The 270,320-nt window shown below is 35.4% G+C and overlaps 30 protein-coding genes, 1 long non-coding RNA gene and 4 pseudogenes across 50 annotated transcripts; 18 read left to right on the top strand and 17 right to left on the bottom strand.

Moving 5' to 3' along the window:
• The first annotated feature begins 1,978 nt into the window (after positions 1-1,978).
• LOC116139551 (cleavage and polyadenylation specificity factor subunit 2) lies at positions 1,979-10,294 on the top strand. The gene is given in 19 exon segments (XM_031425214.1): positions 1,979-2,103; positions 2,105-2,235; positions 2,310-2,478; positions 2,571-2,667; positions 2,766-2,892; positions 2,982-3,094; positions 3,271-3,365; positions 3,452-3,603; positions 3,828-3,885; positions 3,977-4,084; positions 4,862-5,114; positions 5,586-5,770; positions 6,628-6,717; positions 7,524-7,622; positions 8,197-8,328; positions 8,421-8,465; positions 8,559-8,726; positions 9,615-9,692; positions 9,833-10,294. Coding segments are annotated over 19 exon segments (2,220 nt in total). The 5' UTR covers positions 1,979-2,085; the 3' UTR covers positions 9,935-10,294.
• A 1,310-nt stretch (positions 10,295-11,604) lies between these two features.
• LOC116139595 lies at positions 11,605-15,863 on the top strand. 3 transcript variants are annotated; one of them, XM_031425272.1, is made up of 10 exons: positions 11,605-12,011; positions 12,401-12,487; positions 12,599-12,745; positions 12,929-13,638; positions 13,785-13,873; positions 14,024-14,127; positions 14,243-14,333; positions 14,895-14,970; positions 15,083-15,197; positions 15,307-15,863. In XM_031425272.1, the coding sequence occupies exons 1-10, from the start codon at positions 11,729-11,731 to the stop codon at positions 15,840-15,842; spliced, it is 2,238 nt and encodes a 745-aa protein (XP_031281132.1). In that variant the 5' UTR covers positions 11,605-11,728; the 3' UTR covers positions 15,843-15,863. The 3 variants fall into 3 exon arrangements, with proteins under 3 accessions (XP_031281132.1, XP_031281131.1, XP_031281133.1); XM_031425271.1 differs by having other exon boundaries at positions 12,599-13,638; XM_031425273.1 differs by having other exon boundaries at positions 11,973-12,011; positions 12,390-12,487; positions 12,599-13,638.
• A 703-nt stretch (positions 15,864-16,566) lies between these two features.
• LOC116139556 lies at positions 16,567-22,062 on the top strand. Of its 3 annotated transcripts, XM_031425223.1 has the most exons (11): positions 16,567-16,967; positions 17,357-17,443; positions 17,555-17,701; positions 17,885-18,594; positions 18,741-18,829; positions 18,980-19,083; positions 19,199-19,289; positions 19,851-19,926; positions 20,039-20,153; positions 20,263-20,794; positions 21,362-22,062. In XM_031425223.1, exons 1-11 carry the CDS (start codon positions 16,685-16,687, stop codon positions 21,852-21,854), a joined length of 2,727 nt encoding a protein of 908 aa, XP_031281083.1. In that variant the 5' UTR covers positions 16,567-16,684; the 3' UTR covers positions 21,855-22,062. The 3 variants fall into 3 exon arrangements, with proteins under 3 accessions (XP_031281083.1, XP_031281082.1, XP_031281084.1); XM_031425222.1 differs by having other exon boundaries at positions 17,555-18,594; XM_031425224.1 differs by having other exon boundaries at positions 16,829-16,967; positions 17,346-17,443; positions 17,555-18,594.
• Positions 22,063-22,472: 410 nt separating this feature from the next.
• On the bottom strand, positions 22,473-23,351 carry LOC116139588 (putative B3 domain-containing protein At1g78640). The gene has a single exon (XM_031425258.1). It carries the CDS (start codon positions 23,349-23,351, stop codon positions 22,473-22,475), a length of 879 nt encoding a protein of 292 aa, XP_031281118.1.
• A 3,921-nt stretch (positions 23,352-27,272) lies between these two features.
• LOC116139559 (60S ribosomal protein L36-3-like) lies at positions 27,273-29,211 on the bottom strand. The gene is made up of 4 exons (XM_031425228.1): positions 29,127-29,211; positions 28,302-28,406; positions 27,683-27,882; positions 27,273-27,492 (listed from the first exon to the last, which is right to left on the bottom strand). The coding sequence occupies exons 2-4, from the start codon at positions 28,401-28,403 to the stop codon at positions 27,462-27,464; spliced, it is 333 nt and encodes a 110-aa protein (XP_031281088.1). The 5' UTR covers positions 28,404-28,406; positions 29,127-29,211; the 3' UTR covers positions 27,273-27,461.
• A 6,044-nt stretch (positions 29,212-35,255) lies between these two features.
• Positions 35,256-39,509, top strand: LOC116139603. The gene is made up of 5 exons (XM_031425286.1): positions 35,256-36,236; positions 37,644-37,702; positions 38,068-38,196; positions 38,515-38,650; positions 39,087-39,509. Exons 1-5 carry the CDS (start codon positions 35,532-35,534, stop codon positions 39,414-39,416), a joined length of 1,359 nt encoding a protein of 452 aa, XP_031281146.1. The 5' UTR covers positions 35,256-35,531; the 3' UTR covers positions 39,417-39,509.
• A 1,309-nt stretch (positions 39,510-40,818) lies between these two features.
• On the top strand, positions 40,819-44,011 carry LOC116139587 (probable prolyl 4-hydroxylase 12). Its single transcript, XM_031425256.1, has 7 exons — positions 40,819-41,030; positions 41,248-41,372; positions 41,631-41,688; positions 41,762-41,845; positions 42,974-43,031; positions 43,118-43,290; positions 43,392-44,011. The coding sequence occupies exons 2-7, from the start codon at positions 41,356-41,358 to the stop codon at positions 43,737-43,739; spliced, it is 738 nt and encodes a 245-aa protein (XP_031281116.1). The 5' UTR covers positions 40,819-41,030; positions 41,248-41,355; the 3' UTR covers positions 43,740-44,011.
• A 1,476-nt stretch (positions 44,012-45,487) lies between these two features.
• Positions 45,488-50,805, top strand: LOC116139561 (kinesin-like protein KIN-10C). 4 transcript variants are annotated; one of them, XM_031425229.1, is made up of 18 exons: positions 45,488-45,817; positions 46,441-46,606; positions 46,689-46,889; positions 46,985-47,165; positions 47,272-47,477; positions 47,628-47,869; positions 47,977-48,034; positions 48,581-48,637; positions 48,720-48,773; positions 48,982-49,038; positions 49,124-49,177; positions 49,258-49,345; positions 49,440-49,729; positions 49,821-49,867; positions 50,115-50,136; positions 50,223-50,291; positions 50,425-50,463; positions 50,629-50,805. In XM_031425229.1, the coding sequence occupies exons 1-18, from the start codon at positions 45,627-45,629 to the stop codon at positions 50,668-50,670; spliced, it is 2,064 nt and encodes a 687-aa protein (XP_031281089.1). In that variant the 5' UTR covers positions 45,488-45,626; the 3' UTR covers positions 50,671-50,805. The 4 variants fall into 4 exon arrangements, with proteins under 4 accessions (XP_031281089.1, XP_031281090.1, XP_031281091.1 ...); XM_031425230.1 differs by having other exon boundaries at positions 48,982-49,029; positions 50,629-50,670; XM_031425231.1 differs by lacking the exon at positions 48,581-48,637 and having other exon boundaries at positions 50,629-50,670.
• Positions 50,806-51,258: 453 nt separating this feature from the next.
• On the bottom strand, positions 51,259-54,047 carry LOC116139601 (uncharacterized protein At3g49055). Of its 2 annotated transcripts, none has more exons than XM_031425280.1 (5): positions 52,902-54,043; positions 52,508-52,584; positions 52,274-52,385; positions 52,052-52,168; positions 51,259-51,721 (listed from the first exon to the last, which is right to left on the bottom strand). In XM_031425280.1, the coding sequence occupies exons 1-5, from the start codon at positions 53,952-53,954 to the stop codon at positions 51,380-51,382; spliced, it is 1,701 nt and encodes a 566-aa protein (XP_031281140.1). In that variant the 5' UTR covers positions 53,955-54,043; the 3' UTR covers positions 51,259-51,379. The 2 variants fall into 2 exon arrangements, with proteins under 2 accessions (XP_031281140.1, XP_031281141.1); XM_031425281.1 differs by lacking the exon at positions 51,259-51,721 and adding an exon at positions 51,741-51,953 and having other exon boundaries at positions 52,902-54,047.
• A 9,109-nt stretch (positions 54,048-63,156) lies between these two features.
• Positions 63,157-69,906, top strand: LOC116139554 (U-box domain-containing protein 32). Of its 2 annotated transcripts, XM_031425218.1 has the most exons (10): positions 63,157-63,513; positions 63,751-63,872; positions 64,178-64,299; positions 64,670-64,774; positions 65,590-65,723; positions 65,857-65,972; positions 66,219-66,368; positions 66,763-67,290; positions 68,563-69,318; positions 69,552-69,906. In XM_031425218.1, exons 1-10 carry the CDS (start codon positions 63,330-63,332, stop codon positions 69,732-69,734), a joined length of 2,400 nt encoding a protein of 799 aa, XP_031281078.1. In that variant the 5' UTR covers positions 63,157-63,329; the 3' UTR covers positions 69,735-69,906. The 2 variants fall into 2 exon arrangements, with proteins under 2 accessions (XP_031281078.1, XP_031281079.1); XM_031425219.1 differs by lacking the exon at positions 66,219-66,368.
• Positions 69,907-71,465: 1,559 nt separating this feature from the next.
• LOC116139594 lies at positions 71,466-77,053 on the top strand. Its single transcript, XM_031425270.1, has 10 exons — positions 71,466-71,621; positions 72,459-72,683; positions 73,064-73,203; positions 73,447-73,491; positions 73,573-73,626; positions 74,472-74,576; positions 74,684-74,887; positions 75,044-75,129; positions 75,548-76,569; positions 76,671-77,053. Exons 2-10 carry the CDS (start codon positions 72,503-72,505, stop codon positions 76,925-76,927), a joined length of 2,094 nt encoding a protein of 697 aa, XP_031281130.1. The 5' UTR covers positions 71,466-71,621; positions 72,459-72,502; the 3' UTR covers positions 76,928-77,053.
• Positions 77,054-78,643: 1,590 nt separating this feature from the next.
• Positions 78,644-79,372, top strand: LOC116139586. Its single transcript, XM_031425255.1, has one exon. The coding sequence runs from the start codon at positions 78,644-78,646 to the stop codon at positions 79,370-79,372; it is 729 nt and encodes a 242-aa protein (XP_031281115.1).
• A 293-nt stretch (positions 79,373-79,665) lies between these two features.
• On the bottom strand, positions 79,666-84,749 carry LOC116139593 (SKP1-like protein 21). Of its 6 annotated transcripts, none has more exons than XM_031425263.1 (10): positions 84,607-84,749; positions 83,410-83,691; positions 82,721-82,942; positions 82,259-82,450; positions 82,065-82,175; positions 81,800-81,878; positions 80,793-80,893; positions 80,414-80,595; positions 80,131-80,265; positions 79,666-79,989 (listed from the first exon to the last, which is right to left on the bottom strand). In XM_031425263.1, the coding sequence occupies exons 2-10, from the start codon at positions 83,443-83,445 to the stop codon at positions 79,956-79,958; spliced, it is 1,092 nt and encodes a 363-aa protein (XP_031281123.1). In that variant the 5' UTR covers positions 83,446-83,691; positions 84,607-84,749; the 3' UTR covers positions 79,666-79,955. The 6 variants fall into 6 exon arrangements, with proteins under 6 accessions (XP_031281123.1, XP_031281129.1, XP_031281127.1 ...); XM_031425269.1 differs by having other exon boundaries at positions 80,138-80,265; XM_031425267.1 differs by having other exon boundaries at positions 83,410-83,549; positions 84,607-84,747.
• Positions 84,750-92,125: 7,376 nt separating this feature from the next.
• Positions 92,126-95,052, bottom strand: LOC116139585 (annotated as a pseudogene).
• Positions 95,053-101,434: 6,382 nt separating this feature from the next.
• On the top strand, positions 101,435-102,483 carry LOC116139597. The gene has a single exon (XM_031425276.1). It carries the CDS (start codon positions 101,698-101,700, stop codon positions 102,424-102,426), a length of 729 nt encoding a protein of 242 aa, XP_031281136.1. The 5' UTR covers positions 101,435-101,697; the 3' UTR covers positions 102,427-102,483.
• A 238-nt stretch (positions 102,484-102,721) lies between these two features.
• Positions 102,722-106,534, bottom strand: LOC116139557 (SKP1-like protein 21). 2 transcript variants are annotated; one of them, XM_031425226.1, is made up of 9 exons: positions 106,464-106,534; positions 105,775-105,996; positions 105,313-105,504; positions 105,119-105,229; positions 104,854-104,932; positions 103,847-103,947; positions 103,468-103,649; positions 103,192-103,319; positions 102,722-103,043 (listed from the first exon to the last, which is right to left on the bottom strand). In XM_031425226.1, exons 1-9 carry the CDS (start codon positions 106,497-106,499, stop codon positions 103,027-103,029), a joined length of 1,068 nt encoding a protein of 355 aa, XP_031281086.1. In that variant the 5' UTR covers positions 106,500-106,534; the 3' UTR covers positions 102,722-103,026. The 2 variants fall into 2 exon arrangements, with proteins under 2 accessions (XP_031281086.1, XP_031281085.1); XM_031425225.1 differs by having other exon boundaries at positions 102,723-103,043; positions 103,185-103,319.
• Positions 106,535-113,916: 7,382 nt separating this feature from the next.
• LOC116139558 (short-chain dehydrogenase TIC 32, chloroplastic-like) lies at positions 113,917-118,133 on the top strand. Its single transcript, XM_031425227.1, has 8 exons — positions 113,917-114,081; positions 115,005-115,236; positions 115,471-115,550; positions 115,825-115,978; positions 116,428-116,506; positions 116,742-116,826; positions 117,520-117,566; positions 117,886-118,133. Exons 1-8 carry the CDS (start codon positions 113,976-113,978, stop codon positions 118,042-118,044), a joined length of 942 nt encoding a protein of 313 aa, XP_031281087.1. The 5' UTR covers positions 113,917-113,975; the 3' UTR covers positions 118,045-118,133.
• A 1,369-nt stretch (positions 118,134-119,502) lies between these two features.
• LOC116139584 (short-chain dehydrogenase TIC 32, chloroplastic-like) lies at positions 119,503-120,725 on the top strand. Its single transcript, XM_031425254.1, has 3 exons — positions 119,503-119,656; positions 119,998-120,044; positions 120,364-120,725. Exons 1-3 carry the CDS (start codon positions 119,503-119,505, stop codon positions 120,520-120,522), a joined length of 360 nt encoding a protein of 119 aa, XP_031281114.1. The 3' UTR covers positions 120,523-120,725.
• A 1,032-nt stretch (positions 120,726-121,757) lies between these two features.
• Positions 121,758-126,072, top strand: LOC116139570 (short-chain dehydrogenase TIC 32, chloroplastic-like). The gene is made up of 8 exons (XM_031425243.1): positions 121,758-121,996; positions 122,303-122,534; positions 122,715-122,794; positions 123,079-123,232; positions 123,638-123,716; positions 124,071-124,155; positions 124,790-124,836; positions 125,030-126,072. Exons 1-8 carry the CDS (start codon positions 121,846-121,848, stop codon positions 125,183-125,185), a joined length of 984 nt encoding a protein of 327 aa, XP_031281103.1. The 5' UTR covers positions 121,758-121,845; the 3' UTR covers positions 125,186-126,072.
• An 11-nt stretch (positions 126,073-126,083) lies between these two features.
• On the bottom strand, positions 126,084-135,931 carry LOC116139569 (mitogen-activated protein kinase kinase kinase YODA-like). 2 transcript variants are annotated; one of them, XM_031425241.1, is made up of 12 exons: positions 135,696-135,931; positions 134,005-134,807; positions 131,970-132,713; positions 131,572-131,656; positions 131,330-131,392; positions 130,834-130,997; positions 130,622-130,697; positions 130,150-130,209; positions 129,956-130,063; positions 129,609-129,848; positions 128,284-128,372; positions 126,084-127,059 (listed from the first exon to the last, which is right to left on the bottom strand). In XM_031425241.1, the coding sequence occupies exons 2-12, from the start codon at positions 134,550-134,552 to the stop codon at positions 126,546-126,548; spliced, it is 2,691 nt and encodes an 896-aa protein (XP_031281101.1). In that variant the 5' UTR covers positions 134,553-134,807; positions 135,696-135,931; the 3' UTR covers positions 126,084-126,545. The 2 variants fall into 2 exon arrangements, with proteins under 2 accessions (XP_031281101.1, XP_031281102.1); XM_031425242.1 differs by having other exon boundaries at positions 130,834-130,994; positions 135,696-135,930.
• A 10,177-nt stretch (positions 135,932-146,108) lies between these two features.
• On the bottom strand, positions 146,109-146,820 carry LOC116139583 (annotated as a pseudogene).
• Positions 146,821-147,652: 832 nt separating this feature from the next.
• Positions 147,653-151,667, bottom strand: LOC116139545 (silicon efflux transporter LSI2-like). The gene is made up of 4 exons (XM_031425206.1): positions 151,351-151,667; positions 149,772-151,138; positions 149,424-149,613; positions 147,653-147,926 (listed from the first exon to the last, which is right to left on the bottom strand). The coding sequence occupies exons 2-4, from the start codon at positions 150,960-150,962 to the stop codon at positions 147,664-147,666; spliced, it is 1,644 nt and encodes a 547-aa protein (XP_031281066.1). The 5' UTR covers positions 150,963-151,138; positions 151,351-151,667; the 3' UTR covers positions 147,653-147,663.
• A 1,921-nt stretch (positions 151,668-153,588) lies between these two features.
• LOC116139544 lies at positions 153,589-157,345 on the bottom strand. 2 transcript variants are annotated; one of them, XM_031425203.1, is made up of 4 exons: positions 157,234-157,345; positions 156,926-157,121; positions 154,191-155,546; positions 153,589-154,060 (listed from the first exon to the last, which is right to left on the bottom strand). In XM_031425203.1, the coding sequence occupies exons 2-4, from the start codon at positions 157,019-157,021 to the stop codon at positions 154,028-154,030; spliced, it is 1,485 nt and encodes a 494-aa protein (XP_031281063.1). In that variant the 5' UTR covers positions 157,022-157,121; positions 157,234-157,345; the 3' UTR covers positions 153,589-154,027. The 2 variants fall into 2 exon arrangements, with proteins under 2 accessions (XP_031281063.1, XP_031281064.1); XM_031425204.1 differs by lacking the exon at positions 157,234-157,345 and having other exon boundaries at positions 153,591-155,546; positions 156,926-157,188.
• An 8,637-nt stretch (positions 157,346-165,982) lies between these two features.
• LOC116139600 (BAHD acyltransferase DCR-like) lies at positions 165,983-169,604 on the top strand. Its single transcript, XM_031425279.1, has 2 exons — positions 165,983-166,441; positions 168,699-169,604. The coding sequence occupies exons 1-2, from the start codon at positions 165,983-165,985 to the stop codon at positions 169,575-169,577; spliced, it is 1,338 nt and encodes a 445-aa protein (XP_031281139.1). The 3' UTR covers positions 169,578-169,604.
• Positions 169,605-176,367: 6,763 nt separating this feature from the next.
• LOC116139582 lies at positions 176,368-178,545 on the top strand (annotated as a pseudogene).
• Positions 178,546-185,543: 6,998 nt separating this feature from the next.
• Positions 185,544-186,080, bottom strand: LOC116139542. Its single transcript, XM_031425202.1, has one exon. It carries the CDS (start codon positions 186,053-186,055, stop codon positions 185,618-185,620), a length of 438 nt encoding a protein of 145 aa, XP_031281062.1. The 5' UTR covers positions 186,056-186,080; the 3' UTR covers positions 185,544-185,617.
• A 149-nt stretch (positions 186,081-186,229) lies between these two features.
• LOC116139581 (sec-independent protein translocase protein TATB, chloroplastic-like) lies at positions 186,230-188,283 on the top strand. The gene is made up of 4 exons (XM_031425253.1): positions 186,230-186,251; positions 186,325-186,459; positions 187,595-187,741; positions 187,828-188,283. Exons 1-4 carry the CDS (start codon positions 186,230-186,232, stop codon positions 187,881-187,883), a joined length of 360 nt encoding a protein of 119 aa, XP_031281113.1. The 3' UTR covers positions 187,884-188,283.
• Positions 188,284-188,958: 675 nt separating this feature from the next.
• Positions 188,959-196,290, bottom strand: LOC116139540 (N6-adenosine-methyltransferase non-catalytic subunit MTB). 3 transcript variants are annotated; one of them, XM_031425199.1, is made up of 7 exons: positions 196,197-196,290; positions 191,361-194,099; positions 191,038-191,121; positions 190,810-190,911; positions 190,559-190,667; positions 189,917-190,068; positions 188,959-189,387 (listed from the first exon to the last, which is right to left on the bottom strand). In XM_031425199.1, the coding sequence occupies exons 2-7, from the start codon at positions 194,007-194,009 to the stop codon at positions 188,959-188,961; spliced, it is 3,525 nt and encodes a 1,174-aa protein (XP_031281059.1). In that variant the 5' UTR covers positions 194,010-194,099; positions 196,197-196,290. The 3 variants fall into 3 exon arrangements, with proteins under 3 accessions (XP_031281059.1, XP_031281060.1, XP_031281061.1); XM_031425200.1 differs by lacking the exon at positions 196,197-196,290 and having other exon boundaries at positions 191,361-194,667; XM_031425201.1 differs by lacking the exons at positions 188,959-189,387; positions 189,917-190,068 and having other exon boundaries at positions 190,554-190,667.
• A 1,841-nt stretch (positions 196,291-198,131) lies between these two features.
• Positions 198,132-201,859, bottom strand: LOC116139599 (BAHD acyltransferase DCR-like). Its single transcript, XM_031425278.1, has 2 exons — positions 201,401-201,859; positions 198,132-199,147 (listed from the first exon to the last, which is right to left on the bottom strand). The coding sequence occupies exons 1-2, from the start codon at positions 201,857-201,859 to the stop codon at positions 198,269-198,271; spliced, it is 1,338 nt and encodes a 445-aa protein (XP_031281138.1). The 3' UTR covers positions 198,132-198,268.
• Positions 201,860-212,840: 10,981 nt separating this feature from the next.
• Positions 212,841-214,615, bottom strand: LOC116139580 (UPF0496 protein At3g49070-like). Its single transcript, XM_031425251.1, has 2 exons — positions 214,117-214,615; positions 212,841-213,904 (listed from the first exon to the last, which is right to left on the bottom strand). Exons 1-2 carry the CDS (start codon positions 214,613-214,615, stop codon positions 212,841-212,843), a joined length of 1,563 nt encoding a protein of 520 aa, XP_031281111.1.
• Positions 214,616-215,670: 1,055 nt separating this feature from the next.
• On the top strand, positions 215,671-234,446 carry LOC116139579 (annotated as a pseudogene).
• A 16,968-nt stretch (positions 234,447-251,414) lies between these two features.
• On the bottom strand, positions 251,415-252,047 carry LOC116139578 (B3 domain-containing protein At2g33720-like). Its single transcript, XM_031425250.1, has one exon. It carries the CDS (start codon positions 252,045-252,047, stop codon positions 251,415-251,417), a length of 633 nt encoding a protein of 210 aa, XP_031281110.1.
• Positions 252,048-255,240: 3,193 nt separating this feature from the next.
• Positions 255,241-255,705, bottom strand: LOC116139577 (B3 domain-containing protein At2g33720-like). Its single transcript, XM_031425249.1, has one exon. The coding sequence runs from the start codon at positions 255,703-255,705 to the stop codon at positions 255,241-255,243; it is 465 nt and encodes a 154-aa protein (XP_031281109.1).
• A 7,359-nt stretch (positions 255,706-263,064) lies between these two features.
• On the top strand, positions 263,065-264,009 carry LOC116139576. The gene is made up of 2 exons (XM_031425248.1): positions 263,065-263,328; positions 263,767-264,009. Exons 1-2 carry the CDS (start codon positions 263,065-263,067, stop codon positions 264,007-264,009), a joined length of 507 nt encoding a protein of 168 aa, XP_031281108.1.
• Positions 264,010-268,015: 4,006 nt separating this feature from the next.
• On the bottom strand, positions 268,016-269,012 carry LOC116139607. The gene is made up of 3 exons (XR_004129488.1): positions 268,904-269,012; positions 268,394-268,694; positions 268,016-268,273 (listed from the first exon to the last, which is right to left on the bottom strand). It is a non-coding gene; the product is annotated as an uncharacterized LOC116139607 (long non-coding RNA).
• Between the last annotated feature and the right edge of the window lie 1,308 nt (positions 269,013-270,320).

Below are 270,320 nucleotides of genomic sequence, written 5' to 3'. Positions count from 1 at the left end.
GTCGAATGCGACTGATCTTTAAAGCTATTGTCAAATTGGGGGATGCGTACGTCAAATTGAAAATATGATCCAAGTGGTGCTTCTGAGCAGATATTGTGAGTATTTGTTACATTTCATTCAAGCTTTTTTTTTTTTTATCTAATTGATTTTAACGTTATATGTATATTGTTTTGTAGATGATTCAAGCCAAAATGTTACAGCACAAGATAAAAGTTACGAGAAAGGTTTCAAATTTGATCATGTGTGGCCTATACTTAAGGATATGAAAAATTTACAGATAATGTTAATGCCGCAGAAGTATTTCAAAGGCAAACCGATAGGTTTGAATCACAAGAATCAGAGGCTCCCACTTCAAAGTCTCCCAATCGATGCCTTGTGACATATCTCAAATTCTCTAAACATAAGTGATGAAAATATTGGGGGTAGTTCAGCTCAATGACCCATTGGGGTGAAGAAAGCAAAATTTAAAAGGAAAAATGATAAGAAGTTTTAAACAGTTTTGAAACTATTCAAGAAGAAATCGACAGCTCGCTGCTATTTTCACGAGGCAACTCAACTAGGCACAAAATTATGAAATCCAAATGAAAAAATTGGCTTTAGCAGAATATCGAGAAGATAACAAAATTTATTCAAGGATTTGAATTCTAATACCGATCCAAGCCTACGTGAGTTTTTTCAAAATGAGCAATTAAGAATTATGCAAAAAAGACTCACAACAAGGTCAAGGATCTCAAAATAACTCTAGTTCTTTCAATATTTTGATGACTTACTGGATTCGAACTAATCTACCGGAATGTTAAATTGTTATTTGAGTTTATGTTGTATTTTCTTTTAATTTTACTATTTTTAAATTATTGTTAATTTTTATTTTGAGTATATGTGTTTAATATTACATTGATAAATTATATTTTAATTTTTCATCATTTTTAAAATTATATCATTATTATAAATAATCATAATTAAATTAAATACAAATACTCAATTTGGTGTGATTTTTGATGTAAAATTTAATACTCAAATTAACTTAACAAAATTAAACAAAAAACAAAAAAAAAGCAAAATTCTAAAAAAAATATATATTTTTATTTGCGGCGCAGCACTGTGCACCACACCAAAATGGGTATGTTTGGCGTGAATTGGAGTACCAACCCTGCCAATTTGTGTTTTTTAAGCCATTTTGGCGTGGGTCGGAATGCCCTATATAAGTCTTACAAAGAAAAAGTTGGAAACAAACAACCCACGTTAAACAACCCAAACAAACTAATCCTAATAACGTGATATGGATAGGAAATAGTCAAACTCTACCTACATGTCTAATAATAGGATTTATTTAACTGAATGAACTTTTGACAACTTCAACTATGACTCTAACAACCCCAACAATATTATATTAAAAAGAAGACATTTAGTAATTTGTATGCATCTTGCCAATTTATTCTCTTAATTAAACATATCAATATAACATACTCATTAATTATCTAAACTTAACAATATTTTACCTAAACATTTTCAGTAATCTTCAAGATAATCTATCTTTCTATTAATATAACATTCTTAGAACAAACGTACCCTTAGATCATCTAATTTTTAGTTGAGTGATGACTAAATTGTTTTGGCTCTCTCTATTACAAAAAGTAATACTATACCTACAATCTTTTTATAAACCTTACATGATAAAAGATGATTTGTGATTTTAAATTTAAAATATTTTTACCATCATTTTTTGTCATATAAGTTTGTGAGAGAAAGTATAAAATGTTGTAGATGTAGTATTTTGATAATGAATATGTATGTTTTACTTTTTGAATCATTTATTTTTAGTTGATCGAAAAGATCAAAAGTTATATAATTAATTAAAAATTGGCCTGCGGGTCCAACTGTACCCATAAAATAGGATACGATCAAAATTTTATTACCCGTATCCCTTATACAACTAGGACTTTTTAGATCCATACCCGTTCCTCCGTACCCGCGACAATCCAGTCCATGCCCACCCGGCCTGGCCGTTTTGCCTGGTCTAGCTGAAACCCCGACTCAAAAGAGCGGAGAAGTTCGTGTTTTGAGAGAGAGAGCAGTTTCAGAAAAATGGGAACATCAGTGCTGAATACCTCCCTTATGTGGAGTTTACAACGAGAATCCATTATCGTACCTAGTCTCAATCGACGGCTTCAACTTCTTAATCGATTGCGGATGGAACGACCATTTCGATACCTCTCTCCTTCAACCTCTCTCCAAGTAATTCTCTCAATCCCTCACTCCATTCTGATGTGTTTTTTCTTTCGATAAAATACTAACGCATTTTTATTCAGGGTAGCGTCCACCGTAGATGCGGTGCTTCTTTCTCATTCAGATACGCTTCACTTGGGAGCTCTCCCTTATGCCATGAAGCAATTCGGCCTCTCCGCTCCGGTCTTTTCCACTGAACCGGTGCACAGATTAGGTCTCCTCACTATGTACGATCAGTACCTTGCCCGGAGGGTAATTGTAACTCTTACTTTTTGCTCAATTTGTGTCTCTTTGTTTCTATTAGGTAACTTTTGTTTACAGGAATTCTACGTTATCATTTGCAGCAAGTCTCGGAGTTTGAGTTGTTTACACTGGACGATATTGACTCTGCTTTCCAAAATGTGACCAGGCTAACGTACTCTCAGAACTACCATCTATCTGGTATCTTTTTCCGTAAATTTTGGTTGTTAATTCATTAGTTAATCATTCATTGTTCCTTATCATGATTTGTTTAAGCTTGTAATTGTGATTGTTATCAGGGAAAGGAGAAGGGATTGTGATTGCTCCTCATGTGGCTGGGCATCTCCTGGGAGGTACCGTGTGGAAAATTACGAAGGATGGAGAAGATGTTATATATGCTGTTGACTATAACCGTCGCAAGGAAAAGTATATGCCTTTGCCATCACCTCACTCAAATTTCTTTGCATAAATTTATTTTTGCGTGAATCCTACTTATTGGTGTGACTTTGTTTCAGGCATTTGAATGGAACTGTTCTAGAATCTTTTGTTCGGCCTGCTGTTCTGATAACGGATGCCTATAATGCTTTGAACAATCAACCTCCTAGGCAGCAAAGAGAGATTTTTCAAGGTGTGTTATCATTCTGGTGTTGGATATTATTGTTCACAGCTTTTTTTCTTTTTCCTGCCATGTTGCACATGCATACAAGAATGTGTACCTCTATTCATTACACATGTGACCTTTCTAAAGATTCTGCTGTAAATGTGGTTCAAAGATTCTCATGTCATTGTTTGCATTTGTTTTAGATACTATTTCAAAAACTCTAAAAGCTGGTGGGAATGTATTACTACCTGTGGACACTGCTGGGCGAGTATTGGAACTCCTCTTGATTTTGGAAGATGTGAGTAGGAGGAATAGCGATGATAGTTTTGTAATCTGGTTAACTATACTACAATTACAAAAGTTGAATCTTTATGAAATTTGCAGTACTGGCAAGAACATTCTTTGAACTATCCCATTTTCTTCCTCACGTATGTCTCATCAAGCACAATTGATTATGTCAAGAGTTTCCTGGAGTGGATGGGTGATTCCATAACAAAGTCTTTTGAAACGTCACGTGACAATGCTTTTCTTCTAAAGTATGTAGTCCTTTTTATTTTTCTTTCTTTCTTTGTATACTATTGCATTTTATGTTGTTATCAGTTTTATTGCTACCTTAGGTTGTCATTTCTCTTGATTGCAATACACTGCAAATGCACACTTAGCTGTAGATTAGCTAATTTGAAACTGTAATACTGTATATAATGGAATTGCTAATCTCAAGGAGCAGCCCCTTACTAGGAATTTGTATCTTCATTTGCAGGCATGTCACCCTTTTGATTAACAAGAGTGAACTTGATAATGCTCCTGATGGTCCCAAGGTTGATTTTCCTCTGCACTTTCATGAGTGGATTATGTTTATTTTCTTAAATTCTTATTTTTGATGATGTTGGTTTCTTTTATGTTGTTTAGGTTGTCCTAGCATCCATGGCCAGTTTGGAAGCAGGTTTTTCTCATGATATATTTGTTGAATGGGCAAGTGATGTCAAGAATCTTGTTCTTTTTACTGAAAGAGGCCAGGTATGCGCCCTGGGTTATATGATGTTAAGTTAGCTATTTATGTATTGCATATTGAGTTTTTTTCTTTTGGGGTTCTGATATATAAAAGTTTTGATGATTGATTTCCTGTTCTATGTTATATGTCTGAAGCTGAGAATTGATGTATCATTATCCACATTCACTGAAGCTATGCAAATTTTGTTGGTTCTATTTCAATGAAATTAATAATTTCTAGCATTTAACTCCTCAATGGATACCTAATGTGCTGTTTGCTGATTTAGAATTCTTTATCTTGTATTATCCATGCATGCAGGTTCTACACCAATGCTGCTCTTGATCTTCAAACTATGTTTAAGATGCTGTAGACTCAGTTTTCTATTCCCATCTTAAATGATACAAATATAATAAATAAATAAATAAATGCAGTCTATTCGGTTGTTTTGCATCAAACCCAGCAACGGCAGCCACATCCATTTTGTTTTTTTCTTTTGGCAGTGGCAACAATCGGTTCCTTCTCTAGCATTATATATGCTTATTTTGCACTCAATCAACCACTTGGCTAAGCATTCACTCTACTTTTTTATCTTTCCTGAAAAGCAAAAAAGAATTCTGTTTGTAATATTATTTGAATTGTGGGACCTTTTTATTACCACACCTTTTGTAGAATGACCTATGGAAGTATTGAATAAATATCAGTGTCTTTCTAATTGCTATTTGGAACTTTTTTGTGTATCAATATACAAACATATGTGCTTGGATTTGTTTTCTTCTTTCTGACACCTTGCACTGTGTATGTAGTTTGGTAGTTTAGCCCGCATGCTTCAGGCGGATCCACCACCAAAAGCTGTTAAAGTCACCATGTCCAGGAGGGTTCCTTTGGTTGGAGAGGAGTTAGTTGCTTATGAAGAAGAGCAAAACCGATTAAAAAAGGAAGAAGCTCTGAAAGCCAGTCTCATTAAGGAGGAAGAATCTAAAGCTTCTCATGGGTCTGATAACAATTTGAGTGACCCAATGATCATTGATGCTAACAATGCACACGCTCCTGTAGATGGTACTTTTATACATTTTCTGACATGTTATTGTTTGATGAGTTTTCAAATTTCAATTTTGTTTATGATGCTTTGATCCATTTCAAATCCTACATTATATGATTAAAAATGTGACCACTAGAAGGTGAAGGATTATTTTGTGAAATGTTGTGTTGAAAGATAGTATTTCAGTAATGGAGAAGCTTTTTGCTTTTCTGAATTTTGGTGTTTTTATTATAAAATGTGAGATTTGGTATGGAGTATAGATATCAAAGATACTTCAGGATTTTGCTTGTGTCAAATGCCAAATTAAACTACCAGTCTCTACTTAGAGACCTTTGTGATAATTTTTGAAATTACAAAGACCTTTTTGTCTTTGAGCTAAAAATTGGGGGCTTCAGTAAAATATTCCTTAAAAAGTATTCTTGATTGCCTCTTGATGTAAATGTCAGTATATAGAGCATGATCTTAAGTATTCTCATTGTATCTTGCAGTGGTCGATCCTCCTGGGGGTGGATACAAGGACATGTTAATTGATGGATTTGTTCCTCTGTCCACCAGTGTTGCCCCAATGTTTCCATTCTATGAAAATACATTTGACTGGGATGATTTTGGTGAAGTCATAAATCCTGATGATTATGTGATTAATGATCAAGACATGGATCAAGTAGCAATGCATGTAAGTGTTCATATTGATAATTTTAACTTTTTGTTCTCTGTGATTTTTCTCGGGCTGAAATGATTGCTTCGCTTTTTCTACTTTTAGATTCTATTCACTTAGCTATGCCTACTATCAGGCATTATAGAACAGATAAATATCGTGAAAACTAATTAAATATATCATAAGTAAAAAATATTACAGAAACTGTTATAAAATATTTTACAAAATTATCAAGATAATAATAGTCGGAAGTATTACATTGGAAGTATTACTTAGTTGGGAGCTTGTCTTAATACTAGGCCATTACTATGAAACCATTACATCTAAAATCAAAATGAAGATCCTTGTTAAATTGTGTTCCACAACTTGTGTTGCCATTGGCAAATTATAAGATAAATGATATTCAAATGTATTGAAATAAAGAAGGGTTTGTTAAGGGGAAGGGTGAAGGTAAAATGTTAGAGATAACTAGCATGGAGTTGGATGTGTTATCTAATCTTAATTGATTGTATCTCTTCCTAGAAAGCTTGGAATACTGTAGTCAAAGAGTTTGTTACTTTAAGGTGGAGTTTGTGCTATTTGCTTCCTTTTGTAATGCTGTTTTCATTTTTTCTTAGAATGGAAAAAACTATAGATATTTGTATGAATTTTGATTCTACTTGAAAGGTTTATCTTTATTAGTTGTTCGACTGAAACATGTCAACAGTCATTATGCTTCTATTTGTTCTGCACATTTTATGAAAATAATGTCAATATTTTCTGCATTTTACTATGCCGAAAGATTTGAAAGATACAATTGTTGACTTTTACATACATTCATAATTTAGCAATGTGGTTGGTTGCTATCTCATCTTGTAGTTCATCTTTGTTCTCAGGTTGGGGATATGGATGGAAAACTTGATGAAGGTTCTGCTAGCTTGATACTTGATACAAAGCCTTCAAAAGTTGTATCTAATGAACTGACTGTAAGTTGAATTCTGCTTCAAGCTATCTAGAAAGTGGTATCTCACCTCTTTTTATTTTTAAGATCACCTAACTTGTGGAGCATTAGATGATTATGTTGGTTTTGGTTAACAAAGTATCAATATTATCTTGTTGATCACTTCCATCATAATTTGCTAAACAATTGTATAATAGAAAATATCATATAGATGAGATCTGCCTTTCATTATGTGATTTCAGTTAGAGTCAGTGATTTTTCCTACTGATAATGTCCTTTTTTTTCTTTTTCTTTTTTCTTTTTGCCTTCCCTATTTTATTTTATTTTTTACTTGAATATGAGGCACTTGAGGTGGGGAGTTTTCAACTGGTTTATGCTGTCACAAACAATTTATGTTGGTTCTTGTAATATCTGTGGTTGGCAAGCTCAGACTAAATTCTTTTGTGTGGTTTTCTTAACGATATATTGTATTTGTTTTTATAATCAAGCATAACCTGACATAGTTAACTGGATCCATGCTTTAATTTTAAACATTTATTCAACCCAAAAATTTGTATTCTGTGGGATCCCAATCAGAGGTTTCAGGATTAAATTTTAATTTCAATTTATTATTTGTGCTGAAATAGTAATGGAATCAATGAATTTTGGTACTGTTTATTAGTAGTTCTGCCATCAGTTTGCCGGAAAGTTTTATGCCTTCCTTTGGATCTATCTCAAATTCTTGCTGTAACAGTTTTGTAGCTTTATCTTTCTTTTTTTCAAGCAAAGTCCAGGTGCAATGTGGCATAAAATTTGCTCTTTACTGAAGCTGTGTTCTACGTTGGTGGTCAGGTACAAGTGAAGTGTTCGTTGATTTATATGGACTACGAGGGGCGTGCTGATGGCCGCTCAATCAAAACAATTCTTGCTCATGTGGCCCCTTTAAAGCTTGTACGGATTTTTCTGCTTGTCACCTGGCCTTATACTAGTGCTAATTATATTCAACTTACACTAAGTACAGGCTGTGCATATGATGCTTTTTGAGTTTTAATGTTCTTTTGGCAGGGAATCCTTTTGTTTGCACATCTTGTTAATTTAAGTGATCAATTAATCATTTAAATGGCTTTTGCATGTGCTAATTTATTTTGCATATCATTCTGTGGTAGTTTTGACACATAATTGTGCTGTATCTGTAAAGATATTTTTGGTGGATATGCAATACTTTTCTGTTAGTAATGAGTAGTTTTGACAGACGTTGGGCATGTCAAAAATAGATCATATCAGGATATTGGACATTGCAGAATAAGAGAATGGCTTTTTTCCTTAGAAGTTTATTAAGCTGGGTAGCTTTTTAGGTGTTCCCTTGGTGAGTGTTCTTGAGTCTGTTGCATCACCACTTCTTTTACATTTAAATTTGATCTTCCTGCAATCAATTTATTAGCCTTAGTGAACATCAGAACTTGCCAGAGATGCATGTGTGTTGAGTATTATTCTGAAGCTGATGGCGTTTGTTTCTTCCTTCAAGGTTTTGGTACATGGATCAGCTGAGGCCACTGAACATTTGAAACAAAACTGCTTGAAGCATGTTTGCCCTCATGTTTATACTCCCCAAATTGAAGAAACAATTGATGTCACCTCTGACTTATGTGCTTATAAGGTATAATTTGGGAATTTTTTATTTTCAATTTTTTTTCTGTGGATTATTGATTCCAGAAGCAAGATTCATTTTGCTTCTTACATGACATTTAGGTACAACTTTCTGAGAAGTTGATGAGTAATGTGCTCTTTAAGAAGGTAAGTGTTACAGCAAATCATAGATTAAGATGCTTAACAGTATCACATATTTATTTATTGTCTTCCTCATGCGTTGTAATACTACAATCTCAGTTGGGAGATTATGAAATAGCTTGGGTTGATGCTGAAGTTGGGAAGACAGAGAATGGCATGCTGTCTTTATTACCAATCTCAACCTCCCCTCCACCACATAAATCAGTGCTTGTTGGTGATCTGAAAATGGCTGATTTTAAGCCTTTTCTCAGCAGTAAGGGTATCCAGGTACTTCTCGATCAAACTTGCTGAAATAATTGTTGATGTAAGTTGATGAAAGTCTTGAGGTTAATTGTGACTGATATGTTGTCCATCTTTTTCTGTTTTTGCCCTTATTATATGTTTCTTATTCTAGTCCTCTTTTAAGTTAACAGTGATAATAATTGGAGATGCAACACATCAGGACTATGTCAAAAACTATTTAAATTGGGCTTCAAAACGAATAGGAAAATTACTTACTTTTTCTCTTTGGCATGTGTTGTATGTGTTTGCAAATCATATGCATTCACATGGCTTTTCCTCTTCCAAGGTGAATGGGTCCTGGTGAAGTTGAGACTGTGTAGTCTCTGCCTCACCATTAGTTTCTTTATTGATTGCTTGGCTAGCTCAATCAAGAAACTACTACATTGTTGTAAGACGAAGCAAATGAGCTTATTATCTAGGTCGGAACAAGTTGATCAGATCCTATTTTGATGCCCTCACTTTATTGCACCGTATTACAACTAGACATTGCCATCCATGTATGTGATATTTGCATGCAGATATGCATACATGTCCAGCTTACTACAGAATTTGCATAAAGGTTGCATGTCTTATTGGATCTCTGGGCCTCTAACTAAGATCGTGTATGCATCTGTGCATGCTCGTCTTCAGGCATTTGGAATCCATCCCTTGCCATCTCAAGTTTCAGTTCATCGAAGATTTGCTCCTCTAATGATTTTGTTATTTATTTAGTTTACAATTCATGTTGGTCATTAATATTTGACTTGCTATGTTACTTTTCTTTCCCGCCATATGTTGACTATGTTAAAATATGAAAAGATGATGATAACTTGACGTACCGTAGTCCACAAAATCTAGTGAGGTATGTCTTAAAGAGTGATATATCCTTTACAGGTAGAATTTGCCCTTGGTGGAGCATTGCGATGTGGTGAGTTTGTCACAATTCGCAAGGTTGGGAATGCTGGCCAGAAGGTGAGAGTGATCCCAGTTAATTTGTTTTTCTTTTTCATTTTTCCCCGTCAAAGTTTCAGACTTTTGAAGTGGAAAGCAACCATGCTTGGGATAGTAATTGTTGAAGAAAATGCCTTTTGGTCTTTGTATGTTAAATGTAGGGTGGAGGCTCTGGTACTCAGCAGATTGTGATAGAAGGCCCCTTATGTGAAGACTACTACAAGATTCGCGAGTATCTGTATTCACAGTTCTATTTACTATAACATGGAATACAACATCTAAGCGGTTCCACATGCTCTCGGTGTTCTACTTTCTGGGCAATTTCTTTCCACCTGAGAGAATGGGAGACATGGAGTGTAGTAGTATGTAATTTCTGATTGTAAGCCGGGCTAAATGGACAATTTTGCTTTCGGTTAATTGGTTACCCTTTCTTTTATAAGGGCCATTCTATAATTCTTTAATCTTGTCAGCCAATATGAAAATTCCATTTTGTGCAAATAGTCTTCCCAGGAAGTACGGGATAGCACGAGCAGGGCAGGTTTTGTCATGGTCATGCTCAATATGTTTGTACCTAGTTAAGGGTTCACAACATTAGAACTTGATTTTTTAATTTTTTGTTCTTATATTCTTTTGTCCAACGTGATTTAACAGGTAAATTTTGATTATTAAAATCTATCCATCTCATGTAAAGCAAATAAAGTGAAAAGTGTATGTAATAACTTGATAGGTTTTTATTTGTTAGAATTATCTTTCTTTAAAGATCAGTGAAAAGAATGGAGCCGCAAAAATATGGTAAGGGTTTCAAATCGGATTCTAAGTTGAAAAGAAAGGAATGGGCAACATCATGTAGTCTGTGTCAAGAGGACGACATGCTGTCGTTATGCAATCCACAGTTTAAATGTCGTTTGAATAAATGGGACCAACGACAAGTCGTTTGATACAAGCAAATCAAATGTCTAAATCCCACCGAGGTACAATGACAAGTTGTTTGGGAGTATTTATAGAACAATATGTCGGTTGATGCAAAATTTAATGACATGATGTCCGGTTCTTTGAGAATGAATAACATCAATGGAAGCAATGAGAAATGATGTGTCATTTGAAATTTCACCATAAAAGATAGATTATTTATTCCTTAATTTAAAAATTGTATTTATTCTAAATCTAAATAGAACGTAGATATAACGTCTTATGAATTATTTATCCATAATATTTACCACAAATAAAAATGACATATCTAATTATAAATTCTTTAATAATGAATTATTTTAAAATGTTATATCTTCAATAAGTATTTAAAATTGTAATACATATTATTTACATAAAGTAGGCAATTGACATGTCAAGTGATATAAAGAAATAATGACCTTAATCATCACTCAATGATATGATAATAAAAGAGTTTAAAAAGATTTCTTGAGTTTAAGTTCTCCAAACAGTGATAAAGATGATCATTGAAGTTTTTATCCGATCGATAATATTAAGGTTTCAAAAAATTAATTAATATGTACATAAACTAGTTCAAACAATTCCCATGATAAAGAAAAAAAAAAAAAAAAAAAGACGTTGCTCCTCTATGTATAGAACGAATGGTTCGTCTCCTCCTTTTGAGGACGTCGTGGTGTTGAGTGATACAAAGACTTGCTGGATAACCTCTTGAGGTGGATGACATGTCGTATCTTTATGGAGGATGGATCGATGTGTTTTTCTTAGCATACGACAACCTGCATGTCGCCCGTTTAGTTGAGGACAAATTTAAAATAAATGGGAAAAGGTAGGTGAGGTAAGGTTACAGAAAATGAAATTCCGGTACCAGTCAATACAATAGTAGGTAGAGTGCATTTTAATTATTATTGAGTTTTATTTTATTTTTAATAATATTTCAAACATCACGCAAATATGTAATGATAGGATAAATAGAATAATAGATAAAATGAAACATCACTCTCTTCTTGTCTGATACTTCCCATAAACGCCAAACAAAACCCTAGATATCTCCTTCATTTCTCAAACCAACTATCATTGATTTTCAATTCAATCAAACCGTAGCCTTTCCAATGGCTTCTGCCACTGCCACGTGCTCCCCCAGCTCTCTCCAGCTCCGACTGGCTCTCAATTGCAGGAATTGCGGGAATTCCCCTGCAATGCTCATTCGCTCTCGTTTCAAGAAGCTCAATCATCCAGTTCGCCTTTTCTGCTATATGCCAACCGGGGGACAGCGTCGTGATGGAAATTCATGGATCAGGTCGAACTCCACGAGTGATACCTTTTCCGGGTGGTCCAGTTCGGATAATGATGGTGAAAAGTCGCTTGAATCGCAGAGAAAGAAGTGGTTTGGAGGTATGAGAAAGAATCTCTTTTGCTCTCTTTTTGGGAATAAAAAATCTAATTCTTCATGGTTCCTATCGTGTTTAAATTTTGTAGTCACGTTAGTTTAATATAATATGCGAAATGCAGCTCAAGCGTCCCGATTGATCTTTGAAAACTTAAACGATTTGATGTACATTGAGTGCATTACTTGAGTTTTAAACTGCTTTGTATGCTAAATTACAATAATTTCATTGTCTTATGTACAGTAATGCTTAGTTAACTTCAATATGACTGGAAATCTCATGATTGAGTGGACTTAGATGATGATAAAGTTGGGTTTTCCGTGTTTAGATGCTTTCAGAGTTCATTTGTTTCTTTTTATATAGTCTAATAACACTTTCAAAGTAGTTTGCTTTCAGGGATTGTGGGTGCCGGAGTGGCTGGAGTGGTTCTGCTTGCGGGGCTTTTCTTTGCTGCATTGTCTCTGAGCAAGCGGAGCACTTCCAGTAAGTTGTAGCCTCCTTTTGCTTTTTTTGGAATAGATTTTATCGAGTGCTTAAGTACGTCTACAATATTGTTTCCTGGCACTTATGATTGATACATGTTCTTGAGCACAGGAGTAAAACCGGAAATGGAACTGTTGACAGCTCAGCAGGAAGTTTCATTGGCCTCTAATAATGAGAAAGTTAAAGTTGACGAGGATGGAGATGGAGATGGGGAGCGTGATGTGAAGCTAGATGATAACAGTGTGGAAAGCAAGACAGGTACAGATAATGTTCCTTCTTCTTCTGAATATAATGAAGTTCCCAGTGAAAATAAAATTGCCAGCAATACTGAAAAACTGTCAGTAGATGATGTCAATTATGCATCTAGTGGCATTAATGTCATTGATAATGCTTCCATTCAAGAAGATTTGCAACATGAATCAGCTTTCCATGACATCTCAGTTGCTCCTGATGAAACAAAATTGCTTGAACCTGATGCCGTTGGTGGTTCCTTTATTGCCCCTAGCCTTAAAGATTCAGATGACAGCATAGATGCATGTTTACCTGAATCTACTTCTGAAGTCAGTAAAGACAACCTTGTAAATGTTGAACCAACCAACTTGTCTAATCCAACCGACCTTAGCAGTGATCATCAGGAGGGTTTGCCCGGATCAAATGTTTCCAATGTTTCATTGGATTCCACTTCTGCTTCCAGTGCTCATACACCCACTGAGCCTGTGGCTGTGATTGTATCAGTCAGTTCAGACACAATTTTAGAACCTGAGATAGTGCCCAAAGATCTCATGGAGGCTGTATCCTCACCTTCATCCATAGAAAATCTTGAACTTGGTGAAAAGGTACAAGCCTCGGGTGAAAGAAATAATTCTTCCCTGGAAGTTCATAACTTCAGTGAGAGTGGGTTTTCTGGAACAGCATCTGTGTCAGAATCATCCAATCCATTTTCAAATGAAAAGGAGACATATCATCAAAATGAGATTTATGAAAGCAGCTCATATTCTGTACCACCTACTAGGAGTTCATTCTCCCCTGCTGGTATACCTGCTCCATCTGTAGTTTCTGCAGCTCTACAGGTGCTTCCTGGGAAGGTTCTGGTTCCTGCAGTTGTTGATCAGGTTCAGGGGCAGGCACTAGCAGCACTGCAAGTGTTGAAGGTACTTTCTTAGTTTGTGTCTATGATTAGTTTTAAATAGCTAATAATGCAGTGACCTCATGTACATTATGCCTGTGTAGTTGAATTCTATGGCCGAAATTATTGCTTTTGAGACTTTTAGTCAGTAATTAAAATATTTGTATTCAGGTTATCGAGGCTGATGCTCAACCTACTGATCTTTGCACTCGTCGTGAGTATGCTCGTTGGTTGGTGTCTGCAAGTAGCGTTCTTTCTAGGTACGTATGTCCTTCTGAATGGTTGTATGTGGTCTCAGGAATTTTGTTTCAGCAATTATGAGATGCACATTGTTTGTGTTTGAATAGCATACAAAATGCAAATCATAAGTTTGGAACCTTGTGATCCGAAAGTTGTTCATTTGCTTGCAGGAATACAGTTTCAAAAGTGTATCCCGCAATGTATATCGACAATGTTTCAGAACTTGCATTTGATGACATTACCCCCAAAGACCCTGATTTTTCATCCATTCAAGGTAAGCATTATTGTTATTATCATTATTTTTATTTTGTTTTATAATTTTCAAAGATAGTGTTACTGTTATCGTATAATGCTTTGCTGCATTTTAATGAACTTAATTGATGTTTCAGGCTTGGCAGAAGCAGGGCTTATCTCAAGCAAGCTTTCTCAACGTGATTTGTTTAATGAAGATCCAGGCCCACTCTGCTTCTCTCCTGAAAGGTGATTTGACCAATGACTGCAATATGATTTTGTGTTTTTGGTTAGTTTATTGGTTTCCTTGAATGCCAATCTTCCTTGCTGCTGCTACAATCTCATGGAAGAAAGAATGTTTACATTGCTGGTTCTATTACTCTACCTAAAATGCTACTCTATTAACTTTCCTTAGTTAATCTAAATCTGTTTTTATTGAATTTGATTACTGAAATTATTTACTTATTTATTTTTATGTTTCTGAGTATCTGGACCTGTTGAACATTCATCATATCATGTATGACCACATTTGCGATTTTCATTTTTTAATTGGTATTGGTACAAAATATCTGAGTTGTGACCAAAACCTTGTAGGCATGATCTGGAGGCTGGGTCCAATGCCTGTAATGCTGATTTCACTTGGAGAAGTATAAAATAGTGAATAACTAAAAATAAGCACTCTAAATCTTTCTAGTCATGTGATATATGTCAAGTTTGCATTTTTTAGGTGTTTCAGATATGAAATTAATTTGTGTTGTATTTCAGTGTGATTACCTTCTTGTTATAGTTATCAACTCTTTTGTGCTACAGCGCATTATCACGTCAGGATCTTGTAAGTTGGAAGATGGCCCTTGAGAAAAGACAACTCCCAGAAGCTGACAGAAAGGTTATCTTTTCTAAAGCGTGGTCTACTTTAAACTTTCAACTATGTGTTATTTACATAGTTCCAAATGTAATGATAGATTTTGCACTGATTTCTCCTATATTGCCACATGCAGATCCTACACCAACTTTCTGGTTTCATTGACATTGATAAAATAAACCCAGATGCGTGGCCTGCACTTATAGCTGATTTGTCTGCGGGAGAACAGGGAATAATGGCTCTTGCTTTTGGTGAGTCACATTCACTGATAATCTCTTTTTTCTTTTTTTTTTAATTTGCATCTCAATTCTTTATGACTAATTTGTTCTGTTATTTTTTTTCCTTTTGCATGTGAAAAAGGTTGCACAAGACTCTTCCAGCCAAATAAACCTGTCACAAAAGCCCAAGCTGCTGTTGCAATTGCAACTGGGGAGGCTTCTGACATAGTTAGTGATGAGCTTGCACGAATTGAAGCAGAATCTGCAGCAGAGAATGCAGTTTCTGCCCATAATGCTTTGATAGCTGAAGTTGAGAAGGATATCAATGCAAGTTTTGAGAAAGAGCTTTCCATGGAAAGGGACAAGATTGATGCTGTGGAGAAAATGGCTGAAGAGGCAAGACAGGAATTGGAAAGGTTGAAAGCAGAGAGAGAGGGGAACAGAATTGCCTTGATGAAGGAGCATGCTGCTATTGAATCAGAAATGGAAATTCTGTCAAAGTTACGGCGTGAAGTGGAGGAGCAGTTGGAGAGCCTTATGAGTAACAAGGTAGAGATATCATATGAAAAGGAAAGAATTAGCAAACTTAGAATAGAAGCAGAGAATGAAAACCAGGAGATTGCGAGGTTACAATATGAGCTGGAGGTTGAGCGGAAAGCCTTGTCTATGGCTAGGTAAGAAAAAAATGATTTTATTTGCAGGAAGCAGTTATATACAGTTTGCATTTGATTTGATGCCAATAATCAAAGAACAGGGAAGAATATGAACCTAAAGTGAATACTTGATTTGTTTATGATGAAAGAAAACACATGCAACGTATGCATACATGCCTTTTACTTCATTGCCAAATAAATTAAATTGGGAAAAAAAAACCATTTCTTGAGTTTAAGTTCTCCAAACAGTGATAAAGATGATCATTGAAGTTTTTATCCGATCGATAATATTAAGGTTTCAAAAAATTAATTAATATGTACATAAACTAGTTCAAACAATTCCCATGATAAAGAAAAAAAAAAAAAAAAAAAGACGTTGCTCCTCTATGTATAGAACGAATGGTTCGTCTCCTCCTTTTGAGGACGTCGTGGTGTTGAGTGATACAAAGACTTGCTGGATAACCTCTTGAGGTGGATGACATGTCGTATCTTTATGGAGGATGGATCGATGTGTTTTTCTTAGCATACGACAACCTGCATGTCGCCCGTTTAGTTGAGGACAAATTTAAAATAAATGGGAAAAGGTAGGTGAGGTAAGGTTACAGAAAATGAAATTCCGGTACCAGTCAATACAATAGTAGGTAGAGTGCATTTTAATTATTATTGAGTTTTATTTTATTTTTAATAATATTTCAAACATCACGCAAATATGTAATGATAGGATAAATAGAATAATAGATAAAATGAAACATCACTCTCTTCTTGTCTGATACTTCCCATAAACGCCAAACAAAACCCTAGATATCTCCTTCATTTCTCAAACCAACTATCATTGATTTTCAATTCAATCAAACCGTAGCCTTTCCAATGGCTTCTGTCACTGCCACGTGCTCCCCCAGCTCTCTCCAGCTCCGACTGGCTCTCAATTGCAGGAATTGCGGGAATTCGCCCGCAATGCTCATTCGCTCTCGTTTCAAGAAGCTCAATCATCCAGTTCGCCTTTTCTGCTATATACCAACCGGGGGACAGCGTCGTGATGGAAATTCATGGATCAGGTCGAACTCCACGGGTGATACCTTTTCCGGGTGGTCCAGTTCGGATAATGATGGTGAAAAGTCGCTTGAATCGCAGAGAAAGAAGTGGTTTGGAGGTATGAGAAAGAATCTCTTTTGCTCTCTTTTTGGGAATAAAAAATCTAATTCTTCATGGTTCCTATCGTGTTTAAATTTTGTAGTCACGTTAGTTTAATATAATATGCGAAATGCAGCTCAAGCGTCCCGATTGATCTTTGAAAACTTAAACGATTTGATGTACATTGAGTGCATTACTTGAGTTTTAAACTGCTTTGTATGCTAAATTACAATAATTTCATTGTCTTATGTACAGTAATGCTTAGTTAACTTCAATATGACTGGAAATCTCATGATTGAGTGGACTTAGATGATGATAAAGTTGGGTTTTCCGTGTTTAGATGCTTTCAGAGTTCATTTGTTTCTTTTTATATAGTCTAATAACACTTTCAAAGTAGTTTGCTTTCAGGGATTGTGGGTGCCGGAGTGGCTGGAGTGGTTCTGCTTGCGGGGCTTTTCTTTGCTGCATTGTCTCTGAGCAAGCGGAGCACTTCCAGTAAGTTGTAGCCTCCTTTTGCTTTTTTTGGAATAGATTTTATCGAGTGCTTAAGTACGTCTACAATATTGTTTCCTGGCACTTATGATTGATACATGTTCTTGAGCACAGGAGTAAAACCGGAAATGGAACTGTTGACAGCTCAGCAGGAAGTTTCATTGGCCTCTAATAATGAGAAAGTTAAAGTTGACGAGGATGGAGATGGAGATGGGGAGCGTGATGTGAAGCTAGATGATAACAGTGTGGAAAGCAAGACAGGTACAGATAATGTTCCTTCTTCTTCTGAATATAATGAAGTTCCCAGTGAAAATAAAATTGCCAGCAATACTGAAAAACTGTCAGTAGATGATGTCAATTATGCATCTAGTGGCATTAATGTCATTGATAATGCTTCCATTCAAGAAGATTTGCAACATGAATCAGCTTTCCATGACATCTCAGTTGCTCCTGATGAAACAAAATTGCTTGAACCTGATGCCGTTGGTGGTTCCTTTATTGCCCCTAGCCTTAAAGATTCAGATGACAGCATAGATGCATGTTTACCTGAATCTACTTCTGAAGTCAGTAAAGACAACCTTGTAAATGTTGAACCAACCAACTTGTCTAATCCAACCGACCTTAGCAGTGATCATCAGGAGGGTTTGCCCGGATCAAATGTTTCCAATGTTTCATTGGATTCCACTTCTGCTTCCAGTGCTCATACACCCACTGAGCCTGTGGCTGTGATTGTATCAGTCAGTTCAGACACAATTTTAGAACCTGAGATAGTGCCCAAAGATCTCATGGAGGCTGTATCCTCACCTTCATCCATAGAAAATCTTGAACTTGGTGAAAAGGTACAAGCCTCGGGTGAAAGAAATAATTCTTCCCTGGAAGTTCATAACTTCAGTGAGAGTGGGTTTTCTGGAACAGCATCTGTGTCAGAATCATCCAATCCATTTTCAAATGAAAAGGAGACATATCATCAAAATGAGATTTATGAAAGCAGCTCATATTCTGTACCACCTACTAGGAGTTCATTCTCCCCTGCTGGTATACCTGCTCCATCTGTAGTTTCTGCAGCTCTACAGGTGCTTCCTGGGAAGGTTCTGGTTCCTGCAGTTGTTGATCAGGTTCAGGGGCAGGCACTAGCAGCACTGCAAGTGTTGAAGGTACTTTCTTAGTTTGTGTCTATGATTAGTTTTAAATAGCTAATAATGCAGTGACCTCATGTACATTATGCCTGTGTATTTGAATTCTATGGCCGAAATTATTGCTTTTGAGACTTTTAGTCAGTAATTAAAATATTTTTATTCAGGTTATCGAGGCTGATGCTCAACCTACTGATCTTTGCACTCGTCGTGAGTATGCTCGTTGGTTGGTGTCTGCAAGTAGCGTTCTTTCTAGGTACGTATGTCCTTCTGAATGGTTGTATGTGGTCTCAGGAATTTTGTTTCAGCAATTATGAGATGCACATTGTTTGTGTTTGAATAGCATACAAAATGCAAATCATAAGTTTGGAACCTTGTGATCCGAAAGTTGTTCATTTGCTTGCAGGAATACAGTTTCAAAAGTGTATCCCGCAATGTATATCGACAATGTTTCAGAACTTGCATTTGATGACATTACCCCCAAAGACCCTGATTTTTCATCCATTCAAGGTAAGCATTATTGTTATTATCATTATTTTTATTTTGTTTTATAATTTTCAAAGATAGTGTTACTGTTATCGTATAATGCTTTGCTGCATTTTAATGAACTTAATTGATGTTTCAGGCTTGGCAGAAGCAGGGCTTATCTCAAGCAAGCTTTCTCAACGTGATTTGTTTAATGAAGATCCAGGCCCACTCTGCTTCTCTCCTGAAAGGTGATTTGACCAATGACTGCAATATGATTTTGTGTTTTTGGTTAGTTTATTGGTTTCCTTGAATGCCAATCTTCCTTGCTGCTGCTACAATTTCATGGCAGAAAGAATGTTTACATTGCTGGTTCTATTACTCTACCTAAAATGCTACTCTATTAACTTTCCTTAGTTAATCTAAATCTGTTTTTATTGAATTTGATTACTGAAATTATTTACTTATTTATTTTTATGTTTCTGAGTATCTGGACCTGTTGAACATTCATCATATCATGTATGACCACTTTTGCGATTTTCATTTTTTAATTGGTATTGGTACAAAATATCTGAGTTGTGACCAAAACCTTGTAGGCATGATCTGGAGGCTGGGTCCAATGCCTGTAATGCTGATTTCACTTGGAGAAGTATAAAATAGTGAATAACTAAAAATAAGCACTCTAAATCTTTCTAGTCATGTGATATATGTCAAGTTTGCATTTTTTAGGTGTTTCAGATATGAAATTAATTTGTGTTGTATTTCAGTGTGATTACCTTCTTGTTATAGTTATCAACTCTTTTGTGCTACAGCGCATTATCACGTCAGGATCTTGTAAGTTGGAAGATGGCCCTTGAGAAAAGACAACTCCCAGAAGCTGACAGAAAGGTTATCTTTTCTAAAGCGTGGTCTACTTTAAACTTTCAACTATGTGTTATTTACATAGTTCCAAATGTAATGATAGATTTTGCACTGATTTCTCCTATATTGCCACATGCAGATCCTACACCAACTTTCTGGTTTCATTGACATTGATAAAATAAACCCAGATGCTTGGCCTGCACTTATAGCTGATTTGTCTGCGGGAGAACAGGGAATAATGGCTCTTGCTTTTGGTGAGTCACATTCACTGATAATCTCTTTTTTCTTTTTTTTTTAATTTGCATCTCAATTCTTTATGACTAATTTGTTCTGTTATTTTTTTTCCTTTTGCATGTGAAAAAGGTTGCACAAGACTCTTCCAGCCAAATAAACCTGTCACAAAAGCCCAAGCTGCTGTTGCAATTGCAACTGGGGAGGCTTCTGACATAGTTAGTGATGAGCTTGCACGAATTGAAGCAGAATCTGCAGCAGAGAATGCAGTTTCTGCCCATAATGCTTTGATAGCTGAAGTTGAGAAGGATATCAATGCAAGTTTTGAGAAAGAGCTTTCCATGGAAAGGGACAAGATTGATGCTGTGGAGAAAATGGCTGAAGAGGCAAGACAGGAATTGGAAAGGTTGAAAGCAGAGAGAGAGGGGAACAGAATTGCCTTGATGAAGGAGCATGCTGCTATTGAATCAGAAATGGAAATTCTGTCAAAGTTACGGCGTGAAGTGGAGGAGCAGTTGGAGAGCCTTATGAGTAACAAGGTAGAGATATCATATGAAAAGGAAAGAATTAGCAAACTTAGAATAGAAGCAGAGAATGAAAACCAGGAGATTGCGAGGTTACAATATGAGCTGGAGGTTGAGCGGAAAGCCTTGTCTATGGCTAGGTAAGAAAAAAATGATTTTATTTGCAGGAAGCAGTTATATACAGTTTGCATTTGATTTGATGCCAATAATCAAAGAACAGGGAAGAATATGAACCTAAAGTGAATACTTGATTTGTTTATGATGAAAGAAAACACATGCAACGTATGCATTCATGCCTTTTACTTCATTGCCAAATAAATTAAATTGGGAAAAAAAAAAAGACAAGACAAAGAATAAGATAACTTTATGTTTAGATGTTTGTAGATTTAAGTTTGTAGAATGTACGAAAGGTGCATTCTGTAGAAGTATGCATTTCCACTAAACTGTGTTTGTCAGATTTTACCATGATTTTTACTTGTCTGTCCTATTAGTGGAAATGACTCAACTTTGGCAGAGTTCACATATGTGACTCTTTAGGATTATTGAAGCTCATAGATGGTTTTGTTCTTATCAGATGATACCAATTTAGGTTAAAACTTAACCTGCAATTTAGATATCTATGCCTAAGATGGCCCAAATTATTTTGCATCAATTCTTTTGAAACCATCACACTATTCATCATCATTTTCTTCTTTGTTCCAATGCAGATCTTGGGCCGAGGATGAGGCTAAAAGAGCAAGGGAGCAAGCAAAAGCCCTGGAGGAAGCAAGAGACCGGTGGGAGAAACATGGCATTAAAGTAGTAGTTGACAATGACCTCCGTGAAGAGAGTGTTGGTGGAGTTACGTGGCTTAATGCTGGCGAGCAATTCTCAGTGGAAGGAAGTGTCAACAGGGCTCAGAGCCTGGTGGACAAGCTTAAGGGAATGGCTGATGAGGTTAGAGGGAAATCTAAAGAAATAATTGATAAGATCATTCAGAAGATACTTCTCTTCATTTCAGTTGTTAAGGAGTGGGCGTCAAAAGCCGGTACAAGAGCTGAAGAATTAAAAGATGCAGCGATCTTGAAAGCTAAGGGATCAGTACATGAGTTGCAGCAAAGCACTGTAGAATTTAAATTAGCCGTCACTGAAGGTGCAAAGCGGGTAGCCGGAGACTGTAGAGGTGGTGTCGAGAAACTCACTCAGAGGTTCAAAACATAACTCATCCTCTTTGTTTTCTTTTTCTAGAGCTCCAATAATTATTCTCGCCGGCAATTGCAGCAAAGAAGCCGGCGATGTAATATCTAATCATAAATCTAGCCCAATTTTTGCTCACTGTTGTAGTTGTAGTTGATGAGCAGGGGCCGTTAAATAAACTCTCAAGGCAAAGAGAAAATTTTTGTTCTAAATTCTAAGGAATCACTTTTGCACATCGTTTGTAACTTTTCCTTTATAGTAGCTACTTGCATGAGCTATTCGACTGTTAAACAATACAAAAATGAAATTAATGAAACCAAAAGATAAATTTTATTATTTTCTTTTGATACCCAGAATAGTTTTATAATTAATTAATTCAATAAACTATCATTTAAAACAAAATTTATAAGCAATGCATCAATAATCAATTTGAGGCGTCTAAGCTCTTCTTTTAACATATAATCTTTTTCTTGTATTTCACAATATTTTGGCAACCTTTCATGCTACACTGAATTAAACATGTCATTAAGTATAAACATGACATTTGAGCTCACTTCTCAAAATTTACTATTCAAAAATCTAACTAACAATGGCTAAACTGATCTTTACTTTTATGTACCCATCCCTCCATGATATCAAATCTTACTGTGAGGCAGCTCGTTGAATGACATGAAAATTAAATCTTGAAGTATAAGGGTCCCAATATAAACCAATATCATCTCCTGCTCTCAAGTCCCTTCGGTTTACGAATTTCTGACCCCATCCATCAATTAAAACGTAGCTCTTTGAAGTTGACCACTTCTTCAGAATCAAAGAGTGCTGGGATTCAGTATCTTGATCCCACATCATAACTCTCAAACCCTCTTTACTCTGAACCTTATTAATCTCTTCACTACTCAGGTATTGCAAAACATACTTGTCCACCAAACTTGTTTGCAGCAAAAGCCTGCACAGATAACCCAGATCACTTGGTGTTAGCCTCTTCTTTATATTCCATGGATCAGTGTAGAGAGTTAGTTTGGTAGAAACTCCCTTCAGTCTCTCTTCTTCTTCCTCTTCACGACTGTAATATTTCATCATTGCTATTTTCTTGGGGTTGGCCATCTCTCTTTTCTTTTTAAGTCCCACTCCCTCAAATTCAAAGTGTTCTTTAGCCACTGGCATGTTTGCGATAGGCCAAGTGTCATCAAACAACATGAGTTGTGTTGAAATTTGAGTGCTCTTCGTCGACGAGAGGCTGGTGTCACTTGTTTTCCGCTTCTTGATTTTGCTTTGATGAACAACATTGAACTCTGTTGAAATTTCACTTCTTTCTTCAGATTCTTGTTCGCTGTTGTAGTTCTTACAGTTCATCATGGGTGTCACTATTTCATTAAAAGAGGTGACTAGCTTTTGTTTCTTGGAAGTTTGTTTTTGAGTCTCCTTTCTTGAACCCATTCTTGAAGATAGCTTCTCTCGCTTCTGTTCCGAAGATATGCCACCCTTCAAACTATTTGGTAATGCTGGTAGTGGAGTGACCATTGTTGAGCAACAGAGACGCAAAAAGCAGAACAAAAATCTTAATGGGTTTTAGAGGGGCTGATGATTTCTAAAACCTGTTTGAAATAAGATAGTGAGTTTTGGATTCTGGGTGGAATATATATAAAGAAAAAAAGTAATGAAGATTAATCAGTTTTAGAGAAGGAAATAAGAACGTTGAAACCTGTTTGAAGTAGGATTTGAGATATACTAAAACTAGCTTCTGATTACTTTCCTAATTAGAAGATCTCTCAAATATCTTTGCATTTATAATTATACCGTTAGTAGAGTATGAAATATGATTATGGGTATTTCAAATAACACAAGAATATTACTACTACTTGTCCTCCATAAACGCATGACTATCTTCTTGTAAAATTCTTTTAAGAAAATAAATAATTAGTTTTTTAATAAATTAAGATAAAAACCAACGCCTTTGTTTCTTTCTAACCGGAGGCCAATTGAAATTTACAACACAACTACAAACAGCTTTCCTCCGGAACAGGGGCGGATTTAGCCCTTTTAAGGGTAGGCCCAGATTTAAAAAAAAAAAAAAAATTATTAATGTACAGGCCAACAAAAATTATTAATTAATATATATATCTTGACTCATTCTTAGATTTTTAAAAAATAAAAACTATTATATATATATATATATATATATCTAGATCCATAAAAAACTTACTATTAATTTATATATTCCAAACCGACATCATATTAAAAGTTTAAAACTCTATTTACGGTTTCACCTGTTTTTTATAATTTTATCCAAAAAAATCTTTATTCTTTCATTCTCTTTCTCTTTCTGCGTGTCATTCACTTTTAAAACTTTTAAAAACTAAAATTATTAAATTTTTGCTTTAGTTTTATTAATTTTAGGTATGTGTATTATTCATTTCAATTTAGTTTATTTTAGGATTTAATTTTTCTTTTTTAAGGTTTTTTATTATAATTTGAGGGAAAAAGACATTACTCTTGTGAGTTTATTTTGTATTTTATGTCTAAGAATGAACCTGTTTTTTAAAATTAAAACATTGACTATATTTTAAAGGATATTATTCTTCACATTTCACCCATAACTTTTCTATATTTTAAATGTCACCGTTTAGTTGCTTAAAATTATTAAAGAAATTTGAGTTATTATCAATGTTTATACCAAGAAAATTCCCCATTTTTTTATTAATTCATATTAAAAGTCAACGCAACGTTGACTTTATTGAAGTTTTTGTTGACTTTAGTTTAATTAGGCTATGTATGATCAAAGTCATAAAAATTTATATTATAATCTTTGAAAGCAAAAAATAAAAATATTAAAAGAAGGTTTTGCTTAATGTTTACTTAACACATTTACTTAAAATTTTGCTTCTTATAGATTTATTCAAGTAGGAAAATATATTGTGTTATTGCATATTATTTTCTCTCAAATTCATAATGTTGTATTATTATTTTTTTATTAAGGTTTGATAATTTTTTAAAGTTTTCACTAATTGTTTGATAAATAATGGCAAACCGAGGCCCCCTGACAAAAATCCTAGATCCGCTACTGCTCCGAAATATAGACTCTGGCCCTTCGTATCCGATAACTTCTTAATCTTCTCCACTTTTATGTATGTTTGGTTCATTCTTTTCTTTATAAATTTAATTTGTGCTCTCTCTTTTAAAGACTTTGACTAATTAAAGTTCAGGTAACTTCACTTCCGTTTTCTACTAATATTTATCATTTTAAGAGAGCAGATTATGTTGGTTTATAAGAGCATCTCCATTAATGGTGGTCTTTGTTTGAAAAGCATCTTTTATATAAATAAATGGTATCTTATTATTTTTAAATATTAAAAACATATTTTTATTCAAATCTAATAGAATCTTTAAATTTAATAAAGTTCTTTATTTTTAAGAAAGAGATTTAATGAGAGAGAATTAATATATAATTATAGAAACTGTAGTTTATTAATTAAAATTGGATAAAGAGTAAATTTAATTCTCTAAATGTGGAGAGTCAAACTTACTCTCTGGTTTATATTTTAAATAAAAGTCTCTTGGACTCTTGTTTTCATAGATAGACTCTTTATAATAAAGAGTTTGAGTCTATATAAAAGTCCTTTATAGATGCTCTAAATCATCTCCAATGGTGTTCTTTTTTTAAGAACTATTTTTATATAATAACAGCATCTTTGTTGATTTTAATATAAAAAATAAATTTTTTATTCAAACCAATAGACTGTTTAAATTTTAGAAGAGAATATGTTTTTTTCAATAAGAATTTATGGAAAATAAATCATAAATAAATGCATAAAAACTTGCAATTTATTATTTAAATTAGGATAGAGAGTAAAATTTGACTCTCTGAATGTGGAGAGTCAACTCACTTTTTAATTTATATTTAAAAAATAAATAGTTTGTTGGACTCTTTTTTCTATGAATAAATTTTTTATAAAAAAGAGTTTAGGTCATATGAAGAGTCATTTGGAAATTTTCTAAAGGCTCTTTAGTTTAGTTCCATAAAAAACTCAGGACAAAAAATTATCACTCAAATAAATTATTGTTCTTAATTAAGAGGGAAAAAACCCTAGAGGTTGAATTGCTCCCTTCATTGACTTTCTGAATTTAAAACTTAAGACCATCTGAAATATGAGGGGTATAAGGTATTTAACAAATCCCGACCAATACTAAGGTGATTAAAAATTATTAGAGGGAAAATTCTGTTAGTAATTTAGCAATTTACTAATTGGATTGCATTTAAATAATAGTTCAAGAGGCTGAAATAACCAAGGAATAATGATGGTTTTCAAATGAGTAAACGACATGTTCCCGCAAATCCCAAGTTAGTCCTATTGGTTCCATTTATTCCAGATTCTCACCCTTAAAGTGACGGAAAAACGTTTGATGTAACGGTAAAGGGGTAAATTGGTCATTTTACATGGGCGGCGCACGTTAGCAGATCAACGCCTCTAACAGTCCTCCGACGCACATTAGCAGCCGTCGTTCCAGACGTTTTTCGCTCTTTTCCGGCGATTCTTCCACCCAAAATCACCCTTGTCACCACCATTTGAACCTCCATCCTCCCCTCTACAAAACCATACAATTCACAACCCCTAATCACTCGTCGATCTTTGGCCACGGCAACAAAAAACGACCGATGAACACGAACTCTCAACCGGCGAATGACGACAAAACAGTTGCTGGGGACATAGGGGTTTTATAGATTTGGGGACGGTGGTTGCATTGGTGGTGTCCAATTGGATTTTCACCGTCGGAATCGACTGGAATCTGGTGAAGAACACCCAAACCCTATGCCTAACCGTGCCGACAATTGGAGGGGCAAATGAGTCGGGAACCAGAGGGGTTTTGGACGATGGACTACAGGGAAGGTGATGGAGGTGACCGGGGGTTCGACGTCGTCGGACTATTTCTGACGAGGGTGTATAGTGACTGAGGGTGTTTTTGATATAATTTGAAAATAAAATGATAAGTTTATACTTCCACTAGTTTAGGGGTTAAAACATAATTTATTAATTTAGGGTTAAGAGCATTATGGTAATTGCACCCTCTAAACCCTAAAAATTCATAACGCTGTTACTTTAAGGGTGAAAATCTGGAATAAATGAAACCAGTGATACTAACTTAGAATTTCGTTGGTGAGAATATGTCTTTTACTCTTTTCAAATTAACATACTTCATCATTGTTGTGTGAAATCTTCTTATTATATGGTACTTAGACGACGGTACAGCTTACATTATTTTGTTATTTAATATGTTCAATTCAGTCTCTACAGTTTCTTAAATATTTATATTTGATTATTAATAAAGTCTTTATTATAAGTTTATCAAACTGAGAATCGTAGTATTCATTATTCCTGGTTAAGAGTTGAGGCAAACAGGGGCTCAAAATTTCATTCTGTAAGAATATAAAATGAAGCACCAACAGAATTGAAAACAGGTAACTAAATATTTCTCTGAACAAACAGAAAATGCCAACAGCAGAATAAATGTTTTAAAGGCATTGCTTCCAATATCTCATTTTTAATTCAAATCAAACTAAGTTCCTTCAGTAATGAAAAAACAACATACGCTAAACAAACTCTTCTAACTATAATGAAGTCAAAAGTCCACAGCTCACTTCTTCTTTTCTCCACCTCCAGTGGCCCTGCAGCAAATTCATAGAGGAAGGAGTTAAAAATTGTCTTGAGAAGAAAAAACGTAGCATTTTGAAAACAACAAATCTTTTGGCTCATAAACATAATTTAATCAAACACTGGGTATACAAGTTTTATGCACGTTTCAATGCTGAGCAAACACTAAAACACAAATGAAAACAGTATCTACTTGAAAATTACCTCATCTTGCGGAGAACACTAGACATCTCCTCACGCTTCTTCTTTGCCCTCTTGTGGGTGCCCAACTTTCTTTTGGCAACCTTCAATGCTCGCTTGTCCTTTCCGACTTTCAGAAGCTCAGTAATCCTCTTCTCGTATGGCGCAAAACCAGCAACTTCTCTGATTACATTCCTCACAAAGTGGACCCTTTTGCTAGTTTTCTGCATGAAAACAAAAGAACATGGAGGAAAATTATATATAACCACTCTTTTCACCACAAATTAGAAGGAATCTTGAAATTTAACTTATTCGTTTCAAACGATAAACCTAACACTGTAATAAGAAGATAACATGAAGGTGACACTGTAAATCCTTCCTCTCAAAGATAAATACAAAAGGAAGAATAATGGAATCCCTAAAAAATTAATTTTGCTTGAATTTTGTTGAATGCCAACAGAAACACAAATTCTCTTTATATAAGCTTTTAATAGAGGGCCAAAGACATGAAACTAAACTGGTACCCAGTACAGTGGACGTGTATGCGAGAAAAGAGACAGATTTTCTCTTAAATGAATACAGTATATTTGCAATGTTTGAATCCTGTGACCAATGTAAATTTGTTGGGACATAAACAACTTACCCCTTTACGAACGGATGGGCGTGGAGGCAATTCTTTCTTGGTCACAACATGACCTTTGTTTAACCCTACAAAGAGACCAGTATGTGGCTGTTTTGGAGCCATAACCTGCCAACACATACACATCAACTATATTAATACACAATTGATCCAAATTTCTAACAAACAGAGAGCAGAACAGAAACATTCAATTCAAAAGCAACATGCATTTCCACCCATTCCAATCCAAATATTGTTACTCAAACCAAATACTTCAAATCGTTATTAGCTTTATATCATTAAGACTACAAAGATATAATCATTAATAAGAACATCCCAGCTTTTATCAAATCCTTGAAACATAAATAAACGTCTCCAAAACTATAAAATAGAAAAAGAAAAAGTAAATACATTTCCTCTATTCATTAATTAACTGGATAAATACATTTCCTATATTCATTAATTTATTGGATAAATACATAACAGAACTGCAATGGGATTTTACAACCGTGCCCAGCTCTCAGTTGAAACATCAGACAGGGTAACAAACAAACCATACGTTTAAACACACACAAAGAGTTCATATGGTCAGAAAACAAAAAACAAAAACTAATAAAGAGCTTATGAATTCACAAAGAAGAACAAAGGCAATAAAAGGGCTAACATTAACTAAAATAACCTTCAAAACAGAGAATAAAAATGAAGAAGGCGAGACACAGATCAAGCAATTAAATAATAGTTGAGTTTTCGCTTACTAAGAAACAAGTAAACTTAATAGAAACGATCTAAAATATTTTCTTTGTTTCAGAGTCCTCTAGGAAGCCAAACAGAGTAAGGAAGAGAGAGTACCTCTAGACGAGCCTGAGCTGCGAAGATCTGACAGAAGAAAAATTAGGGTTTTGGGTTTGTAGTGCTTTTATATGAACCTAAGATGATAAATGTGAAAACTTCAAGGGTATTTTTGTTTGTCTTCAATGAAACGCAGCGTTTTAGTTCTGCTAACACAGTCTAATGGATCATTACAAGCCCAATCAAATGATTAGGCCGTTACGAACAAGAAGCCCAATTGCAATTTTCTTATCAAACAAACAAACAATTAGAGAGAAGAAAGGTGGATGCACCTAATAAATAGAAAATCAAAATAGTCAAATACACAACTACCAATTTGAAAGCCTTTTTTCATATAATTCTCTAAGCCATGTTCTTGATAAAATTATTTAAATTTATTAATTTTTTTAAATTAAAAAAAAAAACCTGAAATTCAAATTGATAAAACTTTTTTAACAAATGAATAGAGTTTAAATAATGTTGATGTATGTCGTATCTAGACACATAGTAGAGTAGATGGTTTCTCAGAAGTATTGTTCGTTTTGGGCCTTGAGCCCTCTGGATGGTGATGGTGTTTTTGTACTATATAAGCGACTAAAACTCTCGTCTAAAAGGGCATAAAAACCCCACATATTCTAACATTTCGATATGATGGAAAATTTCAAAGCTTTGCTTTATTTATAACAAATTGATGACTCATTTATGATGGTCCCTAAATACATTTAATTGTTCCATAAAACTTTATTATGAACACCCAGGTGCTTCAATTATATTATAAAATCAAATTAATGTTTCCAAATTTTTCACCATCTATAATGAAAGAAGACATGTCACAATGTTTGTATATAAAGAGATACTCATTGTTTAATATGAAAAAGAAATTACTTGAATAAAATTGTTTGATTGAACCATATCCTAGATAGTTGAAATATATATTAATTATAAAAGTCATTTTCTCAACTTGTGAGGTTTAACCGAATAATAAAATCCTCTAAGATTTCAAAAGTAATACAAATCTCTCTATTATTAGTGTTGATGCAAGAATTACACAAACTTGGGTGATCCGATCGACCTACTTGGGATCGAAACAGATGTGTGTGTGATTATAGATAACTAATAGTGGATAAATAATCAGTACAGTAAAGTAAATTGTAAAGAGATTTTTAAAGTGGTTCGGCGAGTTGAACTCTTAAGCTTACATCCACTGTTATTGTATTTGCTGTGACGGTTTACAATGACAATCCTATAATAATTTGCTAACCCATTTTTCATCGTTGAAGTGGGTTTATATACTGAATTTGTACAAAAGAAAGAGCAAACATAAAGGGATTAGGATTAAGTTTGAAATGCAACTCCGATATTTTTGTGATTGAGTATTGTGAGTTGTGACTGCGCAAGATTGTTCTCGATTTGATCCTTCCCGAGATATCCGGGATCTAAAGTTATCTGTGAATTGGTTGAACAACTGTAAGGATTGCTTGCGACTAACTTGTGCTAAGTCGAGCTATAACTCAACGAACTTATGCTGGGTTGGACAATCGATCGAGTCAAGCTGGTTTTGGATCGAGCTATAACCTCGCAATACTCCAAGCTTACTGGAAAATTACACACAACAATTAGTGAACAGTTGAAATTTATCTTATGATAAGTTAATAAATATTTACTTAATTGGCCTTTGGGCATCCAATAAAAAGTTAACGATAGTATAGAGAGATAATTGTTATTTAATTATAGATTAGGAGAATTAGATTATCAACTCTAATTATAAATCTAAAAACTGTTTGGTTGAGCTTATCTATCAGCTAATAGAGTTTATTTAAAGCGACAAACACTTTTCAAAAGCGTTTATAGGATTTAAAATAAATTATTTTATGACTTATAAGAGAACAAAATAAGCAACTTTTGAGCTCATACAGAGTGTTGAAATTAAAAAAATATCTTTATTATATTTTATAAATTTGACTTGATTTATTAAAACATCTTTTGAAAAATTAAAATTAAAAAACTCTTTTATATAATAAAAAAATTAATAATTTTTTTTTTTTCATAAAAACTCTATATTATTTTTATAAGCTTTATCCATTCCAATAAACGGTATCAAATAGAGTTAACGATTTTTTTCCACTCAAATAATAGCTTAATGATAATTTTTTACTTACAAACTTTTAAAATATCACTTTATTATGCAATTTTATATTCTGACGGCGAACATAGATCAAACTCAGTATAGATTGTTGGGCCTTCTGAAGAGGAAAGACCAATAAGTCTTTTAGTAATAGTCTGGTAGAAGGTTGAATTTTGATAGTTGGGATTGATTGAAATTTGACTTGGAAGAGGCGACTGCGTAAACCATAATTGTTTGATTGTTGACGATTGGTGGGGTTGAGGAGAGTAGGGTTTGAGAGGTTTTGATGAGTGATGATCGGGGAAGAGAATGATGATGGTGTGGACAGTGGCGGATCCAGGATTTTTGTCGGGGGGGGCCTCCACGGCTTGGCCATTATTTGCCAAATAATTAGTGAAAACTTTAAAAAATCATCAAACTTTAATAAAAAAATAATAATACAATATTAAAAGCCTGAGAAAAAAATATATATATTAACACAATATTTTCTTACTTGAATAAATCTATGAGAAGCAAAATTTTGAGTAAAAGTGTTGAGTAAACCTTGAACAAAACCTTCTTTTAATATTTTTATTTTTGGCTTTCAAATATAATAATATAAATTTTCATAGCGTTGATCAAACCTAGCATAATGAAGCTAAAGTCAACCAAAACTTAAATAAAGTCAACGTTACGTTAACTTTTAATATGAATTAATAAAATAGGGGAATTTTTTTTAGTACAAACATAAACAATAATTCAAATTTCTTTAATAATTTTGAACAACTGAACGGTGACGTTTAAAATATAGGAAAGTGGTGGGTGAAAGATGAAGAATAACGTCCTTTAAAATATAGTTAAAGTTTTAATTTGAGAAAACATGTTCATTCTTAGATAGAAAATACAAAATAAACTCACAAGATTAATATATTTTTCTCTCAAATTAGAATAAAAAACCTCAAAAAGAAAAAAGAATGATTCAATCTTTAAATAAACTAAATTAAAATGAACAATATACATACCTAAAATTTATAAAACAGAAAACGAAGCTAATTATGACACCTTGAGAAGTGAAAATTTAACAATTTCAGTCTTTAAAAATTTTAAGAGAGAATAACATGAGAAAGAGAAAGAGAAAGAGAAAGAGAGAGTAAAGAATTTGCAGATAAAATCATAAAAAAACAGGTAAAGTTGTGTAGAAAAACACTTAAGAGAGTTTTAAACTTTTAATATGATTTGGGCTTAGAATATATATATATATATTAATAACAAGTTTTTTTGTAGACCTAGATATATGGTATGTATAATAATTTTTATTTTTTAAAAATTTGAAAGTGCATCTGGATATATATATTAATTAACAATTTTATGGCCTGTATATTAATAATTTTTTTTTTCCAAATCTGAGGGCCTACCCTCAAAGGGGCTGAATCCGCCCTTGGGTGTGGGGTCACATCGATGCCGGAATCGGAGATGAAATATAAATTGGGGTAATAAAGTGGTATTTTAAAAATCTGTGAGTGAAAAAATGTTATTATGTCATTATTTGGGTGGGAAAAAAGCATTTACCTTTTCAAATTAAGGGTGTCTCCCACATCTTATTCAAAAACTTCTTTTGTAATATAATAGGGTGCTCCCCTTTGGGCTAAAAGAAAGAATGATGAAACCTTCTGCCAGGCCTAACTAGAGTGAGTCCTTTTCTATGGGATCGCTACGAGCTAGAGTATCAGATGCTTTTTCAGACTTTCTAAGTAATCGCAATCGCCCAACTGTCTTCTCTCTAAGGCTTTCCTATCCTGTCTGTGAGGAAGTCATTGGTTGATCTCCAGGTTCTACCTCTGGATTGCCTACCCAATGCAACTGGGGACATAGGAACGACCAGGCCTTTCCTGATAGTAGTGTGCCTCTATATTAGTAAGTAGTTTCCCGCTTTCCAGAAGAAGTCGCTATTGTTCCTAAAGGCAAGAGTAGGGTCCTGCTCTGTTCCCTACTAATTGCGTAGTAAGAGAAGCAGTTGCCCTTCCCCCTCGTAGGGTTGCTCTTTTCCCTCGGTGAGTAGCTTCCCGTCTTTGCTTGTCTGGTAGTTGAATAAAGGTTGTTTTGCTTTTAGCTTCCCCTTTCTGCGAGTGTTCGGTTCCGAGCTAAGATGCCTTCCGACTCTTTATTAGTAGTAGAGCTGAGGATAGGGGTATAGCTAACGTCCGCTTGTCCATCCTTTAGGTCTGTATCTGATCCGATGGGATCTAGGTAAAGAGGTCTATACAGAGTAGCCACCTATCACCTATCTTTGTAGATAACTGCTTTTTTACTATAATAGGTTTTGGATGATGATTGCAATCTTAGCTTCTTAGGCATCAGACTGAGCAGACTAAAGCTTCTATCGTCTGGATGGTCTGATATGTATTATAAAATAAAGTTCTTGATCTTTCCCTGCCTAAGAGATCTAGTCTCGTCTGATTTTGCGCAATAAAGAAAAGTAATAGTTTTCGCATAACATAATAGGAAGCATTTCCTGTCTCTAGTTTTTCCTCTTAATTAAAGGAAGGAACCCTCCCCGTTTCTCCCGATCTGGCTTCCGGGGTATCTCCACAAAGATTAAGGATTTCCCTTTGGTTTCTTTTTAATTAATGGGAGTCCAAGTCCCCGTTCTTCCTCTACGTTATCTCCTATAGGCAGTCATTGTTGCATCTCCTGTGTAGGACTGCTCTTAGAGCGGCGAAAAGCAGCTAACCACTTTTTTGAACCGAAATCGAACCGGTTTGGGGGGAAAACCGGTTTTTCGGTTAACTGATTTTCCCCTTTTTATTGGATAAAACATTTCTTTTTTAATTTTTTTCTAAATTAAATTGTAAACATCAACAATATATATCAAAATAAAAATTAAACATTCATACATATCCATTGACCACAACTAATAATACATTAAAAATTGATACAAATAAAAGTTTGAAATTGAACAAAAATAAAAGTCCGTAATGAAACGTCCATAATAAAATAACAAAATAACTAAATTTCCCAATAGAAAACAACAAAAGAATTGTGCAAATTAAAAAAATATATATATATATATATAAACCAGTTCAAAAAAAGGTTTTCATTTTTACCCGAACCGAAAACCGAACTTAAAATCTGGTTTTTTGAATTCTTTAAACCGTAACCGAACCATTTTTTTGATTAACCAGTTTTTCAGTTCAATTCGATTTTTGCATTTTTTGAGCAACCCTATATCAAATAATCCTTAAACACAAAATAGGCAGCCCGGGCTCTTCCTCTGTTATTGTATTATAGAAAATAGAAAATTTTATGCCAATTATTGATCTAGCTTTTACCGGAAGTTTCAAAACTTTTTACTGAATGAAGTTATCAACGGTCCAAATATAGAGCACATGCATCGTCTCTGCTGCTTCTTAATGACTAAATTATCACTACAACAGCAACAAATTTACACTGACGCCACTCACAGTGATGGCCAATAATCTTCTTTCACGTTTCAACACCCACCTCAATTTTGGCTTTGACTTGTAGGTGCCCTGTTTTTTTCTGGTTCATAATTTGATTTATTTTTAAAATTTTTAATTCTACACAACTCAGCATTGATTCTGTAACATCTCTTCCATGTGCTGTGTTTCATTTAGTTTAAAGTTGATGTCTTAATCACTTGCAGTCACCATGAAACTCCTAGCTCAAGGTTTGAAACTTTCAGAGGTTTTTCTTTGATAAATTTTGTACACTTGAATGCTGGAGATTTGATCATCAGTTTCATAACTTACTCCATCTTGCGAGAATCAGTATCTGGGTTTTCATTAATATTCAATTTTGATGTCTGGTGGGTGGTGCCTTGACAGTTGATTCTACGTTAGATTCTTCAACTTGATACTTCTTATAGAAGCTGTTATTTTTTCTGTTCACACTATTCCTTATTTATTTATTGTGTTTCTGTTCCCGTCAGTTGTTGTATTGATTAAATTTGGGTGCCTATACTCTGTGGATTTGTTACTCATAACTAAACATTGTTCATTGTTCACTCAAGTCTTGATTTATACTTAAAAAATTACCGAAAACATTGCAGGGTCATTTTCTTTTTCCTGCTAATCACAGAATTGCATTGCTGCCACCGCCCATTTGAATTATTGTTTCTTACTTTCAAAGAAAGTTTGAATTTTTGATGTAACTACTTCATTGATTTTTCAAAGTGGGAATCTTGGCCCATATCGAGATTTCCAACTTGTTTTCTTTCTCTTGGTTGTATTTTCCCTAGTTTTTTGCCATTAAAATGCAGAATTTATCGTGTTTGATATATGTTAGTATACTTATAGGCATCAATGTCAATTTTATGTGGCTTCCCTCTCCTTGAGTGTGTGTATTGCCTGGCATGTGCCCGGTGGGCATGGAAGCGATGTCTCCACACGGCTGGCCATGACAGTGAAACTTGGGGGGTTGCAACTGCTGAAGAATTTGAGCCTGTTCCTCGCCTATGCCGCTATATCCTAGCTGTCTATGAAGATGATCTTAGGCATCCGCTTTGGGAGCCCCCTGGAGGATATGGAATTAACCCAGATTGGTTATTGCTAAAAAAAACTTATGAAGACACTCGAGGACGGGCGCCTCCCTATACATTATATCTTGATCATGTTCATTCAGATATAGTGCTTGCCATCAGGGGTCTTAATTTGGCTAAGGAGAGTGACTATCAAGTGCTTTTGGATAATAAGCTAGGGCAAAGGAAGTTTGATGGTGGGTACGTCCATAATGGACTACTGAAGGCTGCTGGGTGGGTTTTGGATGCAGAGTGTGAGATTTTGAAGGAATTGGTGGAGAAGTATCCAAAATATACGTTGACTTTCACCGGACATTCACTTGGATCAGGTGTGGCAGCAATGCTGGCGTTAGTGGTGGTGCAAAATAGGGATAAGTTGAGCAACATTGAAAGAAAGAGGATCAGGTGCTATGCTATTGCACCTGCCAGGTGTATGTCACTGAATTTGGCAGTCAGATATGCAGATGTTATCAATTCTGTTGTACTTCAGGCAAGTTCCAAGTCTTTTTCATGTTTGGTGATTTTGTTTTCGGGAGGAAGAATTTTAGAATTGCATCTAGATCTTTTTCTGCGTTACAGAGTTCTATCTTTTATTGTATGACATGATTTTAGGCTTTTCTGGAAAAGAAAAACTTTTAAAGGTGCATCCCATTATATTGTTTCTGTTTGTTGGTGTTGCTAATAGTATTCACTTTAATCCTCTTTGGGGTATCTGTTTGTTGGGGTTGCTAAGGTATTTTGTTATGGGTAAGATAGTAGATATGTGTGATAGAGGAGCACAGTTCTGGATGGCTGCTGCAAACATCTTCAATCCCAGATGCCTTGTATAATTATAACATGATCAAAATGGTGCCTCATGACTATTTATGTCAACACAACATCACCTTTTCGGGGTATCTGTTTGTTGGGGTTGCTAAGGTATTTTGTTATGGGTAAGATAATAGATATGTGTGATAGAGGAGCACAGCTCTTGATGGCTGCTGCAAACATCTTCAATGCCAGATGCCTTGTATAATTATAACATGATCAAAATGGTGCCTCATGACTATTTATGTCAACACAACATCACCTTTTCGGGGTATCTGTTTGTTGGGGTTGCTAAGGTATTTTGTTATGGGTAAGATAATAGATATGTGTGATAGAGGAGCACAGCTCTTGATGGCTGCTGCAAACATCTTCAATGCCAGATGCCTTGTATAATTACAACATGATCAAAATGGTGCCTCATGACTATTTATGTCAACACAACATCAATTTTGTGTCTAGAGAGGATTTTTTTTTTTCATGGAGAGCTTGCATCCAATTATTCTAGGGTTTTATCAGCAGAACATCTGATGCAGATAAAAATTTATTGGATTTGTCAAAAGACACATTTCATGCATGTGTTTCTTATTTATTGTTGCACTGGCTGAGCATCCCTAGATTTCTGGCAGAAACTTAAGTTTCTGCATCTTGAAGAAATGAAATTTTTTCCCACAAGTTGTAGATGATAAAGTTTTGTGTGCTCATTTCAGGCAATACTTTTTGAAAGGCCATTTGAAGTTAATTGATACGTGACAATGAAGCTTGCCATTAATTTTGATTTGGCCTATATCTAAAAAATTTAGATGAATCTGCTGGGATGAGAACCACTGACTAAATAAATTAAAAAATTATTGCAAATTAGAGCAAGAAACAAGCAAATACATATATTTCATGTGTCTGCAACATAACTAAAGTCCTTGTCACTTGTGAGTTATACTATGTTTGGTTGTGTATTTTTGCTATTGATCATAGAATCTCTGATGCCACATTTTGCAGTAGATATTATAAATAAATTTAGAAAATAAGGATAGTTTACTTTAATTGTCTTCCAGTTTAATCTACATGTTTAATTTTGATTATTATACTGATTCAGGATGACTTCTTGCCCAGAACAGCCACGCCTCTGGAAGACATTTTCAAATCACTTTTCTGGTATATTAAACTTTATTGTTTTTTTTATTTGTTTAACGGCTAATCTGCTTTTGTTTTTGATACTGGTTGTGCTGGCAATATTGTTGACTATTTAATCCAAATGAGTCAGTAGTAATGCTATTTTTCTTAAAAAAAAAAAAAAAAAAAGCCCTTGATTTTAATGTTTTGAAAGGACTAAATTGGAATGAGCCGTTGGACAAAAGGAAGTTTGTTGAGCAAACATCTTTTACTTGTTTAAGCAAATGTCCATGTTGATCTCTAAGAAAATATCAAGTGTTTATTGGACATTTCAAGAACATGAAATATTGCCTATTGATACTCTGGTGTTGGTTAAACATATTAACAAAGTTCTTCTTTATGAATAGCTTGCCATGCATACTATGCCTAAGGTGCATGAGGGATACATGTATACCTGAAGAGAAAATGCTTAAAGATCCAAGGAGACTGTATGCACCTGGTCGCTTGTATCACATTGTTGAGAGAAAGCCCTTCAGGTATAATTAACAGAACAGGCATTAAAGCATAGTTCTGTCTCTCTTCCTCTTAAATGATGGGTACTTTTTTTTTATCAGAGACACCCTGCAAGGTTGCTGCTCACATTCAAGTTTACATTGAATCATGTATTGCAGTTTCTTTTTCTTATACATGTAATATATCATTATCGCTGTCTCTTGTAAATGCCGTAAGTTAGTTGCTTCTATCCATGTCATAGCTTGTTTATCAAATAGATATGTTGATCAATTCTGAGGCAGGAGAAAAGAAGTTGAGCTTTGACCACTGAATGTACATATGATTGCATAATTTGTTTGCAGACTGGGAAGATTTCCCCCTGTTGTAAGGACAGCAGTCCCAGTGGACGGGAGGTTTGAACACATAGTTCTTTCTTGTAATGCCACATCTGATCATGCCATCATTTGGATAGAAAAAGAAGCTCGAAGGGCTCTGGATGTAAGTTTTTCAATCTCGTTATCTTTATAGTGATGGTTAAAAGCCAACTTTTCAAGTTAAGATTTGTTTTAACTTGTCGGCAACTCTTTCAAGGGTTTCATTGAACTGATTTGAGTGGTTAACTTTCTTTTATTCATCTGTGACAATACCTTTACATATTTGCTTTCCTCAATGTGGTAAAAGATGTTTACAAGTAATTTTCTTTTCTGGGGTTTCGGTATACCCAAAAGGACCCATGCCTCAATAAGAGATGCATATTGTGTACGTTGCTTGCATTTCATACTACTTTTTGAGGAAACTGGGTTTCAAATACTAGTTTTTTCTTTTCATACTTATGAGGAATCTGGTGCCGCCTGTTAGCTCTTATGCAATTGTCATTTTGAACTAAAATCACAAATGTCATAGTGAAGCTTGGCGTTTCTTTCTGAAACCACAGATAATGTTAGAGAAAGATCATGTCATGGAAATACCAGAGAAGCAAAAGATGGAGAGGCAGGAGACTTTGCATAAAGAACACACTCAAGAGTACAAGGCAGCTCTGCAGAGAGCTGTTACGCTGGCAGTGCCACATGCTTTTGCGCCTTCTCAGTATGGAACTTTCGATGAAGAGGAAGGCGATAGCTCACATGGATCCAGCGGCAAAACATCTTTTTCATCATCTACAAAGAGCAAGCCAAAAGAAAATTGGGATGAATTGATCGAGCGTCTTTTTGAGAAGGATGAATCTGGTCACATGATATTCAAAAAATCTCATAGGGATGATTGATGACATTATTATTTGAGAACTACAGATAAATTCATTTGTTCGTTTGTACTTCATGCCCATTTAATAAATAATGATGCTTTTCTTTATGGTGCAGTAAAGGAAGGGATGAACAGAGGCAGAAAATAGTGAACATTGAGTACCTGGAAACAAGAAAAAAAAAAAAAAAACAGAAAGGCCAGTATCCATACTACTGAATCTTGGAATGATGTTACTGTTATGAAATCTTATTATTAACAAATGTAAATGGAAGAAATTGTTTGCAACAATAAGAAAATGCTAATCGTATAGAGTTTATTTCTCAATGCGATATTGATTTAAGGTCACTGGAAAATCATGTAATAATATGCTAGAAATATAAAAATGTATAATTAATGCCGTATCATTTGAAGTATAAACTGTATAATAAAGATAAAGTGGAGAAGATGATGGATTTACACTACAGTAATTACCTCATGGAAATAGTTATAAAATTCATAAAATTTTCAAACTTTTTTCATAAATAAAAATTTTGAATTATTAGTTAGAATTTTATCTTAATCTTATCAATAATGAAATTGCAGATCTAGCTAAGAAATAAACAATTAAATATGCCCTTTTTTGCCCTTTTAATTAATTTACAACCTACTAGAAATAACATTATGATTGAGTAAATGACTTTTTCCCACCCAAGGTTTGCTCTAATGACATTCTTACCCAAAAAATTTCAAAATACCACTTTTCACCAAAATTTTATATTCCGTTAATACCCAAAATACACTTCACTTTCTCATTCAGCGTTCAACGAGTTACTAGGAGCCAGAGTAAGAGGGGTTTTGAAGAGTAGAGGTCGATGGATTGAATGGTAGTGACCGATTGAATATTCATTGTCAAAAATCAGATAAGAACAGTAAACTCTAGCTTTGTGGTGGTCGGTAATTGATGAGAAATCAGGTGCTAAAGTGAGAGGAGTTTTGTAGAGAGGAGACTGAAAGTTTAAATGGTAGACTGATGACGGAGAGAGTTTTTGCTGTCGAAATCGGCTTTGAAACTTTGGTTATTAACATAATATTAACTTTAGGGGGGAAAGTGTCATTAAAGGCAAATCATTTACAGCTTGGGGTAGAAGAAGGAAAAACAAACGTTTTCAGTTTGGCTTGCTAGAAGCAGTAGTACATTACGGTTAAACTACAAGGTACCACTGAATACAGCATGGGGATTTAGAAAGAGATAAAAAAGTACTCACCATTAAAGAAAGAAACTCCTTCTGTTGGGAAAGTGTGCTCGCTTCGATCTTCGATCGTTTTTTGTTTTATTTATTAATCAATTATCAATCAATGGCTTCCCTTCGTTCCATATTTCTTCTTTTGGCTTTTACCTCTCGTTTCTTTTGCTGTTCGTCGGAAAGGTAAATGACAAACCATCTTATGTTTAGTTGCCGTGTTTATACTTTCGAAGTCTAAGAAATTGCAATTCATTAATTTTTCACGGAAGACCAGCTCTGGATGTAGATGGGGTTTCATGGTGTTCTTGATCTGGGATTTTGTTAAAATGCTTTCTCTTAATTGAAGTTTGTCTTTGTCCTACGAATAATTTTCTTAATTTGATGTCGAGGATGCGAGTAAAATGGGATTTGATGTAAGAGAAATTTCTTGCCCCTTTGAATTTTGAGTGTTTTTCCTTGTATAAATGGCGTCTCAGCCAATTCTTGTAACTGAGTTTTGTGTATTGGGTTTTAGATTGTGAATCTTTTTTTGAGATATTTGTTAATATGGGTTGCTGAGTGAATGTTGCTAACTGTTTGTAATGTATTATCTTTGCCAATTTTTTTTTTTTTTTTGGTTTTTGGTTTCAGTGGCAGGAAGGAATTGAGGGATAAAGAAACCTACAAGGGAAATGTTATAAAATTACTTCATTCAATCAAAGAAAACAAAATTGATCCATCACGAGTTGTCCAACTCTCATGGCAACCAAGGTCAGGTACTTGGGTTTACTTTTTTTATTCTCTTGCTGTGTAATGTCATGATGCTTTCATGATAAGATGCTCAATTATTCTATCTGCAGAAGAAAAATCAAAAACAATTTTTTTTTTCCCTATAAAGTTTGCCATCTTAAACAGCATTTTATCAAATCTAAGTTTTCTTGGCTATACAACCAACTTGGAATATGTATGCCGCTATATTATGGGTTCACAGGCTTGTTAATGTTAAAAATTTGACATTATGTTTCTTGCAATAGGGTCTATCTGTATAGCGGTTTTCTATCGGATGAGGAGTGTGACCACCTTATTTCTCTGGTAGATTCCTGCCCTATTCTTTAGAATATTAGTTGTATCTGGACTGGTTTAAAATGTTTGTTTTTGGACATAGGCGCTTGGAGCTGGAGAAAAGAAGTTGGGAACGGGACTTCATTCGGATAATGTTTTCGTGAACCAAACTCAATTAACTACAGAAGTGAGTTTTCATGTTTTGTTGACATCTCTATTTGATAAAAGCTATGATTATTCTGTGAATTGGGTATTTGGAAATGAAATGGGAGTTCATATGATTACAATTTCCTGAGAACATGGTTTTTTCTTTTGTTTTCTCTCCCAAATTGTAGTTTCCATCGTGTATGGTGCTGCCACATCCAGAGACGTAGCTATAAATGAAATGTAAGGGGGTCAAAGTTAGAAGAATAATACAATTTTAAATTAAAATAAGCACAAATTGAAGAAAAAAAGGGCTTGTCGGCTTGATAGGTGGGAGAAAACTGTATTTGTGTGGATAAAGAATTAGAAATGTAGAAAAAATTTGAAACCTAGGTTATTGAATCAATTATGGGCAATAGAGAAAGAATGAGTTTGAGAGAGGGGTTTACATTTGACAGCCCAAAAAAAAAAGAAAGTTTAACTTATTTGATGAATTGGAGTTCTTTCGTAATTTACTTTTCATTTAGAGGCAAATTTATAAAACTTATCAAAATATTTTAAAACTTAAGGAGGGTCAACTGACCCTCCTTGATCCCCCCTGCCTCCGTCCCTAGCCGCGTCCATGGTTTTTATACTTTTATTTATTTATTTTTTCTCCTGTTTAAGATTAAGGTTCTCTTCCCAGTTTGAAGTTCACACTTAGGCTGATGAGCTGTAGTTTGATCAATTGTTATTTTGAAATTCTTCTGAAGCTATTCTTTTGCCAATAGTGACATTTCTTTCTCATTCATAGTTTTAGCTTTTCTCAATTATTCAATTTAACATGATTATTTTCTACTAGGGTCGAGGTGCATGACTTCTTTGATAATTTTTCTTTTATTGTCTTCATTGCCATGAATTTGTAGTGGAAACTAAGTATTGCAGGTAGATTTGACCTCTATATTTCAATCCAAATATCTTTTTATACTGGTTTAAAAAATGTGAGTCATAGATTTGGTTATAACTTATAACCTTACATAGAAAAGCTATGCTAACAGTTACTTGGCTCACCAAAAATTAAAGAAGGGCATTAATATTCAATCTCATGTTTCCTGAATACTTGTCATACTGCCAATAATACATGTATGTTTATCTTTTTGATAACACTGCCAATAATATTTGTTTATTCTAGGATAATATTGTTGCAAGGATTGAGGAAAGAATTTCAGCGTGGACTTTCCTTCCCAAAGGTATTCTTCTTATACCTGGTCCTTATCTTCTAAAGGTCCATTTCTGCTTTGAGATTTGTGTTAATATGATGTTCATTGTCCTTCAGAGAACAGTAAGCCTCTACAGGTTATGCGCTATGGGCTTGAAGAGGACAAACAGAAATTAGATTATTTTGGTAACAAATCCAAACTAGGTTTAAGTGAGCGTTTGATGGCAACAGTTATTTTGTATCTTTCTAACGTCACACAGGGTGGCGAGATTCTGTTCCCTGATTCAACGGTGAGAGAGAAACCACCTTAATGTTCTTTTATTATTGTAATGGGGTTAGGGTTAATTCAACTTTGATTAACAAACACAGTCTCAATCTGTCTCAGGTGAAGAACAAGATGTGGTCAGATTGCACAAAAGTTAGCGATGTCCAACGACCTATTAAAGGAAACGCAATTTTGTTTTTCACTCTACATCCCAATGCATCCCGCGATGAGAGTAGCTCCCATGCCAGATGCCCTGTACTTGAGGGGCAAATGTGGTGTGCGGCCAAATTCTTCCAAGTAAGAGATGTAAATAAAGAAAAAGTTTCAATTGAATCAGATGGTGATGAATGCACTGATGAAGATGAAGATTGTCCTCATTGGGCTGCCATAGGGGAATGCCAAAGGAATCCTGTCTTCATGATTGGCTCGCCTGATTATTATGGGACATGTAGGAAGAGTTGTAGCGCATGCTGACTGGTAATCTTTAATTTATATAATTTTCCAGTGCCCATAATGTGGCATTGGTTAGTGATTGATCCATACCAGCCTTCTGAGAGTTTTTTGTAGCTCAAGATGTCATTGATAGTGTAGGCTGTAGTCTTTAACTTAATCTGAATTATGGATGTTCAAAGAAAAGGGAAATATCCAATGTGAATATTTCTTTGAAGAGGAATGTCTAAGATGCACCGAGCTTTTTTTGATATTTAGTGTGTAAAGAATAAGAAAACTTCTATTGGCCTTCTCTAATTTCAGTCCACTTCTGGCATTGATAGTCTGTCTGGAATTGATATCCAGGAATCTGAAAACTTCGTGTATTTGGATTAAATCTTTGAAAATTAGGAGTAGCAGTGTTCTCTGGCTCATATGTGAAGAGTGAATCCCACAGTCGGTTTGTGTCTATCGCAAATCCAGCCCTCTTTATCATTTCTTCGGACGTCCCTGCAGTAGCATTCAAGTATCCATCATCTGGTCTCCATCACTAAGTGGACTTCCTCAACTCAGATGCTATCCGAATTCCCTCCATGTCTTTTCATAGTGTGAACCATGGACTGTATTAAAGGAGTTAATTCCCACTTGCCAGAGCCATCAATTTTCAAATTAAGGAAGCAATGGAAGAACCACAAACCTAACCACCACTAGCTGGCCGAGCGATGAATTATGACTCTTGCATGTATTACTCAAGAGATCCTGAATTCGATCTACCTTAGCTTCTAATAGAGGTGGCCGCTAGAGGTTTATCAGGTCGTTATCTTCAAGACCTTGAGAGATTAGTTGAGGTACGCACAAATTGACCAAACACTCTCGGTCACCAAAAAAAAAAAAACTATGCAAAAAATCTTCAGGATGCCAAGTGCTTTTGTGAATTGGCTTCAAGGAAACCAACTCTTATAAACTTAAGCATTCACCTCCAATCCATCGTAGATATATTGCAATTCCCCTATTTTATTTTCTATTTCCTCTCATAATACTACTTCATGATACAAAATTACCACACAATGCTTCCGAAATCAATAATACAACATAATACATGGTGATTTTATAAAAACATTTCTATTACTTCTGATACAATCCGAAAAATTAAGAAACAAAAATAAAGGACAGGTATCGAGACTGGAACTTAAATCAAACTACTTATAAAACCTTGAGGGCCTGAAGTTTACAAATCTTATTGATTCATATATGTATTATAAAGCAAGTACGAAAATGGGTTTCACCCAAAATGATAAAAGGTCTTCTAATAGATAAGAAATCGCACCAGAGTTAGAGCTTTTGCTTAGATTCCATGGAGGAGTTTGGTTTTTTTAAAGAACAAGAAGACTTGAAAGCCTCTATCTGTGATTGGCATTTGATGTAGTCCCCTTTATTTTCTTCTAAACATTTCTTCAGAGCTTCAACATCACACGCCGACATAATCTTCTTCACATTCTTACTCTCTGAATTCTCCTCCATCTTCTCTAACTCTGGTTTCCGAGTCAACTCAATTTAGGGCAGAGAACGAGCAGCTTTATACTAAACATTTTCATTCAAATTAAACTTAATAATATGAAATTAAAAGAAAATTATTAAATTATTGTAATATGCAGTGCACTTTTTAGAAGTGCCACGTAGATGATAATGCCCAAATATGTTTTTTTTTTTCTAAAATGCCCCTGAATTTATGGCATAATATTAAATATGCAAGCAACAGAGGAGCGCGATAACCAAAATTTGAAAACCAAAACCACCTAACGGCTATTTCTCTCATTCATTTTCCATTTCTGGCTATTTCTCTATTTCTCTGTCTTCTTTTTTCTTTCCATCAGTGTTTCACCGACTGAGCTTCTCTTGAACAAATCTTTAGTGTTTCACTCGCTGAATTCCATGGATACACCAAGACCAGACCGAACGAAGGCTAAAACGGGGCTCAGTCACGGTAAAAAGGTCAGAGTAATCGCAAAGGTTAGGGGATTCACAGATCTAGAAGCTGAATCTTCAAATTGTGTGTCTGTTCACAAGCCTAATGGAGTTGAATCTGAGACCGTCTCCATTTCCTTTGGTGACCAATCGGGCAGGTACATCATGGCTTGATTCTTGATTTATGCAATAAAAAGTTAGATTACAAAGAAACTACAACATTCTTTTCGACATTGATAAAAGGAAATTAACTTGAATTACTGAATAATGGCTTTTATCAGTTGTTACATAGAAAATTAGGGAAACAATAAGTTTATTTTCTATTTGGTTGAACTCAAAATGTTTTTTGTTTGTTTCATAGGTTAACGTTCTATGTATTCTCAATTTTCTTTTTCCTGTTTTAGCCGAAAGTTTGTTTGTGAGAAAGATGCAAAAGTTTGTATGTGTGAAACATGTAGTAGAGGGAAGGGAAATTATTTGTGGCTGTCCTGTCAGGCCATTTTGTGAACTATGACCTTTCTTCGGCTGGTCATAACTATTACTTGGCTTAATTGAGTTCTGTATTCAAAATTTTTCTTCTTAGGATTTCAAACCGGAGACCAAGACGTCACACTTTCTCAATTTATGTGTTTTATGCTCTTGTAATCATCAAACTACTTGAAAAAACACTTTGACTAAGAATTGTGCTTTGCAATGGACTAGATTTAACAGAGGAATTGTATTTTCTTGTTCTATTTTAGTGAGTTTTTGGAAAATAAAGATTAGTTACTTCTTCTTGTAGCCGTAAAGAGTCGTATGAATTGGATTATTGCTACGAACAAAGTGAAGGCAATTATACAATTTTTACAAGAGAAGTCAAGCCTCTAATAGCTGGAGTTTTTTATGGTTGCAATGCGACTATTATTGCTAATGGAGCTAGAGGCAGTGGAAAGACTCATATGATTCAGGTTGTATTCCAATCCTTCCTAGTTTGACCTTTTACATATAGGCATGATAAATACTTATATATGGAACCATTTGATTGTGAAGGGTTCTGATAAGGATCCAGGTTTGGCAGTACTAGCCATGGCTGAAATTTTATCAATTGTTGGGGAAACAGGAAAATCAATTACTATATCATTTTATGAGATTTTTCAAGCTCATGTGTATGATCTCTTAGATCCAAAACGGCAAGAAGTTTTGGCTTTGGAAAATCGTCAAGGCAAAATTCTACTCAAAGGACTTTCTCAGGTATTATTATCAGTTAATTGGGTTGAAAAAAGTTGTAAGGCAGACTAAATTTCATTATTGCATCTCCTGTGACCATCCGTTTAACTTGATTTCAGGTTCCTGTGAATTCCATATCAGAGTTTCAAAAACTATATCTTATTGAGCATAAATCACGTAAACCAGTTCAGAAGATACCAATAGAGTTTCCCCGACGAAGCCACAGAGGCTTAATAATACATGTATCATCTCCATCAGATGCCATTCCTATGGGCAAGATGAATTTTGTTGACTTGGCAGGTTCTGATAAGTTTCTTCAGCATAATAATGAGCTATATTTTTCAGCATTTCCTCTAGCAGGGATAAGTATTTACTTTTCATCCCTTCTTGATGCTTGATTTATCAGGTTATGAGGATACTCGAAGGAAGAGTAGTGAAGGCCTTAATCTTGTTGAGAAAACTAAAGTTAATAGGTCCATATATGCATTACACAATGTTGTTTATGCTTTGAATACCAGTGAATGCCATGTGCCTTATCGGGAAAGCAAGCTCACCCGCATGTTGCAAGATTCGCTAGGAGGAAAAAGCAGAGTTCTGATGCTCACTTGTTTGGTAAGGCTATTAGGTTTCTGGTTTTCCTTCATGAAGGTTTTGGGTAAATAGTTGAATGAACTGTTTTCTGGTTGTCCTCTATGAAGATCCTGCTTTTACAGTAGATTCCTAGTTTCATTTGCTTTAGTTTTTTGTCATTTCCGAATGTAGAATCCAACCTTCTGCCAAGATTCCATGTACATGGTGAGTTTAGCATCTCGGTCTCGCCAAGGCATTAATCAGACTGTCTTAGATTCCATAAAGAAAGCCAAAAGTTCAGCAAGGCCAATGCCGCATTCTTCACACAAAAGTCAGTTACCTGGGAGTGTTTCTACCACTAGGAAACAAATTGGGAACCGACTACATTTTTCCGTAAAGAAAGCCAATGGTACAGCTTCTGTGACGAAAGGAAGGTACTTAGAGAACAGTCCTTCTTAAGCTAAGCACATCTCTCCTTCTTCCTCTATATATGCTCACATATAATAAACTTCTTTTTTCCCATTTCTTTTTCTGCTTGAAGGAAACTGTTTGATGAAGCAAGTCATTTGACTAATTCTGAGAAAAAGATATATGAGAAGGTACCTACTTTCTTACTGCATTAGAGGTATCTAGAAATCACATTTATGGTAACCTTGTTTGGCAAAAGAAATAGAGGAACGGAAAATCTAGGTAGTAGCATAGATGTTGGACCAAATTTTTAGGAACATTGAACATTCTCTTGCTAATGTACACCAATTTGTTTGACTTATCTCCTTTGTTACTATATCTGAAAAATGAAAGGAAATCTACCTTTTTCTTTGTAAATGTTTAGTAATGCATCACAATTCCTAGTTTTGATCGCTACTACGTGGGAATTAATAGACATTTAGATAATAACATTATTCTTTATTCTTAATCACGAGGCTTAAAATTATGCAGTCAATTTCAAATAAATAAATGATGACACTTTCTAAGAATACATTTGGATTGAAATCAAGTAACCTTTTATTTTTAAGTGCACTTCAAATATTGCCATAAGAAAAGTAAATTTGATAGGATAACTTTTCCCTTCTTTTACTCAATTGCATTTTTTCTTGATAACATTTGTAGTTGTTTGACTAGTGTCAAATTGAATTTTTATGTAGGAAAGTTCTGTATCTGTTGCTCTACCAGATAGAGATTCAACTTCCATGGTTGAAAAGGCAATAACCTATTTAGTAATATTTGAATAATCTCATGTCAATTTACTTTGTTTCAAATTAACATTGTTTTTTTTTCATTCAGGATGCTTCTCCATTAGCAACAACTAATCCACAAGAAACCACCATAATAGATAAGGTGATTTAACTTCTCTTTGTGTTTAAAATATTTGTCTAATTCATACCTCTTCCTATAGTATCTTCTTTTGGTTTTCCTAGAGTACCTCAAATATTGCCATAAGAAAAGTAAATTTGATAGGATCACTTTTACCTCCTTTTATTCAATTTCCTTTTTTCTTGATAACATTTGCAGTTTTTTGACTGGTGTCAATTGAAATTTTATCCAGGAAAGTTCTATATCTGCTGCTCTGCCAGATAAAGATTCAACTTCTGTGGTAGAAAAGGCAATAACCTGTTTACTAATAGTCGAATAATCTCATGTCAATTAACTAACTTTATTTCAAAATAATATTGTCTTTCTATCTTCAGGATGCTTCTCCGTTAGCAACCACTAATCCGCAAGAAACCACCATAATAGATAAGGTGATTTAATTTCTATTCGTGGTTAAAATATTTGTTTGATTCATACCTCTTCCTATAGTATGTTCTTTTGGTTTTCCTAGGATTCTTTTCAGCACATTGAAGGCAATTATGGGGAAGTTACTCCTAGCATCAATTGCAATTTGAAAACACCATCCTTCCTAGAAGAAAGTATGTCCTTGTAAATTCTGAAAGCTGGTCAGTTATACGTGTAAATGAATATGCAAGTGTAATATGCTTTTCTCTCTGGTATATTTTGTGACAGGTGGAAACTTAGATAAGGAAAACGATGATTCACAAGTCAATAAAGATGGTTCACCACTAATTAGTGAACGGTTGCAGCAAATATCTAACAATTTGAAGTTGCTTATTTCCTCAACTCCACAACACCTAGAGATGCCACTGAGGAATGATACTTCATCAATTTTTCAATCTTGTACTGATTTTGTGGAACCAAAAACTCCTGAAAGGAGTGTTACAGTGAATGACAAATGGGAGACCGAAAACATCAATAGTCCTTGGGAAACCATTAGTATGCATAGTTCTATAATGAAGGTAGGTTGCACTTACCTTCTTTCCTAATATAAATTTGAGTTGATATTAGTTTTCACTTTGTTAATTTCATTTTGTGTTTTCTTTGTTGCAGGATTCTCTTGTTAAAGAATATTTGAAGATTTTAAATACTGGTAGCAGGTAAGTAATGTTTCTATGTAAAGTTAAACAAAGTCCTTTCACTTATTGATATAGAAATAGAACTCCATTATTAGTCCCCGAGAGATTAAAATTTCTATTATTGAGCATTAGCTATAAAGTGAAAAAGAAAACGACATAAATACTTATGCAACATTTTAATATCAATGAGTTGTGTTATTTAAGCTTACCCGAAGTTCTGTGTTTTTAGTTAACTAATCTTCTACATTTTTTTTTTTCTGGTTAACAGGGAAGACTTGATAAAACTAAAGGTGAGGAACATTTTAATATTATAACATCGAGTTGATTGGTTACCAATCATCATATCAAATGTACTAAAGTCCAATGCATCATATAGGGAATTAAGCAGAAAAGAGCCACCCGCATTCTTAAGCTTCGTGAAAAATCTCCTGAACCCTTTAAGAATGTAAGGAAGAAACTTTAGACTTTTCTTTGATTTACTGAATTTTCTATTTGATCTATTGGTTATCTAAAAACATGAAAAGTTAATTTGATATGATGATTTATCAAGTTAATAAGTGCTGTATTTTGTTTCACAGCTTGATGGTTTGAAAGACGTTGGACTTTCAGCCAAACAGGTAATTTTTGGTAGACACTGTAAATTAATGATTTAGAATCTTTTTTCTTCTTTTGGATAACTGGTCCATTCATTTTATAGAACATTGCATGTAAAACTGTTATTATTTCAAACTCACTACTCTAGTTCGGAACTTTTAACTAAATTTATTGTATTTCATGTTCAGATAAAGGGGATGATGAGTAAGGGGATTGAAGAGCTTTTTTAACTATGGTTGTTGATATTTGTGTAAAGAGAATATTTGGTAGGAGCAAGATGGTGAGTTACTACTCATCTATTATTTTCTTTTCAATAATACTACACCCACAATCTTTTTATACAAATTTTTTCTCACAAACTTATGTGACAAAAGATAATTGGATGATTTTAAATTTAAAATAAACATTCACCTAATCATTTTTTGCCACATAAGTTTGTGAGAGAAAGTTTGTATAAAAAGATTGTAGGTGTAGTATTACTTCTTTTCTTTTTCCTTGTCGTGTGTTGGGTTGTAGAACTTCACTTGTGGCTTGATCTCGTATTGTGATATACAGAAAAGAATTTCCTTCAATCTCAATACCCTTTAATTTTGATTTTTATAATTAACAAATGCAGTATGTTATGACAAACCCCTCTTAGAAGTCAGTACTCCTATTTTAGGATTCAAGTTTCCGTTAACTTTCTATTTATAAACCATTCTTCTTGGAGAAAAAACAGTCGGATAATTGGAGTGTTCCAATACGTAAAGGGGAATGATGCACGATTGCGTGATTAAAGATTGTAAGATGTGCAATATCACCTATTAACAATCAGTAAAGCTTTAATCTTTGATTTTATAAACAAAATCTGTAAAATGATAGATAATAAATAAACAAATGAAGAAACAAAAGGGCAAGATGTGAACGAAGTTAGATGCCCTTGAGAAAACAATGGTATATTCATATGCTAGAATGAAGCAAGGCTTGCATTTCTGGTAGCATCCGTTTTACATTGTTGGAATTATTGGTTGGGTTCAATCTAAGGATTCGCCATGGCCAACATATGTGTCTCACCTTTCGGCGGCTTCTTTCTTTGCTCTCTGCTTCTTCTAATTGTCTTGTTAGTTCCTCGATGCGCTCACGAAGTCCTGCAGCCCTGCTGTCAGCCAGCTGCAGAGACCTCTCTGCTGCTGCTTGGGCAGTCATTGCAGCACTTGCGAGTTCTTCTTTCAACTTTAACTTGCCATTTGATATTTCTAAAGCATTCTTTGTTTTCTCCAACTCTTGCTTCAGAATCAGAACCTAACAAAACAACAAGGCTTTTAGCATTTGATCTTCAATATTAGAATACAATCAAGAGAGAGGAAAACCAACAACAAGAGGAATAATATCTCACATAGAAAGCAAACACTTAACTTTCTGTTCCTTATTTCATAGAAGCTAACCAGGTTATATGTTTTTAAATTACATTATACCATCACTAGTTCTCTTGTCAATGTCAACCACTTCATTCGTCACTGTAATGGCATCAACTCTGAACAATAGCTCAATAAAAAGCAGATCTCAAAATACTACTTAATTAGGAAAAGCAACCTTAGTCTTAGAAAGTTCATATTGAACATAGTTATTTACCACTTTGTCACGTTCTTCAATCTCAGTTTTCCCAGCTTCTACTTCCAATTCACAAGCTTCCCGCCATCTAGCAACATCTTCTTCAGTCACTTTTATTTCCAATAGCAATTCCTCAACCTTATAGTAATAAGCCAAAAAGTATGAAATCAGCAGTGAAAAAAACAAAATGCTTAAGAAATGTGCATGCAGAATCCTTAATTTCTAGGTAAAACAGATAATTACATTTTGAGCTAACACCCTCTCTCTATCTTCCAACTCTTTGATATACAACATGTTTTCTTCAATTGTTTTAGCTTGTTTCTCTGTGAGACTCTGCAGTCGCTCATTATCTGACCTGGCAAAGAAACAATAATTAATGACCATTATACAAATTATATGATCATTTTCCTCACTAACTCCACAACAAAATCATATATGTAATGTAATACATTGAGCCGCAATTCCATGAAGAAATACCTAGATTCGTCCAAAGATCTCCTCAATTGAGTGATTTCAAGCCTTAGATTCTTCATTATCCTTTCTACAGTTGATGCCTGTAAGGACAACCACAAATTAAAACCAATAATTCTCCACCTATTCAAAAAGGTAGTTTCTTTGACATGTAATCCTTGAAGAATCCATGACTATATATATACATATATCCAGGCACAACAATACAAACACACCCAATTCACACCAACCAAAAGAATTGATGTTTTTTCTTCCAAATTGATGATACCACTGGAACAAAATCATACAAAAACCTAATTGAACTCAGGCATATGCGATTCAATACTTCAAAATTGTGCAAGTATTATATTTCTACCATTAAAATTCAAAGTTAATAAAAGTTGCAATTGAACATACATACCAGACTGACAACTTCCTCTTCACACTCGCTACTATCAGATTTATTACTTGGCGGGGCAACATTAGCCCCCATACTCTCTGGTGACTGCTCATTATTTCCACTGCCCATCATGAAACCAAACCCTACTCTTTGCAACCCACGCTCCGCAATTTGCAATAATGCCACTCTCTTCTGATCACTATTACCTTTCAACCTGTTCAAACTCTTCTCTACTGCTTCTTTCTCCACCAATGCTATCCTTAACAAACTGTTTATGTCGCGATTCTCTTCGGTTAAACTCACTACACTGTTTTCCAATTCCTTCTTTTCCTTCTTCTTTGATTCTTTATATTCACTCACTTTTGATCTTGCTTTGCTTGCTAGCACTGTAATTGCTGTCATTTCTTCACTAAACGCCCTCGATTCTTGGTCTAATTTCGATTCTTCCATCTCAGTGTCTTCTCTCTCAATCACTTTCTCGTCATCTAAACATTCAATTATGTTCACTAAGCATTCCTTCACTGACTTGATTGAATCCAAGTTCTTTAACAAAAACTCATCTCTTTCTTTCTTTTCAGATTCTAGAACTTCGATTCTCTCTCTAGATATGTCTAATTCACATTTAATCTCTTCTTTCTCTTTCAATTCCTCGTCAATCTTTCTCTCATACTCTTCCTTCTCTTTCAATTCCTCGTTAATCTTTCTCTCATACTCTTCCTTCTCCTTCAATTCCTCATCAATCTTTCTCCCATACTCTTCTTCTCTTTCCTTGAAAGAAGCCTCCAATTGAACGATTTTTTCACGGAGAGAGTCTCTATCTCGCGATAATTCATCGATCATTCTCGTTGCTTCGTCTTTTTCATGCTGGAAGAGAAGCAGCTTCTCCTGCAGCGTGGAAGAATTTGATTGGAGGCTCTGGAAAGCGTGGTGAAGAGACTCCAACTCGGCGAGAAGATGAGCATGATTGCAGAGTTCGGGAGCGGTCGAGGGATCTAAACCGCCGATTGAATCGGTCGGATGATCGGGGCCGTTGATTTCGGGTTCTGAAGGGGTTGCTTCATTGGCGGTTTCCATAGTCCATAGAGTAGAGAATGATTAGAATTCCTCATTTGAGTAGAGAGATGAATTGAAAATCAAAATCTACCAGTCAAAGGAGTAGCCGAGGAAAGTCAGGTGGGGGATTGGTGTTTGACTTATCCAGTTTTGCACTTTGGCGCGGGACTTGTCATCTTAAGGCCCCCTTGTTTAGATGCAAGGATTGATTTTGTCATGTTTGCTGTTTGGCTGCTGCTCAAATAGGAACCTTCTTTATTCCACAACCGTATATATCCCAATGTTCTGGAAACCAGATCGGTTCGACCGGCAACTGATGACAATTCCGGTTCGATAACCCTAAAAAACCGCTATTTTGATTTAAACCGAATTGGACTATGGTTGGACCGCCGGAATGGTGTCGAATCGCTGTCCAATCGCAGCTAAACCCCGTCAGATTCCGGCATCTTTCGACGGAGAAAACACCCCTGTTCGACGAACGGCATCACCACGACCAAACCCATCCATTTTCAATCGCCGTCATCCAGCCTACGTCAATCGCCGTCCACCTAAAGTTCACGCGATGTCGGATTTCTTTTATTGATTCCGACGAGTTCCGATGCCAATGGAACTCCCTAGCACCACCATCAGAGTCGTCGGAACCAACACATCAAAAGCCCCAAGATCCCAGCTTCGATTGGCCATCGATCGTCACTGCCGCCACCACTCACCAGAATCTTCATGCGACAGGGGTGTTTTAGATAGATTTCAAACCTTAAGGGAGTATTATAGGGGTTTTTTTCAAACCTTCAGGGACTAATTTTTTTTTACAAATTACGGTCCAACCGACCGATCCAACCGGTTAAACTGGAAATCGGACCCTTGAACGGGTCATTGTCCGGTTCGGTTTTCAGAACATTGATATATCCTTGATAATTTTATTTTATTTTTTACATTAAAGACAACAAGAACAACAATGAAAATGAAATTTAAAAAAAAAAAAAAAAAAAAAAGTAGCATTTTTTTATTATTTTATTTCCTTTTATTATAATAAACGGTACTATGTTTATTATAACATATTTTGAACCATTAAATCAAATATGCTTTAAATGGTTGTTATTCAGTGGCGTAATTAGGAATATTTTGGGTTATATTGTAATTAACTACAATCTTATAGGGTATTTGTAATAATATTGAAAAAAAATTCAAAAGCCCGGCCTTGCCCAAAGGCCAATGAAATTTAGTAAGCAATATATATGATGGTGATTTATTTATTATTATTTTTAAGGTATTTGAGATTATTAAATCCATACCGAAGTGAAAGGTCATCTCTAACCCCACAAATCCAATAGATCAAGATAATTGCGCAAATATGGAAGATCATATCAGAGTGAACCGAACCCTACAAGCCTAAAGGTAATTGCACAATGTGGAGAGATACAAATGTGGTAGGCAGTAACGGATTCAAAAATTTTTGTTAGGGTGGACCAAAATAAAAACTAATTGTAAATTAATATTTTTTTTATTAATATTTTTGTTAGGGTGGGCCAAAATCCAAAAATTATACATATTACTATTTTAAAAAAAAAAATTAAGGGTGGGCCATGAACTAGGCTGGATCCGCCCCTAGTAGTAGATACTTCTCTTAGGATTCGAACACTCTTAGGTATAGTTAATTCAAGTGGTTAAAGGGTTGTGAATGTAGCGTTACTCTTCAAATTTTATTCATATATTTTTTATTTCCAAGATTAATAGGATTCTTTGACCTTATTACCTCATAACAGTGTTTTCTTGGCTGAAGTCAGGCCACATTTTCTTTGGTAGACTTTCTACTTCTCTTAAGTAGTTGAAAAAAGCTCCCAGATGACCGGCTGTTTAAGTACAAAACTAGCTAAATTTTCTTATTCATCTTAAACTAAAGAAAAAGAATTAAACATTGTTAAGATCTTTGTAGTTATGAAGAGATATTTGCTAGAAAATTTGATAGTGAAAGAAAAACTCTCGCCTGAGACTGAGAAGGCACTGAAGAAGAGATGGAGAGCAGCTTCTACCTGTACTCTATGCGCCATTCATATACTCAACGATTATCACAAGGCTGCTGCAAAGCGTCGCGCTAATCAGGTCAGTTGATTATTTCATCAATTTTTCGGGATAATTTTGGTAATATTTATGCATGCAAGAGTATGAAAGATCTTCACGAAATTTTCTAGTTTAATTTATATAGAATTCAGGAAAAGAGAATAAAAGAAAATGCAGGAAAATGGAAGAAAATTAGCCAAACAAGTCTAAATCTTAATGAATATCTACACTTGTGGACTCCGGGAAGTCTTTCCTTGATAGTTTCATTGAATTTTTGAAATATTACCATATTGCTTAATTTGAGGAGGATCTTGTCGCAACACTTGAGTTGTTCAGTACTTTAACTTCAATAATTTATTTTAGAGTTAATGATTTTTTCCCATCCGAGCAAAAGCTTAATGATACTTTCTCACTCTCAGATTTTTAAAATTCTACTTTAGTATCCAAAGCACAATTTTATTAGTAATTTTCGTTGTGAGGAAAGACAAAATGGTTAAAAGTTTGTTATAAGTGAGTTTGCATCTAAAATCAAAAATTAAAATTCCAGAAGATAGCAAACAGTGGAGGGCAGCAATTCATGATAGATGAATGGTGAGTAATCAAATACCGAGGTTTGAGGGGTTTTGAATAGGGAAGATCGGAGGTTGAAAGTGTGGTGGAAGATTGGATTTTACCGCTAGAATCAGGCGGAATTGGTGCAAAAACAATGAAACCCTAGGCAGCGGAGAGCCATGAATGACGTGCAATTGGCATCAAGAAGGTTGGGGGTTTTGGAAATGAGGGGCCGGTGAGTTGATTGGTGGTCTCAAAAGGGATTTTCAATGTCAGAATCAACCAGAAAAATGAAAGATTCTTGCGAACCAACCGGTCGATTTCGTTATCGAAAATCGTCTCTGTCACCACCAATCGACCCATTGGATCTTTCTCTCCAAAAGCCCCAACATCATTGATCTTGTTTGCTCACCAATCGCCGACGATTGAAGCTTCCCCACCCTTGGCTTTTTCGAGTTGTGATCGATTAAAGGGTTTAAGTTGTTCAATTTTTGTGTTTGTTGGGTTAAAAGACGATTGAGGAATGTTTATTTGCAGTATTTGTGGTTTGTTTGTTGATTTTCTAGTTGCCAGCACTCCTCAACACTGGCAGCAATTGTCGGCAATAGAAGAGGCTAAGAAGAGAAGGAAAAGAGAGGTTTTTTTTTTTTTTTTTTTTCCGTAAAATACTGTATTTTCCACCCAAAATAGAGAGAAACATAATAGTTAAGTAGTAAATGGGTATTTTAAAAGTACGAGGGTAAAAAAGTGTTATTAAACTTTTTTTTTTTTGTCGGAAAAAAGTCGTTAACTCTTATTTTTATTGTAAAACATGTTGACATCTTGTCGTCTTGATGAAACTATCATCAAATTTGGAGTATGTTGTGAAAACTCCACCTATGCATAGTAAATCTAATGAAAAAATGGATCAAGATCTTTTCTGTGTGATCATTACATTAATAAAAATTAAAACTCTTTGTACAAGTCGTGAGATCTTTAAAAGTGAAGCATAATAGAGGATACGAATCTGGTTACATATTTGTAGCTTGTTGATCTTGATTTATAATCTAACCAGAAAATAATTTGTTCATATAGATCATTATAGAGCGGATCTTTGTTGTGACAAACTTTGTCCTAGAGGTTCCATCGGCCGTTTTCGATCAGCTTTCTTCCAATCATAAAAATCAATATTTACTTGCAGCCATGTTGATGTCTCTTGCCACATTGCTTATTTGCATAACTGAGCTAGTTTACCAAGCTCTTAAGGCAAGGGTTGCTTGGAAATGGAGGCAGAAAATCATACCTTGGTTTTATTATTCATCTCCAGGAAACAGGCACAGGCCATTTGGTTCTGTCACTGATATTATTGGATTACTCTCTGCAATTTTCCAGTGTATTTTCACCACAATTACATATGTTTTATATCGTCAAGGCACTAAATGTCCAGTTCAAATTTCCATTATGCCTCTTGTATTTGCCTTTTGTGTACTGTGTTCTAAGTTTCAGAAGAATTCTGAAGAGAGCCCGGCTTATTATTCTGGAGAGGTTAGGCATTGGAGGACGCTTTGAGAATGGTTAATTTTCCAGTTATGGAATTGCTGTAGTATTTGCCATTTGGTTGAATTTGATGCTTCTTTCATAAGATTTTACTGATTAAAATGTGTATGGGATTATGTATGTATATAAGAAACACATTGATAAGACGGTTTCATCACATCGTTACGCTGATTTGCTGAGAATATCCTACAGAGATTAATCTCATATATGTTGTCACATTCTTGTATGTCCACCCATCATTTGGATGGTTTTAAGAAAATATCACTAAAGTGGTCAATTCAAATTGGATAATCAGAGTCTTAAATGGTGATTTAATGAAATTGTTTCATATAAGTTTCAAGATAAAAATTGTGCTTTAGCTTGAATTGTATTCAAAACTTTTGCATCAAGATAAAATTTGGATAATAAGTTAATTCAACAAAATCCTATATATATATATATATATATATATATTAAAGTTGCTCTTACTTTCTCTCGATTTCAAAGCAGGTTTTAACCACCTTTAGGTAGTCGAGTGGTGTGATAAAGACTATTAAATGTATTATTAAAAAAAATCATGATTTTGATTCTCCTCAATTGTTGATAAGAGTGGTCATTGGAGGTTTGCTTGGTCCATTAACTTTTAAAATAATAAATAGTAGCATTTTTTATTATTTTATTTCCTTTTATTATAATAAACGGTACTATGTTTATTGTAACATATTTTGAACCATTAAATCAAATATGCTTTAAACGGTTGATATTCATTGGCGTAAACAGGAATATTTTGGGTTATATTGTAATTAACTATAATCTTATAGGGTATTTGTAATACTTGTAGATGCAAAAAATCTACCGTTACAGAAATAAGGTATGATCCCTTGAGGTTGAGACCACCAGCAATCCACTGCACGTACGCACACAAGAAAACAAGCGTAAAGCTTACAGAAAGCACCAAGAGGTGTTTGCTGTAGGCACTCCGACTCTCAAGTCAGCAAAGCTGGGTGAGGCTAATTTAGAGAGGGTTAAGGAAAGAGAAGGTTTACCAGAAATTTAGTCGGAGACAAAGGCTACGGCAGAAAAGTAAAGCTCTCGAGAGTGAGAGCTACGGGGTTAGAAGGTGTAATGTTCTGTGCCCGTGAGAGGACTGGCCTCTCGTTTAAATAGCAGTTGTAGGATCTTCGAGTCCTAGTAGGACTGTGAGTCCTTAGGAGTTGAGGTTTAGTAAAAAAGAAGAGTCTTTGACTCCCTTACCTTCGTGGGAAAGAGAGTCCCAGGGGGTCTAAGATACAGATCTTAAACGAATTAGAATATTAATGGATCTCTTCGATAGAGTTCGGATAGTTAAGTAGGCAACCCTGGGCTCCAAGTAGAGGCCTAAACCCAGACAAGCTGATGATGAGGTCCAAACGAATTGGGGGCTTTTATTGATTGGGTTCAAGCAGTGATCAACATGGCAGGTGTAATGAGTGGGTCTAATATGCAAACCATGTCATGGGCCAAACGAGATTGGGCCACGACTTCGAACTTTGTTGAAGGTGTCTTCCCCTTAGGCCTATTGAGACCGAAGACATTTTGTGGCCCTAACAGTTTGCCCCCAACTCTTTAAGTTAAGGAGTGTTTGGCTAAGAGAGTAGTTATAGTCGCGTGAAGGTGTCTATAGTTGGCCTTCTGACTTGGCAAATATTAATGTAGACGACAGTTCTTTGGTTCATGGGGCCGCATATAGAATGGAGTCCATCATAAATGATCCACTCGATGCGCTGGACCAGGTGCTGAGTATGAGGTGTAGGTCGAGTTTATTTTCGCTTGACGTATTGGGGCGAGTAAAAGGCGCAATAAGCATAGGTCCTGCTTGGTGCTTCGGACTGAGGGAAAGCATGAAAGAATCTGCTAAAGGTGTCCTCACTCAGTATGTTGAACCGGGTGAGAGAATGTGCGAAATGTCCCATAAAGGTGTCCTCACTCGGTGTATCAAACTGAGTGAGAAGATGTGCGAACCATCCCATGAAGGTGTCCTCACTCGGTGTATCGAACCGAGTGAAAGGATGTGCAAACTATCCCATGAAGGTGTCAGCACTCGGTGTATCGAACCGAGTGAGAGGATTGTGTAAACCATCCCATGAAGGTGTCCTTACTCGGTGTATCGGACCGAGTGAGAGGATGTGCGAACCATCCCATGAAGGTATCAACACTCGGTGTATCGCACCGAGTGGAATACGTTAGGGTCATTCTAGTGGTGGTACCTTCGACTGATTGGTTGAATATGAATAAATAGGTGCATGTGCACTCCCTAGCACGTGGCTGGCTCACTCGGTCGGGTTGACTGAGTGATTGGGTGCTTTGTCACTTCTTGGCAGAGTTTGTCACGGGCCGAAGGCTCGGGGTTAAATAATATGTCTGATCATTCTGTTTGGTCGGGAGGACCGACTGACTGGGTGTGAAGTATTATAGAGGTGTTTGCTTGACCATGGGAGATGAATAGTTTGTATGTAAGAAACGCCTACTCGGTCAGGTTAGCCAAACGATTGTGTTGGGCGCGTACATCCAGTCATGTCCTTCGAGTGCGCGTGGGTTGGCGACTCGTGTGCAGTGGAGATCACTCCTCTGTTTGGGCGGGAAAACAAAAAATCGCTTTGTCTCGCAACCAATCGAAGGCTGCCATGTGTATCGTTTGCGAGCTTTTGTCCATAAAATCGATGAGATGACTGTTCATCTTCATTTCGTCTCGCCTTCCATTCTCTTTCTTCGCATTTTCTCCCCCTTTTCGACTTTTTTCAATGGCAGTGGAGATACTTTCGAGGATTCCAACAATTTTCACGGTAAATACTAGTTCCTTACGTTGCTTTCCGTTTCCTTTCTTCTTTTCTTTATTTTCTTTGACATTTTTGGAGAGATTTGAGTGGAATTTAGTAGAGATTCTTTTATTTTTTGGAAGGGTTTGAAAAATAGGAGGTGCCGTGTTCATTTGTTTTGAGTGGGATAGATTCAGTGGCGACTTGGTTCTTTAATTTATCAATTTTATTAAAGATTTTCTTTCTCCCTATAAATTTATATGGATTTCAGTTTATCCATAAATTCAAATATCTCCATCACCATCATTTATTATAAAAAGAGCACTAATAAAACGAAAGTCAAGACAACAAACTGTAAAACTATAAAGTAGCTTACACGTATAAAGATACGTTTGATTTAGTTAAAAAAATAATCACTTATATAAATCTATTTTAAAACTTAAATTAGAAAAAAAAAAAAAAAAAAAATCGACTATTTTCTAATTGTCTTTGTAAATAAGCACTTCAATATAAATTTTTTGACAATTTTACCCTTCTTCTTTAATTCATTTAATTTTTCTTTCTCCTCTCTAATGTTTTTAGATTTATATTTTTGTATTATATTTATATACTTAATGGTGTATATCATGTTCATATGTATTTAATATAAATAAACATTACATATTCAGGGGAAATTAAAAGAAAAACTCACTTTTTTGTACTTAAATTGGAAAAAAAAATTCAGAAAATTTGAATAAACTCGGGTCCCTCGATTTGAATCACTCAAGTTGCTCGAGTCCAATTGCCTGAGTGGTGTATAATCAATTCATCTCGCTTGAGTGGATCAATTAATATTTTATATCGGTGATTTTGATATTTTACATAATAGACAATATGAAAATATTGATATATCCCCTATAAAATTTAAAAAACGTCTACTCAAGCGAGGTTAATATTTTATTCTCCGCTTGAGTGATTGGACTATATAAATTCTTTTGAGACGTGAATTTTTAACCGAATTTAAATTAAACACAATTTTATTTTTTATTTTTTATTTTATTTTTGCTTTTTTATACACTAAACATATTTTTGACATTTCATATATTTTTTAATATCAAATTCTTGCAAAAAAATCAACCCAAAAACTATAATACGTGACATTTCAATCTTAAATTAAGAGCTTTTTTTTTTCATGGAAATAATATTTACGTAATTAAGTATTGAAAAAGAGGGTAGAAATTTCTATTATCTTATGAAAGGTACAAAACCATTTAGAAATTGGTTATATTTTAATTTGACTTTTTAAAAAAGTTTATTTTTTGAATTAATAGAGTTTTATTTATTTGTAATAAATAAAAGGAGTAAACGACTTTTTCCCACCCAAAGTTTGCCTTAACGAGACTTTCCCACTCAAAAAGTTTCAAAATATCATTTTTCCACCTAAAGTTAATTTTTCTTTACTGCCCAAAGCGGATTTCTGTCTATTTCAACGGTGAAAATTCTCTCCGTTACCACCATTTGAACCTCTGGTCTCCTCTCTATAAAACCTCTTCTACTTTAAAACCCGATTTCTCGCTGATTGTCGACCACCGCAAAGCTAATATTTCCTGTTTTTAGCTGATTTTTAACTAATTTTGACAGTAAATATTCAATTGGTTACCACCATTCGATCCACCGATCTCTACTGTACAAAACCCCTCTTATCCTGACTCTTGGTAACTTGCCGAACACCGGTTGAAAAAGTAAAGTGTATTTTGGATATTAATAAAATGTAAACTTTGGGTGAGATAATGGTATTTTGAAACTTTTTAGATGAGAAAATGTCATTAAGACAAACTTGGTGTGGAAAGAGGTGGTTTACTCTAAATAAAAGTGTATTAATTCAGAAATTAGTCTTAAAAATATAATCGATATATATGTATATCATATTAAAAAAACATTAATAAATGACATCATAATCAACATCACCTCTTAATCATGTTTATAAGACTTGAAATAAATTTTGTATAGATCTCACTAATTAATTAATTGTGAGCTAATATCTCATAATTATAAAAAAAAGTTTATAAAAAATGATTATTGGTTTGGTATTACTCCCGTTTATAAGACTTGAATTAATACAATATATCAGCTCATAAATAAATAAAGAAACATTAAACTGTTGAACAAAAACTAAAAGGTCCAAGGTAGTAGACCACGTGGCAGTAGCTGAGTCCATTATCACCTAGTTTATTACTTCGCTACGAAGATGATACCTCTTGCTTTCAAACGAAGTACTTATCAGCTTCATCGGACGCTCAGGAAAAAATGCTTTTTGTCAAAAGTAGGAGAGACTAACAGTTTCTTAATTAATTCTAAAATACAAAAACTCTTAAATAACGCAGTACTTTCTCGTTCTTTCTGTTTTCTAGTTTCTTTCAACTCGGTAACGTCCTCACAGAGCACTGAGTGGCTCACTGAGCGATTCCATCACGTCTTTTTAGAGTTACATTTTTGGATGGAGAGTTCGGACGAGATTGAGCGAGAGGGAGTCGCATGGGATGTGGAGGAGACTATATTTGTTGCGGTGGGGAAGAATGTTGAGAAGAGTAAAACGACGCTATTTTGGGCGGCTCAGAGCTTTTTAGGGAAGAAGATTTGCTTGCTTCATGTTCACAAGCCTGCTCATGTTGTTGCATTGGGTGAATTGTTGTTTTATCCTCTGTCTGGTTTGCGAATTTTATAAACAAGCCTGTTGTATTTATTTGGACTATTTGTTTCCTGTTTTGTTTTATTAAAGTAATAAATGAACAATATTAAATTTCTTTCGGAAAAGAAAAAACGAATTGAGTTTCTATTTTCGAATTAGATCTTATACAAACTTTGATCATATTCTAAGTTTTAGAAATTTTCTGATTAATTTGTTGCATTATTTGCAGAGGAAAGTAATTATACCGTCGATGAGCTGAAACAGCATTCAGTTCTGGCATCTCGTGAACTTGAAAGGCAAAAAGTGCAAGAAATTCTAAATCAATATCTTCTTATTCTCAATCAATATAAGGTATTGTTTCTTCTCGGTATTTGATCTGGATTTTATTTTTATGCATTCTAAAACAAAATTAGAAGAATAATGATTTTGATATTATTTGTAGGCTTCTAGCGGTTGGTTATACTGTTACATATTATCCGGTCTTCTATTTAAAGCTACTTGTTAATTAAATTATTCGATACCTTAAGAATATGACGTTTAAAACTGTGCCCTTTTGCACTTCGGAGCTCTTTTGGAAGACTTGAGTTTAAAAAATTATGGAATTGGTGTGATCTGGTAATCTAGTTTGGTGTTGATACAATGGCTTGTTTCTGTAGGTACAGGGAGATACCCTATGGATTGAGATGGACAACGTTGAGAATGGGATTGTAGAAGTTATTGAGCGTCACAGTATTAGATGGCTTGTTATGGGGGCAGCAGCTGATAAATACTATTCAAAGTACGGACCATTTTACCACAGTTGCTGCTCTTAATTCTCTTGGGTATGGGTGTGTGGGATAGCAGTCCTCTACACCCACTATCAAACATGTTTTCGTATTATTGTCCAACAAAGAAGGAAAAAGGACTATATTTAAAATCCATGAGAAGAACTAATGGATGCTTGGACTATTCAGTATTCGTTGAAACACATTCAAATAAAAATGAATATTTTCATTCTAGTACACTATCTCATTGTGATGGAAACTATGAGTTCCTCTCGAAGCCTCTGAAGAGTTAAAATAGTTGTGCTGTTATTTTTTTTTCCCTCCTTAGGTAGGCGTCTGCTTTCATGTTTAATGTTTACTAACTGAGGCACATTGAGATTGTAGGGAGCTGGCAGAACTGAAGTCCAAAAAAGCAATCTTTGTATGCGAACAAGCACCAATTTCCTGCCATATCTGGTTTGCTTGCAAGGGGCACCTTATCTACACAAGGTACTGTTGACACTATAGCTATATAATGCAGTTGGTTTGATATGCTCTCATGTGAGAGGTGATATATAAGAGCTCGAAAGCTGCTGTCTTCTATTGACATTCAGACTCCTTGACAGAGCACATATAAATCTTAAACTTTTGACAGTTTGAAGTTTGAACTTCATCATGTTAGTGTCAACCCTATGACTTAGGCAGCCCCCTGTTTGTATATTTCTTTTTCTTTAGAACAATTTGGCTGATTGTATAACTGACAGCTTGCTTGTCAACCACAGGATTGGAAGTTCTGGATCACCAAATAGGATTGATAGCATTTACAGACTCTGAGAATAAGGATCTTGTCTTTATGATTTGAAAAAAAATTGGATGTCCTTTTGATGAGCATTCACAATAACCAGTTCCAGATAGCCCTAACATAGAGTCTACTATCTACCTACTTTAGAGGTCCCCTCCGATTACTGATCTTGGCTTTCTTTTTCAGTTTCTGCGTAGAAAATTGCTAAGCATCGAACATAATATTTCTGGACAAGGATTCATGAAACACTAGGCATAATGTACTACATACAATATGCCAAAAGGTTACTCACTTGGAACAATGAAAATTGCTCATATCTTCTTGACTTTCTCACTTCTTGTTTGACAGCCTACTAGAAATTATCCATCAAATTCTTGCTGTGACAATCTCAATACTCTGATGCATGTTTAATTTAAAGTCAACTTATGTTTTTTCTCAAGTACTTTTGGCACTAGAGCCATGGTGTTTTTATTTCAATTTGTCATCTTAACTCATCATTGCACTTACATGAGGAGCACTACAGAAACAGGGTAGGTACTGAAGATAGCTTGGAGCTAGAAATTGGCCCCGCACTCCAGTTGTTGAATTGGGAAGTAGAAACAAAGCAATCAGAGCACTTGAACTTGCGTTCCCTTATACATACACTTAGTTCTCCAGGTAGGCTTACTAACTCTGGTTGTTTTTGCCATTAATGAGCTATAAACATTATCTGTAGTTTGGCTCTCATGTGGGGAGTATCAAACTATATCTAGGAATGCTAGAGGAATAACTTTGATACAGAGCTGTGCAGATGCAGAGGAAGATGCCGTTGAATTTGAAGAAACTGCTTGTTGTTCAGTACAGTCAAGTTGGGATGCTAGCAGCTTGTTTGGCACTTCAAAATCAACCCCATTGCTCACAGATGAGGTGAGAGGAGATGGTCTCTATTACTTGCAATACCAGTACCAAGATAGCTCTATCATGCATGCCCATTTTATCTATTTGTACTTAGTAGTGGAATTGTACATAAGAAATAAAAAAATAAAAACCACAAGGATACAACTGGAACCTATTTGAAATCTTCAGAATATTTACATGTTGAAGACATGACAATTGTCTTAAACTATTTTTAGTTGTAAACTAGTAATGGTTCATGCCTCATGGGTTTTTCAGGAAGATAAATCTCAAGGACAAGCAACTAGTGTAGTTTCTTATAGACTAGAACAAGCCAAAATGGATGCTAAGAAATCAAAGCAGATAATATATGAAGAGAGAGTCAAGCGATGGAAAGAGGAAGATGAAGCTGTGGAGGCTAACTGCGAGGCAAACTTTACATTTCACTTTCTTTTCTCTTTTCATTGCTAGCTTTTTTAGAGGATGATGGGTTTTTTATTTTATGTCTAAAAACTTACTTTCAACTCTGTTTTTGAATGGTTGAACTATGGAAACAAAATAAACATTACTGAGATCAGGAAAATGTCAGTCTCTTTGCCTGTGCCTCAGTTGGCCCATCAATTGATTAACTATTTGCTACCATTTTTTGGGGTTTATCAGGAAACCAGATTGAAACTTTGCTCCTGATTTTGAACATTGAAGGGGGAAAAAAAATCCTGATTTTGAACTTGAGTTTTGTATGATCTTAATTACCTTGTGATAGATATAGTACATCAATCTCATTTCTTACCAGCAACCTTGTGGTCATCCTACCATCTTGCAGGTCGAAGCATCACAAGGCTTATCTGTGAAGGAGATGAGCCAAAGAAAAGAGTTAGAAGAATTACTGGCAAGAGAACAGCAAGAAGTAGAAACAGTGAAAAATCAGCATGATAAAGTAGTGAAAGAACTGCAGATTGTCAAGGGCCAGAAGTCATTACTTGAGAGCCAACTTGCTGAGTCTCATTGTATGGCAAAGGAGCTAGAAGAGAAAATCATATCTGCTGTGGAACTTTTAATAAGTTTTAAGCAAAAACGGGATGAGCTGCGGATAGAATGTGGAAATGCAAAAAGAAGGGTTAATGTGTTACAAAAACCCGTAAAAATAGAAGCTGCTAGTTTTTGCAGGCCAGGTCTCCTTGAATTCTCTTTCATGGAGGTAAATGAGGCTACTAACAATTTTGACCCAGCCTGGAAGATTGGAGAAGGAAGATATGGAAGTGTTTATAGAGGGGTTCTTTGCCATTTGCACGTTGCTATAAAGATGTTACCATCTTATGGCTCTCAAAGCTACTTGGATTTCCAAAATGAGGTAAATCTTATCCATTGAAACTCTCTGATAGCAATAGCTTAGTCTTCCATTCTAACTTTTCATTGTTGTTGACTTGAGGCTAAAGATTGTTTCAATGCATTTGATGACAACCATACTGAAGAGCTTAACAGTTCTGCCATGGAAAAACTAAATCATCCTGAAATATTATGACCATTCAGAAGTTTCGGTCACTAACAACCTTGGCATTCTGTATTTTCAGGTGCTGCCGCCTTAAATAGTATGGAACTGTTAAATTATTAGTAGTAGCAAAGTCTTCCAATGCAACCCACCTTTGGATTTGTTTTCTGTTGTTTTACATTTTTTCGGCTAGGGTAGAGACATTGTTTGAATCTTCTTTCTGAATGGATTCATAATTCAACTGCCATGTCCAATTATGTTTTGAACTTTTGAAGATAAAGGAATTGGTCAAGAAATGATGAAGGCAGTGTTTGTATCCTACAGGGTGCCAGACTTCTTAATGATCTTAAAATTTCTTGGCTTCGTTTGGCTGGTTTTTGGGAATACTGCTTTTAGTATTCCCAAAAAAGTTAAACAGTAAAATACCCAAAAAATCACAATATTATTCAACTTTTTTTAAACCCCTTAAATTTGTTAATTTAATTAAGTACCCCTAAATATTTTTTTAAAAATTGCAAAAACACCCCAACAATCCACATTTACCAGATTCCGGCCATCACTGCCAGAAAATGGCCGGAATCTGGTAGGATGGCGCACTATCGGCTGAATCTGGCTGGTAGTGCGTCGATCTAGCCTTTTCCGGCCAGATCAACAAACAGTCGTCATTGATGTTGTCGTTGACGGGCAAATACAGCAATGGCCAGATCTAGCCGTAGATCTGGCCTTTGCCGGCCAGATCCACCATGGATCTGGCCGGAAAAGGCCATAGCAGCGCACGACTAGCAAGATCTAGCCGGTCATGCGCTGATACGGTTGGGGGTGTTTTTGTTAACTTTTAATGTTTTATTATAGGGGGTGTTTTGTAAAAAAACAAACATAAGGGGTATTTTAGTAATTTATAAATCCTACATCGTAATACCCGCCCAATTCAATTTTTTTTTAACTTTTTTCAAAAAACTTTTCCCAAAAACACAAAGTTGTGAACCAAACGGAGCCCTTGTATTTTCTCAATATTTCAGTGTAACTTGGGTGGCACGAGTTTTATTAGTTTGGAGTTTCCCTTTTATTACCTATTTTCTGTTGAATATCTAGCAGCGTAATGACCGAGGGTCATTTTTCCTGGTTGAATTTCAGGTGGAGGTTTTGAGCCGAGTGAGGCATCCAAACCTAGTAACGCTAATTGGAACTTGTCCAGAATCTAGGTCCCTTGTTTATGAGTACCTCAGAAATGGAAGCCTGGAAGACTTCCTTGCCTGTAAAGATAAGATTGCTCCACTGGCATGGCACACTCGTATACAGGTTGCCTCTGAAATATGCTCTGCCCTTATCTACCTTCACTCCAATGAACCTTGTATTATCCATGGGAATTTAAAACCCTCTAAAATCCTCCTTGATGCAAACTTTGTCAGCAAACTTGGTGACTTGGGCATATTTCGTTTGATACCTCGAGGTGAAAGTACTGATAGGTCCACTGCATTATCTAATGAATCCCACATTAATGAAACCTCTGAGTATATGGATCCAGAATATCTAGAAACAGGAAAACTTACTCCAGAGTCAGATGTGTACTCGTTTGGAATTATACTGTTACGACTTTTGACAGGGAGACATGTTTCGAGAATAATGAAAGATGTAAAATGTGCATTAGACAAGGGAAATTTCAATACAGTGTTGGATTGTTCAGCTGGGGACTGGCCACTTGCAGAAGCCAAACAGTTGGCTCACTTGGCAATGAGGTGTTGTGACAAGAAGTTCAATCGACCAGACCTTGCATCAGAGATATGGACTGTGCTTGAGCAAATTAAGGTTTCATGCATTGTCCGAGCATCATACTCTAGTTCAAAGGAGCCTCGTCGAATTCCCTCACATTTCATGTGTCCCATTTTTCAGGTACATCATGACTGCTAGTTGACTTATGTAGCTCTTTCACCTTTTCATAGGGGTTTGATTACCTTCTTTCTAGTAGTTCTATCACATTACACCTCTCTAGTTTTCTGATGAACAATCACAACATCCTGCATAACTTTTAGAAGTGTACTTTCAAAGCCGAGGATTCTAGTAGAGCTAATGCTCAGACTTAAATATAATTACATATGACCATGGCTTTTGCTTGATATTTGCAGGAAGTCATGAAAGATCCACATATAGCGGCAGATGGTTTCACTTACGAAGGAGATGCAATTAGAGGATGGTTAAAGAGCGGCCATGATACTTCACCAATGACAAATTTAAAGCTTGATCACTGCAATCTACTCCCTAATTATGCCCTTCATCAGGCAATTCTAGAGTGGCAGCAACATGGGTGAAACTTCTATCTGAATTTTGTTTTATACTTCATTCTTGTGATGATTGATTTTGCCAAGCAGCGGAGATACAAAACAGTGGCCATAATACTTCCTTATACGGCATACCCAGTCAATTTAATATACTTGATGTACAAAGATTCAAAATATAGCTCATAAAGAATTTTTTTTTTTTTTTTTTTTTTTTTTTTTTTTTTTTTGTAACATTTCACATAATTATAAGTACACAAATTAAAAAAAAAAAATGCCTTTTGAGTTTTGACCTTTTCTGAAATCACCTGAATCCGAATGCACCTTTTTACTAAACGTATATCACCATTTCAAGTGACCAACTTGGGCCATTTATCTGATTTTAAATGCAAAATTTAATCAATTTTAATAAAATACGTGATGAATTTTTTTTAATAAAGAAATAAAGGGAAGTAATTTTACAAGTTTAGTCTTAATGTCTTTTATATATTTGTTTTAATCTTTAATTCTTACATAAAACCTATCTTTAAATTTTTATGATCGAAGTCCTGTCTTTTTCAAATATTTGTTGATTCGATGAAAATATATTATTAAAATTATGGGAAAGTAATCATGTACTAGAATGAATCCAAAAAAGAAAATGTGAATTTCAAATTTGAGATTGGAGAAAAGGGTGTTAAACCCAAAAAAAAAAAAAAAAAAAAAAAAAAAAATGCCTTGATTATACTTTTGGTGTTAAATGTTGTTTAAATTTTTTTTTTTTTTTTTTTTTTAAATATAAAAGAAGTGTATTATTTAGTAACTGAGGATATGGACAATTAATGAGAGCTCCAAAATAATAAGAAGTGATATTTGCCCCTATCAAAATTGATCATATCCACCACTTTTAAAATGTATTTTTTTTTTTAACAAGTTTAATCATATCGACATGATAATTTCTAAATATACTCCTTCTAATTTTATGTTTTTTATTTAATTTTTACATAAACCATAAATCTAAATTTTCTAAATCATTTAAACATTTTTTTTTAATTTCAAATAATTCTTCATTTGATGAAAGAATTACTAAAGCTATGAAGAAAACAATCATACAACATGATGAATCTAAATTTGAATTAAAAAAAAAAAAAGAGTAAGTTTCAGAAACTAGGAAAAAAGTGTATAAATAAATATAAAAAATTAATTAAGAAATTGGGAAAAAATAGTGTAAACATCCCTAATTAAGTTTGAAATTGGGGAAAAGTAGTACAATAAAAAACCCTAATGAAGTTTAAAATTGGGGAAAAATGGTGCAAATAAAAATCCTAATTAAACGTAATTAAGTAGTGATATTTTCGGTATTAAACAAGTTTTAAAGAGATTTTTTTTAAATATCATAAAAGTGTATTTAACAATTGGGGATAGTAATGAATTTGATGGAGGTTAAAAAATCTTTAAAAAAATGACTGTTTCTTCTTTCAATTTCAAGTTCCTCCTACAGCCCAAATGACACCATACAATTTTACGAAAAAGCCCAGTGATACTAATCTTGGGCCATTTGGGCTACCCATCTCCGCACTTCTTTCCGTGTTTCTCACTTTCGTTGACAGCGCGTATCATACAATCTCACATGTCGTAGTCGTGTTTCCTTATTCTTATTTTTAAAAAACTTATTATTTTTATTTCCTCACTAAAGTAAAGAGGGTTCTGCTTTGTTTGCACCTTTATATATTTTCATTTTTCACTCACAGTAGTCTTCCTCGAAACTCTCTCTCTCTCTTTTTTCTTTCCCTCAAGTTCAGGGCCGATCACTTTCTTGCATTTTCTCGGCGTTTTTCTCTCCCGCCAAACACTTCATAATATTCTCCTCGGTGACTCCGAATCAGTCCGATCGCCAGAGATTTTATCTCGCCTTTAACCGATCTTTTTCACTCGCCACTGGTATGCCAATGGATCGCTTCACTTTCTTTGTGTTATGTATTTCCACGTATATTTATACAATTCGACAGCATGTTTTGGTCACTGATTACGTGACACGAAACCCTAACAACCTTTGCCTTTTCCATTCATTCGTTTTTTTTTTTTTTTTTTTAAATTTCTTTTTTATGCGGACATTCAATAGTTGCTCTTTTTGGTAGCCGATAAAGAATATTATTTTTATTTCAAAAACTAAATCTCTTGGTAGATAAACAAATTTTCTGAGGTAAAATTAGAACTTCAACTTCGTGCTGCCGGTGGACAATGGAAGACTCAAAAGTTATTAATTTTTGTTGTAAATTTTGTAAAAACCAAACAGAACTGGTAGTGTTGTATCACTTTTGCGATCTGGTTTTGTATAAGTGCGAGCAATAAGGTGAAATGTTGTAATAATGGTGAAATGTTGTAATAATGGTGAAATGTTGAAACGGGAGCTCACTCTTCAGTTAAATTCATTTATTTATATTTGATGTCATTATTCTCATTTCTTGGATGATTGCCTTGTGGATATCACTTTTGTAAAAACCAAACAGAACTGATAGTATTGTATCACTTTTGCGAACTGATAATATTAGTGGCAAAATGATTTCTACTTTTATGGCCAATGAGAGCAATAAGGTGTATCTGACCGTTCCATTTCTTGTAATAATGGTGAAATGTTGAAATGGGAGCTCACTCTTCGGTTAAATTCATTTATTTATATTTGATGTCATTATTCTCATTTCTTGGATGATTGCCTAGAGGATATTTTTTTTTTTATCGGTTGTGGAGTTGTCATGTATGTTATTGTTCTTGTTGCAGTGGCGTCTTATGAGATAGTGGGCATAAATTTCCTGTGTGCATAAATGCCGGCTGCAAAACTGAAAGCCTCTAACACCACAGATGTGGTGAAAGCAGAGGAAGGAAATGAGTCTCTAGACACTTTGATCAAACAAGCGATTGGAAAAGAGCCTCTTCTTTCTTTCTCTAGAAATGGGGACAGCTCAGTTCAGTGGATCCAGTTACTCCAAGCTTTGGATCAGCAAGGTACCAATAAACTATAATGGTTTGAAAATTAGTAATATAGAAGAAAGGAACATTTCCTTGACCATTGTAATAGTTTCAATGCATATGTATCTATGATTAATGGGAATTAGGAATTTGTTCATTACAAATAGTGTTGGTATCTTTTTCAGGAGAGCACTGACAGCATCTGAAATTATGCTTCAGATGCAATCTCTAAAATTTCCTGAGGCTGTTGTTGCCACTGCTCAGGCTAGTTGTGGGTCTGAATACTGTCTCCTATGTACTTATATGTGTCTGTATATCACATGTAATTTTAAATGTCTGAGTTGTGTACAAGAATAGGCCTTGTTTGAAGTTGCAGCCATGTATGTTGATTTACAGCTTATCTTTACTTTTGGCAGAACTGCCTGGTTGGCCTTTGCTTTCTACACCTATGAAGATACAGCTCCAGAAATGTGACAAGTGTTCCCGAGAATTCTGTTCCACTATTAACTATAGGAGACATATTCGTGTCCACCATCGGTTGAAAAAGCTTGATAAGGTTTCATTTCTATCTTGAAAAGATAATTATATCTCTATTAGTATGATTACTTTAAGCTTTTTTATGTTCTAACTAATTAGCTCTGGAATTTGGATATTTGCTATTTTTTAGTAATTTAGATATCAGCATTCTATAATTTTGAGTTGATATTAAATCTGTCTTTAAGTAGTATCTTTCTCAACTATTTTGATGTTGTCCTTCATATTTAGGATTCTCACAGAAGAATTTCTTTTACATCTCTAGGATTCTTCCAAAAACAGGGATCTTTTAGGAGCATTTTGGGATAAGGTGACAGCTTTCTTCCGAGTTGTTTCTGATGAAGGTCTACCTACTTGGTTGTGTTTTTCATCTTTTTATTTTTGTATACAGCTTTCTGTGGATGAAGCAAAGGAAGTTGTATCATTCAATAATGTGACCTTGGAGGTAAAACTGTTTCTCCTTCTAGTTTCATACAAGATGAATTGAGGTTCCTGGCAAGCATGATGATATATCTAGCACAATTCCCATAAGATGCATGTGTTTATGGAAATTATTCTAGTTTTTCTAATGAAAATGATGATGAATAAATTATGTTTTTGTGCTTTAAAAAAAAAAAAAAAAAAAAAATGAAATTGAGATTGGTTTTGTTTTGTTATAAAGTTTAATCCGGTTACTGCCTTGTTATAATGATTGGCAGCTTACCTTTTTATGGGGTTGTTGTGGAACTTCTTATCAAGTGATGTAGGACAGAAACCATGAATAGAATATTTTGAAAAAACTTACTTGAGTTGGATTTATTTTCTTAGAAGAGTTGGATGAGTTTGTTTTAGAATTTTGTGGTTGGTTTACTGAGATTATCATTTTCATCATAAGATGTCGATTTGTGTCAGTCCAAGTCCACAACTTAGACAAATTTCAATGAATATTTTTGTAATTCCCCTAGACAAGTTTTCAATAAATATTTTTGTAATTCCCTTTGGGTGTAATTCTTTGTGGTTCTTGAACTTTTTTTTTTAATGTTAGGAAGATATCTAGCAACATTATCTGATGTGTTTACCGGGTAGTACTTCTCTTCCAAATTAATTTTGTTTGTGTTGGTAGTATCCAAATACATCTATTTGAGACTGATGATATTTCTACTAAGATGTTCGTTGAACTTAGTCGTGTAATATATGGTAGTATTATGATGCACATATGGCATATGTTTTATTTCAAGGTATTTTCCACTTAGTCCATTTCTTTCTTTAATTTTTTTCTAAGTAATTTTTCTTTTGGTATACACCATCTAGGGAGTTACAGGGTCTTCTATTATAAAGTCACTGACTGCAGTTATTCGGAAACCTGTATATGCTTCTCTCCCTCAAGTTTGTGTGAGGGCTGGTTCTGCCCTTCTGGTAAGGGAACATTTCTGTTTTCATATATTTTCTTCCAGATTCTGTTGTTTGAGCTGCCATAACTTTTTCTTTATTGTTTGGATGTCATATACCTGCAATTTTTGCAGGATATTGTTCAAGCTAGGCCTTCCAGGTTTCCTTTATCTTCCCAAGAACTATTCAACATCCTTGATGATGCTAGTGAAAAGACATTCCTATCTGGGATAGCAGTATCAATGCAAAAATATATATTTGATGGTGAAGCTGGGAAGATTGGTCTTGAAACAAGGAACTTGGTTGCATGCACAAGCTTTCTGGTGGAACAGATTTTGGTATTTTCTAATTTTTTCCTTGTAGATTTTAGGTTACTCATTACTGAAACTTCTGAGATATGCTCAATTTTGTATTTGATTCTTCTCATTGTGATTGAAAAATAGGGAGGGTGGTTTTGGTTGTCACAATTATAAATATAATTGTTGTGTGTTCAGGTCAAAGCATGGCTAGCTGATAAGGATGCAGAAGCTTTAAGGTGCCAGAAGTTGTTAGTGGAGGAGGAAGAAGCTGCTCAGAGAAGGTACATTGTGCTCGACCTTTTTCTACCTAATTTATGTTACTTTTTTGAATTGTCTCCGGGGAAGCTAGTATGATTCACCTTTTTTTAGTAAAAGACAATTCTCTTCGTTAGTTAACCAGTTTGTACATTAGCCTAAGTGACTTTGTATGACAAATATATAGGATTAGGATCAGGCAACTTGTGGGTTCTGTTCTGACTAGCTCTGAAATTATTGAGTGGAACAAATGGAGAGGTTTGAAGTTTTAGTGTCTTGAATGCACACACCTCGCCCCATTATCTGCTTAGCCACTTGATAAAAGTTCTCCTACAAGGAAACCTTGTTTCAGCAAGAAATTTAGCTTTTGATAATGCTTATTTGGATATCTAGTTTGCTACATTTCTCTGTTAACTTTTTTTTTAATTTCTAAAACTTGAATAGGCAAGCAGAGATCTTGGAAAGGAAAAGACAGAAAAAGCTGAGGCAAAAGGAGCAGAAAGCAAAAGAGCAGAGACATGGGGAGAAGGCAGACGATAAGGAGAGCACTGATGGCACATCAGAGTCTGTGCCTCCACTAGAAACATCCAGTCCTCTGGCTACATCTGATTCTGACGCACACAATGAGGATGCATTGCTAGATCAGGTTCCCTCATCTCTTGAACCCTTCCAATTTGCAGACTCTGATGAAGATGTGGATTATGAAGTTCAGGCCGGGTCTGGCAATGGTTATGCTGATTTAGGCCCTGGGCAGAATATTGAACGACAGATGATACAAGGAAGTGGCCGTCGGCATATGGTTGTTATTCGACGGCATTTGCCATCAAAATCACGAGGTATGCTCAATGTTTTTCATGCCAATCAAAATTCTCATGCATTGAAGCTTGGAGGAGTGCAAAAACGTGGAAATAACAGGGATTTAAGGGCTGCTCCAATAGTTGGTGGCAATAAGGTTTGGAGCCGGAAACCAAAACCAGAAAATGATTACGGGAATCTGAAAACGAGAGTACTGAAAGAATCCATAAACCAACCCCAAGAAGACAAGGACCATGAGGTTTTGATTGGCTCTATATCTGTCACACTTGGACATTGTGATCATAATGAGGGTAAAACTGTGGCTGAAGCCCAAGATGATTGCATGGAAGAGCATCACATGCCAAAAAAGAATAATGTTACCGAGAAGCCCATTCAGTGTGGCACAAGCAGGTCAACAGTTAAGTGGAGGCCAGTTAGCCGGCGTGGGACTAAGGGTCCTGCCCCAGTTCAAAATGGATGTAGAGAATCCAAAGGGGATGTGAATGTTGAACAAGCCAATTATCAGACCCTATTGAGTGAAAGCTGTCTTAGATTGTCCATAGATGATAATAATGGTGGGCTTGGGAGTTCTACTTCACTCATGGAGGAGAGTATCTGTCCAGGAAGCATGCAGTTTAATAGGCATGCTGCAAAAGCCTTTCTATCAGAGAGTAAGTTCAACTTTATTTATGTGCAAGGTTTCTGGTCTAAATTGGCCATTACTGTATTTGCTTTGCTTGAAATTATCTGACTGGCTACAAAATTCATGCAGGATGGAAGGAGGCAATTGCAGCCGAACACGTGAAATTGGTTCTGCCGCCGGCTTCCGAATCTGGTGGGTATCAAGAGTTTGAGAGTGACTATCAAGTAACAGTAATTCAGTCATCAGAGTCTCACAAACGGTTGGCTAACGCTGGAGCTCTCGAGTCTTCAACAGCAACCGGAGCTTCTGCTAAACCCAAGTTTAGAACAAAACCAGACAAAGGTCCCAAGATAAAGTATATTCCCAAACACAGAATCCTCACCTGAAGAGAAAGAGATGCGATTTCTTTAGCTATAGAAATGTGCACAGTTTTAGTAGCCCACCATATTTTTAGCAGAGGTTCCAGTTTTTCTAGTGGTCTTCTGTCAGGAAATTATAAAAAAAAAAAAAAAGGTTTTGAGGGAAATCAATTTTTGTTCCGTCCTTTTTTTCTCACAGTATTATAGCAGTTTGATTCTTTTTTCTATATGGGTTAACTTTCTAGATTTATCTGTAATAAATTTTGTTTCAAGTTATTTCAAAGGTTATTATGTGCTCTCTTTTCCCTCCATCTTCTTCTGAGAATGAAACCGAGCTTCCATCTCTGATCTCTACCTTCCGAATAACTACTGCATTCAAAAACACTTGGAAAATGTTGTATTTATTAATTTTGATAGTTTACACCTTTGGGTTAGGAGATTAAGTTGAAAGTTAATTAGTAGAACGTTTTAGTTAGTAACAATATTCGACTTCATTAACAATTACTGTAGGAATTTTGAAGTCTTTTAATTTTCATTGTTTATTGATGCATGCAATTAGACTACATTGCTTTGATGGTTGAAACTTGCTTCTCATAGAAGCACTTGTTATCACCTCTGTTTTAAAAATTGGACCGGTCCGACTGGGACCTAGCAGCTTCTCCGGTCCGGTTCAGGTCTTACAGTCTTAGGGGGTTTTTTTGTAATATTTCAAAATTATAAGGGTAATTGTAATTTTATAGGGATATTTTGGAGATATGTCAAAGTTTAGGGATTGATTGGCAAGTTTTTTGGGGTATTTTTGAAATAAATAAAAATTTTAGAGACTAATTTGAACTTTTTTAGGAGAATTTTTGTAATATATTAAAATTTTAGGGATTAATAATAATTTTTTAAAAATAAAATTATCGTTGATGTTATCGGTCCAACCGGTTGGACTGGTTGACCTGTGATCCATTCAGGTTTTAAAACAATAGTTATCACTATATTTGTGACATAGTACAAATTACAAATTTATATTACTTGATGTCTTTTATTTTACTAAGGTTTTTGAGAAAATTTAAAAAAAAAAAAAAAAAAAAAAGAGACTTTAGTTAATTTCTACGAAATCGACACAAAAAGTGCTATTTTGGAAGTTTATTTAGTAGTGTTAAAAGGTTTTTCAAACGCGCATCATGGGATCCCCGCGAGTGAATTATTTAATACCCTATTGTCGAAATCACGTCCAAAAGGCCACAGCCCATGAGCCCAAACGAAGTCCATGAACTTTGAAGGTGATGGATACAAATTTAAGCCTGTTTTTTTTTTTTTTTTTGGTTGCATCTGAAGGCCCAATAACCTTTCCGATTTCCTCCACGTGGTAATGTGTCAGTCGCTGACACGGCCCTAACATTCATGGAAGACCACTGGACACTCTGATCCAAAACATTGGCTTATAACACCGAATCAATTGGCTTGTAAATAGCTTTACAGTTCTTGACTTCCAATCCAAACCACCCACGTCTCACATCCTTCTACCTTTAACCCCTCCATATCTGCCACTTGTCAATCTTCCTCGCCTCAACTGAACAAGTTCTTCCAACTCCCTAAAATTGATCTCCTAGACACTCTTTTTCCTGTGGCTCACATTTTTCCTCAAAATCCTAAGTCTACTTATCTTCTGTTTCTTTCCTCGGATTCTAAATCTTAGATCTTATGTGTTCCTGATCATCTTTTCTGAAGCAAAAAAAGCACAGTAAACACAAAATGTCAGGCAAAGACATAACTCTCCCAAAAGAAGATGAAGTAGCTTTTAAACAACAGGATGATCCATCGTCCACCAAGAACACTGCCGCTGCCACTCCTAGTAAAGCTGCAGGTTTTCTCAGCTTTCGCCAACTTAATGCCCTGGCTGTCATCATTGTTTTCTCAGCCAGTGGCATGGTAAGCCTTGAGGACTTTGCATTTGTCATCTTTTCTGTTATTTACCTGTATTTCCTCTCAAAAGTTGCCTTCCCAACTCTCCACCCTACAAGAGAACCCATAGTTTACGACCCCAATAACAGGGTTCTTCGCCTCTACGTTTTGGCTGCTGCTGTCATCGGGCTTTTACTCCCCATAGCTTACATATTTGAAGGCATACTTGAGGGCGATAAAGAGGGGATACAAGCTGCAGCGCCGCATGTTTTTCTTCTTTCTAGTCAAGTTTTTATGGAAGGACTGGCCTTCTCGGACAGGTTTTCTACACCAATACGTGTATTTGTGCCGGTTTTCTATAATTCACGGAGAATTTTCACCCTTGTGGATTGGTTAAAGAGTGAGATTTCTAAGGTTGAAGGTGAGTATGGAGGATCGACAAGGAGATTATATATTGGGAGAGCACTTGCTGTGACTAATATGGCCTTGTGGTGCTTCAATCTATTTGGCTTCTTGCTGCCTTTTTATCTTCCCAAAGCTTTTAAGAAATACTACTCTGCGCTCAAGGTCAAGGACTGATACTGATACAGCTTAAAATATTTATTTTGTCCCCTTTTTATTAAGATTATGGTGTATGTTAAAGTTAAACTCCATGTCCTTAGGTTTGAGTTTAATAGTAAAAAGTTTTCTTGTTTATTTGGGCTGATTATTATAAAAATGTACCATCTATGAGGAGTTCTATGTGTAAGCGGAAGTGCTTCTCTAATCAAGTCAATTACCAGTTTACAGTAACATGTCTAAAATTCTGTTGTATTGAACCCCATGAACAAAATTTTGAGGAAGTATACCCAGCTATGATAGTATGGCTGAAAATTAAAAAAAACCCAACTGCAACAAAATTAAATTAAATTAAAAAACAAGACAAATAAGCAGATTTTTGCTCACTCATCTCTCAAGAGTTGATTCTTTTAACTTTCAACTTTCCTTTTCCATTGTACAAAAACTTCCAAAAATGTAAATTGCATTTTGGTGATGGTAAAACAAACAAATATAATCACATGCAGTGGACACGAAAAAAAGTGCCAACTCTTCTACCATCTCGCAGCACCAAAAATTGCTCTACCGTGTCCTCCGGCTGCTGATATTTTCATAAATAAATACTCTATTGATCTTGAAGTATTATCTGCTGTCCAAAACTGTTAGCAAATAAAAATATCGATTCGTTATATTGACTAGCAGTTAAAATAACTCCTCTTATACCATTTTCAGTCTATCAAGGCAAAAATTTTCTTCAACTACTGTATAAAGTATCAACATAATTAAGGAAAAAGCATTACTCTGTACATCTGTGTGCAGAATCATTTCCATTCATAGATACTGGTAGAAGCCTTCTTTGTTGGCTTAATGATAAAATTTCCTGCATCCTTTGTGGCCAATCAGAATTCAATCTCCGAGCGAAGTCCTCCACCTCCCTAGTTGATTGGTAAGAATAGTAAAATAAATGTCATTTCTCCCACAGTAACCAGCTTATATATGAAAACAGCGGCTGCAAATGAAATGATTTACGAAAACAGCTGGAAAAAGCATATATTAGAATATGATTAGAATGAAATGTACAACCTGTCAAGTTCCTCCTTCATTACAGGATCCAAATCGTCATCACTATCAGAATCATCAAACTCAAGCTTAGGTGAAAAGCTAACAGCTGTTGAACCTTGCAACTTTGAAGTTTGACTAGGAGTGGACAACGTAATGTCACTAAGTTCACCATCACGGCAAGCAGACGTGAGAGAATCGAATGCCTAAAACAATAAAAAGAACAATAGCCAATCAAGAACGTGAAATATATCAGCTTATAAAATTTGTCATTGCCAAAAACAATGGGTAAAATAATGATTCTGATAACAAAAAAGCATGCACATGCAAAGGCAACACATAAATGCACATAGAAGACATGCAGCACACAAACACAGGATAAGCTAGAGAGAGAGGAGCCAACCTTGTGGTTTCCGTCTAAACTGTTTGAAGATGAATCCTTAAGTTGATCTTTTCGTCTCCGATTTTTCTTTTTATTCTTATTTGTTTTAACCTCCTTTGACTCTGAGGAATAGATAACACTTTATAAGGGTATGCCAAGGCTAAGCATCATCAAAAAATATTATACACACTGAAGCATCTGTCAACGAGTGTTTATGGAAACCATCACTTAAGGGACTTTAAAGGAGAGCACACACTGCCTCCCGAAGAAAAAAATTAGTTGATAGTTAATGACAGTGAACTGCAACAATTTCTACTCACTCAATTAGTATGGTTAAACCATTTGAAGTCGTAAAACAAATTGAATACTTGTAAACTGAACCACAAGCCCATGAGGAAAAATAAAATCAGACAAACATACTATTCATACAAAGTTCACAACACAATGATAGGCATTAGTTGCTAAAGACCACTCGTTACAGTAAAATACTTTTCTGCAATTGGAAAACTGATCTAAACTCAAACTAAGCTTAATGGATTTGTATTCATGGACTATAGATTTTATATAGAACAGAAGATATGATTAATCTATTGCCAGGACAAGGATCAATAATAAATTACTTCAAAATTTTCTAAAAATGGCCAATGAATTTGAAGAGCTCTTCAGGAGGCACTTGCCAAATTGACTCAAAGTTGTTCACTGTTTCCATCCGTTTTATAAAAAGTTGCATTTGGAAACTAATCCTAATTCAACTAATATAGGCGCTGATAATCAGGCAATGGGATGGATTTCAATCATTAATTACATAGAAATTTTGATAACTTAGAAAGTACTCAAAAGAAATCCTTAAAAGTTTGATGTCTTGATTTCTTAATTATATCAACCCCAATAAATGTCACTCTCCAAGTCATATGCTATCAGTTACAACTAAATAACCGGCTGGATAAGTTGAGAGCTAAAAAGTGCAACACACAAAAGATAATGCAAGCTATCTGCTAACGCAATGAGGGACCATATCTCATATATACCTTCATTTCCACCATTAATAAATGACAATAGATCGTCAACCGAGCGTTCATCCACAAGCTCCTCCTCAACCTCAACATTCTGAAATATAAGGAAAATTGATTTGTTACCAAAGCTAACATGTATATTCCAGTTTGAGTACTTAAATACCTTCAAATTATATTTTATAAAAATTCAAATTTGAATTAATGCACCAAAAACACAAAGATTAGTCCAAAAAAATAGTATGTTATAAGTGGCTACAAACAACAATAAGACTTAAACCACCTTAAGTTTCCCCCTTTCTCGTAGTTCCTTTCTCTTCTTTGCATATAACCGATTCAAAAGCCGAATACGTGGATCATCAGCTATGTTTTTCAGCGGTTCCAACTTCTCCTCCTGAAGGACAACCAATTTTACATGAAAAACCACAAAGGTAAACCAAACATTAAAGACATTGGTCTCTTTCTAGCAGCACACACCTCTGTGAGATCATCGGGCAAATGAAATGTCTCACGTATTTCCTCGGGAGATTTTCCTTCAATAATTCTAGCCAGTGCACGACTAGTGAGATCAACCAAAGGCTTCAATTGGAGGCTGTCAGCAGCTGAAATCAGTTCGCACAACCTTTTTGTATCCATCCGAACAAACTTCTCATCAAAAATTTTGCGCTCCTAGAAATGATCGCATTCAAATTCAAAGGTTCAACTATTTGGAATCAATCTACAAACCTTGTAGTCTTATTCAACAAACCGTTCCCCCGACCACATGCACACCAAGGAAAAGAAAAGAAAGAACTTCCCCTGATCTTCAACAAACCTTCCCATGGAACAGTACTTAGCGGTTCAAATGTCCTTCATCTAGTCACTAAAATATAATCTAGGAGAAAAGTTGTCTTACAGATGCAAAGAAGCTATGCAAGAAACAGAGAGAACAGAACATACCTTATTCGAGCGGCCGGGTACTTGATGAAACCGGCAATAATCAAGTATTAAGCCAAAAATGGGAGGATTGACCCTTTGTGGAAGAGGTATAGCATAATTTTTTGAAGAACCCATGCCTGTTTGAAGAATTTCTCGGCATATCATGGGACAAAACATGGCTACTTCCTCTTCTACTTGCTGGATTGAACCATCAGCAGTTTGAATCCAAATATAAGACTTCATCTAATTCATAAAACCACAACCAAAACTATGTAAGAATAAAAACCAGGTTGTTAAAGGCAACAAAAATATACATACGGTATTAGTTTGATCAGAGTAAGACATAGGCCAAGTCTCAAACCCAATGACTTCTGCATAGTAATAAGAGAACTTACAGAGGAAAAATAATTATTACAGTGACATCCCGTGAATATAAATGCCAAAGAAAAAGGTAGTTAATAAAAATCTTAACATAGCCTAGTTCATAGACCCTAAATTATTTACCTAGACCACGGAAAACCCGTTATGGTCATTCAAGCAACAAGTGGCTCATTAAGACTAGATAGATCATTATCAACCAATATTTCGAATAAAAATATTTCCAGAGAACAAGTAATCTGGTATATCTCTTTCTACTAAACCATTTGAAGAGCACAAAGAAATACAGTAGGACCAAAAGTTAAAACTCATTTAACAGTTACGTGACATACCTCTGGTTTGACTACAGCCATTATGCCTTCTGACATTAGACAAGGACACCAATAAAAAGCTTTTAGGAGCTCTGGAAAAGCGAACAACCTTGCACCTATGGTTTCAAAAACAACCAAATAACATCGGCAGTGATGGCCTCCTGTTCTTCAAAAGATTAACTTTATTAGGTGGATAATAACTTTTCATCAACGCTTTCCAAATTGACTGGATTCTGAATCTCGATAGTAAGTGTAAGAACATTCTTGTAAGGAAAGCTTCCTCAGATCTTTTCAGTTGTCACGCTACTTAAAAGCAAAGCAGAAAGTAATATGGTAAACAAAACATGAGATGTTACACTTGAAACTGCATTAGAAGACAACAAATAATTAACTCAAAACAATTACAAATGGCAACAAAATATAAGTCAACATTTTAATAAGTAATCAAATTTCTTCCGATTTTGTGTAAACATTAAAAGACTATACTTCAAAACAAAAAAATGAAAGCCCTTCGAGATCATATTTAAATAGTACACACGTGTCACTTACAAAAAGCAAGTTACTAGAAATTGTCTCAATATTACAAACTACAAAATCAGATGATAAAAAGAAACAGATACCGTTCCCCCATATTTCACAGTTTGAGATATAAGAAAACCTTGGCATTGCCATTGTCTAATTAATGAATTTCACTTGTTTTTGTGATGCAACAACCCAAAACATTTTTCTAAAGACATTCTTCAAGACTTAAAAAGTTTTTCCAAACAAAAAATGATTTACAATAAAGGTCCCGCAAGAATCTTAATTTTATGAGACATATGAAGCTACAATGGACTATGCTACTAGTCTCCACATCCAGAGATTTTCTATTGTCAAATTTCCTAACTTTCAATTTTTTATCATCATTATAATCAGCCATAAAGTCCCAAATACCTTAAAAATTAAGCACAAGTAACCAATCACAAAGACTCCCTATCCAAAACCATAAACTATTGTCCATTTCCAGGAGTTAGCTCAAAAAAATCATTAGTGTATTTGCAACAAATACAACAAAAATCCATAATCTCTTCCCAATTTCATATCCTATGTTCAAACTAAGTTCGATTAACTATCAACCAATATTCTAAAGAAAAACCAAATTAACATTCGTTAATTAAGTCCATAGTCAATATGCACACATAATTTATTATGCGTTTCGCGAGAGAGAGCTTAGATTACCTTGAGAACGAGGCTGAAACGGAGATAATTTTTTTACAGAGAGAAACGGAGACAGTGAAAACGGGAAGAAATGAGCTGGAGCTAGGGTTTGTAATCTCTGCGTTTTCTCTATTGGGATTGATTGCCGGCTGTTGAGTTCTGCACGTGACTCTATCGATTGGTACGGTACCAGCGCACGTGCCGGTAGTTAGGGTTTGATATCGGGCTGGTCCAATTTGTTTTTGTTTTGGGCCGAAGAGAAGGCCCAATCATTCTTCTTCTGGCGGTAATGTTGAGTCGGTTTGTTATATGTTTCTTTCGTATGCATGTCGTCTTAAAAGTGAAATGACATAAAACTGTCATATGAAAAGATTATTTCATTTAACTCACATGCCTTAAATCGGCAATACCATCATCAATGTTTTAAAACGAAACCCGACAATTTGGTCGGGCATCGGGTCGACTGATCCAACTGATTCAGGTTGATGTCATCATATTGACATAAGGATGTTAGCATAAAAAAAATGCCAAGCTCCGCTTGATTCATTATTGGGTAGTTTTTAGAATAATTTTTTGAAAAAAAATTAAATTGGGTGGGTATTACGATATAGAATTTTAAAAATTAACCTAAATATCCCTTATGTTTATTTATTTACTAAACAGCCCTAAATAAAATGTTCAAAATTAATAAAACACCCTCAATCCACTCATAAACACGGATAGCCGACCACCACCACCGGAGGGTGGTCAGAGTTGCCGTATCAGCGTATAACCGACACGATATTGCCGGTCGTACGCCGATATGGCCTTTTCCGACCATATCCACCTTGGATCTGGCCGGAAAAGGCCAGATCTGCGGTTAGATCTGGCCATTGACGGCCAGATTTGGCCGCATTTGGTCGTCGATGACTAAAGATACGACCGTCGTTGACGACTGTCTATGGCCAAAGATCTGGTCGTTGACGACCAGATCTTTGGCCGTAGATTTGACCTTTTTCGGCCAGATCTGACGTGGATCTAATCGGAAAAGGCTAGATAAGCGCACTACCAGCCAGATTCAGCCGGTAGTGCACCATTACACCAAATTCCTACCAGCTTCCGGCAGTGGTGGCCGAAATCTGGTGAATTTGGGTTACTGGGGTGTTTTTGTCAACTTTCAAAAAAAAATTGGGGGTTGTTTAGTTAAATTAACAAATTTAGGGGGATTAAGGAAATTGAATAATTTAGAAAACTATTTTCAAAATAGGTGAAATAAAGTTAACTTTTTTGGGAAAACTAGAAATGTTTTCCCAATATGTGAACCAAACGAAGCTGCAGATTCCAAAATTTAAGGCTCTGTTTGGTTGTTTTTTGGGAATACTATTATTAGTATTCCCAAAAAAGTTAAACAGTAAAATGCCCAAAAACTCACAATATTATCCAATATTATTCAACTTTTTTTAAACCCCTTAAATTTGTTAATTTAATTAAATACCCCTAAATATTTTTTTAAATTACAAAAACACCCCTGAACCCACATTATACCAGATTTCAGCCACTGTTGCCAAAAGTTGGTCGGAATCTAATATAATGGCGCACTACCAGCTGAATCTGGCCGGTAGTGCACCGATCTAACCTTTTCCAGCCAAATCCACTGTGGATCTGGCCAGAAAAGGCTAGATCTAAGGCCAGATCTTTAGCCGTAACCAGACGTCAACGACGGCCAACATATGGTCGTCGTTGACCATCCACGACGGCCGTATCTTTGACCATCATTGACGAGCAAATGCGACCAGATCTAGCAGTCAATGGCCAGATCTAGCCATAGATCTGGCCTTTACCAGCCAGATCCACCGTAGATATGGCCGGTAAATGCCATATCGGTGCACGACCTGCAAGATCCAACCGGTCATGCGCTGATACGGAGACTCCGGCCACCCTTCGGCGGTGGGGCCGGCTGTAATTATTCAATGGGTGGGTTGATGGTGTTTTTGTTAACTTTCAAAGTGTTATTATAGGGGTGTTTAGTAAATAAACAAATATAGGAGATATTTTATTAGTTTCCAAATCCTACATCATAATACCTGCCCAATTTAACTTTTTTTAACTTTTTTCAAAAAACTTTTCTAAAAAATGTAAAAAAGTGAACCAAACGGAGCCTAAGTTTTATGAGTGAAATTCTTTAACAAACATAAAGTAACATCAATATAATCCATGTTACAACTGATTTAGGGTTCAAAATAACAAAGTTCATAAAAAAAATCACATTTTAGCAAAAAATGGTCTTCTTCACGGACTTCAGATCTCCATTATTCAATCCATCCTTAATTCACCATATGATAGGTCACATATCATTATCATCATTGTCAAGTGAAAAATGCCCCCATAATTGACCTTCCTCCCCCACAACATTAAAAGGAAACTGCAACAAGTCAAAAAAAAAATTGTTAGTCATCAGAGTCATAATTACAATCATGGTGACCTTAATCTGCAGCTCTTGACAACTTCTTAATTTATTCACTTCTTGCTCCAACTTGTGATGCAGTGAGTTTGTAGAAGATATCAATAGATGCTAGTCTTGAACTGCAAGTGATCAATGATTGAGAGAAATACTTAATGCACTTCAATGTTGAACATAGCAACAATCCACTTCAAAGTTTCATCTGTTAGTGTATGCCCTAGGAACCAATTGTGTCGTCGGTTTGAAGACATTATGTTTTGTATATATATATTAATGTATATATATTTTATCTTATTAATAGAAGAAAGTGTTCTTATTTCACATGTGGTTTATTGCTTCATTTATATATATGTATTACATGTGAAATGTTCGGATGATACAAATCTTTAGAAGATCAAAATCATATAAGTATTCCCTGTATATGTAATATTAATTGGACAATAATATTATATAGTAGGCATGCTGAATGCCTCCATAGAATATCATGTGATGGTATTAGTGTGGGTGATTATAAAAATTATATCACTAGGGCATTAACATGGATAAGCGGTTAGTGAACTGTTTATCGAATATGACCATTTATGATGAATCACTTGGACATTTAAAATGTAGTCGATGATTTATCATAAGATCTTACTCGTGTATTATTAATCCTTAGATCTGAGATATTACAGTTAGATTCTGCATAAACGCATATGGTTCATATGGTGTATAAATATGAGGCTAACCATGTCATGTATTAATAAGCTGATTTGGCCATGTGTTGTTTATGTGTGAGGACAAGTGATAGTCAAGATTGAATCCATTGACTTGGTATAAATTGATATCAAGCTCCTAGACAAATGTCAAGATATATTGGAAAAGGGAAATCTTCGGCCGGGGTATATAAAATGTTACTTGAAAAGTTGTTTCATAGTGACACGTTCCATATGTATTGATTGTCAATTTGATATAAAATTAAGATAAGGATTTTGACATACCATGAATCCATTCTTAATTAGGATTAGACAACGCAATGATTTGATTATACAGCGCATATGATTACAAAAAGGGTTCGTTGGAGTATATCTTCATTGTAACTTAGGGGTTATGGAGCATTGCTAGATACCTACCATAATCGGTGGGAGTTTTGTTCATAAAGTTTTATGACAAAATATATCGAAATAGACTATGATATTAGGCCCACAGCTAAACCATAGTGAATCTAAGAGGTCACACATAAAAACTAAGGAGAATGAAGAATAGAGAAATAGCCAAAGAGAGTTGATCATCCAAGGTTGGCTAGCACCTACCAAGGGTAATAAAATTATTTATATTATTATCATTGAATTAGATTTAATAGAGGGTTATATTAGTTATTATGAATAATTTAAGAGTTAAATTGTTAATTGGAATTAAATGGAATTCCAATTCATAATTAATCATTTTCTTTATATTAAATTGGATTTAATAATGGGCTGTAATTGTAAACATATGAACAATTTAAGGGTTAAATTGTTTATTGTTAATTGTGATTAAATGTTAATCCAATGTTATTATTTAAAGAAGTTTAACAATTTCATAATAATTATGGAATTATTTACAACTCCAAAAAAAATTATGGAATTGTTTAAGGAAATCTAAAACAATTACTGAATTGTTTACAAGGCTACATATATAAAGAAAATTATATATCAATTTTAGGGTAGAGATAAAAAATTGCTAAGAACCCTAAATGTCTCTCTTGGCCTAATTCTTCTTTTACATTAGTGTGGATACTCTTTTGTTTAATTTCTCTTGAAATTAAAAGTCTCCAAGGTTGCTAAGGACTTAGAGGTAACAAGTTATACCTTATTTGTTTTCAATTTGATTGAATTTTTTTGCAAAATATGAATATACATGTTATAGTATCACATGCATCATTCTCCATGTATTCCATCTTTCAAATGGTATCAGAGCAAAAGATTTGATCCTTATTTGTCTAAAATTGGCCAAAAAATTCATGTTCATATGTTGAATAATGTTGTGTAATTTTTCAAATTTTGATTTGTAAAGTTACATGTTAACTTGCTTTGTAAGAGTTGTAGATCCATGCATGTGTATCCTTTATATGCATAAAATTTGTTTTTGATCATGTTATTCAACTAGCAAAATTCGGCCATAGCTTAGGTTTTTGAAAATTTTAATTTCTATTAATGTTTTTATGATTCTTGTTTGAAGAATGTGATGGTTATGACACAAACATCAAGATTTAATTGAATTTTAGTGTTTGATTGAAGTTGGCCAAATGAGATTTGGGTTAAAATGTTGCTTGTTCAATATTTGTGGCTTGAAGAATATGATTCTTGGTGTTTACAGCATTGTATGGATGTAAATATGTCAATTTTGATAAAAATTGATGTTGTTCACATAATTTTGATTATGTGAAATTTTGGTCATGACAAGTTTGTAAATTAATTATTGATTAATCAGCATACTTGTTTAGACAATTCAAAAGTTCATCCCCACAACAAGGGCTATGGCATTTTCTGGTGTTTTAACGATCTGAAACAAAATAGGCATAAGCTCAACCCACTAAAAAAATCTTCTCACTTTCAGTGGAAATTATCTCTTCGTTGCGGATACTTTCTTCTCACTAATTCCCATTTTTTCTAATTACCTTCATTAAAAAAAAAAAAAAAATTAAACCCATTTGCTTATCTAATCTTGTTTTGTTATTATAGATAAAATCTTGTCAAGAAGTTCGGTTCGAAGAATTTTGGTTAGTGTTGATGCGTGATTTTGACACCAACGAAACGCACGTGTGAGATGCTGAGCTGGCCCAGAAAACACACATGAAAGCAAGAGAATCGAGAGCAAATAAAGTAAGAAAGGAGTTTTAAAGTGGTTCGGATGCTAAGGAAGCAAGTCTTACGTCCACTGATGTTTGTATTAATGATAAAGGTCAAGTCGCTTCAGTGGACTGACTTTACAATGATAATACAAAGTATCAAATGTTGTATATCCTAGAGAGAGAGTAGTTAATCCCTCAAATGAGAGGAGAGCTCCCAATTTATAGTGGGATAGATTGAAGTTATCATTTCTGAATATGTGAGTTGGTGGGATTATCCGTGTAAATCCTTCTTTATGTCACATTGCCCACCTTCTAGAGTAATTCACGCGATTTGCTGCAGAGATTTGACACGTGGACATCCTCTAGCCTTTCTTCAGTCTGGCGCGTACCCACTGTACTGACAGGAGTGTGCTGCTTGCATCATTACGTGACGCAGCTGCGCCAGAATGTCAGCGGACTCTTCCCAAGGTCTGACCTTTCGCACTTAACAGGGTGTCATGTCAACCCTATTTTCCCAGGCATAACAGTTAGAGAGGCAAACGACTATGCTACCATAGCCCTTGTTGTGGGGATGAGCAGGAGAAGTAAAGTTGGGTAGGGGCAGAACCGCAGAAGAACTGAGAAGAAAGTGATTAAAAAGAAAAAAAAAAAGAAAATGAGAACTGATATAAGAAAAATAGAAGAAAATGTAAATGAAAGGGAGAAGAAAGTACCGAAGAAAGAGAAGAAGAGACGAGATGGAAGAAAACGAAAAATAAAAAACAAATAGGTTTTTTTTTTTTTCATATTTTATATTAACATTATTTTTAATAAAAAACTAGAGGTATAAATTGGTAATTTAAATTATGATCACAAGGTACATCAATAATTTTATATTTAAAGAGTAGGTATATTAGTAATTTACTTCTTTATAAATATGATATAAAATAATAGAAAAATTTAAGTCAAATAATAAAGGGTATTTTCGTCTTCACAATGAATTAATGGAAATTATTCATAGAACATAATGTTTGCCAACATGGCAATGGGAAAGGGCGGGTGGGGATCTCATTCACCGTCCCCATACTTACCCTCAAAATCACTCCCCACCCCCGCCTCGTCCACATTACGGGAATGACAAGAATTCCCCATCCCCACCCCATGGAGAATATTGGAGGCCTGTCCCCAGCCCGTTAATTTTACCTTTGGAGAGAGTTGAAGTTTGGTTAGATCAGAGAGATCAAGTCAGCGTCGACGAACGGCAATATGAAGTCAGCCAAGGGCGAATGGCAATGGCGACAAGTTTAAGACTTAAGGGTTAGGGTTTGTTCTTGTTCAATTATTTAGGTCGAGGGAAATTGGGAAAATATGGGATTATATAAGTAGGATAACTGTATAATTAAGTGAAATATATAGAGGCACTAGTACACATACATACACACCCCCGCCCCATCCCGGGGATTGGGATTAAAACTCCTCCCATCCCTGCCTCATATGGGGCAGGTCGGGACGAGCTGCTGGAATTTCGGGAACCATTGTCATGTCTAATGTTTGGATAGTAAAATAATATTTTAAAAGTTTATGGGTAGGAAAGATTATTAAGTCATTATTTGGGTAAGAAAAAATAGTTTACTCATATATATGTACGAATAATATTAGTTCACAATCCAATCTCACAATCTTGAATGTAACAGTTTATCATTAGTTAACTTATAAAATAAGTTTTATCTGCTTTATAGATCTTACCTACCTATTTATAAGTTAACCAACGATAAATTATCATGTCCAGGTTGTAAAAGAAGTAATGTTAGCTTCTCAACTAACTTCATAAATCATAACTAATAATAGTTATGCGTAGTTGGGTACAAAGGACAACTTCCTCCTGAACATAATAAAAATAAAAAAGAAGTAAATCTGCAAAATTAATACAGAATTAACACGTGTCAAGATTACTATACTACTTCAGACGACAACGGAGTAGAGTAGATATTCACTATAATATGCTGTCCAGCAGGTCATGTTACAATGAATGAAACGGTCTCGTTTTAGCTTTCAAATAGACTGAACAACTTTTTGTACCATATAAACTGCCACCCGTTCTTGATTTTTTCTTCAATCCTGTAAGCCTATTAAGCGTGTGAGTGAGTTTGAATTTTGTGAAAAGAAAGAAGATGTGGTTGTTTGGTAGAAAAGGCCCATCTGGGTTCTCATCTTCTTCAACAGCCGAGGAAGTTACAGAAGGAATTGATGGGACTGGTCTCACTGCCATTGTTACAGGTTTTTTTTTTTTTTTTTTGCTAGGTGAAAAGCTAGCAGCTGTTGAACCTTGAAACTTTGAAGTTTGACTGGAGTGACAACGTAATGTCAGTAAGTTCACCATCACGGCAAGCAGACTGAGAGAATCGTGCCTAAACACATAAAAAAGACAATAGCCAATCAAACGTGAAAATATATCAGCTTATAAATTTGTCATAGCCAAAACAATGGGGAAAATAGTGATTCTGATAACAAAAAGCATGCACATGCAAAGGCAACATAAATGCACATAGAAGACATGCAGCACACAAACACAGGATAGCTAAGAGAGAGGACCCAACCTTGTGGTTTTCGTTTAAACTGTTTGAGATGAATCCTTAAGTTGATCTTTTCGTCTCCGATTTTCTCTTTTATTCTTATTTGTTTTAACCTCCTTTGACCTGGGATTAGATAACACTTTATAAGGGTATGCCAAGGCTAAGCATCAATCAAATATTATACACCCTGAAGCATCTGTCAATGAGTGTTTATGGAACCATCACTTAAGGACTTTAAAGGAGAGCACACACTGCCTCCCGAAGAAAATAATTAGTTGATAGTTAATGACATTGAACTGCAACATTTCTACTCACTCAATTATATGTTAAACCATTTGAAGTCGTAAAACAAATTGAATACTTGTAAACTGAACCACAAGCCCATGAGAAAAATAAAATCAGACAAACAGTACTATTCATACAAGTTCACAACAGAATGATAGGCATTGGTTGCTAAGACCACTCGTTACAGTAAATACTTTTCTGCAATTGGAAAACTGATCTAAACTCAAACTAAGCTTAATGGATTTGTACTCATGGACTATAGATTTCATAAAGACAGAAGATATGATTAATCTATGGCCAGGACAAGGACCAATAATAATTACTTCAAAATTTTCTAAACACGGCCAATGAATTTGAAGAGCTCTTCAGGAGGCACTTGCCAAATTGACTCAAAGTTGTTCACTGTTTCCATCTTTTTATAAAAATTGCATTTAGAAACTATCCTAATTCAACTAATATAGGCGCTGATAATCAGGCAATGGGATGGATTTCAATCATTAATTACATAGAAATTTGATAACTTAGAAAGTACTCAAAAGAAATCCTTAAAAGTTTGATGTCTTGATTTCTTAATTATATCAACCCCAATAAATGTCACTCTCCAAGTCATATGCTATCAGTTACAACTAAATACCGGCTGGATAAGTTGAGAGCTAAAAAGTGCAACACACAAAGATAATGCAAGCTATCTGCTAACGCAATGAGGGACCATATCTCTTATATACCTTCATTTCCACCATTAATAAATGACAATAGATCTCAACCGAGCGTTCATCCACAAGCTCCTCCTCAACCTCAACATTCTGAAATTTAAGGAAAATTGATTTGTTACCAAAGCTAACATGTATATTCCAGTTTGATTACTTAAATACCTTCAAATTATATTTTATAAAAATTCAAATTTGAATTAATGCACCAAAACACAAAGATTAGTCCACAAAAATAGTATGTTATAAGTGGCTACAAACAACAATAGACTTAAACCACCTTAAGTTTCCCCCTTTCTCGTAGTTCCTTTCTCTTCTTTGCATATAACCGATTCAAAAGCCGAATACTGGATCATCAGCTATGTTTTTTCAGCGGTTCCAACTTCTCCTCCTGAAGGACAACCAATTTTACAAAAAAACCACAAAGGTAAACCAAACATTAAAGACATTGGTCTCTTTCTAGCGACACACACCCTCTGTGAGATCATGGGCAAATGAAATGTCTCACGTATTTCCTCGGGAGATTTTCCTTCAATAATTCTAGCCAGTGCACGACTAGTGAGATCAACCAAAGGCTTCAATTGAGGTGTCAGCAGCTGAAATCATTCGCACAACCTTTTTGTATCCATCCGAACAAACTTCTCATCAAAATTTTGCGCTCCTAGAAATGATCGCATTCAAATTCAAAGGTTCAACTATTTGGAATCAATCTACAAACCTTGTAGGCTTATTCAACACCGTTCCCCCGACCACATGCACACCAAGGAAAAGAAAAGAAGAACTTCCCCTGATCTTCAACAAACCTTCCCATGGAACAGTACTTAGCGGTTCAATGTCCTTCATCTAGTCACTAAAATTAATCTAGGAGAAAAGTTGTCTTACATATGCAAAGAAGCTATGCAAGAAACAGAGAGAACAGAACATACCTTATTCGGCGCCCGGTACTTGATGAAACCGCAATAATCAAGTATTAAGCCAAAAATGGGAGGATTGACCCTCTGTGGAAGAGGTATAGCATAATTTTTTGAAGAACCCATGCCTGTTTGAAGAATTTCTCGGCATATCATGGGACAAACACATGGCAACTTCCTCTTCTACTTGCTGGATTGAACCATCAGCTTTTGAATCCAAATATAAGACTTCATCTAATTCATAAAACCACAACCAAAAGTATGTAAGAATAAAAACCAGGTGTTAAAGGCAACAAAAATATACATACGATATTATTTTGATCAGAGTAAGACATAGGCCAAGTCTCAAACCCAATGACTTCTGCATAGTAATAGAGAACTTACAGAGGAAAAATAATTATTACAGTGACATCCCGTGAATATAAATGCCAAAAAAAGGTAGTTAATAAAAATCTTAACATAGCCTAGTTCATAGACCCTAAATTATTTACCTAGACCACGGAAAACCCGTTATGGTCTTCAAGCAACAAGTGGCTCATTAAGACTAGATATTCATTATCAACCAATATTTCGAATAAAAATATTTCGAGAGAACAAGTATCTGGTATATCTCTTTCTTAAACCATTTGAAGGCACAAAGAAATACAGTAGACCAAAATTTAAAACTCATTTAACAGTTACGTGACATACCTCTGGTTTGACTACAGCCATTATGCCTTCTGACATTAGACAAGGACACCAATAAAAAGCTTTTAGGAGCTCTGGAAAGCGAACAACCTTGCACCTATGGTTTCAAAACAAACCAAATACATCGCAGTGATGGCTCCTGTTCTTCAAAAGATTAACTTTATTAGTTGATATAACTTTTCATCAACGCTTTCCAAATTGACTGGATTCTGAATCTCGATAGTAAGTGTAAGAACATTCTTGTAAGGAAAGCTTCCTCAGATCTTTTCAGTTGTCACGCTACTTAAAAGCAAAGCAGAAAGTAATATGGTAAACAAAATATGAGATTTTACACTGAAACTGCATTAGAAGACAACAATAATTAACTCAAAACTATTACAAATGGCAACATATAAGTCACATTTATAATAGTCAAATTTCTTCCGATTTTGTGTAAACATTAAAAGACTACTTCAAAACAAAAAATGAAAGCCCTTCGAGATCATATTTAATAGTACACACGTGTCACTTACAAAAGCAAGTTACTAAAATTGTCTCAATATTACAAACTACAAAATCAGATGATAAAAAAAAGAACAGATACCGTTCCCCCATATTTCCACAGTTTGAGATTAAGAAAACCTTGGAGCCATTGTCTAATTATGAATTTCACTTGTTTTGTGATGCAACAACCCAAAACATTTTTCTAAAGACATTCTTCAAGACTTAAAAGTTTTTCCAAACAAAATGATTTACAATAAAGGTCCCGCAAGAATCTTAATTTTATGAGACATATGAAGCTACAATGGACTATGCTACTAATCTCCACATCCAGATTTTTTCTATTGTCAAATTTCCTAACTTTCAATTTTTTATCATCATTATAATCAGCCATAAAGTCCCAAACCTTAAAATTAAGCACAAGTAACCAATCACAAAGACTCCCTATCCAAAACCATAAACTATTGTCCATTTCCAGAGTTAGCTCAAAAAATCATTAGTGTATTTGCAACAAATACAACAAAATCCATAATCTCTTCCCTTTCATATCCTATGTTCAAACTAAGTTCGATTAACTATCAACCATATCTAAAGAAAAACCAAATTACATTCGTTAATTAAGTCCATAGTCAATATGCACACATGTTTATTATGCGTTTCGCGAGAGAGAGCTTAGATTACCTTGAGAACGAGGCTAAACGGAGATAATTTTTTTACAGAGAGAAACGGAGACAGTGAAAACGGGAAGAAATGAGCTGGAGCTAGGGTTTGTAATCTCTGCTTTTTCTCTATGGGATTGATTGCCGGCTGTTGAGTTCTGCACGTGACTCTATCGATTGGTACGGTACCAGCGCACGTGCCGGTAGTTAGGGTTTGATATCGGGCTGGTCCAATTTGTTTTTGTTTTGGGCCGAAGAGAAGGCCCAATCATCTTCTTCTGGCGGTGATGTTGAGTCGGTTTGTTTTATGTTTCTTTCGTATTCATGTCGTCTTAAAAGTGAAATGACATAAACTGTCATATGAAAATTATTTCATTTAACTCACATGCCTTAAATCGGCATACCATCATCAATGTTTTAAAAACGAAACCCGACAATTTGGTCGGTCATCGGGTCGACTGATCCAACTGATTCAGGTTGATGTCATCATATTGACATAAGGATGTTAGCATAAAAAAAATGCCAAGCTCCGCTTGATTCTATTGGGTAGTTTTTAGAATAATTTTTTGAAAAAATTTAATTGGGTGGGTATTACGATATAGAATTTTAAAATTAACCTAAATATCCCTTATGTTTATTTATTTACTAAACAGCCCTAAATAAAATGTTCAAATTAATAAAACACCCTCAATCCACTCATAAACACGGATAGCCGACCACCACCACCGGAGGTGGTCAGAGTTGCCGATCAGCGTATAACCGACAATATTGCCGGTCGTACGCCGATATGGCCTTTTCCGACCATATCCACCTTGGATCTGGCCGGAAAGGCCAGATCTGCGGTTAGATCTGGCCATTGACGGCCAGATTTGGCCGCATTTGGTCGTCGATGACTAAGATACGACCGTCGTTGACGACTGTCTATGGCCAAAGATCTGGTCGTTGACGACCAGATCTTTGGCCGTAGATTTGACCTTTTTCGGCCAGATCTGACGTGGATCTAATCGGAAAAGGCTAGATAGCGCACTACCAGCCAATTCAGCCGGTAGTGCACCATTACACCAAATTCCTACCAGCTTCCGGCAGGTGGCCGAAATCTGGTGATTTGGGTTACTGGGGTGTTTTTGTCAACTTTCAAAAAAATTGGGGTTGTTTAGTTAAATTAACAAATTTAGGGGGATTAAGGAAATTGAATATTTTAGAAAACTATTTTCAAAATAGGTGAATAAGTTAACTTTTTTGGGAAACTAGAATGTTTTCCCAATATGTGAACCAAACGAAGCTGCAGATTCCAAATTTAAGGCTCTGTTTGGTTGTTTTTTGGGAATACTATTATTAGTATTCCCAAAAAGTTAAACAGTAAAATGCCCAAAAACTCACATATTATCCATATTATTCAACTTTTTTTAAACCCCTTAAATTTGTTATTTTAATTAATACCCCTAAATATTTTTTTAAATTACAAAACACCCCTGAACCCACATTATACCAGATTTCAGCCACTGTTGCCAAAGTTGGTCGGAATCTAATATATGGCGCACTACCAGCTGAATCTGGCCGTATGCACCGATCTAACCTTTTCCACCAAATCCACTGTGGATCTGGCCAGAAAAGGCTAGATCTAAGGCCAGATCTTTAGCCGTAACCAGACGTCAACGACGGCCAACATATGTCGTCGTTGACCATCCACGACGGCCGTATCTTTGACCATCATTGACGAGCAATGCGACCGATCTAGCAGTCAATGGCCAGATCTAGCCATAGATCTGGCCTTTACCAGCCAGATCCACCGTAGATATGGCCGGTAAATGCCATTCGGTGCACGACCTGCAAGATCCAACCGGTCATGCGCTGATACGAACTCCGGCCACCCTTCGCGGTGGGGCCGGCTGTAATTATTCAATGGGTGGGTTGATGGTGTTTTTGTTAACTTTCAAAGTGTTATTATGGGGTGTTTAGTAAATAAACAAATATAGGAGATATTTTATTAGTTTCCAAATCCTACATCATAATACCTGCCCATTTTAACTTTTTTTAACTTTTTTCAAAAACTTTTCTAAAAAATGTAAAAAAGTGAACCAAACGGAGCCTAAGTTTTATGAGTGAAATTCTTTAACAAACATAAAGTAACATCAATATAATCCATGTTACAACTGATTTAGGGTTCAAAATACAAAGTTCATAAAAAATCACATTTTAGCAAAAAATGGTCTTCTTCACGGACTTCAGATCTCCATTATTCAATCCATCCTTAATTCACCATATGATAGGTCCATATCATTATCATCATTGTCAAGTGAAAAATGCCCCCATATTGACCTTCCTCCCCCACAACATTAAAAGAAACGCAACAAGTCAAAAAAAATTGTTAGTCATCAGAGTCATAATTACAATCATGGTGACCTTAATCTGCAGCTCTTGACAACTTCTTAATTTATTCACTTCTTGCTCCAACTTGTATGCAGTGAGTTGTAGAAGATATCAATAGATGCTAGTCTTGAACGCAAGTGATCAATGATTGAGAGAAATACTTAGGCACTTCAATGTTGAACATAGCAACAATCCACTTCAAAGTTTCATCTGTTAGTGTATGCCCTAGGAACCAATTGTGTCGTCGTTTGAAGACATATGTTTTGTATATATATATTAATGTATATATATTTATCTTATTAATAGAAAAGTGTTCTTATTTCACATGTGGTTTATTGCTTCATTTATATATATGTATTACATGTAAATGTTCGGATGATACAAATCTTTAGAAGATCAAAATCATATAAGTATTCCCTGTATAGGTAATATTAATTGGACAATATATTATATATAGGCATGCTGAATGCCTCCATAGAATATCAGTGTGTGTATTAGTGTGGGTGATTATAAAAATTATATCACTAGGGCATTAACATGGATAAGCTTTAGTGAACTGTTTATCGAATATGACCTTATGATGAATCACTTGGACATTTAAAATGTAGTCGATGATTTATCATAAGATCTTACTCGGTGTATTATTAATCCTTAGATCTGAGATATTCCAGTTAGATTCTGCATAAACGCATAGGTTCATATGGTGTATAATATATGAGGCTAACCATGTCATGATTAATAAGCTGATTTGGCCATGTTTTGTTTTATGTGTGAGGACAAGTGTAGTCAAGATTGAATCCATTGACTTGGTATAAATTGATATCAAGCTCCTAGACAAATGTCAAGAATATTTGGAAAAGGGAAATCTTCGGCCGGGTATATAAATGTTACTTGAAATTTGTTTCATAGTGACACGTTCCATAGGTATTGATTTCAATTTGATATAAAATTAAGATAAGGATTTTGACATACCATAATCCATTCTTAATTAGGATTAGACAACGCAATGATTTGATTATACAGCGCATATGATTACAAAAGGGTTCGTTGGAGTATATCTTCATTGTACTTAGGGGTTATGGAGCATTGCTAGATACCTACCATAATCGGTGGGAGTTTTGTTCATAAAGTTTTATGACAAATAATATCGAATAGACTATGATATTAGGCCCCACAGCTAAACCATAGTGAATCTAAGAGGTCACACATAAAAACTAAGGAGAATGAAGAATAGAGAAATAGCCAAAGAGAGTTGATCATCCAAGGTTGGCTAGCACCTACCAAGGGTAATAAATTATTTATATATTATCATTGAATTAGATTTAATAGAGGGTTTATTAGTTATTATGAATAATTTAAGAGTTAAATTGTTAATTGGAATTAAATGGAATTCCATTCATAATTAATCTTTTCTTTATATTAAATTGGATTTATAATGGGCTGTAATTGTAAACATATGAACAATTTAAGGGTTAAATTGTTTATTGTTAATTGTGATTAATGTTAATCCAATGTTATTATTTAAGAAGTTTAACAATTTCATAATAATTATAATTATTTACAACTCCAAAAAAATTATGGAATTGTTTAAGGAAATCTAAACAATTACTGAATTGTTTACAAGGCTACATAATAAGAAATTATATATCAATTTATGGTAGAGATAAAAAATTGCTAAGAACCCTAAATGTCTCTCTTGGCCTAATTCTTCTTTTACATTAGTGTGGATACTCTTTTGTTTAATTTCTCTTGAAATTAAAAGTCTCCAAGGTTGCTAAGGACTTAGAGGTAACAAGTTATACCTTATTTGTTTTCAATTTGATTGAATTTTTTTGCAAAATATGAATATACATGTTATAGTATCACATGCATCATTCTCCATGTATTCCATCTTCAAATGGTATCAGAGCAAAAGATTTGATCCTTATTTGTCTAAAATTGGCCAAAAAATTCATGTTCTATTTTGAATAATGTTGTGTAATTTTTCAAATTTTGATTTGTAAAGTTACATGTTAACTTGCTTGTAAGAGTTGTAGATCCATGCATGTGTATCCTTTAGATTGCATAAATTTGTTTTTGATCATGTTATTCAACTAGCAAAATTCGGCCATAGCTTAGGTTTTTGAAAATTTTAATTTCTATTAATGTTTTATGATTCTTTTTTGAAGAATGTGATGGTTATGACACAAACATCAAGATTTAATTGAATTTTGTGTTTGATTGAAGTTGGCCAAAGAGATTTGGGTTAAATGTTGCTTGTTCATATTGTGGCTTGAAGAATATGATTCTGGTGTTTACAGCATTGTATGGAGGTAAATATGTCAATTTGAAAAAATTGATGTTGTTCACATAATTTTGATTATGTGAAATTTTGGTCATGACAAGTTTGTAAATTAATTATTGATTAATCAGCATACTTTTTAGACAATTCAAAGTTCTCCCCCACAACAAGGGCTATGGCATTTTCTGGTGTTTTAACGATCTGAAACAAAATAGCCATAAGCTCACCCCACTAAAAAAATCTTCTCACTTTCAGTGGAAATTATCTCTTCGTTGCTTTAGTTAATTTCTACCAAATCGACACAAAAAGTGCTATTTTGGAAGTTTATTTAGTAGTGTTAAAAGGTTTTTCAAACGCGCATCATGGGATCCGCGCGAGTGAATTATTTAATACCCTATTGTCGAAATCACGTCCAAAAGGCCACAGCCCATGAGCCCAAACGAAGTCCATGAACTTTGAATGTGATGGATACAAATTTAAGCCTGTTTTTTTTTTTTTTTTTGGTTGCATCTGAAGGCCCAATAACCTTTCCGATTTCCTCCACGTGGTAATGTGTCAGTCGCTGACACGGCCCTAACATTGATGGAAGACCACTGGACACTCTGATCCAAAACATTGGCTTATAACACCGAATCAATTGGCTTGTAAATAGCTTTACAGTTCTTGACTTCCAAACCACCCACGTCTCACATCCTTCTACCTTTAACCCCTCCATATCTGCCACTTGTCAATCTTCCTCGCCTCAACTGAACAAGTTCTTCCAACTCCCTAAAATTGATCTCCTAGACACTCTTTTTCCTGTGGCTCACATTTTTCCTCAAAATCCTAAGTCTACTTATCTTCTGTTTCTTTCCTCGGATTCTAAATCTTAGATCTTATGTGTTCCTGATCATCTTTTCTGAAGCAAAAAAAGCACAGTAAACACAAAATGTCAGGCAAAGACATAACTCTCCCAAAAGAAGATGAAGTAGCTTTTAAACAACAGGATGATCCATCGTCCACCAAGAACACTGCCGCTGCCACTCCTAGTAAAGCTGCAGGTTTTCTCAGCTTTCGCCAACTTAATGCCCTGGCTGTCATCATTGTTTTCTCAGCCAGTGGCATGGTAAGCCTTGAGGACTTCGCATTTGTCATCTTTTCTGTTATTTACCTGTATTTCCTCTCAAAAGTTGCCTTCCCAACTCTCCACCCTACAAGAGAACCCAGAGTTTACGACCCCAATAACAGGGTTCTTCGCCTCTACGTTTTGGCTGCTGCTGTCATCGGGCTTTTACTCCCCATAGCTTACATATTTGAAGGCATACTTGAGGGCGATAAAGAGGGGATACAAGCTGCAGCGCCGCATGTTTTTCTTCTTTCTAGTCAAGTTTTTATGGAAGGACTGGCCTTCTCGGACTGGTTTTCTACACCTATACGTGTATTTGTGCCGGTTTTCTATAATTCACGGAGAATTTTCACCCTTGTGGATTGGTTAAAGAGTGAGATTTCTAAGGTTGAAGGTGAGTATGGAGGATCGGCAAGGAGACTATATATTGGGAGAGCACTTGCTGTGACTAATATGGCCTTGTGGTGCTTCAATCTATTTGGCTTCTTGCTGCCTTTTTATCTTCCCAAAGCTTTTAAGAAATACTACTCTGCGCTCAAGGTCAAGGACTGATACTGATACAGCTTAAAATATTTATTTTGTCCCCTTTTTATTAAGATTATGGTGTATGTTAAAGTTAAACTCCATGTCCTTAGGTTTGAGTTTAATAGTAAAAAGTTTTCTTGTTTATTTGGGCTGATTATTATAAAAATGTACCATCTATGAGGAGTTCTATGTGTAAGCGGAAGTGCTTCTCTAATCAAGTCAATTACCAGTTTACAGTAACATGTCTAAAATTCTGTTGTATTGAACCCCATGAACAAAATTTTGAGGAAGTATACCCAGCTATGATAGTATGGCTGAAAATTAAAAAAAACCCAACTGCAACAAAATTAAATTAAATTAAAAAACAAGACAAATAAGCAGATTTTTGCTCACTCATCTCTCAAGAGTTGATTCTTTTAACTTTCAACTTTCCTTTTCCATTGTACAAAAACTTCCAAAAATGTAAATTGCATTTTGGTGATGGTAAAACAAACAAATATAATCACATGCAGTGGACACGAAAAAAAGTGCCAACTCTTCTACCATCTCGCAGCACCAAAAATTGCTCTACCGTGTCCTCCGGCTGCTGATATTTTCATAAATAAATACTCTATTGATCTTGAAGTATTATCTGCTGTCCAAAACTGTTAGCAAATAAAAATATCGATTCGTTATATTGACTAGCAGTTAAAATAACTCCTCTTATAACATTTTCAGTCTATCAAGGCAAAAATTTTCTTCAACTATCGTATAAAGTATCAACATAATTAAGGAAAAAGCATTACTCTGTACATCTGTGTGCAGAATCATTTCCATTCATGGATACTGGTAGAAGCCTTCTTTGTTGGCTCAATGATAAAATTTCCTGCATCCTTTGTGGCCAATCAGAATTCAATCTCCGAGCGAAGTCCTCCACCTCCCTAGTTGATTGGTAAGAATAGTAAAATAAATGTCATTTCTCCCACAGTAACCAGCTTATATATGAAAACAGCGGCTGCAAATGAAATGATTTACGAAAACAGCTGGAAAAAGCATATATTAGAATATGATTAGAATGAAATGTACAACCTGTCAAGTTCCTCCTTCATTACAGGATCCAAATCGTCATCACTATCAGAATCATCAAACTCAAGCTTAGGTGAAAAGCTAACAGCTGTTGAACCTTGCAACTTTGAAGTTTGACTAGGAGTGGACAACGTAATGTCACTAAGTTCACCATCACGGCAAGCAGACGTGAGAGAATCGAATGCCTAAAACAATAAAAAGAACAATAGCCAATCAAGAACGTGAAATATATCAGCTTATAAAATTTGTCATTGCCAAAAACAATGGGTAAAATAATGATTCTGATAACAAAAAAGCATGCACATGCAAAGGCAACACATAAATGCACATAGAAGACATGCAGCACACAAACACAGGATAAGCTAGAGAGAGAGGAGCCAACCTTGTGGTTTCCGTCTAAACTGTTTGAAGATGAATCCTTAAGTTGATCTTTTCGTCTCCGATTTTTCTTTTTATTCTTATTTGTTTTAACCTCCTTTGACTCTGAGGAATAGATAACACTTTATAAGGGTATGCCAAGGCTAAGCATCATCAAAAAATATTATACACACTGAAGCATCTGTCAACGAGTGTTTATGGAAACCATCACTTAAGGGACTTTAAAGGAGAGCACACACTGCCTCCCGAAGAAAAAAATTAGTTGATAGTTAATGACAGTGAACTGCAACAATTTCTACTCACTCAATTAGTATGGTTAAACCATTTGAAGTCGTAAAACAAATTGAATACTTGTAAACTGAACCACAAGCCCATGAGGAAAAATAAAATCAGACAAACATACTATTCATACAAAGTTCACAACACAATGATAGGCATTAGTTGCTAAAGACCACTCGTTACAGTAAAATACTTTTCTGCAATTGGAAAACTGATCTAAACTCAAACTAAGCTTAATGGATTTGTATTCATGGACTATAGATTTTATATAGAACAGAAGATATGATTAATCTATTGCCAGGACAAGGATCAATAATAAATTACTTCAAAATTTTCTAAAAATGGCCAATGAATTTGAAGAGCTCTTCAGGAGGCACTTGCCAAATTGACTCAAAGTTGTTCACTGTTTCCATCCGTTTTATAAAAAGTTGCATTTGGAAACTAATCCTAATTCAACTAATATAGGCGCTGATAATCAGGCAATGGGATGGATTTCAATCATTAATTACATAGAAATTTTGATAACTTAGAAAGTACTCAAAAGAAATCCTTAAAAGTTTGATGTCTTGATTTCTTAATTATATCAACCCCAATAAATGTCACTCTCCAAGTCATATGCTATCAGTTACAACTAAATAACCGGCTGGATAAGTTGAGAGCTAAAAAGTGCAACACACAAAAGATAATGCAAGCTATCTGCTAACGCAATGAGGGACCATATCTCATATATACCTTCATTTCCACCATTAATAAATGACAATAGATCGTCAACCGAGCGTTCATCCACAAGCTCCTCCTCAACCTCAACATTCTGAAATATAAGGAAAATTGATTTGTTACCAAAGCTAACATGTATATTCCAGTTTGAGTACTTAAATACCTTCAAATTATATTTTATAAAAATTCAAATTTGAATTAATGCACCAAAAACACAAAGATTAGTCCAAAAAAATAGTATGTTATAAGTGGCTACAAACAACAATAAGACTTAAACCACCTTAAGTTTCCCCCTTTCTCGTAGTTCCTTTCTCTTCTTTGCATATAACCGATTCAAAAGCCGAATACGTGGATCATCAGCTATGTTTTTCAGCGGTTCCAACTTCTCCTCCTGAAGGACAACCAATTTTACATGAAAAACCACAAAGGTAAACCAAACATTAAAGACATTGGTCTCTTTCTAGCAGCACACACCTCTGTGAGATCATCGGGCAAATGAAATGTCTCACGTATTTCCTCGGGAGATTTTCCTTCAATAATTCTAGCCAGTGCACGACTAGTGAGATCAACCAAAGGCTTCAATTGGAGGCTGTCAGCAGCTGAAATCAGTTCGCACAACCTTTTTGTATCCATCCGAACAAACTTCTCATCAAAAATTTTGCGCTCCTAGAAATGATCGCATTCAAATTCAAAGGTTCAACTATTTGGAATCAATCTACAAACCTTGTAGTCTTATTCAACAAACCGTTCCCCCGACCACATGCACACCAAGGAAAAGAAAAGAAAGAACTTCCCCTGATCTTCAACAAACCTTCCCATGGAACAGTACTTAGCGGTTCAAATGTCCTTCATCTAGTCACTAAAATATAATCTAGGAGAAAAGTTGTCTTACAGATGCAAAGAAGCTATGCAAGAAACAGAGAGAACAGAACATACCTTATTCGAGCGGCCGGGTACTTGATGAAACCGGCAATAATCAAGTATTAAGCCAAAAATGGGAGGATTGACCCTTTGTGGAAGAGGTATAGCATAATTTTTTGAAGAACCCATGCCTGTTTGAAGAATTTCTCGGCATATCATGGGACAAAACATGGCTACTTCCTCTTCTACTTGCTGGATTGAACCATCAGCAGTTTGAATCCAAATATAAGACTTCATCTAATTCATAAAACCACAACCAAAACTATGTAAGAATAAAAACCAGGTTGTTAAAGGCAACAAAAATATACATACGGTATTAGTTTGATCAGAGTAAGACATAGGCCAAGTCTCAAACCCAATGACTTCTGCATAGTAATAAGAGAACTTACAGAGGAAAAATAATTATTACAGTGACATCCCGTGAATATAAATGCCAAAGAAAAAGCTAGTTAATAAAAATCTTAACATACCCTAGTTCATAGACCCTAAATTATTTACCTAGACCACGGAAAACCCCTTATGGTCATTCAAGCAACAAGTGGCTCATTAAGACTAGATAGATCATTATCAACCAATAGTTCGAATAAAAATATTTCCAGAGAACAAGTAATCTGGTATATCTCTTTCTATTAACCCATTTGAAGAGCACAAAGAAATACAGTAGGACCAAAAGTTAAAACTCATTTAACAGTTATGTGACATACCTCTGGTTTGACTACAGCCATTATGCCTTCTGACATTAGACAAGGACACCAATAAAAAGCTTTTAGGAGCTCTGGAAAACGAACAACCTTGCACCTATGGTTTCAAAAACAACCAAATAACATCGGCAGCGAGGGCCTCCTGTTCTTCAAAAGATTAACTTTATTAGGTGGGTAATAACTTTTCATCAACGCTTTCCAAATTGACTGGATTCTGAATCTCGATAGTAAGTGTAAGAACATTCTTGTAAGGAAAGCTTCCTCAGATCTTTTCAGTTGTCACGCTACTTAAAAGCAAAGCAGAAAGTAATATGGTAAACAAAACATGAGATGTTACACTTGAAACTGCATTAGAAGACAACAAATAATTAACTCAAAACAATTACAAATGGCAACAAAATATAAGTCAACATTTTAATAAGTAATCAAATTTCTTCCGATTTTGTGTAAACATTAAAAGACTATACTTCAAAACAAAAAAATGAAAGCCCTTCGAGATCATATTTAAATAGTACACACGTGTCACTTACAAAAAGCAAGTTACTAGAAATTGTCTCAATATTACAAACTACAAAATCAGATGATAAAAAGAAACAGATACCGTTCCCCCATATTTCACAGTTTGAGATATAAGAAAACCTTGGCATTGCCATTGTCTAATTAATGAATTTCACTTGTTTTTGTGATGCAACAACCCAAAACATTTTTCTAAAGACATTCTTCAAGACTTAAAAAGTTTTTCCAAACAAAAAATGATTTACAATAAAGGTCCCGCAAGAATCTTAATTTTATGAGACATATGAAGCTACAATGGACTATGCTACTAGTCTCCACATCCAGAGATTTTCTATTGTCAAATTTCCTAACTTTCAATTTTTTATCATCATTATAATCAGCCATAAAGTCCCAAATACCTTAAAAATTAAGCACAAGTAACCAATCACAAAGACTCCCTATCCAAAACCATAAACTATTGTCCATTTCCAGGAGTTAGCTCAAAAAAATCATTAGTGTATTTGCAACAAATACAACAAAAATCCATAATCTCTTCCCAATTTCATATCCTATGTTCAAACTAAGTTCGATTAACTATCAACCAATATTCTAAAGAAAAACCAAATTAACATTCGTTAATTAAGTCCATAGTCAATATGCACACATAATTTATTATGCGTTTCGCGAGAGAGAGCTTAGATTACCTTGAGAACGAGGCTGAAACGGAGATAATTTTTTTACAGAGAGAAACGGAGACAGTGAAAACGGGAAGAAATGAGCTGGAGCTAGGGTTTGTAATCTCTGCGTTTTCTCTATTGGGATTGATTGCCGGCTGTTGAGTTCTGCACGTGACTCTATCGATTGGTACGGTACCGGTGCACGTGCCGGTAGTTAGGGTTTGATATCGGGCTGGTCCAATTTGTTTTTGTTTTGGGCCGAAGAGAAGGCCCAATCATTCTTCTTCTGGCGGTAATGTTGAGTCGGTTTGTTATATGTTTCTTTCGTATGCATGTCGTCTTAAAGGTGAAATGACATAAAACTGTCATATGAAAAGATTATTTCATTTAACTCACATGCCTTAAATTGGCAATATTATCATCGATGTTTTAAAAACGAAACCCGACAATTTGGTCGGGTGTCGGGTCTGATTCAACTGATTCAGGTTGATGTCATCATGCTGACATATTGATGTCAACATAAAAAAATTTAAGATTGTTTGGTTTATTATTATTATAGTTTATAGAATAATATTTTGAAAAAAATTAAATTGGGCGGGGTACGATTTAAAAATTAACAAAAATACCTCTTATGTTTGTTTATGTACTAAACACCCCTATAATAAAATATTAAAAGTTAACAAAAACACCCTCAATCTACTCAGTAAATACGAACAGCCGATCACCACCGTTGAAGGATAGCCAAAGTGTTTTTGTAATTTCTAAAAAATATATTTAGGGTATTTAATTAAATTAACAAATTTAAGAGGTTTAAAATAAATTAAATAATATAGAATAATATTTTAAAAATAAGTCATTTTTACTATTTAACTTTATTAGAAAATACTAATAATAGTATAATATTCTCAAGAGTAAACCAAACGGATCCTAAATTTTATGAGATAAATTCTTTAACAAACATAAAATAACGTCGATATAATCCATGTTACAACTGATTTAGGTTCAAAATAACAAAATTCATAAAAAAAAATCACATAATAATTGATACACATTTTAGCAAAAAAATGGTCTCCAAACTCCATTCTGCAATCCATCCTCAAGTCACCATATGACAGGTCACATATCATTATCATCGTTGTCAAGTAAAAAATGCCCCCATGCCATAATTGATCTTCCTCCCCCACAACATTAAAAGGAAACTGCAACAAGTCAAAAAAAAGTTGTTAAAGTCATCAGAGTCATAATTACAATCATGGTGACCTTGTTCTGCAGCTCCTGGCTACTTCCTAACCACGTACCAAATGTGTAAAGTAAATATAAGATTAATGCTCTCATTATTTGGTAATGAACACGCAAAAAGGACTGCTTGGAAAATGAGAGCTACATACAAGTTTCATTTTCAGTCAGTTAGAAGACTAAACATAATTTATTGAAACTTGATCAACTTTTATATATATATATATATATAAAAGAAATACATACTTAATTCTATAATTTAAAAATTAAAATTTGAATCTTGGTTAAATCAGACAACATTTCTCTCATTTTCTTCTCTTCTGTAATCGTAAACTTTTTTGATGGACAGGGAAAAAAAATTTGCGTATATATGAAAATAGAAAGAGGATCCACCTTTTATATTACTGCAAACATCACACATTTCCATTAAAGATTAAAAACCAATATACCCTATAATTAAATTAATTATTATTAAATCTTATATTATATTTAATTCAAATGGAGATTTAATAAGAATTATAAATAATTCTAAGAGAAGATATCAATAGATGCTAGTCTTGAACTGCCAGTGATCAATGATTGAGAGAAATACTTAAGGCACTTCAATGTTGACCATAGCAACAATTCACTTCAAAGTTCAAACACAGCAAGAAATCACTTCAAACAAACAACTTAAACCCATCGCACTCTAAATTCAACACAACAGGGCAGACATCAAAATTGCAAACCAAACAAAATCAATCAAATAGCTGAACAAGTGATTAATCGTTACTTTTCCAGATGAAATGAAGATGGGTACCTCGAAGTCTCGCCAAAAATCAAACAAGAAGCACGACGGCTGGAAAACAAAATGAGTTGCTGTCGAAGATGAAAGCAAGCTTCTGGCTGTCGCTGATGAAGATGAAAGCAAGAAATTGACGATGAAACGTGAGATCGCAAAATGAGAGACTGAAGTTATAGCTCGATGTCGATGGAAAGAAAAAAGGGGAAAGATCGGTTTAAGCCAGCTAATGAAGATGGGGGATTTTGTTTCACCCGGTTTATCCTAAAAACTGGTTGGACCGGCGGGTCGCTACAATTCCACCGATCCAACCCCAGGTGAAACCCCCTTCGTAGTATTTAGTCTTGCCCGGGCCAGCTTAGTGAGCGGTTTCCAGTCGAACCGATCAAATCGGCCGGGTTTTAAAACCTTGATTATTATTATTATTGGCCTACCCTAAACATAATAAATTTCAAAAGTGTTATAAATAATTTTGTAAGACATGTGGATTGTATTAAAATATAAACTTATGGTATACAAAAATTTATCTAAAATTTAGCGTAGTTTTTCATACTTGAAAACATGAAATATAAAAGCAACTACTTAGTTTATGGTAGATGACAAGACTTTAGCCATCTAAGTTGTTACCCATAACTTTTGTGTTTGAGTCACACAAAGTGTTTCTATTACATTTGTACTTATCAATTTATTGGGTTTATAAGGTGTTCAACGGATTCGAGTCTCACAAAGTACACCTATCACATTGTGACTCACATGGTTTATTGGGCTTATAAGATATTTAATGGATACTAAGATTATATGGACCCTAAAGATTAGTCTTGACTTATTGAGCGTATAAGGTGTTCATAAAGGAATTAGTTGAGTTGTGCACAATGACATTGAATAAATAAAAATACATGTCACCTCCATAATCATCAAATAATTGTTGTCCATCCTCAAAGTTTAAGATATAAAAAGTAACATTTTTTCTTTTATATGTTTTCTATAGATTTTAACTCTAAAATAAAGTTTAAAGATCGCATGAAACATTTATTAAGGTATAAAAAAATATGTATACATACAATTAAAAAAATTTATGGTAGGTTATTTTAAGAAATATTATAAATTGCAACCAAGCCTGAAATAAATATGAATACATATTAACTACTTTTAAGTGGTTAAGTGGTTCAATATAGATTCTTGAGTATATTATTCAAGAGATTTTGATTAAACTCCTTCCTCAGATACTAATAGGAGTAGTCACTTGAGCTTTTGTTCAGCCAATAGTTATAGGATCTCAAAAAATTAATTGAGGTAGACGTAAATTGATTCGAGCATTCTCATCATAAATTATATATATATATATATATATGAGTAACCAACTTTTTCCCACCTAAATAATGCTTTTAATGACACTTTCTCACCTCTTTGGTAATACTATTTTACTATTCAAAATATAATTTTGTTAGTAATTTTGATGTGACGAAGGGTATGATGGTAAAAAAATTTGTTATGAATAAGGACATGATAGTCTATTAACATTTTGCTGACAAAAATTAAAATTTAAAATTAAAGTGTGGATGATTATAAAGCTGAATGGTTACCACCTATTTTCTTTCTAAAGTGATTAAGCAAAAAAATGATTAAAAAAATATGAAACGTTTAATCAAATCTCAAATGAGAACAAAGTGAGCAAATCTACCCCTACCCAAGTTTATTTTTCCTGCTCATCCCCACAACAAGGGCTATGGCATTTTCTGGTGTTTTAACGATCTGAAACAAAATAGGTTTAAGCTCAACGCACTAAAAAAATCTTCTCACTTTCAGTGGAAATTATCTCTTCGTTGCCGATACTTTCTTCTCACTAATTCCCTTCTTTTTTTTTTAATTACCTTCAATTAAAAAAAAAAAAATGAAACCCATTTGCTTATCTAATCTTGTTTTGTTATTATAAGATAAAATCTTGTTAAGAAGTTCGGTTCGAAGAATTTTGGTTAGAGAGGCAAACGACTATGCTGCCATAGCCCTTGTTGTGGGGATGAGCAGGAGAAGTAAACTTGGGTAGGGGCAGAGCCGCAGAAGAAGTGAAAAGAAAGTGATTAAAAAGAAAAAAAAGAAAATGAGAAGAACTGATATAAGAAATATAGAAGAAAATGTAAATGAAGGGGAGAAGAAAGTACCGAAGAAAGAGAAGAAGAGACGAGACGGAGGTGGTGTTTGTCTGAGCTTATGAAAATTAGTTTATAAGCAACAATTACTTATAAGCAAAAATTAACTCATAAGCATTTGAAATTTTAAGCAATTACGTGTTTGGTTAAAGTACTTATAAGTGACTAATAAGTAATTGACGTGTTTGGTAAAATGTGGCTTATAAGTATATTTTATTGTAAAATGACTAAAAAATATATTACATTAAACAAGGACATACTATGAAATTTTAAAATTAAACAAGGATAATGTGGTAATATACTTGGTCAAACTAGCTTATAAGCAAAGTGCTTATAAGCTAAAAAAAAAAAGTACCTCCCCCCCAACTTATTTTTTTTTGCTTATAAGCTCAATTTATAAGCTCAAAAAAGTTATAAACAAACAGGTCAGCTTAATTTTAGAGCTTATAAGCAAGTTTGACCAGCTTATAAGCTTAGACAAACACCCCCGGAAGAAAACGAAAAAGAAAAAAATGAGTAATGGTACGGACAATCGAAATTTTACATTGAAGGTTTGTTACTTAAGGATATGACAATCAATTAAACGTGACTGTACTAGAATTTTTCACGAATTAATAGTCATCTAATATTTATAGATGTTCGTTTATATTTAATAGATTTTTGTTCATATTATATAGATGAGTATTTATTTATTAGAGACGAATGCCTATTTGAGATGGACACCCATCTAAAAAATTTAAAAAAGAAAATAATAGATGATAAATATCTATTTAATATAGATGAACGTTCATATAAGATAAACAATTTTAAAAAATTTGCATTATTATAAACGAACTTCATATAAGATGGACAATTTTAAAAAGTTTGCATTGAGTGGACATTCGTCCTGTCCATTATTTATATTCATTCAATTTTTGCCATTTAATTTTTGTCAATGTTTAAAGTAATTGGACAAATTTTATTAAATTTTTGTCTATATTTAAAGCAATTGAATGGACGCCTAATTAAATAAATTAATATATTAAATAACTTTTGTCGGACAATTAATGCACTAAATAAATTTAAATTTCAAAATTTGTTAATATTATGAAAACTTTTGTCCATATTAAAAACAATTGGATGTACGCCGAATCCAGTAACTTATTTGCGAGTTACCTAATTAGGAATTGTCGCGCGGATGGTTGTAAAAGAAGTAATGATAGCTGCTTCACAACGCGTAGTTGCGTACAAGGGACAACTTCCTCCTGAATATAATAAAAATAGAAAAGACGTAACTGTTAACTTAATAGAGAACGAAACACGTGTCAAGAATTACTATATATTACTTCAGACGACAACGGAGTAGATAGTCACTATAATTAGGAGTGTTCAAAAGAATTGGATCGAACCAGAATCGACAGATATCTTTGATTTAGTTCTAATTCTTATTCAAAATCAGTCATTAATAAATAGATTTCGATTTCAAATTTTTGAAACCATTATTATACGGTTGTAGTTCTGATTTCTATAGTTAGAAATCAAAACCATAATCAGAAACTAGAAACTGAGACTAATATAAAATAAAATTAAAGATTAGAAGGGTTAATAAAAACTTTTATAAAAAAAGTAATGTGAATACATTTATATTTATATTTTATAACATTTAAAGTAAGTTTGTTTGACTTTTGAGAATCTATATTTACAAAGTAATGAAGTTTTTAATTTTTAATTTATAATTTGTAATTTTATTTTTGTTAACAAGTGCCAAGTGGGGGTTATTTGTAATTTTTTAAAGGTTTTTTTACCATTTTAAAAACTTTTGGGGGTCATGAATTTTACAAGGTACCTAGAATCAAAACCGGAACCGTTGTTATAGGTTCTGGTTCTGGGTACCTAGGAACCGAAACCGTCGGTTTCAGTTCTGGTTCCAAATTTCAAGAAACCGTTGATTCTGATTCTGATTCTGATTCTGATTCTGGTTCCTTAAAAAAATACAGGGTATCCGAACAGAACACCCCTGTCTATAATTATGCTGTGCAGTACGTCATGTTACAATGAATGAAACGGTCCCGTTTCAGCTTTCAAATGGACTGAACAACTTTTTGAACCATATAAATTGCCACCAGTTCTTGATTTTTTCTTCAATCCTGTAAGCCTATTACGCGTGTGAGTGAGTTTGGATTTTGTGAAAAGAGAGAAGATGTGGTTGTTTGGTAGAAAAGGGCCATCCGGGTTCTCATCTTCTTCAACAGCCGCGGAAGTTACAGAAGGAATTGATGGGACTGGTCTCACTGCCATTGTTACAGGTTTTATTTTTTCCCAATTGTTCTTATACAATAAGATCTGTTTTTTTTTTTTTTTTTCGGTTGGTTTTAGGATTTGCTAATTATTCATTTGGTACTGTAGAAGATAATTTCTATGTTGTTTTTGGCATCATTATTTTTTAACAATATTGGTTGATACATTGTGTAGTCCATACCATATGTTTTATGGTTTTACCTAAATGATAGATGAGAGCATTTAATTCTTTACGGCTAAAAGGGGATTTTTTTTCTTTTAATTTTTTGTTTCTTGATCTTCTTTTGGTCTGCAGTGTTTTATATTAGCTGGATTAATTTTGACTTCGATTAGCATCTGGTCTGGTCATTTGCAATACGTTTAATAATAAAAAAACCAAGTTCAAATTGCTAACTATATATCTGCTAATTTACCTTCATGGAAGTTCGAGTTCATCCTGTGAGTCATACCTTTTATCAGGGATGCCTTCACCCTCCTTGTGCTAAATAATTAACTTATAGAGTAGTACTATACATATAACTTATGTATAATAAGGATAAAGCAGTGTAGTTGATAAATGAGAATTTATGATGTATCAATAAAGGGTACTGTCACTTGGACTTCTATGTTCATCTGATGTATTGTTGTTGAATAGTATTTGAGGGATTTACCTGAAGAACTTTTCAGTTTTTTCTTACTCAAGAAAGGGTTTTGTCACTTGCATGTTAATTTGATATTTTTTTTTCTTGGATTTCACTTTAAATGTGAAGATTGAACTTGATCCCTATGCTCCTTGGTTAAATAGACATTTGTCTAATTGTCACTTCCGACTTGGGTAAGAGTTGCACAAACATCAAGGGTAACTTTTTTTTTTTTTTTTTTTTTTTTTAATTGGCTATTTGGTGTTTGTGCTAACTTGTGTACTTTTTCCTCATGCCCGGTGTGGTTACAGGAGCAACTAGCGGTATTGGCACTGAAACTACACGTGTCCTTGCATTGCATGGGGTCCATGTTATTATGGGTGTAAGGAATATGACTGCTGCTAGAGATGTCAAAGAAGCAATAGTCAAGGAAGTCCCCAATGCTAAAGTTGATGCCATGGAGTTGGATCTCAGTTCCATGGCATCTGTGAGGAGATTTGCAACAGATTTCGATAACCAGGGTCTGCCACTGAATCTCTTAATGTAAGAAAATAATAAGTGCTACAATGGTAGAGGTCTTTTACTGTTTTACATTTTCAAGTACTAATTCACACATTTAACTTGTCTTATACTCTCTTTGTGCGACTGTCTTAATTTCTTTTGGTCTTTACCTCTTTTGTTTTTACTTGCATAAATAAATTTGCTCATTTTTATCTCTTTGGCTTGATAAGCACAAGGAATTATTCTATAAGTACTAGCTTTCTTTTCTACTGCAAGAAACAATGCAGGAATTATGGCATGCCCATTCATGCTTTCCAAGGACAATATAGAGATGCAGTTTGCTACAAATTATGTAGGTGAGTTACATATATTTCAGGGATATAGTGTAATCTTGATACTCTTAAGCTGTAGTATCAGTGCCCAGAATCAACAAATATTTTCCATCTTATTAACTGTTAGCTAATATTAGATATTTTTGTTTTGGCACATATTACTTGCCACTCACCATCTGTTTTTCTCTAAAGAATTGCAACAAATTAGTAGTCTTAAAAAAATCTTTCCTATTTTACTTTGGATGACATTGTGGTGGCTGTTAGTCGGCTAATCCTTGCTTTCTGATACAATCTGCAGGTCATTTTCTTTTGACTAGTCTTTTATTGGATACTATGAAGAAGACAGCGCAGAAGAGTAACAGGGAAGGAAGAATTGTAAATGTCTCCTCAGAGGCTCACCGATTTGCATATCGTGAAGGAATTCGTTTTGACAAAATTAATGATGAATCAGGGTAAAACCATCCACCCCAAACCAGAAATATACTTTTTGTTTTCTACTTCCAAGATGGCATCTTTGGCAATCATTCATTGACCAATCAAGTGTGCTCAATTTGGGTTGTTTAGTTGGGTTATACAATTATTAATTAACCTCTGAAGTTGCTTAACAGGAGATGTTTGTTTGGGAATATAGCATGCTTTTATACAGGCTACAGGATGGATACTAATTTAAGCTCGGATTTTATGTTTATAGATTGCATGTCTGCCTTGTTCATTTAATTATATTAATGCATATTCACTCTAGAATATGCTAATACTTCATTCAGAAGTATTATTTAGATAATTTTTTTTTGTGTCATATTAAGTCCTATAAAGTTGACCCCTCATAAACATGTTGAATTTTCAGGCACTTACATTGAATTATGCACAATTATTTTGATTATTTGCCCTTGCTTGTGGACAGGTACAGCAGTTTTGGTGCATATGGTCAATCGAAGCTTGCCAACATTTTGCATGCTAATGAGCTTGCAAAACAATTGAAGGTTGACTTTTTGTTAAAAGAGTGCTTAAATTTTTTTTCAAAGAGTTTTTGGTGCTCAACTGCACAATGCACCACCTCTGACAAATATCAGCTTTAACCATGCACACACATTCATTTTGTGTACAAACCATTGACAAGATCAGCTTTATAATCACACAAACATGTATGTGTTTCAATGTTTGCTTGCCATGTACATAATGGACACTGTTAAAACGGGTGCTTGGTTCTCTGAACAGGAAGAAGGAGCGAATATAACTGCAAATTCGCTTCATCCAGGATCAATTGTTACAAATCTTTTCCGTTATAATGGATTCATAAGAGGTAAGCACTTCAGCATTTCATGTAATGACAATAAAATCTTAGGTGTAAGTGTACTGAGGCAAACTCATTTTGTGGTTAATAAACAACATGAGAGATGGGGTGAGTTGTTGCTTTAGAGAATGATAAAGTAGGCTTGGGTAGAACTCACTCTCAAAAGCTAGTTCAAGGGAGGAGGGAGCCCAATCACTTATATACACCATAACAGTCCACTATTGGGGCGATGTGAGACAAATTCAACTTCTAACACCCTCCCTCATGCTCGGCGTGCAAGGTCGGGATCCAAACCTATCATCGTCCCAACCAAAGAGGGGAGAGAAACAAACGTGACTCTGATACCATGATAAAGTGGGCTTGGGTAAAACTTACTCCCAAAAGCTAGCTCAAGGGAGGAGGGAGCCCAATCACTTATATGCACCATAACAGCCCACTATTGGGGCGATGTGGGACAAATTCAACTTCTAACAGAGAAAATTAATGTAGATTGGTTAACTCTTTGCTTGAACTCCTGTTTGAACTTATTTTGTTTTAGGCCATTTTAATTTTATAGCGTGGAATGAGTTGAATTAAGTACACTTATCAAAAGGATTTTCTCATTGTTAATGTGTTCCCATGTATTTGCCATATAGTTAACAGTCATCCATTTGCTGCAAATGCCTTTCATGGTCTCTCATCTTTTTTCTGGTTTTGATGCAGGCCTTTGTAATACGGTTGGAAAGTTCGTGCTTAAAGATGTTAAGCAGGTAAGTTGTATATCACATTAAACTGTTCAGCATGTAAGTGGAGATTGTTGTTCACATTCTTGAAACGGTTGCTAAAGAGTTGTGCTTCTTTAAAGTATACCTACCTTCCAAACTTTTGACAAAGCTCTGTAGAGAAATGAATTTTAAATTTTATCAGAAATTAATATGTTAAACCAGTATCTGCTAGGCCAGGTTATGCATACCAGCATATTATAACACCTGCTCTGTATTTTCTGTTGGCTTAATTGTTTAGTCCACCGAAACCAACGGATAAATTTCATTATACAAGCCTGCTTCTAATTTCTGATACGAATTACAGGGAGCTGCTACGACATGCTATGTGGCTTTACACCCCCAAGTCCAGGGGATAAGTGGGGAGTACTTCTCTGACAGTAACTTGGCGAAGACAACCGCACAGGGTAAGGATATGGATATGGCGAAGAAGCTCTGGGATTTCAGCGTGAATTTAATTAAATGATGTAGCTTCTAGCCAAGCCAGACGTATACATGGTGAGCAATAAGTTGTAGCCGACAGAGAATGCTTGCCAATAACCAAGTAAATGTTTGGTTCTGTAATTGCAAAAGAGATTGTAGTGTGCCTGATATATTATTACTGTATCTTATTCAATTTGATAGTGTCACCAATGCTTGTTTGTTATATTGTTAGATAGAATTTGGCTTTTTTCTTTTTAATTATTTTTCTATCATACTTATATTTTCAAGTCGACAAGATAGAAATACAGTATATGGTAATTTATTAGTGTCATGCACCACAGGACTTAAGTTTATATTTCTAGCCTTTTTGCATCCTAAATACTATTATATTATCTTAAAGATATATATGTTTCCTTATAACTACACAATACAGCTCTAAAGACCTTAGTTAGTAAATTCGCGTATTATTTGCGAATTGTCGATATTTTATCAGCTCAGTCGTATTATTTGTGAATTATTCTTGTATCCGAATTTTTGTTGAATTTTTACAAACATATTTTTCACCGTTTGTTGTATTATACTCATAAAATTTTCGTACTTTTACTCGTATATTTGAAATACTATATAGATTTTAACTAAATGACCTATAAAAAGTGTTAAAACTATGATTGATATTGTTGTATTTTTTTAAACGTATTATTGACAATGTGTCGTATTAAACCTGTACCGTATTTTTTTTGTATTCAAATTTTTACAAACGTATTTTTTATTATTTATTGTATTATACTTATAAAATTTATGTATCATTTTTTTATCGTACCTGTATTTACTAACTAGGTTAAAAACTAACGTGCAACCAGGTAAAAAAAAAAAATTCACGATTTTCTATAAATTCAAACCCAAAAAAAAAGTGTTTTTTTTTTTTTATTCACTAAGGGATCCGGGCACAAAGGGTCATGTAACACATGTTTAACAAATCAGTGGACCAAGATAATTAATCGATTCGAATACAAGGACCTCTTGACTATAACTAAACTCACTAATTAAAGGGTTGGGTTTGTCATTTGGATTCGATCACAACGAGAGTTTAAAGATAATATATTCAATTTCTAACATATAAAATTATTTCTTATTTTAAAATTGGAAACCAAAAGGGGCTATATAAATAAGAATACATGTCACCTCCATAATTTAGAAATAATTATAGTCTATGCTAGATGATATCAAACATAGATTATTAAATATTATGGTTTTAAAGGTATTGGGGCTTTGGTGTATATGGTTAAATCAATCGAACCTTGCAACATTTTTGCATGCTATTGAGCTTGCAAAAAGATTGAAGGTTCAACTTTTGTTGAACAAGGAGAGCGTATTTTTTTTCAAAGAGTTTTGGTGCTTAACTGCACAATGCACCACCTCTGACAATATCAGCTTTAACCCATGCACACCATTCATTTTGTGTACAAACCATTGACAAGATCAGCTTTATAATCACACAAACATGTATGTGTTTAATGTGCTTGCCATGTACATAATGGACACTGTAAAACGGGTGCTTGGTTCTGAACAGGAAGAAGGAGCGAATATAACTGCAAATTCGCTTCATCCAGGATCAATTGTTACAAATCTTTTCCGTTATAATGGATTCATAAGAGGTAGCACTCAGCATTTCATGTAATGACAAAAATCTTAGGTGTAAGTGGACGAGGCAAACTATTTTGTGGTTAATAAACAACCTGAGAGATGGGGTGAGAGTTGTTGCGTTTAGAGAAAATTAATGTAGATTGGTTAACTCTTTGCTTGAACTCCTGTTTGAACTTATTTTGTTTTAGGCCATTTTAATTTTATAGCGTGGAATGAGTTGAATTAAGTACACTTATCAAAAGGATTTTCTCATTGTTAATGTGTTCCCATGTATTTGCCATATAGTTAACAGTCATCCATTTGCTGCAAATGCCTTTCATGGTCTCTCAGCTTTTTTCTGGTTTTGATGCAGGCCTTTGTAATACGGTTGGAAAGTTCGTGCTTAAAGATGTTAAGCAGGTAAGTTGTATATCACATTAAACTGTTCAGCATGTGAGTGGAGATTCTTGTTCACATTCTTGAAACGGTTGCTAAAGAGTTGTGCTTCTTTAAAGTATACCTACCTTCCAAACTTTTGACAAAACTCTGTGGAGAAATGAATTTTAAATTTTATCTGAAATTAATATGTTAAACCAGTATCTGCTAGGCCAGGTTATGCATACCAGCATATTATAACACCTGCTCTATATTTTCTGTTGGCTTAATTTTTTAGTCCACCGAAACCAACGGATAAATTTCATTACACAAGCCTGCTTCTAATTTCTGATACGAATTACAGGGAGCTGCTACGACATGCTATGTGGCTTTACACCCCCAAGTCCAGGGGATAAGTGGGGAGTACTTCTCTGACAGTAACTTGGCGAAGACAACCGCACAGGGTAAGGATATGGATATGGCAAAGAAGCTCTGGGATTTCAGCGTGAATTTAATTAAATGATGTAGCTTCTAGCCAAGCCAGCCGTGTACATGGTGAGCAATAAGTTGTAGCCGACAGAGAATGCTTGCCAATAACTAAGTAAATGTTTGGTTCTGTAATTGCAAAAGAGATTGTACTGTGCCTGATCTATTATTACTGTATCTTATTCAATTTGATAGTGTCACCAATGCTTGTTTGTTATATTGTTAGATAGAATTTGGCTTTTTTCTTTTTTCTTTTTTCTTTTTAATTATTTATCTATCATACTTATATTTTCAAGTCGACAAGATAAAAGTACAGTATATGGTAATTTATTAGTGTCATGCACCACAGGGCATAAGTTTATATTTCTAGCCTTTTTGCATCCTAAATACTATTATATTATCTTAAAGATATATATATTTCCTTATAACTACACAATACAGCTCTGAAAACTAATGTGCAATCAGGTAAAAAACAAAATCACCATTTTCTATAAATTCAAACCCAAAAAAGTAGTTTTTTTTTTTTTATTAACTAAGGTATCCGGGCACAAAGGGTCACGGAACACCTGTTTACCGAATCAATGGACCAAGATACAAGGACCTCCCGAGGAGCATTAACTATTCTTTCTGCAAGCTTTTCTTTTATTTTTTTATTCGATGCTCTCATCTGTGTCTTCCATTTAGAATTGATTATGTAGTTTTTCATACCAGCAAACTGTGATACCTGTCTATTGATTTCCCTTGGCCAACAGTTCAGTTCCAAGTCCACTGAAACTAATGAAAAATTTGACCTCTTCGTACTGCTTCTGATTTCTTACATTTTAGATTGTGTAAATTCGTAAATCGAGTTACAGGGAGCTGTGACCACATGCTATATGGCGTTACATCCCCAAGTCTAGGGTATAAGAGGGGAGTACTTTGTGCCTTTGTTGACTGTACCGTGGCGAACACAACCGCACCTGCTAGTGATACGGATATGGCAAAGACGCTTTGGGATTTCAGCATGAATTTAATTAAATGATGTTGAGTAATTAAAATATTATAACTACCTGTACTTGACAATGAATGAGTGCAGAGTGCTTCCCAGTATGTAAATGTTTGTTCTGTAATTGCAAAAGAGATTGTGGTATTCTCAGTGTGCCTGTTCTTATTACTGTATCTTACTCATTTGAATAAGGTGACATTCTATAATAGTAATAGAATTATAATTAGATTGGTCTAGGTGATATGATATTTATCAATTTACCCAAATTTTTTTCTGAAAAAAAAATCCAGATTAATAAATATTAGAAAACAATTATTTACCGTTTTTAATGAGAGAAAGTTTTACTGGTATTGAATATGGGTTGTGAGTGGGTTCATGTGTTGTATCTGTGACTGTGACACTGCATCTGAAGGAAAGAGGATGTGGTGGTTTAATAGAAAAGGAGCTTCTGGGTTCTCATCTTCTTCAACTGCAGAACAAGTTACTCAAGGGATTGATGGCACCTCTCTTACTGCTATTGTTACTGGTCTTTTTTCTTACCCCTTTCATTTTATTATGCTCTCAATTATATGATTTACGGACAATTTTCCTTTTATTCGAGATTTCATTATAACTTACACAGACTTGAAACCCGCAATTCAATGAATTCCACCAAAAAGAATTACACAAAGTTTTCGAACTAAACAACATTCTGACAAAACCTTGGAGACGAATTTTGAATCCATTATATTGGCTTTGACCGATTGGGTTACCTATTTTTATGAAATCCCTGGTAAAACTTTCTTGTAAGCGCACTCAATTGTTCATTTTGAGGTGGTTGCTCTTGTTATAGGAGCATCGAGTGGTATCGGAACCGAAACTGCCCGGGTTCTTGCATTGCGTGGTGTTCATGTAGTTATGGGAGTACGGAACATGGCAGCTGGGAGTGAGGTCAAAGAAGCAATAGTTAAGGAAAATCCCAGTGCAAAGCTTTCTGCCATGGAATTAGATTTAAGTTCAATGGCGTCAGTCAGGAAATTTGCTGCAGATTTCAAGTCATTGGGTCTTCCGCTAAACCTTCTCATGTAAGATCATTGAACATTTGGATTAGAGATGGAGGATACTCTGTCAATTTTCTTTTGGTCATTCTTGGTTTGTGAATATGGCTTAATATCAGTGCTGCCCCTAAAATTTCTTATTTTTAGTTTTTTACTAGTGTATTGTTTTATCTGAAAAACTCACTGAGAGCATTATATATTTCTAAGTAATAATGCAGGAGTCATGGCAACTCCATTCATGCTTTCCAAAGACAAAATAGAACTACAATTTGCTACAAATCACATAGGTGAGACACATTAATTATTTTTAATTTGTATTGTGCAAGAAAATTAACAGGAGGAAGGGATAGCTTTTGGTTTACCCAAATGATGGTAAAACTATACGGTGTTTCATGTATTTAATCATCAATCGATAATTGTTTAAAATCTTAAACTCTGTTCTTCTCAGCCAAAATGATGAAAAGCTCAATGGTTATTTGAAAATATTCCAAAATGGTTTACAAGTCAAGAAGAAACTTCTAATCTGCTAAGATGAGTCAGCCTATATTTTTGAGTTGTTATATTCTTGCAGGTCATTTCCTTTTGACAAATCTATTGTTAGACACCATGAAAAGAACAGCACGTGAAAGCAAGAAAGAAGGAAGGATTGTAAATGTCTCTTCACGTCGTCACAAATTCTCATATCCAGAAGGCATTCGATTTGATAAAATCAATGATCAATCTGGGTAACATTATCATATTGCCGTCTGTAACTACGCTGTAATTGATTTACAAGTACTTTACTTAAATGATATTTTCTACATTCTATGATGCTTAAACCATGTTGTGTGCTTGAGTTTGCCATTGTGATCACAGAAACTAAACCTGGCTAAAATAAGTCACTTTTCATTTAGATTTTCGTCTGGTAAATTCAAAGCATGAGGCAAAATGATGTCAAAGTGTAAGCTCCTCCAGCCTGCTTGTGACTAATGGATCTTAGCTTGTAAGCATGTTGGTAGGCTTTCATTTAGATATAGTTAGGTCTTGACCATAGCTTATAAGGTGTTTATGCAGCATTTATTTTTGAAAGTGGTCATCAAATATGAAGTATACCTTCATTATCTTAAATGTATGGACTTGACAATGTATAGGTACAACTGTCTATCTGCATATGGCCAGTCAAAGCTTGCTAATGTTCTGCATGCAAATGAACTGGCAAGGCGTTTAAAGGTGTGCGAGTTCTTCGTTCAAGGCTGTTGATTACAAGTCATTATATCTTGATTTTTCAGGAATGATATTGTTTCGTTTTAAACTCCTTTGCCCAGCTATGATTGGATTGGTTGTATTGCAGTCTCTCCTGTTTAAATTTAGTGAAGTGTTCTTCTTTCATATTAACAGCTATTCATAAGTCATAATCTATAGTTATTTTTATTTCATTTACCGAGTATAGTACATTACAGTTCATGATCAGCTTATTCCATGCATCTCAAAGATTGTCAAATAATTGTTTAGTGCAAAGCTTGATATCCTAGTTAGGCCAACCTTATTTTGCTCTAAAATAACAATAGGGTGTTCCCTAAACAGGAGGATAGAGTGGAGATAACTGCAAACTCACTTCACCCAGGCGCTATTGCTACCAATCTCTTTCGTCATCACAGCTTCATCAGTGGTATTAACTCTACTTTAAATTACTTTTTGTTCTATAAATTTACATAGAAACAATTTAGACTGCTTTGGCTCATTTGAAGAAACACAAGTTAGAATACGTTACGTACCTGCAGTTTTGAGCTTTCTAGCTTTTACTAAGTGGTATATTAGTGTGCTCCCGAATACTTTTCACCCTTCAGGCTGACCAAAAGACTATCTGAAATCTCTTCTTTTGTACTCCTTATGCTGATTGACAGCAGATTGCATAAAATTTAAGAGTCAATGAGTGAGCCTTCCAGATACAGATGATTTTTCAGTCAGTTGCCATCTTACTACTAGTCATATTCTTGGAGTTGCTATTTTGTACAAGTACCAGAGGCATATGTTAGGTGAAATGAACATATTTTGTTACTTGAATTTCCTGTGTTTGCAGTATGATGTAACTGATGCCTAAGGTAATTAATGAAAGGTGTGGAAACACATGTTTTAACACAAAGGGGTAGAAAATGGGCATTCATTTGGTACCCAGGAAAAAAAATTTAGTGTGTAGAAGTGCACTTGTTCAAGTCTATAAACCTTTCCCCCTTTTATGACATTTTTTTCATGGAAGTTACGAGGCTTCATGTTGATATTCTGACTCTTTCGGTCTGATGCAGGTCTTCTTGGTCTTCTTGGTAAATATGTGATTAAAAACGTTCGGCAGGTAATTACATACAGTGTCCATTGGATGCATTTACCATAAATTTTGATGAAATACATTTGATGGAAACTGCACTGTCCTAAGGAAAATTGACAGCACTGAACATTATAACATGCTGTGTTACAAAGTTTCTATATTTTGAGCGGGCCCTTGAGTATTTGTATTTTGTTTGTTTCTTGATTTGATATGGATGTAGGGAGCAGCAACCACATGCTATGTTGCATTACATCCCCAAGTTAAAGGTATTAGCGGTCTCTATTTTGCCGACTGTGACATAGCTCAACCAAGTTCTCAAGCTGCTAATACTGAGTTAGCAAAGAAACTCTGGGATTTCAGCTTTGGATTTAATTAACAGATGTTCTCATACTTCTTAGAGACAAAACAAGACATTTTGGTTAAGAGATGGCTGTAGCTGTACCTTATAGACAGGGTCTTATAAAATCCTATCAGATATCCATCAACTAAGTGTGATTTCCGTTTACCCTAGAGAATAATGTTCATGGTCATGGCTGCTGCTAATTGTATCCTTAGAATAATGCAGAGAAAGACGAGCATCTAAACTAATATAGCTTGATTTTTATATTTTGATCAGAACGGTTCCAACCTAAACGATGAAGCATACATCTCAAGTCACAACACATTTGAAAAAAAAAAAAAAAAATTGCCCTCTCAGAAGATATCATAAGAGGATGGGGCAACCCCATATCTTCTTCTCCTAAAAACGGCATCACAAATCTTAACAAATTCAAAATACTTGCTTTCTCAAATCGTATCGTAAGTGAATAATGAAACCCCATTTCTTTCTTTTCTCGTAAAAATAGCACCACCTGCTGGAACTTAGAACATTTACAATATCTAGTTCAAAGTATTGACTCCTGAAAACATGTGTGAGAAAATACAGATTCATGGCATCAGATCTCTTCAGTTAACTCAAGGGGTAATGTACATAAACGGAATTCGGATTGAATAGTATGCACAAGAAACAGACCCAGAGGCTCAACAAATCTGTGATGATTGTCTTGTACACAAACTTTGAACCCTGATTCTGTTCTCCATCTTCTGTACAGCAGTTTAACCCCAAAAAAATTAGTCTACATGCTAATTATTGTACCAGCTTAATCGCTCTTCTTTTGCTATACGATGATCTAAAAAACTGTACTGAAGTCATAGCAATTAATTATGTTCCTTAAGGAACGGCCATGCACTGGATCATCAGAAGTAAGAAGCCATCTTCCCCCATTAAAAAGAAGCCATCTTCCCCCATTAAAAAGAAGCTCTTAATACCACAATTCAGTTAGCCACTAGATGACAATTTATGGACTCAGCTCTGTACAAAGTTGATGCCGCATCATATCACAAACTACCCACAACGGCAGGTTTGTTATTTGCTGGGAAGCTAGCTCCATTTTGAATCAATTGATTCTGCTGAACATTCAACTCTACCATCAGTTTTGTCAAATAGCTTAAGATTACTCATCAATAAGGAGCCTGAAAGACAACCTGGATAACTAAGTCAATGCAAATGACACATGCACCTCCAGCCACTTTGCCCAAACTTACTCCATAGATTTCCCACTACAGCCCTTATTGACAAAATTAGCTTCCTCAGAAGTTGGCACAGTAAATAAAGTGTTCAGCAGGACAAAAAAATCCAGTGTGACAAACTTCTGAGTTCTCTCAGATTGGTGCGCCACAAAGAGAAATGCATAAGATTAGATACCACTGGTCCTGGTGGGTAAAGGAGAGCTGGGACTTAGATCCAGAGATGGCTTCATCTTCACCTGATCCCTTAGGAGCTGCCGAGATACACGATCAGCCAAAATTGACTGTCCATCATAAGGTTCCCCATGAAAAGGCCTTCCAAGTTGCTTCCCCAGAACATCATTTTCAGGGGGCAACAAGTCTGAGAAGATGTGAGACCCTGGTTGCATCCCTCGAAAAATGTCGGAATTTGAATCTTGAAAAGGGCCATTGCAATAAAAACTATTTGAGGGCTTTGGCATGCTTCCAAAACCCTCTTGCAAGTAAACTGGTTGTTTCAAGTGATTGAAAGGTATAGCACCACTGCCACCTGTGAGAGGTGTGGATGAACCTGAAGTGGTCCTTGGGCTAGATATAGGAGAAGGAGATAATCTTCCATTCAGATGTTGTGGCGACCTTGGATGTAAAAGTGGGCTCCCAATGGGAGACACAGGACACGATTTGTTCTTCGGAATAAGGATATCACTGCACATCAGGAACTGATATTAGGGTACAAGTTCATGGTTCTGACAGTAAGAAAAAATAATTGTACTGCAAAAGCAGAATTTTTGGTCCGCTGGGTCAAAATAAATTTTTCAATAACAAAATTGAGATTCTATTAATTGAAAATTTTATTCTCTTATGATTTAACACGATAGAATTTTGGAGGAATGGATTATTAAATATTATGTATTTTGTTCATATAATGCTTCTAATTGCACCAACTTATTGCTAAAATCATTAATTTTTATGTAAGGATAGGATTGATAAATTATTTATGGAGGATATATTTCAAAAACAGGCAAGTACACAAAATTTGTAACTAGTTTTTATACTTTTTTTTTTTTTCATTCTAAACATATCTAGGCTAAGTTTCTGCCCCCTGTCTCCGTCAGTGACAAAGGAGAATTGATGAAAGAGTAACTAGCTATCCACAAAACCTAGGATAAGCCTGGAACAACAAAATTTGGTTCTTTACAGAAACAATACTAGTTCAAAGCTAGAAGCAACAAAAAAAAAATTGCTGATTAACAACTCTCTGAAAATAGAACTGAACCAAAATTAAAACAACTAACCAATACTCCCTCTTTTATTTAGGTTTATGAATAAGAAAGAAGAATCTTGAACCTCTCTTGTCACTGATGTCCTAATGCAAATGTGTGGTAGTAGCTCTTTGGGTGATTTAGGTAAAAGAAACAGTAGGAATTTTGAAGAGGTTAAAGGTGAAGATTTCATTGGCTCGTGGAATAAATAGCCTTTTTTTTGCAACTCTGCGGGCTTAAGTTTCAAGACACCTCTTTCTTTTTAGCTGATTTTGTTTTTGTTTTGGGGGCTGGTTTTTATGTAAAGATCTTATAGCTAATCTGGCTTTTTGCACAGCTTTCACAAAATTTTTTGGGTATACTTTTTGTTTAGTTTTTGCTTTCCTCCTTGGGGGTTAATAGATCACCTTGGTGAATATCTGATCCATTTTTTACTTCTCTCTTTTCTTTTAATGTATGTGTCCTCTCAAAAACTGATAACTAAACAGGTGCTAAGAAATAAGTTCTATGCCACAAAAGAAGTTAACTTCTTCTTATCCTGTTGCCTGAAATGTTCTCCTACTTCACTCTTGCCATATAAGCACCAAAACATCACAGTCCAAGATAGGTGTGAGCATGCATGGTGTGTGAGTGCAAGCACATGAGAAACAGAAAGAGAGAGAGAAACCTAGCATAAGGAGCAGTCGATACTCTTGATGAATGAACTGCAAGCCTTTCTGAATCCAAGGGAGAGTAGTTTCTCACTTGCCCAATACCCTGAAATATGATCAATGAACCGAAGCAAAAGTCAGAATTGGGGGCACACAATGAACAGGTTTGAGGTTTAAATTTAGCAAACAAGCCAGATCTTTAAGATATTCATACGGACACTGCAAAACATAAACCCATTGACAGTTTCTAGGCTCTTCTGCAGAGTCAAAACAGCACCTATACCAGCTCTTTCATTGCATGCAGACACATCAATTACAAAACACTTGCACAGTTTTAGAAGACTATTGGCATATTTGTGTTGCTGTTGTATTCGTCACCTTTACCCAAGCCTTATCACAATTAGGGTCAGTAGAGACGATCATTTCCTAGTTTTGGGGTTATATCATGCTCACATGCATTATTCATTTGCCCCTTTTAACCTACAAAATCAATCCACCTTAGAGCCTTTCACTATCAACAGTTTTATTTGCCCCCAGTTTGCTCCATAATCCTGGAATAGTTGCTCTCTATTTGCAGAACAAATTTTTAAATTTGATCATATAACACTCCTAAACAAAATTAGCCGTCCATCTCCAGTAAACCATCATCCACTTCAATCTTTATCTCATTGTGATACACAACTCAAGATAAACTTGCAAAAGCATCTCCACGTCATTAGTTGCTAAAACATTTTTGACAGATCTGTACAGCACATTCTATGTCAATCTAATTATTTTAAACCTGATTTTAGAAAGGCTAAATATGTTGTTATCTTCTGAGAGTAATAGATCTCTCTTCCAACTCCTACTAAACAGAATATGAACGTAAATATTCTTCCTTCTTTGACCTAAGGTTTGAGATATTTTGTTTCCATAAAGGATCATAAATTCTACATGTCTTCTTTCTAAGCCAACTTCCATCAAACACCTAACAAAACTAACACAAAATAATAAATCCATGTCCCTTACATGGAAAATAATAAAACTGGCATCATAACTCACTGTTTTACACAGCTCTTTAGGAACTCCTTCATACAAATTCACTGCTGGCAAAGGGATCAGACAGCAACCATATTGCTAGAATGTATTATACACAGTACAGAAGTAGCGTGTTAACGTCCACCCAAGATCATTGAAATTTAAGAATATATATTCAGACAAGCTTGCCAATTTGATATTTATGTTATAACCAGATTTCAATGTCAAAACAGAGGAAACTATGAAGGATTTAACAAATATCATCACAGACCACAACCTCAAGATCAATATAAGATTAAATGGAAATCAAGAAAAACGAATATACCAGATTTTTCACTCCATTCTCAACCCCTGGGGATATATCTGAAGGCTCAGAATCCAGAATGGGTCTTTCCAAAGTTGCAGCATACTTCACAAAAGGATGCTCCAAAAGCTCAGCAGCTGTGGGACGACATGAAGGATTACGTTGCAAACATTTCCGCACAAAATCCTTTCCGTCATCTGAGAGGTGATCCGGAATTGCTGGTAGTTCCTTACTGTTTCCAATCTTAAACATGGCAGCAACCTGAACACCGCAACAAACAAATATCTCTTATAAAGAAATTAAGTATTTCAACAAAATGAAATCTTAAGAAGGCAAAATAGAGATCTTTTATTGTCTTCAATACAGACCCCTTCATATTGGTTCCAAGGTGGTTTTGTTGTGGCCATTTCCAAAACTGTGCATCCAAGACTCCATATATCAACAGCAAGATTGCAACCATTTGAGTTCTTTATAACCTGCACAAACATTAAGACTTACGATACACTGGCTAGAACCAAGTCATGATTACGGAGGTTAAGCACAAAAAAGAAAAGTTTCCAACCTCAGGTGCCATCCAATAAGGACTTCCTTTGAATGACAATGGACATGACTGCCCAGCAATCTGCAAAGAGCACAGAAGATAAGTTGGCAAGCAGTCTCTAATAAAACTGTTAGGATCCCACATTGAAAGGGAAAAGGGTGGACATGTGGGTTATAAAGGCTTGGGCACCCTCCCTTGGCAAGCCGGTTTTCCAAAGAGAGTTCTACCCAAGCCCATGAAAAACCCATGGCCCAACCCAAATTATTGAGTTATTAAAGTGGGTTCCCATCAAAAACTAACAGATTATTTGCACATGTAACCATGTAATTGCACTATTTTATACTTCCAAGTATATTCAACTAAATTCATAAAAACCTTAACAGATCATTTAAATCCAATGCATCATTTTTGTAGTCCCACATTTTCAATTTCATACTTGAACTTAGGTTAGTTCTCATTTATTATTACAAAAAATAACTAAGCCTCCACTTACATGCTTTGCCATCCCAAAATCTGCCAACTTGACCCGACCATTAGGGTCTACAAGTATGTTTGCTCCTTTAATGTCTCTGTTAAAGAAATGAAGTTATTTAAGAATGAAGATAGAATATTTGACAGAGAGAAGCTTTAAACTCAACGATAGAATATTTGACAGAGAGAAGCTTTAAACTCAACTTAAATTCAAAATTGGGTAGATTCATTCACCTATGAACAGTCTGTTTAGAGTGTAAGTAGGCAAGCCCTGACAAAATTTGTTGAGTATAACTACGGATTGCTAGTTCACCAAATTGTCCGTAATCCTGAAGAAGTTTATAAATGGATCCACCAGATACATACTCCAGGTATATATAAAGTTTGTCACCAACCTGCTTGGAAATAGCAAAAATTTAACATGTAAAACATGGCAATGACCAGACTTGTCAAAATAACTTACGTTGATATTGTTTAAAAACAAAAGAACCATAAACTTAGTTCCCAGAACTTTCTAAATCATAAATTTCCTGTCCACAGAATATATACATATATTACTAATAACAACTCTTTTCTTTGTCAATGGACTTTTTCCAAATCTCTATCTTTTACACCAAGTTGATGAAAAGCATGTCAAATTAATACCAAAAAGGTAAAAAAACTACACCAAAAAAAAAAAAAAAATCAATTCATAAGATGAATCATAGGAATAATTATAAATTAGACTTACTGATTTGGACCCGTAATACTGCACAATGTTTGGATGCCTTAAGCGGCTCAGTAAGGCAATTTCCTGAAGAAGACTTGAGAGTGAATTTTTTTTGTAGGTAGGCAATGTTAAAACAAAACAAGCGAACAATTAAATAAATCCTCTATGAAAAGGTGCCATTAAGTGAAAGATTAAAAAGAGAAAAATAATAATAATAATCTCAAAAACTGATAGCACCCTTGTCTACTGAGGAGTCAACCCACCTGCATCAACTGCTTAGCACTTTCCTTTGACTTTGCATCATCGAATAATGTAACCTCCTTCATTGCACACATTTCGCCGCTATCACTAAACCAATTAGAAAAAGAAATTAATTCAGATTATACAATATAAGTAATGATCAATCCGTGAAAACACCAGACTAACATAGAAATTCTTTTTTTATTAGAAACTAACTTAAGAAATTATAAGCAGAAATTCAATCATAATTTAGAAACCTAAAGGAGCCAGTGCAATTGATAATCAAGATAAACAACTAAATTGATGGGAGGATAAGACAATTCTATCCTGCAAGTCACTTAGGAACACCCACCTACGTGCATGGAGATGTAAAGGAATAAAATCATAAAATGAACTCAAACATTTTTCTTTTTTGGAATACCTGTTAAAACCAACATAAACATGTCCAAATGTGCCTCTACCCAGAAGCTTTCCCTTCTTCCAATGTGACTCAAGGCTAACTGAATTCTCTATCCTTCCAGGACTTCGCGGTACTTGGGGTGACGTTGCTGCTGAATTTGAATGAGAGAACGGAGAAGAGTTGGAAATCGTTACAGGAGGAAGAGGCAAGCGATGGCTTTGTTGTTTTCCATCATCAGGCCAGCTTGTTTGCGACTCAATAGCTGCCTCTCCAGCTCTTGGATGAATAGGGGTAACAGCACCGCTTTGAATTCTGGAACTGGGCCCAGGGCTAGCCATTCTAGGACTAGGTATTGGAGAGTATTCCGGGCTACCCCTGCTTTGTTGCCAAAATAACTGTCCTGACATGTCCCCTCCCATGGAATTTTGCGCAGAATTTTGACCTGAACCTGCACTAGAGCAGTAGCCAGATCCATGTAATGTGACATCCGCATAAGGCTTCCCTGCCCAGAAAGCAGAATTCACAACTTGCTCAGTGCCAAATCCATTGATTGGACTTCTGGAAGGACTTGACTTGGAGCTGTCAGGAGCACTGCTGAAAGCTACATGAAATGGAACCTGTAGATTTGGCACAGGACCACTTAAAGGTCTTTGCTTAGGTGATTTAGGGGAGAGACGATTACTCAATGAAAGGTTTAATGTTTTTTTGGCCTCTCTTGAGTTTGTTTGAGCGGCATTGGATGAAAGATCCTTGGACACCACCATGCTTCGGGAAAAAAAATTGGAGTCAATTGATAGGGATCATTAAGAATACAAAAGCATTGACCGCATGTGAACACAAATTACAATTACCTTTTCATTAGGATCAATTGCAATAACCACCCTGAAGTTTCAAACACTAACATTTAGATGCTGAGTTTGGGTATATTATGAAAACCATCCATAATCTTTGAAAAATAGTGAGAAACCACCCCTAAGGCTGACCATTTTACAAATTCTGTGATTGACGAACAGGAAACTTGTCTATTGACTCACTTCCCAAGAAACAAAATAAAAACTAATTAAAAAAAAAAATACAAAAGCCCCCAACCCCAGCCTTTTGCACCCATACAAAAAAACCACCACAACAGCCCCTAATATCAATCCCAAGTCAACACCAGATCAACAAAACACCATCCAACAAATTAACTCCAAATCCACACAACCCCCAACAAATCAAAGCTACAAGACCCACCTCATCAGCCAACCCCGCCCCCCCCCCAAAAAAAACAAACACTAGCCGTGGAAAAATCAACCCCAGGCACCAGAACACACCAGCATCATCACCGTAACAACAAAGTTAACAATCATAATAAAACCCACCCAGCACTTCCAAGACCACAAACAACCCATCAACAAAAATAAATCAAAATTTATGAGCCCATACAACAAATACAATGTCAAAGGAAAAAACCTGAAAGAACAGCCACAAAAATATAGAGTAAAAAATTAAGTCAAAGAAAGAAATAAGAGACGGGGAAGGCAGTTCAGCAGTAGGGTGAGGTGTCTGTGGCCTTGGTTGAGTCCTCAGTGGCAGCACCAAAAGCTGCTCAGGGCGGGCGGATAGGCTGTTGAGGTAGGAGGTGGGGGGAGAGAGGTGTGGTGGCGAGACAAAGAAAAGTGGATGTGTTACAGGAAACTACCAGTGAAGGGTGAGCCAGAAGCTGCCAGAGAAGGGTGAGGGGAGTGGGCTGGGTGAGTGTAGGAATAAAAGTGAAGCAAGAAAAAAATATTTTTTTAATTTTTTCAATTTGTAAAAGATCATACTAAGTCAAATTCTGGGGCTAAATAGGCCATTGTATACCAACAAAAATTGTACAGAAGTTGACGGTAGGGTGGTATTTGACTAATTCCCAAAATAATATGGTGATTTTTGCATAATACACCCAAACTCAGCTCTAAGTTCAGTTTCCGAAACCTCAGGGGTGGTTGGTGCAATTGAATCATCTCATTACAATGTAGATAAATTTACATCAATAGTGAAATCATCATAGTTCATGAGTTAGAAGCAAGCTCACCCCGAACCGCTGCTTAAAGCAGTTCTAGTTCCATTGTCATAGTCATTTGCCAGGGGACTGCGATTACGGGAGTCTGCTGGATCATCACTATCAATGGAGCAATCACTGGAAAAGGAAGCGGTGACCAGATCTCCATCTAAATCAGTAGCATTTGCCCTGTTTCGTATGCATGCTGGTTTTGGGAGAGGCAAAAACAAGGATGTCTTTGCGCCTTTTTCCAATCTTGGCTTAGCTGATACACTAATTTCAGAATCAGTACGACCTACAGCTGCAGGGTGCGGACCAGGAAGTGGAAGTGGTTGAGCATCACTCCTTTCAGCAAAACTTTGACACCTGTATACTTTTTTGGAAGGTGATGTTGATCTAGATTCAGCTCGAGATTGAGAACCCAATTCTGAAACTGTATCATTGCAATGTCTTCGAGACCCTCCTGATCTACTGCTTTGTTTACCTTCCGGTGTAGTCTTTAATTTTTGATGTAATGTGCTTATAAAATTTTCCTTACTGGCTTTCTTCTTCGATGATGACTTCCCCCACCAAGAACGCATTTTGTTTATGGTAAAGATGTAGAGTAATAGCAGACAAGTTCTTCTAATGTATTTCCATCTCTGCAACCCAATATATATCACAATGTACCCAAAGTAATTTACAGCTTCTAAAGCTTATTGTGTCCAACAAAAAGGCTCGGTTATTTTGTCCAACAGTTACATTCACCGGCAGTAACTTGGAAAGTCACAATTACTGACCTCAGAATGTCAGTGAGAACTGAAGTGACCTTCCCAATAATATGAAAATACAAAAACCTATAACAAAGAAGAAAAGGGAAAAGGAGAATACCACATTAGAAGTTTTTCCTAAAGAAATTGATATCTAACATGCTTAATGACCATTGTTTGCAATGGATTTGTCAACTCCAAAAATCATACACAGGATAAGAAAATGGCTTCAACAGAACAAACTTTTATTGTAATATTAGTTACGCTGGTCCATTCACACTATTACACAAACATGTACACAATCATATGATTGAATATATTGCTAATTGCGACACCTAAAGAAGTTGACTCAAATGATGGAAGTACCTGTCTCTAACAAATGCAAAGACAACATCCTACTACTTAAACCGGCAAAATCTGACTCGAACATGCAAACTAAGCATATGATGATAACACCCCTAAAATTTCATTAAGGCACAAAAAATCCCCACATATATAAAAGTCATAACCGGTCAGCCAATCTTCAGCTGACCTCTTCAAAGTTCTGAGTTTTGACTGTTTCGTGTCTACTTCATCCAGCAACCTTGAAAGGAAGTAAGGAACTACATTTTTTACTTAATCAACGCACCATCACAATCTTTACTATAAAAGTATTAAACGTGCATTATAAAACCATAAATCATACGAATTCAGTTTCAAATTATACCCACACGTGCGCCTCAAAATCATGTTATACCTAAAACTCATGATGCCTCATAATATACCAATTTCAAATCTCCAATTTTACTCTAAGATTACCGGATTTTCTCGAGAAACAAACAGAGGGTAAGATTTTAGCTTACCTAAAGCAACAACGTCAACACACAGATCTACAAACAAATAGCAAAACAAAAACATAAAATACAAAAACAAACAAATAAAAATAAAAATCGAAGCTAACTAAAATTAAAAGAGAACAGATAGTAGAGTACTCACTTCACATGCTGAACGGCAGTGAATCTGAAGTGAAGAAGAAGACGAAGTGATTATTAGAGAGGCGAAATGGAGAGAAGAAAATCAGGAGAATCGTTGAATAATTGAAGAAATAAAAAAAAATAAACCCTAAGAAATCTGAAAAAGAGAGTTTTTAAGAATTTTTGAGTTGAAAGTTTGAGAAGAGATCGCGTAGAGAAGACAGAGATTGATAGAAATGTAGAGAGAGAGTATGTCTGAGCTGAGACATGGAGTTGTCTGGGCGTTGATTTTAGAATATTAAAAAAAAATTAAAAAATTAAAAATTGACTAACCAATTAAATTAATATAATTAACTAAAAGTAAGTGTGGTAAATTCAAGGTTTAGTAAAACTATTTTCTAAGCGGATTTATGTTGCCTTTTAGTTTTTATTGGATAATATTTTGGATCATCTAGGTTGACTTTTTTTATTTAATTTCATGATTTTAAATGTAATTTTTAAACCTTTTTCATTGTTTATTTTGTTGTGTTTAATTGAAATATATTAAAGTATTTTCAAATATATATAAATATTTCTAAGTATTTTTCTTCTATGTTTTAACACAAAATTGTGACACAAATTCTCATATTTTGATTTAATATAATCTAATAAACTTAGATGAGAAGTTATATTTTAATTTTAATGTCTTTTTTTTTTGAGGGGGAGGGTAATCGGTGGTTAGGAATTACACGTATATCAATTAATTTTCAAAATCCATTGAAATATGAACATCTTATAAGCCTAAGAAACCAGGTAAACATGTTATCGTGATTGATGATCTTAAGATTTGAACCTATAACTTAGAAGAAAAAAACATCTTTGATTATCCTATCAACCCCTTGGTTTATTGTTAATGTCATTAGCAATTACAAAACCATTGATTCATAGCGAGTTAACGGTATATCATTTAACTTGTGTAACAATAAATTGATTTTCTTTTAATTTTTCAATCAAAAATGGCAAAATGAAGAAGAAAATATTTTAATAATGTAAAGAATCTCTAAAAACTATATATTTCCATATTTAACCAATTTAGTTGAATTTTGACTTTAAAATATTTATTATTAGTTATACTTATACAACAATTATTTTTCAAAGCATAATGGCAAAAATTGCAGCTATTTAATTACTTTGAAACTGGAAGCTAGTGACTTTTATATAAGTGACAAAGACCAAAATTATGAAGTCTTATTGAACTATTTATGTGACAACGTTTATTGTCTTTGTGGAATTAAATAAAGACGAACTTGACTAAAGAGGAGACCAAATTGAGTGTTGTTCTAGGTATGTCTTTCTCTATAAATATGGTGGTCCTAATTCCATACTACATCAATAACACTAATTTTAAACATAGCAATATTAAAGACGTAAATATCTCGTGTTTTAGTTAGATTTGTCTCGTGTTTCAGGTTTGCTGAGTTTATACTTATACTTGTGAACATTTAAACATGTAAATTAGATTAAAAAAAAAAAAAGGCTAATTGAATACTAGACTCATGTATAATTGTTTGGTCTTTTTTTTTTTTTTTATATTCCTGTAATTTTTTTTATTATTTTTGATAATAGGAAGAAAATAATTATGGATTGAAAATAGTAAAATAAGATAGGGAAATTTAGTAGAAAGAAATTTAAGGTGAGGATGAAGAGGGGAGATGAATGTAGAGGAATTTAATCACACAAGCACGTGCCAAGTGGCCCACCTTTACTTTCTTATCATCATGTTTGTTGGCTTCGCAGCTTGACACGTTAATTTGCATATTCTTATTCTTCTTTCTTCATCACATCATTACAATTTCATCAATTTTTTCTATATATTAAGCTTACCATGTGTTTCTGAGTTGGCTTTTTATTACAAAAGATCTTATCAAAATAAAGTTTGATATTAACAAATATAAAAAAAAAAATTATTAACCAATAAATAAATTCCAAAAAACAATACAAACATATGCAAAAGTTATCATATTAGTATGATTCAATAGTAATAACGTTAAACTATGAATGATAAAAGGGTAAAAGAAAATTTTATAAATTTCTAAATCAGGGTCTTCTCAAACATTAATAGAGATGATTATAAGGGTTTTTACCTGATCGATAGTTTTAAGATCCTAAAAAATTAGTTAAGGTATATATAATATGACCTGAACACCTCAATGATAAAAAATAATAATAACACCGTAATTTAGGATTATTAATGAAATATTAAATGATAAAAAAAATTAGATTTCTATTGGATTATCTAGTTTTGTCTTTTTGTAGACAATGTACTGATCAATAGTCAATAATTTATCTCTTGCTACAAAGTCGGTAAGGTGTTTCCGTAAAGATATTTAAAAAAAAAAAAAAAAAAAAAATTCTTGGATGATGTAACAGGTTCAAAAAGTCATGAATGCGACGACTACGCGAGTCAGAAACCGAAGAAATTAAATGAAACTATGAAATGAACTCAGAATTAGCCTTGGTGAAAAAAGCCCACAAATTTAGGATCCGTTTTACATAGAATTTAAATATAATTTGTTTGGCAGAAATGCGTTAAAATGTTTTCGGAACAGTTTTAAGATATATCTAAATTCATAGATTTTATAATTTTTAAATAGAGTAAGCGACATATTCCCACCCAAGGTTTGACAAAATCTCAAGTTGGTACCTCAAGTTCCATTTATTTTAGATTCTCACCTTTAAAGTAACGGAAAATGGTTAGATATAACGGCTCAAGGGTAAATTGATCATTTCGCAGAGGAGGCGCACATTAGAAGATCGATGTCCCTAACAAAGCTCCAGCGCACGTTAGCCAACATCACTGTCGACGTTTTTTGCCCTTTTCCAGTGATTCTTCTACTCAAAATCACCATTGTCACTACCATTTGAACCCTCATCTTCCCCTCTCAAAACCTTCCCTTCACAACCCCTCATCACTCGCTAATTGCCAGCCACGACAGCCACCACATGTGACTGGTTTTCATCAGTCTCCATAGGCAAATGGTCATTAAACGATTGCTGGGGACATAGGGGTTTTGTAGATTTGGAGAAGCTGGTTGCAGTGGTTATGTCCAATTGGATTTTCGTCACCGTAATCGACCGGAATCCATCGAAGAATGACGAAAACCTAAGCTTGACGGCGCCAGTGATTAGAGGGCCCAATAAGTCGGGAACCAAAGGGGTTTTGGAAGACGGATGATGGGGAAGGTGATAGAGGTGACCAGGGGGTTCGTCGCTATTAGAAACAGCCCAGATCCGATGAAAACCAAGACGGTGCATAGTTATTGAGGGTGTAATTGAAGTAATTTCAGAATAAGATGGTTAATTTATAATTTTAGTAATGTAGGGGTTAAAACGTAATTTACTAATTAGGGTTAAGGGCATTATGGTAATTGCACCCTCACTACCCTAAAAATTGTTAATAGTGTTATTTTAAGGATGGGAATATAGAATAAATGGAACTTGGGGTACCAACTTGGGATTTCGTCAAACCTTGGGTGGGAATATGTCGTTTACTCATTTTAAATATTATATCAAATACATTTTCAAATATTAAAAAGATTAAGATACAATAAAAAAATTGAATTTTATTCTAATATTTAAAAATTATTTTTGGTTGTTTTGGGTTTCGCCTTAATCATTTAACAGAGACTAGGGTGCGTTTGTTTTAGTGTTTTAGATAGTATTTTTGCAAAAGTAAGAGTTGGGTGATAATAACGAGGTAGAATTTGAAAATTAACAAAAACACTTCCTAGGTTTGTTGATTTACTAAACACTCATGTAATAAAAACATTAAAAATTACAAAAACACCCCCACCCACCTATTAAATACCGATAGCCGGCTACCACTGCCGAAGGGTGGCCGAAGTCGCTGTATCAATGCACAACCAATTGGATCTGACCGGTCGTGCGCCGAGATGGCCTTTTCCAACTAGATCCACCATGGATCTGGTCGAAAAAGGTCAGATTTATGATTAGATCTGGCCATTTGTGACTAGATCTGGCCGCATTTGGTTGTCAACGACTAGCTACGGCCAAAGATTTAGCATTTTTCGGCCAGATCCACAGTGGATCTGTCTGAAAAAGGCTATATTGGCGCACTATCGGCTAGATCTAGCCGGTAGTGCATCATTGTACCAGTTTCTGACCACTTTTCGATGGTGGTGGCCGGAATCTGGCAAATGTGTGTGGGTGGGGTTGTTTTTGTCAATTTCTAAACTTTTTTTTTTTTTTTTGGTGTTTAACAAACTTAGGGGGTTTAAAAATAATTGAATAAAATATAATAGTATTTTCACAATAGGGAAATAAATATGTATTTTAGAAATGATATGAATAGGATAGGGCAAAAATAGGAAAACAAACGCACACTAGAGTTTCCTTTGGGCTAGGTTTGGGTCATCTATTACCTGTTGGGCTCTAAAAAACTAACCCGTTTAACTTCTAAACATGGCCCAAATCAGACCCATCTAAAATATGGTCCAGCCACACAAATTACATAAATATTCAATCTAAAAAGATGAAATCAAATTGATGAACTCCAGCTTCATGATAAAATTTATCAAAACAATATCTAAATAAATGAATAGACAATACAAAGCTTTCTGTTGAGAAAATGAAAGATGGATGATTGAAATAAATAGTTAATTTAAAGTTCATCTAATGAATGTCAAGCCAATAGCAGTGACAATTATCATGGAGGGAAGTCCAAATTTGTGATGGTTCTAAAAGGTTCAAGTGTAGCCAACAGGAACAGCTCAATGAGCCTGCTTGCAAACTACCAAGTTGGCAGCTGATCCCAGTAGTGACAGGTTCTCGGCCATGGTGCTCACCCACGCCAAAATTAGCCATGCCTTTCTCTCATTGCTTAGAGAAATCATGGCTACAGCCGTTGCCATCCGGTGTCCCAACAAGAGAACTGAGACAATGCAAACATATTCACTTTACTACATGATACAATTGACTTAGCATTAATAACATCCACGCTCGAGGCGAGAGACGCACTCTAATCCCATTATATAAAGTGGGTTAGAAGTAAATTTAAGCTCCACCAATTAAGGTGATCGGACAATTAGTAATGATTGTAACTCTCGGAGTTTCACTTAGTGAGGTTGATAGAGATGCTACAAAATCTCTCGAATAGTTAACTTATAAAATGATATTTAGCTAAGAAAGATCAACATACCAGTAGGCACATTTGAGATTAGATTTGATAGGAGAAGGATGACAAGGGACATGATGGAACTCTCTAGCAAACTCACGCAATCCCGCAATACAACAATCAAATATGGCAGAAAAAAAGAAGAATAGAGCTCAACGTAATTCTAGATCAACTTACTACTGTATTAATGGAATGAGAATAACAATATTTAGAATAATTCTTAATGACAATGAATAAGAAAAACAACAGATAGTCCCAACAATTCGAGGAGTTGGGGGCCTCCTTTAATGACTATTGATAATTCTCTGAATCTGCCTAAACTTGCACCTCTCTTTTATACTAATCCTTTAACTGAATTATTCACTCTTTAACTAATTGATTCTTCACACGCCACGAGCCTCAAACCATCCTCCATTAACGCATGCACTCTTACGCCTTTTTACCCTTATGCCCTTTGTATTGGTACATCTTGATGGGAACCGAACTATGAAGGCTGCACTTAAGCTGCGATACATGAAATACGGGGTGGATCTTGGCTGTTGGAGGGAGCTCCAATTTGTAGGCGACCTACCTAATCTTCTCTAAAATGGGAAATGGTACATAGAAGCGTGGGCTCAGCTTCTCATTAAGTTTAGAGGCCAAGGATTTGAAGCGGTATGGTTGAAGCTTTAAAAACACTTGGTCCCCTAACTGAAAGGTGACATCCCTACGGTGGACATTGACATGTGTCTTCATGTGGCCCTAGGTGACACTTAAGTTATGTTTCAACTCATCCAAAATGGAGTTACGCTTGGCCATTTACTGGTTCACTTCTTCGACCAAGGATGGACAGATGGTGAAATATAGAAGAGTGGGTGGATTGCAGCCATAAAGTGCTTTGAAAGGTGTCATTTTGGCTATATTGTGATATGCGGAGTTATACCAAAATTTTGCCCAAGCCAACCACCATGGCCACTATTTAGGTTGGTTGCTACAAAAGTAGCAGAGATAAGCTTCTAAACATCAGTTGACGACCTCCGTTTGTCTGTCAGTTTGGGGGTGATATGCTGAATTGAATCTCAATTTGGTACCCACTGCCTTAAACAGTTCTTGCCAAAATTGACTGAGGAACACTTTATTTCTGTTGGACTGCAATCAAATTCATCTAACAACATGGGAATAAACTTAAGGGATTTTGGCAATACTAACTTGTTTTTGTAGAGGAGACAACCACGACGAAGACTATAGTTTGGGCGGCTATTAGGATCAAACAACAGGTCTTGGATGATAGTCTGGAGCTTTGCATCTTGCTATGCTTCAACCGCAATATCATCGAAATATGAGAATGTAACAACAGATACAACAACCAACTCAATGTTTTCTCTTTGGTAAAAGGCATCGACCACTTGATTGGAGCTACTCGGTTGGTAAATGATTTCAAAAGAGTAGCCTAGGAGTTTGGAAATCCATTTTTGCTGCTCAGGTGTCTTCACTCTTTAATCTGTCAAAAATTGCAAACTTCGCTGATCCGTTTTGATAATGAATTTATGCCTAATAAGATAGTGGCTCCATTTGTGAACAACAAATACGATGGCCATCAGTTCCTTTTCATATACTGACTTTTGTCTTTACTGGTTGGAAATTGCTTTACTAAGGAAAGCTATTGGACGCTTATTTTGAACTAGTACAGCTCTTAATCCTTGCCTCGATGTGTTTGTATGGACCTTAAATGGTAGGCTGAAATTTGGGAAAGCCAAGATGGGAACCAATGTCATGGAAGCTTTCAATTTTTAAAAGCTTGTTGAGCCTAGTCACTCCATTCGAAGGCATCCTTTCAAAGCAGTTGAGTCAATGGTTGAACGATTAATCCATAATCTTTAACAAATCTTCTATAGTAGCCTATCAACCCCTAAAACTTTTGATGGTATGTGGAACAGGCCATGGTAACATTGATTCAACCTTTGCGGGATCGGCCTCCACTCTATCGGAGGAAATAAGATGACCTAAGTACTCTAACTTCTACTATGCAAAGAGACACTTTTTTGTGGTTGATTACTAGCTCATTTTCAGTAAGGATTTGGTTGGCATATTTTAGGTGATCGAGATGAGTTTCTAGGTTAAGGTTGTAGATTAAGATGTCGTCAAAAAACACTAATACGAATTTCCTCAAAACTGGTCGAATATTGTATTCATCAAGGCCTGAAAGGTGGAGGGGGCTTTTGTCAACTTGAAGGGCATGACCAAGAACTCATAATGCCTCTCATGAGTCCTCAATGTAGTTTGCGACACATCTTCTTCCCTCACTTGGATCTGGTGATAACCAGATTTCAAATCCAGTTTAAAAAATACTGCTGCACACCCGCTAACTCATCTAGCAGCTTATCCATAGAAGGGGTAAGAAACTTGTCGGGTATAGTGATGTTGTTAAGGGCACAGTAATCAACACAAAAGCATTAGTTGTCATCTTATTCTTAACCAACAACACCAGACTAGTGAAGGGACTGGTACTTTGTTGGATTATTCTAGCTACCATCATTTCTCCCACCAATCATTCTATCTCATTTTTTGGGCGTAGGAATACTTGTAAGGTCATAGGTTAAGGGTTTTGGATTGGTCTTGGAGGATTATGGCATGATCAATAAGCCTTTTGGGAGGTAATTTGTTCGGTTGTTCAAACACATGGTAAAACTCCTCTATTATGGCAGCAACCCCAAGTTCTATTGGTTCAGTCTTCTCCTCTCCCTTACTCTCAATAAAACAAAATATGATCACATAACCCACTCCCTCACTCTGCAGTGTCTTGAGCATTGCTTTAAGTGAGACTAAAGTCTTGACTAGGGAGGGATCACCTTGCAACACTATTTCCTTTCTGTTATTGTCAAAAGCCATGGTCAAGTTTTTCCAATTAGAGCACACATCCCCTAGAGTGCTCAACGACAATATACTTAACACCACATGTAGGGGTGTTAAAAAAAAAGCAAAAACCGAACCGAACCGAAAAACCGGTTAACCGAAAAAATGGTTCGGTTACGGTTCGAAAAATTTTAAAAACCGAATTTCCGGTTCGGTTAACGGTTCGGGAAAAAATAAAAAGCGGTTAACCGAAACCGGTTTTACAAAATATATATATATATATATTAAATAAAAATAAATATTATATATTAAATAAAAAATAATAATATTATATATTATATATTAAATAAATAATAATAATATTTTTAATGTATCGTTAGTAGTGGTCAATTGATATATATGAATATCTAATTTTTATTTAGATATGCATTATTTATATTTACAATTTAATTTAAGAAAAAATAAAAAAAATAAGTTATATAAAAAAAAGGGAAAACCGGCTCAAAACCGGTTAACAGAAAAACTGGTTTTCCCTCCAAACCGGTTCGGTTCAAAAAAGCGGTTAACCGATTCGGTTAACCGCTTTTGAACACCCCTAACTACATGTACTCCCTCTAGATCAAATGGGAAAAATCCTACTTCAACTCAACCTCCAGGATCTTCATACTCACATTCCTACAATTTGTTTCTCCTTTGACTGTGAATATGTTTCCTACCATAACCCTAAACTGATTTCCCTTCTCAATTTCCAGACCTAACTTTCACACTAATTCTTTCGAAATAAAGTTGTGGGATGCCTCACTATCCACCAAAAAAATTACCTTCTCAGTTCCGATCAATCTTTTTAGCTCCAGAGTCTTATCATTCGTCATTCCTATAATAGAGTTCATTGACAATGCTAAGGGATTACCTGCCATGGTGACTTTGTCTTCAGTTTCAGGGTTGGGATCCTCCTTTTTCAATGCTTCCTCATTAGTTACCAACAAAATCTGTAGCTCCCTACCCTACATCTATGATTGGGACTATACTTCTCGTCATCTAAAATAGAGCCCTCAATCCTTCTCGTTTTGTATTTTGGCGTCAGTCATGCGTCGGAATCTTTCTTTTCTAAAACATGGTGTGGGTGTCTCCGTCGATCTCTCTTTGCATTCGCCAGATCTGTTTGGGGTGAGACTTTGCTCGAAATCTGGAGTGTGTGACAAGGGGCTCCATGAATTTGGGCACCATGGATCCGGGTTGGGAGTGACTTAGGTGTACTGCTCCACTTTAGTGTTTTGGGCCCTAAAAAATTTGGATCTGATCCTCTCCAATACCCAATTTTTCTCCTCCACTCAATGGGCCTAGTCAATTAGTGCAAAAAGTGTGGTTCGTTGGGCCAAACGCAGTTCGACCCTGATCTCCTCTTTGAGGCCATTAAGAAATACTCCCATCAAAAGTTTTTCTCCTACCTCACGCAAAGGTGCAGAATGTGCCTCAAAGCTCTCCCTATACTCTATAATTGTTCCCGTTTGTTTTAGTGCTACCAGTGCTTCATATGTCAAACCTTTGAAGGATGTTCAGAACCTCGCAATCACAACAACCTTAAAGGCTTCCCACGAACTGATTGGTGCCCTTGATTCAACCCATTTATACCAATTCAGTGCATGTCCCTCCATACAAACCACAATAGCTTTCACTTTCTCTTCTTCCTCATAATGATTGACTATAAAGTAACGATCTGTTCTGAAAGTCCACCCGTAAGGGTCTTCTCCATTGAACACCGGTAACTCCAATTTCTTACTCTTCCTTTCATCCATAGAACGCTCTATTTCTTTAGTTCGATCAACAACGCCGTTGTCGTTGCTGTTTGAATTCTCACTTTGAGTTGTTTTGCCCTTATCACGACTAGTACTAGCCTCTATTTCCTCCTTCATCCTCATCCATTCTTGAAACTCAACGAGATATCCCTTGATACTTCCTAGCTCCTCCTTCACACTCCCCATATCCTCCTCCATTCTACCCATCTCCTTCTCTAATCCCTCAACCTTCTGTTCCATTCTCGATTTAGTCATTACCCACACAAGACTCTAATATCAATTTGATGGAACTCTCTAGCAAACTCACGCAATCCCACAATACAACAGGCAATATGGCAGAAAAAAGAAGAACAAAACTCAATGTAATTTTGGATCAACTCAATATTGTATTAATGGAATGAGAATAACAATATTCAGAATAATTCTTAATGACAATGAATAAGAAAAGCAATAGATAGTCCCAACAATTCGAGGAGCTTTGGGCCTCCTTTAATGACTATTGATAATTCTCTGAATCTGCCTAAACTTGCGCCTCTCTTTTATACAGATCCTTTAACTGAATTATTTCCTCTCTAACTAATTGATTCTTCACATGCCGCAAGCCTTAAACCATCCTCGACTAACGCATGCACTCTTACACCTTTTTACCCTTATGCTCTTTGTATTCGTACACCTTCATGATGGGAAGTCTATCATGAAGGTGATAAGAATACACACTTTCATCGTTCTGGACAGATAATAAATTTCAAAACATGCATAGAAGAACTAATGCAATCACAATAACTCCAGCAAGTGTTGCACTGATCATGGAGATTAGAAATTCCGTGAAAGACATTTTACTTTCTAAAGCTATCACCAAATTTTGGGGGCAGTAGCTGAAGATCCTATGTTAGCACTTGAGGCAAGAGCAAGTAAGAAGGGGAGGGGTGGGAGATTATTCTCTTGTGCAACATTTAAAACAATCTTTGTCAAAGCTACACAAGTTGTATCATTCGTGAAGAAAGCACTAGTAATGGCAGAAATTAAGCATATTCTACAAATTAGGTCCTTTGTTCCGTTGATCTTCCATGTTAGCACCTTTCTCAAGTGTTAAATGCATCAGCTCTTTCACGATATATACTCAAAACCATGGTGCCGAAGAGAAGAGCAAGGATTGAAATATGAAGCGATTCGTACGCTTGTTTCGGGGACACGATTTGAAAAATTACCATAAGTGCAGCACCAAGAAGAGACCCTGCAGTTCTCTCAATTGGTAGAAATGGAACGGCGGGAAAAACTGCCAGTAACCAGAATATTGTGAAGGCAAGTAAGCCTAGAATATCTACCATGGTAGAAGAAGATGCCATATTTGTTACTAAATAAGCTTAAAACTTCATCCTGATACAATATAAAAATAGAGAACCTGGACATGGAAAAATATCAGAGCGATTAGCCTTTTTACAATGCCAGTTCTTCCATTACATTAGTAGTATAATCCAAACAAGCCAGAATACAGAAACTTCATAAGATTCTTTGCAATCAAATAACGCTTAAAGCAGAGAGAAAAAACTCAAAATGGCACATATAATGTGTACCTAATTAAAGCAGTGTCACTGCAAAATGAGCTTGTTTTTGTTTCAAGCGTTGAAGTAAGCGCAACTGTTATTCTGCAGGACTCAAGAAACTTTTTTTTTTTTCAGTACCATATCAGCAAGGGCCTTAGCTGCATGCATTGTGTTCCATAAAAGTTTTGAGTGTTCTTTTATTTGAGTCATTCATTTCTGATTAGAGGTAGTGAAAAGGGGACCTTAGGATCAGGGTTGCATGATATTATGAGGCTCCATTAATACGGGAGCTTCCCTATTTAAGTCGCCATTCTTTCAGGCACAGACTTGTTGGCAGCCCACTGGACCAACTATAAGTCTAAAAATAATGCCAAATGCCTATGTTTTTGTATTGTTCTTTATTTTACTTCTTTTCTTTACTACATCCTTGAGGATTTAATGTTTTTCATGGCTGATAGGTTTTGGAAAACATATGATTTAGGATTTTAATTTAAAGCTGTACCGTAAACCAGCTTTGTTGGAAGAAAAAAAAACTGAATTTTGTTCTTGACAATAGAATATTACAGCAAATTTCGAAGCATAGCAGGAAGACTGCCTCAAGCAAAAAATATTTACAAGAATAGATTCTGCTGAAGGAGATCAGTATCATTTTAACAACATCAAACCAATTGCTGTAACTATCAGGGTTGAGGGCACTCCGAATTTGAGATGATTCCAGAAGGATAAGGTATATGCAAGGTGTGGAGCACGGCGAGCTTGCTCACAGACTATCAAGTTGGCAGCTGATCCAAGTAATGAGAGGTTCCCAGCTACTGTGCTGACCCAAGCTAAAATTAGCCACGACTTCTTCTCATCGGCTGCAGAAATTGTAGCTGCAGATGCTGCTACTCGACCTCCAAGTAGGAGAACTAAGGCGATGGAGAAAATTGTTAGTACAAGCAGCCAGTACAAGTATTAGAAAGTTTACAATAAAAAATCAGTCTTATTTTATAACAATCACGCTAACTTATGAATAAACTGGATTTGCAGGAGATATCATGTAATGCTGTAGATATATGCATATAAAATGGCATATAAGACCATCTAAGCAATGTTTCAGCAAAATTCTTTGAATGTGACAATGGTGAAAGAACAGAAGAAACACTACGCTCAATTTCTGTCTTTAACTAGTTGTTAGTATCCCACAAATCATGAAACCATATTGTTGACAGTTCACTGGGGGAGAGTTGTAAGATCAAATCCCAGTAGGACTTCCTTGGAGGAATTTTAGCTCCTACCAACAAAAAAAGTAATCACTTTCTTTTATAAAGTACACCTTTTAGCTCCCATTAGCACCATACTTTCTCTAGACATATCTGTTACGAATCACTTAACCCAAAAGCTTAAATTGATAGGTAAGATCCAAGAATAGTATTATGCTCCTGCATGTCTTCTCAGTTCTCATGCACAAAGGCCAGTTGTCATATGGATCAAGCCCAAACACAAGCAAATGGAGCCCCAGAATAGCATTGAAACTCTTAAAAATATCAGAGGCCTAGTTTAGCAGTTAGCACCTGTTATGCATATTCAACAACTCTGATAAATGCCCAAAAATTAATTATCAAGAAAGAAAGATATTTTCTTATCCTTATCATGTTATATTTACTAGTTTAAATAAGATTCAAGATTTTAACAAAAGAGGAAATAGAATAGGATTATGATTTCCTATTTATGGACTATTGTAGGCTAATGGGCCAGAACCTGGTTTAGCTTAACTTGTAAGATAGTCCAACTCATAGAATGAGCAATCCACAAGGTGATTTTAAGCGTAGGCTCAATCAAGATTGGACTGAGGCTTTGGGCCGTGATATGTTTATTTCGTTATTGGGCCTCATCAAGCCCAAGACGATTTTTGACCTTAACACTTTTCTCCCAAATTTAGGAATGGGATTCCCCCAAAATATAGCCCAAGTAAGCGGTGGAATGGGGAAACCCCCATCGATTCCACCCGTCTAAGAAGCAAAGTAAACACCCCCCCTTAGAGCTGATCCATCATAAAGGTAACCAAATGTTAAAATACTTATATGTTTTATTGGCTTAATGTTTATGTGATTCTGTAACCTCCCCTAAAATATATATATTTTTTTTTTTGTGTGTGTACAGGATACTTCTTTGGCTATTACCATCACATAGTAGGTGCTTATTTTACGTTTGTAAACCCTCCCCGACTATGTCAAGATGTGAAACCACAATTGATTTTTGTATTCTGCATGTGTCAATTGTGCCCTGGGTCCTGCACTAGTCAGGATTTCTTTTAAGAATCTTAACCAACAATGATTAAGGGTCTCAACTTTGTCAAGTAGAATGCAGCAATTTTTTTAAAAGGAATCTGAGACACATTTGTGGAAGAAGAAAGATCAACATACCAGTTGGTACATTGGATGCCACATTTGACAGGACAAGAATGACAACAGCAAGAACTGCTGTCCCACTAACGTGATCAATCTGTGCATAGGGCTCCATGAAATCCCAAAGAGTGCTTGGAATTCCAGTTTTGTTAAAGCCATCAACAGTGATAAACATTCCACAGAAGAAAATTAAAAGCGAATAAGACACCTGGTCAAAAGAAGATAAAGTTAACTTAGATTTATATACATGTTTCAACTAGCAATCAACATTCATGATCTACCAAGTAATATGTTTTCAATTCACCGATTTCCTTTAGTACAAAAAGAAATTACTGAAGCAAGAAGCATCCTTGTTGCAGATTTTACCTTTTCCAGGCTTGGTCGAGCATCTTTGAAATCGAGAACCACAAGAGCAAGTGCAGCAGTAATTGCAGTCCAGGACATGTTGAGACCCATAAGCAGAGAAATTAACATTCCTACAGTAACAAGGTAAACACATGATTTCCACAATATTTTTTTCCACCTTGTGGCCAAATTTTCCTTTCCGTCTAAGATCTGCTGTGAAAGAACATTGCTCAATCTAATTGTTGAGGCAACCCCCTTTGGAGAGAAAGCTTCCTCCCTTCTCTGAGAAGATCCATCCCTTAACACCTCTTTGGATTCATTTGAATTTCCTGGTGTTCCGATTGCACCACTATGTACCCTGTGGATTTCATTCTCAATAGAACCAGCTCGATTTCTAAGAGTATCAACATGACCTATATTGCCATTCACATTCGGAGAACTTTGGAAATTAATAGATTCCGCTCTAGAGTTCCGTTCCTGGGAATTTAAGGATGTCTCATGTGACATAGTGGCTGGTGAAAACCGATGAGAAGTCACATCCTCTTCTGCTACAACATCAGCAGTTGCATCTTCTTCATCCTTCTGAGAGGATAACAACTTCCAGTACATGAGAAGAATAATTACAGCATTCACAAAAACTCCCATAAGCATTGCAGGGAGGATTCCAATTAGAAACTTTCCAAAACTAATCTTGCTCTGAACAGCTATAACCAAGTTTTGAGGGTTACCAATGGGAGTTGCTGAAGAACCAATGTTAGCACTTGATGCAAGAGCAATTAGGAATGGATGTGGAGGGAGATTATGTTGCCGAGCAATTTTCAATACAAACTCAGTCAAGACCACACAAGAGGTATCATTGGTGAAAAGAGCACTTGAAATGGCTGAAATCAAGCAGATTCGACAAATTAAGTCCTTCGGTCCTTTGCTTTTCCAGGAGAGCAACTTACCCAAGTATTTGAACATATCTGCTCTTTCCAGATACACACTCACAACCATTGTCCCAAAGAGAAGACCAAGTATGGGAAGATCAATTGCAGCATAGGCTTGATCAGGTGTTGTGACTTGGAATAAGACCATAAGCATGGCGCCTAAGAGGGATCCTGCAGTTCTCCCTATGGGTAGAAAAGGGACAGCTGGGAAAACCGCCAACACCCAAAAGATTGCGAAGGCAATTGAGCCCAGAATCACCTTTACTAGAGATGCCATTGCCATTTTCAATCTCAGATAAGCTTTACAATCTTACTCTTACACCAAAATCCAAAGACTCAAATGTTAATCTTTACATGAACTCCTTGGCTTGTACCATCACCGTTTCTTGCCAAAAAAGAAATGCAAAGCATGAACCGATGTGTGATATCATTTTTCTATGAAAATTTGATCTTCGTACTCTGCCACACAGTCAAATTTCAACGCAATGAAACAGCATGAATCAATAGAAGATAAAATGAGCAGTCAAACAAAAACAACTAAAATCTATATTCAAAAGTTAGCAGTAATGTTGAATCATAACAAGTAGAGTGATAAAAACAAAAAGGGGTCTTATCTGAATCAAATTCAATACACAAGCAGCAAAAGCACAGACACAAAAGTGAAGTCTCACCCGTAAGCAAAGATGAAAAGGGTCTTATCCGTACTTTTGATTGGAAAGCTTAATCGTTGAGATTAGTAATTGTAACGAATAGATTAAATTGAGGAACCTTTTTAATGGAATGGTTTTACAGAAAAAGGGTCAACGAGTGGAGGCGGAGCTTAGCGTTGGCATCCGCAATAAATTTTTGATTGCATGTCATCATCACACGATGCTTCTAATCTGACGAGCTTGCACTTTGCTATAATTCAAACTCCACAGTTAAAGCTTAACTTTAGATTATGTCACACAACAGCCATCCAAAGATGAAAGATTAAACAATCGAACAATCCCAGGAAAGGTTAAGATTGGCAATTTTTTAATATAATCTTTTAATGGGTCCTGTGAAAGTGATTATCGGATTCGGTTAATTATTCATAGCGTCAAGCAAAAACGACAAAATAACACTTTGAATAATTTCGTAAATTAATTATATCTTAAGAACTTTGATGACGTTATTTACCGACCACCTTAGTTTATAATAATGTTAATTAATTTGCTCTTTTAAGTTTAATATATCTCATTAAACTTCATATATTTCAGTGAAAATGACAATTTCCCAGTGATGTTTTCCTCAGAAAATGGCTGAGACGTGGAGATCTAGTTAATCCAATCATGTCGCCAAAATGTAATCTGGTGATCTGATTACCAATATTCATATACAATAAGCAACAGTAGAATTGTTTTAATAATCTTCGATAAGATATCAAAAAATATTTTAAGAACTTCAATGACGATAATTATATTCTAAAATACCTTCAAAATTAAAGTTAACTGTTGTTTTTCACCCAAATAATGTCTTACAATGACATTTTTCTACTCACAGGCTTTTAAAATATTACTTTATTATCTAAATTTATATTCTATTTCTGATTTCAGCATTATTACGATTCCATATCACTATTATTCTTTTCCCGAATCATCAGTCACTAAAACCTTTCAAACCCTACTCCCATCAACCCTGATAATCGTCGATAATCGAGCGATTATGATTTACACGGTCACTCATATCAAATTAAATTTCTATCAATTTAAATCACCAAAATTTAATCGTCCATCACTAAAAGACTCATCAACCTCCTCTTTTCAGTACTTCGTTGCTTCCATCGGCATTGTGTTATCAAAATTAATATCTTGAATAAAATAAAGTTTTCATTTGCTAAGAAATTATGCATAGAATTCAAGGTTGCCCAAATGATTTTATTACTTAAAAAGTTAAAACTAAGATTAAAATAATACTTGGACCATTGCTTGTTTATATGTGGCTGAAAACTAATAATGCTAATTCCCAACTGGGCAATTGTTTGTGGCCAGAAGTATTGAATTAGTAAATTCTCTCACTTTAATTATAAAAAATATTAGTAAGCCAATCAGCACATGCATGTCCTACTTTAATTATAACAAAGTGTTTTTATGAAACATTTAATGTATATTTTTTAATTAATTGTTATATCCTACTTTGTTAACGGATGAGCTTAAAATTTAGTTTATAAGAATTGAATCTCATAACAAAGTAAAATGTGTTTGAGGTGAATGGCATTTGTGTAAAACCAAAAATCAAAACACATCCCATATAATCTGAACAAAATTTCTACGGAAAGACTTCAAAGAAACTTCACAAAGAAGCCATGCATTTATGTCAATTTTGTAAGATCTTGTCGTTTGTGAATGAGAGCCCATTCTTGTTTTTCCACAGCCTATTCCTTCTTTTGTGTCTCTTTCTTTTAGGTGTAAAAGTAGGGAGGAAAAGGACTTGGGTTTGGATGTTACCTAACAAACATTACATTTGCTTATCTTAGACAGCATTTCAATTGCTGGCATGAAATTATGATCTGCTACACTAGTTTTTGTTGGTGTTATTGATGATCTATGTCCTACACATTAAAAATCCATACCAAATTTATCAACCCCTCAATGCAGTAATTGGACCACCCAACTACTGTTCCAGTGTTGGCTTCTCTTGAATTTTTCACTTTCACCTGCAAAGTTATCACATTTTGTAGAGGAAAACGAAAAGACCATAAACTCATGCTTACACACAAGAAATGAAATGAGCTCTTTATGATGTCTAAGCTTATTGAATACCCTCCAACAAGACGATACTGAACGTGCTATATGCTAGTCTACAATATTGTTAGAAATTTCAGCATGTACTCATATGAGCTGAGACAATATACGCAGGGCGGTTGCCCAACAAGTTGGGATGTAACTGGATTAGATTTGCAATGGCAACTTTTGGCATAAGTTTGCAGCTTGCAATGGATTATTCAAAACGCGGAATTACAGCATCCAACAGGCAAATAGATTGATAATGGAGGATGATACTGAATGGGAACCCCAAGTGCAAAAGCATATCTAATGCAAGCTCCTACCTATATGTGAATTGCATGGAGTACAAGACCATGACCATCAAACATATGAACAGGATTCTTAAAGCAGAAAAATAATATTTCTCATTATTACACATGACAGGAAAAAAAATATTCCTTAATTCAACACCTATATGCGGATGCAATTTTTTTTTTTTTTTTTTTTTTTTTTGGTATAACATCAGGTAAAGAAATATTAAAAAGAATGCTCTAACAAAACCCACACTAACCATCCCTACAAACTACCTTTCTCTATGCATAAGGGATTAGACACAGTCCTCTCAACTCTGCAGTAGATCATAACACCTGCCAAGCTGTATAAAAAAGATGGCATAACCTTCAGAGTTACATCCATTAGGCTAGCTGCTTTTAGCACTGAAATATATATTTTATAGTCCAAGCTTAGAGGTGAAGTCATTTAGCAGAATTTAACTTTCAGCTGACCTCTGATTGGAGCACTGGGAAGAAAGTCCAGTTGTTGGAAGGTCTAGCTTCCTTTCCAACAACCTTCTCATTGGCCCACCACTCAGAGCTGATTGCGGGCTTATCGGAGACTTCTCCTTCAGTGTTGTCAAAGTTGAACTCTTTGATTGACCCAAGAGTGATCGATCGATGCTTTCGATAAAAATGCTCCTCTTCCACTTCTCCCAAAGTTTTTTCAGGCATTTCATTGGAAGTATCTGTAGTATACAACTCAAAACGATCTTCACTATCTGTTAATTTCCCTTTTCTTTGTATTTGGCCCTCTGCCACTGTGTCCTTAGGACACTCTGCTATAATTCTTGGTGATGAAACTGATTTATTAGCAAGACAACGCGCAACTTCTTCACCACTAAGCTCAAATGATACTCTGTGATCAATTATATGTTCTTCGTTTTTAAATTTATTCTCCGACTTGGCACTTGATGCTACCTCAGAAATCTGGTTCTCCCGAAGAAATCCATCCCGGGAGGCAGGCCCCACACCATCAGGTGTCAAAGATCCTGAACCCAGCCTTGAACCAAGCCCCACGCCATCAGGAGTCAAAGATCCTGAACCCATCCTTGAACCAAGCCCTACACCATCCGGAGTTAGAGATCCTGAACCTAGCCTTGAACCCCATTTCCGAGTAGTAAAATGTTCGAAGCCCAAGAGCTTGGGAGCTTCCCCCATACAGAACTCAAGAATAGGAAGTCTATCTGGGAAAGGAGAAGAAGTTCCAGAATTAGAGATTGCTGAGCCTGGGGATATGAGTTGACCACCTGGGCTTCCTGGGTACAGCTGATATGACTGAAATCCGTAATGAGATAATGAAAATTTCTGATTGGTCCCACTGTTTCTTCGAGCACGTTCCAGTGAAGATGTCAACAATTCAGCAAATGGCACTTCAGGGGATGAAGGTGTTGTCAGTTGAACAGATTCGGGCGGGGGAGTGCACAGAGCAGTAGATGGTTCAGTAGTGAAGGCCGAAAATACAGGAGGTGTGACTAGCTGGGTTTCATGTGCATAAGGGCCTATGGCAAAAATGGATCTAGGTCCACCAGGAGAGTAGGCATTGATGGAGAAGGAAGTAAGGGACAGCAATCCAGCAGGTGACTGGGTGGCAGATGGAGGATCAGATTGAAGGAAAGATGCGGGCGAAGAGGGAGGAGCAATAAAGGGAAGCACAATAGCAGTTGAGTGGGTCAGATTTTCCGCGACTGGGGCTGCAGCTCCTGTTACAACTGGTTCAGGAACAAGGACAGCATGGCTAATTCGCTTGCTACTTTTATGATATCCAAAACACCAGTAAAGGCTCCAGCAGCTTCCCCATCTTCTTTTCTGTAGTCAAATAGATAATGATTCAGAATGAGCAGTTCAAAGAGAATTAGAATCGGTTTCAATTTCATCATCTGTCATTTCAAGTGAAACGATTGAGCAAGTATAGCAACATTAATTCATAATTTCAGTTCTGAAATCCAAAATAAGATCAGTCAATAAAGAGTAAACTGATAGATTTCCACTAACATATAGTGTCATCAAGAACTTTAACAAGACACATATAATGGCAATGGAATACAACTTCAGCTCAAAATAAGATTTTCCAATCTAAAGGCCATTATATACTCCACTTCCCACATAGCTCATGAACATCTCTAAGGTGCAATAACCATAGTCCACAAACAATAAGAGTGAGACTTCTCCACTAGTAAAGCACATTTAAATTGCATCATTGTGCTCCAGAAACTCTCTCTCTTTCTTTGATCACTGGTAGTTTTAGATTGAAGCACCATAGATTCAACTCTTACCATTATAAACACAGATATAGCATTAATTTTAACCTCTATTATGACTGCAATTAACATTCAATAAGTACATGAAAAGAAAACTAGAATTCCACCTCTTAACCTAGCAAATACTGTCGCCCCAAATGCAAGGTGAAAGAGCAAATTTAGGATGCAACTCCAAGAAGCATAAATTTTGGTTAACTTTTAGAATTTTCCCATCAATTTCCGCTATAATGTATTCATCACTAATTATAAACTACTATATTCCTAACATCGCATAACTAACCACGCAGGATCCAAACCCTTAACAGTTTCTCGGCCCTGAAGAGGCCTTCACAACCCATCTACAGTCCAATAAAGCTAAGCAAAGTTTTGTGATTCCACAGAATATTGCAACATAGCTTCCATAATATCGAAGAAATTTTCAAAAAGACTGATAACAAAATACCCCAACTTTTTTTTACCTCTAAACCAAAGTTTGTCAACATGGTAGAATAATTCACTGAAAATTCATAGTCCCTGTTAGTAGGTGTTTCAATATATTATAACTATCAACAGTAATCACGGCCAAGAATTTTTTTAAGAATAAAGAAATTAAAACAAAATCAAATATTCAAACCACTGCACGAAGACTCGGCTTTTACTTTCCACCAAGAAAGTGCCTTAAAGAAAAGGTAACTAAATGAATAATCTTTGATCTTCAAACATCCAAGCCTGAGAGTAAAACAAACTAAATAAACTTTCAACACTCAAAAAACCAAAAATCCAGATAAGATCCCAACATCCTATTTCCCTTAATTTTCCCACAGTTTCTCAGCTACCAAACAAGAAAATCAAACTACTCAAAAGAAAAACCAAAAAAAGAAAAAAAAATTTAAATTCAAACAAACCATCAAGACTTTGACTTCCTCTTAACAAAAGTTATATATGCACCTGGACGGCGGTGGGCTGGAGACGAGACTCAGCTGAAACTATGGCGGTTGCGGCGGCGTTAACGGTGTCGACACTGTTGTTGTTTACACTACTCATCTTTGATTTCGAAACATGAAACGAAGTTGTGATAACATCTACGTTTCGATTTCGATCTCAAAATGGATGATAAACAAACAAGCAAGCAAAGCAAGCGTTTCTGCAAGAGAGAGAATTAATTTAATTTAACAAAGTTGCGAGTTATAATAATTAATAATAAATATATATTATTATTATTATATGAAAAATGAATCAAGTTGAAGAAGATATACAAAACAAATACAACGTAGATCAACTCTCTTCGGGTTCAGTTTCTCTCCAGTCGTTATCCTCCAGTTTTCATCCATTTTGCACTTACGTTTTTGACACGTCAGCTGACTGGATGGTATGGACCCACCGTTACAATCGGTTTCTATTTGTTTGCTCAACTCCCATTGCTTTAATAATTCAACTTCTTTCTCTTTTTTCCTTTTTTTTTTTTCTTTTCAATATATAAATTACTTAGTATTCAAAAAATTAAAATTTTACAATAAGGTAGATAATTATGAATTAATTAATAGAAAAAAATAAAAAATAAAAAAGTATAGGTTAAAGATGTATGGAATGATGATATAAACTTTAACACGTCTTGTGTGATTTTGTAATTATTATGTAAATGTAAAGTCAATCATATAATAAACAAAGATTAGTAAATAATAAGATCCACAAGAGTTTCACTGAAAAAGGGAGAAAAAAAGATTAGAAGAAGATCAAGATTTAGATAACGCTCCTTTGATTACGATAGAAAGTAATTGACGCATTTGTCCTAGAGTTTAACCCGGATTCACAATCTTGCCATCATCATCGCCTTGCAATTATGGCAGAAACCAAACAAGCGTGAGGTGAGATCCTCGTGAGTTATAGTGTTGTAATGTAATGTTTATCATGTGACACTGTTTGCATTGTCCCTTGTACGCGTGACTCTCGTGACTCTCTCTCTCTCTGTGCTCACCCTCACGATACCATTCCTGGCCAGCCACAACTCAATTTTCATCACAGCCATTTTCCACCCTTGATTGTGCAGACTCTAAATAAGACTTCAAATACACCTATAATTATCTTTAATATAAATTAATTCAATTTTATTTATATATTTTGGCACCTATATAATTCTCAATCTAAGAGATTTTTGGATTATGAAAAAAGATTAATTAATTTTGGGAAAATGGGGAAAGGTCATTGATTAGTTTTGTAAGAGTGTGCACGTGTGAGTGTGAGATGAAGAAAGTGACATTCTCTCCTTTAATGGTTTGTTAGTTTAGTTAAGTTGAAGATTGCAGGGGACGTGGTTGTTTCTCTTTTCTCATAAAATTTATCTTATTTTTTAACTCCACGAAAATGATATCTATTTTAAAAGGACCTTTTAACCTTTTCCTGTCCTGTCCCCTCATTATTCTTACCTTTTTAACCTTTTATGTATCTTCCATCAAATTAAATAAAAAGATAAATTAAATTATTACTTTTTCCTTTTTAAAGTGCTTTTTTTTTTTTTTAATTAATATGTGTAATTTGCAAAATAAGTGTGAAAAGTAAGAGCCTTTTTGTTGTCTTTTTCCACCTTTACTTTATATTGTTATAACAATTATATGCACTAATTCAGTGATGATACTTCAATTAAGTTTTCTTCACGCATACTTTTTAATATATATATATATATATATCATGCGCACGAAATTCAGAGCGGATAAATTCCTTTTGGCATACAGATATCTCGCGATGTGGATTCCATGATTAAGGCTAAAGGTCGTCCTCCTCCATGATTTATCAAATTTGAGTTCATCTCCAACTTAACTATGTAATTAGCACTATATAAATCCAGTTGTAATTTGTTTATAAGTACGAGAAAAATAAGCCTTAGAAAAATAAACTACAAACTCCTGGTAAATCAAATTACTATTTCAGCACATTCAATAATATAATGGTAGACGTAAGTCTTGCAATGAGCAACCGAACCACTTAAAAAAATATATTTGTTCCTTTGTGTTGTATATCAATCCTTACACATTCATCATCGTATCATTATATTATTGATCCATGGTGGTCATAAACACATCTTACGTAGTTCTAACGTTGTCAATTACGTACCTCTGATTGGTACAAATTTATATATCAACATATATATTTAGCTTTAATTTAGAGAGTTTATTACAATTTCCTCCTTAGAATCAGTAAATAATAATTTACCCTCAATCGTGTTAGTATTCCATTAGGATTTAACTGTTTAATTTTACAGATTAAGTGAGTAAATGGTTATTTGACATATTTGAAAGGGGAATTTATTATTTTATAATAACTCATGAAAAAAATGTAAAAAACAATAAATTAAAAAATCAATATAAATGATTTCATATCTTTCATAAGATTTTGATCATATGTGATAAAGTTGAAGGTTATGATGATTAGTTTTCTAGATTCACCCGTGTAACCAATGAAAAGTCTTAAAGTGTAGAAAAATGATATAACTTTGTTGAGTTGAGGGACTTTTATAAATGGGTCCACCAAGTCGTGGATATTTCTTAAACTGGCCTCTTATGGGGTGGCTTAGTGTTGTTTTGGCCCTACCAGCCTAAAGCTTAACCAGCACACCACATGTTTTGTTTATCAAGTAGGTGGGGGATTCATCTCCTACTTCTATTTATACATTCAATTTTTTTAATTTCTTATTTTGTCAAATTATATTTATTTTACAACACTGTATTTAATTTGAGTTTAATATTGTGATATATGGATTTTATATGAGCTAATTTTGTCTGGAAAATTTTGAATGAAGATACTCGACAAACTATTTTATGGGTTTGGATTTATATAGTCAAGATACCAATCTTAATTTCAAAAAATGTAAATATTTTATTAAAGGACGAATTTAATCGTAAAATAAAGTAACTTATCAATTATATTATTAATGAAATAGCATATGATATGTTCTCTAATATATAATGGAGTAAACAACTTTTTCCCACCCAAAGTTTTGAGTTAATGACACTTTTCCATCAAAAAAGTTTCAAAATACTACTTTTTTACCCAACGTTTATATTTCGTTAATTCCCAAAATACACTTTACTTTCGCAGCCGGCATTCGATGAGTTACCGAAAGTCAGGGTAAAAAGATTTTTATAGAGTGGAGCTTGGTGATTGAATGGTGATGACCGATTGAATATTCGTTGTCGGAATCAGTCAAAAATGAACTAAAAACAAGAAACCCTAGCTTTGCAGTGGCCAACAATCGTCAAGAAATCAGGTGTTGGAGTGAGAGAGATTTTGCAAAGAGGAGACCGAAGATTCAAATGATGGTAACGGAGATAATTTTCGTTATAAGAATCGGCTTTAGATAGTAACAAAATATTAACTTTGAGTAGAAAAGTGGTATTTTGAAACTTTTTTTGATGGGAATGTGTCATTAAGGAAAGCCTTAGGTGGGAAAAAATGGTATACTCTATATAAGGCTAAACTAGGTTAGACTACTAGTAGTCTAAAACATTCCAACTATTTTTGTCATCGTTACTTTTCATCAAACGAAATTAAGTTACCTTACATGATTTTATGGTTATTTTAGTTTTTTAAACATAAAATTTCCCAGTTGGGGAACTAAAATTAATAATATGACTATACAGGAGAATCAGTCTTATTTTATTTAAGGCAATGTTGAAAAATTATCACATGTATGATTAAGTGTGTGTTTGGACTTGATGTAGCTTAAGAAAAATATAAATAATTTTTTAAGTTACAACAATAAAGGTGTTAGGTAAACAACTTTTAAAATAGATTAAGTTTAAAGCTAATCATAAAATAATCAGTTTTATAAAAGGATTTTAAAACTTATGCCGAGTAGCTTTTAAAAATCAGATTATTTCTAAAGCTGATTTTACATGTAGATTTACTAATATACTTATACATAATTATTCAAATTGAAAAATAAACTTAAATCATCCTTTAATTCATTAAATAAATTTATAAATTAAATAAATAACTTCCTAATTTTCCACTGGATTCTGACACTTATTTTGGACATAAGAGGTACTGAAGGATTCGGTCGCCTTATGTGACCTAAATTAGTCTCAGAATGTAATGAAATCATTCAGATTCTTGTAGATTAAGAATTGTCGATCCTAATGGGACCGGTTGTGGCTACAAAGAGTCATTGCTTATCGTCGTTGATTGCCAATCAACGATGGTTCGATCGGTGTTGATTAGTAGTTGACCACTGCCGACCAAATTTAATATTTTTAATTAAAATAAATTATTTTATTACATTTTAAATACTTACAAATTTTGTATTACGATAATTTTTGAGAAATAAAATGTCTTTTTTTGGTCATTATACATAAAACAACAATTTCAAAATCTAATTTACCAAACATATAATCATAGATTTTAAAAATCACAGCAATTATAAAAATAACATTTACCAAAAACAGTATAAATTATTTTTAAAGTTGATTATTTCTAAAATTGGGAAAAAAACTAATTAAACTTAAACCTACAACAATCTCAAACTGGCTCTAAATTTAATTAGAAAGTCTCAGTAATGCGATGAGATCGTTCTATGTAAATATTTTATGGTGAGGATGTGGCATGCATGTATTCTTGAATAGCATGACATGTGCATCACGGATTTCATGGTCGCTCTTCACATTTTGCTTTTAATGCAAGAGACAATGCATGGCGGGCCATTGTTTCATTATGAACATTGGTCATGCTGCATTTTGATGAGAGATATATATATATATATATATATATATATATATATAGGAGAGAGAGAGAAGGAGAGAGAGAGAGAGAGAGAGAGAGAGAGGGGTAAACGACATGTTCCCCCAAACATTTAAATGGCAAGTTTTCAATCCTAGTTTTATGTATGTTTGTAATTAAGAACAACTAATACAAAACCGAGATTGGGCCCATGGGCCTTAATATTTTGGGTACATTTCTTTAGAATTGATTTAAAAAGGGATGTGATTTTTAGGCCCATCAAATTGACTACTATCCCCTCATTGTTAAATATATATTTATTATATTTTAAAAAAAATATCCTTAACTTGATTTAATGTTGAAATTAACCCTGCTTAATTAGGTTTAATTAGAATTTTTATTTACATATTTTTTTCCCCGAATTTGATTAAACAATTTTTTTTCTAATTTCAAATTTAATTAGGGTTTTTGTTACACCACTTTTCTCTATTTTTTTTTTTTGTGGTTTGTACTCTTTTTCCCAATTTTAAATTTAGAACCTACTTTTTTCTCTTTTAGATTCAAAACCTGATTCATCCCATTGTGTGATTACATTAACTATAACATTAATAATTAAATTTTCATCGAACAAATAATTATTTAAAAAAAAAAAAAAAATGTTTCAATGATTTAAAGTATATAAATTTAAGGTTTACGTAAGAATTAAAGTTTAAAATTTAAAACAAAAATATAAAATAGAGAACGAGTATATTTAGAAATTATTGTGTTGTTAAAGTTAAATATATCAAAGCAAAAATACATTTAAAAGTGAAGGATAATGATAAATGATGGGGGCTAAAAAGTGTTTCCCTTAAAAATAAACCCTAAAAATTTGGAACTTCGCTCACTTTGGCTCTTGGTAACTCGTTGAACGTTGGCTAAGAAAGTGAAGTGTGTTTTGGGAATTAATGGAATATAAACTTTGGGTGGAAAAGTGGTATTTTGGAACTTTTTGTATGAGAAAGTGTCATCAAGGACTCGAGTGAAGGGTGGTAAGAGTTAGTTAGGTGGGTTATGGTTAAGGGGCCAGTTCCCATAAAAGTCAAACTGAATCTTTACGAAATTAAAAAAAAAATTAGGGTTTGTTTGTTACACTTTTTGAAAAATGTTATTCTAAAAAAGTGTTTTAAGTTGAGTTGAGTTGAATCAAATCGAATTGGATTTGAATATGAAAATGTGTTTGGTAAAATATCTGAAAATTATATCATAATTGAATAAAATGCTGAATAGTTGTTTGATACATTTTAAAAAAAATGTTTTTAAGACATAATAGTTATTTGATACATTTTCTAAAAATATTTAGATTGTTTTTTAACCTCTTACATTTGTTAATTTAGCTAAACAACCCCACAATAAAAATTTAAATATTAACTAAGGCATCCCAGCCACCCAAGAGAATAGCTGGTCGCCGGCCACCACTATTGGACAGCAGCCAGCTATCGTCGGAATGACACACAACTGATTGGATATAGTCGGTCATGAGTCGATCTACGACCAGAATCTGGCCGTTGATAGCCAGATTCTAACAACGGCCATATCTCGGCCAGAATATGTTCATCAATGGTCAAATCTCTGACTCTAGATCTAGCCAGAAACGGCCAAATCGACGGCCAAATCTGACGGTCGTGTGCTGTTCTAGCCATATCGGTTGGAAGTGGTAGCTAGCATGCGGTGGTGGTCTTGGGTGGATTAATTTTCAGATTGGAAGGAGAGAAAAAAAAATGTTCTCAGTTGAATATAGTTGGATAATCTGAGAACAAATTAAACCCATTTTTCATTTTTGGACAAAAAATCTTATTTGAGTTGGATTAATTTTTAGATTGGATTGGCCCAATAAGCAATGTTTTAAAACCCAACCCGGGGTGAAATTCAGCAAAGTTGCTAGGTTCTGGGTTGACCGACTGGTCAAACTAAGTGAAAAAACTTTTAAAATTTACCAAACACACCGCAAATACAAATCGGCCGACTATTGGTTGGCGACGATGACACCCCAAATGCAACCACAATCGTCCTTTAAGCATATTCTCCTGAAAATATATCTAAGATCTAGTCGAAACTAGATTTTAGCCAGATCTCATCGATACCAGTGTCGGCATTCTAAGCCAGATCTCACTGACACAGACGTCGACAACCCTCCCCATCACCCCAAAAATATTCCTCTCTTCCTCACGTCCAAAACGCACCTCACCTCACCCCACCCCCGTTAGCCTTGCCAATTGCTAGCAAAAGCCAGTTGTTGCCGTCACCAGTTTTTTTTTTTTTTTTTTTTTTTTTGTCAATTCACTCACCAGAAATCAACCTCATCGCCACTATTGAACTCACCAACACTTTCTCTTCAAAAGCCCCAACATCTCGGCCTTTAATTGTTCGCCGATCATCATCCCAAATTCTAGGGTTTTGGTTGAATATAAAAATTGTAAACCCGGCTCAGTGAAGTTTTGGGTCTCGGTTAAACCGATTGGGCCAGGCTAGATTTTAAAACAGTGCCAATAAGTAAACAAACATATATCATGTTTTTTAATCCAAATAGGATAATAGAATAATAATCCAGAATAGTGTAATAAACAAGGGCTTAAACTTTTCATCTCTTCACATCACATGTGACTCCACCAAGCATAACATGTGACCCAAGGTAAGGGCATTAAAGTAATTAACTATGACTCTGATAAAACTTATGAAAGTATCTTAACAGGAGGGGGTTCTATGTTATTACCCATATATGAGGCAGTTAAGTTTGACAAAATCTTGGGGGGTTTAAAAAAATTCTCCCAAAAATTCGAGAGGAGGATTAATGGGCCGGATGATCATGATTAATCTCTGCCCAAACTGAAATCAAACAGCGGTAATCATTTCATCTTGCCAACCAAAACCCCGTTAGATCCAGCCACATGGATAAACACACGACATATCTTGACCGTCAGATTGTTACTCATGTACGATGAATCAAATCACGCCTGCGAACTAATAAAAGTCTTTCCATTTCTTCAACAAATCATCCCGCGCAAAACCCTTGCCAAGGTAACCCTAACACCTTTTCCATTCATTTCATTTTCTCTTAGATCCCTAACATAATTTTCATATATATTCGCTTAATTGAGTCGGTTTATTTCCTTTTCTGTGAGATTTATTATGAGAGCTTGATTAGAAATCAATTATTTAATGATTTTGAATAACGGGTAGTTTCGATTGTGAACTGTTTTTGAGTTTCAACAGTAGGGTTTGTTTTGTATTTGTAATTTTTTTGGTATCAGGATTTGTGTTTTAGATCATATGTTAATCTTAACATTGTCCAAAATCTTTAGGTGTGCATATTTATGTGAATTCCATTTGTGTTCGCCCCTAGTTTAAACTGGATATGTTTGCTCCTCTTCTCGAATTTATGAGGAGTTTTTAAAAAACTAAGGTGGCGTGCGGTTAAGAATTATGAAATTTTTTTCTCTCATAAAGCAGGCAATACATGTTCGGTCACCATTTATGTTTTCACAATCCGAAAGAACAGAAATAGACCTTTTTTGGGGATGATATTGCTACTTTATCAAATTTAGGGGTCGTAAAAAATTCTCCATAGTCTGCATGTTAAATTAAATTTCTCCAATTATATGAGGTTTGATAGGTTTATTATCTTAAATATTTACTGGTATTATTTGAAAATAATATATATATACTTAGTTTTGGTTTGACGCAGACTCGCAGAGCGGCAGAGCTTGACTCAAAAGTTTCTACCCTCACGGCCTCACCACCAACATAGTGAAGCAGAGATCTTAAATGATCACAGCTGCTTTCATGAACTCCATTAATGCACCCTCTCTACCACATTCAATTCAAAAACTCTTTTATAAGTATCTTTACTTGTCAGAGTTAGAGATTGAAGGTGGCAAAAAGGGCAGAAGACTGCCGAAGAATACCTATAAAAGGAGCTTGATAAAAGGCAGAAATGAAGACCAAAGAATATCAAGTAAGAGAGAATTATAATTGTATATTGTGTATTATAACAAGTACATAAACCAATTTGTACGTGACTTTGAATACAATAAAGATAATGAAATAATACAATAAAGGAAATGCAATAAATAAAATATTACAATGATCAATCAAATAATTGTAAATCAACAATTGCTTCATTCCAGCATAAATATCTTAACATTCCATATTTCATCGTTATTACATCAGAACTCTTTTCATATCCAACCAAACCCACAAAGCTCTTCTGTTTCATCTTCTTTCTCTCAACAACACTACTCCTTTAACTCCGTCACAATGGCAACCCAAGAAGTGGAGAAGAAATCACAAGACACAGTGACGGTGAAAGTCACCGGCAAAACCCACGTCAAGCCCGGCAAGATAATAGGAAGAAGAGAATGCCAATTGATCACCTTCGATCTTCCATATCTAGCTTTTTACTACAACCAGAAGCTGCTTCTTTATAAGGGTAACGAAGAGTTCGACGCCATGGTTGAGAAACTCAAGGACGGGTTGAAGGTTGTTCTGGAAGAGTTTTATCAACTGGCTGGGAAACTTGGAAAAGATGAAGAGGGAGTTTTTAGAGTGGAGTATGATGATGAAATGGAGGGCGTTGAGGTGAGTGAAGCGGTGGCTGAAGAGATCGGAGTGGATGATCTGACGGTGGAGGAGGGCACCAACAGTTTGAAGGACTTGATTCCTTACAACAATATCTTGAACTTGGAGGGTCTTCACAGGCCTCTATTGGCAATTCAGGTAAACTAAAAAAAATCACGTTTTAGTTAATCAATGAATTTCATTTCTTAAACAAATTAAGATTATAATAACTAATCACTGATTACAGAGATCTTTCATCTCATTTAAGACTCTTGCTGTCAATTAAGTTGGTACACTATTTCTGTCTGTGAAAAATGAGCTTCTTGGTAAGATGAAACACCTGTTATGTTAACCATGTGGCCACCATGCGACTGTTCTGACAAATGTGGTCAAATTTTGTGTATCATAATTATGTCCTACACTTCGAAATTGAAATCCAAATAAGGTCCATCTTCCTAGTAGCAAAGCCATACATGGTTGGTCCAAATTAAATAAAAATATATAAAAGACAAATATATAGATTAGGTACAAGTATGTGTGTATTTTTTTTTTTTTTTTTTTTCGATTAAAGTTGTCCAAGTCAACTTACGTGTATCTCAACTAATCCTCAGGATCCTGAAATAAACGATCGAGTAAATCCCCTTAATAACCACCCCTATTAGTATTTGGGGAAACTCGAATTCAGAAACTCATGTTGGATCCCCTTGCTCTTTTATAATTGGGCCACCTAGTGGTCGTTTACGAGTATGTCTTTTCTACCAATTTTTTTTTTAAGATTCATGTTATGCAATGAACGTATTATATGAGTATATTTTAATTTATATTTAAGTAATGCATCAGAAACTTATAGTTATGGGTAGTGAATAGTTATAGAACTATGAAGTAGGAGAAGTATAATTTTTAAAGGCATCAGTTTCCAACTTCAACCCAACCCACATCTTAAATACGAAGAAAGTAGTTAGGGACAATTATAGTCGGACCACTATAGCAGGAAAATAACAATTTCATCCCTAAAATTTATAAACATTTAGGACCAAAATGTTACTGAAAATTTTTGGGAAGACTTAAGTTACTTAGTCTAGATGTTGGGGATAAAACTGTTATTATCCCGACGATCAGTATAGCCTGGCTCTGAATTGGTGACCCACAACGGGCTGGTCTAGGGGTGGACAAAATTTTAAGGTAGAATTGGAACCGACGAGTACTCGGGTGTCAGTTTCGGTTCCTTCCCAGAACCGGCTGTAACAGGGTAGGTTCCAGTTCCAACAAATTGGAACCAATACTGTATAGTTCCGGTTCCAGTTTTAAATCAAAGGAATCGGAACGAGAACCGGGAACCAAGACTAAATTGATATAATATTAAATAATATGGGGTTTTTGATATTTTGCATATCATATAAATACATAAGAGCATCTCCAATGATGTTCTTTATTTTAAAGAGCGTATTTCACATAAATAAAAGGTATATTCATTAATTTCTAAATATAAAGAACAAAATTTGTATTCAAATCCAATAGACTCTTTAAATTAGACTTAGTAAATAGGAGAGAGATTTAATAGGAAAGAGAATTAATAATAAAATGTATAGAAATTTGTAATTTATTAAATAAAATTGGGATATAGAGTGAATTAATAATAAAAGTCAAACTCATTCTTTAATTTATATTTAAAGAATAAAGAGTCTATTAGACTCTTGTTTTTATGGATAAACTCTTTATAATAAAGAGTTTGGATCATATAAAGAGTTATTTGGAGATGCTCTAAGAAAATTTTGGTTTTTTTATCTTACTATCAAAAATCTTAATAATTTTCATTAAAAGATCAGTTTTTCAAAATATTCTTATTAATATTTAAGTTTAACTTATTACTTGATTAAAAAATTAATATACATTAAGACATTTAAATAATACCTTTTAAATGTTTATTATTAGTGAAAACAAACAATTAAATACTTATAATCAAGCATAAAGTATCAAGTAAATATAAACAAATATATTATTTAATGTTTTACACTTAATTGTTAAGGGTGTAATTATAATTTTATAATGGTGTATTTGTCATTTTTTTTTAAATAGGGTTAATTGATATTTTTTAAGGCATCCGAAACTAGAACTTGTAACATAGGTTCCGTTTCAAGATTTTAGGAATCGAAATCGCGGTTCCAATTTTAATTTCAAATCAAAGGAACTGGTTGGTTCCAGTTTAGGTTCCTTTGCCCTAGGCTGGTCCATTATGATTTCACCCCATTTATTGCTGATTTAAAGTTTAAACCATTGGATTTGGATCCTATAAAAGCCTCGCTATCATTTTCCTTTTAATGCTTTTTTCGTTAGTTTTCAATCATGTGAGCCGTCCGATGTTGATCTACGTTTATCCTGTGGCCACTAACTTTTTATCTTTATCATGACCCCACAGCTAACTAAACTTAAGGATGGACTTGCAATTGGATGCGCCTTCAATCACGCGATCCTCGATGGCACTTCCACGTGGCATTTCATGAGCTCATGGGCCCAGATATGCAGTGGCTCTCCCTCAATTTCAGTCCCACCCTTTCTGGAGCGTACGAAAACTCGCGACACGCGCGTGAAGCTGGACCTCACACTTCCCCCTAACCCAAATGCTGACGGTGAGGCCAAGGTGGACCCACAGCTCAGAGAGAGACTATTCAAATTCTCAGAGGAAGCCATTGACAAAATCAAATCAAAAGTCAACTCTAACCCTCCATCGGACGGCTCAAAACCATTCTCAACATTTCAATCACTCTCTGTGCATATCTGGCGCCACGTCACCCATGCACGTAACCTGAAACCAGAAGACTACACATTCTTCACAGTGTTTGCTGATTGCCGGAAACGTGTGGACCCACCAATGCCCGAGAGTTACTTCGGAAACCTAATCCAGGCAATATTCACCGTCACGGCAGCAGGATTATTATCCGGGAATCCTCCGGAATTCGGTGCAGGTATGATACAAAAGGCTATAGAAATGCATAATGCGAAGGCTATTGATGAACGTAACAAAGAGTGGGAGAAAGCACCAAAGATCTTTCAGTTCAAGGATGCTGGAGTGAACTGCGTGGCGATGGGGAGCTCTCCGAGGTTTAAGGTTTACGATGTGGATTTTGGGTGGGGGAAACCAGAGAGTGTGAGGAGTGGATCGAACAACAGGTTTGATGGGATGGTGTATTTGTACCAGGGGAAGAGTGGAGGGAGAAGCATCGATGTGGAGATTACGTTGGAAACCGGTGCTCTGGAGAGGCTCGAGAAGGATAAGGAGTTTCTCATGGAGGTTTAATAATGTTTAGACAATATTTCAATTTGCATGAGAATTGAGATAGCCAGTCTAAGTTTATTTGTTGTTTGTCTAATTAAGCTACGTTGTTTTTGCAATGACTTTTGCCATTTTTTACGTTTAGGGTTTGGTTATGATTGGAGTCTGTTTGTCTCTTTTGAGCTAAGTTTCATGGATGGATGTTTTGTTGTGTTGGCTTCATAATAATAATAATATTAATATGATTTATCAACCCAAAAAATTAAATAGAGTGGTACTCTTATCAATATTTCAATTTTTTTTTTTTTTTTTCGTTTTATATTACACATTCGCTATTTTCTTATATGCTAACATCATGATCATGATAGGATGAGCAAGTGAATAATATTAAGGAGATCATGGGTGTCGAAATTTTGAGGACATGTGGGTGCCGTAATTTTGCATTGGCCATGTTCGTGGGGACAGCTAATTTCAGGTGGTTTCCCGACGCTAAAGTTAGCGTCGAAGAATGCATCCATACACCAACGACAGCGCATCGGTGTAGTCTAAGAACTTCGACACCAACTCCTCGCATCGGGAAGATGCATCAGAGGATACATATTTTCCGGAAGTGATTTGATGGCATCATCAAGCCATTATTATTACTTGCATATATTTGTAAGTAGCAAGAACAAATAATCTATTGAATTTCTTGTTGGTCTTTTTATATAATGTTATAAATTAACATGTGCAGATGTGCAGCTGGGTGGAATATGTTTCACATAAATTATAAGGTACCACCACCGTATACATCAACAGCCATCGTGGTGACCATTCATTAGTTACATCTGCCTCTCTCTCACAACTATCGCCAGTTAACATACCGACCGGTACTAGCTTTAATTTGGCTGCCATTAATTGTACAATAAAATATATATATATATATATATATTTAAAGAAAAATGGGATGGTGAGAGCTAGGAGCTCCAGTGCTATAGACTTACAGGCTTAATGTATACTGATAGTACAATTTTCAAAGATTTATTACACAGAATGAAGAGGGTACATGTCTCTTAACAGCCCAAAATAGGACATTCCATTGCCCAAATCTGTTTACCTAACTTCAAGATGTGTCAATCTGTTAAATGTCCAAAACACCTTTGACTGATTGATCTAATGTTATCACAACTAAAAAGACTTTAATAATTAATACAATCATTTCATTTAATAAATAAGTTTTTGGCAATATTTAATTTTAGGGACAGATAAATTTAGGGTTTTATTTATGTGGGTGTAACAACTGCTGAAAAATAATACAATGCATGCATGATAACAATAGAAAATGGGGCCCAAAAATTTTCTTTTCATTATAAGTCATATGTCTTTTATACACAAAGAGCGTCATTTTAAAAGACAAAACAGGGGAAACAGTGTAGCTATTGCTCCTCGCTTGTCGACGCCCCTCCGACTGCATCAACACCTAGATCCTGCATCCACAAAAGAAAATAACGGGGTGAGCACAAAATAATGCTCAGTAAGTAAAACCCTCTATCTGTCTGTCCCCGTATGTATTACACTTAATTCTTTCCTTATACTATTTCTGTTTCTACTGAACGTCATGGCCTCATCTTACCGGAGGTACGGCCGGATGACGTTCACACAGTACCATCTCACTCTCCATGACTATCGGGTGGAATTTACACAGTACCAACCCATTCTTAGTGACTACCGAGTGGGGATCACGAAGCACCTAATCGGTTGTCGTAACTATCGGGTGGAGACCACCTAGCACCTACCCGTTTCTCACGACTTTTGAGTAACCGATCACCAAGCATTAACCCGTCTCTAATCACTGTCGGGTGATGATCACAAAACATCAACCCACCTCTAATAAATGTGGATGATGATCACAAAGCATCACTCCTTTCTCTAATGACTAACCGGGTGGGGATCACAAAGCATCCACCGTTTCTACTACTTATTGGGTGACGATCACAAAGCATCGACCCACTCTAAGGGCTATTGGGTGGTGATCACAAAGCATCAACCCAACTCCCAAACTGTCGGGTGATGATCACAAAGCATCAACCCACTCTACTACTCTTAATTCACTCTATTCTAGCATTTTATTCTCTCTACCCTTAGAGTAGTTGCATCCAAGTTCTCTACATAGAGTAATTGCATACACAAAGTTTCCTACTCTTTCTTAGGTCACTTCTCAATGCACAATTAGTGCCTATGGATGGTCTCTCTCACTAATGCACTATGAAATGCCAACATGCAATGTTGCAAGAATTAAGGTTCACTACTCATACTCAAACCTCTACTAGGTATTTCATCAAACAACTCAAGTGCATCATAACACTCTACTATAGCAATGATTCTAAATCTTTCTCTAACCATCCAAGGGGAGAAACCCCCTCACATAGCCACAAAACTTGCCAAAGAAAGACACTTCCAAAAAGGGTTCCACATACCCCTTCAATTCCATCTCAAACTACCTTTCCAACCCACAACTCATTTCTTATATTTGAAAGGTGTAAACAATCACAAGCACTGAAATCTCTATTTAGCCTCAATAACATGGCTATCACATACATACATCATTGCTAGCAAAACCCTAATCAAGAAATTCTAAAATCTCACTTGGATTGGGATTTACTTACCTTGTTATGGAGAGACTTCACCAACTCTTCCTTTCACTTGGTTTGCTTGACTTTTTCTCTACTCTTAACCAAAAGAACAAAACCCTCAAAAGTCAATATTACTAAAACTCACAAAGTTTCACAATCAAAGTAGGAATCCTTACCTTAGGAAGCCTTAGGTTGATTTTCTATCCCAAATCACTCCCAAAGCCCTTTGAAAATCCTTGATCAAAGAAAGAGAAGTTGAGGGGAAGCAAGAGAGGAGAGTTGCGTTTGAGAAGAAGAATGAAGGGTTTGCTAACTTAATTCCTTTTAAGAAATTTATACCCAAGCATTCCCATTTTGCCCTTACTCTTCTTTGGGAATTCTATCTATATCCTTTGATTCATTACAAACACACCCCATATCAACATATTCTCCATGAAAATCCTTACATTTTACTCCCCACTTTTCTGCTAATTAGGGGTAGAATGGTCAAATAGCCCTTAGGGAAGAAAATATCTAAACTTAACAAACATTTTAATCGGCCTGTCGCCGCGGCGAGGAAACTTCTGTCGCCGCGGCGAAACTGTCTAGAGCTCCCCGTGGATTCAACACCTCTTCGCCGCGGCGAAGATTATTCTTCGCCCCGGCGAAGACTGAAATACTAAACTTCTCTATTTTCACAATTTAGGGCAAGTACTCAACACAACACTCAATCAAACAATATTACCAAAAGCCAACTCAAATAAGAGCAAGAAAGAAGAAACAACAACTACGTATAAGTGGGGCGTTACAGTGGGCTCTTAGTTTGTTGTGTATAAACAATATTGATTTGTGGAAGTTAAAACAAGTCGTTGAGTTTTACTGTATTCAAATGAATCAACCAAAACTTGGAGTTGAAGACTGATTAATTCTTTGTGACCACAAAATAATCCCAATATTTACTCATAATTTCACAAGTTTTTGTTAAAATGATTTGGTCAACTTATATATAATTATGTAGCGTTAAATGTTAGTACAATTTTTTTTTTTTAAAATCAGGAGGAGTGTCTGGATCAGCTTACGCACATCTCAATTAATTCTTAGGGGCTAGAACTATCAACGGGTAAGAATCGCAATGATCACCCTATTAATGTCTAGGAGACTCGAACTCATGAGCTCGTAGAACCTCATTTTACTCTTTTACATCAAGTCACCAGTGGTAATTATGTAATACATTATTAACTACAGGGACGGATGCTACTCTAGAGGGTGGGCCATGATTTTTAAAAAAAATATTACTATGTACAATTTCTGGATTTTAGCCTACCCTAATAGAAATATTAATAGATAAAAATATTAATGTCAATTAATTTTTAATTTGACCCACCCTAACAGAAATTTCTGGATCTGCCCCTGACTAACTACTATTAAGTTGGTATAGCACATTTTAAAGTGATTACAAAAAGTTAGGGTAATCCTAAACAATCGGAAGTAAATATTTGTTTTCTTACTTTGTTATGAATAATATTATTCATCAAATTTTGTAAGTGGTTGACATTATATTAGTGGATATATAGATTATATTATTAGGAGATATCTACCACTAAAACATGACTTGTATACAAAATTTGGGACATATTATACTACTCTTTTGTTGATGCACATGGGCTGGATCAAAATTCAGAAATATCCAGATCCAGCCCAATTAATACAGCCCAAATCCAGCCCAACCCAATTTGGATCTGTGATGGGTTGGTGTAATACGCACCGGCTTACTCAAAGATCTCCACCGTCAATTTGCTGCAAAGCATGATATTCCACTTCTGTAGAACAAGTGAATTGAATACAAGTGCGTTTTCTCTAACCTTGATATAGCAGAGGTTTCTCCGTTTTTCTGGGAAAATGTAAGATACTTCCCTCTATACTTGTATCGTATTTACGTTCTTATGAGCTTGAAAACACTCATCCCGTTACTCTTTGACAATAGTTTTAGGGTTTTTGTGGTTTTATTTATGTGGGTTTTTAGATTTGGTCAAATATATTCAATTTTGACTTGGTGGGTATCTGTAATTTGTCAAATGATTCGTATATTGTATTCAAATGGGTTGTCAGATTGCTTAGGCCTCCACTCCACGGATTGAAATGCCGAGTTCTGTTGGTTTTTATTAAATTTAGTGTGTTACTGCAGCTATCATTGGAGTTTATGTTAGCCTTTTTATTTTCATGACGTGAGAATTGCTTGTATTTGTTTGGGGTTTAAGTTAGTCTTAAGTAGATAGGTTTTCTTGACAATATCTCCTTTGGTTTTGTACTATTTCACGCAAAATGTTGCTTGCACAGAAAAAAGTTGTAGGTGGCTTTGTGAGCACTATTTTTTAATAACCAAATTTCATGTCAAACAGAGAACAACGCTCCAAGATCTGATTCTTGTTTAATCTTCTTTTTCACATTTGAGTTTTGAATTTGTTTTGACCAAAATCTATGTTCTGACGAGTCCTTGGATTGTTATTGTTATTTGTTAGTTTTAGTGGATGAAAATAGAACAACATTGTGTATCATGAACTTTTCATAGTGTGCTGGTTTCAGCTTTATCTATTGGTAGAGTTTAGGATGGGAGTAAACGGCATGAATTTGCTATTGAGTTCATATTTCCACTTCGATGACTATTTCGGGTGTCAACCTGAAAACACCACCCTTTTATAGAGTAAAGGTTTGTTTGTGTACCTCTACTGGTGAGTTTTGTTTCCTAAGCAGAATTTGATTATGTAAATTGGGGTTTTGAATCATGTTTCTATGATGGTGATTTTCTTAAACTGGAGTCTGGTAATTATTCTAGCGTATCTTGGTCTATTCTTTTGAGGGTAGAAAAAAATGAAACTTTTTCCTGTCTAGTAGTTTCAAGTTCCATCCATCTCTGATGATCTTTTCTACATTATTGTTTTCATTTATTGTTTCTGTTCCACATTCTAAACTCTGTCTATTGCAATTTTTATAAATTTCTAATTCATATATTATTTTTTTTGTAATGTAATTTTTATGGTTTCATGTATTCAGTTGTGGTTTTGTGATTCAGTGGCTGGGTTTCATCTAAAAGCACATTAATTTTCAGATAATCTTCATTTTGATTGAGCTTGCAGTGCTGCTGCCGGAACTAATATTTTTGGTAAGAAATCATTAATTAATCTGCGAAGTATGTAATCTTTTTGCTATTCGTTTATTTTGGTTAATATTTTTCTAGACATTTGATCAAATTTTATGTCTATTAAACCATGAGAGACAGACACAACTTCAGATTATTGAACTAAAAGTTAGCATGTGTTTGGGCATTTATCGCAGGAACATATTTATTGTTTTTTTCTTCATTCTGATCAAAATGTAACATGTAGGTATATGATTTATGGACGGTGATGGGCTATAGCAAATTCGTTGCTTCTTGTTTTCAATATTTTTCCCTGGTTAAGCAGATATGAATAAAAAAATAAAAACTCATAAAAATATCTTTTGCTAGGGGTTTGTGTTTCTTATTTCTTCATAAATCATTAGTAGGTTGGGTTGTTGGCTTGATAGAGTATGAGAGAATATGTGTGGTGTGTATTAACTTTTGATTATATGATAGAGATCTATTTTGTTAATCTAAAAGGAAAATGAAAGGACAGTCGACACTAAATGATTCCAAGTTGGTTCCAAATAAAATTTTGATCTAATGGAATCCAATATATGATTTAATTGCAGTAGATAAGTAGAATCTTAAATTCAAATCATGCCATCCTGAAGCTGCTTTATATTTTTTATACCATACTATAATCCTCACCATTGAAAAAAAAAAACAGTTATATAACCTTTTTCTGGGTGAAATCATATGTACTATGGTTAAATATTTGTATAACAAGTTTTTGTTTTACTCATTTTATAATCATTTATGCAATGTGATATATGGCTGTTTATTAGTGTTTTTTAGTGCTGCTGTTGCTGATCACATAGTCATGCTACTAAATGACCTTTTTCATGCACTAATATGTCCACTTAATGGATATATAAAATGTTTGTTTATTGTTTTGGGCTTATTGTCCAGTTTGTTGAGAAGTATTGGGTTTATTTGGTTTCAGGGGTCTGTGAGAAACTGATAAAATATCAAGTTGCTCATAATAGTATTGTCCCAGAAGGATTGAAAGGAGAGAGGGTGTTTCTTGAGGCTTTTTACATTCTGAGCTCTTACTGTTACAACAATGTCGGTGACGGCAGGTGTTAGTGATACTATAATTGCATTAGGGATATGTTAGAGGGAAGATTGGGCAAACAAAGGTTAAAAGGTATTGGCCTGGTAAAGCTCCTGAGTGGGCAGATGATATTGATGAAGATAATGATATTCGGATGGCAAGGGCTGCTGCCCTTGACAAAGCTTTCCCTAGTCAAGAAGATTCAGAGTGGCCAAGAAGGTGATCCTAGGCTACGTCGTATGGCTGAGAGTGGAAGATAACGTGATGAGATTAGAGCTGATATAGGCGCATTCGGCAAGCTGAGATTGTATCGACTGAGGAAGAGGAAAACAAGAGGCAGAAGGATTGGATTTGGAGGAAGAGGATGAAGATGCATTGGAGGAGAGGAGGAGAAGGATCAGAGAGAAGTTACTTCAAGGGAGCAAGAAGAAGCAGCTCTACAGAAGAAGAGGAGGAGGCAGTAGAAGAAGAGGGGAAGAGGAATCTGAGTATGAGACTGACTCAGAAGAAGATCATACCGGTATGACTATGTTGAAGCCTGGTTTGTACCAAAGCAGGAGAGAGATACCATAGTGGAGCGTGGCGGATTGAGGCTGAAGAGCAACCATTGAGGAGTTAGCAAAGAGGAAATTGGAAGAGAGAAGGGTTGAGACAAACAAATACTTGTTGAGGAGGTTCGAAAGGATGAAGAAATTCGAAGAATTTGGAATTGGAGGCTAATATTGCCGATGGTACTGATGATGAGCTTAATGAGGCGGAGGAGTATGAGGCTTGGAAAGCAAGAGAGATAGGAAGGATGAAGAGGGATAGGGAGGCTAGGGAGGCAATGGTGAAGGAGAAGGAGAGATCGAAAAGGTAAGAAACATGACAGAGGAAGAGAGAAGAGAGTGGGAGAGAAGGATCCAAAAGCGGTCCACCACCGAAGCAGAAGTGGAGGTTTATGCAGAAAATTTCCACAAGGGTGCCTTCTTCCAATCAGATGCAGATGACTTTGCTGCTACTGCTGATCAGATCAGATTTTCCAACGTGATTTCTCTTCCCAACTGGAGAAGATAAGATGGACCAGACCATATTACCTAAGGTCATGCAGGTCAAGCACTTCGGTCGTAGTGGTAGACCAATGGACCCATCTTGTCCAGAGGATACAACTGATGGAACAATCCGTGAGTTTAATTCTCCCTTTTGATATATACTTTATATTTATTCAAGTTGCTGTTCACGAACCATCACATTTCCAATTTCTGATTGCTGCTACTTGATTAAATTAGCCTTTTCTTTTAGATTTTGCTGCTGCATGTAAAGAAACTGGAGTGTTACTTCCTATGAGTTAATTAGGAAGTTTGCGAAAACTTTTCTAATCATAAAAAGCACAATATAAAAAATACAAGTATTATGCTGATACTGTTCATTTTGTTTATATGTCCATGAACATGAGTTTAGCTAACATACTTGAAATGCATATTAGTTTTAATCTTAAAACTGTAATATCCTTTATTTATAATTTTGTTATTAATTTTTGTTGAAGAAATCTTGTTGGAGTTTTTATGAAAATTTTTGAACTATAATATTTTGCTTGAATGAGTGATGATAGAAACTTAGAGAGCGAAGAGAGAAGAAATTTGAATAGAGATGACAGTTTAGTCACTTGGGGTTCCAGATGATTTTGAATTCAGTGTGCTGTTTCCTAGAAGATTCACTCAGATATTGGTTTTTTCTTTCTAAAGGAAACTAATGTTGAATGTTCAGCGAAAAAGGTGATGATCTAGATCCAACTGGACAATATGAGTTTTTTTAAGGGGCAAAAATATTCTGTAGACTTAAATTGTAACTATAGTGGATGTGGTGGAGATGATCTATAGAAATAATTGATTATGTTTGTCTCAGATGTGTCACCCTTCTGGCTTACATTATTCGATGTTTTGCACGACAAAAAAATAGAAAAAATTGGAAACTTAGTGGTATCTTGATTTTTGTTTATGTTATGAAATTTGGTTCTCTAACAATTCTTTACTCATTGTTTGGTTGCTGTGCAGGTGGACATTATGATCCTCTTCGTGCCAAGTACAATGCAAAAATGGAGGAATGAATGGCCAATTGCAAAACCCAAGGGAGAAGAAGTTGAAAGATTGGGAGTCCGATCATAAGTTTATGCCCAGAGAAATCAGTTTTTATTTGACATTGAACTAGAGGAAACTGTAGTTGATACATGTATGCGACCACATCTTTGCCCTTTCAGTTATGGCTAAAGTACATACGAAATTTATGTGCCAAGAAGAAACTTAACCATAGTGAAGAAAGCTGTAAAATTGTTAATTTCCATTGGCACATTTTCTTACCAGTCATGGAAGTCTGTATCTGTTTTGTGTTAATTCAACTCAAAAGTAGATCGATCTTATTTAATTCAATCTCCACCTCTTCTTTGTTGTCATGGTGAATACCTGTGCTATAGCAAATTTATATCATGGTTAAATTAAGCTTAGTTTATGGATCAGCAATTGACCGCACATGAGAGGAATATAGGCAACATTATCTATGTAGCAAGGAAGAAATTACTTCAATAAATTGCCAAAAGTCTCCCAAAAATGCTGTAATAAGCATTAAACAAATGAATATACATGGAGATGACATACAATATATGTGATTTGCATACACATTGTGATTGACAAATGTGTATACATTTATTTCACTAGAAACTTTTTGGTTAAAATTACATCTATATACATATGATCGGTGGTGTCTGGGTCGACTTACATGCACTTTAACTAATCCTTCAGAACTTTGGAATTATCGGTCGGATAGAGTTTTAATGGTTACACCTATTAGCAATTGAGGAGGGTGATGGACCTGCAATCACCAAGGGATATAAACGCAAGGCTAAAAGGGGCAAAGAAGGGAATCAAGTTGCGGGATAGGTGGCCAAGGATCAACATGAAGGACAACAAGGGAATCAAGCTGTGGGAAGATGGCCAATAATCAACATGAAGGACAACAAGAGAATCAAGCTATAAGACAGATGGCCAATAATAAACATTAAGGGCAACAAGAGAATCAAGCTGTAGGACAGATGGCCAATAATAAACATGAAGGGCAGCAAGAGAATCAAGCTGTAGGACAGATGGCCAATAATCAACATGAAGGACAACAAGCTGCAAGATAGGTGGTTAGGAATTAATATGAAGGACAGGTGGTCTGATAGGTGGCTTGGGAGATTGTGGGGATTTGAGGAATCAACATGAAGAATGGGTGGCTTGACAAGTGGCCTGGGTAGTTGTTAGGAATTGTGAATAAAAGGGTAGGACAAGTGTGTAGAGGGGTATTCTGAATATTTGGGAAAAAGGGGTCTGGGAGGTACTGGCCCTCAAAGTCTAGTCGGCTCTTTCTTATTTCTGCATTATTCTTTTTGTACTGAATACTTTTTATGAGTATATTAATGCAAGTTGTCTTTTTCTTCTATTATTTGATTGGTTGGATTATTACTTCTTATTATTTGTGGCTGGAAACATTGTGTACTATTGGAATTGCGCCTGCTTTATTGCTTTTATTCTGTGTTAAAAGTGACAAGATCAGAGGTACTCATCAACTAGTATCAAAGCTTAAGCTCACTGGGGCATGGTTAACACTAGGATGGAGGGGAGAGTTGACAATGTAGAGAGAGACATAACTAGGCTTACTGAAAGTGTTAACTCCATGAGGGAAATTTTAGTGGAGATGCATAATTGGATGAGACGAAAAGATGAGGAAGAAGAACTGCGACACCAACAAGTAGTACTGGAAGAAGGAGAACACTCGGGGATAGGGAACCAACACGATGGCACAAACGAACTAGGAAATGAACCACTGCCACCACCCCCCCACTCTACCAAAATGGAGCTTACCAGTTGGGCGACAGAGGGAATTTGAGAGAATGGGGAGGTCGAAGGCTGGAGTTGCCACTTTTTTCTAGTGAAGATCTCTATAGGTAGATATTTCGGGTAGAGAGATACTTCTCTATCAACCGAATAGCCGAAGAACACAAGGTCCAAGCCACGATGCTATGCATGGAGGGCGAAATTTGGCATGGTTCCAGTGGATAAAATTGAGGACGTCGATGGTGAGCTGGCCAACGTTTAAGGTGGCACTTCTATAGCGGTTTAGTAGTGCCCAAGAAGTCAGCCCTTTGGAGTTGATTATGTTGACTAAGCAAGTGGGCTCGGTGCTAGAGTATCGTCGGCGTTTTGAGGAGGTGGCGGCGCTGACGGTGGATGAGAAGAGGAAGTCCTCATGTCAGCATACCTCAATAGGCTCAAACCTGAAATCAAAGCTGAAATTAAACTTCAGTAGCCCAATATTTTGGGCCAACCCGATTCTCTGACCCCTAAGTAACTCTCCTGGTCCAATGGGTTGAAGAAAGGAACCAACTTTTGGATGAGGCTAGCGTTGGATTGGACTGAATGGGAAAAATGAGAGGAAACCTTAGTGGCCCAGGCCATTTCACTACTTTCTACAGACTTGAAGAATTTAATAAAACCCAAACCCTTACTAATCAAATCCAAACCCAAACACATGTGACCCAACCTACCACCATGCTCAGTCAAAGAAGCCCAGCAATACCACCTTCTTTCAGACGTAATTTTACCGAGAGTGTTTCAAGTTCAAGGTCCACTCCAGCAGACAACTCTTGGTCAACTCCATTTTGGCGAGATTTCCCCTTCAAGAAGCTGTCTGAAGCCGAAATTTAAAGGAAGAGAGAAAGGGGTCTTTGTTATCGATGTGACGCCAAGTTTACACCAGGCCATAGGTGTGGGGAGAGACAGTTTAATGTTATGTTGGTGGAAGAACCAGATGAAGGGGATGACAAGGAAGAACTGAATGAGGGATAAGAGAATGAAGAAAATTCAGCACCGCATGAAGCAGAGCTTTCGATCAGTTCAATTGTGGGACTTGACGGGTCGAAAACCTTGAAGTTAAAGGGAAATGTTGGGGGAAAGGAAGTGATAGTTCTTGATGACAATGGAGCCTCTCATAATTTCATCCACCGGCAAGTGATAGAGGAGTTAAAAATTCCGGTAATTAGCACAAAGCCCTTTGGAGTTAGAGTAGGCGATGGTTACCATGTTAGGTGCTGTGGAGAATGTAAAGGAGTTGAGTTGAATTTGCAAGGCATCACCGTGGTCCAAAATTTCTTTCCTTTTGAGATGAGTGAAGCTGATATTATTTTAGGCGTGGCTTGGTTAGAGACCTTGGGGGAGACTATGATTAATTGGATAACATTGGTTATGAAATTTAGCCTAACAAATAAAGTGATCACTCTTAAGGGAGATCCATCTTTAAGCAAGACAATGGTGTCCCTCAAGGGACTTCTCAAAACACTACAATCGGACGGCCTAGGGTATTGGATCGAATTCAATAGCCTGCACTCATAGTCAAACAATAAAGAAGTGGAGGATTTAAGGGTCCTGGAACTATTACAACGTCATGAGTCCTTGTTTGAAGCCACCTCTAGACTTCCACCAGAGAGAATCCATGACCATGCCATCAGATTGGAACCTGGCATTAGACCACCTAACATTCGACCTTATCGATATCCCTACTATAAAAAAAATGAGATTGAACGCATATCAAGGAAATGTTGGTATCAAGCATCATCAAGCCTAGTAAAATCCCTTTCTTAAGCCCGATGTTATTGGTACGAAAGAAAGATTGCGGATGGCGATTCTGTGTCAACTATAAAGTCCTAAACAAGATTACTACTCTTGACAGGTTCCCAATTCCAAATGTCGACGAACTGTTCGATGCATTAAGGGGGCCACAATCTTCTCCAAACTTGATCTTAAATCCGAGTACCACCAAATCAAAGTAAGGGAAGGCGACACTTATAAAACAACATTTAGGACACACGAAGGGTAGTGCGAATTCCTAGTTATGCCATTTGGCCTCTCAAACGCTCCATCAACCTTTTAAGCCCTCATGAGCGACATTATTAAACCTCACTTGCGGCAGTTCATTTTAGTATTTTTCGATGATATCTTTATTTACAACACAAGCTTAAAGCCTCATTTGGATCATTTGGAGACTACTTTTCAGATTTTAGAGCAGCATCAGCTGGTTATTAATAAGAAGAAATGCAAGTTTGCATAATCACAACTTGAGTACCTCGAACATTTAATTTCGGCTCAGGGGGTTGGTGTTGATCCTGCCAAAATAGAGTGTGTCCAAGCATGGCTGGTTTTGAAAGACATCAAGGCATTATAGGGGTTTTTAGGATTGACAGGCGATTACCGAAAATTTGTGAAAAGTTACGAGGCAAGAACAAGACCACTAACTAATCTCCTCCGCAAGAACGCATTCCACTGGACTGAATTAGTATAGTCAGCCTTTGACCACCTCAAGCAACTCATGACTTCCTTTCCCGTCCTCACGATGCCAGACTTCTCAAAGACTTTTATCATTGAGAGCGATGCTTTGGACCATGGTTTGGGGGCTGTTTTAATGCAAGAAGGTCGACCTTTGGCATTCATTAGTCAAGGATTATCTCTCAAGTTTAGATAAAGTTAGTTTATGAAAGGGAGCTTATGGCAATAGTTTTGGCAGTTCAGAAATGGAAACATTACTTGTTTGGGTGACATTTCATTATTCGGACTGATCAGATGAGCCTTCATTATCTCAATGATCAGATGCTGCAAGGAGAACAACAACAAAAATGGATTATCAAGCTCTTGGGTTTGGATTTCAAGATTCACTACAAGTCAAGCCTTGAAAATAAAGCTGCTGATGCTCTACCTAGATGAGAGGGCCTTATTGAGTATAATGTAATCTCCATTTGTTACTTCGGAAATCGATAAGAGTGGGAAGAAGCTGTTTAGAAAGATGTAAAATTTCAGAAGATTTGTCAAGAATTGATCATTAACCCCATGAGTCATTTGCACTTTCAACTGGTGGGGAATCAATTATTTTATGATGATAGAATAGTCTTTCCACGATCCTGCTTTCAAGTGAAGCTCTTTCTCTAAGAATTTCATTCTTCACCAATGGGGGGCCATTTTGGGTTTTACCGCACTTATAAGATGCTGTCTCAAGTAGTTTGCTGGGAGGGAATGAAAAGGGATATTCAACTATTTGTCCATGATTGTCCTATCTGCCAATACTATCTCAAGCTTGCGGGATTGCTACAACCGCTACCTATTCCCTCTCAAGTATAAGAGGATGTCTCCATGGACTTCATAGTGGGTCTCCCAAGGGCCTATCAAGTCGACACCATCCTGGTGGTGATAGATCGTCTTACCAAGTACAGTCACTTCATTGTTCTATGCCATCCTTTTTCAGCCAAAGAGGTGGCTGCCCTTTTTCTCACCGAGGTAGATGAACTACATGGATTTCCCCGGACCATTGTATCTGATCGGGACAACCTATTTATGAGCGGGTTTTGGGGAGAATTATTTAAATTGTTGGGTACCAAGCTCCACATGAGCACAACTTACCATCCTCAATCGACTGCCAAACTAAGGTCGCCAATTGATGTCTTGAGACGTACTTAAGGTGCTTCGTGAGTGATCAGTCCAAACAGTGGCCTTGGTGGCTTGCTTGGGCTGAGTATTGGGTCAACACCACCTACAACATATCAACGGGGATGACTCCATTCAAGGCACTATTTGGCAGGGATCCACCTACCCTACTCAAGTATTCTAAACATAGCTCAGTAGTGGACGCCATGGATGAACTCCTATCTGAATGAAACTTGATATTGGAAGAGTTAAAAGGTAATCTGAAAAGGGCTCAAAATGCAATGAAAATGTACGTAGATGGTAAACGCCGAAAACTCCTATTGGAGACCAGGATTCAGTTTATTTGAGGTTACGACCATACAGGCTAAAGTCTTTAGCATGGAGGCCTGATGAAAAGCTTAGCCCTCGGTTTTACGGTCCCTATGAAGTTATTGAAAAGATTGGGTCAGTAGCTTATAGATTGAAGCTCCCACCTATAGCCAGAATTCATGATGTTTTTCACGTATCACAACTGGAAAAGTCTCTTCCCACCCCATCCTGGTGTTGCCTCTTCTGAAGTTCTTTGATGATGATATGGTACTTAATGTGGAACCCTGACAAGCCCTACTAAAACGTCGATTACTAAATGGTAATTATGAGGTGCTAATCAAATAGAAGAATCTCCCCGCTTGCGATCACACACGGGAAGACTATGAATCTATATGCCGCAAGTTTCCTTGCTTCCACCTTGAGGACAAGGTGGCACTCCTTTGGGAGAGTATTGATGGACCTGCAATCATCGGTATAAACGCAAGGCTAAAAGGGGCAAAGAAGGGAATCAAGTTGTAGGACAGTAGCCAAGGATCAACATGAAGGACAACAAGGGAATCAAGCTATGGGACAGATGGCCAATAATCAACATGAAGGATAGCAAGCTGCAAGATAGGTGGCCAGGAATTAATATGAAGGACATGTGGTCTAACAGGTGGCCTGGGAGATTATGGGGATCTGAGGAATCAAAATGAAGAATGGGCGGCTTGACAAGTGGTCTGGGTAGTTGTTAGGAATTGTGAATAAAAGGCTAGGACGTGTGTGTATGGGGGGTATTATGAATATTTGGGAAAAAAGGGTTTGGGAGGAACTGGTCCTCGAAATCCAACCGGCTCTTTCTTATTTTTGCATTATTCTTTTTGTACTGAATACTTTTTATGAGTATATTAATGCAAGTTGTCTTTTTCTTCTGTTAATTGATTGGTTGGATTATTACTTCTTGTTATTTGTGGTTGGAAACACTATGTGCTGTTGGAATTGCGGCTGCTTTATTGCTTTTATTTTGTGTTGAGAGTGACAAGATCAGAGAGACTCGAACTCAGAACCTATTGAATAATACCCTAAGAGTCTCTATATATCCTATTAGAAAATATTTTTATAAACGTGTTTTAAAGAATAATTGAAANAGTAATGAATAATACACAACTATTGTTTGTACTTCTGCGTATTTGTTGATCAACTTCCAAAGAAATTTCAGAAATCAGGTTTGTAGTAACAAGACAACCTTAATTCGTATTTTACTTTTGGTTTCAAATACCGAAAGATCTCCATTACAGTATGTTATAAACGTAAAATGGAATCCTTCTGATCATGTAATTCATCGGAGTTTCTAGGCTTATAAGCTTCTCATTTTTGGGTTTTTTGTTGTTATGTTGTGTAGACTATCAAACGCACTGAGAAACAAAAGACATTCTCTTTTCGTTATATTTCAAAGCGGGAAAATAAATGATTAATGATGAAAATTTTAGTTACAACAAATTCAATGGTCTCTGAGATTCAAAATCTGGGTAATCACCACTTGCCTGCCCAGTATACCCATAAATATCAAAATACTTATCCTCAGAAGGCATATTGCCGATATCCCGTCCTCTAAATCCCTCCATAGGCGAAGCCCATGGAACCGGAGTAGAAGGGTTAGAGCTAGACGCTTCTTGATTTAAGCCAAGACCACCTGTATTCTGCGGAGAATTTCCGGCTGCCCTTCTACTTGAGGAATTGATAGGTGTCACAGAAATGGAGGTTGACTGCTGCTGCTGGTTCTTCATTGGTGACTTGGGACGAAGAGACTCTATTTCAGGGGTTGTAATGACAAGATGAGGTGCCTCAGGGGGTGGATTTCGTCCGCCCCCTCCTTGCCAAACTTTTCCATCTTTGTCTGCAAAGTTTCTGATGTATGCCTGCAACATAACCCAAATTCGTCTGGTCAAGAATTCTCTTTTTAAAGGGAAAAAAAAAAAAAAAACAACTGAACTTAGAACAATCATAAGCAAGAATTTAGGATTCTAGCTTCTTTTGATTTGACAGATGATATCTCAAAGAATAATCTGACTTGAAATGCACATCATTTGGTTGAGTTGTGCATGTACTGCCTACTCATCAGAGGTACCAAAATACTATGACATTGCATGCACAAAGCATAGATGTTTTCAGTTGTTTGTCACATAGAACCATTAAGAGAATGCTCTTAATATTGGACTTGATGATATTCCGGGTTCAACGCAAAACTTAAACAACTCTAGCACTATCAACACTGTCTCAACTCCTCCACCAGTTGCCAGCACGGACGATTCTCAGACTGTTGTTGACCGCAGTGAGTGATATTACCCGTCAGATTTTTTTTTTTTTTTATTTTGTGAAATAATTAGTTGACTTTATTGTTTATCCTTTTGATTTTTATTCTGCCTGTAAATCTGTCTTAAACTAGGAAGTTCTGTTGACTTGAGAAGTTTCAAGGTGCAATCTTTAGAACTTTTGTATCATAAAATACTGAAATATTTCAATTCAACCCCTTGTTTGATCTTCAAATACTTCATTCAACTACTAAACATTGATGTCATAAGAGACCTCATGTTATCATTTAAATTGTATTTGCTTATCTTTCTTCCCCTGTTATCAACATTATTCCATAATGTCAAATATCTTTAAGAGCATGTAAAAATTGAACCCAAAGGGGTAGGTTGAGTGGCTAAGCACCTTAGTTTTGCCAAGAGGGCTGAGGTTAAAATCCCTTGAGGCCACCTACTTGGGGATATAATTGTATCCAGCATGTTTCTTGCTACTAAGTTTATAGGGCTTTGGGAGTAGTCCTTGACTTAAAGCTTGGAGAATAACGGAGAAGGTCAAGGGACTTTTGGATATCAAGAAAAAAAAAAAAATTGTAAATGTAAAGATTGAGAACAAATTATCCAGGCTGAAGTAATCTATACCAAAATTTGATTTAGACAGATGTTGCTTAGGCAAAGGGGTCTGTAGAGTCAAGTTTTTGGCTTTGCTTTTGGATTTTGATACAATTTAGCCACACTTTTGGACTCTAATACAATTTATGTTTCATGAAATGCTCGTAATACTTGACTGGATAAAAATCTCCGGCAAAAAAGTTTAGAAACCTTTGGTTATGGTCATCTATAGTAATACATTTGTCAATAAATTTTACTGGTCCAGTAAATAATTTCCTTAACAGCCAAGAAATAATTAACATGATGCTAGATGTAGTCATAATGTTATAGTTATTTATGGTTGCGTAGTTCTGTATGATATTGTACCTGATTGATCTTTTGCATAGATAAATAGCTATTGGAAACTTTTGCTCTCCGCATGCCTGTAGTGTTCTGTTTTGTATTCTGATTGCCCAGTATAAGTCTCTTCTTTCTGCCCTAAACACTCCATGACTGTCTAAATGTTTAAAAGAATTATGGTGAATTCATTTATTTTGTCTAAATTTGCAGATGTTTCTCCATCCCAAAAGGCAGCATACACCACTGAAGATTACTTAAAAGTCACGGAAGAGCAGCTGAAGGCATCTGCAGCCCAACAACAGGTGCAGTCACCTCCTCAGGGGGAAAGCTCACCTGAACCGCAAAATCAGCCTCAAGGTATATCATTTGTTAATATCTCTTGCTCTCTCTCTATCTCTATGTCAATCAAGTCTTGGTAACATCGATGTATGTTCTGATAACAGCTACTGTTAAAGAAACTGCTGGTACAACGCCACCACCCCAAAAGCCTGAGATATAGACATGAAACATCTTGAAGGAGATGAAAACAAGAGAATTTTCTAGTGAGCTGTCCATCCTTAAGAATCTCTAAAGCGAGCCAGTAAAGCTCATTAAAATGATAAATGAAAGAAATTCTATACTATTCCTGATTTCTGCCACCCACCTTTTTTGTACTTTAAATTTTTTTTTTTCAATTTCTAGCACATGCATATAGGGTAGTCCTTAGAAATTTTTTGTTAACTGGCAAGTTCAGGCTGTTCCTGGATTCACGTAGAAGATGATTTAGTGTGAAGTACCATTACTGGAGAGGAATGTTGCATCCGGAGGACTGAATTATTCTTGTTTCTTTTCTTGAGGAATGCTTATGCCTATTTCAATTTAAAAGTAATGAATAATACACAACTATTGTTTGTACTTCTGCGAATTTGTTGATCAACTTTCAAAGAAAATTTCAGAAATCAGGTTTGTAGTAACAAGACAACCTTAATTCGTATTTTACTTTTGGTTTCAAATACCGAAAGATCTCCATTACAGTATGTTATAAACTGAGTCCTTCTGATCATGTAATTCATCGGAGTTTTTAGACTTAAAACATTTTCAAATAATTCTTTATATGGTCTAAATTTTTTATAATAAAGAGTCTATCCATAAAAATAAGAGTTCAATAAATTCTTTATCTTTAAAATATAAATTAGAGAATGGGTTTGACTCTCCATATTTAAAAAGTCAAATTTCATTCTCTATCTTAATTTTAACTAATAAATTGTAAATTTTTATACGTTTTATTTATTAATTTTTTATTCTATTAAATCTCTTTCTTAAAAATAAAGAACATCTTCATTAAATTTAACAAACCTATTAGATTTAAATAAAAATTGTATTTTTTATATTTAAAAATTAATAAAAATACTCTTTATTTATATGAAAAATACTCTTCAAAATAAAGATTACCATTAGAGATGCTCTTATTTCTCATTTTTGGGTTTTTTGTTGTCATGTTGTGTAGACTATCAAACGCACTGAGAAACAAAAGACATTCTCTTTTCATTATATTTCAAGGCGGGAAAATAAATGATTAATGATGAAAATTTTAGTTACAACAAATTCAATGGTCTCTGAGAGTCAAAATCTGGGTAATCACCACTTGCCTGCCCAGTATACCCATAAATATCAAAATACTTATCCTCAGAAGGCATATTGCCGATATCCCGTCCTCTAAATCCCTCCATAGGCGAAGCCCATGGAACCGGAGTAGAAGGGTTAGAGCTAGAGGCTTCTTGATTTAAGCCAAGACCACCTGTATTCTGCGGAGAATTTCCGGCTGCCCTTCTACTTGAGGAATTGATAGGTGTCACAGAAATGGAGGTTGACTGCTGCTGCTGGTTCTTCATTGGTGACTTGGGACGAAGAGACTCTATTTCAGGGGTTGTAATGACAAGATGAGGTGCCTCAGGGGGTGGATTTCGTCCGCCCCCTCCTTGCCAAACTTTTCCATCTTTGTCTGCAAAGTTTCTGATGTATGCCTGCAACATAACCCAAATTCGTCTGGTCAAGAATTCTCTTTTTAAAGAAAAAAAAAAAAAAAAAAAAAACTGAACTTAGAACAATCATAAGCAAATTTAGGATTCTAGTCTTTTGATTTGACAGATGATATCTCAAAGAATAATCTGACTTGAAATGCACATCATTTGGTTGACTTGTGCATGTACTGCCTACTATCAGAGGTACCAAAATACTATGACATTGCATGCACAAAGCATAGATGTTTTCAGTTGTTGTCACATATATAAACAAGAATGCTTCTCAGACTAACACCCTTTCTCTTACTCTCTAGAAAATGTTTTCATTACAGAACATGATAAAAATCTCAAAAAAAAAAAAAAAAAAAAAAAAAAAAACTATTCTTAATCTAGAAATAAACGAGGATTATTAATGCTGCATTAGCTGGTAGAAGTGTCCAATTATCTGTCCTCAGTTTAATAAAAGAGGCCTAAACAATAATCAATTAAAGAACTCCAACTGACGATATTATGTTGTCAAACGATAAATTACCTCTTTGTTAAAGTTTGACGATGATATGCCATTACCAACAGTCAGCCAACCAGCTCGGATATTGTGGTCTTCACCAAAGAGCTCAAGCCTTCTGCGGCCCAGGGCAAAATGCTCAATGATCCGATACATATCCTCAGGCTTTCGAGTTGAACCTACAATTCCACAGGCATAAACCTTAGCAGTAAGGAATATTATCTTTTTCCAGAAAAGAAAATCTTAGCTATAATTGACCATTGTATCACCTTTATTTTACAAAACACATGTACCAAAATGAATTACCCTGTTATCTATGTTGATAATGAACAACAACGTAAAACCCATATAAATTACACACAATCCAAATGTCCTACACCAAAAACAAAAATTCCTCATGCTCAAGGGTGGAAACTGTTAAATCTTCCTATTTTCATTTTGGTTTTGTATTTCCTTCAAAGTTTAATTAAAAAAAAAAAAAAAAGCAGAGAAACATAGATTTTCACATGGAGAAGATCACATGATTTTTATTTGAACCTTATACACCTAAAAAATAATACTAATAGTAAAACCACAATAGATTAAGGGAAATATCTTTCACACGTGAAAGACTAGCAAGTAAATGCATATTCCAATCATCAGTGTCTAAGATTTTGAGACATTACTAACCATAAGGAGGCTCCTCAGCAATAATGACATCAGTGTCAATGTTGGCGTGGATTATATGACCATCAGTACTGCGGCGGACAGTTCCTTTTATACCCATCAAGCAGTGTTCCTTAATCATAATGTCAAACAAAGAAAAGCTTAAGAAAACAGAAGATGAATTTGCAAAGCATTCCTTAAACTAACAGGAATATAGGTAAATTATTATGATGAAGCTTAGACGTCCACAACACAGAAAAAATATTCTACCAAACCTTAGAGTGCTGAAACAAAGTATGACCATGCCGCAACCCTGGAGTTGCATTATTTTTGTTTGTCTTCACCCAACAAATATCCTCACACCTCCGAAACCCCCACTGCAGTACAAAGAAAGAGTTAATATTATCTGAGGCATTATTGCACATTACAGTATATGATTCTTATTACAAATTAAGAGATGAATATTTAATCCACTTTCTAATTTAGAAGTCTTAATCATATACCTTCTTCAAGCACTGACGACCCTGCTCAAGCCCTACACCATCACCCACCCAAAGGAAGATAAAAGAAGGTGTATCTGCTATAGCCTGAAAATAAATAAATATTTGGTCAAAAGTCTCAGAAAGATGGCATTTATCAGGAAAAGGAACACATACAAGATCACCAACATAATCAACCTATTATTCATTCATCAATGATGTAAACATATTAAAATCAATGCTTTGATAGTAATAATATTAGAGTCATAAACGTAAATGTAAAGACAAAATATTAATTTCTTATTGCAAAGGACAGTGCAAAGAAAACTTTTATGCAAACAGATTACCTCAATCTTTAAATTAAGTATTTCTTCAAATGTCCAGTACTCCATATGGTCAGCAACACCAGGAGCTCGATGAACATATTCCTCCCAAGGTGGGTCTACAAGAATAACATCAAACTTGGAACCAAAGAACTCAGGGGACAGCTCAAATTCACGCAGGTCACATTTGAAATACATGGGTGCAGTAGCAGATTTAGACACAATCTCATCCTTCTTTTGTATAAGCTCCCTTAGCTTGGGGTAATCCTCCACAACATTTGTAAGTTCTAGTTCCCGGATGAAATTTTGGGGTCGCATGCCAGTGTCAACAAAATTCTGTGAGTAATCATTCTGCTCTCCTCTGGAAGGAGCTTTACCTGTGGTTCCACCAGTTCTGGGAGGAGCCCAACCTCCTGAGGGTTTATCAGGTGGTGTACCTCGTACAATTGGTCCAGCAGCATTAAAGCCCGGCCCAGATATGCTAGGAGGACCTCCTCTTCCAGGACCTGTTTGATTAAAGTACATACCAGGGTTTGCTGGAGTGCCTATGTTAGGAGGAAATCGTGGCCCTGATGGTCCAGGAGGAACAGGAGAGAGACTAGGTGGAACACCTAGCATATTCATATCAACTCCTCGAGGCCCAGGCCAAACAACAGGAGTTGGAAAAGGAGGAATGAAGACACTAGGGTTTATTGGAGGACCAGGAGCAGGGGTAAGAGGCTGCATTGATCCAGGCGGTGGCATTCCAAGCCCAAAATGTGATCCCATGATAGGCAATGGAACTCCCACCTGTTGATTGTCTCTCCCAGTAGGCCTGCCCCTTCCTCCTCTCCCTGCCCTGCTCCCTTTCACTCCCTGTGGAGGACCTCTACCAAAAGACCCAGCCTCCTGGTTTCCATATGGAGGCTGTGAACCACTAGCAGAACCTGCATTACGACCAGGCAGAGCACCTTTCTGGCCTCTTCCTTTCCCTCCCTGATAATCAATATCATCCCTCCATGAATTTGTATCCCGTCCATCGTCCACATATCTGTCCCTTGAATCTTCACCTGAATGTCCAGATCCATGCACGTCAGTCCTTTTTGCTCGATCTTCACGCATATAGGCCCACTCTTGTTCGTTTGGAGCCAATTGAACATCAGATTGATGACCAACTTCAGATCTCCGAGAAAAGTTGGGCCCAGACTCTGCTCTTCCATAATCAAGAGGCTTGGTTTGGATCTCTATCACATCGTAATTCTCGTTTGAAATTCCAAAATTCGATGATGTCTTCACAGCTTCACCCCTACTCCCATCTTTTCTGTTACCTGAACGGCCATGAGGCCTTTCATGATCATTCCGATCACGACCATGCCTTGGTAACTCCCACTCTCTGCCACGATCATAAAAAATATCCCCATCTTTTGACTCTTTATCATTACTACTGGATTGCCTTCTTTTCCAATTCTCTTTTGAACCTTCCCGATCCCTATTCTTGTCACTCCAACTATCGTCTCTGGCTTTTGATCTCTCGTCCCTGTTACTATCTTTTTCTATTTCCTTCCGCTTTATATCATTGCTTCTTTCAAAATCCACCTCAGAGTGTTCTGATTCTGGATGACGTCTCCCACTCCTTTCAGGAGTCCTGGACCTGTTAGAGCGTTTCATCCAAGCATTTCCATCATCATCCTTATTGGAAGACCTTTCACGTCCTTCACCAACATCCCGACCAGTTGGAGTTCTTTGCTGTCTACTCTTCTCACTCTTATCCCTACCTGATCTGTCTTCATGATGAATAGGACTATCCCTAATTTCTTCTTCCAAAGCTTCTGACCTGCCTTTACTCTTATTCTTCTCAGTATCAACCCTTCTCTCTTCTCTGTTGTTGGATTTGATAACTTTCTCGCTGTTTGAATCTAAACCCCTGCTTTTACTCTCAATTGACTCATGTCTGGCAGATGCACTCCTGTCTTTAGAACTCTCATACTTGGTATCAGAAGCCTTTCCACTTCTCAGATCAACTCTTTCGTGGTGATTTTCTTCAGCTTTCCTAAGAGCATCAGACTCATCCCATCTTCTCCTTGAATTTCTTCCCAGATCAGAAGAATCATGAACCTTCTCTCGTCCACTTTCCCTTCTTTCTGAGTACCTTGAATCTTTATCCAATGATTTTTCAGACTCTCCATCATGTGATCTTTCATCCTTGCTTTTATTTCCACTTCGGGAGCTCTCATGCTCTGAGAACTTTGAAGTTGTTTTTCTTCTCTCACTTTCATCAGCCCGACTGTGCCCTCTACTCCCAGACTTGTCCCCACCATCTTTCCTGTTATCTACTTCTCCATCCTGGTACCAACTGCTCAATTGTTCCAAGGAACTCTCCTCTTGTTTTTTCTTAATCTGCTTGGAACGCTGCTCTTTTCTTGTGTCATATTCATCTTCATCACTGTCTGCTCTGCTAGAGCCACCTGACCTCTTACGAGTCTCATTTCTATCACCGGAACTTCTCCTTCTTCCACTGCCATCTAATCCTTCAGTTTCTTCTCCATTGCTAGGCTTTCTAGACTTGCTTGACCTATGCTTTCTCTTATCATTGCCCTCCCATTCCTCATTATCCCTGTCTCGATTGTTCTTCACATCCAGGCCATCCTCTGTGTCTCGTTTTGCAGAACTCCGACTACGCTCAGGTGAACCCATTTCAATGCCCTCAACAATTTATTAGTCTATGGTTAATCAGATGGATGGGGTTTGTTTCAATATGACAGCTAACTGTTCACATAAATCATCCTGAAAACATATCGAAAAAATGAGTACGCACAGGAAGTGATTAAGCCAAACATTCTAAGAGGCATTGTTGAGTTCCCTTAGGAACTAGTACATCAAAACTTTAAGCTGAAAATCTCCTATAAGAACATCTGCTATGAAACAGAGGATAATCCATTTTTCCAGAGCTTATAATATGGTATAAAAAATATAAAGCAGCTTCAGGATGGCATGGATTTGAATTTAAGATTCTACTTATCTTATCTGCAATTAAATTCAGTATATTGGATTCCATTTGATCCAAATTTTATTTGGAACCAACTTGGAATTCATTTAGCGTCGACTGTCCTTTCATTTTCCTTTTAGATTAACAAAATAGATCTCATATCATATAATCAAAAGTTAATAACACACACACATATTCTCTCATACTCTATCAAGCAACAAACAACCCAACCTACTAATGATTTATGAAGAAATAAGAAACACAAACCCCTAGCAAAAGATATTTTTATTTAGTTTTTATTTTCTTTTATTCATATATGCTTAACCAGGGAAAAATAGTGAAAACAAGAAGCACTCACTATAAATCATATAACTAACATGCTACATTTTGATCGGAATGAAGAAAAAAAAAACAATAAAATATGTTCCTGCGATAAATGCCGCAAACATCATGCTAACTTTTAGTTCAATAATCTAAAGTTGTGTCTTTCACTCATGGTTTAATAGACATAAAATTTGATCACATATCTAGAAAAATATTAACCAACATAAACGAATAGCAAAAAGGATTACATACTTCAGCAGATTAATTAATGATTTACATACAAAAAAAAATTAGTTCCAGCAGCAGCACTGCAAGCTCAATCAAAATGAAGATTATCTGAAAATTAATGTGCTTTTAGATGAAACCCAGCAGCTGAAATCACAAAACCACAACTGAATACATGAAACCATGAAAAATTACATATACAAGAAAAAATAATTATATGAATTCAGAAATTTATAAAAATTGCAACATTAGCAGAGTTTAGAATGTTGAACAGAACAATAAATGAAAACAATAATGTAGAAAAGATTCATCAGAGATGGATGGAACTTGAAACTACTAGACAATAGAGAAAAGTTTCATTTTTTCTTATCCCTCAAAAGAATGAGACCATGATACGCTAGAATAATTACCAGACTCCAGTTTAAGAAAATCACCATCATAGAAACATGATTCAAAACCCCAATTGTACATAATCAAATTCTGCTTAGGAAACAAAACTCACCACTAGAGGTACACAAACAAACCTTTACTCTATAAAAGAGGTGGGTGTTTTTAGTTGACACACTGAAATAGTCATCGAAGTGGAAATATGAACTCAATAGCAAATTCATGCCGTTTACTCCCATCCTAAACTCTACCAATAGATAAAGCTGAAACCAGCACACTATGAAAAAGTTCAAGATACACAATGTTGTTCTATTTTCATCCACTGAAACTAAAAAATAACAATAACAATCCAAGGATTCGTCAGAACATAGATTTTGGTCAAAACAAATTCAAAACTCAAATGTGAAAAAGAAGATTAAACAAGAATCAGATCTTGAGAGCGTTGTTCTTTGTTTGACATGAAATTTGGTTATTCAAAAATAATGCTCACAAAGCCACCTACAACTTTTTTCTGTGCAAGCAACATTTTGCGTGAAATAGTACAAAACCAAAGGAGAATATTGTCAAGAAATAAACCTATCTACTTAAGACTAACTTTAAACCCAAAAAAATACAAGCAAATTCTCACGTCATGAAAATAATAAAAAGGCTAACATAAACTCCATATGATAGCTGCAGTAACACACTAAATTTAATAAAAACTAACAGAAACTCGGCATTTCAATCCGTGGAGTGGAGGCCTAAGCATTCTGGACAACCCATTTGAATACAATATACGAATCATTTGACAAATTACAGATACCCACCAAGTCAAAATTGAATATATTTGACCAAATCAAAAACCCACATAAATAAAACCACAAAAACCCTAAAACTATTGTCAAAGAGTAACGGGATGAGTGTTTTCAAGCTTCATAAGAACTGTAAATACGATACAAGTATAGAGGGAAGTATCTTACATTTTCCCAGAAAACGGAGAAACCTCTGCATATAGGTTTAAGGTTAGAGAAAACGCACTTGTATTCAATTTCACTTGTTCTACAGAAGTGGAATATCATGTTTTGCAGCAAATTGACGGTGGAGATCTTTGAAGTAAGCCTGGTGCGTATTTACACCAACCCATACACAGATCCAAATGGTTGGATTGGGTTGGGTTGGGCTGGATTTGGGCTGTATTAATTGGGCTAGATCTGGATATTTCTGAATTTTGATCCAGCCCATGTGCATCAACAAAAGAGTAGTATAATAATATGTCCCAAATTTTGTATACAAGTCATTGTTTTAGTGGTAGATATCTCCTAATAATATAATCTATATATTCCACTAATATAATGTCAACTCACTTACAAAATTTTGATGAATAATATTATTCATAACAAAAGTAAGAAAACAAAATATTTACTTCGATTGTTTAGGATTACCCTAACTTTTTGTAATCACTTTAAAATGTGCTATACCAACTTATATAGTAGTTAGTCAGGGGAGGATCCAGAAGTTTCTGTTAGGGTGATTCAAATTAAAAACTAATTACAAATTAATATTTGTATCCATTAATATTTCTATTAGGGTAGGCTAAAATCCAGAAATTGTACATATTAATATATATTTTTTTTAAATCATGGCCCACCCGCTAGAGTAGCATCCGTTCCATTATTAATAATGCATTAATATTAACCACCACTATGTGACTTGATGGTAAAAGAGTACAATAAGATTCTATGAGCTTCTGAGTTCGAGTCTCTCAAACATTAATAGGAGTGACCATTACAGTTCTTAAAGGTCAATATTTCTAGCGCCCTAAGAATTAATTGAGGTATGCACAAGTTAATCCAGACACCCCTCCTAATTAAAAAAAAAATATATATATTGTACTAACATTTAACCCTACAATAATTATATGATAAGTTGACACAAATCATTTTAACAAAAAAACTTGTGAAATTAGGAGTAAATCAGTCAAAGGTGTTTTGGACATTTAAAAGATTGACATATCTCGAAGTTAGGTAAACAGATTTGGGCAATGGAACGTCCTATTTTGGGCTGTTAGGAGACATGTACCCTCTTTATTCTGTGGAATAAATCTTAGAAAATTGTACTATCAGTATTCATTAAGCCTGTAACTGTAAGTCTATGGCACTGGGGCTCTAGCTCTCACCATCCCATTTTTCTTTTAATATATATGTTTTATTGTACAATTAATGGCAGCCTGTTTTATTTTACAATTAATGGCAGCCAAATTAAAGCTAGTATCGGTTGGTATGTTAACTGGCAATAGTTGTGAGAGAGAGGCAGATGTAAATAATGAATGGTCATCACGATGGCTGTTGATGTATAGAGTATATGTTCTTGCTACTTACAAATATATGCAAGTAATAATAATGGCTTGATAATGCCATCAAATCACTTCCGGAAAATATGTATCCTCTGATGCATCTTTCCGATACGAGGAGTTGATGTCGAAGTTCTTAGACTACGCCGATGCGTAGTCGTGTGGGCGAAAAAAGGACCTAAAATGCGTTGGTACATGGATGCATTCTTCGACGCTAACTTCAGTGTCGGGAAACCACCTGAAATTAGCTGTCCCCACGAACATGGCCAATGCAAACTTACGGCACCCACATATCCTCAAAATTTCGACGCCCACGATCTCCTTAATATTATTCACTCCTTAATATACGAATATCATGATCATGATGTTAGCATATAAGAAAATAGCGAATTTGTAATATAAAACGGAAAAAAAAAAAAAAAAAAAAGTTGAAATATTGATAAGAGTACTATTCTATTTAATTTTTTGGGTTGATAAATCATATTAATATTATTATTACTATTATGAAGCCAACACAATAAAACATCCATATATGAAACTTAGCTCAAAAGAGACACTCAGACTCCAATCATAACCAAACCCTAGACGTAAAAAATGGCAAAAGTCAATGCAAAAACAACGTAGCTTAATTAAACAAACAACAAATAAACTTAGACTGGGTATCTCAATTCTCATGCAAATTGAAATATTGTCTAAACATTATTAAACCTCCATGAGAAACTCCTTATCCTTCTCGAGCCTCTCCAGAGCACCGGTTTCCAACGTAATCTCCACATCGATGCTTCTCCCTCCACTCTTCCCCTGGTACAAATACACCATCCCATCAAACCTGTTATTCGATCCACTCCTCACACTCTCTGGTTTCCCCCACCCAAAATCCACATCGTAAACCTTAAACCTCGGAGAGCTCCCCATCGCCACGCAGTTCACTCCAGCATCCTTGAACTGAAAGATCTTTGGTGCTTTCTCCCACTCTTTGTTACGTTCGTCAATAGCCTTCGCATTATGCATTTCTATAGCCTTTTGTATCATACCTGCACCGAATTCCGGAGGATTCCCGGATAATAATCCTGCTGCCGTGACGGTGAATATTGCCTGGATTAGGTTTCCGAAGTAACTCTCGGGCATTGGTGGGTCCACACGTTTCCGGCAATCAGCAAACACTGTGAAGACTGTGTAGTCTTCTGGTTTCAGGTTACGTGCATGGGTGACGTGGCGCCAGATATGCACAGAGAGTGATTGAAATGTTGAGAATGGTTTTGAGCCGTCCGATGGAGGGTTAGAGTTGACTTTTGATTTGATTTTGTCAATGGCTTCCTCTGAGAATTTGAATAGTCTCTCTCTGAGCTGTGGGTCCACCTTGGCCTCACCGTCAGCATTTGGGTTAGGGGGAAGTGTGAGGTCCAGCTTCACGCGCGTGTCGCGAGTTTTCGTACGCTCCAGAAAGGGTAGGACTGAAATTGAGGGACAGCCACTGCATATCTGGGCCCATGAGCTCATGAAATGCCACGTGGAAGTGCCATCGAGGATCGCGTGATTGAAGGCGCATCCAATTGCAAGTCCATCCTTAAGTTTAGTTAGCTGTGGGGTCATGATAAAGATAAAATGTTAGTGGCCACAGGATAAACGTAGATCAACATCGGACGGCTCACATGATTGAAAACTAACGAATTAAAGCATTAAAAGGAAAATGATAGTGAGGATTTTATAGGATCCAAATCCAATGGTTTAAACTTTAAATCAGCAATAAATGGGGTGAAATCATAATGGACCAGCCTAGGGGTGGGCAGGTCTGGGTACCCGCCCAAAATCAAAGCATTCGAAACTGGAATCGATCAGTTCCTTTGATTTGAAATTAGAATCGGAACCACGATTCCAGTTCTGGGTACTCTGGAAAATATCAATTAACCTTATTTTAAAAAAAATGATAAATAAACTCTTATAAAATTATAATTACACCCTTAACAATTAAGTGTAAAATATTAAATAATATATTTGTTTATATTTACTTGATGCTTGATACTTGATTATAAATATTTAATTGTTTGTTTTCACCGATAATAAACATTTAAAAGCTATTATTTAACGTAAATATCTTAATGCATATTAATTTTTTAATCAAGTAATAAGTAAAACTTAAATATTAATAAGTATATTTTGAAAAACTGATTTTTTAATGAAAATTAATAAGACTTTTGATAGTAAGATAAAAAAACCAAATTTTTTTTAGAGCATCTCCAAAGGACTCATTATATGACCCAAACTTTTTATTATAAATAGTTTATTCATAAAAACAAGAGTCTAATAGACTATTTATTCTTTAAATGTAAATTAAAGAGTGAGTTTAACTCTTTACATCTAAATAATCAAATTTCACTCTCTATCCCAATTTTATTTAATAAATTACAAGTTTCTATGCATTTTATTATTAACTCTCTCTCCTATTAAGTCTCTCTCCTATTTATTAAGTATAATTTAAAGAGTCCATTGGATTTGAAAACAAATTTTGTTTTTTATATTTAAAAATTAATGAAAATAAAGAACACCATTGGAGATGCTCTTATATATTTATATGATATGCAAAATATCAAAAACCCTATATTCTTTAATATTATATCAATTTAGTCTTGGTTCCCCGTTCCCATTTTGGTTCCTTTGATTTGGAATCGAAACCGGAACTGCACAGTATCGGTTCTAATTTTATGAAATCGGAACCTACCATGTTATGCCTGGTTCCGGAAAGGACACCCGAGTACCCATCGGTTCCAATTCTACCCTAAAATTGTTCCCAACCCTAGACCAGCCTATTGTGGGTCACCAATTCAGAGCCAGACTATACTGATCGTCGGGATCATAACAATTTTATCCCAAACATCTAGTCTAAGTAACTTAAGTCTTAACAAAAATTTTCAGTAACATTTTGGTCCTAAATGTTTATAAATTTTAGGGATGAAATTGTTATTTTCCTGCTATAGTGGTCCGACTATAATTGTCCCTAACTACTTTCTTCGTATTTAAGATGTGGGTTGGGTTGAAGTTGGAAACTGATGCCTTTAAAAATTATACTTCTCCTACTTCATAGTTCTATAACTATTCACTACCCATAACTATAAGTTTCTGATGCATTACTTAAATATAAATTAAAATATACTCATATAATACGTTCTTTGCATAACATGAATCTTAAAAAAAAATTGATAGAACAGACATACTCGTAAACCACCACTAGGTGGTCCAATGGTAAAAGAGCAAGGAGGTTCAATATGAGTTCTTGAGTTCGAGTTTCCTCAAATACTAATGGAGGTGGTCATTAAAATGATTTACTCGATCGTTAATTTCAGGGTTCTGGGGATTAGTTGAGATGCACGTAAATTGATCCGGATATCTCCGATGACCCAAAAAAAAAAAAAAAAAAGAAATACAGACATACTCATACCTAATCTATAAATTTGTCTTTTATATATTTTTATTTAATTTGGACCAACCATGTATGCCTTTGATAATAGGAAGTTGGACCTTATTTGGATTTCAATTTCGAAGTGTAGGACATAATTGTGATACACAAAATTTGACTACATTTGTCAGAATCAGTGTTGTGAACAGTCGCATGGCGGCCACATGGTTAACATAACAGGTGTTTCACCTTACCAAGAAGCTCATTTATCACAGACAGAAATAGTGTGCCAATTAGAGTCTTAAATGAGATGAAAGATATCTTTAATCAGTGATTAGTTATTATAATCTTAATTTGTTTAAGAGATGAAATTCATTGATTAACTAAAACATGAAACTAAACAACATTTACGTATAAAGAAAAGATTTTTTTTAGTTTACCTGAATTGCCAATAGAGGCCTGTGGAGACCCTCCAAGTTCAAGATATTGTTGTAAGGAATCAAGTCCTTCAAACTGTTGGTGCCCTCCTCCACCGTCAGATCATCCACTCCGATCTCTTCAGCCACCGCTTCACTCACCTCAACGCCCTCCATTTCATCGTCATACTCCACTCTAAAAACTCCCTCTTCATCTTTTCCAAGTTTCCCAGCCAGCTGATAAAACTCTTCCAGAACAACCTTCAACCCGTCCTTGAGTTTCTCAACCATGGCGTCGAACCCGTCGTTACCCTTATAAAGAAGCAGCTTCTGGTTGTAGTAAAAAGCTAGATATGGAAGATCGAAGGTGATCAATTGGCATTCTCTTCTTCCTATTATCTTGCCAGGCTTGACGTGGGTTTTGCCGGTGACTTTCACCTTCACTGTGTCTTGTGATTTCTTCTCCACTTCTTGGGTTGCCATTGTGACGGAGTTAAGGAGTAGTGTTGTTGAGAGAAAGAAGATGAAACAGAAGAGCTTTGTGGGTTTGGTTGGACACGAAAGAGTTCTGATGTAGTAAAGATACTTATAAAAGAGTTTTTGAATTGAATGTGGTAGAGAGGGTGCATTAATGGAGTTCATGAAAGCAGTTGTGATCATTTAATATCTCTGCTACACTATGTTGGTGGTGAGGCCGTGAGGGTAGAAACTTTTGAGTAAAGCTCTGCCGCTCTGCGAGTCTGCGTCAAACCAAAACTAACCAAATGTATATATATTTTTTTATTTTCAAATAATACCAGTAAATATTTTAGATAATAAATCTATTGAAACTCATATAATTGAAGGAGTAATTTAATTTAACATGCAAATTATGGAGAATTTTTTACACCCCCGAAGTTTGATAAAGTAGCAATATCATCCCCAATATTAACAATGATAATTTTAGGTAATCTAGGGGTGTTAAGAATATCCCTGCAAACTATAGTGCTGTATTTGTTTTCCATAAGGACAATAGGGTAGACCAAATCCAAGCTAGCTTCCACAAATATTCATGTCAAAGAATTCACATGCTTCAATCAAAAGATGTTATAGTTTTAAGGGCTTTAGATCAATATATATATATATATATGTTGATACAGAAATCTACACCAACTAGAGTGATCTAATCGACTTTGGCAAGATTGGATTGAAACTAGTGTGTGCGTGATTACGGAATAACCAACAATGAATGAATAATGGATGCAATAAAGTAAATGGCAAAAAGGATTTTAAAGTGATTCGGCGAGATGAACTCTTGAGCCTAAGTCCATTGTTCTTTGTATTTGCTGTGAGAGTTTACAATAATAATTCTAGAAATATTTTCCAACCTCTTCCGCATCGTTTGAGGGGGTTTATATACAGAGTTTGTACAAAGGAAATAGTGAAAATAAAGGGATTACAATTAAATTGAAATGCAATTCCGATATTCTCGCGATTAGGCATTGTAATTGTGCAAAGATTGTTGTCACCCGAGCTAACTGGGGGCTCGGGGAAATAGAAGACACCTCGAGCAGTACGATGGCTTACACCTCAAGGGGGCTCGGGAAAGCAGAAGTGGTCAAGCAGCAGGTTGGCTTGGGCAAAGAGGTCGTCGTGCAGGCTGGCGACCAAAAGAAGTCTATGGCCAAGGACTTAGCCAAGAAGAATTCTGCTCCTGCGGGCAAGATTGCTATTGCCGAGGGAAGTAAGTCCAGCTCATCTTGGCCAAAAGGCAAGAAAATGGATGAAGTAGCCCAAGTTGCGGTCGATGCATTGATCGACCAACTCTCTGATCATATCAGTGTTAGGGTCGCAGCTATCAGGGATGGCGACACCCTGCGAACATTCGTGAGCGTTAGGGATTCATCTCCCACCAAGATGCTAGCCTGGGTGTGCAGCTATATGACAAAGGTACTAGTAGTTCCCCCTCTTTATTCTTTTATACATGCTACTGATATTTCTTGTTGACTTTCCATCCTTTTTGTAGTCTGTCATGCCGAGTAGGCTTCTTTACAATGAGTGTTATCCCACGTTGGAAGACATTCACAAAAGATGGCGGTTGGTGGAGACGGTGAAAGAGGATGCCTTAGCTAGAGCCCAGGTCGTGGAGAAGGCGAAGGAAGCAAAGCATGCTAAGCTTGAGCAGCTCAAGGAGGAGATGGCGGCCTTCGGGGTCAAGGAAAGAGAGTTCCTTGACAAGATAAAAACGACCGAGGCTACGCGAGCTAAGGTTGAAGCCGAAACAACTAAGGTTGGGAAGAGTTTGACACAACAGCGGGGTGCTAATAACAAGCTGAATTCCGAGCTTTCCTCGGTCCAAAAAGCTACCTTAGATTAGGAGGTCAAGTTCAAATAAACCTCGCTCGACCTTGCCCAGGAAGCGAAAGGTCGACAAAAAGCTAAAGCTAAGGCCTGACAACTTAGACTTCAAATTAAAGAGATGAATGAGGCCATCACTACTCGGGCTTGGCAGACGTTAGTCTTCCTCATGCATAAGTTGTGGGAAGCTCACCCCTCGATCGACTTCTATTTCCTTCCGTGAGCTTATCAGAGAAAGGTCGATAGAATGAAGACTGAAACTCAGGGAATGGCCTACGTACACTTGGATGATGGTGAGGGCCAAGAAGAGATCAAGGAAGGTGAGGAGGAGATTGGCCTTAAGCAAGAAGTTGAGGATCCGGCTCCCTTGGCTACACTTCCCCACAGAGTTGCTGATCTTTCTCCGGGCGAGGTTCTCAACCTTGAAGAGGCTGCTACCATTCTTTTCGTCGAGAAACCGTCTTTTTCAGTCGACGACGAACTCCTTGGTCTGGCCGAGGATGATGTCCCTGCTCTTCCACCTCCCTAAAAGATCATTATATTTCTCTCCTTTTTTTTTTTTTTTTGGTTAAATTTGTAATCGAACTCGTTAATGAAAAGAAGATATTTTAATATATCCTCATCAAGCAATTCTTTTTTATAATCCTCTAAAGTCATTTCAATTGTCCTAACTGGACTTATAAAAAATCTAAATTTGCTCCAAGTTATGTGTAGCTCGCTTCTTAATGAGCTTTTTTGAATATATGCGTGGAAATCTTATACGACAACTTTGACTTCGGATCCATTGTCCATTTCGAGTTTTGGTCTCCAGCTTGGGACCGATTTCGTTTGACGTGTTTTTCTTGAACTTTTCTAAGTTTAACTTCGTCGATTTGAGATATTTCACCCTTATAGAGTCAGATTTGGGTGTGGCTTATTGAGATAAGCTATCTTTTTTCAAACTCTTGACTCCGAGTTCTTTTCAGGATGTCATCGCGTAGGTTACAATTTTTGAAGCAGTGAATAATAAGCGCTAAACAAGTAAAAGTAATAATGATGAACAAAGAAAGATTTTGAATAATACCTCTTTTATTAATAGGACATTTTGGCCATAATCGGCCTTACAATGAATGATTAAATAAGACATAGGTGGAACTCGAGTTGCTCATTGGTAATACTTTCATAAATGCTTGGCGTTCCAGGCTCGTAGTACTACTTCACCGTTGAGGCATTCCAGGTAGAAAGTTTCTGGTGCAAGCTTTGTGGAGATCTTGAATGGATCTTCCCATTTGGGCCTAAGTGCCCCCAAGCTTGGGCTTTGAGTACCTTGAATTACCTTCAAAGTCTCTGTTTCTGACTTTGTGTTGAAGTATCGCCTGGCTCGCTGCTGATACTAGTCAAGCCTTAACTAAGACTTGGCCCAAAGTTCTTCGATTAGATATAGCCTTAGGCGGAGAAGATCTTTATTGGCTTCTTCATCGAAAAACCTCCATTTAGAGCGAACTGATCCCTACTTCAACCGGGGCTATTGCTTCGCACCTGTATGAGAGAGAGAACGAGGTTTCTCCTATCGAGCTCTTGACTGTTGTTCTATGAGACCATAAGGCTTCGGGCAATTCTTCGGCTCATCTTCCTTTCAGGGCATCGAGCTTCTTTTTAATAGTGTGCTTGATGACTTTGTTTACAACCTCTATTTGACTGTTGGCTTGAGGCCGATAAACAGCGGCAAAACTCTTCTTGATGTCGAGCTGTTTGCAGAAGATCTGAAGTCCTCAATATCGAATTGTTTTCCGTTGTCGGTAATTATAGTGTGGGGGATTCCGAACCCACAAATGATGTTCTTGTAGATGAAATCCTTCAGCTTGTTCGACATGATGGTAGCTAAAGGCTCACCTTCTGCCTACTTGGTGAAGTAGTAAATGACAACTACTACAAACTTAATGCCTTTTTTCCTTGAGGTAAAAGGCCGATCAGGTTGATGTCCTAGATTGCAAATGGGTAGGGGCTTATCAATGTAGTTAATTCTTGAGGTGGAGCTCGTGGAGTATCTATAAATCTCTAACATATGTCGCATCTCTGTACATAATCCACTGCATCGTTGAAAACTATTGGCTAGTAATAATCATGACGAAACACTTTGTAGGTTAGAGATTTGCCTCTTACATGGTTTCTGCAAATCTTCTCATGGATCTCCCTCAAGACATAATTCGTGTCTTCATGGTCGATACATCGCAGTAGTGGTACACTGAACCCACGCTTATACAACGTATCATTGATGAGCGTGTATTGAGCTAACTTTGCGTGGAATGTTCTGGTTTCATTCCTTCCTTCTAGCAGTGTATCATCCTTTAGGTAGGCAATGATTGTATCCATCCAACTGTATCTCTGACTTGTCGCTAAGACTGGTTTTTGTGGAGCAGAAATGCTTGGTCTTGGGAGGAACTTAACTGGTATGGAATCAGCTTTCTCTTGGTTCATTGCAGAGGCCAAGCAGGCTAAAACATTAACTACCGAGTTCTTCTCCCTTGGGATCTGAAGAACTGTGAAGGATCTAAACTGCTCAAGCTTGGATTTCACCAGCTAGAGGTAGGATGCCCCTATCTTCCTTCGCTTGATACTCCCCAATAATCTGGTGGACTATGAGCTGGAAGTTACTGTAAATTTTGATGGACTCTACCCCAATTTCCTTGACGAGGTGGATCCCTGCGAGCAATACCTCATACTCAACCTCGCTGTTGGAGGTGGCAAACCCGAACGGCTCTGATTGGGTTTCCTTCGAGACTTTCGAGTAAAAGCCTTGCTCCTGCCCCCTTCTCATTTGAGGAGCCATCCACATATAACGTCCACTGCCATAGGTCGTCGAGCTTTCACTTCTGTTGCTCAATTTCGTCTAAGGTATTTGCCCTTGGCAGGCTTAGTTCCCCTTTTGGTTGATAGGAGAATTCTGATATAAAATATGCCAAAGCCTAACCTTTGATTGTTGTTCTCGAGATGTACTTTATATCATGTTGACTCATTTCCATTGTCCATTGAATCAATCTGCCCGATACCACGGGCTTTCGCATTATTTTCCTCAATGGAAAGTTGGTCAACATTTGGATGGAGTGCGCTTGGCAGTAAGGCCGTAGCCTCCTGGCAGCGGTGACAAAGGCATAGGTGAGCTTTTCCATTCCGAGGTATCTCGTCTCCGCGTCGAGCAGTCTCTTGCTCATATAGCATACCAGCCACTGCACTCCTCCCTTTTCGCATAACAATGCTGCACTAATAAAAAACTTTGATACCGACAAATACAATAGTAGTGCATTACCCTGATGGGCTTTGACAACAAAGGAGGCTGTCTGAGATGTTTTTTTAGCTCTTGGAAGGCTTTCTCGCACTCTTATGTCCACTTGAAACCTTTCGTCCCTTTCAAGGTCTCAAAGAATGGTAAGCATCTGTTTGTGGCTCAGGAAACAAACCTGCTGAGTGCGGCCACATGCCCTGTCAAGTTTTGTACTTGCCTTATGCTGGTCGTGCTTTTCATATCTAACAGAGCTTAAATCTTCTCTGGATTAGCTTCAACGCCTCGTTGATTTACAAGGAACCTAATGAATTTTCCTGAGCTTACTCCGAAAGCACATTTTATGGGGTTGAGCTTCATTCTGCATTTTTTGAGGATGTCAAACATTTCCCCCAGATCCTGAACGGTGCTTTCAGTGACCTTTGATTTAGCGAGCATGTCGTCGATGTATACCTCCATAGTTTTGTGGATCTGGTCGACGAACATCTTATTCACCAAGCATTGATAAGGTCGCCCCAGCATTCTTCAGGCCAAACAGTATAACCCTGTAACAATAAATCCCATGGTTAATAGTAAATGAGGTATACTCTACATCGGGCTGATACATCGGGATTTGGTTGTATCTCGAGAATGCGTCGATGAAACTAAGTAGTGCGTTTCCAACAGTCGCATCTATTAGTTGATCGATCCATGGTAGCAGAAAGTTGTCTTTGGGGCATGCTTTATTCAAGTCTGTGAAGTCGACACAAGTTTACCATTTGTCATTCGACTTCTTAACCAGGACTGGGTTGGCGAGCCAATCTGGGTACTTTACTTCTTTAATGAAGTTGATGTTCAGGAGTTTGTCAGCTTTATCTTTGAGTGCTTTAGAACGCTCTGCATTCATAGACCTTCTTTTCTGTCTTATTGGCTGAGTCTTTGGGTCGATGTTCAACTTGTGACACATTACCTTGGGACTGATCCCCACCATATCTGCATGCACCCATGTGAACACGTTGAAGTTTTTCTTCAGAAACCCCCACCAAATTATCAGCTATTTCTTTGCTTAGGCTACAACTAATTTTCAGTACGTAAGTTGGATCTTCTTCGCTAAGACATATTTCTTGTAGCTCTTCCATCGGCTCTGCTGCAGGCTCTTTTCTATGGATACGAGGATTTATAGTATCCTCTAGAAGTTTGTGGTGTGGTTTAGACTCTGTAATAACCACTATTCTCGGGAGTGGCCATTTTAATGTAGTGCTTATGGCCCGATTGTAACATTCCCGAAATTTTTTTCGATAGCTCCTGATTGTCGCGAATCCCCCAGGAGTTGGAAACTTCATTGCTTGGCAACGCACTTATGTGACTGCACTTAAATCATCCAAGATCGGTCTTCCGATGATAATGTTGTATGTGGTTAGGCAATCTACCACTAAAATTCAGCCATTACTGTCCAGATTTTGGGTTCTGCCCTTAGAGTCACATGAAGGTCGATCGTTCCTTTGAGAACCAGACTGTCCTCGGTGAATCCGTACAACGATGAATGACATGTCCTCAAGTCCCTCTCTATGAACCTTATCTCTCGAAAAGCTCCCAAGAAGATGATGTTCGCTACACTTTCGTTATCGACTATTACCCTCAACAATCTGGCATTGTCGATCCTAGTTGCGATTACGATCGTATCATGATTATAGCGAAGGGATTCTTTACATTCTTCAATAGTGAATCCTACCACCTTACTCTCATGTCTAAGCCGTTTTGGCAGCTTCTGTTCACAACTCATTACTTGGGAGACCGAATCTATTCTGGCCTCGCGAGCATATTGCTCGCGGGTGTGCCTTGAGCTTCCTACTATGCCAAGCCCCCCGTACATCATACCTACCAAAACCTCATGGTTGGTGTTGGTCGGCGCCTGCTAGACCTGGTTATTTTGCTTGTCAATATTTTCGCGAGTTGGTGCCTCATTGAAAAATTCCTTTAGGTAGCCCCTTCATATCAAGTCTTCGATGACATCTTTCAAAGACCGACACTCATTGGTGTTGTGTCTGATGTCGCGATGGTATCGGTAATATTTTTACCGATCTCTTCTGCCCGAAACCCTTCTCATCCTTTCTGGAGTGGACAATCTTTTTTCCTCATTGGAGACTTCGTAAATGTGAGCTATGTCATGTGTGTGTGTGTGTGTGTGGGGGGGGGGGGGGGGGGGGGGGGGGGGGGGGGGGGGGGGGGGGGGGGGGGGGGGGGGGGGGGGGGGTATATTCTACGTATCACGGGAAAGACTGCCTGTCCCTGCGGTTATCTATTTTCTGTCTTTTTTGGGACCTATTTTGGTCCCTATCATTACGGTCTTGGCCCCTTCGCTTATCTGATAGGCGATCTTGTCGCTTGTTTGGGGCTCTTTGTGGCGAGCTTCTAGCTAAGGTTACTAACAAGCTTTCGACTTGCTGGTGCTTTGCAGCCATCTGATAAAACTTCGCCAGACTCACGTGATCTTTGCTTTGGAGCTCTTTCCATAGCTCCATGTTCGGCTTGATGCTTGCAATTAGCAAAGTCTAGATTGACTCTTTGGGTGTATCCGCGACCTTTGCTTGCTCATTTTGGAACATCGTTAAATATGAGGTCAGGGTTTTGTCTCTCTCCTGACGAATATTACTCAAGTGGCATTGCAAACTATCTCCTCGCCTGGAATTGCTGTAAGTACAACGAGGAGAACTGTTGCCAAAAACTGATGGAGTTCGCCTTGAGTATTTTGTACCACCTCTTGGCATCCCCTATCAATGTGACTGCGAAGTGGCGGCACTTCGTTAGGTCACAAACCTGGTGCAACTCCATCAAGTCATTGAAATTGTCGAGGTGGTCTCTAAGGTCTCCTTTCCCGTCGAACTTACTCTCTAGCACCCTAAATCCTTGTGGAAGTGGGGCTGGGCCGAACCTCCTATGTGAAGGGGGAACTCATTATTTCTTCTGCAACATCGTTCTGGCGGGCCCTTAGATTGTCAAGTATTTTTTGCACACGATCCAAGTCTTCATTGTGATTGTTCTGGCTAGTTTTATTCAACCTTACCTCGAGCAAGTGAGTTCACAAATCTGTTGATTGTGAACCCCCTCCATTACGCGCATTGATGCACGAGGTTGAGTGATGATGACTCGGTTGATAAGTGCTATCATGCTCATCAGTGCGTTGCTCATGACGTCGGTTATAACTGGAATGTCGGTCCTTGCCAGATTGGCGCACATTACTCATCTCGCAAGCTTGCTAGGATAAGACTTGTCTTGGGCGTGGGTTAAGACCGGCATGCTGACGCCGTGGATTCTGTCGGGTAGGTTGAGCGTTTCGTGGGCAACCACTACATTCGCTTTCACCCATTGGTTGTTTCCCAAGCCGCCTCCCAGGGTTAGTTTGCCCGTGTGACTTACACTCGTGAGCGGAGTGCACCCTTTGACGTCGGGGGTGTCAGTCGCGCCTTGGCGCCGATGAGCTAGACTGTCCACGACTGAAGTTCGACCTATCAGGGTGGAATCAATGAAGCGCGGCTGGTTAAGGTTTTGGGCCATTGGTTGTTGATTTCTCAACTCAGCTATATTCTGTTGCACCGCCTGTGCAACCATATTTTTTATCATCTCCACCAGTTGGCCATTTTCGGGGTTTGACGTTCCTGCCCTCTGGTTATTCATGGCATGCTGAGATGGCGACAATGGTGGTCGATGCCCAACAACATCCTATTGCACCTCCTGATGGGTGGTCTCCACATTGTCGTGGTTTCCGGTGGTGGTTTTTGATCTTGTATGCACCATCGTGGGCCTAAAATGGTTAGATAATTGTGGTTTGTTGCCGAAATTTCTAAGATGTTAGTTGAGACCTTTTTTCTAGGCCAAAATGTTATACAAAAATTTGCACCAACTAGAGTGATCCGATCGACCTTGGTGAGATCAAAACTGGTGTGTGTGATTATGGATAAGCAACAATAAATGGATAATGGATGTAGTAAAGTAAATGGCAAAAAGGATTTTAAAGTGGTTTAGCGAGATGAACTCTTGAGCCTATATCCACTATTCTTTATATTTGCTGTGAGAGTTTACAATAGTAATTTTAGGAATATTTTCCAACCCTTCCTCATTGTTTGATGGAGTTTATATACAGAGTTTGTACAAAGGAAAGAGCGAAAGTAAAGGGATTACAATTAAATTGAAATGCAACTTCGACATTCTCGCGATTGGGTGCTATGATTGCGCAAAGATTGCTGTCAATTTGATCATTCCTGAGATATCTGGGATATAAAGTTATCTAGGAATTGGTTGAATGATCACTCGGATTGTTCGCGACTAGCTTATGTTGGGTCGAGCTATAGCTCGAAGCTTATGTTGGTCGAATAATCGATGGAGTCGAGCTGAACTGGATCGAACTATATCATCGCAATGCTTCGAGCTTGGTGGAAAGTCAACCTATCAACCATTTCAGCATTCATTTTTTTTTTTTTTTTTTATTAGGAGTGTCCAAACCAGTTTGTCCACACCTCGATTTATCATTTGAGACCCTAAAGTTAACGATCATGAAAACCCTCTAATGGTTATCTCTATTAGCAATCGAGAAGAATCAAACTTAATATTTCTTGAATAATACACCTAAAAGTCTCTATCATTCCACTCGGCCACTCAAAAGTTGTTAATATCGCATTAATAGTTATCAGAGTCAAATTATTATCTGATAAATTATAATTAATAAAACGGATTATGAATGTGTGATAAGAAGGATGAAGAAACCAACCCACATAAGACAAGTGTATAAGATTGAAACCTTGGACTTTGAATGGCATACAATTGAAATTTGATTGTAATTAATCGGACATGTTAGATTTTGATAGTATGAAATATGTATATGTGATCTTAATGGAGTTAATAAAAGCTTGAATAAGAAGTTGTTAAATATGTGGTGACAATTAATATGAATGGCCTCCAACTCCTTATTCATTATTATAGACCGACTTGTTGAGCAGGAGTTGAATTTGAGCTGCCTCTGTGGTCAATTATTTCATAATCAATTAAATCAACTTTACGGTGTCATCTAACCTTGTGTCTGCACCATTAATTAATTAATGGCCCGCGAGAGCTCGAATGATGAGAGCTCAGCTGGCCTTTGGAAGTTTGTGATTTTTATTTTTCCATTTCTGATTTGATTTCTCATGGGAAAAATACGTTCAGTTCACATTTAGAGGTGAAAATGAAATTATTGGTAAATTAGTTGAGAAATACCAACTTCAATAAATTAAAATAGAATAATTGAGATTTTATTATTAATTACAGGTTTAAAGTACAAGATTTTCGTGGCGTGAAAACACGATGAAATGAACATGAGTGGGAAAGTGTTTAGTAGATAATAAATGAGCAGTAAAATGAAGGTCAGAAACTTTATTAGGTTTATAATTTTGGGAGGAATGACCCACTCTTTTCATAAATTTACTAAAATTTATTAACCTTTGGTATTAGTTGGGAAATTTCCATAATTAAGACTACCTTTTTTTTTTTTAAATAACTGAGGTGTTGGGCCAATAATCGAGGTATCCGGACCAGCTTACATGCACATCTATTAATCCTTAGAAGGAGTTATCCCATAATAACCCACTATTATGACCCCCTAGGGAAATCATAGTAAATGCATTATTTTTGCGCTTAACCGAAGAATCAAACTTGGGATATGGGTTGTACCATTTTTAGCCCCCTTAGTTCGCCCTTACCGTTGGACTACCTATGAGTGGTAATTAAGACTACTTTAGAAATGGGTGATTTGAAGCTTAATCAACATAATTAATAAAAGCAAAGAAAAAAGAAATCCCAAGTAAGAATTCAAATTCATAAAAGAAAATTAAATAGATTATTATTTTTATATGTTATTTAAATTCCTGGATGCGAGCTGGGTTGACTCGGATCCAGAATCTCTTTCAGTACAAGGTTTCTGGATCTATTGATGGTCATGAAACATAAGTACAAATGTTCCTCTAGATCATCAAGCTGCTGGCTAAAGCTGGCATCATTCTTCTTTAGCTGGCGCGCCACTTCGCCACTGGCTTGTAGTCGACCGCCCTCTCCCCTCTCCAGCCAAAACTTCACCATCGAACGCATGTGTTCCAGTTCATCGTTTAGCCGAGCCACAAGCCGGCTTATTGTATCCAGATCCCTGTTCAATATATAAGTCCCTTTGGCGGCTACATCAAGTTGAGTCGACACTCGAGCCAGCCTTCTAGTTGAAGTCAGCTCAACCGAAGCTGCTATAAGGCTTGGTGCAACTATTAGTAATGCGAGAGCATGTGAAGCCACTATCACAGTTAATGAAGCTGTTAAAGCCACTAAGAAAATAGCCGAGCCATGTTTTGATGCGTTGATTAGGCGTAGCTTGGTTCGAGCCTTGTCTCGACTTGATTCAAATTGCTTGAGTAATTTCAAGCACCCGGCTTGAATGATCCGAACCCGACAGTGAGATGGAGCGGATGAGGTTAATGGGTTTGATAAGTTGGATAATTCAGTTAATCGGGTTATTATACACAATAAATTATTTGAAGGCAAAAAATGAGCATTTTCAAGGGATTGAATAACGGTCTTAAAACATTGATATTTCTCTCGGATATTATCTATATTTTTGAATAAAAGACTGCATAAAAGAGAGGCCTCAGCAGTTTGAGAGAAATAATTTGTTAAAAGGGAATGAGCCTTTTTCAAAGAAAGGATACGAGTAACAGTGGGTTGATCCGGATCCAAAAGTTGCTCCGCAAAGAGACGATAGGAAGAGAGCCGAGCCGCTGTGGTGGACTCAATAGGAATACACTTGGTGGTTGAGTTTCCATTTGTCAGTGCAAGGACACGTGTCCAAAATTCATTGTATGATTCGGTTCGAAACGCATGTGCATATTCTTCGCGTACATCCAAACCCGTTTGTTGATCGGAAGTGTCACCGCCGGATCCTAATAACAAAATTGTACAAAAAAGAGTTGTCATTTTTATGAGAGGGAGTGTATTATACTCAATTCCACATGTATTGGCTGTAGTGTCGTTGGTCTTATTCAATTTCAACAATACCTTTAAAGTTTCAAACAACCACTGCCCCTAAAATTTACTACTTTTTTTTTTTTTTTAATAAAAAAATTCCNAAAAAAAAAAAAAAAAAATTGCTTGCCTTTGACTATAGCAGAAAGTTCTTTCTCCTCTCTTTCAAGCATCTCCTTCTCCTCTTGAGTCATCTCACTACGGATACTTGCACTATTCTCACCCAAAGTTTCATCAACTGGCCGTACACCCTCCCCGAGATCGAACACGTCATCATCCTTCTTTTCCTCTACAAAACTCCACGGCTTGTACTCCTCCTCCGTGGACCCCGGAGCCATCCAATCACCTCCACTCTTACTGAAAACATCCTCACTGCCACCACGAAGTTCCGTATCCAAGACGTTGAACAGCGAGTCGAATTTTCCTTCATTTTCCCGAGAAAGGTTCCAGGGATTGGACGTGGACGGATCCTTGCTATTATTGTTGTTGTCATTGTTGTTGGTGGAGAGAAATCGACATAAGTTGAGAAGGGGAGAGAAGTAAGGGTTTTGGGGATAGGGTTGAGATTTTGAATAAAGATGTGTTATTAGACGGAAATGCGAGCGTTTGGGGAGGAGACGGGAGAGCATTGTTTTGGGGAAGGAGATATGAAACCGTGGGGTTTGCCAATTTCTTCTATTTTTGTTTGGTTTAGGGTTTTACAGTTACATCAGATTGGCTTACTAATAATTCAATACTTCTGGGCCTCTGGCCACAAACAATTGCCCAGTTGGGTATTAGCATTATTAGTTTTCAGCCACATATAAACAAGCAATGTTCCAAGTATTATTTTAATTAACTTTTTAAGTAATAAAATCATTTGGTCAACCTTGAATTCTATGCATAATTTCTTGGCAAATGAAAACTTTATTTTATTCGAGATATTAATTTTGATAACACAATGGCGATGGAAGCAACATTGATTGAAGTACTGAAAACAACTCAATATAATTTTTAGAGTTACTTTTACCCACTTAAATAATTGTTTAATAATGTTTTTCTATCTATAAACTTTTAAAATATAATGATATTATCCAAATTTATATTTTTATGACAAGAAAAGAATAAATTTGATGTAAGTTATCGGAGTTTTTAAAGAAAGGAGCTGGATGAATCTTTTAAAAGGTTCTTCAATTTAATCTATTCTCTACCATTACTAATTTTGTCTGTGCTTTTGCTGCTTGTGTATTGAATTTGATTCAGATAAGACCCCTTTTTGTTTTTATCACTCTACTTGTTATGATTCAATATTACTGCTAACTTTTGAATCTAGATTTTAGTTGTTTTTGTTTGACTGCTTATTTTATCTTCTATTGATTCATGCTGTTTCATTGCGTTGAAATTTTTACTGGGAGTTGCTTGTAGTTTGGTGCTACTTGACTGATCATTCTCTTTGATTTTAAATTGTTATTTGTCTTCAATTGAGTCCCTAATTGCTATAGTATTTGCATTTGTTCATTTTTTGGTTACCGCTTAACTAAATTTTCAAAGGGCTGTTTAACTGTGTGGCAAAGTACGAAGATCAAATTTTCATAGAAAAATGATATCACACATCGGTTCATGCTTTGCATTTCTTTTTCGGCAAGAAACGGTGATGGTACAAGCCAAGGAGTTCATATAAAGATTAATATTTTGAGTCTTTGGATTTTGGTGTAAGAGTAAGATTGTAAAGCTTATCTGAGATTGAAAATGGCAATGGCATCTCTAGTAAAGGTGATTCTGGGCTCAATTGCCTTCGCAATCTTTTGGGTGTTGGCGGTTTTCCCAGCTGTCCCTTTTCTACCAATAGGGAGGACTGCAGGATCCCTCTTAGGCGCCATGCTTATGGTCTTATTCCAAGTCATATCACCTGATCAAGCCTATGCTGCAATTGATCTTCCCATACTTGGTCTTCTCTTTGGGACAATGGTCGTGAGTGTGTATCTGGAAAGAGCAGATATGTTCAAATACTTGGGTAAGTTGCTCTCTTGGAAAAGCAAAGGACCGAAGGACTTAATTTGTCGAATCTGCTTGATTTCAGCCATTTCAAGTGCTCTTTTCACCAATGATACCTCTTGTGTGGTCTTGACTGAGTTTGTATTGAAAATTGCTCGGCAACATAATCTCCCTCCACATCCATTNTTAGTATTTTGGATAGGATTTTAGGGATAGTATTGGGTTATTGGATAGGGGAGTATTACGAGGTAAATTTTAAAAATTTGTGAAAAAGCCCTTAGGTTTACTAATTTAACTAAAGACCCTAACATATAAAATGACAAAAACACCCCCACCACCTGCAGTGTCAGATTTCGGCCACCACCGCCGGAATCTGGCCGAAAAATTTCGTTACGGCACAGACCGGTCAGATCTGTGCCGTAACACGTCGTTATGGCCTTTTCCGGCCAGATCCATGGTGGATCTTGCCGGAAAAGGCCAGATCTACGGTCTGTTATGGCCGTCGACGGCCGGAAAAGGCCAAACGAGGGCCATCTTTGACCGTCAGCGACGGCCAAAGATGTGGCTGTCGTTTTCAGTCAACGACGACCATTTCTTTGGCCGTCGCTGACGGCCAGATCTGGCCTTTTTCGGCCAGATCCGTGGTGGATCTGGCCGGAAAAGGCCACAGCGGTGAACTTCCGGCCATTTCTGGTCGGAAGTTAGGCCGTTGTACAGATTCCGACTATCACCGATGGTGGTTGTCGGAATCTGACAAGTTGGGTTGATGGGGGTGTTTTTGTTAATTTTTAAACTTTTTTTCAGGGGGTATTTAGTGAAATTAATAACCTTATGGGGTTTAAATGTAATTAAAAAAATAGGGTAATATTTCTGAAATAATGTGCCAAACATTATTTGGAGAATAGGATCCAGAATAGGGATAAAAATATTAAGCCAAACATGCAGAATACTATTCTGGGCCTCCATTTGTTTGTGTTTGGGCTTGATCCATATGACAACTGGCCTTTGTGCATGACAACTGGCCTTTGATCTTACAACTCTGGCCCAGTGAACTGTCAACAATATGGTTTCATGATTTGTGGGATACTAACAACCAGTTAAAGACACAAATTGAGCGTAGTGTCTTCTGTTCTTTCACCATTGTCACATTCAAAGAATTTTGCTGAAACATTGCTTAGATGGTCTTATATGCATATATCTACAGCATTACATGATATCTCCTGCAAGTCCAGTTTATTCATAAGTTAGCGTGATTGTTATAAAACAAGACTGATTTTTTTATTAAACCTTCTAATACTTGTACTGGCTGCTTGTACTAACAATTTTCTCCATCGCCTTAGTTCTCCTGCTTGGAGGTCGAGTAGCAGCATCTGCAGCTGCAATTTCTGCAGCCGATGAGAAGAAGTCGTGGCTAATTTTAGCTTGGGTCAGCACAGTAGCTGGGAACCTCTCATTACTTGGATTAGCTGCCAACTTGATAGTATGTGAGCAAGCTCGCCGTGCTCCACACCTTGCATATACCTTATCCTTCTGGAATCAAATCAAATTCGAAGTGCCCTCAACCCTGATAGTTACAGAAATTGATTTGATGTTGTTAAGATGATACTGATCTCCTTCAGCAGAATCTATTCATGTAAATATTTTTTGCTTGAGGCAGTCTTCCTGCTATGCTTCGAAATTTGCTGTAATATTCTATTGTCAAGAACAAAATTCAATTTTTTTTTCTTCCAACAAAGCTGGTTTACGGTACAGCTTTAAATTAAAATCCTAAATCATATGTTTTCCAAAACCTATCAGCCATCAAAAACATTAAATCCTCAAGGATGTTGTAAAGAAAAGAAGTAAAATAAAGAACACTACAAAAACATAGGCATTTGGCATTATTTTAAGACTTATAGTTGGTCCAGGGGGCTGCCAACAAGTCTGTGCCTAAAAGAATGGCGACTTAAATAGGGAAGCTCCCGTATTGATGGAGCCTCATAATATCGTGCAACCCTGATCCAAGGTCCCCTTTTCACTACCTCTAATCAGAAATGAATGACTCAAATAAAAGAGCACTTAAAACTTTTATGGAACACAATATATGCAGCAAAGGCCATTGCTGATCTGGTATTGAAAAAAAAAAAAAAAGTCTCTTGAGTCGTGCAGAATAACAATTGCGCTTACTTCAACGCTTGAAGCAAAAACAAGCTCATTTTGCAGTGACACTGCTTTAATTAGGTACACATTATATGTGCCATTTTGAATTTTTTTCTCTCTGCTTTAAGCGTTATTTGATTGTAAAGAATCTTATGAAGTTCCTGTATTCTGGGTTGTTTGGATTATACTACTAATGTAATGGAAGAACTGGCATTGTAAAAAGGCTAATCGCTCTGGTATTTTTCCATGTCCTGGTTCTCTCTTTTACACTGTATCAGGATGAAGTTTTAAGCTTATTTAGTAGCAAATATGGCATCTTCTTCTACCATGGTACATATTCTAGGCTTACTTGCCTTCACAATATTCTGGTTACTGGCAATTTTTCCCGCCGTTCCATTTCTACTGTTGGAAAAACACAGAATAACATATATCCTAAAGTAATCCCAAGATCATAGTCACCCATTGCAATCACATTTTGTATATAAACGAACTACAATGAATTTACACAGCATAAATACATTTTCTTCTTATCTCTTAAGCAAAGAATTGAATCTGGAAGAATAAACTGCTTAGAGTATTTTTCCTTTCAATTTTTAGAGAGAGAGTGCCTGTATATCCTTTTGTATATTTGTGTGTATCACTTACTAAAAGAAAAAAAACTTTCTTTTATATGGGCAGTGGTTCGTGAGAAACTGCCTTTGGCAGTTTCCATTTCTCACGTCCCTCATCATGGGTGTACTTATCTAATATCTCCCACTCACACATGATGAAACTTTCTCTCTTTGTGCTTCTTTAAAGTTCATATTTTTAGTAAATATGCCGTGTGACCATGCATACTTCGAGAGCACGTTAGTCATATATCTGTTAGGAATATATAACTTCTCGAATTGTGAAACTCAGGTTGTATGTTGTATGCAGTACCCTAGATTACTTATCACATTTTTCTAACAATCTCATTTATAATAAATATCCGTTGTATTCATAATTATGTTCTGTCTTTACATAAAAGTAAAACATAATTAGTCGACCAATGAATACACATGATTATAGTGTGATAATTCAAAAACGTAATCTTCCTCTTTTCTCGATTCTTGTAACTTTCATTTAACTTGCTTTTCTAGAAATATCCCAGCAGATTGAATTTATCTTAATCATTTGGTAACACTCTAAGATAGCAATCATTAAATGAGGTTTTCAAGAAACAGAATAGAGTAATAAGGGTATTCTATGAGATTTTATTCTTAAAAAAAACTTAGGGTCTCACACAATGTTAAAGTTGAGATTTTGACTTTCATTACCCCTTTGGTCAATGTTTTGCACATGTGGTATGAATCACATGCTACATCATTTCCTCCTTTCCCATGGAGTGCATGTCTCTTTTCTTTTAAATGCTGTACAAATTTTAGTTCAGACATACCTAATGTCTAGCTTGAGTTAACTTTACATACTTTTAATTCATCACAACTCTAATTTGACAATTAGACAGATAAAGTGATTATTTATCACTTATGGTCACATTTCATTATGACATTATTTTAATTCTATTTTTAGGCGATATTAAACATTTTAAGCTTGGCTCTCTATTATCATCTAGATAATAAGCTTAAAATCGTCCCATCTCCATTCCTACGAAGTAATAGAGGCGATTGCCCGTGTGAGAAAGTCAATCTTTTAACTGTCCGACATGCTTTTCAAAATAGATATATATATATAATATTTACATAACTATATATATATACTTCTTCATGTATGTTCCATAATAATCTAAATTGAGCATTGACAAGATTGTTATTTAATATTGATAAGACAAATGTGAACAATTTTGGAAAATCTCAAAGTATAAGTACATTCAACACCTACGTAAGCCTAGAGATCTAACATGTCTATTGAAAGTATCTCTTGGTATAGGCTTTGTGAATGGATCCGCAACCATGTCATGCGTAGATATGTACTTCATGTTCACCTTCTTTTGTGCCACCAAGTCTCGTACAAAATTATATTTGATATCTATGTGTTTCGTTTTACCATGATATTTGAGATCCTTAGTGTATGCTATTGCTGCTTGAGTATCACAGTTTATTCTTACTAGTTCAACAGCAACATTAATTATTCCCAGATGATTCATAAACTGTCTCAACCAAACGGCTTCTTGCACTACAGCTGAAAATGCTACAAACTCAGCCTCCATTGTAGATAAGGCTGTACATGATTGTTTCTTACAGCTCCAAGATATGGCCCCACCATTTAGTAAGAAAACATATCCGAAAGTAGATTTCCTTTCATCTAAATCTCCTCCCCAATCAACATCGGTGTAGCTTGTCAAGTGTAAATCATTTCCTTGATAACATAATGAGTAATCAGTTGTTCCTTTTAGATATCTTATGATTCTCTTCACAGTTTTCCAATGTGCTTGTCCTAGGTTGGACTGATATCTACTTACCAACCCAATGTCATAACAGACGTCGGCTCTAGTGCACATCATGGCGTACATAAGACTTCTAACAGCACTTGTATAAGGAAAATTCTTTATTTGTTCCTTTTCTTGTAGAGTCTTCGGACAAATTTTATGACTTAAAGTCTCGCCTTTCACGATAGGGTTGTCTATAGGTTTACAATCTTGCATATGAAATCGTTCAAGAATTTTTTTAATGTATGGTTCTTGTGAAAGAGATACTAATTTTCTTGAGCGATCTCTTGAAATCTTGACTCCAAGAATATATGCAGCTTCACCCATATCTTTCATCTCAAAATGAGATGATAACCATCCTTTGATTTCATTGACAAATCTCTTATCATTTCCAGCTATAAGTATATCATCAACATATAATGATAATATAACAAATTTGTTATTGGATCTCTTTGTATATACACAGTGATCTTCATCTATCATTTTGAAATCATATGACCCTTTGCGAAAAGCAGTCTTTATATCTATTTGATGCAATTCAAGATCCATGCTAGCAACTATAGCCAGAATAAGTCAGATTGAGGTAAACCGCACAATAGGCGAAAATGTTTCTTCATAATCTATTCCTTCTTGTTGTGTATACCCCTTCGCGACTAAGCGAGCTTTGTATCTTTCAATACTGCCATCAGCTTTATGCTTGATTTTGAGAACCCACTTGTTCCCAATGGCTTTGCGTCCTTTTGGTAAATCAACCAATTCCCATACTTGGTTTGATTTCATAGAATCCAATTCTTCTTCCATTGCTTTCATCCATTTTTCCTTAGAAGGGCAATTGAAAGCCTCATTTACATTTCTTGGCTCTTCTTCATCTTGTGGAGTAACCAGAAAAATTTTCCCCTCAATCTCAAATCGTCGACGTGGAACTTGTTTCCTGTTTGATCGACATATTGGAGATTGATTGGTGTTACTCCCACTTAGACCAGCTATCATAGTTGGATCACCAGTAGGGAATGATGGAGGATCTGAAACTGATTCATCAACTTCCATATTGCTCCCACTATGATGTAGTATAACCAACTGATTGTCGGCAACATAATTGCCCTGGTCTTGTGTTTCATATAGAAACAAGTCTTTACATATCTCGCCCTTCTTAGGAAAATTGGTTTCTAAGAATATGACATCTCGTGATTCAAACTCAGTGATGCTACCACTTTCTTGTTCTCCTATGAAGACATAACCCTTTGAATGTTTTGAGTATCTTATGAAGATACATTTCTTCCTCCTTGGACCTAATTTTCCATATTTATGGGAAGGATCATGAACATAGGCAGCACATTCCCATAGCTTTAAGAGACTCAAACCGAGTTTTCGATTTGTCTATAACTCATATGGTGTAGTAGTAATAGATTTAGAGGGTACTCAATTGAGGATATATGTGACAGTCAATAAGGCATCACCCCAAAAGGTGATGGGCAAGTTTGCTTGTGCCATCATAGACCTCACCATCTCAAGTAGGGTTCTGTTTCTTCGTTCTGCAACACCATTTTGTTGCGGAGTTCTTGGAATAGTTAATTGACGTTCTATTCCCATTTCATCACAATTTTTTTTGAATTGATCAGATAAATATTCACGACCTCGATCGGTTCGCAGAACTCTTATCTTTTTATCTAATTGATTCTCAACTAAGTTTTTAAACTTCTAAAAGCATGCTAAAGCTTCTGATTTTTGAGAAATCAAGAAAACATAACCATATTGAGTGAAATCATCTATAAATGTGATGAAATAAATAGCCCCATGTCTAGCCCTCACATTCATTGGACCACATATGTCAGAATGAATTAGTTGCATTGGAACTTCAGCTCTTATTGCTTTTCCAAATGGTTTTCTTGCCCTTTTTCCAGCTAGGCAATGTTCACAAGTAGTCAAGTCTACTTTTGTTAAGGATCCTAACAAGCCTTCTCTTGCTAGTATATTCATTCGTTGTTGGCCAATATGGCCAAGCCTTGCATGTCATATATTCACATCATCATTAGTTAAAGATGTAATAAAGGAAAAACAAACATTACTATAATTATGAGCAATGTCAAGTACTATAAAACCATCAGAAAAATAACCACAACCATAGTATGTTGTATCCAAAAATAAATGGACACCAGTACTGGAAAAGTTTAAATTAAAACCAAGTTTAATAAGTTCTAACACGGAAATCAAATTTCAACGATTATTGGGTGCATATAACACGTCATGTAGATATAGGATTCGACCTCCATGCATGATCAATTTGTATGTGCCGATTCCTTTAACTTCCACTTTTGAATTGTTACCTACATATATCCATTTTGTTTCCCGTGGTATTCGTTGAAATTCCATGAAAGCACTCCTGTCTTTCACTATGTAGTCTATTGCTGCTAAATCTACAGTCCACAAAGAATGAGATTCAATTAGAAAAACAGAATTGGAAACATTTATATAACTTACTTGTGAAAACAAGTAATTTACCTTCTTCAGCTCGCTACAATCGCGAGCAAAATGTCCCTTGTTACCACAGTTATAGCATTTCACCTTTGCCATATTCCTCTTCTTGGTAGGATGCTTTCCTTTTCCGTGTTTAAAAAAACTTTCTTTTCTTCCCTTGAGCCTTATCAGTATTGCCTTTTTCTTTGGGATCCATCTTGGAATTTATGTTTAAATCCCTTCCCACCATGTGATCTGGAACCAGTCAGTATTTGCCTTACTCGCATTAAGACGATCTTCTTCCAGTTCCAAATGGCATATGGCATCTTCTAAATTTATGATGCCCTCATTGTGGGTAAGGTGTATTTTCATATGTTCATAATTTTGAGGCAATGATCTTATGACAGCTTGAACCTGTTGTTCATCAGTTAGGACATGACCTGCATCTCTCCACTCACTTATCATGTTTGACGCCATAAATGTACTCTCATAGTATGTTCAAGCTTTTTCTTATATGTGTCAAACTTGATAGTAAGTGACCGGAGTTTGGTAATGGACGTACCACCAAACTTTGTAGCAAGGGCGGACCACATGTCTTTTGCTAATTCGTAATCCTGGTACTTTTTCATGAGATCATTGTCCATGCTGCTCAACAAAGTGATGCAAGCAGTGGAATTCTTCTTCTTCCATATGTCATAAGCTGCACGATCTTGTCCATATTGAGCCGTGACTCCTTCTTCAGGCTCTTCCATGGTTGTAGTAAGAGTTTCAAGAACCTCTTGTTCTTCCAAAACATATTGGATTTTCATGCTCCATATCTCATAATTGTCGCCGTTAATTTTTTCTCCTTTATTAAGTTCAGCGACAATGTTCTTAGATGCAGATGCCATTTCTAAAAAAAATTACACATTGGATAATGCATGTTATTCAATGTTCGGAACATACATCTACATTTAATTAATTATATCAATAATAATTGTATATTAGATTTGGAATCAAAAGTTAACAATGTCAACAATCATCATCCAAAATTCCAATTTCCAATTATCATAGATATAATTAATTGTAATTCAAAAATTATATTATGACACAATCATATAAGTATAATTTAACATAAATTCACATAAAATTTTAAATTTTAATAAAATAAAAAAAATAAATAAATAAAACTAATTCCATTATGTAAATAGAATTCAACATGTAATAAAATTAAAACAAACAATTTCCCAAAAAAGTTAAGTGTACTGCCACATTCCTAAAACTGAGAAGGATCTGATAATCCTTATCCTAAGGTCTTTATCTAACTTGTAATTAACCCTAGGCAGGGGAACTCCCAGTTTCTTGTGATGTCCTTTACGAGTGGAGACTCCTATAGGTGCACCAACTGTCTTTTTTTGCACCACAATCTATGTACTCCTTGATGTAGTTGTTGATTAAACGTCTATAACTTTTATTGTCATCTTTAAGGTTTTGAACTTTCAACTTGTTCCAAACCATATCAAGGAGACCAACGAGACTAGGGTAACCAAGAGTCTTTCTTAGAACTTTGTATTTCGACTCATCTTCCTTTAATCCCCCTATCCAGACAATTTCCTGAATCTTTTCATTCACATGAATGAAATGATTTACGAGTTGCACCAACTCATCCTCTGTGTCTTTTAATATCAATGTGTGAGTTTGTAGAGTTCTAATCATGTTCATAACCCTTTCCTTTTGAGCGGGTGTTCTAGTAACCATTGCACGTCTATAACGTAACATTTTTCTGTAACAGATACAAAAAAAACTATTTATTTATCAAATAAAGGTTGACTATATTTGATAAATAATATATATACGTGTTTATGGCTTAATAACAAAAATTAGACTCATAACAACATAACAAGTATGCGTTTTATTCTTTACAGCAAAAGAAAAAAAATTAGAATACTTCACACGCCTCCACGCGCCGCCCAGAAGCGGCCACTCGCCCTCATGCGTCGCCCAGAGAAGCCACGCGCCAGCAGGAGCTTCCATGCGCCCCCATGAGCCGACAGGGCACTCCACACGCTTGTCACGCGCCTCACATGGATTCGGGTTGGGTCGACCCGTTTCACATTTAACCAGGTCAATTTTGACCCGAGTTTGGCTCGTTGACTTGTTTGACTTCATAGGTTGGGTGTTGATTGACCTGTTTGGTCGACTGGGTTTGACTGACCCGTTTGACCTTATGAGTCGGGTTTGACTAATGACCGGGTTTGACTAACCCATTTGATGTATTGGGTCAAATCCGCGGGTCAACTTGACCCATATTTATTTTGGTTTTGGGTTAGGCCAGAGTTGAATATATGTGGTTTGTAAATATGACTAACACAAAACAAACATGTAGCCTAGTGGTTAGAGAGTTGGGCTTTAACCTTGGAGACTTAGGTTCAAGTCTCACCAATCACACTTGTTTGCATTTTTTTTTTTAAAAGGAAGTAAACAAAAAAAACGAATTGTCATATTTAATTTTGGAGTTAAAATGACATCTCGGTCGTTTGTCATCTTCAACCTCCATTCGGGTCTGCAACTTAGTACCTGACCCGGAAATTAACCCGTACAGAAACCCGAAACTTTAAAGAAACATATCTTAGTCATTTTAACTCCATTTTTTATGATTCAAAAACCATTTTCTTCATAATTTCATAAGGAATCTAATAGTCTAATTATCATTACCAAAAAGACAACTTTTTATGCACAAAAAATCAAAATTCAGAACTGCATTAATTAACAAGCAACATGCTTTAACATAACAGTATGAATTTAAAACAATATCAAACAAATGCTCTGATACCAATGTTGGAAAAACACAGAATAACATATGACCTAAAGTAATCCCAAGATCATAGTCACCCATTGCAATCACATTTTGTATATAAACGAACTACAATGAATTTACACAGCATAAATACCTCTTCTCCTTATCTCTGAAGCAAAAAATTGAATCTGGAAGAATAAACTGCGTAGAGTATTTTTCTTTTCAATTTTTAGAGAGAGAGTGCGTGTATATCCTTTTGTATATTTGTGTGTATCACTTACTAAAAGAAAAAAAACTTTCTTTATATGGGCAGCGGTTCGTGAGAAACTGCCTTTGGCAGTTTTCACTTCTCACGCCCCTTCATCATGGGTGTACTTATCGAATATCTACCTATTGGAAGAACTACAGGGTCTCTTCTTGGTGCTGCACTTATGGTAATTTTTCAAATCATGTCCCCGGAACAAGTGTACGAATCACTTCATATGTCAATCCTTGCTCTTCTCTGTGGCACAATGGTTTTGAGTATATATCTTGAAAGAGCTGATGCATTTAAGTACTTGAGCAAGGTGCTAGCATGGAAGATCAACAGTGCAAAGGACCTAATTTGTAGAATATGCTTAATTTCTGCCATTACTAGTGCTTTCTTCACCAATGATACAGCTTGTGTAGCTTTGACAAAAAATGTTTTAAATATTGCACAAGAGAATAATCTCCCACCCCTCCCCTTCTTACTTGCTCTTGCCTCAAGTGCTAACATAGGATCTTCAGCTACTGCCTATTGGTAACCCCCAAAATTTGGTGATAGCTTTAGAAAGTAAAATGTGTTTCGCGGAATTTCTATCCTCCATGATCAGTGCAACACTTACTGGAGTTATTGTGAATGCGTTAGTTCTTATATGCATGTTTTGGAATTTATTATCTGTCGAGAATGATGAAAGTGTGTATTCTTATCAGTTTTCGCCTGCTGCTACGTCACATTTTAAATCTCCTAATGATCAAGAACGAGGCTTTGTGAATGGGAACTTAGATCATGTTGAAACTACAACCAACCGCGGAAGTTTGAATGAGCACGAAATTCATTTGATTTCTCGTGATGTCTGGGAATCAAGGAATTGAAATTTTTTGGAAAGATGGAAAGGAAAGTTGAGGAAAAACATGTGTTTATCTTATTATCTTAGGAATGTTGACTGCTTTGCTTACGGGTCAAGATATGTCATGGACTACAATTATTGCTGCACTTGCTCTTGTGGTGCTTGATTTCAAGGACACAGCACCATGTTTTGACAAGGTAAAAATCATAAAGTGAGATGCTATTTTCTCCTTCTTATGCCTTGAATTGAAACTCAAGTATTATTGGTGTTGGAAAAACTTAGAATAACAAATATTCCAATTAATACCAAGATCATGTTAATAGTCACCCATTGCAATCATATTTTACTTAATCGAATTATAATGAAGTTCACAGCATAAATACCTCTTCTCCTTAACTCTGAAGCAAAAATTGTATCTTGAGAGAAAACCACTGTATGTGTGTTTTTCTTTAATAAATTTTAGAGAGATTGAAGAACCGTTATAAAAAGAATTTCTTCTCTTATATATGGGCGGCAATTGCCTTGGTAATTGCTGCAGTTTTAGGTGAAAACTGCCTCTGGCAATTTCCACTTGCAACATACTTTGGGTAGGTCCCATCATGGGTGTCCCACCTATATCTAATATCTCACACTTACACATGATGAGACTATTTCTCTCTGTGCTTCTTTAAGGTTCATACTTTAGTAAATATGCCGTGTGACCATGCATACATCGAGAGCACATTAGTCATATATCTGTTAGGAATATATAACTTCTCGAATTGTGAAACTTGGGTTGTATGTTGTATGCAATACCCTAGATTACTTATCACATATTTTTTTTTTTTCTAACAATCTCATTTATAATAAACATCAATTGTATTCATAATTATATTTTGTCTTTACATAAAAGTAAAACATAATTGATCAACCAATGAATACTCATGATTATAGTGTGATAATTCAAAATTGTAATCTTCTCTTTTTTCGATTCTCGCAACTTTTATCTAATTTGCTTTTCCAGAAATGTCCCAACAAATTGAATAATTACAATATTCACAAAAACTGAATACGTAAATTCATGGGCCAGTTGACGTTACTACTCATGTAAAAGTGAAAGTGCTAAACACATTGACTTGATATATTGAAGACGTAAATTCTTCATGAAATCATTAATATTAAGCCCCATCTTTTGTGCACTGCAAAGAATAATTGAAGATTCTTTGCAGTAAAAATCAAGCTTATAACTAAAAAATAAAAATAAAAACAAATTTAATGCTAAACTTTATTGTTAAGCAAATTTATTATATTAAAAATAAAAGAAAAAAATTGCTTGCCTTTGACTAGAGCAGGAAGTTCTTTCTCCTCTCTTTCAAGTATCTCCTTCTCCTCTTGAGTCATCTCAGTATCGATACTTGCACTACTGTCACCCAAAGTTTCACCAACTGGCCGTACACCCTCCCCGAGATCGAACACTTCATCATCCTTCTTTTCCTCTACAAAACTCCACGGCTTGTACTCCTCCTCCATGGACCTCGGAGTCATCCAATCACCTCCACTCTTATTGAAAACATCCTCACTGCCACCACGAAGTTTCGTATCCAAGACATTGAACAACGGGTCGAATTTTCTTTCATTTTCCCGAGACAGGTTCCAGGGATTGGACGTGGACGAATCCTTGCTATTATTGTTGTTGTCATTGTTGTTGGTGGAGAGAAATTGACATAAGTTGAGAAGGGGAGAGAAGTAAGGGTTTTGGGGATAGGGTTGAGATTTTGAATAAAAATGTGTTATTAGACGGAAATGCGAGGGTTTGGGGAGGAGACGGGAGAGCATTGTTTTGGGGAAAGAGATGAAACAGTGGGGTTTGCCAATTTCTTCTATTTTTGTTTGGTTTAGGGTTTTAGGGTTAGATGCCGATGGTGGTCAGGGCAAAATAACGGGTTTCGGGTGGGCTCAACCGTACTCAACCCAACTCAATTTTCACTTGTAATTCTTAACCCATTCATTCCTATGTAGCAAAATTTGAATTAAATAAAATGAAATAAACAATTGATGGATTTATAAAATATGAACGGCTGATAACTGACAATTTTGGGTGTGTTTGTTTTATTATTTTAAATAGTATTTTAAAAAAAAATTGAGTTGGGTTATTATTACGACGAGATGATTTGAATTTGAAAATGTGTTTGGTAAGATTATTTTTTAATCCCTTATATTTGTTAATAAAACTAAACGCCCCCAACAAAAAAAAAGTTTATAAATTGATAAAAACACCCCGAGCACCCATTAAATGCCGGCAACAGGCCACTGGTTTCTGGGAATATGTGGGTGGGTGGGGGTGTTTTTGTCAATTTATAAACTTTTTTGTTGGGGGTGTTTAATTAAATTAACAAACTTGTGGGGTTTAAAAATAGTTGAATAGAATAAAAATGGATTTTCAGAATAGGGAAACAAATATGTATTTGGGGTAAGATAGGAATATGATAGGGTAGAAATATTAAAACAAACACTGCCAAATTATTACTCTACAACCTTAGAGCAATATACAACTCAATTTAAAAAAAAAAAAAATTAAGTCGTATTTAGTATTTAGTCTCGTTACAAAAATAAATCAAGATTAACATAATCTACTAAGATTTAAATGATATAGATTAATATGTATGTGTTAATATGATATCATATATTAACTTGTTTTAACCATATTTAAAGGAATAGAAAAAATTATTTGTAAAATATTTCATCAACTAATTTCCTCCAATATCATAACTATATTACCCAATGTAGATGCAAAAAATCTACGGTTACAGAAATAGGGTATGATCCCGTGAGATTGAGGCCACTGACAATTCCCTGAATCTGCATATAAGAAAAGACAAGCATGAAGCTTACGAAAAACACCAGGGTGGTGTTTGCAATAGGCACTCTGATGCTTAAGTTAGCAAGGCTGAAAGAGAATATTTAATAAGAATTATCGGGAGTTTTATCACAGACCAGGACTACGACGAAGGCGTTGGATTATCGAGAGCAAGAACTAAGTAGTAAGTAGGTGGTTTTGAGTAGTGAAAATTGAATATTCGGATCATGGCCCCTTACGAGAGGGCAGACCTCTGTTTTTATAGTAGTCATAAGATCTTTGAATCTTAGTAGGATTCTGAGTCCATAATGATAGAAATTTAGTAAATAGGAAAGTTTTTGATTTACTTGCCTTTAGAATAGTAAAAGTCCTAGTTCATATAAGATTCAAGATTTTAGATAAATTAAGATATAGATGGATCTCCGGGGAGAATTATGATAGTGGTCAAATAGGAAGTGGATGTCTTTAGGGTTTGAATAGAATACTGGACCCTTAATAGATAATATGGGCTAATGGGCCTATCTAGGGTTGGGCCATGGTCTTGACTCATGTTGTAGATGTTACTTACTTGGGCCTGAGAAGGCCCAAGATGATTTTTTTGCATATACAACGTCAATGCTGCAAACCACAATACCTTTACTAGAACTCATGCCAGCTGAAATAACTCTTACCCTTTCTTCTACGCCTAGCTTAATGACAAGTTTGCTTTTCTATTATCCTGGCAAGCCTATCCAGTTATATAGTTGACATCTATACTTATTTTTACTAAAAGCTAAAATGAGATATTATTAACATGTACTTGAACATATATAAATTATTAATTGTTAGAAGAAAAAAAAAAAAAATAGATTTGGGTACAAAATGCTTACAATTTAGATAAAGCATAATACTACACATATAACAACGTTTCTCATGATAATTAATGGTGCATTAATGAATGCTCGACATGATTAGCAAACACTTGTTAGTATTAATTAGTTAACATTTTAGTGAAGATTGATTATTTATGGCGTCTATTTTTTGAAGCTTTAACGAATTTCATACATTGGCATAAATTAATGGTGATCATGCAGGTTCTAATGGAGAAGCTAAAATCATTCGTTGAGGAAACAAACAAAGCAAAATCAACCTTAACACCGTTACTACAAATGGGATCAACAATATCAATTGCAGCTACAACAAAAACAATAATACTAGAAGATAAAGTCACAAAGTTAGAAAGACTGAAGAGCGGCTTCAGGATATGCAGGCCACAAGGGAGCTTTATATGGCCAGAAATTGCAATGTCTCATGATAAGGTTGAAGATGTGGTCCCTCTTGAAGATCTCATTATGGTCCCAACACCTTCGACAGTTTCCTCTTCCGCCACCTCACCACCATACATCCTCCTCTCTCCCGGCCTTCCCCAAATGGGAAACCATTCAATATCCCTGGTCAAGCCACGACCTGAGAGCCGTCCCATTGTTGTCACTTTGAGTAATCATTCTCTTCCTCCTGAAGCCACCACCACCCAGACCCCATTCGTGAAGAATACAACTACTGCTTTTACAATTAAACCAACACCAAACTTCTCTTATTAACCTCAATGTTAATGGATGGGTAGTTCAAGTTTCGACGTGTAGCTTGCTCACGCTTGTGGACATTTTGGTGGCCAACCAAAGCTTGAGAGCTGTAGAACTTCCTGGGACAGTAGAGGCATTGAAAGAGGTGGGTGGCGAAGGTTGGTGAAGGGGGAGGTGGCGACAGTTGTTGGTGTTGGTGAGGGTGATGAGTTTGTCGTTTGGTGAGTCTTGGATCGTCGGAGGTGAGGAAGTTGTAAAAGATACGGTTTGCCATTTTCAGGGTCTCACTCTCACTGTGGTGTGGGCAGTGGGATTCCTTTTAAAACCCAAAATCCTTTGTGCTCTCTTTGTTTTGTGGTCCCATTTTTTTTTATTTTTTTTCTGAATTTTTAAAATTTAAAATTAGCCGTCATTACACTTTAGCTAGCCTTATGCTTATTATTTTGCTTAAAAATTAAAGTGCACACTTATATTTATGCATATGAGCTGTAATCATGGAGTTTTATATATAAAAATGGTATTTTTTTTTTTTTTGGGAAAAAACTTTATTTCAAGTATGGTAATTAATTAATGTCAATCTCCTTGAAGTTTCAAGGCCCTAAAACTTCTAGAACTATAAAAAAACTCATCTTTATGGTTTCAAGAAATATTTCCGGCCTTCATTTGGAGTTGTAAATTAACAAAGAAACGTTTAAGTAAACACGGGTAAGTTTGTAATTTGGTTTGTCCTGATATTTTGAAAAAACAATTAAACAAAAAAGAAAAAACAACAATCAAGGTTTGGTGTCGCCACATATGAATTTTACCAGCTACCCTAATGCCTTTGAGATTCGAAGAAAATGCTTAAAGCCATAGGCTCCGTTTGGTTCACATTTTTATATTTTTGAGAAAAGTTTTTTGAAAAAAGTTAAAAAAAAGTTGAATTGGATGGGTATTACGATGTAGGTTATACAAATTAATAAAATACCCCTATGTTTGTTTTTTTACAAAACACTTCTATAATAAAATATTAAAAGTTAACAAAAACACCCCCAACCCACCCATCAAATACGGACAGCCGGCCACCACTGCCAGAGGGTGGCTGGAGTCGCCGTATCGGCGCATGGCCGGCAAAGGCCAGATCTACGGTTAGATCTGGTCATTGACGGCCAGATTTGGCTGTAGATCTTCGTCAACGACGACCAAAGATACGGCCGTCGTTGATGGTCAACGATGACCATATGTTGGCCGTCGTTGATGATTGGTTACGGCCAAAGATCTGGCCTTTTTCGGCCAGATCCACCGTGGATCTAGCCGAAAAAGGCTAGATCGGCACACTACCGGCACTCCTACCAGATTTTGGCCAACTTCCGACAGTGGTGGCTGGAATCTGGTATAATGTGGGTTTAGGGGTGTTTTTGTAATTTTGAAAAAAAATATTTAGGGGTATTTAATTAAATTAACAAATTTAGGGGGTTTAAAAAAATTGAATAATATTGGATAATATTGTGAGTTTTTGGACATTTTACTGTATAACTTTATTGGGAATACTAAAAGTAGTATTCCCAAACTTGAGCCAAACGAAGCCATAGTATTTTGTTCATTAACTTTATATAATCGATAAAAGTACCAACCATTCTATATAATCTAGATAAACTAATATAATGTTAATTGGAGAATTGAAAAATAAAATTAGACTAATATAAATAATGTGAAGATAATCATATAGTTGTTTCGAGTTTGTAATAAAGAATTTGTACCAAAAAGTTTATAACATTTATCTTGTTCTATAATGTTTCTAATTAACCTTGTTTATACATGGTAGCTACATCTTTTAGCAAGTCAGTGTTGCAAACCACAATACCTTGACTGGAACTCATGCCTGGTGAAATAACTCTTACCCTTTCTTCTATGTTGAGCTTAATGACATGTTTGCTTTTCAATCCTTAAGTGTATAGCTTTTAAACCTGTTTTAACAATCAAATTGATGTTGTGGCAAATAATTTGCCTTCACTAAGCGAATCCAATCTCTTTTCAAATAAAGAAACTGTCGAGGTGTTACCAGTTGCATTATCAAGTATTCGCGCTACAACTCTTTCAGATAATAAATATTCTTGCAAAACTTCAATAATTGTAAAATAAATAGTGTTAGCACTATGTTTTCCATATAATGCTTTAAAACCTATCAATGTTTGTATTAAATGCCAACCATGATCTAGGTAATATATTATGACACTCAAAAAATTTGATTTTGATCTACCAGCCCATATATCTAAAGTAAGTGCAATAGATATATTCCTGAAATTTCTAAATTATTTTTATTTATTTTATCATAAAGTTCTCTTATGTCCCTTCTAATTGTACCTCTACTAAAAGGAGTAAATGCTAGACAAAAAACACTTTTAATCATTTCAACAAAATAAGGATTTTCAGATAAAGAAATAGGAGAGTCCGTAGCACATATGAATTTTGTTATGCACTCTCGTGCTTTGACTGTATTGTACGGTTGAGAGAATTGATGATTGTGGATTAAAATTAAGTTGAGTTTGAATTTACCTACTTGGTGTGGTTGATCTTGAACTGGACTGGCGGGACTGCTACATATATTGGGGGTGCTTCTTCTCCAAGTGTCGCCACATTGTCGAAGTCCTATTCTTAGCGCCGATAACAGTTGGACAAAAATTACATTCCCCGCACGTCTCTTCCCCCAACCCATTGGGCTTTAGCTGTTTTGATTTGGTGAAGAATTGTCATACCCCGGACATGGCCCTCTTTAATGGTCGTGCCTTGGAGTCGCAACTCACTTGTATTTGGTTGGACCCAGTCCCGACCATTTGTGGTTGTGGAATTCTTAGTGGGTCAAATTTTGTGATAGTTCTATTGAAATATCTATTACATACAAATGTTTCTTTCAAACTACTAAATTACAATAGTTTCATCAGATGTATGGATGGTGGAATGTGTTTCGGTATGGGCTGAAGGGGGTGTGGATTATGGATTTTGCTTCTGTGTTTGGAGATTTTTGGTGGGACTGAGTGCATTTCAATGTCTGGTATGTTGTTGTGAGAGGAATGAGTTTTTTGTTGTTTCTGGGTTGTTGTTTTGTGTTCTCTTTGGTTGTAGTTTTTAGTTGTGCAGCAGGTTTTTTACTGCAGGATATGGTTTGCATGTTTGATGCATTGGGTGACGGTGTTATGGAGGAATGGGACATGATCGTATGGCGACTGGGCAGGGGTCTTTAGAGCCTACACTACATGTTTGCGTTGTAAGTTGTGTATGTTGGTTTAGCAGTTGGTGGGTCTTGCTATTGGGCTTGAGGTGGATGTCTGTTTCAGTTTGTAATGGTGTGTTTAGGGTAACGAATGCCAGTATTGCAGTGTACATTGCTGCTGCTGTGTTTGTTATGTGTATGTTTCAAATTTCTTTGTGCGGCTTAGGAAAAAAGGCTCATTGGTCATTTCCCACAAGACGATATTACTTTGTAAAAGAACTAGTTAACCAGAATAAAAAATGAAAATTGTTTGCAATGGTTATATTTTGTTACATAATTTAGGCAAAAACTTAGAAAAGATTCGCCCAACTCTTAAACTTTGAAGGGACAAGTGTAGAAACTAATTGCAAATGGGCAAAATTATACCTCTTCAACCAAACAAAGCTATAATTGATTCTGTTACATTAGAACTAGTAAGGGTATTTTTGTAAAATGCCCTTACGTAATATTAAATTATTGTCAACCAAACACTATTATCAATTATAAATCCCTTGCAAACCAAACACAAAATTATTTTATACCTCGTAATCTTCGAGGTAATCTACCTTTCCATTAATATAATATTCTAAAGTAATAAAATATTCTCTGAACCAAATGCTACCTCAAAAAATTTGTTTTTGATCTAGTAGCCCATATATCTAAAGTAAGTGCAATAGATATATTCCTAAAATTTTCAAATTCTTTTTATTTATTTTATCATAAAGTTTTCTTATGTCCCTTCTAATTGTACCTCTATTAAAAGGAGTAAATGCTAAACACAAAACATTTTTAATCATTTCAACAAAATAAGGATTTTCAGATAAAGAAATAGGAGAGTCCGTAGCACATACGAATTTTGTTATGCATTCTCGTGCTTTGACTGTATTGTATTGCCATGTTGAGAGAGTTGAGGATTGTGGATTAAAATTAAGTTGCGTTTGGATTTGCCTATCTGGTGCGATTGATCTTGAATCGAACTGGCGGGACTGCTACAGATATTTGGGGTGGTTCTTCTCCAAGTGTTGCCGCATTGTCGAAGTCCTATTCTTAGCGCTGATAACGGTTGGACAAAAATTACATTCCCCGCACGTCTCTTCCTCCAACCCATTTGGCTTTGGCTATTTTGATTTGGTGAGAATTGCCATACCCCAGACATGACCCTCTTTAACGGTCGTGCCCTGGAGTCGCAACTGGCTTGTATTTGGCTGGACCTAGTCCCGACCGTTTGTGGTTGTGGAATTGGAGTTGTTGCCTATGGAAATGGTGAAAATAGATCAAACCTTTCAATTTCTTCGATGGATGAAATGTAAAACTCATTTGAGGATGATCCTCTGAACGTATAATTTCGAGAATTTATAATAAAATAATAAATAATTAAAATGAAAGAAATTCAATAATAATATGAATAATAGATGAAATTGAAAAATGGAAAAATTTGAATAATATAAATATAAATTGAATTGAAGAGAATTTGAGAATTAGAATAGAGAGATTGAGAGAATGAGAGAATAGATTGTGAGTTGAGTTGTGAAGAAAATAGAGGTTTTGGGGGGTTTTTATGGTTGAGGTGATATTTTCTAGGGGTCATTTTGAAAAAGGGAATAAGGGTTTGGGCCCAAGCCTGGCACCGAAGAAGGGACCGAACTAAGGCCTGGGGCCTCCTCCACGGTCTTGGTCCGGTTTTAGGACCAAACCTTATAGGACCAGTCCTCACAAGGATCAGTCCTAAACTCAAGTTTTTGGGTGAGTTTTTTTGGTCCGGTCCCAAATTTCCATCTTTACTTTGTACAATTACATAATACATGTAAAATTCATTACATAATTTATTAAATGTATTGGTGAGATTTTTTTTGTAAAATTTAAGAATTTAATTTGATATATTTGATGAATTTAAAAGTTAATTATATATATTTGATAATTTTTCAACTCTGTCCCTGTATGAGAATATACATAATTAAGTGACTTTCTCATTGGTCTCTTTGGTCTTGGTTGCCTTTCTAAGTGGGTCAAATTTTGCGGCATGGCCTCAACATTATCTCTAAGTTGAGATTTCAATTACCAAGGATCCGTGAGCCATCTTTCAAGCTACAGAAGGATCTTAGCACCACGACAACCCACAGCGTATTTAGTTTGAATAATGCTACGGACACCGAAAAAATTACACCGAAATCGTGTACCGGCCTACGTGTAACACACCTCTCATTTTTTTTATAATTTTTTCTAGTGAACGGCCGTCCATCAAATTTGAACGGCCATTCACTCACATGGACGCCCGTCCATATTATATGGACGGGCGTCCATATAAAAGGGACGGGCGTCCCTATTTAAAGGACGCCCGTCCATAAACAAATTTTGAAAATAAAAAAAAAAAAACTTTGGGACGGCCGTCCATAAATTATGGACGGCCGTCCCTTACATTTGGACGGGCGTCCATTCCTAATGGACGCCCGTCCATACTTAAAAAAAAAAAATGTTTGGACGGGCGTCCATTTCTAATGGACGCCCGTCCATTATTTTAGTTTCTACAAATTAAAGAAAAACTTTGGATGGGACGGGCGTCCGTAAGGAATGGACGCTCGTCCATTACTTACGTTTTTGTGAAATTTTTCCAGTGATAGCAATCTCATGCAGTATCTCCTGCACATCATCAGCCAACTTTTTGACGTCCTCCGGCCAGTATAATACGTTTGCATCCTGGTTGAAGTTCTGTAGCTTATCCTTATTCTCTTCATCACTGCTGACTTCCCCGAAAATCTTAAACTTTTGCCTTCCCCAAAAAAACACAGTGAATGAAGACGAAGAAGTAGACGGGCGAAGTTCTGCACCTTCTTCACTTGCCTCCATGGAAACTTTATTGCATCCATTTTGATTTAACATGTTAGACTTTCAAACATATTGACTTAGAATTTCAAACACATTGCCAGTATAGTAAGTTCACGAATATTCATGGAAAAAGAAGTGAAAACTTTCAAACACATTGCCAGTATAGTACAGTTCAACAAATGTTCATGGAAAAGAAGTGAAAGACTACTTTCATGGAAGACTAAAATAATGGACGGGCGTCCATTAGAATGGCACCGTCCAATATTTTTTTTTTTTTTTTTAAGTATGGACGGGCGTCCATTATTAATGGAGCCCGTCCAAACATAAGGGACGAACGTCCATAATTTATGGACGGCCGTCCCAAAGTTTTTTTTTTTATTTTTAAAATTTATTTAGGGGGCCGTCCTTTAAATGGGACGCCGTCCCTTGTATATGGACGCCCGTCCATATAATATGGAGGGCGTCCATGTGAGTGAATGGCCGTCCAAATTTGATGGACGGCCGTTCATTAGAAAAAAATTGTAAAAAAAATGAGAGGCGTGTTACAGTAGGCCGGTACACGATTTCGGTGCAGTTTTTCGGTGTCTGTAGCATTGATTTAGTTTTGGTTGAGTACGAAATTGTAACCTTTTTTTTTTCACGCCCAAACTATTAGATGGGGAATAAAAAATGAGATCTTGCATTTATACACATTATCCCTCTTAATTATCTGGGTATCCAGTATGATGTGTAACTTTCACATTATTTAATAGAATTGAAACTAAATTAATAAAAAATAAAAAATTCTTTTAAAATTTAAATATTGAAACAAAATTAACACAAAGTGAACAAAAAATATTTATTTTTCTTAAGTTTAATTTAACTTTTTATGTCACTATTTGCTGTCTCTAAACAAGATAATGAAATCTGCACATTTCACATTGAAAGAGCTTCACTTTCTAAGCTATTTCCTTGGTAATTTCTCATATATTACTCACGTAATTTTTTTTTTTTTTTTTTTTTTTTTTTGTGAGAAGTATTTACATGCAAGAATCTTGCAATATCACATTATGCGATGTGATAATCCAATGAAATAATTATATATATTTCTAATTTTCAACTACTCATTATTATATATATCGTATCAAATAGAAATAATGTTACGCCCACAATTTCTTCTCACAAACTTTCTCTGACAACCTCAATATGGCAGTTCGTAATTTGTCTCACCTGATAAATTGCTTCATCTTAATACCAAAATTTTGCATTCTTTCTGATACAAAAACTTGATGGGAAGGTAAAGAGAAGCCATGCATTTTTCTTTATAACTGCTGTATAAGGATAGAGACATGCATGGTTTACTATTCTTATGAAATCTGCATTTGAAATGTAAAATACCCATCTGCAAAAATGGTATCATTTACTGATAACTAGTTTACAAACAAAATCTTAAGCAGCAATTCAGTGTTTAATTTTTCTAATGAGGTGTTTCAGATGCTATCTTCATTCTTCCCTAAATCAATTGCTTGACCGCCCCACTTCCGCATGCGCTCTGTTGTTTCTGCCACCTGAAAGTCAATTCATAAACATGAATTTTACTTGCAAATAATAAAATAAGAGAAAATCAACCTTACCATTCCAAATTCATATTCCATTTAGTTTATTTATACTTCTTTTGTCCATTTTTTACACTTGCTCTTACGTTAATTTCTGAATGAATTTTTAGAGAGAAATCAATTTAATCCCACAAACCAAATCAAATATACTACCTAAAATATTTACCAAAATCTTCATCTATACAAAATCAAACCTAACTAATTTAAATCTATAATGTAATCTAAAAAATTGAAATACAGAATGAATATCACTTTAAAATAAAATTTGAAGGGCTGGCAAAGACATTGAAAATTGCTGAAGTCCTATTAGTCTTCATCTATACAAACTCAAACATAACTAATTTTAAATGTTATGGTTGATGATTTTGATTATAGAGGCTAGTCACGTTGAGTTCTCTTTGTTACGGACGGGAGGGGTCTGTCGTCTTGGATTTGGGGGCTGTTCGTCATGAAAATCAGAAATCTGTGAGCCCAGAGATAACAAAATAAAAAAAAGTGAAGCAATATTAGGTTTGGGAGTAACCTTGTAATAAGTTAACACAACATGAAACTAAACTAGTCGAAGAGCCTTCAGATTGACTGCAGCTAAAAAATAATTTCTCTCGCGCTTTAATTACCGGATTCGGGAAATCAGTAGCAAAAAGTACTAATCTAATCATTATGCTTGGAAGTTTTTTATTCATTTATTATAATTCTTTTCTTTTTTTAATCACGTCCCATCTTGACTGAAACTTATAGTAATATATAACTTTTTGAATAAGTTTAGTGTAAAGTATGCAGAGAGATGATCTGTCGATCTGATTATATATATGTGTGTGTCCCACATTTTTCTAACACAATTATGGTTGATCTTACATAGACAATTATGGTTAGTCTAAAATAGCTATGTAGGAATTGAGTTTGTGATTTGGATAGTGACTAAGAAATCGTTATCAATGTCAATGGATAAGTGTTAAAGTAATCATGTTTTAATGAAGATGGTTTTTTTGTTTCAATGGAACACAATTTCTTTACTTCCACGTTTCAATGGAACTAAATAACCCTAAAAAAATACAAAAAAAAAGTGCAGAATTAGAAAGAAATTCATAAGGCCCCATCTAAACCTAGAATCGAAAATTATATTTATGTCAATATGTAAACTATCCAAATATTATATTGATACAAGGGAGATTTTGGTAATTTGGACAAGTGTTAAACAGCTTTCACTGTTGCTAGGGATTTACTGTTCTGCCCTTTTTTTTTTTTTTTTTTTTTTTTTTTTTTTTTTTTTGGGGATAAGTAAGCCGTAATAGCCAGTTGGCCACAAACCGATCGAGCCAAGAATCAATACAAGCAGGGATGGCTCAAAGGAGAGCAAAACAACACGTCGACACCAACCTAACAACCCAATACAACCAAAAAACCTTAGAGAGAACAAGGACTCTATCTACGCCCGAAGCTGTGGGCGTGGTACACCTGATCTTGGGGGTTGTGTAGTGGTTTGACGTTTTCAATGGTCATACAAAAGATCAATCAAGTAAAATAGGGGCATATCAACACCATTCAAAATTTTAATATCAAAATTTATGCATTTTGTCTGATACAAACAGGTAGAGAAAGTAAACGAGAAGGCATGGATATTTCTAAATAACTGCTCTATATGGATAAAGACATGGGTTAGTATGCTTGTAAAATCTGCATTTGAAATGCAAAATATAAAGACATGGATTGGACTGTATTAAAATCTCTGCATTTCAAGCTTTAATTTCCGAGTTTTGAAATTACTGTATGGAATAGCATATACCAATTTTAGTTTTACTTATATATTATAACTTGTATAGCATTAGAAAGTAATAAATTTATCCCTCTTTTTTCAATTTAATTTATTTTAATTTAATTAGCAAAGGTCAAACTTAAACAAAAGAAAATTTAGAGAAAGAAAGAAAGAAGCAATAAATAAAAAAATAAACTAAACACTTAACATTTTTTTTTTTTTTTTTTATGATTATTTTCTTTCTGGTTGATCGAAACTATCTTCCAGAGCTAGAAAATAATTTTTCTCTTAAAAATAGAATTTCAAACTGAATTATAAACACGTTCAGTCAATTAATGAGAAAATAGCTGGTTTTGTTTACATAAACTTTGAAGTAGAGCTGTCTCAGTTTTAGTGGGTCTTTCAGTGAGTCCAACCAACAACGTTAATTTGTACTGGTGCTATGGTCACTTTAAGAATACACTGCCAATTTTAGTCAATAAAGTTCATCAATACATTGTATTGACTATTGAGACCCTTCTTGATAACGATAGGAAAGAAGATTTGGACTATATGCTAATCAGTTCCTGTATGAGAATATACAAAATTGACTTTCTCATTGGTCTCTTTGGTCTTGGTTGCCTTCCTTAGTGGTCAAATTTTGTGACATGGCCTCAACATTATCTCTAAGTTAAGATTTTAATTACCAAGGATCGGTGAGCTATCTTTCAAGCTACACAAGGACCTTAGCACCACGACAACCAACCACGTATTTAGTTTTGGTTGAGTATGAAATTGTAACTTTTTTTTTTTTTTTTTTTTCACCGCCACATTATCAGATGGGGAATAAAAAATGAGATCATGCATTTATAAATATTATCCCTAATTTGTCTTAATATGGATATGTAACTTTCACATTATTTATATAGAATGAATTAAACTAAAATTAATAATAAAAAAATAAAAAAAAATTCTTCCCTCACTTTCTTCCCGAAGGTTTTCAGTGAAATTAAGAGATAGGTAGGAACAGAGAGAGAGAAATGACAAGAAATTAGGGGATTTTTCTTACTGAATTAAGTGAATACTGTTACAAGGCGGGTATACTGTTTTGCATGTTAGTTGGGTTACGAAACGCACCGTTTCTAAACTAAGTTTCAGAATATTACAAAAGCAACCCAGATCATTTGAATACTTATTACTTCCCATCAAGAACTGGCGACTATGAAAGAGTATCCGTATCATGTTTTAGAAATTAGAGTGACCAGTGGGAGTGATAGACTTATTTTGGATCTACAGCGGTAGCCGGTACATGGGTGAATATATGGTAGCTTTTGATTTTTGTCACTATTTGTTTAATCAATGAAATCGTGGTTAACCTATTTCTTTTATTTTTGTCACATCTAGTATGCTTATTACTTATTAATATCAGTAGAGAGAATTTTTTTTTTTTTTTTTTTTTTTTTTTTTTTTTTTTTTTCTCAGTTGGGCCGTATCCGGGTGGCACAAAAAGTGTCTCATAAAGTGTCTCATAATATTAAATAGAAATATAGAATGACTATTACTTAAAATAAAATTTGAAGGGCTGGAAAAGACATGAAAATTACTGAAGTCCTATTATTCTTCATCTATACAAACTCAAACATAACTAATTTTAAATGTTATGGTTGATGATTTTGATTATAGGCTATCGCGTTGAGTTCCCTTTTTGACGGACGAGAGCGGTTTGTCCTCTTGGATTTGGGGGCAGTTCGTCATGAAATCAGAAATCTGTGAGCCCAGACAACAAATAAAAAACAAGCAATATTAGGTTTAGAGTAACTTTGTAATAAGTTAACACAACATGAAAACAACTAGTCAAAGAGCCTTCGATTGAATGCAGCCAAAAAAATAATTTCTCTCGCACTTTATTACCGGATTCGGGAAATCAATAGCAAAAAGTATTAATCTAATCTATATGCTTGGAATTTTTTTATTCATTTATTATAATTCATTTTTTTTTAACCACGTCCCTCTTGACTGAAACTTTCTAATATATAACTTTTGAATAGTTTAGTGTAAAGTGTGTATATTATATATATGTGTGTGTGTGTGTGTGTGTGTGTTTTCCTACATTTTTCTAACCACTATGGTTGATCTTACATAGCCAATTATGGTTAGTCTTAAATAGCTATGCAGAATTGAGTTTGTGATTTGGATAGTGACTAAGAAATCGTTATCAATGTCAATGGTAAGTGTTAAAGTAATCATGTTTTAATGAAGATGGTTTTTTTGTTTCTTTTTAGTTTTTTGATCAATTATGCATGGTAGCATCTTCCGGTTTCATGAAGTAAAATTTTCCAATACTAGAATTTGAATAGTAAGTTTAAAATTCATGCTTTAGGGTTTAAAAAGATATCAGTTAGAAAGTGTATATCTTTCAATCTGTAAACGGATAATATGAAATTCACAAAGAAAGGAAGAGCAACTTTAATTGAGTCTAAATGAATTGTTTAATTCATCAATCAATGTGGCATTTGTTTTTGTTTCTTTTGGGTGGGTCTAATAAGATTTTAGTTCCACGTTTAATTACGAACGGTTATTCTTACTTGGTGTAAGTTCTTTACTGTCATGTTCCAATGGAACTAAATAATCCTAAAAAAAATATAAAAAAAGTGCAAATTAAAAAATTCATAAGGCCCCGTCTAAACCTAGATCGAAAATTATATTTATGTTAATATGAACTATCCAAATATATATTGATACAAGTATGGGAGATTTTGGTAATTGGACAAGTGTTAAAGATCTTGATTAGAACTTCAACGGCCATAACCAACTTGTTTTTTAAACTACCGAAATCCCAACTTCCTTTTCAGCCCTGCCGCAACATTAGAATTAAATCTGGATCGTCTATCTTCTCTAGCTTTAAGTTCCGTACTAGATTTTTTAATTGCTTTTATGTTTGTTCTCAGCTTCACATTCAGTGTTCTGCTTTTTTGTCTTTTTTTTTTTTTTGGGTGGGGGGGCCCTTTTTTTTTTGGGGGGGGGGGGGGGGGGTTGGGGGGGGGTGGGGGGGCGGTTGGCCACAAACCGAGCCAAGAATCAATACAAGCAACTAAGCAAGGATGGCTCAAAGAAGAGAAAAACAACACGTCGACACCAACCTAACAACCCAATACAACCAAAAAAACTTAGAGAGAACAAGGACTCTATCTACGCCGGAAGCTGTAGGCGTGGTACACCTGATCTTGGGGGTTGTGTAGTGGTTTGACGTTTTCAATGGTTATATAAAAGATCAATCAAGTAAAATAGGGTCATGTCAACACCATTCAAAATTTATGCATTTTGTCTGATACAAACAGGTAGAGAAGGTGAAAGAGAAGGCATGGATATTTCTAGATAAGTGCTCTATATGGATAAAGACATGGGTTAGTATGCTTGTAAAATCTGCATTTGAAATGCAAAATATAAAGACATGGATAGGATTGGATTGTATTAAAATCTCTGCATTTCAAGCTTTAATTTCCAAGTTTTACGATTACTGTATGGAATAGCATATACCAATTTTAGTTTTACTTATATATTATAACTTGTATAGCATTAGAAAGTAATAAATTTATCCCATTTTTTTCAATTTAATTTAATTAACAGAGGTCAAACTTAAATAAAAGAAAATTTAGAGAAAGAAAGAAAGAAGCAATAAATAAATAAAATAAACTAAACACTTAAAGAGTGTACTATTATTGGATGATTTTTATAATAGTATTTTGAAAAAAAAAAAAAAATTGGGTTATCTTTACAAAAAAAGTAATTATTGGATGATTTTTAGAATAGTATTTAAAAAAAAGTAAAATTGTCAATATTTTTATAAAGTCAAGTGTTTATATATCAATTTTTTATTTTTCTTGTGATTACATGAAACCTTATAGGACTAGTCCCACAAGTACCGGCCCTAAACTTGGGTTTTTGGGTGAGTTTTTTGAGTCTGGTCCCAAATTCCCACCTATACTTTGTACAATTAATAATAGATGTAAAATTCATTACATAATTTATTAAATGTATTTGTGGGATTTTTTTGTGTAAAAATTAAGAATTTAATTTGATATTTGATGAATTTAAAAGTTATTATATATATATATATATATATATATATTTTTTTTTTTTCAAAGTCACCCTCCGTCCGTTCCTGTATGAGAATATACAAAATTAAGTGACTTTCTCATTGGTCTCTTTGGTCTTGGACCTCTTGGTTGCCTTTCTTAGTGAGTCAAATTTTGTGGCATGGCCTCAACATTATCTCTAAGTTGAGATTTCAATTACCAAGGATCGGTGAGCCATCTTTCAAGCTACAGAAGGATCTTAGCACCACGACAACCCACAGCGTATTTAGTTTTGGTTGAGAACGAAATTGTAAACTTTTTGTTTTCACCGCCACATTATCAGATGGGGAATAAAAAATGAGATCATGCATTTATACACATTATCCCTCTTAATTATCTGGGTTATCCACGTATGNTTGTATATGGACGCCCGTCCATATAATATGGACGGGCGTCCATGTGAGTGAATGGCCGTCCAAATTTGATGGACGGCCGTTCATTAGAAAAAAATTGTAAAAAAAATGAGAGGCGTGTTACACGTAGGCCGGTACACGATTTCGGTGCAGTTTTTTCGGTGTCTGTAGCATTATTGATTTAGTTTTGGTTGAGTACGAAATTGTAACCTTTTTTTTTTCACCGCCAAACTATTAGATGGGGAATAAAAAATGAGATCTTGCATTTATACACATTATCCCTCTTAATTATCTGGGTTATCCACGTATGAATGTGTAACTTTCACATTATTTATATAGAATTGAAACTAAAATTAATAATAAAAAATAAAAAAATTCTTTTAAAATTTAAATATTGAAACTAAAATTAACACAAAGTGAACAAAAAAATATTTATTCTTTCTTAAGTTTAATTTAACTTTTTATGTCACTATTTGCTTGTCTCTAAACAAGATAATGAAATCTGCACATTTCACATTGAAAGAGCTTCACTTTCTAAGCTATTTCCGTGGTAATTTCTCATAATATCTCACTGTATTTTTTTTTTTTTTCTTTTTCTTTTGAGAAGTATTTACATGCAAGAATCTTGCAATATCACAATATGCGATGTGATAATCCAATGAAATAATTATATATATTTCTAATTTTCAACCACTCTTTATTATATATATCGTATCAAATAGAAATAATGACACCAAATCCATGATACAAACTGTGTGTTAAAGCAATTATTGGGGTTCTGTAGTGGTTTGAGGTTTTCAATGGTTATATAAAAGATCAATCAAGTAACCATAATTGGATTGGATTATATTGCATATAATCAAATAGGAAAATGCTACACCCATAACCTCTTCTTACAAACTTCTTCTCATAATCTCGACGCAACAACTCACAATTGGTTAGTTCGTAATAGGTCTCACCTGATAAATTGCGACTGACCAATTGCGAGCTGCCACGTTTGAATTGTGAGAAAAAGTTTGTAAAAAGATGTTGTTGATTCATCAAGATCATCTCTCAACTATTCAACAGCAGAATTTGTCCCAACTTCAAAATTTTTTGCCACAACTCCCCTTGTAGTAAAGGCATTAGCATTTAGGGAAACTATAGTTTTGGCTTCTAGTCTAGGTTTGAGTAAGATCTGATTGGAAATAGACCATTTAGATCTTGTTAAGCCCTATAAGAAGGAAAAGATTTTTTGGGAGATTGATGGAATTGTAAGAGATATTCACAATCTTACCCACAGTTGCTCCACAGTTGAATTTCAATGGACCAGAAGGAAAACTAATTTGTTAGCGCATGAAGTAGCAAGGCTAGTAGCTCTAGATTCTTTAACTTTGAATTGGCGGTCCTCTTACCTATCGAGTATTTTGAGAATTTGTCTTCAGGATAAGCCATTATAAAATCTGTTTGGATTAGTATGATTAGTTTTTGTTTATGGCTATCATATATACTGATATTGAGACGCATCAGGCCATTAAGAAACAAACTCAAGTTATCTGTAAAATACAACTAAATCTCAAAACCAGATGCCTGGACCCAAAAAATAAAACAAATAAAACAGCACACTTCTAAATTACATGGAGGAATCAAGGAATTTTAGTGAGGCAAAGCTGAACCAGGAAAATGTCAAGTTGCACAGAATTAAGAATTGCTTGCCGAGCCACCCTTGGCTACAACCTTGAGTATGTATTCAATGTTCTATGTAATGCCTATGGTATTTGCTGTATACAATCTTGTGTTATAGTGCTTTACAGATCATATCATAAACTAAAAAATTATTAATAAAAAATCAAATACCAATTAGACAATATCATCAAGAACTGGGGTCTTCTCCTAATTTGATTTTACCTGAGTTTTTGAGGTGCTATTGACACATATCACTTACGATATTAAATGATTAGAGTTTATTCTCTCAAATTGTTTGCTTTCCAAACAAAATAAAAACGCCGTATTGGCTTCTTAATCCCCATATAATTCAAGATTGTCTTCTTGTGCTCCTCGTATATTTTCTACAAGTAGATAAATCACAAGTGAAAAATAAAAATAGTAACATGGAAACCGACAAAACTCCATCATTGTCAATGTATGCTATAGCTCCAGAAAGGTGTGAGTTTGGCCCCAGGATAGAGAGAAAGGTAAAAGATTTGAATTAATCCAAGTCATATCCATGCAATTTTCTGGCTTTAGCAACATTTGGGAATCTTGGCCAAAAGAGACAAAAGATAGTTTGTGACTTTGTCCCCCCCAAACAAAAAAAAAAAAAAAAACATAAAAGCAATAAAAATCTAACTACCCAATATAACCAAAAAATCTTAGAGAGAACAAGGACTCTATCTACGCCCACCAACACTGACTCCAAATAGTCTAATGGGTTAAAGAAAGGAGACACAAAAACAAACCCACGATAAACAAACGCAAGTCTCTTATCGTAAAACAGTGATATGTATGAAGCGTAAGAGTCGCAACAATCTGCAAGACTACAAAGGAACAACTGAGATTCCAACGAAATCCAATCTTGTTCGTCAAATTAAAATAATAAAGAGACGGAGAACAAGTTTCACCACTCTTTCACAGACAAAGAATACTCAAGTTTCAACCGAACCTAAGTTGTTTGACGATACTTGGCCTACGGCAAACATGCCTGTGGCTAAAGAATACTTTGAGGGAGTTGAAAAGAAGAAAGAGACAGACAACTCCGAAATAGCAAGGATGAAACATTACAGTACTGAAGAGGAGAAAGAAGAGAGGTTGAAGGGTGTTTCAACCAAACTAACCCTCTACTCTGATCCATGGAATATAAAGAAGAAGCTTACATGATCCATGGAATATAAAGAAGAAGCTTACACAAAGTGACTTAGGTAATCTATGCAGGCTTTTGTCGCAAACAAGTTTGGTGGAGAAGTATGTATTCCCATTCCTGAGCGTTGATGACATCAATGAGGCTCAAGGGAAAGAGGGTTTGAGAGTGATGGTGTTGGATCGAGATACACAATCGCAGCACTCTTTGATTATGAAGAAGTGATCGACTTCTAAAAGCTATGTTTTCATTGACGGAACGGAATCTAAAAGCTGGAGATGAGATTGGTTTCTACTGGGATCGCTACACTTCAATGTTTAATTTTAGGGTTATTGAAAGGGCTGTTTGATTGTAACATTTACAGTAGAGAAGAGAGATTATTTTAATTTAGTTGATTTTTTTTCTGTAGTTTTGGCATGTTCAACTTCAACCTCCGTCTATTGTACAGACTCACAATTTGTTTATTGGATGAAATTGAGAGTAACAAAATCAGTATCCTATTTCTTTCATTCGTTTTCCAATTTAATTAATTTATGCGATCAAAAACATCAATATACGTTCCATATAGAGTAATGAAGGAGCTTGATAACGAAATTAACTAAATTATAATAATTCTTTTCATATATAAATTAGTTGCCATATAATAAGAAGAGTGGCATGAAAAATCTTAACACAATGATCATCCATTTGCCAAAAGCAGCTGTTTTAAGGTGTTCAAGTTCTCATAGTCATAGATGCTCATTGTTTCATCTTTTTAAGCAAATATATTTAAATCCTTCTTATTAATATTTGCTTATTTTAGCCTTTCTTACTATTTAAGTTCGTTCATCTATCCAGACTTTTGATGCAAACAAGTTTGGCGGAGAAGTACGTTTTGTCATTCCTGAGCGCCGGTGACATCATTGAGGCTCAAAGTAAAGAGGGTTTGAGAGTGATGGCGTTGGATTGAGACACTCAATCGCACTACTTGTTGATTATGAAGAAGTGGTCGACTTCCAAGAGCTACGTTTTCATTGATGGATGGGTTCAAAAATTCGTTAACAGACGGAATCTGAATCCTGGAGATGAGATTGGTTTCTACTGGTATCCCTGCACTTCAAAGTTTAATCCTGGAGATGAGATGCCCTCAGCTTTCACACTCCACCCTCACTTTCTTCCTGAAGGTTTTCAGTGAAATTAAGAGGTAGGTAGGAACAGAGAGAGAGAAATGACAAGAAATTAGGGGATTTTTCTTACTGAATTAAGTGAATACTGTTACAAGGCGGGTATACTGTTTTGCATGTTAGTTGGGTTACGAAACGCACCGTTTCTAAACTAAGTTTCAGAATATTACAAAAGCAACCCAGATCATTTGAATACTTATTACTTCCCATCAAGAACTGGCGACTATGAAAGAGTATCCGTATCATGTTTTAGAAATTAGAGTGACCAGTGGGAGTGATAGACTTATTTTGGATCTACAGCGGTAGCCGGTACATGGGTGAATATATGGTAGCTTTTGATTTTTGTCACTATTTGTTTAATCAATGAAATCGTGGTTAACCTATTTCTTTTATTTTTGTCACATCTAGTATGCTTATTACTTATTAATATCAGTAGAGAGAATTTTTTTTTTTTTTTTTTTTTTTTTATTTTAGGTTGTGAGCTTTTTTTTTTCTCAGTTGGAGCCGTATCCGGGTGGCACAAAAAGTGTCTCATAAAGTGTCTCATAATATTTTTGTCATGAGACACTTCTGTACGTATCAGTGGGACAAAAAGTATTTCATAATATATTTGTTATGAGAAAGTTTTCAGTGGGAGTCAGAGTGACGCAGCTCTAAAAAAACAAAAGTTGGGTTAATTTCAAATTAACACATATGCCATGACTTATTTATTCTAATATATATTCTCATCATGGCAATGATTAGAGAATATTTTGCCATGCTATATAGAGAAAAGTTTCTAGCTTTTCTCCAGTCTTAGTCTTAGACGTAATTTCATGAATTTTTTTAAAAAAAAAAAAAAAAAAAAAGATAATTCATAATATAGGTTTCATAAGCAGCAACTGTGGAATTACTCAGTTCTTGTTAATAACGCAGAAGTTGAACAGTGAAAGGTTTGCATCCCAGTACATAGCAATCTCGTCTCCTTCCTTTAAATTTGTTGAATATGTGTCTCAAGATGCTGCAGAAGTGTTGCTGACTTGGAAGTGCTGAATAGATTGATGAGGTAGCAGCTGAAGAATAGGTGTTTTAGTTGTTGTTGAATAAGTCAAGTTTTGAAGCCTAAAAGTATCAAAAAAATCTTTGATTAATACTTCAAAAAAAAAAACAAGCCTAAAAGTATTAATCAAAGATTGACAAAAAAAATCTTTGATTAATACTTCAAAAAAAAACAAGCCTGAAAGTATCAAAAAAATGTTTTTTTTTTGAAGTATTAATCAACTTTGACAAACTTTCTCTCCTGGAAAAGGTACAAATTTTTTTGTCGCCCCGAAAAGTCACAAACACACGAACTTGTCTCTCCCACCCAGGAAAAAAAAAAACAAAGCAAATTTGAATGGCGCAATTTCTGTTTATACCCTATACTTTCCACCTAATTTACTGCCCCTGGTCAACCAGATTTAATAGGTCATATTTAAATTAAATAAGATGGCAAAGCAAACCATTGGAGAATATTTTTTCGGATTTCGGTGCTAAAGAAGAATTTTTTTTTCTTTGGGTTTTAATATTAAATCTGCGTCTTAAAATAAACCCAAATTATCATGTTTTTACCTTGTAAACTAAATGAATCTATTTGTCTACATGAAGTGTGCTACATCAAGATAATAATATACACTCTAATTCCCACTGCAATTATGATTACTGATAATCCATGATAAAGTTTAATACTTTTGCCCTTGAGAAGCTATGTTACCTCTTACCCTTGAGTGATAATCAGTCCAATGATTAAAATTAGCAAAGTGGTATGAATATTTTCCAATTTTGTTCTTGTCATGTCAGGATCATTTAGTCACATATAATAGGCCTAATTAAGGAATAATATTTTTTATGTTATCTCATGAATATTTTTAACTAGATTTTGAGTTGTTGAGTCGAACCCGACTTGATAACATAGAGATCGATAATTACTTGGGGGGTTATTTAGCACCCAACTTGAAAAAGAGAGAAAACAAAAACAAGATGAATTAAAGGCATTTAATCAAACTTGAACAAAAACAAAACACCACAACACTTTTTTACAATCACACACACATATATATAATTCTTATAAAAATCAAAATACAAATTTCAAATTAACACATATGCCATGACTTATTTATTCTAATATATATTCTCATCATGGCAATGATTAGAGAATATTTTGCCATTCTATATAGAGAAAAGTTTCTAGCTTTTCTCCAGTCTTAGTCTTAGACTTAATTTCATGAATTTTTTTTTAAAAAAAAAAAAAAAAAAAAAGATAATTCATAATATAGGTTTCATAAACAGCAACTATAGAACTGCTCAGTTCTTGTTAATAACGCAGAAGTTGAACCTTGAAGTATCCCAATACATAGCAATCTCGTCTCCTTCCTTTAAATTCCTTCTTTTCACAAAATCTTTACGCCAGTTGCCAATGAGAGCGTAGCTGCTGCCGGATGAAGTCCATTTCTTCAAAGCCATCTCATTATGGATAGATTCAGTATCATAATCCCACACCGCAACTGTCAGACGCTCCCCACTTTGAATTTTGTCAAAGCTATCACCGCTCATGGAAGGCTTAACATACACATCGATCAAATCCTTTGGAAGCAAAAGTCTGCACTGATGACCATCCACATCACTCCTTGTAAGCTTCTTCCTGATGTTCCGTAGATTATAAGGAGGGAGCCCCAGTTGTGTAGAAACACCCTTTCTCCTTTCTTCTTCCACTTCTCCGGAGCCGTAGCTTTTCATCTCCATAATCTTGGAAGCTACCTCTCTTCTGTTTATATCAGCCTCGGAGAAGTCTCTAGGGACAGGTGTGGTTGCATCTCTGGTCTCAGCTGGCCAAGGCCAAGCTTTATCGAACAGCGTTAGTTCTGTTGACACATGAGTTCCGCTATCTGATGCAAACGGAGAAGTGAATGGAGCGCAGCCTATTGGTTGTTTGGCCATGGTTGATGAATGATGGTTTTTGATTCAGAACCTGAAGGTTTTGAGAGAGAGAGATTTTTGACGGGTTTGATTGGTGGTGGCAGCAAGAAGAGAACACAGATTCTATATATAGAAAGCAAGTTATTTATAGAGAGAAGAAGAAGATTGTTATATTGAAAGTGAAAAAGACACACTGAAGTGAAAGCTAATTAATTGATTAAAAGTTTAAAAGATTTCAATCTGTGTCGCACGAGTGGCATAAAAAATATTAAGCTTTATCATGGTTTACTGCCCTTGGTGATTTATCATGGATTATCATACGTAAGTCTCATTATTTGACTTTTCTTTCGCTTGTTCAGTGTATTGACGACAGCATTATGTCAAAAGACTCTAAAGAAGAGTTTACAAAGTTACACTTTCTGCTTTGGGAAGAAACAAACAGGCATCAGGCATAATCATACATTAGTTTCAATTATATAATCAACATAAAATCTACATGGATAGTGATAAGTTGCATTATGAATTGACTGGAGAAATAATTGGACCGCGATTCTCGCTATTTTTGCTTTTAAGTTAACAATGAGCTTAAGTAAGCAGAAGTGTTGGTGGAAATTGACTTGGGAGTGGAGTGCTTTTTGGTTTGAAGGAATCTCAATGATTCATATGATTCATATAATTATGTCATGAATAATTTTAACTAGATTTTGAGTTGTTGAGGCGAACCCAACTTGATTGATAATTACTTGGAGATTATTTAGCACCACTCAATCTGTGTCGCACGACTGGCATAAAAGTTTGGTGATTTATCATGGATTATCATACATAAGTCTCATTCTTTCTTTGAATTTTCAGTGATCATAAAAGATCCCTTTGGTCAGATTTTATCCTGGTTGACTTTCAAGTCTAGGACTCACCATTATCCTAAATTAAGATTTTCATTAGCAAGGATCTTCGTGCTTTTTTTTTTTTTTCACCGCCACATGCTAAGATTTGGGAAAAAATTCGCTTTCATGTTCATGCTATATGCTACAAACTTATGTTTGAAAAATTCGGTTCAAACTTAGGTTGACTTATACAATGAGAAGCTATGCTACCTCTTACCCTTGAGGGGGGGTTTGGTTCAGAAATGTTAGATTACTGGGAATGTTGAATTACTAGAAAGATAGATTATCTTAGAAGATTACTAGGAATCTTTAAAAAAATATGTTTGGTTAGTTAGTGGGTATGTTATATTAATATGTTTGGTTGTGTAGTGGTGATAGACCTGATCTTGGGGGTTGTGTAGTAGTTTGACGTTTTCAGTGGTTATATAAAAGATCAATCAAGTAAAGATACAAACAATTAATATTCACAAAATAAAAATAAACAATTGAAGACAGTGATATGATATTTGATCCATTTTTTTATTATCAAATTCTCCAAGTTGGGCTTGGGGGAGTATTTACATGAACATGGAGATTTAGATGTCGGTGTGGAGTATAGTTGCGTGTACCGTCAGCCCACCGTAAGTGACAGCGACTAAGAAAAAAGGGTAACAGTGATTTAACGTCAATTTTCTTCATAACTCTATATGGATCCCGCTTTTCCTTAACTAACGGTCACAATTTGTCTCTGTTCTATGGTAGTGCGGAGTATAAGATTCGCTCATCACATCATCTGTCCCAATCACACATTTACGAGTCCCCATAACCTTTTTTTTTTTTTTTACGATTATATTCTTTCTGGTTGCTCGAAACTATCTTTTGAAAACATTTTTTGTCTTAAAAATAGAATTTCAAACTGTATTATAAACACGTTAAGTTAATTAATGAGAAAACATAAACTTTGACTTAGAGCTGTTTCAGTTTTAGTGAGTCTTTCAGTGGGTCCAATCCAACAAGGTTAATTTGTACTGGTACTGTGGTCACTTTCAGAAAACACTGCCAATATTTTCAATTTTAGTTAATAAAATTCATCAATACACTGTATTAAGACTCTTTTTTATAACGATATAGAAAAGAAGAATCAGTTACAATTAGAGAAAGAGAAAGTTAATTAGTTTTGATAATTAGCAGAAGCAAATAAAAGCTTCATCTTATTTTTCAAAAGCTTTTGATGATTTGTAGTTACGGACATGAATTTCCAGCTTCATAAGTATTATTAAATATGAAAATAGATTTTGAAATTTAATTTCTACACTAACCAAACAAAAAGTAATCATTTTTAATGAAGATTTTTTTTTTTTTTTAGTTTTTTTTATCAATCAATAGTAACGAATATGCATTGTATCATCCCTCCAGTTTCATGATTTTCTTTTCTCATCAAGAAAATAGAGGCTACATTATTATTAGATGGGAATAATATGGTGCTACGGTATGAAGTAAGAGTAGAAGTAGTTGCCTAAATTCAATGCTAAGTACAAGTTCAGTTTTGATGCATTATATTCGATCAAGAAACGAATGAAGTACAATAACCATATGATTAATTATCTGAAATAATGGGAACTCACATTATTAATATAGTAATGTATCCTTGATTCTTAACAATGGGAACTCACATTATTAACATAGTAATGTATCCTTGATTCTTAACATAATTAATTTCCAAATTTTACCAAGTTAGTCAAAACAGCCCATTTGACTCTTTGAGTACAAATTAACCGTTTCTTTTTTTTGTTTTTTCTTTCTAATAATTGTCAATTTGACTCTTTGGAATATATGTGTAAGAGAAGCTTAATTAGGAAGTGCAAACTGGGTGGGTTTTAATCCTTAAATTGACCTATTCCAAGCAACCAACCTAACATTTGATCTCATATAATAAAATCATGAAATCAAACAAGTTTTAAGCTCACTTTGGATGGATTATATTTAATCATGAAATTAATGAAGTACCATTAGGTTAATTGTCAATTTGGCATTTAAAGAGTCTTATAATGTTAGGACATTGACAAGATTAAATATGGTTATTAAAGTTTTTATAATGTTTGGCATCTGAATATTAAAAATTTCCTTATTCAATTTTGATTAAAACAAAACAAGATGAATTAAAGGCAATTTAAACAAAAGAACACGTGTGTCTAACAAAACAAATTTTTATTTCATTATTTGGTTTTCTGGAAACATTAAGCTAGCAAACTTAGAACAAAAACAAAACACCACGACACATCTTTTTTATCTGCGGGCACACACATCTTCTTTATTTATATGTATATTGCAAAATGGCTTTTCTGTAGCTTTCAAAACTTTGGAGCAGCCGGTGGAATTGCTGAATTCTTGTTGAGAACACGGAAGTTGAACCTTGAATAGCTTGCATTCCAGAACATGGCAATTTCGTCTCCTGCCTGCAAGTTCCTTCTTTTCACAAAATCATTACGCCAGCTTTGAATGAAAACGTAACTGCTGTTGGAAGATGGCCATTTCTTAAAAACCATCTCATTTTGCACAGAATCAGTATCATAATCCCAAACAGAAACTTTAAGACCCTCCATACTTTGAATTTTGTCAAAGCTATCAACGCTCATGACAGGCTTAACATACTCATCGATCAAATCCTTTGACAACAAAAGCCTGCTCTGATGACCCAGATCACTTTTTGTAAGCTTCTTCTTCATGTTCCATGGATAATACGGACGGAGCCCAAGTTTTGTAGAGACACCCTTTCTCCTTTCTTCTTCCTCTTCTCTGGGGGTGTAGAGTTTCATCTTCATAATCCTGGAAGCTACCTCTCTTTTGTTTATAACAGCCTCAGAGAAGTCTTTAGGGGCAGGTTCCGTTGCTTCTCTTGTCTCAGTTGGCCAAGGCCAAGCTTATCGAACAGCGTTAGTTCTGTTGAGAAATGATCTCCGCCGTCTGATTGTGCTGGAGAAGTGGCACCAATCTTAGAACTGAATGGAGAGTAGGCTATTGGTTGTTTCGCCATAGTTGATGAATGATGATTTTTTATTCTGTTAAGAGAGAGAGAGAGATTTGAAGGGTTTTGAATCTTTTGATTTGTGGCAGCAAGCAAGTAGCAACTAGAGCAAGTTATTTATAGAGAGTAAATGAAAGTTTATCAGATTTATTTTTCTTTGACAGGCAAAGTCACCAATCATTCTTCCGGCAATCAGATTTATTTTTCTTTGACAGGCAAAGTCACCAATCATTCTTTCGGAAATTAGATTTATTTTTCTTTGACAGGCAAAGTCACCAATCATTCTTCCGGAAATCAGATTTATTTTTCGTTTGCATGCTAAGACCACGCTCTTTTCATATTCAGAAACAAGACTCGGAAATCGAAGCTGCTCAGGTGCTTAGTTTCTTTGCAGACAAATAGATAGACAATGATATACAAATCTCTCTCTTTAACACTTGTCCAAATTACCAAAATCTCCCTTGTATCAATATAATATTTGGATAGTTTACATATTAACATAAATATAATTTTCGATTCTAGGTTTAGATGGGGCCTTATGAATTTCTTTCTAATTCTGCATTTTTTTTTTGTATTTTTTTTAGGGTTAATTAGTTCCATTGAAACGTGGAAGTAAAGAAATAGCACCAAGTAAGAATAATCATTCGTAATTAAACATGGAACTAAGATCTTATTAGACCCACTGAAAAAAAAAAAAAAAAATTATGTGACCCACTACAAAAAACACAGCTCTAAGTCAAAATTGGACCTACTGAAAAAATGTATGGATACTATAACCAAGCAATGTTCCAAAAACCGGACCCTACGACCCGTTCAAGGGTTCGATTTTCGGTTTGACTTGTTGGATCGGTCCGTTTGACCGTTTTATGTAAAAAAATTTTAGTCCCTAAATGTTTGAAATTCATTAAAAACACCCCACAAAACTTCCTTAAGGTTTGAAATCTATCCAAAACACCCTTGTTGCACGAAGAGACTGGTGATGGTGGCGGCAGCGACGATCGACGGCCAATCGAGGTTTGCAATCATGGGGCTTTTGAAGTATATGTGTCGGCGAATCTGATGGTGGTGCTAGGGAGTTCCATCGGTGTCGGAAATCATCAGAATCAACAAAAGAAGTCTGACGGTCGCGTGAAGTTCAGGTGGACGGCGAGCAACGACGGCCACTGAAAATGGCAGGGTTTTGTAGTGGAGATGCCGTCAAGTCTAATGGCGGTGTTTTCTCCCTCGATCGGTGCAGGAATCCGACGGGATTCAACTGCGATTGGACCGCGATTCGGCACTATTCCGGTGGTCCAATCCTGTTTAAATGCAATTAACGGGTTTTGAAGTATTTCGGACTGGAAATGCCACCGGTCCGATCGGACAGTCCGGTCCGGTTTTCAGAACATGGCAACCAAGTCAAAGCTATTTTCTCATTAATTAATCCAAGACCCAATAGAAATATTCCCTACAACTATGGTTTTAAATCCCAGAGTGGAGTATCGTAAATTTAATCTTTCACATATATACTATATAATATAGTGCAACCAATACAGTATTCACAAGATGCCCCATTGCAATAACTTGAGGCTGTCATGCAGAATGAAAGTTCTTTCGGGAAGGCATGATCATCGTCAGTACTTAAATTCAAGAGTAAATTGATCAACAAACACGTACTCTTTAGACCAATGCACAAACTAGAATGGAAGTTTAAAACGGTGACTTACTTGGAAATTTTTTGACTTCTTCTTGAGCAATAGGAGTCATTTTGCTTTTCAAGATTAGCATCAGCCCATGTATCTTTTCTCTACTTATAATCTGACCATAAATATTTCGAACAGTTTGTGTTTTGACTTCATCAGTTCCCCAGAACATAACCAGCATCTGCATAATATTTTTTAAGATAATGTCAGGATGCTCTATATAACCATTATATCATTTAATCTGGACATGCCAAACAGCCAACACAAATTATTTTGCTATTTAACAATTAACACATTCAAACAACAACAATAAGAACGGTGGAAGGGCAAGAAAGATATCTGTTTCCTTTTGGAGAAACTAAAATTATTAATGAACTCGTGTTTATCTAAAAACATAAAGAGGTAAAATAGTATTTGGTAATAAAAAAGGTACCTTTTTGAAGGGTTTGGAACGGAGAGGAAAGTCAAAACATACTCGTTCGATGTCAGGTTTGTCTCCAAAAATCGAACGGAACTCAGCCAGTGAGCGAGTGAGTTGAGAGGAGGGAATGTCATAGCCTCGGGTATTAAGCATCTCTAAAACGGTGCGTAGAGACAAGTATTACCGATAACTTTCGAAGGCGCCGGTGTCGACGTTCCTCTCCATGCAGTAACCATATTCCCTGTTGTTAGTGGCGAACATTTCACTCGCCGCTTGCATGAGGGAACCTCGAAAGAAGAGAAGGTGGTGGTTGCACTGTGGGGTGCAGAGGTTTCTAAGTCTTCTGACTTTCTTGGATTAAATTAACCCAAAAAAACAGCCAAAAGACTTTTTTACCCTTTCTCTCTGAAAGAGGCCTGGACGGCGTTCGAGCTTCGGGTGTTTACTGACTTTTTCGGGCCTATCCTCTCCTTGAGTCAAGGCCTCATTAAAAATATATAGTTAGAAATTCTTCCAATTTAATCCTTTTTTTTTTTTCTTAAATTAAAAAAAAAATCATTTATTTCTTTAAAATAAGGGATATAATTAGTGATAAAATTTATTTATCTATATTCTTAACTTTATAATAAAATATTGTCACTTAAGATTATTTTATAATTAAATGTAAATCAAATTTTGTTTAAACTCTTTTTATTATAGAGAAGTGCAAATTGGGTTTTAAATCGACCTAATTATGTTGTTTAATTCAGCAAGATCATCTTTCAACTATTCAACAACAGAATTTGTCCCAGCTAAAACCGGGCTATAGTAAATATTTATTTTCCTTCTTATTTCTTCTAATTTAATAAAAAGATCAATACACATGGTTATGTGTTCATTGTGTTGTTATTTTTTTTTCCCCACAAATAAAAATAAGCAACATGAGCAAATTTGTCCTCATACTTAAAATTTTGAGTCTCCAGTAATTTATCTTAAGATGTTTATATCATTATTTATCTTATGATTTTTATATCATTATTTTTGTAATATTCATTTTAAACTACTGAAATATTAACAGAGATATTAGAGTGAACTAATCAAGTCAAATTTTTATAGACAGGTGGAACTTGCAGAGAGAATTAGAGTGTATATATTAGTATGTTGATGTGGGACACTTCATGTCGACAAATAGATTCATTTAGTTTACAAGGTAAAAACATGATAATTTGGGTTAATTTTAAGACACAAATTTAATGTTAAAACCCTAAGAAATTTTTGTTTTTTTTATTCTTTAGCTCCAAAATGCGAAAAATTATTCTCCAATGGTTTGCTTTGCCATCTAATTTAATTTAAATATGACCTACTAAATCTGGTTGATCATGTGCAGTTTCCAAATTTGGGTTGCTTTGTTCCACGAAGTTGTGGCCGTACGTTGAGTCTTTAGATTTGAGATTATTTCAAGTAACTAAACATGAAATTTTAATTAGAATCTCCCGAGAATGGAGAGTCATGGTATTGTGTTCATCACGTTGGGTTTTTGCCTGAAACAAAGAAACATCTCAGTGCATGTGTTTGCCTATGAGACTAAATCAATCTAAAAAAGGGTTTAATATCTAACCTACTTATTCATTCTGAGTAAAGAACGAGCCTAAAATCGAACTAAACATATTTAATAAAAAGTTCAAATAAATTCTTTCCATATACAAATTAGTTACCATACAATAAGAGCAATGGCATGAAAAATTTCAACGACAATGTTCATCCACTTGCCAAAAGCAGCTCCATCTAGGGTTCAAGTTCTCATAGATAGGCTCCTTGTGATGATGTACCTCAACCTATTTCTGTCTAGGATTTGGATTTTGGAGGGGCAGATCAGTTTATAGTCTGGAGAAAAGTTGTTTATAGTTTGTTATTTTCATGTTTTATAAATTTCAAACAGGTTAATCTTATTTCCTTAACCTCATCCTCAAATCCTATTTCAAACAGGTTTTATTAAATTTCTTTAACAATCAAATTTCTTACTTCCTTCTAAAAAACTGATTAATATTCAATACTTAATTTCTTTGTATAAACCATTCCATCACCCCCATAAAACCCATTAAGATTTTCACCTCTCCCTTTTCTTTGCCCTCAAAATCCTCATGATTTTTGTTCTTCTTTTTGTGTCTTCACTGCTCAACAATGGAAACTCCACCACCACCACCACCAAATAGTCTGATGGGTGCCATATCTCATGCACAAAAGCAAGAGAATCTGTCTTCAACAATGGGTTCATCAAGAAAGGAGACTGATAAAAAACAGACCCCCAAGAAACAAAAGATAATCTCCACTGTGATACACTTGATGAAGCGTAAGAACCGCATCAGCCCACAAGAATCTGAAGAAACTAGCGAAATTTCAACAGAAGTTACTCTTTCTCGTCAAAGCAATTATAAGAAGCCAAGAACAATAACTTACACCTTTCTTTCACTGACAAACAACACTAAAGCTCAACACAACTGAAGTTGTTTGATGACACTTGGCCAACTGCTAACATACCTGTGGCTAAAGAATACTTTGTGGGGATCAGAAAGAAAAGAGAGATGGCAAACTCTAAGATTGCCATGATGAAATAGTACAATCTTGAAGAGGAGGAAGAAGAGAGGTTGAAGGGTGTTTCAACCAAACTAAAACTTTACACTGATCCATGGAATATAAAGAAGAGGCTAACACAAAGTGATCTAGGTCATCTCTGTAGGCTTTTGCTGCAAACAAGTCTGATGGAAAAGTATGTGTTGCCGTTCCTCAATAGGCATCAGATTAATTAGGTTCAAAGCAAAGAGGGTTTGACAGTGATGGTGTGGGATCAAGATACTCAATCCAGCACTAAGTGATTATGAAGAAGTGGTCAACTTCAAAGAGCAACATTTTCATTGACGGATGGGCTCAGAAATTCATCAGTGACGAAACTTGAAGACAGGATATGAAATTGGATTGTACTTGGATCCTAACAAGTCAATCTTTAATTTTCATGTTATTCAATGTGCGGCCTAAAATTTACATTTAACTTCTGAATATTCCACTCAATGTAGCTGCACGAGAGCATGTATAGAGTTTACCTTAATTTAGTCAAATTTTCCAATTGCAAATTTAAAATATTGAATTTAAAATTTCATGTAATGTTCTGCTTTGGATTCATTGTGAAGTTTTCAGAATCATGAATACTCAAAACTTCGGGTGATCTGATATATATGAGTGTAAAATAAAATGGATTTTCCTTGCTTCAACTATGTTGGGTTGGTAATTTTATTACCATTAGGTCCTTAGATTTTTGACACTGTAAAAATTGGTGTCTCCATTGAAAGAGGATAGCAAAAACAACATGAAATTTCAGAATCCAAATTAAAAAAGTAATCAGAAGTTTCCAATCAAGTTCAGGAAACTCAATATATTTCAAATCCTGCTTAAAAAAGGTTTCAGAAACCGCTTGACTATCTTCTGCTCTAAAACTGATTAATCTTCACTATTTATTTTCTCCACATACAGCACTCCATCACCCATAAAACTCATTGAGATTTTCACATCTTTGCTTTTCTATGCCCTCAAGATTTTTGCGTCTTCACTGCTCAACAGTGGAGACTCCACTCCCCCACCACCACCAAATAGCAATCTGACGGATGCCACTTCTCAGGCACAAAAGCAAGATAATCAATCTTCAACAATGGCAACAGTGGGTTCAAGAAAGGAGACTCAAAAAAAAATCCCCTAGAAACAAAAGTTAGTGATACACAGGATAAAGCGTAAGAACCATGACAACCCATAGGAATATGAAATTCTTCAGAAGTAACTGTTGTTCATCAAACCAACAAAGAACAAGCACCACTGAAATCTGTCTTTATCGGATAAAGAACACTCAAGTTTCAGTAAAACTCAAGTTGTTTGATGATACATGGCCATGGTCAACTGCTAAAGAACACTACGTGGGAGTCAGTATTAGTATATTACCTGTATAACGACCAAAAAGTATATATATTTTTCCTTTAAATATTTTTATATTAGAGAAATTATTTTGATAAATATTTAAAACTCTAATAAATAATTTTATATACAAAGAATTTGTTTATAATTTATAAACAAATTTTTATAAAATTAATTATTTTATAATCAGTGTTAAACTTAATCAATTTCAAAAGATGTTTACCAAACATTTTGATTATTGTAGCTTAAAACTTAATTGATTATTTTTTAAACTTCAGTGATCTCAAACACACTTTAATAATACTTTTGTTGAGACATGAACGATTGTTTGATTAGATGCATTCAGTTGTAAAGAAATAAATAAATTGGGGAAAGAAAGACTTTGTCCACCCCAGGTTTCGATAAACTATATCTAAATCCTGTATTTTAAAATACTAGGATTTATTCATTTGAATTTGATAAATGTTTACATAATCTATTAATTTTGGACGATTTTTTTGTTTAAACAAGTTGGTTCCACTTATATTTTAAAGTACACAAAAGTATTTCATAATAAAATATATTATGAAACACTTTTTGTCCTACCGTAATACAGCTCCAACCGAAAAAAAAATAAAAATGCTAAAACTAAAAGTGACAGCTCCAAGTCAAAGTTTGATTGATGTAAACAAAATTCTCTACACTTTTAGTTTCGTTAGTGTAGAAATCAAATTTTAAATCTATTTTCATATTTAATAGTACTTATGAAGTTGGAAATTCATGTCCATAACCGCTCAACTCAATTACTACGTATCATCAAGAAACCTTTTTTTGTTATTGTGTTAAACTTCTTTTCGCTATTTTGTCAACCTAATTCATTAAGAATTTTAATTTTGAAAGACTACACCAATATTACGAAGAATTAATTAAAAAAGTTTAAATGGTTTTTATATTTAAACCATTTAAATAAGTGAAATGTGAATGGGGAAATTTCTAGTTTAGACTCTATATATACCTTCCTGTATAAGTAACTCGACTCTGGGATATTTGTCCCTTCACTCCATTCCACATCCACGAACCTACAAAGCCTTCTACTCTTTTTTAGAACCCTCAAGATTCAAAATCATCAACCATGGCGAAACAACCAATAGCCTACGGTCCATTCAGTTCTCAGTTTGCTGCCATATGTTCAGCGCAATCAGACGGCAATCGGTTGTCAACAAAACTAACGCTGTTAGATAAAGCTTGGCCAACTGAGAAGAGAGAAGCTACAGCACCTGTTCCTAGAGACTTCTCTGAGGCTGATATAAACCAAAGAGAGGTAGCTTCCAAGATTATGGAGATGAAACGCTACAGCTCCAGAGAAGAGGAAGAAGAAAGGAGAAAGGGTGTTTCGGTCTCCATCCTTATCCATGGAACATCGGGAAGATGTAAATAAATTTACATGAAAGATTAAATTACAGGATCTTTGAATTTCATGAATTTTACATATTATAAAATCAATAATAAACCGTTAATTAGAAAGAAAAAAAACATACCTTAACCCATAATACTCGTTGATGATGATTTTTGTGATTAAGTGTACTAGTTTCTTTCTCCTTTTCTCTCTTTAATTTTCCAGAATTTGTTTCCTTTCTTTTATAGGTAGAGAGAGTACCAAGGTTCTAGGAAATAAACTTCCATCAAATACACATCGTGTATAACTTTTAAATAGATAATTGGATAATCTTCAATTTATTATTAAACCATAATAATATTATTTATCTATTAATAGGCCACATATAATTAATTTAATGACATATATTAATGGGTCACATTTAATTTTATCTTATAGAAGAGGGTTACAAGGAGTGATCTGGGTCATTCGAGCATACTTTTGTTGAAAAAGGTTTTGGTGGATGATCATGTTAAGCCTTTCATGAGCGTTGATATCTTTGGCAAAATTCAACGTATAGAAGGTCTGAGAGTTGTGGTGTGGGATTTTGATATTGATTCTGTGCACAATCAAATGGTTTTAGAGAAATGGCCTTCATTTAGAGCTACATTTTCATTGATAAGTGGTATAAATATTTTGTGAAAAGAAGGAACTTAGAAGGAAGGAGACGAGATTGCCATGTGTTGGGATGCATATGCAATTCAAGGTTCAACTTTCACTTCCTTAACAGGAATTCAACAATTCCACTAACTACTTCAAGCTCTCTTTGAAAGTTATAGATCAGAAAGAAAATTTCGATTGTACTTATAACATTTATATCCATCTCTCTCTATTTATATATATAGAGAGAGATTCTTCTATGTACATATATATTGTGAGTTATTTTTTTTTTTAATTTCATCACGTTCAATCTAAGAGTGGAGAAAAGCTGAAAATTTGTGTGTATCTGGCATGCATGGCAAAATTTTCATTGACTCGTTGAGAATATATATATTAGTATAAATAAATAATAGCAAGTTGATTCCAAGTTTGTATTTTGCTTTTTACAACAAAGGCATTCAATAATATTCCTTTAAAAAACCGTATTATTACGTGCCATGAATGTTTATCTTACTCAATGAACTTATTATCATTCAAAGATTAGGTAAAACTGCCTCTAATATTTTAAAAGCATCAAATTGATCTTAAAGGGTCCTTCAAATTATATACGTCACTTTGAAAAAGCAATCGGTAATGTTGTTCAGGTGTACTAAATTGAATTTCTCAATGGTCTTTTCGTAATTTTTGTTTTAATCTATGATTCTGAATATGCTTTTAAGGTCATATAGATATTACGGATGGACATATTTTTAAGATTATAGAAGTAAAATATGTTATTGATATTTTTGTCAAACTTATGTTATGGTGACACATTTTGCCAAGTGGCATTTTCTCTTTGATTATCTTGCCCATCATATTTATTTTGATTCATGATATTTTTGTATGAGCTAACTTTATATGTGTCACAATTTTCCTAGGTGGTCCTAAAAGGTTGTAAGGCTCTTTGTCTGTGGTCCCCCAAGAAAGTGAAAAGATATGTTTTTGGTCCAACAAAAAGTTGGAAATCTTTTTGTCCTCCACGTGTTCAACTGTCAGGCTTATGCTTTTTGCATTTTCATTTCATGTGTATTCACGATGGATGTGTGCTTGCACACTTATGTCAGACATATGCATGTTGTATTTCATTTCACATTTTACTTCGTGTGTGCGCGCACATTTCTATTGTGCTAGCATCTCATGTCTGACTCATTTTTCACAAGTTGCGTTTTAACAGCTAAGATATTTTCTTTGCATCTTTTGTGGTGTCATTTGAACCACTTACATGTGTCCCAATATCCTCTTATGGTCTAGGGAAATAAGTTTTTTCCTTTTTTGGTTGTGGTCCCAAAAGATTGGTTGTGGTCCCAAAAGATAAATGGAATCTTTTCCATTTTTGGACCAACATATGTTAGCCTATGTTTGTTGACTTGGCAAGAATTGGTAAGCATGAAATTGGTCTATATTATCTTCATTCTTGCTCATTTGTGAACTAACCTTTATGTTTGTTTTTGCCTTATGCTCTGAAACTTTCAAAGAGTTTTTTTTTTCCTTAAGGTTCCCCATATGTGTTTGTGCTAAACACTTATCATCCTTCATCTTTGTTGAGCTAAAAGAAAGTTCATCTTCTTCCTTGTTTGTTTTTCTTTTTGAACCTAAATATCTATTTTGTTGGTGCTCTAAATTTTTCAGAAAGTTGTTCTTGGTTAGGTTCTTTTATATGAGTTTGTGTTAGAAATTTTCTTGTTTATCTTCATTGTTGAATGGTAGTTGGAACGTGGTTCCTTTACTGATGCTGGAGCATGTTTTCAACAATTGAAGCTTGGGTGGAGCTCAAGCGTTTTCCAGGAGTGAACCTGGTGTAAAGAGATCCGTGGTGCAATAAAACATTAGAGATTCAGAGTGTAGTTGAACAATGAGTTCTTTTTACTGTATCCACTACAAGAAAACTGGCATTCTGCGTCTAGCCAAATTAGACGCAGAAAGTCAAATTTAGACGCTAAAAGACGCCAAGCCATTTTTAGTGTCTAAATTTGGTTGTCGCCCCCTTAGTTGCAGTAGGCTGGTCGTAGATTCATAGCGCGTCTATATTGTAGTTTAGACGTAAAAAGTTTTTTTTTTTTTGCGACTAGTAAAATAATCGGTAAATGCTGGTCAAATTAGTCTCTCAACTTAGAAGCTAAAAGTTCAAGGGTAATTTGGTAAAATTGTATAGCGACTAATCAATTAGTTGCAAAATGTCAGTTTTAGTGTTTAATAATTTGTCGTGAATCCCACACAAATAAGACGCCAAAGGTGTAAGGGTAATTTCGTAAAAGGCTTTCGCAACTATTTTGTTAGTCGACGAATGTATCTATTAGTGACCAAAATTTAGTGGCTAATTATAACTCTTTTAGACGCTGAATGTAGAATCCAAACGGTTTTCGCGACTATTTTATTAGTGGCCGAATGTATCTTTTGGTGACCAAAATTTAGTATCTAATTATAGTCATTTTAGACGCTGAATGTGGAATCCAATTATGATAAATTACTGTTTGCTACTACAAAATTAGTTGCAGAATGTGTTTTTTTTTTAGAAAATAATTAGTGGCAAAAGCATTTTGTATTGACTTAGTTTATACATTCAACATCAACAAAATAATCCATCACAATATAAAAATCTGAACACTAACATCAAATATCATAATTTCATATATATATATATATAGTCCATACAACTGTTTATCTTATTTTCTTGTTGTTAGACTATGCGCCTTAACTCTGCTTCTACTCCTTCAAGTAAGATGAGCTGCTCCTTCAAGCATTATTGCACGAATGTATCATTTTTTCCTACCATCAATTCAATGCATAATCAATAAGTCAAGCAAGAAACTAAATTATTACAAATAAATTATAATTATTCTGGGGTATACAATATGTGACAAAAACTTATGAAATGGCAATAGAAAAGAAAGACTACTCCTCAAAGTTCACAGAACGTACTGCAGCACCAAACCAAAATCAAATTGATGGAGTAGAAAAGCAAATATCTCACAGATTAACAATCTAAACTTCAATTCCCTAGTTTAAAATTTTAAACTAAGTTAAATTTCTTCTTTCATTCAGCCAAATGTGTTTTTGTAGAATACAACCTTATTCATAAAGGCTATAAATGTTTGAAATCTGATGGAAAAATAGTCATCTCACCTATGCCAATAATCTTGGTTTTAATTCAAGGTCTGATTTTGGTCCCAATTTCTGTACTTTTGATTGTTCTTCTGATACATTGCATACATCATCTTTACTATTCACCATTGTTCAGCATGCTGTCCCTCGGTTTCAACTCTTCCTATTGTCACCTCATTAAATTCAATCCCTTCAAATTCAGCCTACCTAAGTTAAATTTCTACATAAGTTTACCAATATCATAACTTTACCAGTGTTTGCAGTGTAATTTTAGTTAACCAATATCATAAATTTCTACATAAATGTATGAGAGGTAAAAAGATAGCAATGAACAAAAAAAAAATAGTGTCAAAAAACTCAGAATTAACCTTTATGTGAGCTGAGGCCTTGTTAGTTGTTGTGAAGACCCTAGAAGATTCAACAATATATTCAACCCCATAATTGCCCCAAGGGATCTCAATCGGGTCCTTAGGTAGAGAGTTAAACGTTAGACCTTAAGTAAAATCAATTACTTATGTTTCCTGAGATGGGTGATGGAGTTAATTTACAATCCATAGAGTTAAACATTAGACCTTAAGTAGAACCCATAATAACTCCTAACTGTTATGGATATATATGCGCACATATTTAATCAACATAGGTTTGAGGCATGAAGATTCATGGAAATCTTTATTGATTTCTCTAGTTGATTCCTAATTTGCAGAGAGAATGCATCAATTAAATGACTTTTTCTGTAAGCCATGGCCCAGGAAAGCGAGTCATATGGTTAGAGAGACATGAGCGATTGAATTCTTAAAGGAAAATTAGGGACAACAAAATTTGTTATTGCTCTTTCACAATCGAACTTATATACCATTCTTTTATAGAAAGAGTTAAAAGATGTTATTGTATCTATGCATCTCAATTAAAATGTGTCAATTAACAAGTCGTATATAAGGAACCATAAATATCCGTTATTGCCAATAGGCAATTGACACTTCTTCACTGAAGCATGATTTTTCATGTCAATAACTAGCATGCAAGTACTATAATTATGAATGATGTTAACTCACCAATTGAGATATGTCAACATAATACAAAATCTACGTGTGAGAGAGAAAAAACATATGCAGCACATGGAGGCACATGTGGATCACTGCAACAGCCAGGTTTCTCTTTTGTAAACCTGAAAATAAATTCAAAATGCATCATGTCTTAGCAAACTGATATTATACGAATAATCCAGCAATACTCATCAAATAAATGTCTACTTTATACAAAAGGGAGAGTGAGCTATAAAGCTTACTTGTGAACCTCTCGATCACCCCTCCACTTCGTCATTTGCCATGTCAATCCGTTATTGGGCTCCAGACCTGGTTGAGAGATCTCTAGCCCATGTTTTTTAACCAACTCAATATACATGGTTATTCATATGGAGCAATTTAGAAAGAAAGTTGTGACTGTTAAACTTGACCAGAAATCATAACTGGAAAAATAGAACTTACTTCTCCCCGTTGAAGTGTTCCACGTCAAGATCTTCATCTCAAATAAAAATATACTCATAAGCTGCAACAACGTCAGGATGCAAAAACCTTTTTGCATACCACCTGCCAATCATATGTGAAAATGAAAGCTTAAATTGAAGATTTCTCGCATCAAAACCCTGACAATAAATCCAAGCAATTCAAGAATGGATGATCATGAAAACAAAACGTATAAAAACAATGAGATGCTTATTCTATACTTTGGTAGCTCTCAAATTAAAGGAGCTAAAAGGTTGGAATTCAGTACTATGCAGAAGATTTTAAAATCTCACCATTTTGTTTGTCTCCTTGCACTAACATGGATTGCGCTCTTTGACCACTCAAATTCATCCCATTCACTTGTCCGACCATCATAGTGGAAAAGCAAAAGTTGGAAATCCTTAGAAAACTATCAAAATTTATGTAACAAAAACCTCAGTATCTCTGAAGTAAAAATCAGTTAAAGTAGAAAAAAGAATGAAATGGTCCATTCATATACACCTTTTTAACCATTCTATCAATATTTTGCCTCTGATTCAGACCAACTGTGATTGCCAGCAAGTACTTCGGCTTTTGCTTCAGAGCTTGCAAATTTTAGAGCATTTACTTGAGTCAATTCCGATAATCTAAAACGTTGATCCAACATGCACAATCAGTAAAGAGGTCAAACTTGAGGATTCTCTATTACTTCACACTTTTGGTAGAATGGAAATTTGATGCGCAAATTTTTTTTTTAGACTATGAAAAAAGAAGTTTACCATCTTCATTGTTGGCCTTCTAGAAGATGAATGCAAGAGGCAGAGGCGTGCCGCACACATCATTATTTCCATTTCTTCATTCTTGTAGTCTTCTCCCAAACTAAGATATCAAAAGTTAAAAAAAAAAATCAATTAAAAGAGAATATTATACCTAACCAGTGCGTGCATGTCCAACTAAGTCGGAGCCATCAAGAACCATATCAAAACTGGTGGCCTGAATTGGAAACAGAGACTCAATACCTTTAGACTTGAGTTTCTGTCTCAATGGTTCCGATATTCGAAACCAAGAAATAGCATTCGGATTCTCACTCTTCTCCTCCTCTTCCACCTCAGCATCTACTTTCGCTTTCTTTTGCTTCTTCTTATATATCTGATTTCAAATTCACAGGCTCACCTAATTCCGAGCTCGTTTCACTTCTCTCTTCGTCATCTTCTTCCATAACCTTTCACTTCTTTCTATCCTTCTTCTTAGACCTTTCAGAGTCATCTGCCTTATTCTTTGAGTCCTTTTTTTTCTTCTTTTCCGCCGAAAAGTCAGTTTCGTCTAAACTTTGAAGAGCTATTTCCTTCGTCATCTGCCTCTCTTCTTTCGTTCCGTTAACGTCGAAGGGTGCTAAAGAAGGCATATGGAGAGAGGTGTAGAGAGTTTCTTTTTGGGTAATGTAAATAGCATTACAAGATTAAAGGTCTCACTCAAACATAATTGAAATCAGATTCAATGTTACCATGTGAGAGAACTAAAGAATAAAAAATTGTACTTATGGGAGGTTAGGGACTGCCTCATATTCGATGAATGAAGGAAACCAAAGAGATCAATTGAACGATGAAGATGCGTGGAGAAGAGATGAAGTCAGGTTCTGCAGTTCGGAAATTCGGGCAACAGCGAAGGCAAACATGCGTGGAGAAGAGATGAAATTTGGGTTGTGCGTTTGGGAAATTTGGGGAAAAAGCT

The sequence above is a fragment of the Pistacia vera genome, unplaced genomic scaffold (assembly GCF_008641045.1).
Source record: "Pistacia vera cultivar Batoury unplaced genomic scaffold, PisVer_v2 Contig352, whole genome shotgun sequence".
Taxonomy (NCBI): Eukaryota; Viridiplantae; Streptophyta; class Magnoliopsida; order Sapindales; family Anacardiaceae; genus Pistacia; species Pistacia vera.
The sequence above is the reverse complement of the archived record's forward strand: the minus strand, read 5'-3'. Positions and strand labels throughout refer to the sequence as shown.

Bases quoted from the DNA above. Each gene is read 5' to 3' on its own strand.
- LOC116139595 (XM_031425271.1), top strand. From the start codon at position 11,729: ATGGCTTCTGCCACTGCCACGTGCTCCCCCAGCTCTCTCCAGCTCCGA. The intron at 13,639-13,784 runs GTACTTTCTTAG...ATTTGTATTCAG, and splicing joins CAGCACTGCAAGTGTTGAAG to GTTATCGAGGCTGATGCTCA. The intron at 14,971-15,082 runs GTTATCTTTTCT...TGCCACATGCAG, and splicing joins TCCCAGAAGCTGACAGAAAG to ATCCTACACCAACTTTCTGG.
- LOC116139556 (XM_031425222.1), top strand. From the start codon at position 16,685: ATGGCTTCTGTCACTGCCACGTGCTCCCCCAGCTCTCTCCAGCTCCGA. The intron at 19,084-19,198 runs GTAAGCATTATT...TTGATGTTTCAG, and splicing joins TGATTTTTCATCCATTCAAG to GCTTGGCAGAAGCAGGGCTT. The intron at 19,927-20,038 runs GTTATCTTTTCT...TGCCACATGCAG, and splicing joins TCCCAGAAGCTGACAGAAAG to ATCCTACACCAACTTTCTGG.
- LOC116139588 (XM_031425258.1), bottom strand. From the start codon at position 23,351: ATGGTCACTCCACTACCAGCATTACCAAATAGTTTGAAGGGTGGCATA.
- LOC116139559 (XM_031425228.1), bottom strand. From the start codon at position 28,403: ATGGCTCCAAAACAGCCACATACTGGTCTCTTTGTAGGGTTAAACAAA. The intron at 27,883-28,301 runs GTAAGTTGTTTA...GTTTTCATGCAG, and splicing joins GCCCATCCGTTCGTAAAGGG to AAAACTAGCAAAAGGGTCCA. The intron at 27,493-27,682 runs GTAATTTTCAAG...AATTTGCTGCAG, and splicing joins AGTGTTCTCCGCAAGATGAG to GGCCACTGGAGGTGGAGAAA.
- LOC116139603 (XM_031425286.1), top strand. From the start codon at position 35,532: ATGTCAATTTTATGTGGCTTCCCTCTCCTTGAGTGTGTGTATTGCCTG. The intron at 36,237-37,643 runs GCAAGTTCCAAG...ATACTGATTCAG, and splicing joins TCAATTCTGTTGTACTTCAG to GATGACTTCTTGCCCAGAAC. The intron at 37,703-38,067 runs GTATATTAAACT...CTTTATGAATAG, and splicing joins ATTTTCAAATCACTTTTCTG to CTTGCCATGCATACTATGCC.
- LOC116139587 (XM_031425256.1), top strand. The intron at 41,689-41,761 runs GTAGATTCCTGC...TTTTGGACATAG, and splicing joins GTGACCACCTTATTTCTCTG to GCGCTTGGAGCTGGAGAAAA. The intron at 43,291-43,391 runs GTGAGAGAGAAA...TCTCAGGTGAAG, and splicing joins TTCTGTTCCCTGATTCAACG to AACAAGATGTGGTCAGATTG.
- LOC116139561 (XM_031425229.1), top strand. From the start codon at position 45,627: ATGGATACACCAAGACCAGACCGAACGAAGGCTAAAACGGGGCTCAGT. The intron at 45,818-46,440 runs GTACATCATGGC...TTCTTCTTGTAG, and splicing joins TTTGGTGACCAATCGGGCAG to CCGTAAAGAGTCGTATGAAT. The intron at 49,178-49,257 runs GTGATTTAATTT...TGGTTTTCCTAG, and splicing joins AAACCACCATAATAGATAAG to GATTCTTTTCAGCACATTGA.
- LOC116139601 (XM_031425280.1), bottom strand. From the start codon at position 53,954: ATGGAAACCGCCAATGAAGCAACCCCTTCAGAACCCGAAATCAACGGC. The intron at 52,386-52,507 runs GTATTTCTTCAT...TTTCTTTGCCAG, and splicing joins AGATCTTTGGACGAATCTAG to GTCAGATAATGAGCGACTGC. The intron at 52,169-52,273 runs GTAATTATCTGT...TATTACTATAAG, and splicing joins AGAGGGTGTTAGCTCAAAAT to GTTGAGGAATTGCTATTGGA.
- LOC116139554 (XM_031425218.1), top strand. From the start codon at position 63,330: ATGGAGAGTTCGGACGAGATTGAGCGAGAGGGAGTCGCATGGGATGTG. The intron at 63,873-64,177 runs GTATTGTTTCTT...TTGTTTCTGTAG, and splicing joins TTATTCTCAATCAATATAAG to GTACAGGGAGATACCCTATG. The intron at 66,369-66,762 runs GCAAACTTTACA...ACCATCTTGCAG, and splicing joins CTGTGGAGGCTAACTGCGAG to GTCGAAGCATCACAAGGCTT.
- LOC116139594 (XM_031425270.1), top strand. From the start codon at position 72,503: ATGCCGGCTGCAAAACTGAAAGCCTCTAACACCACAGATGTGGTGAAA. The intron at 73,627-74,471 runs GTAAAACTGTTT...TACACCATCTAG, and splicing joins TCAATAATGTGACCTTGGAG to GGAGTTACAGGGTCTTCTAT. The intron at 74,577-74,683 runs GTAAGGGAACAT...CAATTTTTGCAG, and splicing joins GGGCTGGTTCTGCCCTTCTG to GATATTGTTCAAGCTAGGCC.
- LOC116139586 (XM_031425255.1), top strand. From the start codon at position 78,644: ATGTCAGGCAAAGACATAACTCTCCCAAAAGAAGATGAAGTAGCTTTT.
- LOC116139593 (XM_031425263.1), bottom strand. From the start codon at position 83,445: ATGTCAGAAGGCATAATGGCTGTAGTCAAACCAGAG. The intron at 81,879-82,064 runs GTGGTTTAAGTC...CTTATATTTCAG, and splicing joins GAGAAAGGGGGAAACTTAAG to AATGTTGAGGTTGAGGAGGA. The intron at 80,894-81,799 runs GTATATATGAGA...TCTATTCCTCAG, and splicing joins TATTAATGGTGGAAATGAAG to AGTCAAAGGAGGTTAAAACA.
- LOC116139597 (XM_031425276.1), top strand. From the start codon at position 101,698: ATGTCAGGCAAAGACATAACTCTCCCAAAAGAAGATGAAGTAGCTTTT.
- LOC116139557 (XM_031425225.1), bottom strand. From the start codon at position 106,499: ATGTCAGAAGGCATAATGGCTGTAGTCAAACCAGAG. The intron at 105,230-105,312 runs GTGTGTGCTGCT...GTTGTCCTTCAG, and splicing joins TGCCCGATGATCTCACAGAG to GAGGAGAAGTTGGAACCGCT. The intron at 104,933-105,118 runs GTGGTTTAAGTC...CTTATATTTCAG, and splicing joins GAGAAAGGGGGAAACTTAAG to AATGTTGAGGTTGAGGAGGA.
- LOC116139558 (XM_031425227.1), top strand. From the start codon at position 113,976: ATGTGGTTGTTTGGTAGAAAAGGGCCATCCGGGTTCTCATCTTCTTCA. The intron at 115,979-116,427 runs GTAAAACCATCC...GCTTGTGGACAG, and splicing joins AAAATTAATGATGAATCAGG to GTACAGCAGTTTTGGTGCAT. The intron at 117,567-117,885 runs GTAAGTTGTATA...TACGAATTACAG, and splicing joins TGCTTAAAGATGTTAAGCAG to GGAGCTGCTACGACATGCTA.
- LOC116139584 (XM_031425254.1), top strand. From the start codon at position 119,503: ATGTATGTGTTTAATGTGCTTGCCATGTACATAATGGACACTGTAAAA. The intron at 119,657-119,997 runs GTAGCACTCAGC...GTTTTGATGCAG, and splicing joins TTATAATGGATTCATAAGAG to GCCTTTGTAATACGGTTGGA. The intron at 120,045-120,363 runs GTAAGTTGTATA...TACGAATTACAG, and splicing joins TGCTTAAAGATGTTAAGCAG to GGAGCTGCTACGACATGCTA.
- LOC116139570 (XM_031425243.1), top strand. From the start codon at position 121,846: ATGTGTTGTATCTGTGACTGTGACACTGCATCTGAAGGAAAGAGGATG. The intron at 122,535-122,714 runs GTAAGATCATTG...TATATTTCTAAG, and splicing joins CTTCCGCTAAACCTTCTCAT to TAATAATGCAGGAGTCATGG. The intron at 122,795-123,078 runs GTGAGACACATT...ATATTCTTGCAG, and splicing joins ATTTGCTACAAATCACATAG to GTCATTTCCTTTTGACAAAT.
- LOC116139569 (XM_031425241.1), bottom strand. From the start codon at position 134,552: ATGCGTTCTTGGTGGGGGAAGTCATCATCGAAGAAGAAAGCCAGTAAG. The intron at 132,714-134,004 runs GTGAGCTTGCTT...TTTTTCCCGAAG, and splicing joins GCTTTAAGCAGCGGTTCGGG to CATGGTGGTGTCCAAGGATC. The intron at 131,657-131,969 runs GTATTCCAAAAA...TAATTGGTTTAG, and splicing joins GTTTATGTTGGTTTTAACAG to TGATAGCGGCGAAATGTGTG.
- LOC116139545 (XM_031425206.1), bottom strand. From the start codon at position 150,962: ATGGCAATGGCATCTCTAGTAAAGGTGATTCTGGGCTCAATTGCCTTC. The intron at 149,614-149,771 runs GTAAAATCTGCA...TCTTTTGACCAG, and splicing joins CTCGACCAAGCCTGGAAAAG to GTGTCTTATTCGCTTTTAAT. The intron at 147,927-149,423 runs GTATGTTGATCT...CCATCGCCTTAG, and splicing joins GGCATCCAATGTACCAACTG to TTCTCCTACTTGGAGGTCGA.
- LOC116139544 (XM_031425203.1), bottom strand. From the start codon at position 157,021: ATGAGTAGTGTAAACAACAACAGTGTCGACACCGTTAACGCCGCCGCA. The intron at 155,547-156,925 runs GTGCATATATAA...ATTTGACTACAG, and splicing joins TCCAGCCCACCGCCGTCCAG to AAAAGAAGATGGGGAAGCTG. The intron at 154,061-154,190 runs GTCAGCTGAAAG...TTTTTTATACAG, and splicing joins TCCCAGTGCTCCAATCAGAG to CTTGGCAGGTGTTATGATCT.
- LOC116139600 (XM_031425279.1), top strand. From the start codon at position 165,983: ATGGCAACCCAAGAAGTGGAGAAGAAATCACAAGACACAGTGACGGTG. The intron at 166,442-168,698 runs GTAAACTAAAAA...ATGACCCCACAG, and splicing joins GGCCTCTATTGGCAATTCAG to CTAACTAAACTTAAGGATGG.
- LOC116139542 (XM_031425202.1), bottom strand. From the start codon at position 186,055: ATGTTGCAGGCATACATCAGAAACTTTGCAGACAAAGATGGAAAAGTT.
- LOC116139581 (XM_031425253.1), top strand. From the start codon at position 186,230: ATGTACTGCCTACTCATCAGAG. The intron at 186,460-187,594 runs GTGAGTGATATT...CTAAATTTGCAG, and splicing joins TCAGACTGTTGTTGACCGCA to ATGTTTCTCCATCCCAAAAG. The intron at 187,742-187,827 runs GTATATCATTTG...TTCTGATAACAG, and splicing joins ACCGCAAAATCAGCCTCAAG to CTACTGTTAAAGAAACTGCT.
- LOC116139540 (XM_031425199.1), bottom strand. From the start codon at position 194,009: ATGGGTTCACCTGAGCGTAGTCGGAGTTCTGCAAAACGAGACACAGAG. The intron at 190,069-190,558 runs GTTAGTAATGTC...GTGGAATTGTAG, and splicing joins TGCTGAGGAGCCTCCTTATG to GTTCAACTCGAAAGCCTGAG. The intron at 189,388-189,916 runs GTAATTTATCGT...GTTATGTTGCAG, and splicing joins CGTCAAACTTTAACAAAGAG to GCATACATCAGAAACTTTGC.
- LOC116139599 (XM_031425278.1), bottom strand. From the start codon at position 201,859: ATGGCAACCCAAGAAGTGGAGAAGAAATCACAAGACACAGTGAAGGTG. The intron at 199,148-201,400 runs GTAAACTAAAAA...ATGACCCCACAG, and splicing joins GGCCTCTATTGGCAATTCAG to CTAACTAAACTTAAGGATGG.
- LOC116139580 (XM_031425251.1), bottom strand. From the start codon at position 214,615: ATGCTCTCCCGTCTCCTCCCCAAACGCTCGCATTTCCGTCTAATAACA. The intron at 213,905-214,116 runs GCAAGCAATTTT...TTTTGTTATTAG, and splicing joins ACTTTCTGCTATAGTCAAAG to GATCCGGCGGTGACACTTCC.
- LOC116139578 (XM_031425250.1), bottom strand. From the start codon at position 252,047: ATGGCCAAACAACCAATAGGCTGCGCTCCATTCACTTCTCCGTTTGCA.
- LOC116139577 (XM_031425249.1), bottom strand. From the start codon at position 255,705: ATGAAACTCTACACCCCCAGAGAAGAGGAAGAAGAAAGGAGAAAGGGT.
- LOC116139576 (XM_031425248.1), top strand. From the start codon at position 263,065: ATGGCGAAACAACCAATAGCCTACGGTCCATTCAGTTCTCAGTTTGCT. The intron at 263,329-263,766 runs GTCTCCATCCTT...TTTATCTTATAG, and splicing joins AAAGGAGAAAGGGTGTTTCG to AAGAGGGTTACAAGGAGTGA.